Below are 257,829 nucleotides of genomic sequence, written 5' to 3' on the forward strand. Positions count from 1 at the left end.
TCACATGACTGTGTGATAATGTGTTGGAGAGCAAAATAAAGGAAGCTCAGGGTAAGGGGTTCCTTTTATGCAGGTTACACAATCCATTCTGTTCACATTTCATTAGTGAGAACTTAATTATGTGGCCAAAGCTAGCCACAAGGCAAAGTGGGAAATATTACATCTAGCTGACAGCCATGTACCAAGGAAGAAGGGAAAACCAGATGGTACTAGAGAAGCAATCAGCAATCTCCACCATATTGTTTATGTTGTTTTCATTGTTTACTCTTACCTTTGTAAATACAAGTTTCTATTTATAATAAGTTGTTTTGCATAGTTCAATGAAATAAAAATAGCATCCATGTTCTTGCTATCCCCATGATTAAAAATAAACCTTTTTATCATGAAAAAAATTGACAGAATTAAAGGGAGAAATACCTCTACAATAGTAGTTGGAGACTTCAATACTCCACTCACAATAATGGAGAGATCAACCGACAGAATATAAGTAAGGAAATAGAGGGCTTACGATAAACCAACCAGATCTAACAGACATACAGAACTCTCCACCCAACAACAAGAATGTGCATTCTTCTCAAGTGCACTTGGGACATTGTCCAGAATAGACTATATGTTAGGCGACAAATTACATCTCAATAGATTTAAAAAGGTAAATATCGTACAAAGCTTCTTCTCTGGCTACAATGAGATCAAGTTAGAAATCAATAACATAAAACTGGAAAATTCACAAAATTTTGGAAATTAACACGCTTAACCAATGGATCAAAGAAAAATCACAAGGGAAATTAGAAAATACCTAGAAACAAATGAAAGTGGATACACAAGATACAAAAACTTATGGGATGCAGCAAAAGCAATGCTGAGGGGGAAATTTATAGCTATAAATGCTTATGTTAAAAATTAAGAAAGATTGCAAATCAACAACCTAACTTTACAACTTAAGGAACTAGAAAACAAAGAACAAACTAAACCTAAAGCTAGCAGAAGGAAGGAAATAAGAAAGATTAGAGCAGATTGAAAAAACTACTATTTTATTTGAAAAACCTACCTATTTCAATAAGCTCTCAATTATAATATTCCCCAGGAAAGTTGTTTGTTTTCATTTTTGGTTTTGGGGTTTTTTTTACTTTTCAGTTGAAATAGCAATGTGTGTAAGATGCAATGTTCTGGCTTTCAATCTGACAAGCTTTTGCAATAGCTAGAATACATGGAAGGCATAATCCTTTCTAAACGTTCTTTTTGAATGCTTTGGTAAGGAATGATTTCTGGGTGTGCTGAAGGATTGGTGCCATGGGTGCCATCTGAGACAGGGGTTTATTGTTCTCTATTCCTGTCCTTTTTCACATGGGCCACTCTTTATGTCCTCCTCCTTCTCTCCTTCCCTTTCTCTTCTTTTGATTTTTTCTTCTATTGAACAATATTATCGAGTGCCTACAATATGCCAGGCATTGCTCTCTTGAAATTTACTATCTTGTGAAGAAGGTAAACAATAAGCAACTTAAACAAGTGAAAATATTCGCTATGAATAGGCTGGGACAGGAGTGAGAGAGAGCAGGGCAATGTTGCACTGGAGGCTGAGGAACAGCTACTGGCCTCACGGGGAAGCTGAAACCTGAATGATAAGAAAGCAAGCTGTTTCTTCTTGTGTTTTTTTCCCTTCACTCTAGCCCACAGATTGAAAAACAAACAAAGATTAGAGCAGAGATAACTGAAATAAGGAATAGAAAAACTATAGAGTAAACCAGTGAAACCAAAAGTTAGTTCTTCAAAAAGATCAACAAAATTGACCAACCTTTAGGTAGATGGGCAGGGGGGAAAAAAGGCGAGAAGATTCAAATTACTAAAATGAAAAATGAAAGTGGGGACATTACTACCTATTCTACAGAAATAAAAAGGATTATAACAGAGTACAATGAATAATTGTATGCCAAAATATTGGATAACCTAGAGAAAATGGGCAAATTCCTAGAAACACAAAATCAACCAGGACTAAATCACGAAGAAGTAGAAAAGTTGAGTAGACCTATAACTAGTAAGGAGAGCGAATCAGTAATCAAAAAGTCCCAGGAAAGAAAAGCCCTGGACCTGATGGTTCACTGGTGAATTCCACCAACATTTAAAGAAGAATTAATATCCATCCTTTTCAAACTTTTACAAAAAATTGAAGAGGAGGGAACACTTCCTAGTTCATTCTATGAGGCAAACATAACCTTGATACCCAAGACAGAAAAGACCTACAGGGGCCAGCCCTGTGACAGAGTGGTTAAGTTCGCACGTTCCACTTCAGCGGCCCAGGGTTTCGCTGGTTCAGATCCTGGGCGCGGACGTGGCTCCATTGATCAGGCCACGCTGAGGCAGCGTCCCACATGCCACAACTAGAAGGACCCACAACTAAAAATACACAACTATGTACCAGGGCTCTTGGGGAGAAAAAGGAAAAATAAAATCTTTTAAAAAAGAAAAGACACTACAAGGAAAGAAAGCTACAGACTCTTATAAACATTGATGCAAACATCACCAACAAAATACCAGCAAACAGAATTCAGCAGCATATTAAAAGTACTATACACTACAACCAAGTGGGATCTATTCCTGGAATGCAAGAATGGTTCAACATGTGACAATCAATGAATGTAATAGGCCATGTGAACAAGATGAAGGGAAAAACCCATAGTCATCTCAATTGATGTAGAAAAAGCATTTGACAAAGTTTAACATCATTTCATGATAAAAAAGAAAAAACTTAACAAAATAGGAATAGAAGGAAACTACATTCATATACTAAAAGCCACATATGAAAAACTTGCAGTGAACATAATACTCAATGGTGAAAGACTGAAAGCTTTTCCTCTAAGATCAGGAACAAGGCAAGCATGCCTGCTTTCACCACTTCTATTCAACATAGTATCGAAGTTCCAACCAGAGAAATTAGGCCAGAAAAAGAAAGAAAAGGTATCTACATTGGAAATCAAGTGGTAAAATTATTTCTGTTTGCAGATGATGTGCTCTTATATGTAGAAAGTCCTGAAGACTCCACAAAAAAAGTTGTTAGATATTTTGTTTTTAAAGTTTGGCCCTGAGCTGACATCTGTTGCCAATCTTCTTTTTTTCTTCTTCTTCTCCCCAAAGCCCCCCAGTACATACTTGTGTATTCTAGTTGTATGTCCTTCTGGCTCTGATGTGGGATGCTGCCTCAGCATGGCCTGATGAGTGATGCTAGGTCCATGCCCAGGATCTGAACTGGCAAAACCCTGGGCTGCTGAAGCTCAGTGCACAAACTTAACCACTCAGCCACAGGGCTGGCCCCAAAAAAGCTGTTAGATCTAACAAGTGAATTCAGGAAAGTGGTAGGATACAAAGCCAACACACACAAAACAGTTGCATTTCCATACACAATGAATGATCTGAAAAGGGAATTGTAAAAACAATTCCATTCACAATAGCATCATAAAGAATAAAGTACTTGTGAATTAACTTAACCAAGGAGGTGAAGATTTGTATAATGAAAACTTAAAACATTGCTGAAAGAAATTAAAGAAGACATAAAGAAATGGAAATACATCCCATGTTCATGGATTGGAAGACTTACTATTGTTAAAATGTCAATATTACCCAAAGCAATCTACAGATTCAATGCAATCCCTATCAAAACCCCAATGACCAGGGCTGGCCCAATGACTGGTGCTGCAGCAGTTAAGTGCACACGTCCCGCTTCAGCGGCCCGGGGTTCACCGGTTCGATCCCAGGTGCGGACCTGGCACCGCTTGGCACACCATGCTGTGGCAGGCGTCCCACATATAAAGTGGAGGAAGACGGGCATAGATGTTAGCTCAGGGCCAGTCTTCCTCAGCAAAAAGAAGAGGATTGGCAGCAGATGTTAGCTCAGGACTAATCTTCCTCAAAACAAAAATCACAATGACATTTTTTGCAGAAATAGAAAAACTCATCCAAAAATTCATATGGAATCTCAAGGGACTCCAAATAGCCAAAACCACCTTGAAAAAGAAGGACAAAGGGCTAAGACCATTCAATGGGGAAAGCATAGTCTTTTCAACAAATAGTGCTAGGAAAACTGGATATCCACATGCAAAAGAACACAGTTGGACCCTTACCTAACACCATATACAAAAATTAACTCAAAATGGATAAAGGACCTAAAGGTAAAACTTAAATCAATACAACTCGTAGAAGAAAACATAGAGCAAAAGCTTCTTGACTTGGGATTTGGCGATGGTTTCTTGGCTAGGACACCAAAGGCACAGGTAAAAAAGAAAAAGATAGAGAAATTAGACTTTGAGAATTTAAAAACTTTGTACATCAAACGACACTATGCACAGAGTAAAAAGACAACCAACAGAATGGGAGAAGATATTTGCAAATCACATTTCTGATTAGGGATTCATATCCAGAATATACAGAGAACTCCTAAATCTCAACAACAACAAAAAACCAGATTGAAAGATGGGCAAAGGACTTGAATAGACATTTCTCCAAAGATAATACGAATGGCCAATAAGCACATGAAAAGATACCAAAATCACTAGTTATCAGGGAAATGCAAATCAACACTATAATGAGATACCATCTCACATCCATCTTTCTATCAAAAGAACAGAAGACAACAGGTGTCAGTGAGGATGTGGAGAACTCGGAATCTTTTTCACTGTCGATGGGAATGTAAACTGGTGCAGCCACTGTGGAAAATAGTCTGGAGGTTCCTCAAAAAATTAAAATAGAATTATCATATGACCCAGCAATTCCACTTCTGGGTGTATACCCAAAAGATTTGAAAGCAGGTTCTCCAAGAGATATTTGTATGCTCATGTTCATAGCAGCATTATTTACAATAGCTAAAATGTGGAAGCAACTCAAGTGTCCACGACTGATGAATGGATGAGTAAAATGTGGTATAGGTTCCCCCTCTATCTGAAAGCTCCCTTTTTGCGATTTCATTTTAACAAAAGACCTACATTAGCACCCATTTTCGCTAACCTAAAGAAATCCAAAGAGGATTTATGCTTTTAGGAAAAAAGGCAAAAAGCAAAAATAGCATTCAGGGGCCGGCCCTGTGGCCTAGTGGTTAAGGTTGGTGCGCTCCGCTTTGGCAGCCCGGGTTTGGTTCCTGGGCGCAGACCTACCCCACTCGCTGGTGGCCACGCTGTGGCAGCGTCCCGCATACAAAATAGAGGAAGTTTGGCACAGATGTTAGCTCAGGGCATGTCTACCTCACCAAAAAAGAAAAGAGAGAGAAAGAAATAGAAAATAGCATTCAGGGTTCGTTTCGCAGTGAGCTGTCACGGGGGCAGCTCACACCCTGCGCAGTGAGGGTGGCGCGCCAAGCTCCTTTCCTGGGAACCGCACTCGGCACCTCAGCATGCAGCAGCCACAGCTGTGAACTGTGCCCGTGCGCATCTGTGCTTTATCTCCCTTTATTCTGGGAGGTTATTATTTGGGTCTGGGAATGCTCAAAAATTTTCCCCATATAAATTAATGAAAATTGCTTCTTCACCCTAAGTCATTTTGGCTTCCAAAGGGCTTCATAGGAACGCTTCACCGTTACATAGCAGGGAAAACCTGCGCATACACACAATGGAAGCTTATTCAGCCTTAAAAAGGAAGGAAACTCTGTAATATGATACAGCACGGGCGAATCTCGAGGACATCACGCTAAGTGAAAAGTCAGTCACAAAAAGACAAATACTGTAGGAATCCACTTATATGAGGTACTTAAAGTAGCCATACACACAGATGCAGAAAGTAGAATAGTGGCCCAGGGGCTGCAGCAGGGGAGAATGAGGAGTTATTGTCTAATGGGGACAGAGTCTCAGTTTTACAAGATGAAAAGAGTTACGGCGATGGATGGTGGTGATGGCTGCGCAACGAGGTGAATGCATTTAATACCACTGAACTCTACACTCAAATATGGTTAAATGGCAAACTATGTCATGTGTATTGTAACAAATTTTTTTTTAAAAAGACACCAGTGAGCGGCCAGCTGTGTGTGCGCTGAAAGTTGAAGCTGCTTTAGTAATCTTGGATAGTTTTCCCAAAGTCAGTGTTTGGAGTTGATGGTGAAAAGAAGATAACGCTCATTTATTCCAGAGACATCGGTTGAGTGTCTATAACTGTGTGCTTAGCATTTTGTTCAACTTTTGGAAATAGCTCATCTCTTAAAGATATTTAAAGGTCTGTCCATCTGAGAGGAAGATGGCTGGCAACATACCTGGGTGGCAGTGGTGCGCTCAACTGCCAGCTGTATGTCTCACTCACCCGCTCAGAGGAAACGGGGACCCTCAGCCCGCACAGGTCAAGGGTCAATGAAGGGAAGAGATGAGTGCCCACTGTGCCCCTCATCTTTGGATATGGATGTTTCTGTTTTTCTAGGGCACGACATTCCCTGGAAAAATTGTTCTTATGTTCAAATGGGAATTTGGCTAGTTGTCCCTGTTGGGGAAGTGGGAGAATGCCCCCCTTTTCCTTAAGGTTCTTACGGCTGGTCAAATAATCAAGAGGCAGGTTAGCAGGAGAAAATCAATCAAAGTTTAATAGCATGTGTACACGAGAGAAACCCAGAAGAAACTGAGTAACTCAGCGGTCTGGCCGAGGCTGCCTGTTTAAGTGTCCAGCCACAGACAAGGAGGATGTTGGGGACAGTGATTTGGGGCTTCAAAGAGGAGGAAGACAATTTACATAGAGATGGAACGCCAACGTTTGTTAAACGGGTTTTGCTGGGCCCCAAAAATGGGCTTGTTGGTGTCCTTTTATCACAGTTTCCATCCTGCTACAGCTCTCCCACGGTGCGGGCTCCGTCCTGGAACAGGCCTCCTGTGCTGAAGTCTTTTAGGCAGTTTGGGGGGGTGGTGGGGTCGGATGCTCTTCCTGAGCCTTTGAGCCTTCATTGTCTTCAGCTCGAAATAGTCCGCATACCAGAGTGGCGCATCTCGGGGCGGCCGGCCCTGAACCCCATCAGTTCCATCCTCTGAAACCTCCCTGGAAGTTTCACAAATTAAAAGCTGAGCTGGTGACTGCGGAGAGAAAAATCGAGTTAGTAGCCAAGTGGTAAGAAATCTGCAAAGAGAGAAAAGACCATAGAGCAGAATGAGGATAAACAAGCAGAAAAGGACAAACGGTAGCATATTTCCCCACACTACGTTAAACCGGCTCCCCAATCCTGGAGATAAGTCTGTCCTACAAAATGTGTGGGCTTCATTTATCTGATGGAAAACGTCAATCTTCTCTTTTAATAGATATCAGTTAGATACTACTCGCCCAGTTTGATTCACATAAAAGCAACATTTTTCAGCGATGATGCCCAGGCTCCTCCTTGCTGGGCAGTCTGCGCATCCAGAGCACGTCGATTGTGGAGGACCACAGAGGCTCGGCTGCTCGTCTCTGGCTGGAGTATTCTCAAAGTCTGCATGGTGGTGTTGCACTCTTGTTCCGTCACCCTTCGTATGGGCTGAACATGAACAATGGCAATTTTGGAAGGGAGGAGAAGAGCTTATAATCAGGCTGCAATTAAATGTCCATTAGCAACAGGAATTCCGCAGAAGTTAAGAATCCATGGGATTTCCAAATTGTGCCCACAGCACGGCAGATTCCAAGAGCGTATCTGGAGTCTGTGTAAATAGTGGCAGCTTTTCCTTCTGCTAATGTGCAGGCTCTAGTAAGAGCTATGAGTTCAGCAGCTTGGGCTGATTTTACAGTGGGCAAAGAATAAGCTTCAAGCGTTTCACGTGGGGAAACTATGGCATAACCAGTTATTATGTTTCCCTGGAAATTTCACTTACAGAAGCCATCACAAACCAGAAGTCAGTCTGGATTGTCTAAACGGATGTCCGAGAGATCCTCTCGTAGCGTTGAGACCACTTCTGTAGTTTCGAGGCGATCATGTGGGATGGAGTGGGGCTCTCCATCCTCAGGAGGGGCAGCAGAGTAGCTGGATTTAAAATGTTAGAACGATGTAAGATGACGGAAGGGTTGGTTAAAAGAGCCTGCCCACAGGTGGCCTGTCGCCGTGTACAGAGGCGTTGGGTCTTACGTACTTGCAAGATAGCGGACACAGCATGGGGGACACAGAGATGAATGGGAGAGCCTAATGGTAAAGTACTGGCTTTGTCAATCAGGGTGGCAGCTGCGGCCACCGCACGTAAGCATGGGGGCACACCTCATGCCACAGGGTCTAGTTGGCATGAGAAGTATGCTATAGGGTGCAATTGAGAGGCAAAAGATTGTCCCAGAATGCCTGCAGCAATTCCATTATTTTCATGACAGTGTAGATGAAAAGGTTTGTCAAAATTAGGTAAACCGAGAGCTGGAGGAGTGGACAGAGCTAACTGTAAGGCTTCGAAGGAGGGTGATGCCTCTGAAGGCCAGGAGATAGGCTCTGGAGTGATATCCGGGGGAAGAGCATACAGCGGTTTAGCAAGGGCTGCAGAATTAGGAATCCATCGTCTGCAGTAACCAGCTGCCCCTAGAAATTTGCATAATTGTTTTTTCGTTTTGGGGAGAGGAATGGACAAAATTGACTCACGGCGTTTGGGGGTTGGCTTTGGAATGCCCTGAGATGTCTCATGCCCTAAGCAGGTACCAGTCATTTGCACCCACTGAAGTTTAGATCTGGAGGCTTCATGGCCTCGTTCAGCTAGTGCCCTCAGGAGAGTGAGGGGCCTGTGAGGGCTCCCTGCTCAGTTTGATTACAGAGTCGAAGGTCATCCACAGACTGAGCAGTAGTGGAGCCTTGAGTAAGGGCTGCAGAATCCAAGTCAGCTTTAAGGACCTGGGAAAATACTGAGGGGCCTCACAATATCCCTGAGTCCATGTTAATTGTCTCCCTTTAAACGTAAATGCAAAAAGAAAGTGAGTCAGGGTGCAATGGGATTGAGAAGAGAGCAGAGCAGAGGTCAATGCCTGTAAACCAGGCTGCGTCAGCAGGAACTGACGTCAGGATGACAGCTGGATTGGGGACCACAGGGATTACAAAGAGTTTACAGCTCTGAGGTCTTGTACAAATCTATAGATTTGGTTTCCATCTGAGTCAAATATGCCTTCTTTTTTTTACTGGCAAGATTGGAGAGTTACAGGGTGAGGAAGCAAAAACTAGTCTACCCTGTTGCAAAAGGGGGTCTATTCTGGGTTCAATTCCTTGCTCTGCATCTCCGGAGAGCGGGTACTGGGCTGCTGGTGGAGATGCTTTATTCTTCTTCCAAGTAATGCGCATGGGTTCCGCACTAAGCAACAATCCTGCCTCATCTGCATGTGTAGCCCAGAGACTAATTGGGACATCTTTTAAAGATTCATCCTCTTCAGAAGAATTTAAATCAGGACGAGTTTCTAGCAAGGAAAGTAGGAGACTCGGGGTTTGGTCAGAGGGTAAGGAGATAGAAACACTTTTTTCATTACGATTTATAGTGGCATTAAATTTACATAAATTTCTGCCAAAGAGGTTTGCTGGTGACCAGTCAGAGACCAGAAAGGCATGATGAGTGTTCAGGGGCCTAAAGATCCTGGAGCGGGCTGAGATACGGGCAGTGAAACAGCTGCCCAGAGCCCCCCACAGCCTCAATAGAATCTAGGTGACAGGCAGACGTAAATCCTTCGAACAAATAGTACAGAAAGTTGCATCAGTGTCAACTAAAAAATTCAGTTTCTGATCCTCTATTTTAAGGTTAACGGTGGCTCAGGGGTGTGACTGAGGATTGGCGGACCCCATCATTTAAGGGAGAAACGCCCCTCAGGAGGAGAAAAACCAGGCTTCTGGGGATTCTGGGGCCAGGCGGGGACATTTTTTAAACTTTCCCTTCTCTTAAGAGCAGGACATTCTCTTTCCCAATACCCTGGTTTCTTGCAAGACCTGCAAGTGTCCGGGGGCCAATAGGGAGGCCTTGAGCGGGCTTTAGTTTACTCTCAGGGTTGCCTTTTTGCTCCTCAAAACATTCAACTTGTGAAGCGAGAAGAGAGGTCTTTAATTCTCTTTTCTTTTGCTGTCCTGCTGACTATTTTCGAAGAATTGTGCAGCAGCCTCCATTATTACGCTTTACGGTTGCCTGACCAGGCAACCACACTATTTAGAATTTGTTTTTTTATATCAGGAAGAAAGTTTCCAACTGAAGCAGAAATGAGGAGATTCCTGCGCTCTGGGGCTTCCGGGTTTAAGGCAGTGTGCTTTTGGAAAGTTTGTATCAAACGTCCCCCTTCATTCTGAGTACGTAATTCAATTTTTGACCAATTAACTTTGGGAGGAAAGGCCTCTAAAATCGCTCCTATTAAATCAGCGTCTACTTGGGCCACTTTCTGGTCATTTGTAGGAGGATCTGGGAAAGGGTCTGGCCCTCTGTCTCCCCCGTGAGGGGAGTTTTCTCCAGGGGATTGTCTGGCCTGTCTGATAACTACAGCGTAATCCTGGGCTGGAAGAACCCCCCTCAGCAGCCAGTCAAGCTCTCTGTGGGTGGGGTTATGAACAGCCACCAATCTTTCTAATTCCTCTCTAAACTTAGTAGGGTCTTCTGACGACGGAGGCAGGAGAGGTTTATAATTCCATAGATCGGGTGCTGTCCAGGGCACGCGAATTCTCTGCAGCGGGGGTCCAGGAGACATCAGCAATGGACACTGCATAGGAGCCCCTGAAGCTGGCGGAGCCCGAGGACAGAGCCTTGGAAAGTAGGAAGATTTACAAGGGACAGCAGAGTAAACCTTTCTGCTTTTTCTGGCCGCTTCTGCCAAATTCGCTTCCTGGCTTTCAGCATTTACACAACTAACCTGTACGCACCTCACTTGGAGGTCAGGCCTGAGTGCCCCCGGAAGTCTTCTTGAGAGAGAAGTTAAAGCAGGCAGCTGAATGCCCTGTGGCGAAGCTGGAGTCCTAGGATCTAAGGGAGCTGGCTGGGGACCTCAGTCCTGAGGGCGAGGGTTTGAACCCGGGGCCCAGAGATCCAACAGACGTTCTGGGGAATCGGGGACAGGCAGTTGGGGACATAGGGGAGCACAGGACGGGGGAGAAGGAATTCTCATTGAATTCACTTTTTAATCTTCGCTCTAAGTCTGACTTCTGTTCTTTTAATTTATTGAGAGATTCCTTAAGGCTAGCCGTTATGCTTTTTTCCGTTTTCTTTTCAATTTGATCTTCCCATAAATACCAATAAGGCAGCTGCTTGTTATGAGAGCTCTCTAAAACAGTTTTCAAATGTAGAAGTTTTTCCAATTCAAACAATCCATCGTCTGGCCATTGACGAGTAGGATCTCTGTTTGTATATTTACTCCAATAGTGACTCAACCCAATAAGCCTTTTTAAGGAAAGATGCAGAAGTAAATTTCCAGGCTTAGGATAAACCTTTACCATGGACACAAGAGGCGTCCCTGGAGAGGGCACGGATGATGGAGCCCCCATGATCCAAAAGTTCACTCCCAGAAATATTCAGAGAAAGGAAAGACCTTCGTTGCACAGGCGGTAAGGATGGTGTAGCGAAAACGGTGTCTCTGGTCCCCCACGAGAGTGTGGGACGCCTCCAGTCACAGACCCACTAATCCGTGACACGGGGCAGGTGCTACTGGAATGGGATTTTTCCAGCACTATCCAGCAAAGAAGGCTGAGACAACAAAGCCCTTATGGACTTGGCCCTTTATGACAAACTCCCCTGAGAGCTTGGCACAGCCAGACAGAGAGAGCTCGGAACCCCAGTCTGTTTGACTGGCCACCAACGTACACCCCGGTAAATGCACCTTCTATATGGTGGAGACCAAGGAGAATATTCTCACTGGTCAAGAAGCCAAATTCTCAGGACACGGAACAAGAAGGAGGGAAAAGCATCATCCGTTTTTTCGGTTTTTTCCTCACATGCACAACGACAGCTTCAGCTAAGCCTCGGGTCTCTTGGAGCCAGAATAATACCCAGGAGGGAGGAGCTGCGGGGCTGGGGGTCGTGTGTGCTTTGCAGAGTGCCTCATCGTTGCACGGACATTTCCTTGAAGTTGGTGGGGGCCCGTTCTGTGACCAACTCACCCTTCTGTGAGAGACTTCTTGAGGTGGCGAACACCCTAGTGGCTCTTAACTTCTCAACTTGTGCCCACCAAATCTGTGGTGTTTTTGGCTTCCAAGATTCCCCTGGCAACAGCTTTCACTTCATGTGCACACTAATCCACAGCAAAGTTTGTCTAGGTAGACGATAGTCGGTGAGACCGCAAACTCACCAGCCGCTGGGGCCGCCCGGACAACAGGCTTGTAGGGCCTATGCCTGCGTCCTGCCCTAGGGTATTTCCTTCTTACGACACATGACACAAAAGACAGCGACAAAAGAGAAACACAATGGCTATCTCTGGGAGGAAAAGAATCAATAAAGCCAAGAGTACTCTACCAAACTGACAAATAGAAATGGCAAGCAATAGGATATATTGGAGTACATGAGGAAGCCATTTGGTATAAAGCTAATTCGGCCTGACTTTGTTTTTTTCCAAAAGGGCCTGACCGTGGCTGTTGAGCACACATTGTATATCTGCTTTAAAACATTTACTATGGCCAGAACAAAGGCCCTTGAGACAAAGGTGCAACTTACCCCCACATTGACATTTCCTTAGGGATAAGCATTTTTCCTTAGGCTAGGAACTGATGACTGCACTTACCTTTGACCACGCAGCTCACCTGTGACAACCCAGATAGAGACAGCAGCCTGCCACCCTGCTGTGTCCACCGAGACAGCAGACCTACCTGCTGTTTCCATCAATCGCTGTGCCTACAGAGCAGTCTCCCGACTATTGTAAAAGGGACATTTCAATCCTATGTGAAACATCCTGTTTGGGGTATATAACCACTCTGTGCACCCCACTTCTTTGGTGCCCTTTCCTCCTTTGGGAAGAAAGGCCCCGGGCCATGGTCCTCACGTTTTAGCTCAGAATAAACTCTCCCAAATTTTCATTTATAGATTGGTTGTGGATTATTTTCGTTGACAAAATTTACCAGAGTCACAAAGAAACTCGTTTCCCAAATATTTTCTCCTGCCAACCTAAATTTAGAGAGAAAAACTTCTCACCACTTGCTTCCACCGGGCCCCACAGATAGAGATTCCAGGAGGCTGATGTGGTGAGAAGTCTTACTTTTTGCTGGCTTTCGTCAGGTGACCCAGGATGTCCTCATCCGCAGTGGCCCCAGGAGGAAGCAGTTCTTTCAGCCAGAAAAGGCAGCTTCCCAGCCAGTGGGGCTCCTGCGCATGACGCCAAAACTGTTGGGGAAGTGGGAGAATGCCCCCCTTTTCCTTAAGGTTCTTACGGCTGGTCAAATAATCCAAGAGGCAAGTTAGCAGGAGAAAATCAAACAAAATTTAATAGCATGTGTACACGAGAGAAACCCAGAAGAAGCTGAGTAACTCAGCGGTCTGGCCGAGGCTGCCTGTTTAAGTGTCCAGCTACAGACAAGGAGGATGTTGGGGACAGTGATTTGGGGCTTCAAAGAGGAGGAAGACAATTTACATAGAGATGGAACGCCAACGTTTGTTAAACGGGTTTTGCTGGGCCCCAAAAATGGGCTTGTTGGTGTCCTTTTATCACAGTTTCCATCCTGCTACAGCTCTCCCACGGTGCGGGCTCCGTCCTGGAACAGGCCTCCTGTGCTGAAGTCTTTTAGGCAGTTTGGGGGGGTGGTGGGGTCGGATGCTCTTCCTGAGCCTTTGAGCCTTCATTGTCTTCAGCTCGAAATAGTCCGCATACCAGAGTGGCGCATCTCGGGGCGGCCGGCCCTGAACCCCATCATCTGCCAATCTAGTAACCGCCTCCACTTGGTAAGGAGGAGCCCAACATAAATATTAGCTCAGCATTCATTTCACCGGAATGTGTGATCTAAATTTCCAGTGTATGATGAAACTTTCATTGACAAGGACGGACAGGCAAGGCCATGCACTGACTAGTTTTTCTGGACAGCCGTGGGCTTTTCTCCCCTGGGAACAGTGCAGTTCTCGAAGACTGATTCCCATGGGAGGTGAGGGAGCAGAAGACTTAGGGGAAAGCCGAGTCGGTGCTGCCCCCAGGCCCAGCCGGACGGCTGCCTTGGTGACTCAGTCTGGTTTTGTGCTTCTGGAGCTTTTCACACTGAGTAGGACAGAGAAGACGTTCCAGGCCTTGAGGCTTCCCTTTGCGTCAAAGGTCAAAGAAGGCAGTCAAGGGTTTCCTATTATGTTAAATATACTTACGCGCTTCCAGGAACGGACGGCCTGGAGTATTTGTTCAGGCTATTGGGCAATTACCCGAGCATCTTTCCTAAATTTCTCCATTGTAATTCTTAAGAATGTACCTTTAAATACTAGTGGCATTGAACACCCCTTTTTAACTCCTGCCAAGCTTAATTTTTTATTTTGAATATTATTCTTTGTTCTAAAATCTATTTTATTTGATATTAATACGGCAAGCTGCTCTCTTATGTTTGCCGTTTACATGGTTTATCTTTTTCCATCCTCTTACTTTCAATCCATTTGCGTCTTTGGATCTAAAACGTCTCTCTTGTAGAGAGCATATCTTTGATCTTGCCTTTTGATCCTGCCTCACGATCTCTGCTTTTTGATTTGGAGTTCTTAGTCTACCCGCATTCAACGTGATGATTGATGTGACGAGATTTCTATCTGCCCTTTGCTATTTTCTATATGTCTCATGTCCATTTTCTGTATGTCTATATATTTCTATATGACACACATATAGAAAATATGTAAGACTTTAAAAAATGTTTTTATTGTGGTAATATATATAACATGAAAGTTGCCATTGAAACTATTTTAAGTGTGCGATTTAGTGGCATAATTATTTTCACAAGGTGTCTCATGTCTTTTTGTTCCTGTTTCGTTTTTATGTCTTCATTTTTTGTTGAATGAATATTTTTTAATACATTTTTTAATACATGAAAAATTTTTAATACGATTTTAACTTCTGATTTTTAAAGATATTTTTTAAAGGTATTTTTTAGTGGTTGCTCCAAAGATTACCATATGCATCTTTAATTTATCACAGTCTACTTCAGGTTAATGCTGACTTAATTCTGGAAAATATGGCAACTTTACCCCAATGTAGTTCCATTTCCTCCTCCTGGCTTTGTGCTGTCATTATCATATATATCACATCTGCACATGTTAACCCAAAATAAAGTGTTGTATTATTTATTTTTTATCTATTTCTTTTTTTTTAAGATTTTATTTTTCCTTCTCCCCAAAACTCCTCAGTACACAGTTGTATATTTTAGTTGTGGGTCCTTCTAGTTGTGGCATGTGGGACGCCTCCTCAGCATGGCCTGACGAGCGGTGCCACGTCCACGCCCAGGATCCGAACCGGCGAAACCCTGGGCCGCCGAAGCGGAGTGCGCGAACTCAACCACTCGGCTCCAGGGCTGGCCCCTATTATTTCTTAAATTATTTTATGTATTATAAAGAAATTAAGAGAAGAAAAGAAAACACACCAATCACAATTTTGTTTATGTATCCACATATTTACTGTTCCCACTTCTGCCATCTCCCCCGTGGGTCTCAGCGCCTATCTGGGGTGGCTTCCTTTTAGTCTGAAGGAGCACCTTTGGTATTTTTGGTAAGGAGGTGTGCTATCAACACAATCTCTGTTTTTATCTGGGAAGATCTTCATTTCACCTTCATTTTTGGTGAACAGTTTTACTGGTTTAGAATTCTGGGTTGACACATTTTCCCTTTCAGTACTCTGAATGTGTCATCCCACTGCCTTCCGCCTTCCGGCGTTTCTGAGAACGTCAAATGTGCTTTGCTTTGTGTTACTCCTGTTCTTTTCGTTGCTCTTCCCCTGGACATGAGTTGCTTTTCTCTTTTGCCTTCAAAACGATCTTGTTCTCTTTGTGTTTAAAATTACTTGTAGTTTGTTGAGCTTTTGAATCTGCAGGTTTTTCAGAAAATTTGGGAAATTTTCAACCATTATTTCTTCAGATATCTTTCTGCTCTTTTCTCCTCTCTTTCCGGGCCTCCCGTTACAGGTATGTTGAGATTCTTGACACTGTCCTGCAGATCTCTGACCTGTTTCTTTTTCCTCGTTCTTCAGATTGAGTAATTTCCATCCATCTATGCTGAAGGCCGCTGACTTTCTTCTGGCCTCTGAGAACTGCCATAGCGTCTCTCTAGTGAATTTAGTGCTGGAATTGCACTTTTCAACTCCTGAATTTCCATTTAGACTTCATTTTCAAATTTTATTTTCCCATGGTAAGAACACAGCATGAGATTTTCCCTGTTAAATGTTTAGGTGTACAGCACATAATTGTTAATTGTAGGGACAACGTTGTCCAGCAGGTCTCTAGAATTTATACACCTTGCGTAAGAGAGACTGGAAACTCATTGACTGGCAACTCCATTTTCCTCTCCCCACGGTCCGCTGGAAACCACCATTCTACTCTCTGATTCTATGAGTTTGACTATTTTAGACACATCAGTTACGTGGAATCATGAAATATTTGTCCTTGTCTGTGACTGGCTTATTTCAGCTAGCATAACGTCCTCAAGGTCATCCATGTTATTGCATATTGCAGGATTTCCTTCTTTTTTTAAGGCTGAATAATGCTCCATTGTATGTGTATACCACCATTTTTTCTTTGTCCATCCCTTTGTCAATGGATATGTAGGTTGCTTCCACATCTTGGCTATTGTGAATAGTGCTGCACTGAACGTAGGAGTGCTAATGTCTCTTCAACATCCTGACTTCAGTTCTTTTGGATAAACACCCAGAAGTGAGATTGCTGGATCATATGGTAGCTCTGTTTTAATTTTTTTGAGGAACTCTGTACTGGTTTTTTTTTTCCTGAGGAAGATTAGCCCTGAGCGAACATCTGTGCCCATCTTCCTCTTTTTGCTGAGGAAGATTGTCCCTCAGCTAACATCTGGTGCCCATCCTCCTCTCTTTTGTATGTGGGACGCCCCCACAGCTTGGCTGCTGATGAGTGGTCTAGGTCTGCACCTGGGAACTGAACGCGGGCCACTGAAGTGGAGCACTCGGAACTTAACCATTAGGCCGTGGGGCCAGCCCCTGTACTGGTTTTCATAGCAGCTCTACCATCTGGATTCCCACCAACAGTGCACAAGGTTCCAATTTCTCCACATCCTTGACAATACCTGCTGTCTTTTGGTTTTTTGATAATAGCCATCCTAACAGACGTGAGGTGATATTCTGGTTTTGATTTGTATTTCCCTAACAATTAGTGACATTGAGCATCTTTTCAAATGCCTGTTGGCCAATTGTATGTCTTCTTTGGAGAAATGTTTATTCAAATCTTTAGCCCATTTTTAAATTGAGTTACTCTTTTTTTGCTACTGAGTTGTAAGAGTTCCTTACATATTTTGGAAATTAGCCTTTTATCTCATGTATGGTTTGCATAGACTTTTTCTTTAAGACCTCATTTTTCAGAGCAGTTTTAGGTTCACAGCAAAACTGAGGGGAAGACACAGAGATTTCCCATACGCCCCCGGCCCTCATGCACAGCCTTGTCCACCATCAGTTCCCCCCAGACGGGGACATTTGTTGCAACTGATGAACCTACACTGACGGTTTGCGCAGACTTTTTAAATAATTTGTTTCTTTATTGAGAGTCTCTGTTGATTCAATGAATCAGCATTCAAAGACAATGTCTTCGTATTTTCCTTAATTTTTTGAACATATTTATAAGAGTTGCTTTGAAGTCTTTTTCTATTAAATCCAACATATGGGTCCATTCAAAGCCAGTTTCTATTGGCTGCCGCTTCCCCTCGATGTGGGCTACACTTTCCCATTTCTTTGCATGTCTAGTAAGCTTTGGTTGAAAATCGGACATTTTAGGTGATACAGTGTGGCAGCTCTGGATTCTATTTTATTTTCTGAGGTTCTCGTCCTTTGGAAACTTGCCTGCACTTAAACTGAAGAATCTCTCCTTCTGCGGTGTGCGGCCACTTGTGTGTCTGCTCAGCAGTTTTTTTAAAACTCTTGTTTTTATTTTTTCCTGGGGGTCACCCCTGTGTCCTCCTAATGTAAGAGTCAGCCAATGATTTTGGCAGAGGTCGTGACCAAATGCTTGTAGCTGCAGGACTCCCACCCTCTGCTGATCAATCTGTGTGTGGGTTGGGGAGCCCCGTCAAGCCTTCCTTGGCTGTCAGATTCCCTGGGCTCTCCTGGGTCCCTCCCATTCATGCATGGCTCCCTAGTTAGCCAGAGATGTGTGGAGAGCATACCTCAGCTCTTCTAATTTCTGGCTGGTCTACTGCTCACCCCAACTTGGACTGGAAGCTTGGGCTAGTAAGGCTGCAGGTTTTCCTCACTCATTCCTAACTGAATCCACCACTTTCAGCCAGCAAATCTGTAGGTTTTGCAGCCAGGCCACGCTGGAAATCCTACCACCTTTGCCGGCCAAGCTGGGGGTGCAGGAGTGGGAGTGGCTTCAGTTAACAGGGCCACAGCCTCCTACTGCCCCCGTTCAGCTCCAGCAGTGTCTCAGAACTGACGCTTCCCATTTGTCATCGGCCTTTGCTGGATTCACAGGGCCCTGAGGTGGTTGTTCGTGACTGTTTTCCCCAGTTTTCTGTCTATTTTTTGCAGAGAGGAAGTGACTGCCTCTTTACACTGCCATAACAAGAAGTGCCTCTCTTTCTTTATTATCATTTTAGATGAAGAAAGCGAGGCTCCAAGTGATGAAGCAACTGGCCCTAGCCCATGCAGCCGGGAACTGGGGGAGTCAGAATTAAACTCAGGGGCTCTAGTTTAAAAAAATCAGTTTTACTGAAGTATAATTGACATACAAGAAGTTATACTTACTAAAACCATACAATTTGACAAGTTTTAACATACGTATGCCCGTGAAACCATCTCCACCGTCAAGATAACAAACACAGCCATCACCCCACATCTCTTTGTAACCCTCCTGCCTCTCCTCCTGTCTCTAGACAGGCATTGATCTGCTCTCCGTCACTATGGTTCGCATTTCCTAGAATTTTATATAAAGGGAATCATACAGTACGTATTCTTTTTGTGTGGGTTTTTTCACTTGGCATAATTGAAGTTCATCCACGTTGTGGTATATATCAGCAGTTTCTTTCTTTTTATTGCTAAATAGTATCCCATTGTATAGCCAAGCAAAAGTTTATCTATTCGTGAATGGGCATTTGTGTCGTTTCTAGGTTTGGGTTATTACAAGCAAACCTGCTATGAACACTTGTGTACAAGCCTTTGTATGGACCTGAGCTTTCATTTCTCTAGGGTTATACCTACGAGTGGGATAACTGGATCCTATGGAAGGTGCACATTTAACATTTTTAATAAACTTTTGTATTAGGAATAATTTTAGACTTACCAAAAAAGTTTCAAAGTCAGCAAATAGAAGTCCCCTACATCTTTCACCCAGTTCCCCTTATCGTTAGCATCTTACGTTGCTGTCGCACATTTTTCAAAGCAAAGAAACTGACGTTGGCACATTACCGTTAAACTCTAGACTTGATTTGGATTTCAGCAGTTTTTCCACTAATATCATCTTTCTATTCCAGAGTTCTGTCCAGGGCACCACACTAGATTCAATTGTCCTGTCTCTGCACTCTCCTATGGTCTGTGACGGTTTCCAAGTTGCTCCTTTTTTTTCATGACCCTGGCAGCCTTGGAAAATCCCGTGGAATGTGATAACACGTCCTCCACTCTGGGTTTCTGATTTTTTCTCATGATCGAACTGGGGTTTTGAGCTTTGGGAAAGAATGCCAGAGGTGAAGCGCCCTCTTCACCACATCATCTCAGGGGGACAGGACATCCACGTAACGTCTCTGGCGATGTTAACTCTCACTTGGGTAAGGTGGCGTCCACCAGTTTTCTCCGTGTAAAGCTTATTTTTCTGCTTTCCCTACCACAGTCACCAAGTCCAGCCCGCCCTAAAGGAGTCTGCCTCAAACAGGCAGGAGATTTAGTTCCCCTTCCTGTGTGTGGGGCTATCTACATATATTACCTGGAATTCTTCTGTAAGAAGATGTGTCTTCTCTCTCTCATTTATTTAGTCACTTATTTATATCAGTACAGACTCTGACAGCGAACCTGCAGTGATTTGCTCACCCGTCACACAGCAAGTCATCTCTGACACCGGGTGGAGTGGGAGAAAGTAGGAATTTTATTGCAAAGCGCTGAGCAAGGAGAGAGGGCAGCTAATGCTACGATTCCGAACCCGCCAAAAAGCTACAGGCAGGGCTTTTCTTTGGGGTTTTAGGTAGGGGAGGGGGAGCACATGGCCTTGGGGCTGAAGTTCCCAATCCTCCGCACAGGAGTGCCTCTCGTTCGATGTGTTGCACGTGGTGGATTTTTAGTCTTCGATGTCTCAAGTTTACAACCAGTCATTTTAGCTTCTCAATGTCCCTGCAGGATGCTCAGTCCGGTGGACTTGCTAGTAAGCTCCTCTCTTAACTGCGGCCTCCTGCTCTTCTGCAAGGCGAGCTCAGAAACTGGTTATTTTGTTTCCCACATCATCCTGTGAGTACAAGGCATAGTCTCACCCTAATCCAGGGAAATTTCAGCTCCTTCATCCTCAATTTCATCATGTTTATTTATTTTGTACTGGGGTTATTATCCAATACTGTTATTTTGTTCCTCAAATTTTTCCAGTTGGGCCACTGGGAGTTCTTTCAGGTTGGCACCTGTGTCCTTTGTACATGCTGCCATCTTTCTGTTTTTTGAGTACTTCCTTACTTTCTGGTACTACAAGATGCCTCAAGCTCATCTTATATTTTCCCTGCCCAGTCCTGGAATCAGTCATTTCTCCAAGGACCTCTAGTTCCCTTTACTGGAGAGTGGGACTTAGAAACCAAGATCTGGGAGCTAGGTGTGCTCATTCCTGCTGGCTTTCATTGCTTCTGGGCCTCCCAAGGGACTGAAGTAGGTGTTCTACATATGTCAAAGCTGACATTTTATGTCTATTAATATACATATTAAGCTAAACCTGAGTTCCCACTGCTGTCTCTGACTCCCATCCAGTCCCACAGGGATCGTTCCGGCCTTTCCCCGTGCTTCTCTCCATCTTCTCTGTCCAAGAGAGAGTGCCCTGGCTCCTGCTACCTGCCAGCCAGTTACTAATTCTTCAACCCTAGTGCACGTGTACAGTAGCTTCAGGATTGTTAGCCTGTTGTCCCCTTGGGAAATAAATGCAATAACTAGGGGACAGTGTTTATGAGCAGTTCCTTTTGTGTTTAGCCTACAGTTTCCAGTCAAAACATGGTTTTCCAGCTCCTTCTTTTCCTCCATCCAGGGTTTTGATTTTTAACAGGTGAAGTCAGGGAGACCACCAGCCGGCTACAAGAAGGACACTGCAGAGTAGGCTGTCATCTCCAGGTAAAGCCCACAGGGAGACGTCGCTTTTGCCCTGAAAATTCCTAAGCAGGATTCAGGAAAGAGGAAATACGAAAAATTCTTACCCTTTCTTTTCTTTTTTCTCCCTGTGGAAATTAACAGCCCCTCCCAAGTGATACAGTGGGCCCAGTGCTTGCTAAGTCAAGACCATGGACTTCTCCCTGTCCACTCTGTTCACGCGGGGAGCAGAACAGGCACCTTCAAACAGCAAAACATCACACTGGGAGGGTCAGAAGAAACACGAAGGGCCTAACGCTGGACTTGGGGCCCGTCCCCATGACACCACTGCTTCCAGCACTTTGGGTTCAAATCCTGCCACCAGCTAAGTGTTAATGACATTCTTTCTCTCTGTGTGTCCAGACCCTTCTCCCAGCCCCGCACCCCCACGGCAAAAGGGAAGGAGAGAACCGAGAGGTTCGCACTGCTTTGTCGCCTCCGAAGGGAGGAGGACCGGGCTGTTGCAGGCTTTGCGGGCAGCGGGTGCTGTCGGGGTGGTGGGCGCACAGGGCAGTTTCCCGCCACGGCGGGCGGTGCGCGGCAGGAACGGCCGGCGGGCCCGGTGCACGAGGCACGAGGCAGGCGCGCAGCACCGAGGCCCCCGACGGCAGCGGTTGCCTGGTGGCCGCCGCCTGGTGGCCGCCGGGCGCGCAGGCGCCGTGGGTGGTGGGCACACGTGGCCCGCGGGGGCGCAAGCGCGGCGCGTGCACGTGGCCGGCGGGCGCGCAGGCGCGGTGGGGCCACGGGCGTCCTCGGCGGCCGGCTGGCATGGGGCGGTTACGGTGGCAGGTGGCGGCCGCGGCGGCCGTGGGCCTCGCGGTGGCCCTGGAGGCGCTGCCCTCGGTGCTGCGCTGGCTGCAGGCCGGGCGGCGGCGGCGCCGGCGCGAGGTGCTCTTCTTCCCGTCGCAGGTGACCTGCACCGAGGCCTTGCTGCAGGCGCCGGGCGGCGCCGGACCGCCGGGGGCCCCCGCGGGCTGCCCGTGCAGCCTGCCCCACGGCGAGAGCTCGCTGAGCCGCCTGCTGTGCGCCCTGCTGGCCGCCCGCACCAGCCTGGAGCTTTGCCTGTTCGCCTTCTCCAGCCCGCAGCTGGGCCGCGCCGTGCAGCTGCTGCACCAGCGCGGGGTTCGGGTCCGGGTCGTCACCGACTGCGACTACATGGCCCTCAACGGCTCGCAGATCGGTCTGCTCCGCAAGGCAGGTAGGCTGGGGCAGAGGTCCGAGCAGCTCTCTGGGGAGGGGCCCCAGGCGCGGAGGATGATCTGACCCCCGGGGTCGTAGGAGGAGGGGAGATTGTCGAAGGTGGATACTTGGGGGCCCGGGTCTGAGGACAGGGGACACCCGGTTTCTTTCTCGTGGTGGCCTTGTGAAGTCAGGATGGTTTCACGCCAGAGAAGCTCCAGGGCTGTCTGTAAAGAGCCCTACTTGGGAGGGGCGGGTCTGTGCAGAGGGGCTTAGGCCCTGGATCTGAGTGTGAACCCCAGGCAGGGAGCGGGCTGTGTGTTCCCAGCTAGTGGAGAAAGGTCTGGGCGATTCCCAGAGGCCGGGGCCTGCCTGGGGACACCTGGAACGTGGACGGAGCCCCTGCGATTCCCCACGTTTCCGGGAGCCACGCTGGCCTTGGGACTCAGTGGGAAAAGGCTGTGGCAGTGCCAGCTGATGTTTTGACTCTTGCAGCCGGAACTCAGGATGGCTTCGTCTGACAGCACTCAGGAAATGAAGGGCCAGGCTGCCAACAACTCTGCGGGCCAGGGGGACAGGCTGGCTGAGAGCCGGAGGCCTGGCAGTGCCCTGCTCATGGGAGCAGGTTCTCAGAGGGCAGTGGAGGGCTTCAGGCCTCAGGGACTAACAGAAAAAGCCATTTCACCTTGAACCTGCTAGTGAATGTCATGCTGGGCCTTCTGAAATGAATACAAACAATATACTCAGAAGTGGAGCTAAAATGTCTAGTTGGTGAGCAGTTAATCTGCTTCTCCAGCTGCAGGACGGGGAAGACTGGCCCACCTCTCTCACTGGAGTGGGGGCAGATGAACCGGGAGACAGGAATAAGTTTAAGATGGTCTAAATTGAGACCCTGGCTTACCTGTGAATTCTTTGCTCCATCCTTCTGCCTTGGTGTCGCGGTGCGTCCCGAGAGCCCCCTCCCTGGCGTTCGTGCGTCAGTTGCCTGGGGTCTGAACCTGGCGCCTCCCTCGATCCCTCGGGCACCCAGGAAAGCCGCTCCTTCGCCAGCCTCTGACCTGTCAGCTCTGGTAGCCCATGCCTGGAAGGTGCGTGGAGCCGGTGAGCGCTGTCCTAGCTGTGCAGCACCCTTCACGGCCTGTTACAGGGCACACGCATGGGCCTCTCGCTGAGCTGGGAGGACGCGGGGGCGCCGGGAGTCGGGCTCAGCTTCCGGACTGTGCTCAGGGCTCTCCAGATGAGAAGGCACGTGAGTCCTCTGGCGCTTGTTGCATCCCATGTGGGCAGAGTTGCAAACTTAGTTAAATATTGAGGATGTGCGTTTCCACTCTTCCTGGTGGTCACGCGTTGTCCTACATCTGCGGGTCCTTTTCATGGGACAACTTGGATAGGCCTGGGCCTTTTAGTTAGCTAGCTTCTAGAGAATTGTAGAGCCTCAGGTTTGGAAAGGGCACTGCCAGCAGACTGCATCTAAGGCTCGATTCCCCTCTGATGGCATCCAGCCATCACTCAACTGTTTAAGAAAGAGATCTGTGTGCTGTGTTGGCCAGGACTGGTTCCAGGCACTGGGCACAGCGGTGAACGGTCCCAGTGGGGAAGCTGACTGAAGTGTGAATATTTAGGCAGGAAGAAGGGTCAGGAAACGTAAAAAAGTAGTGTGGGAGGCCTGGGGTGGGTGGGGACAGCAGCTTGGGGGCGTGTGACGGCAGAGCAGAGCTTCGCGCTGTCGGGGGTCAGTGGAGGGGGAGCCTTCTCATTTGAGGAGCAGCAGTACAGATGCCAACTTCATGTGTCTGAGGACGAGCAAGAGCACCCCTGTGGCCAAAGGTGGAAGCAGTAATGAGGAGAGGCCGGGGGCACACAGGCGTGTAAGGCACGCAGGCTTAGGGGGCACACAGGTGAGTAGGGCTGGCTTCATGCAGGGGTGTTTGGACCCCCTTCTGTGAGGTGGGAAGCCCTTAAGGGTTGGTCAGCAGGGCAGAAGGGACAGAAGGCCTCGCTGAGGTTGTCCAGGCTGCTCTGAGGAGCTTGGGTTCCGGGCAGGAATGGGTGATGTGGGATCAGAGTGGGAGCTGGGCGGTGGGTGGCAGAGCCTGCGGCAGTGTTGGAGGTGGTCAGGAGTGGTGGGATTCGAGATCTGTCTGGAAGGTCGAGCTGACGGGCTTTGCTGGCGTGTGGTTACTGGGGTGAGCAGGAGTGGTGCTGGGATCAGGGGGCAAGGAGGGCGTGGTGTTCAAGGCAGCGCTGCTGGGCAAAATACAGGGTGCCCAGGTAGATGTGAACTTCAGGTAAGCACTGAGTCACTTTTAGTCTTGGGACTAAACTTCAGAGGACATACTTATCTTCAAAAGTTATTTGTTGTTTATCTTGGACATCTTGTATTTTTGTTTGCTAAGTCTGGCAACCCTATTGCAAACCAGCTATTTTATTTATTTTTAAAAATTTTTTTGCTGAGGAAGATTGGCCCTGAGCTAACATCTGTTACCAATCTTCCTCTTTGCTTGAGGAAGATTAGCCCTGAGCTAACATCTGTGCCAGTCTTCCTCTACTTTGTATGTGGGACGCCTCCAGAGCGTGGCTGCTGAGTGGAGTAGGTCTGCACCCAGGATCCAAACCCACGAACCTGGGCTACCTAAGCGGAGGACGCGGAACTTTAACCACTCGGCCACAGGGCAGCCATTTTAAATGTGTCTTTTAAATCAGATTTCTAACGATCTCCTTGTAGATACATATCCAGGCAAGCATTCTTCAGGGTTGACGCCCAGGTGGACCGACAAACAAGGTCCTGCCCACCGGGAGTTTGAAAACAGTGGGGGAGGGAGGGGGCAAATAGTAAAACAAAAGGCAAGGATTACAGGATCTTTGCTGAAGGAAACAGGGCCACGTGAGGGAGAATAATTCGTTTTTATATCAAATAGGGCTCTTCGTGCCTCAGAGGTCAGAGAGGTTGGGTGCAAGCTGGGAGCTCACCTGGCCAAAGCTGACTGGCTTCAGGGGACACAATTCCCTCGCTTCTGCGCTCCTCCCTCGGGCTCGTGCTCTCTCCTTACAAATGGGGTGTGTTCCGGCCTGGGCGGTGTCTACAGGGGCGCCCCAGTCCTGGGCAGCAGTGAGAGCTCAGAGGCAGGGTAACCCAGCAAACGGTCTTTGCTCAGTGGCCTCTGTCTGCATTGCTGACTGGTCCTCCTGGAGCTGGCCTCTCTGAACGGCCATGCTGGTTGCTTTAGACTCCACAGGCAGCGTGGGGACCTCACCCCATCCCAGGGCTAGGTGCAGGAGGGCTGTTTCCAGGAAGTTGAATGTTAAGAGAGCAGTATTTCCATGTCTGCCATGGTCCCTACTGCCCTCGCACCCCTTCGGACTGTGTGTGCCCCTCCCCTGCTGGAATGGTCCGCGTTACCCCCTGGTCACTGTCGGGCTCAGCGGCCACCACGTGTCCGAGCATGACAGGCTTCCCCTTTCCCACCAAATCGGAAACAGACAGCAAAATCAGTAGCTGCTAGACATGGTCCACACTGGGGGAGGAGCTCAGGTGCTTGAATGAGGAGTGTTGCAAGAGGCAGTAATGAAGGTTGCCTTGCCCTTTTGCAGGTATTCAGGTTCGGCACGACCAGGACCTCGGCTACATGCATCACAAGTTCGCAATAGTGGACAGGAAGGTGCTGATCACCGGCTCCCTCAACTGGACCACGCAAGCCATTCAGAACAACAGAGAAAACGTTTTGATTTTGGAGGATGAAGAGTATGTGAGGCTTTTTCTGGAAGAATTTGAGCGCATTTGGGAAGAGTTTAACCCTACAAAGTATACCTTCTTCCCACAAAAGAAGAGAAGCCACTGAAGCTGCGCCGTCGCTGCCGTCCGAGGTGGCGGGGAGAGCTGGCGCGGGCGTTTCGGGACCTCTGGGCGGAACCAGCCGGAGCTGCCTGTGCCCCGGCCGGACGCGGCTGGCCCTCTGAGCCCTCAGGCCCAGAGTCTTGAGGGGCCCTCGGGGTTGGGGAGCCTGCGCCTGACTTCTCGTTGCCTGGAGCGTGGAGCGGCCTGGCGAGGCTGGGCTCCCCCACCGCAAGCCAGTTCAGCTGCAGCTTCTGACATGTGGCGTCCATGGACCCTGTCTGGGGCCCGGGTTCAGAGTCGGCTTCTCCTCCTGCCCCACGGAAGAGGCCGGGCCCTGTTTTGGGGCCGAAGAGCCGACTGGGTCTCCTGATTCTAGAGTCGCCTGTCTGGCCTCCGCCAGGCTGGCCTCGGCGTCCCCAGCGACGCTACTCTTCTCTGCTGCACTGGCTGCTCCCCGCGCAGCATGGCTGGAGCCTGGGACCGGCGGGACGTTGACAGTCTCTTCGTCGCGCTGTCACTAGCTCTTTGGTGGCTGGTTGGTGGCCTTGAGTCAGAAGAGGGAAAGGAAAGAAGTTAGGAAGGGAGCCGAGAGGGGAGCGCCGGTGGGCGGGAGCAGGCCCCCTTTAAATGACCCACGAGACGCGCGTGCACCCCCAGCAGCCCCTTGTCCTCTCGGGTGGACGCGCGGGCTGGCGGGAAGGGCGGGAAGCAGCCAGAAGCTGCTTCTGTTTCCAGAAGTTATGCTTTTAATTTGAACCTTCTCACCTTCAGGGGAGTTGTGTTGTGCATTTAGAAGTGACTTTGGCTTTAACAGGAGCGGACTCGGCTGGTCACACTCTTGGCTCAGTGTCATCATTGTGAGCCGCCCGTCTCAGCCCAGGGTGCTGCCCTCGCAGGTACTCAGGAGAACAGGGATCTGACACCTGTGAAGTGTTCCAAGTCTGCTTTGGCATAATATGTATCTTTAGATAGAGCTAGCTCAAACATCATCTGAGCAGTTGTTCCCGCCTTGTCATATTTCTGTATGTGACATGCTGTGTGACCCGTCCTGAGGTCCACGTGGCGTGTCTGTGGGTGTCACACTCCTCATCCCGCCTGGGGAGACCAGTTAGTGTTGCATGTTTTCCCTTTTTAAAGTTACCTTTGATTTATGTTGTTAAGCAAGTAAACTCAAGTTAATATTTCTTACTTAATTGACACTATAAAGTATAGTATGTGGATTGGAAATCACAGGAAATGGTCTGCAGTAAACGTGTTTCAGCACCTGAGCGTGTACCCCAGCAGTGCGTGCTCTGGAAGCGCTCAGGAGCAGCTGCCGTGCGTCTCCGGAACGGCGAGGCTGTGTGGCCTTCTCGTGTGTTTGAATAAATGTGTTCTTACTCTGGAATCTTAGTGCCACATGTCTTGCCTTTTGCTCCATCATTCAGCTCATGGCTGCTCTTTATTAAACAAATACAGCTTTTTTAGGGGGGGCAGTATACAGCTAATTAGCAACCACTGGTCAAGATACGAGCCTCTCAGAGAGGAGTCGGGTCTGAAGGTGGTGCCTGGGGACCTCCTCAAGGGTGTTCCAGGGTGTCCACGCTGATTGGGGTACGATTTCCAGCCGTGTTCCTCTCCCCTCACCTGCCTATGGCGGGGCACACGTGCAGCCCACGCCCCCAGTGGTGCTGGGTCTCTGCTGTGATCGCACCCCTTTCTTCTAGAAGCCGGCTGGGGTTCGAACGTGGAGCACGGTATCAGATGTATTGGTGACGGTATGCAGGTAATCTAGTCGAGCTCTCTACATCCATCTTTTAAAAATGGTGAAATGATCTCATCTCATTTTTTATTTAACATAATTTTATTTACACTGTTTATTTTATTTTCATCATCTTAGCAGGGGTGGGAAATTGAATCTAACCAAGTTTCAGATAATAGTTAACCTTTCTGTAAAGAACTTGCAGTAAAATGAAACCTCCTGAGGGCACGGGGCTGAGGAAGGGTGGCACTAAAATCCGCCTGCGAGCCGGACCTCTTGGTCTCTGGATCAGGTGCTCGCACAGAAGGACGGGCCCTGACCTTCGGGCGGCCACCCCGCTCCGGCCGGCCAGGCCAGGGCGCTCAGGCTGTGGGGAAGCGTCCATCACGCCAGGAGCTGTGGTGAGGCCCCAGATTTCGGGGTCTGTAAGAGCAAATGACTAAGCAGTTATCTTGAGTCGATTCAGGAGGTACTCAGGCTAAGTGGCTCTGTCCTCAGCGGCAGTCATTTGGGAGCTAGTCCGGTCCTGGGTGGGCCTGCTGAGGAGACCCCCTCCGACTGTGGGTCCGCCCTGTCTCACGTCCCTCGCGTAGGTGACACGAGGCCGTGGCGTGAGCATGGAACAGGAGGAGGCTGGGGGCTCCGTGCGGCCGAGTCGCCTCAAGCTGCCTCTGCCACCAGGCTCGGTCTCGGTGCACAGAGAAGTGTGGACAGCAGCGGCGGGGCCGCCCCTCCGGCCCTTGGAGGAGTCGGGAGCCCGCGCCTCTCCCTGCGCCCCGCTCCCCGCGGGGGGCTGGCAGCCTCCGGCTCTTGGGGCCAGGTTGTCCTTTTAACTCCGGGGCAGTGAGCGGCTGAACAAGAAACCTGATGTTGTGCAAAGTTAGTTAAACACTGGAACAGTTCACTTTACAATATTTTAAACTCTTGCAACCCTTGTGATTAAAAAGGAAGTTGTCGTGGTGGCAGCATCTGGCCTGCACAGTCCCCCACAGCTGTCAGGTGAGGCCGAACCCGCCACCGCGCTGCCGGTGGAGGCGCCCTGTTGGTTCTACTGAATTGGTCGTAAAGCAACTGATTACTTTTTACACAGCTCTTCACTGAGATTCCTAGACCATAACATTTGCCCTTTTATAGGATGCAATTTGGTGGTTTTAGTCTACTCACAGAGTTGTGCAACCATCACCGTCTGATTCGGGAGTGTTTTCATCAGCCCAGAAGAAGCCCTCCCATCCGAGGGCGGTCACGTTCCCCCGCGCCCGGGCCCTGACAGTCACTGTCGGCTGCTCTCTGCGGATTTACTTGTGTGGACATTTCACATAAATGGGATCCTACGATGTGTAGCATATGGTATCTGCCCTCTTTCACTTAGCATAATGTTTTCGAGGGCCATCCATGTGTCAGCATTTCACTTGTTTTCCTAGCTGAGTAATAGTCTAGTGTCTGGATAGACGTTTTGCGTACCTATGCATCAGGTGATGGGCCTTTGAGTTGTTTCCACCTTTTGGCTATTATGAATAATGCTGTAAACATTCATGTACGAGTATCTGTGTGGACATATGTTTTCATTTCGGTATATACCTATGGGTGGTACTGTTGGGACGTAGAACTCTGTTTAACCATTTGAGAAATTGCCAGACTGTTTTCCAAAGTGACTGAACCATTTTACCTTCCCACTAGCAAAGTATGAGGGTTCCTTATTCTCCACATCCTCGCCAACAAAACACTGGCTGTCTAACTCAACCTGCTGGCTGCGAGGTGGCATCTCACCGTGGTTTTGACTTGCCTTTCCTGATGACTGATGATGCTGAGCATCTTTTCATGTGCTTACTGCTCATTTATACATCATCTCTGGAGAAATGTCTATTCAAATCCTTTCCCTATGTTTTTTATCAGGTTGCCTTTTTATTGTCAAGTTATAAGAGCTGTTTGTATATTCTGGATACAAGTCCCTTATGAGAAATATGATGTGCAAATATTTTCTCCCATTCTTTGGGTGATGGTTTCACTTTCTTCATGGTATTGTTTGTATCATGTATTATTAGTTTTGATATAGTTCAGGGTTTTTACTTTTGTTGCTTGTGCTTTGGTGTCATATCTAAGAAACCATTGTCCAACCCAAGGTCACAGAGATTTGCTTCTGTTTTTTTGAAGGGTCTTATAATCCTGGCTCTTATATATAGGTCTATGAGCCATTTTGAGTTCATTTTTTTGTATAGTGTAAGGAGGGGTCCAAGTTCATTCTTTTGCATGTGGACAGCTAATTGTCCCAGCACCACTTGTTGATAAGGTTATTCTCTCCCCCCCGAATAGCCTTGGCACCCTTGTTGAAGGTCAGTTGATCATAAATGTAAGGGCTTCTTTCTGGACTCTTGGTTCTGTTCCTCTGATCTGTGTGTCAGTGCGTATGCCAGTACCACAGTCTTGAGTGCTGAAGCTTTGTAGTAAGTTTTAAAACCCAGTAGCATGAGTCCTCTAACTGTTCTTTTTCCTCATTGGATTATTCTGGGTCCCCTTAGATTTACATATGAATCTTATGATCAGCTGATCAACTTTTGCAAGAGCAGCTGCGATTCTGATGGGGTCGTGTTGATTCTGTAGATGAGGTCGGGGAGCACTGCCAGTCTAACAGTATTGTGTCTTCTAATCCATGAACATTTATTCCTAAGTATTTTATTCTCTTTGATGTTACCACAAATGGAATTGCTTTCTTGATTTGTTTCACATTGTTCATTACTAGTGTATAGGAATACAACTGATTTTTGTATATGAATCTTCTATCTTGCAAACTTGATGAACTTATTAGTTTTAAGTTTTTTTTTGGTAGAATCGTTAGGATTTCCTATATAGATCATGTCATCTGCAGAGTTTTATGTTTTTTTACAATAGTTTTTAAGATTTTACTTTTCCTTCTTCTCCCCAAAGCCCCCCAGTACATAGTTGTATATTTTAGTCGTGGGTCCTTCTAGTTGTGCTATGTGGGACGCCGCCTCAACGTGGCCTGGTGACTGGTGCCATGTCCGCGCCCAGGATCCAAACCGGCGAAACCCTGGGCCACTGAAGCGGAGCGCGAGAACCCAAGCACTCGGCCACGGGGCCGGCCCCTGCTTCTTCCTTTTTGATATGGATGCCTTTCCCTTTTTTTGCCTAATTGCTCTGGCTAGAATCTCCAGTACAGTGTTGAGCAGATGTGGAGAAAACAGACACCCTTGTCTTGTTCCTGTCTTAGGGGGAAGGTTTCAGCCGTTCACTGAGTGTGAGGTTACCGTGGGTTTTCCACACTGAGGGAGTTCCCTTCGATCTAGTTTGTTGAGTGTTTCTATCATGAAAGGGTGTTGGATTTTCCAAATGCCAACTGATTTTTAAAATTGCATTTACATAGCTTTAAAAAAAAGTAGTGTGTTAAAGCTATTATATTAGACCAGTGTCCAAAAACTGTGTACTTCTGAGTAATTTTTTTAAATGAGCAAAAAAATTATTGAAACAAACAACTGGAGTAGCACAGTGAAAATATGTATCCTTTATATGTCTGCACTCAACTTGATTTTTGCTAAGTTTTATAAACTGCATAAGTGGATTTCTAATAGGTAGAGTCAGACTTTTAATTTTTTGTTTATCTGAATAAAAGTTTGGATTCCCACACAGTCATTGTCACATAGTTCATTCCAAAGGCTGTGGCAATATTAGGGGGAAAAATCCAGTTTCTTATTTTAAATTTATTTAATGAGTCACAACTAGAATTTAAAAAGTGAAATAGAATGGAGACATCAGAGTATATCCTAGTAATGGTGCATTATTTTGTGAAATTTTGGGTTGTAGTTGGAATGTAAGATCTTTCGTAAACAAAAGGTAAAACTGTATCATAAATAAATGTGCTAATAAAAGGGCAGGTATGGGAGGCTGTAGTCCCTCCTCATTGCTATTTCTGATTGTCCCTTTGCCCTCTTGAATGTTTCTGTAACTGAGCCAATGAACCTTAGATTCTGGATGTAAAATGTCTCTTCTTTTTTTTTGAGGAAAATTAGCCCTGAGCTAACATCTGCTGCCAGGCCTCCTCTTTTTGCTGAGGAAGACTGGCCCTGAGCTAGCATCCACGCCCATCTTCCTCCACTTTATATGTGGGACGCCTACCACAGCAAGGCTTGCCAAGCAGTGCCATGTCCGCATCTGGGATCTGAACCGGCGAACCCTGGGCTGCCGAGAAGCGGAACGTGCGCATTTAACTGCTGCGCCACCGGGCCGGCCTCAAGGATGTAAAATATTTCTGACTACACTTTGTGTGTCAACATGTGAAATCCAGATTTTGTGTGAAATCTTGATGTTAAAATGCTAACAATGAATCCAAAACTTTAAAAACACTGTGAAAAAAAAAAGGCAGATTATAAAAGTAAAACCAAACAAAAACTCCATTATAACCCTCTAGGGTACTGATCAGTTTCTGACTTTGAACCTAAGTGCATATTTTGCATACATCTCTCCATTAAACAAAACCACATTCACAGCATGCAAAGGGTGATGCAAAAAATATTTTATTATGATAGAGTTTATGTAAAGTTAGGTAATATTAACAAAATACAAATGATCAGCTACATCCATGGGAATCTAGCATGTCACACAGGAATAAATATTTGACAGAGTAACACTTCAACTGTAGTGAACAGGTGATCAGAAACTTTGTTTTTCTGCTGACCAGGCTGTTCTCTCTGGGAGGACCCTGGCTCCTGGAGGAAGCGGCCCACCTGCTGGGCTCTGCTTCCAGAGCTGCCTCAGCCCCGGGCCCTCCGCCGGGCCGGGCAGCGTGTCAGGCGTGACCCGGGCTCTCGGGCCTCTGCTTTCTCCTGCAGGTGACTGTCAGTCTGCTGAACAGCTTCACTGAGCGTCAGTCCAGAAATTAAATGCCAGTTAAAACTACACAAGCTTGTTCTTGGAACATCTCTCCTGACTATTAAATAATTAGCTGTGGCAGAAACGACTGCTGTGAAATGTTTCCAAATGTGCCACAGCACAAAGACCTGTCTGCACCTCTCACTCTGTCCGTGTGTCGGCTCCCCCGACAGTCTGGCGTAGCGTTTTGTCTGTAGTAGCTGAATTGAGACATTGACCCTGATAGAAGTTTATTTGTAAGAAAAGTCATGAAGAATTCTAATTGTTGGGGAGCCACTTAGAAACTTCACGTTTTATGAATCTTACTTAGGAAAACCACATCAATTGATTCTTATCACTTAACTGGTTTTGAATCCTAACAATTAGTCATCAATACTCAAGGTAAATCCTAAAATCCATTTTAATGGAAGTTCTGTGATATTAACATAGCACAATAATGCGTTTAGTGTTCTTTATAATCTAGTCCTAGCTTTCTATAAAATAAAACTGAAGTATGTCATACAACTGGCTGTAAAGGGTGCGGGACACGTAACAGGCAGCAGGCAGCTGTGTCTAGTGACTTCTCGATGAGCTCAAACCCACACGTGGCTCACTCCCCTGGGACTTCACTGCCCTCCCAGGGCATCCTACAGGACTGACGGTCCAGTTCACATGTATCTGGTGACTGAATGTTTCCTTACCAGACAGACACATGTTGTACAATAGGAGCCTTTCAAGTTTTGCGACCTGGCTGTTATGGCAGTACAACCCAAGAGCTGGGGTGAGGAAGCTGCTTGGCTGGACTCCACCTGCAGGCCTGCCCGTAAGCAGCCCGAGGTCACCCATTTAGACTCCTGACTCCTATTTAGACGCACTGTGCTGCGCACTAAGTCGCCGACAAGCCTTAAGAACTACGTAAAGGATCTGGTCAGGATGGAACTACCGTGTTCTTCTGACTTTCCTCGAGGACTCTGAAGGGCTCTACCAAGAACAAGGATTACAGAGTTCTGTCAATGAAGAACAGTGTCTGGGTGCAGGATTCTCGTTAGTTTAGATACTGTGTAGTCTCTGAAACTGCCCGTTAAATGACCAAAGCTTTTAAAAAGATCTATCAGGCATTAAAAACATTTCCTTATCATGTTGGGTGGAGTTCAATGTTGTACCCAAAGCTGTTCTCTTATCTTAAAAAGGGATGTTTGTATAAGATTTTAAAAACCCACACAAACCTTGTCAGAAAAATCCCTGTAGTAACTTCTGAGTGATATTCACACTGCTTGCTCTGAATATAGAGGGCATTTTGAGGAAAATACACACAGCTGCTTTCAAATACAGAGGAATTGGAAGCCACACTGAGCGTGCAGTAGCTTATGTCCTCACCAAGTCCCGTGTGAACTGGAGGGAGGGCCCAAGGACGCGCTGCAGCAGGTCACTGTCCCGCCCCAGGGGCGTGTGGCTCGTGGCGGGCTTCCGCTCCGGCTCTGGTGACTCTTCTGGGAAAGACTTTGGAGAAGGGAGACCGCTGCCCTTTCTGGAGAAACATGAGTGCTGGAAACTCACCATTCTCAAAGGGCACTGATAACGTTCATTTCCGTACTGGGCTCACGTCGTGTCATCCTATCTAAGAACCCAAAATGAGTGGTTTTACTAGACTGCTCTTCAAGCTGATTCTGAACTGTGCAAAGTATCATCTTGCCAGAAGTGTCTGTACATGCGTAAAACACACAAAACTGCACATAATGGATGCTCATCTCCTAAGAGTGGTGTGAGGCCTGATGGCCTTGGCCTGCTGTGGGAGGACCACGGTATCCTGGTGTCCTGCTACTTGATGTTGAGAACAGTGAAGGACTCGACCTTTTGACCTGATCTCAGGTGCGTGAAAAGACCTTTCCTGGGATGACAAGGCTGATGTCTGGGCTCAGACCTTTCCTAGGATGAGGAGGCTGATGTCTGGGCTCAGACCTTTCAGGGATTTGGTGGCGTGGGAAGGCCAGAGGGGAGTCTGCACTCTGGTGAACTTGCAGGTGTGAAGTCTGGGGAGAGCCAGTGGCGGTTTCTCAGTGCTCGCTGAGTGCGAGCGCAATGCTCTAGCTGAGCACCCTAGCAGTTCCCCTCTCAGGGACAGCAGGTAGAAGAGCCTACGATGAAAGATGAACAAAAATGGTGTGCAAATACCTTGAAGAGCCTTTAGAATAAACTGCCAGCAGCTGTCTTCCCAAGCCCCTTCGTACAGGCGGAGGCTCCTGGACCAGGGCACTGAGAACTGTTCACTGAGCTCAGCGCGGAGAAGCGCGAGGGCAGCCGGTCGGACGCGTCTACAGAGCACCGTCCACTGAGCACAGATCACGCGCCAGCTCGACCTCCCGGGTTCTCAGGCCGTGAGATGTTCCGATGACTGACGTTCCCAGAGAAGTGAGGCTTCCAATTCACGGGCCAAAGTTTTTTTTTCTTTCAGTATTTAATTTCCTTTAAGTATACTCCTACAGATTTCCCTGTGCTTTATAAAACTTTGAAAATACTTAAATTTCCTCCCCTATCTTACTTAAAAGGGGTCATTTTATTCTGTAGTTATTTTTTTGAAACTGTGTCCATCAAGGATAGTGTTAAGTTTCAAGCTTCTTTAGGACAATGATGAGCAAACTTATTTTCAGGGAAAATAAATGTCGAGGGTTGCATTCTTTTCACTTTAACAAACACAGCTTTGAAGCCCTGGAGAAGAACTGTCTTAGAACGTGGACATGTGAGTGAACGAGTGGCAGGAGGAAATGCGTGTGTGGTCAGCCGTGAAGAAATCACGCAGGCACCAAGGAGCAGGAGTGGAGAGCTCTCCCCGACGCTGATGTCAGGCCACAGGCTGTCCTATAAGCTGAGTGGGCTGCTCGTCCCAGCCCTGGGCCTTGAGGAGCCGGGCCCAGTTACCAGCAAGTGCGGGAGGGAAGAACCCTTTCCTAAGAATACACTGCCTGTGGCTCATCCAGGCGGCTGCCCGCAGTACTGCATTGCTAGAGCTGGTGGGGGCCCAAGGACACCCTCCTCACTCTATAGCTGGAGAAAAGGGGTCACAGTTTTGCTGCTCAGCCTCCGGACCCCATGGGGCTGGGACAGGCACTATGGTGCCTCACCCACAGGACAAGCTTAAAAACAGACTCAGTAAAGGGACGACCAGGCAGCAGTGATAAAAAGGGTCACATTCCATTCTCAGGCCACAAGTTAGTGTTCCATTTACTTCTGTGGTGAGATAAATGGTATTAAATACATCTCCATAAAAATGTTTTTTAGGCCATCAATTTTGTTTCCTCTGAATGCCTTTCAGGCAGGCTCCAAGTGTCACAATTGTCCTTTGAAAAGCTGCAGTTCCCTCTCTTCCCTGGTCTGGCCTGTGCAAGGCCTCCAAAGCCTCGCTGTTGGTTCAGTGAGCAAGTGAACGGCCCACACAGCCTCATGGGGTCCACAGAAGGAGCCAGAGCCCAGGGCCTTCCCCGCTTCCCTGCCTCTCCACCTGCTGGCAGTGGAGGGAGGGCCTCTGATCTTAGCTCTTGACAAACCCACACGTTCCCGACACAGCCTCCACAGTCCCAGGCTGCCATCCCTTCCTCCCACAAATTTAGACTCATTTTGACACCTTATAGCACAAGCTTCAGTTCCCAATGGCCAAGTGCCCTGCCACCACCTCACCCTACATGCTGCCACACCTCTGCCAGGGTGGCTGCAGCCACCCACCGTCATCTGGAATGCTAGTGTTCAAGCCTATTCGGGCACAGGCACCACACGCATTGAGAAAGGAACTTGGCTAGCAGAAAGTGGCCACTCTGTGCGAGTGCTCAAAACCAAATGAACTCCGACCGCTCCATTTCCCACTGATGTGTTTGGCACGGCCTTTTTATAGGTGCAAGCAATTACAAATGAAATAGTAAACATTTACAGGAAGATAATTACAAGTGTGAAATCAACCCATATTAACATTCTCCTCCCCTGGGAAGTGGGGGCACTCTCACTGCTTGGTGTGCACGGGCAAGCCCTCCCCACGACCCTGTCCACAGGCGGCCCAGTCCCCCAATACAGAAAGCACCTTGACTCGCACGTTTTTACTCTTTCTTCTCTAGAATTCGGTGGCTGACTTCCTCCCAGGGGCTTGGGAGCCTGCACGGTACACACAGAGACACTGTGCATGGCAGGGACACGAGGGTGGTGAGCACACTCTCTCTTTATTCTGTCCTGCCTGCTCACTCCGCCAGAGGATGGCACCCATCAGCAGGAAGCTCAGACCTGGTTCTGAGCCAGACAGTAGCTGTCACTACAATGACACCCGCAACGCCAGCGCAGGTTCAGGGCGTTCTGGGGAGGCTACAGAAGAAGCAGCCTTTTGTTAGAGGAGCCAGAGTGCCCCGGTTCTCAGCTGGCTTAGCGTGTGCAGTCCATTTCCTGGTGACCCCCAGACTGAGCTAGCCCCGGAGAAGGCCCGCTGTCTCCAGGACGAGCAGCAGGGGCCTTTATGGAGGCTGCAGTGGCAGGCGCTGCCTCCCCAGCCTCTGCCTTTGACCCCCAAATGCTGCACTCAACACACTGGTTCCCCAGGACTCCTGAGCTCCGACCTCAAGGGACACGTGATGTAAACAAGTGAATAAAACGCTCTTTTGACCTATTCAAAAGCACTGCAGATTGCAAGCCTGCACAGCACAGTCTGTGCAGATGGAGCCCATGCTGTGCACCGACCCTGCCCGGAAACCTCTGGGAGGGCTGGCGGAGGGGCTGCTTGGAGAAGGCTCAGAGAGCCCCCAGGGGCAGCAAGGGCAGTCACAAAGGAAACAAGCTGGAGGGGCGAGCTCTCTGAAGGAATGACATGAAATCACGGTGCCCAGACAGCCTGTGCAGAGGCTGGCAACGCAGCCCGGCCCATCAGACCTGCTGAACATCGCATTGCTCTGCCCCAGAGGACACGTGCTCAAACAGTGCTCTGGACCCCAGGATCCCAAATGCTCCTTCTGTGGACTCCCATTCTGAGCATGACACAAAAAGGTCACGGTTCTCTCTAAAAACACTGCTAGTCCACACAGTGGAGGTGTCTGATAAGTAGACTTAAAAAAGAGCAAATACTCTCTTGCTTTTAAAAACATGGAAAAATAGTAGCAAAGGAGTGACCAGTGTGCTAAGACTTGCAGCAGCTGGCGAACAGGCGGCTCGGTGCTGTGAGGGCTCTGCACTCATTCTGTGAGAAGGCAGCACGGCAGCAGGAGGTTCACAACCAGCCCGGGGCCTTCCGTCTCGCTCTTCCAGGACTTTTCCCACATGACCTTGTTCATTAACTTAAATCTAGAAACCGAGCAAGATGATCTCTACATTTTCACCCCCAAAGTGTCCATGTACCCAGAGACTGTCACACTAGCTCAAGCATTCATACAGAAAGCATGCTCTTAGCAATAAAATGGATGGGCCCACAGCGGGACACAGTGAGAACAGAACAACTTCCTCTGAACGGTCTCCTCGGATATGTCCCCCTCACTCCGGGGGTAGCAGAGCTGGTCCCACTCAGCTAGGGCTTGTTTATATCCCTTGTCTCTACAGGATGAATAGTGTTCATGGAGCCATAATACAAACTCTAAGAGATTTTTAAGAAGTGCTGTAGAGTGTTTTGTGGCAGTTAAGGTCTTAAACTGTTAGAAAAAGCAAATTTGTTAGTATAGATTTACTTTAGGCTCTCTAAGTGCTGCAAGACAACTTTTCGGAGCTCATATCAATGAGAGTTAAGAACACAAAATAATGGGCAGTTTTCATCTGATTCTAACATCCTCTGTACTTTCTTCCTGACTTAACGTAGAGGTCTCCTCGCAACCTTTCCAAAGCCCAGGTGGAGGCTTCTTTCCAGCAAGGTTAAAGAGATGGACACTTTCTCCTTCAACGACTCCGAGGGATTGCATCGTTATCTGCACTCACAGTCTGAAACCGCAGGCTGAAGGACTTATGAAAAGACCAAGGTCACTGGTGACCAAGGAGCGAGCGTAGGAAGGAATGAGAGGGGCTGGGGTTTTGTGCAAGATTTAATAAAAAACAAACAAAAATAGGAATGGCTGCTTTCAACATTTTCCAGGTTGTGAAAGTTTACCGTGATTGCCTGGGGTGTGGTTCTGGGGTGCATTAGTGGAACAATACAAAATGCTGTCCTCCCAAGCCAAAAGGCGGCCACTCAAGGTGACAGCCCTGCCCCCTGGCTGCCCCGCAGGCTAGCGAGTCGTCAGTGCTGTGACCCAGGCCGCATGGGTCGGGTCGGGTGGCTTGCTCTCTCCTAGGGACTCGCCCGGCTGGTCCCACCCAGCGCACCGCGAGGCAGAGCGGGCTTGCCGACAGGTGGCCAGCCTTAATACTGCCATAAGTGCCGCGGCCCGCAGCGGGCAGGGGGCCTTGCGCGCCTGACGGGCCCCCACTGCTTGGCTGATTTTAGAATACCGTGGAGACAAGCTTTGATAAAGACAACAGGAAGTCGGAACCAACACAGCAGGGAGTGGTGTGAACAACTCGTAAACCAGTCTCTCATGCATCCACACCCACAGTTAATGACAATAACAACAATAATAATAATAAAAAAAAATAAAGGTACAGACAAAAAGCAGCGCTTGGGGTGTGCTGCCGCAAGCTGGGAAGGGTGTGGTTCAAGTCGAGTGGGACACAGCTAGTCTTTCTTCAAGTCCCTGGATTCAAAGAGCTTCAAGCGTTCTTGCACCGTCAGGCCTTCCTTCAGACTCTGGGTGGAGACGAGAGCAGGAGAGAAAAAACAAGCCATTACCCACCAAGCCCCCTGCTGCGGACAGCTGCAGGCAGGGCAGAGAGGCACAGGTGCCAGGGTGGAGGGCGGGCGGGAAGGGCGCCTTGAGATTAGTGGGGCATGCTAAGGAGAGATGTTCCCTGTGATATGGTGGTGTTATCTGGATGAAAAAGGAAAAAAACCAGAGAAACAAGACCAAGTGTGTGAGGAGCTGAATTCTGAGCTCAGGGCTCTGTAGACAAGCAGCTATCAGACCACCTCAGCCAGGGAAGGAAGACTGCCAAGAACGAGAACCGCCTAGCTACGTCCTTCTACACGCAGACCTGTCTATGGCTGGCTCCTCTTTGTTAAGCTGAGAGCTCGTTTGAGCAGCCCAAGAGCGCCCAGGGTGTCGCTGGCATGCCTGCTTCCCTCAGCCCTGCTCTTGGGGCTAACTCATCAGAAACCCTGTTAGATTTACTGTTGTGGGAATTTGGGAACACGTCAACACATTTACTAAGATTTTCAGAATGTAAAACCAATACCCTGTTCACACGGGCCCCTGGCAAAGCTGAAATGTGTATGTCCCGAGACGAGTGACACTGTGCTCTTTGGAGGACAGAACGCTTCCCATTTCACTCCTGGAGGCTTTCCCCAAAGACTTAATTTCTGGACGAGAAAAGGACTATCACTTCAGGGCATGCCTGGGAGTGAGTGGAATCCCAACACGGCGGGGATGGCCTGGGGCCTGAGTCACCATCAGGCCCAGCCTTGCCAGTGCCTGGCTGGTGTGCGCTGCAGCCCACAGGTACAGGCTCCACTAGGAAACACAAATAAAGGCCTTGTGCCAGGCTCCGGGTCCAGTGATGACAGCAGTTTTAGCCAAAACTCAGAGCACCGTGAGGTCGGTGTCGGGGGCAGCACTGTGCTGCTCACGGCCCGGAGAGCCCAGCCTAGCGCCTGCAGCTCTGCCTCAGTCCTGGGGCTCCCGACGCTGTGGAGGGGCCGGGAGCCACTCAGCCTGCTGCTTCAGAGAGGGTGTCTGAGTGAGGTCTGTGGGACCCAGCTTCCTCCAAGGTGTGAGGGAACGGGGGGGGGTCTGGTGTCCCCCACCTGCTTCACCAACAACAGCTCTGCTTGTTTAGGTTTTATACCGTGCAGCTGTGTGTGTGTGTGTAAATGAATACTTTTCAAATATTTTTTTAAAAAGGGCTCTACTGCTAAACTTTTTGAAGTTCACTGGTTCAGAGGGAGCTCCATGTAAGCAGTTGGTTAAGGTCACTTTTGAAACTTGCCACTAAGTGGGTGGGAGGGTGAGGCGAACCCACATCCCATTCTGAACCTGAGCTCCCCTGAATGCACACAATTGCCTCCAATGCTCTGGAGTCCCTGCTCCCGAGTGCATGTGCTTCAGGTGCACAGCAGTCGGTCTCGTACAGCTGCTAGGCATGTGTGTGGCCATGCCTCAGGAGGGCCCGCATCGAAGTGCCTAGCTCACAGGCAGGCCCTACCACATGGCACACCACTTTGTTCTAGCTGGGGACCTTCCCTCTGGATGGCAGTGAACTGCCACCCCTGAGACCCGAGGGACAGCAAGTGTCCTGCCTCTGGGTGTGTTTGCTCCATGCACTATCAGACACCCTCAAGTGACAGTCCCTGCTGTGCTCAGAGACAGGCAGCCAGAGCACAGAGTGACAAGGGGTGGCCTAGGGCTGCAGGCTCAGTGCCACACACTGCTACACACTACAGCTCTGAGGGTGGAAAGGTAAGCAAACCCCACACTGACCCCACACACCCGGAGAAGGGGTACAGCTGGCTCCCTTGGGGCTCATTCTTCCCACAGAGCCAGTCTCTCCACCAAACGCCTCTGTGACCCCACACTCAGACCAACAGCCGTGGGCCTCCGTGAAGAGCCTGTGGGAAGCACCCTCTCTGGCCTCAGTCCAAGGAAAGCTGTGCTGCTCTTCAGCAATGAGCTTACTTAGATTTTATGGGTGCTGAGATGGTCTATTCTTTTGAGTGAGGCAGGATACAGAAACAGAACAGAAATGAAAGATATAAATCCAGACATATCAGATCCCATATCAAAAAGCAACACTGACAGGGTGTTTCTCGGTAACTGCGTTCCCATCTTCCTGTGGGGGTGCCTCCGAATACAATCAGGGAGAGGACGGCACACAGCCCTTTGAGTGCCTGCTGACATCTGCCACAGCCTGGCTCCACCCGCCTCACAGCAGGGGCCCCCACGGATGGCTGCAAGGTGCCCCTCTTTCTGCTCAGGCCAGCAGGGCTGTCCCCGCACACCAAGGGCTTTCTTCCTACATTGGAAACGTGGCCAATCCAAACGCGACTCAAACACTACTTGGGGATCCCACCCTGGGCTCCTTTCCACCCGTGTCTGGGTTCTGGCCCTGAGAGCCAGAGGCCACCCTGGAGGCCAAGACAGACGTCTGTGGGTGTCCTGACAGTTTTGTCACTATCCATCTTTGCTCCAGCTGTTTCCTGGCCAGGTGAAAGGTTTTCCGGTGCACCTCACTGCAGAGGCCCTGCTGCCAAAGCTGTCCCCTGGCGCTCTGGCCTTTTGCCCAGAGCCCCATGTATTCTTCATTTCTCTGAGGGATGCACACCCTCTCGACACACGCTCTGTCCTGATGGGGTCGGCACACTGCAGCAAGCTTCCCCGGAAGGGTCCTCGCCTGCCATGTACAGGCATGAGCAGAAGGGCCAGAGCACTGACAGCAGCTACAGTTCAGCCTCGGATGGAAGGAGAATCTTCAATAAGAAAACCATAAACCAAAGAACAAGTTTTCCTTTTCCTAAATAGAATGTTTTCTCATGTTTAAAGAAAAAAGCCCAAAGTTTTCAATCAAGCCTAAACCGTATTTGGTTGTAAGTGACGTGGGACTGTAGAAACCAAACTGGCCAGGTTTAAAATACTTGGATTTTCTTAAAGCTCTTCCTCAGGCAAACTTGTTTCACCCGAGCCTTGGGCTGAAGCCCCTCAGCCGAGGACGGAGGACTCGAATCCCACCTGAGGGTGAGCTGTGGGTGCGTGAGTAAAAGGAGCCAGTGCCATCTGAGGCCACGTCAGCGTCCCCTCTGCTGGGAGCCTGGCCCAGCCCCATGTCCTTCCTGCTATCCTCAATCTTCTCCTTGGGGAATCACTCTCTGGAGTGAGCGAGCACGTGACCAGGATGAAGACAGGGAGTGCCCAGGCGTGGGACCCTTTGTCCTCGTGTTCATTTTCAAACGGGCTGATGTTTCTCAGCCAGCATGTCAGTCCCTCCACCTCCTTTCTTTATAACACTGCCTTCAATGGCACCCAATGAGAAGCTTTTGCTTTGTTTAAAGAAAACAGTGCTGGTAAACACTCAGCCCAATCCCTTATAGTCATCTTGCTCTAGTGAGCCATTTTCCTGAGCTCCGCCCTTGAGGGACCAGCTCCCTGAATACCTGGGCTCAGCCCTGCCTCGGCCTTTTAACTGGGTAGGGGGCGGTTCTTCAGTGATGGGAGACCCTGCTTATCAGTTGCTGCCAGGTATCTGCCAAGGCCAACTCTTGACAGAGGGCAAGAGGGGTTTCCCCAGAGAATGTGGGGTACACAGATCATTGGACGTGCATGCTGACCGGTGCCAGGAGCTGCTCGCATGCCTGCGCCCACCCGAGATGGTGGTTCTGTGAGCCAGCCCACCAAGCTGGGAGGGGAGCTCCCCTGTGCAGGGGGTCAACTCTGTTAAGAGGTTACAGTGCCAGTTAACTCACTACAACAGGTTAAAGAAACTTCACTTGGATTGTGTATGTGCTTGCTGGAGCAGGATGAATTTTAAATAAAGTAACAATAAAACAAGGAGCTTGCTATGGAGGTGTGAGCAGTGCATGCAGGTAGCATGCACCCCCTCGAGGGTGGCAGGTGGGTGGGTGGTGAGAGGTGGTTTACCTACACGACAGGGGACCTGGAAGCGGGCTCGTTTCAGTTATCCCATGAGACCTGCTCAATTACGGACTGTCAGAGGAAAGAGCAAAAAAATAAGACACACACACAATAAATCCTATGTGCAGCATGCTTGCCACTCCCCACCCTCCGCCCGTCCTTCCCGTGGGGAGGCGCACAGGGGGCGGGGGACGCACGCTGGGGATTTGTTACTACGTGGTCGGGGGGCAAGGGGTGCAGGCAGCTTCCTCTCTGGAAGGCAGACGGCGTCAGTGTTAAACTAGGGATGTGTGAGGAACAGTACAGACGCAGCGGGACTGACACAGGAGGGGGCTGGGGTGAATCCAGCCTTGGAGGTCCAAGGTGGAATTTGCTTCCAGCCCTACTTCTTGTAGGCCTGGCCCCTCAACTGTCACTGTCAGGAGGTGGTTCCACTGCTGCACGAAGGACACACAAAGCTTGAAGCCACCAGAACTGGCCCAGCAGGGTAAATGTGTGGGGCTGGGTGAGTATGGGACCATGGGGACCCTCCGCTGAAGCCCGTGGTGGGCTCTGACCATGAGCCCCACACCCAGGGGCTGGACTCCAGGCTCACCTTGGACCTGATGTTTCTGAGTTGCCGGCTGACACAGGATCTGTCTTTCTTCAGGAAGTCAGGGTTGCTTTTAGATTTCATTATATCTGAAGGAACACACAAACCCATTACTTTTTCCTAAAACCCTCTGGAACCAAACTGATGTTTAAAAATTTCCCAAGTTTTTATTGTTGTCACCACACACTGATGACGTTTCCTTTGAGAACTTTAAGGGCTTCAAAGCCAATAACCATAAAACCCTTGACATCTTTTTTGGAACAACTGAAAGCGTGAGAACAACCGGAGACTGTCTGTGGGGGCCTCCGGCTGCAGAGGTGGGCAGCGCTCTCCGTGGGGAGGGCTTGGGATGCCTCGCTCCGGGGCTGCACCTGAACTGCCAAGCGCACCTGGTAACCCCATTATTCACCTCTCCCTGCCTTCCTCCTGGGAGCCCAGGACTGTTGGGAGACAACAGTAAGAGCAAGCCCTTCACATAACCCACCCACACTGGACAACAACTCTTAGTTTGGCATACAGTCCTTTAGACTTGGTGAGCACGGCTACCTAAACAAATAGACATGGGGTTATAACATACCACGTATCCTGCGCCTATGGGGTTTCTTTCGCCTCCAAAGATTGGTACCTGAGCTAACATCTGTTGCCAATTTTTTTTTTTATTCTTCTCCCCAAAGCCCCCCAGTACATAGTTATATATTCTAGTTGTAGGTCCTTTTGGCTGTGCTATGTGGGATGCCAGCTCAGCATGGCCTGATGAGCAGTGCCATATCCGAGCCCAGGATCCGAACCGGTGAAACCCTGGGCCGGTGAAGCGGAGCGCAAGAACTTAACCACTCGGCCCTGGGGCCGGCCCCGCTGTGGGGCTTTGTTTAAACTTAATGTACTTATGGATCTCTTTCCATGTCAAAGCAGAAACATCCCCGTGACGGCTTTTAAGCACTGCACACAGCACTTCATCCTGTAATGATGCCGCAGTTTAAATCATCATTCATTTGCTACAAACACTTGATACAAATAGAGGACTGTGGAGGGGGAATCCAGTTTTTGTCCTGTATACAAGTGCTAAATATCCTTGTTTGCACATTTCTACTCCCTTGCTTTTTTCAGAAGTTACTCGGTAGTCATGGGACATATGCTGTCTCCCCTAATTCCACGTCTTCCTCTCCCACTGTCCCTGGCCATCCCGGGCTCCTCCTCAGACGCAGCCACTCTTACCATTTTGTTACCCTTCCAAAGTGAGTCTATAGCTCGATTTTAAATTTTGCAACAAACAGCCTGTGGCCTCCCGGAAAGACTGCTAACTTGTCCTCTCCGCAGCGATGCAAATGTTTTTTTCTCCACCCACCTATCAGCACTGCCACTATCACTAATCCTTGAGTGAGTTAGGACATCTTTCCAGTAGGGAGCATCCTCCCCTGTTCCCCTCTGCCAACATGGCCTTTTGCAGATTTTATGGTAAAAACCCAGGATCAAGCAACTAGTGAGAGCTGCTTCCATCAAACTATTGAGTTCTTTATGAAAACAGAAAAATGCAAATTGTTATTACTATGAAAGTACACATTGATAGTGTGATTTCCCCTCAAAGAGCAACAGATACAATGTCTGCCACCCGCTTGCCGAGAGGAAAATGGCTTCCCGACCCAGGAGAGCCACGTGGAAACCAGGATGCCTGCCAGCCCTGGGCCTAGCGCCACTCTGCTGTTCTCTGTGAAGGAATGTGAGTCTAAAACAGACTCAGTATTCCTCTGCTTTGAATAAAGTGCCAGTAACTCTATGACTGAATCCCCATGAGTTACTGAGCCGTAACCCAGAGCCTGAAGAACGCACCATATCCTGACACAGGAGTGTTTTCGGGGGATTTTTCACCCAGGGCTTCCGTCGCTGCTTTGAGCTGCTCTTTCAGCCTGCTGATGTCACAGTCAGCCTTCGCCCTCACGATGCTGAGCTCTGTGTAGATGTCTTTGTACTTGTCACTAGCGTACTTCTTGTCCTTGGGGATAAGAGGACAGAGCAAATGGTAATTATAGCCAGGCGAGGTGGTCTGTCTCCCAGGGCTGCGACGCGTCTGGGGACTGATGGGGGTGTGCCACTGGCAGCAGAGGAGGCAGGTCAACCCTGTCTTCCAGAGGCAGGAAGTGGACACAAAGTAAAATGGGCACAGCCCCGAGTCGCCGTCTGAACATGCTACAGAATCCCCAGGAGCTCAGACAAGTGCAGGCGCAGCAGTGCCCTGGGCTGCCCACCAGGCTGGTGCAGCCTTGACCCCTGAGGGCTTCCCTGCGGCTTCAGCCTGGAGAATCCCCTTACTGTCTTGGATTTCCTAAGAGCCAGAATGGCCACTAGGGATTCTGTCAGCTCCTCTCTGATTCTGAGAACGCCCTGGAGGAAACTGGAAGGCCTGGCCAAACTCTCACTTCCCAGAAAGAGGCTTCTCTCGAGTCTCACTGCCCCACCAAAGCACAGAGGGGCACAAGAAGAGCAAGGACACGGTGAGACCAGGTGGGCTCCCTAATTTGACTACATCTGCTTGCAGGCTGGCGTTTTAAGAGAACTCAAGTTTGAAACCACATTCCTCATGAAAATGAAATCTACCCTAGAATAGCCTATGACAGGAGCGTGCAAGGACCTCTGTGAGTTCTAGAGTCTCTGTCCCTACCCCCCCTGAGGTCTGTTCTCCAGGCCCACCCCTGTGGTGGTGTGCTATTACCCGCAGTGCCGTCTGTAGCTCATCCTTGAGAGAGCTGATCTCTTGTTTTAGGTACTGTATTTCCGATTCCTTGACCCGCAATAAGACCTAGAAGAGAGAGAAATTAGGGACTGACGTCAGGAGCAAAGGGACCTCCAGAGTCTCAAAAGCAGAGGCTGAGAGTCAGCAGAGAACTCCTTTCCACGCAGGGTGTGCCAGCAACCTTCTTCTCATGTTCCATTGAAATGCCAGCAAACAGAAACACTGCTCGCAGCTTAGAGAGTGCACACCAAAATAGAAGCCGGAGGAAAGAAATTTCTGTGACTCCTCCTGGACCTGAGAACTTTCCTTCTCAGTCTGGGGACCACGGTGAGCTCCTGGGACTGAGCCCAGGCATCCTATTCAAGTTTTTGTTGAACTCAGCCTCTCCCACATCATTTAGTAAGAGGCATTTTCATGATGAAATTTTAATTGAACGGGGAGAAATCTAAGTGCTGTCATAAGAAGGATGCGGTTTACATTTTAAAACAATCATTCTGGGGCCGGCCCCAAGGCCGAGTGGTTAAGTTGGCACGCTCTGCTTCAGCAGCCCAGGGATTCACCGGTTCGGATCCTGGGCACGGACCTAGGCGGCGTCCCACATAGCAAAACCAGAGGCACTCACAACTAGAATATACAACTATGTACTGGGGGGCTTTGAGGAGAGGGAGGAGGAATAAAACAAAAACGACTGGCAACAGATGTTAGCTCAGGTGCCAATCTTATAGAAAAAAGAAAAAATCAATCACTCTGACTTAAAATGAACCTTGTTGATCCTTAGTAACAGGGTATTACAGAATCTCAAGCAGCTGCAGTGTTTAAGTGGTCAGTGTTGGTGGCAGAAACAGAGGGGAGAGGGGAGGTGAGTGAGGATGGGGTTAAAGGTCCTCGCAGCTTTGTGAGGGGTCCCTACTCCTGCCATGGATCCCACACTGCCTGGCAGCTAACTGTTCTCTCTTGCTGTCCTGGGGTGGTTCGGATCTTTCCATGTTCTTCTCCTCCTGCTGTCTCCGAGTCTTGTCCCTGCAATGATACTGTAAACTATGGGCCACTCCTTGGCCCCCACTTAGGGCTGGTGTGGTACAGACCTGGGTAAAGAGGGGGCCTGGCTCTGAGCAGTACCTCTAACTCATAGGCGTCCTTGCCCTGCGTGAGAGGCGAGCCAGTGGCCTCTCCGCCGGCGTCCCCCGTCAGCAGCGTCCGTAACCGTGCGATCTCTGCAGCCAGGCGGTTGTTTAGCTCCTGGGGGACAGCAACACAACACAACAGGGATGCTCAGCAGAGTTGCTAGGGGCCACAATCACACAACATAATGAGGACAGGTCGTTTTCTCCTCAACAGGCAGAGAAGTGCAAGCGCAGAGGCCGCGAGCAGTGCTGTCACACCGTGACATTTTAGATTAACATGCAAGGTTGTCACCACCTGCACTTTACACCCCTACAAAAGCTGTTCACGTGGCTCTGTAATATTTGTAGAATTGTGTATGCAGAATTCCATAATCCTTAATCCCTTTCTGTCAACATAACTACTGTTAATTCGTTTTACAGTTTGTCCCATTTGAGTCTCTGCAGGATTGGGCCTCCTGCCCCGCCCCCAGCTCACTTTCTGTACCTTCTTTCCAACTGATAAGTGGTCATCTTAGGCCACTGTATTGCACTGCACTGCACTGCACCAGTCCTCAGACAGGGCGGCCTGGGCCCACAGAAGCCTCAAGCCTGGACCAGGCCAACAGGTCTGTCTGCTCTGTGCTGGGGAGGATGAGTGGATGGTGGTCTAACTTGGTACCCAGAGAGAAGCCTTTATCAAACTAAACCTACCTCGAGCCTTTCCATTAGCCCAGATTTTAAATGTACCCCAATATTCTGAGGAGAAGGCAAATTTTAAGAGAGTAATCTGACAAAAATAAACATGAACAGTGTATGGTCTTGACTGGGAGACATTTAAACACGGTCCCAGCCTTGGGGATGGGAGGCCGGGACCAGGTACAATGACCTTCCCAGACCCTGCCCAGCAACGATAAACCAAAAAATCCAGAGATGCTCAGGAGAAGTGAGACCTCTGAGAGTCTGCAAAGGGCTAGAACCAAAGTGCAAATCTAAACTGTGGGTCCCTGTGGCAGGATGGCCCGGGTTCCACCATCTGCAGTGAGTTTCTGTCCCCACTCTGTGGCTCAGCAACCTCAGGGCCACCTCGCAGGTGGGGCCTGACCCCTGCTCCAGCACAGGCTCACCTGGTTGTGGGCATTGAGCTCCTGGTTCTCGCGCTGGCACTGCCGCAGGGCCTGCCGCTCAGCCTCCAGCGCCTGGGCCAGGTGGGCGTTCTCCAGGCACTTCTGCGAGTACTGCTCCGAGAGGACCTCCAGCTCCCGCTGCACCGACTGCAGCTCCTCCCTGGGGAGAGGCCACCTCACTCCTCTGCCCTCGCCTGGGCCCAGGCCTCTGAAAGGCTCTGTGGCCCCTTGGTGAAACTTGAGGGCAACAAGCCACAAGAGGGAGAGCTGGGCAACAGAGGGCAGATCCTAGGCATTCTGTTGTCTCAGCAAGTTTGTACCCAGCTCAATAAGGGACAACTTAAAAAGTACTTCAGGCTTAAAGACATCTATTCTGTGTCCTTCCCCAGTCCTCTTCCAAGTAGTTTAATAGCCCCACAGACAAAATGGCTCTTATGACATCAGAAGAGAACTCAGTCACTCGTGCCAAAGCAACACCCTGTTTCTGAGATTAGTCAGACTGACGACTTGTTTTCAGCACTAACTTTTGAGGCGATCTGTGTCTGATAACCCAGTGCCAAACTCTGTCCACGTCAGAAAATCAAACCCTGATGACATCGTTCTTGGTCACCCCGGACTCCTTGAGAAGGGCTGTTTCTCCTACTGGTGGAACCAAGGACGAGGGGCCTCAGGGCGAGCCGTCTGGGCCTCACGCACCTGTCACCCCCCTTGCTGAGGTGAGTGCGACTGCACGGAATGGGAGCCCTGGAGAGGCAGGGACCCTGATTCCAGACCGGTGCAAAGACCCCCAGGAAAGGTTAGCTCTGCATGGCTCCCATGGCAGCCAACTCAAGGGCTCCCAGTGGAGTTAGTCCTATGAGGGAAACTCAAGAGCGGCTGTGCTGCTGTCTGCTCTTCACTCTCTCGCCTAGGAAAAGGGAATTGGCACACATGCTTTTCCACAAACACAGGGATTATGGCTGCTCTGCCACGCACAGCCATGGAGCATCAGGCACCAGGCACTAGACCAGGTCCCCTCCTCATGCGAGCTACTGAGGCAGCAGCAGCTGACAGAGAGAACGGACTCCAGGGGCTGGCCTCTGAGTCAGCCCTGAAGATCGGCTAGTACTTGTAACATTTCCTTTGCTGCATCTTATCCTTCAGATTTTAGTGATTAGTTTCTGTTTATTTGTTTAAGTGACAGGAAGCCCACCTGGGCCATGAGAGCCACTGGCTCGCTGACCCTTGGACGGTGCTCAGCTCCTCAGGAAAGGATCTGAGCTGCCCTCAGCGCCATGGGCCTCCGCTACCACCACCCTCAGGACCTGCATCTTCATGGCTCTTGCAAGGTATCACTCGCCACCTGAAGGGCCTCCCACCAGCCCCTCCCCCCAGCCCCTCCCCCAGGGCTGCCTCCTTGGGCTTGAGGCTGACTCACAGGTACTGCCGTCGCAAGGCCTCAATGTCTGAGTTGACGCTGCTGATCTGGGACCGTTGGCTCTTCTCCAACTCACGCTCCATCTCCTCCCGGTGGGCGTTCTTCATGGCTTCAATGGCTGCAGGCAAGGACATGCCCATGAGCGCCAAGACGCTTGGGGTGGGGCCCGGCAAGGTCGACAGAAGGGTGTGATGTCTACCCTCTGTTAATGCTAAATCCATCAGTACTCAAGCTGGCCTCTCTCAAACCAAGTCTCTGAGGTAGACGCAGTCTGACAGAATTCCCAGGGAACTGCCCCCCAACAAAAGGGATACGGGTGCATTTTTTTGATGTTAGAAGAAAACCAAACTAATTAAATAAATGTCAATGTTAAATTCAAGCATGAGTTTACATAACAAACAAGCTTTTAGGCTGGTACATTTTCTCGATACTTATAAACCACTATAAAGTATAACTACATCAAGGGGGGGCACCACAGAGCTGAAAGCATTGTGCTTGCTCAGGGGAGAGCACTCCGGCGCTGTGACAAAGCCTTTCCGCCAGGTGGAAGCTACAGAATCTCTGTGCATGTTACAGGGCATGCCAGGCAGAGATGGTCTTACACTGACACGTGTGTGTTGGACAAATGCCACTGATCAGACTGATGAGGCTGGGGACAGCCCCATGTGTAGCTGGGTGCGCTGGCTCTAGGCTTGCAAGCTCTCAAAGGTCTCCTAAAACCAGCCTTTTCCTTGGAGAGAATTGTCAAAGAAGAAATCTCTTGGATAACGAAGCTTAAATCTCAGCGTGAGGCAGTGTGAAGGCCGCTCATGGCTCTCAGCTGTGCATTCAGCTTAGAAGTCTGCTACCTTTCCTGCCTTGGAGTTAAACCGGCCACTAGGCGCACCCCCACCTGAGATGGTGGCCGCAGTCTCCTCGGCTAGGAGGCGGTCCTTCTCCTCCCTCAGTTTCTCTAGTTCCCGCTGGTGCTGCCTCTGCAGGTCTTCAATCTTCTTCTGGTGCGTTTCTTCCATTGCTGCAAACCCTCGCTCGCACGTGGCCTGCAAGATATGACGGACTTTATTGATTTTTTTTCTTTAAGTTGTGTGTCTTGTTTAAGAAATAAACCAGCAGCCCTGCTCTTCCAGGCTCCCTGGTATGGAGAGCATGCTCCCTGAAGCTGAGCACTGAGCCAGGGAGGCCACCTCATGGCTGTCTGCAGACTCTCACTGGTGCACTGGGCGTTTTTATGCTTTAGAAAAGGGTGTTTACATCTATAAATTCTTATTTCTGTGATTGTTCTGAATCCCATTTCTCCATGGAAAGAGTTGGTTGTGAGGTTGCAGTGGAATTTAAAGTAGCCAACCCCGGGCCTTTACAGCATTACTGCCAGGTAGGACTGATTAGAGGAAGGGAGGGAACGTGCAAAGCCTCACTGCATCTGGTCTGAGTCACACAGGGAGCAGCTCTCAGTGCCAGTCACCACCGGGTGCTTCATGAACAGTCGTGAACAGGGGTGAGTCTTTGTCAGATGGAGGGAGCCAAGGCCATCCTGCAAATGATGTGTAACCCGTGAGAACCGGGTCTGGAGGTGCACGGAGCCAGGGGGCCCTGCCACTAACCAGCCACCCTCCCCTGGTCATTTAACCTGTCAGGTGTCCACTGAGGGAATCAGTTTAGGGTGTATGATCTCCTCCTTTCCAGCCTACGTCTTCCTTCCGTTTTCTTGAAGGAGTACAAAGAGGGGCATTAATTAATTAGGGACTGCACTAACTGTCCCGAGACACAAAACAGAGGAACTGCTCTCCAACCTCGTCTGTGCCTCGTTACAACCTGGGTTGGTTTACTGCCTGAACATGAGTGTGGGGAAAGGACACAGGCAGGCCCTGAGAAGGGCTCAAAGCATCCTACACAGCCACACTGGGAAGGCTTAGCAGAGTCACTCTTATCAACAGGGCAGGTGAGTGTGTCACACAGCTGTGAGGGTGCTGTGTGCAGCCCTTTCGTGTATGGAAGCACACTTTCTGTCTAAATCCTTTGCACAATCTGTTTCAGATTAGGGATCAGGCCTTTCAGTGATTTTTAAAAACTGGAAGAATGTGGTCATGTTACATTCCAAATGCAAGCATGCAGGGGCCACCCACTCCCAACCCTATACTGTTTGGTCAGTCTTCCTGCACACGGATTCAAGAAATCAAATTATCAGGCTTGGGTGTCTTTGTTTGTGCCCCACAGTAACTAAGGCCTTTCTGAGATCCTCCATTCAGTATTTTCAAACTCAGGGTCACAGTCTGGACTATACTGCAACAGATCTACTCTACAGGGCAAATGGTCTTAACTACTGTCCACCAGTCTCTGGGCAGTCCTCCCCCCGGCGGCTCCCAGCTGGAAGCCGGCAGCCTCCCCTCACCACCCTCCTTCCACAGGACAGCTGGAGGAAGCCCAGAGCATGGCCCCAGCCCTGGGCCCGCCCAAGGCCCTCGCCTTCCCTCCCGCAGGCTTTGGCTCACACGTGGCTTCTCAGTTAACACACAACTAGTAGGTCTCATAAGGGTTAGTTGCATTTGAGTGCTTTAGGTCACTTAAAGGTGAAGGTCAGAAGTCTTTCCACAGAAACACTGAGGTATCTTTAAAGATCAGCTGCTTCCTTGAAGAGCACGTGTGTTAAAAAATGATTAATCTGTAAACAAATTTCAATGTTTAAGCCAATAGTCCCTGGGATCAGTGGAAGTTCCTCAACAACTACTGTGTTAAGCTGTGAGGGAAGGTGTCAGCCTGTGGCTGTCAGAAGAGGAGCTGGCAGGCCAGGACCGCGGTCTCCCTGACCTGGGCACAAACCTTCACAAAGTAATAGCTCTTAGCCAGGCCCCTCACGAGTAGTGTTTGGTTCTAATTTCTGCACGTCTCATGGGGGCAACGAGAACACTGCAGATGGGCTGGATGCTCACAGGCACAGGACTGAAGACGCAGCACGGGACAGCAGCGTCCAAGCCCTGCTGAGAAATGCTACCGGAGGGCCCAACGCAACCCGCATCACCACTGGGGACACTGGGTCCCAGCAAAACCTCTGGCCAGTCTGTCCACACAAAGCAGTTTTCTGCTTTCTGATTCCTTGCTAACTGCTGGCGTGCTGTCTCCAGCTGGGCCTTATCTGTGCCCAGCTGGCTGGCGTGAGGGCTAGACTTGCCTCACTGCGCAGGAGGCTCTGGTGGAGCAGAGAGCAGCAGTTCGCCATGATGGGGAGGGGGCGCCCGGCTCCCCGTGCAGGCGGGGTGTGTGCCCAAACCCTGCCCTCAGAGCCCTGCGGGATGCTGTGGGAAGGTGCTGGGCGCTCTGCGGGAAGGGCGCTCGGGAAGAGCGTTTGTGCAAATTACTTTTAAAGGTGCACCTGCCCGTCGGAATGCTGTGCTCACCTACACTGACTGCCACAGGGGCATCATTTGTGTATTTTTGGAAAACAGCCCTTGAAGCTTTCTCACGACTCATGATTCTCAAAAGATTTTGATTGACTGGGGTAAAGAAAAGTGACAATGGTCTCTCGGCCGCCCAAGTGACCACATGTGCTTGTCTTCAGTCAGTGGGCTGTGTTGTCACGCCGAGGTGAAGAACACACTGCTGATGGACAGCATATTTCTCTTTTTCTCTCAGAGCCAGAGGAATGAGCTGCTGGGGAACAGAACCATGGAGGTCATGCTGAATAGCAGTGTTAGCACAGTGTTTGGCAGGAGCAGCAAAGCAGCTGTCTGCAGCCCAGGAGCCAGCTGTGTGCAGGCTCAGGGAGGCGCCACCTCCCCAGAGGCCTGACTGGGCTGGAGGGCTCGCGAGGAGCCTGGGCGTTCACTGGTGCGGCTCCCAGGGATAGCGAGCAGCTCGTGAGGGCGACGCCGAAAAGCTGAGGGGAAGTTCTGGGCAGCTTCGTGTGCGCACACAAGCTTCTCTACTTACAAAGAAGGTGGGTGAGAACCTGGACGGCCCCATATAGCCCAGCGCCCCAAGGGACCTGGGAATGTCACCTCTGCATGCGACAGCCTGAGTCTTCTGCCTAGTGAGGCAGTGTGTGAAATGGAGTTGGGGTGACGGATACTGAGGAAAGACCATTTCTCAGAGCTTGTGGGGAAGGAATACTAGCAGCTGAACGCCATGCATGGTGGAAAGGCCTTCTTACATTGAGCACCCATTAAATGACACTTGCCCACAGAGTTGGGACAGGAGAGTGACTCTTGACATCATCTTGTAAATAGTCCTGTCTTTTGGGAACCCCAGCTCTGCTCTCTCAGGTATAGATGGAAGGAGACGACCCTCTGGGGGAGCCTCTGGCTGGTCTCTCCTGGGCTCTTCCCTTCAGGTTTGGGTCTGCATGGGCCTGGAGGTGCAGAGTTCTGTGGGGGTGTGAGGCTGGGAGGGGGAGAGTGGAGACTTCCCCTCCTGGGGGGACACGGAGAGGCTGCCTGCTTCAGGGAGGGCAATGGGGAGACTACATTCCCTCTCTCGCCAGTGATCCTGTGCTCCTTCTGCTAGTCGTCTTTCCAGGTGGGGGATACTGAACAGGAGGCTAGACCCTTGCCCAGGCCCTGCCCTGAGACTGCACCACAGCCAGCGAGGATCAAGGGAGGAGCAGAGCAAAGAACCATCTCCCAGCTCCGCCCCAAGAGCCCGATGGCCAGACACTGCCCCCCAAAAAGCAGGAAAATGCCTGCCCCTCGACTGCTCTGCAAAGGAACGATGCTTTGAAACCTTCAGGTTCTCAAAGTCTTTCTGGTACTTCTCCCGCAGTGTGGCCGTGCTGCCCTCCAGGTCCTTGTGCTCTAGCTCCTCCCGCATGACATCCATCTGGGCCTCCAGCTCCTGGATGCGCTCTCTCAGCCCTGTCATGGCGTCGGCCTCCCCCGCGGCCACCTGCAGAGCACCCCTGGGCTGGTCAGTCGTCCAGCTGGAGGCGGGGTGCTGGTGGGGGCTGCTCGGGGGGCTGGGGGCCGGCAGGGCTTCCGAGTGCTGCCTCTGGCAGTGGCAGAGGGCCTCCTGCAGGCACTGCAGGCTCTGTGAGTAGTGCTCCTGTAAGGTCCTCAGCTCTTCCTCGTGGATTGTCTGCAGCTCTTTGATCTTGAGCTGGAACTTGTCCTCCAGGGTTTGCATCTGTTCCACGTGGTGTCTCTCCATGTCCTGCCTGTCTCTGACCGAGGCATCCAGCTGGCTCAGGACTCTGCTGTGCTCGGCCTGCAGCGTGTTCTCCGCTCTGTTCAACTGCTCCACCACACACCTGATCTCCTCCTCGTACCTCCCTTGCAGGGCAAACATGTTCTCGCTGTGTTTGCTTTCTACTTCTTCCAGACACCTCTGCTGACGGTCCAGCTGCATGACCTTGGCCTTGAGCTCTGTGTTTTCCCTTTCAATGATGGCAATCACTTCCAGGTACTCGCTCTTCTGCTTCCGCAGCAGTTCCTTGTACTGCTCCCTCAGGGTCCCAGCAGCTTGCTCATGTTCCTGGCAGGAGGCCACCCTATTCTGCCGGGACTCCTCGTAGCACTGGCGCTCCTTTTCATACTCCAGCCGGATTTTGCAGGCTGCATAACACACCTGAGCCTGAATAATTGCATCTTGAACTAGTAACGAAGAATACTGACCAAGGCCTCCCAAACAAGTGTTATAGGAGAGATTCTGGGACGCCTGGAGAAGCTTCTGGCAATCTCTTACCGACTCCACAGGGGGAAGTGAGGTTAAAGCGGCAGATATCTCCCCTAAGAGGCTGGCCTTATCTTTCAGCTGCAGGGCAAGTTCTTCCTGAATAGCAACAAGGGCCCCAGAGCTCTGGTCCAACAAGTGAAAGGGCTCCTGGGCGCCAGCTGTGTTCCGATGACTCAGCATCTCCCCTAAGGGGCACAAGTCCCAGGATGCCTGTGCACCATCTTCAATGCCTGCTGGGAGCTCGAGGGCCTCCGAGACCTGCTGCATCACTCTCTCAAAGTCAGGGGTATGGTAGGCCCCTAGGATTTCCCTCAGCACACACTTGTGCTGCTGCAGGGCCGTCTGGGTTCCCCGGAGGGTCTCCTGGACGCTCTGCAACCTTCGCTGGAACGACTCCCTCACAGACTGCACGGCAAAACTGAGCTCTGCCCTGACCCAAGTGGCGTCTGCGAGGGCGGGGACCAGGGCCTGTGGGATACTCCGCTGCCCACCTCCTGAGGCACCGGCTGGCTCTCCTCCCAGGGTCCCCAGGTGCTTACTCAGGGACTCAACCTGGCTCCAGAACTCGCCATCTACCAGCACCTTCTTAGCCCAGGTGTCTGCTGGGGCCCCAGGACAGATGGCAGCACTCTCAGACTCCAGTGGCAACTTTCCTGACTGAGCAATCTCGTGGAGAACGCGCGAGATATCTGACGTTGTGTTTTTTAGAGAGTCTGCTATTTGATTGATCAGTGAGGCTTCCAGAGCTATTTGATCAGAAAGGAGCTTCAGCTGCTCCTCCTCGGTCAGTTCAGGCTGGTGTGGTGGCTGCTGCGAAGTCGCTTTCCCTTCCTCCAAGAAACTTTCTTCCTCTAGCTGAGCAAGGGCCCCGCCATCTGTAGGAGCTGGCCAGTGCCGCAGGACCTGGATGGCTCCGACCAGTGCGCTCTCCACGCTAGCCAGGGGGCTCGCTCCTGCATCCTGTGCTTCCTCCTGGTTGGCCCCTGGCAGAGATCGGAGCTGTTCTCGGCAGTTTTCTAAGCAAGCCAGGGCCTGACTGTTTTTCACCTGGAAGTCGCCGAGCTCCCCGACGTGATCTTCAACTATCTTCACCCTCGCTTGTCTTTCCTGTTCCAGCTGGGAGGCCAGCGCTCCGACCTGGAGCAGGCTGGCACGGAGCTGCTCGCGCAGCCGTGCCTCAGTGCTGGCCCATTGCTGGTGCAACGCAAGCAGGGCCTCCTGGCTCTGGCCCTGCTGGCTCTCCAGCTTCACTGTCACATCTTTGAGTTTCTCCTCCGTGATATAGAGCTTGGTCTCCAGGGAGTGTATTATGGAGAGGTAGGTGTCGGAGTCGCTGGTCGCAGGGAGTGAGCTGGGGGTGGCCTCTGAGGACATGCTTTCCTCTGAGGGCGACCGGTCCTGGCTGGTGTCGGACGACGTGCTGCTGGCCCACGTCTTCTCAGACCCGTCAGGGTGGGTGTATTTTTGGCACTGGATCGTGGAGAACCGAATTCTTTGCCTTTTAACACCAGGCACTCCCTGGTCGGGTTTTGCTGTGCTATGCAGGTGCCCCTCCCTGTCAGGCGCTTCGGACTTCGGGGGTACCACACCGTCTTCTCTCCTGGGGCTGCTGTCACCACGTTCCTCTCCCAGGGCAGCCCCCAGGTCCTCATCCTCGATCACCGAGTGGGGTAAGCCTGGAGGCGTGCCTGGGGATTGGAGCTGTGGGCCTGAGGGTGCCACGCCATCCTCCTCTGCTTCTCCCAGGAAGCTCTGAGGCTCCTGTGCATCCTCTGAAGCCTCCTTTGCAAATTTCCTTAAAATCTCTTCCTTTGCCTGGAGCTTCATTTCTGTTTCCTCTAAGCTACTCCCTAAGGCAACCATTTTAACCAAAGCCTCATTGAGGTCCTGGTCTTTCTTTTCCAGAACTTTCTCATGCACTTCCTTGATGTGCTTCAGCTCTTCCTCCTTGTCCTTCAGCAGCGTGTGCACACTCTGGAGCTGGCTGGCCACCCTCCTGTAGGAGTGCTCCAGGCTCTGGTAGTCTGCCTCTCTTCCCCTCAGCTTCTCCTGAAGCTTGGCAATGTCCCCGTCAGACAGGGCCACGCGATCCATCAGCTCCTGGAACCGCTGCCTAATCAGGTCCCGCTCGTCCCTGAGGCTCTGGACGTGTTCAGCCAGCTTCTGGATGCTGGCCTCTTTCATCTCCAGCTGCTCCTCTAGCTGATGCACTACCTCGCTGCCCTCGAACTTGGCGCTTAGCTTCTCCTTCTGGAGCACCTCCATCTGCTGCTCGTGGTCCTGGAGCTGGTCCTCATAGGCGCTAGCCTTGTCCTCCACCTCCTTCAGGTTTTGCAGCAACACCTGCTTCTCCTTCTCGCAGCTCTCGAGCAGCAGCTCATAGTTCCTCTGCAGCTTCTCCTCCATCAGTCTCTGGGCCTGCTCACTCGCGCTGAGCTGCTGGCTGAGGTCAGCAATGCGCTCCTGTAGCCTCTGCACCTCCTTCTGCCGGTCCCTCTGCAGTGCCTGCTGCATCTCCAGGTCCCGCAGCTCCTGAGTCTTCTCCAGCAGCAGAGCCTCAGCGCTCTTGAGCTTCTGCTCGCTGGCCTGCAGCTGACCGCTTAGCGCAGCCTCACTGTGCTGCCACTCCTCCAGCTGCTCGCGGACCTTGTCCTTCTCCAGCCTCAGGTCACCCTTGAGCTTGGCCAGCGCCTGCTCCTTGATGGTGAGCTCGGCAGCGGCATTGCTGAGCCTCGCCTGGAGGCTCCGTATCTCGGCCTCGTGGTGCCGGATCGCATCCTTGGCTTCCCCATAGCTACGCTTCAGGGACTGGATCTGCTGCGTGATCAGCTCCTGGCGCTGGCACTGGGCCTCCAGCTCACTTTGGAGATCTTGGTTGACTCTATGGAGCCTCTGCCAGGCACCGGATGGGGAAGTGGCCACTTCAGTCTTAAAAAAACCGATTAAACACTGGTTAGTAGCACTCGGGCCTCCCAGTTCTGAGTGTCACACCTCTGGCCAGGGTCAACCACAGAAAAGATCCTTGGTGAGCTTTTGCCTTTTATCCTTTGCACAATTTTTTTTCATTAAAAAGAAAATCCAACAAGTCATCTGAATTTTTTTGGTAAGTAGTTGCTTGTAGGTAAACAGAAAACACAGACAATAACATCGAAACAGCTCTAACTGAATAGCTTCTAGGAGAAATAAACCAAACGAAACTGAGTAATGGAACACACTGATAAGCAAAACGAAGGCTGAAGGACAAGGAACGCCAGGAAGGAGGACAGGGGAGGAGCAGAGCATTGGTATCTGCTTGTTTGTTTTGGAAAACACAAGGTACATGGCTCTAGACAAACCCTAAAAAAGCGCAGACCCAGGGTGCAGGTGATGACGTCACTTCCTTCTAGGACAGGGAGAGAAGGAAGGGAGGCAACTACTGGGGATGTCAGCAAGGTGCCATGGAAACATTTTCCTTTGGGAAGTGGCGCCCGTCCTCTACAGTGACAGGAAGAACTAATCTCTACCTGCAAGAAGACAAAACGAGGGGAAAACAGAAACCATGGAGTAAAATATGATAATCAACGAAACAAACAAACCTTTGAGGAATTTAAAATAAGAAAGTGAAGCATGCAAAAAACAAAACAAAACACAAATGAAACAAAACTCCCCAAACTGAAAGGCATGCAGAATAGACAGAACTAATTAATGTAAGGAAAACAAGAACATGAATAAGAGTGAGAAATGCCCAGACTAAGAATTTGGCCTGCCTGTGGCCCCTCTAGGTCTGTTGGTGGGGAAGCCACAGATGTGACACTCAGGTACCTTAAGTTAAAGTTACACTCTACACTTCACATCAAAACCATGCAAGCGCCTCCTCCCAGCACAGTTAGCACAGCACCCACTCCTCCTGACCCTTAACCCCAAAGGCCCCTTGCTCATTCAGACTTTTGATTATTAGTATTTTCGAAGCACAAAAGGAGGTTAAAAGTAACCTATGTTTAGGCCTTGTAGGAAAGTGTTAGGAGACAGCTCTGCCCAGGGCTGACTGACAGGGGCTTCAGTGCAGGCTCATGCAATCATCCAAGCTAGACGTGGAGGCGGATTCTAGGTTAGCAATGTGCAAAATCTGCTGCTAGTATCTTTATGAATCTGTGGAGGATGGGAGCCCCACCAAGGTTTAAAAAGATGCTCCCCAAAGCTGGGGGGGTCTGCATGAATGACCCAGAAAGCCCTAGAGTGAGACGTAGACAAGAGGGATGCCCACCATCACTGGTTCCCGGTGCCCGCATCCAAACTGAGCACAGCAGGAACTATGCTGATAGGGCTAGGGAGGAGGGTCCAGGGCATGCAGGGCACCCAGGGCCTTGGTCAAAGCTGGGGGAAAAGAGAAGGCAGAGGAAACAGACAACAAAAGTGGCATGGAGAGAGGCCGGAGGGGGACTCTGCCGGAGGGCCCACGTGCTGCCTGGGGACAGCTCAGACACAGAAGGCCAGTGCGCTGTGGTCTGAAAATGTTGACACAGCAACTTATCACCGAGACTCTGGGTCACTGAGAGTCAGAAGGGACCTCGGGGACAAAGTCAAGTCTACACAGGCAAGGAGACTGACACTGCAGGGCAGGAGCACCAGCTCTGCCTGTCGGTGGCAAGATCCTGACTCAAATGCCATGTCCTTAGGCTTGGCTGAGAGCTCGAGTTCTCCGTTCCATCATCCCATTTTGCTTTTCCCCAGCAATCACTCATCAGTCACCTCTCCCCACCAGCACATCAGCTTGATGGGGCCACAGTGTGTTATTTTGTACCCCAGAACTAGAACGGGGCCTAGAACACTGCAGGACAGCTGGCTTGTGCTGGCTTGCCCTGTCCTGGTGACTTCCTGGCACTGTGGCAGTGCCCCCTGCTCTCTGTGAGTCCAATGGGTTTGGGCTCTCAGCTCAGCACTGGGTGGCCACGTTTTCCCCCTGAAACTTCAGCCTAGGCACAGAGTAAGAAGCGGGGCCTCTAGGCTAGTGGCAATAGTCCTGGGTTGCCCTGTATGTGTGGCACAGACATGGCCAGGGACAGGGAACCAGGTCCAGCTCTGCCACTAACTTGGTCATAAGGAGGCACTTGGCTGCCTGTTACTCACTTTCTTTACTCTGTAAAATGGGCCTAATACAGCTATTGTGAAAACAATGAGAAATGACATGCAACTATATGGTATTTATAATAAATATATATTGGGTACTTTGACAGCCAAAAGGAAAGATAACCCAAGTTATTTTATTAAAAAACAAAGAACAAACCATTAGACATAGAGGTTTCAGGTAGTCTCCAAAACGTCATACGAGGAGGAAAAATAAACAAGACCCACTGCACGGAGAGCCCAATCCTGTGGCAGGGGAGCCCAGAGGCAGAGCGCTTGGGAGCGGCTGCCTCTGCTCAGCCAGGTTTTGCACATTCCTAGCCTGCCTGGGTCCTTCACACTGAAGCCCTGAGCGCACCCTGAGGGCCGTGGCAGCCCCTCAGCCCTACCTGCAGCACGTAGCCCTCCCGGGCGCTCTGCTCCCGGCCCAGAGCCACCCTCAGTTGGTCTTGCAGGAGCCGGTTCTGCTCCAGAAGGTCCGAGGCCTCCTTCTGGCTCTGCTCCAACTGTTGGCAAAAAGACACACATTTTTAAGCAAAACGATGGTGACAAATAGAAGCAGCAGCACAGCACAGGCCCATGGTGGCACTTCTGTCCCTAGCTAGGCTGGAGCACACATGGGTCCTCTGCTCTCCTTTCACGTACCGTAGCCACCTGCAGTGGATATGCTGAGCTGGTCTTTGTCTGCAGCACCTGGAACTGAAGGTGCCAGCTCAAGCTGTAAATAACACCAGCAGACTTGTCACCCTGGGCACCCACATCATTTTCACACCTGCTAAAGGATCCAACATGCAGACCCCACCAGGAAATGAGGGCTTTGTGCCTGTGTCAGAAGGAAAACCATCCACTGGGTCTCTCTGGTTCCCTCTGTGTGGTCAAACGGGCCAGTGCTGCCCCGAGGCAGGCCTCACTCCAGGCCCTGCTTGGGCTTCCACTGAAACAACTCCGTTTGACCAGCTTTATACGATGAATTTCATATAAAATTCTGTTTGCAAAAACAGTTCCTGAAGGGTTCCACAAGAAGTGGAAAGCGAGTAAGCTACTTCACACCCTTCTTGCTTTTAGTGGCTTTGAATTCAGCCATTCACAAGTCTACCTCTTCCCTAGACATTCCCAGTGTCTACTGGATGCTGGGCTATGTAGGCCACCCCATCCTGCTCTGCCCCAGGAGCTGTGGTGAGCGGGCAGCGGAGTGTGCAGCGGATAGGCAGGGTGCTGCCAGGCTGTGCTGGGAGAGGTACAGAGACTCCTGACTTTCAGACATTGCTGTCCCAACAAGTTTATGGTCCAGTGTGTGGCCTGCTGGCTAGCAGGCTCATTTTGGCAGTTTAGAGCAATGTCAGTTTGAACTGTTATTTTATTGCAACTTGCCTTTATTACTGTATTAACAGATATGGAAAATAGAAAAAATCAAAGAGCTGATGCTAGTGATAAATGTCAGCCTCATGAATTTAACAAAATAGGAAAAAGATGAGAAGTGCAGGCAGGTCAAGGTAGCTGATATTTAACTTGAATTAGCACTTACGCACAAGAACATATGTGAACCATGTTTTGGAGTGCTCCTAAAAGGCCGTTAGAAGACACTGTGCCTCCTTGGCCACGGAACGCCCTGTGCAGACTTATAAATCCACTGTTAAAGTTTCCCAGATTTGATTTCTGGATACATTTTCATGACGAAAAATATTATGTTACGAATGCTGGGACTGGCTTACTCCTCCCTGTGTCTGGGATGCCCTATGTGGTCTGCTCTGGAGACAGCTCCGCAGCCTGTGCTGAACGATGACTTCCACGGCCTCCTTCATCTTGGAGGCGTGGCGGGAATCATCTATCCCCCACCAGTGTCACGCACCCAGGGCCTCCATTTTACATCCTGAACATCTAGAATCCAGCCTCTGCCTCCTGCTAACCTGTCCTACACCCCCATCAGGTCTCATCGACAGGCACCAGGCCACCGTGAAAGCATCGGGACTTGTCTCTGCTTGCAACTTCAGCCTGCTCGAACCAGGCCTGCCTACTGCAGACTGAAACCTAACTCTGCTCATGTCCCTCTCCTCCCTAAAATCTCTCATTCGTGCCTGAAACAGGGTACACAAGGCCCCCACGTGGGCCTGTAACCCTGTCAGCTGTCTCTGGCCACCCCTAGCTCTAAATGGCAGTGCCCCTGCCGCCTGGCGAACTCCTCTGTCCTTCTGGACAGGCCTGCCACCGCATCCCTGCCACTCTGCAGAAGGTGGCCCTCTCCCATCTCTCTTGGCAGCTGCAATGTACTCTGAAGACTCATCTGTCAGAGCATTTGTCTCCCTGAGTGGTCTGCAAGGCCCTGAGGGGAGGGACAGCATCTTGCTCAGTGTTATGTGGCTGAACCACTCAGGCCACGGCCAGGCATAGCAGGTGCTTGGGGAAGGTGGCTGCATGGAACCCGCCCACCTGTCCACCATGGTTGCTTACCTCCTTCTCCAGCAGAGAGGTCAGCTCGTGTGTGGAGAGCCGGTCACTTCCATCGTCAGAAGATGACAGGTGCAGAGGGGCAATGGGCACCTGCTTTTCCTCCCGGAGAGGGGTGGTCTCCACCTGATGCCACCGCTGCTCGATCTCCACGTGGACATTCTGTGTCTTGAGGTCACTGGTTGGGGGCAGCCCCGGGCTCCGGTCGACCTCCATCCGCAGGGCAGCATCATCAGCGCCCGCCCCGTCCACGGTGTCAAGCATCCCGAAGCGCTTGCGGCGTTCTTCCCGCCGCCTGGCACGCTCCCGCTCCAGCTCGCCGGGCTCTGCCTCAGCGCGGGTGTCAGGGGGCCCCACAGCGCTGGCTTTCTCCTGAGCCAGGGCCTGCTGGATGGGGCGGAACTCGGCCCAGTCAAAGGTTTTGGAGCGCCCCTCCCGCCTCCGCTCTCGAGCACGGCTCCTCTTCTGCTCGGGGTCTGGCTCCCCACGCTCTCCCTCCTGCTTCTCGCTTGGCCTTGGGCAGGTCTCATAGGAGGAGCTGCTCCGGTTCTTCTCCTCTGGCAGTGAGCTGGGGGCAGGGGGCAAACAGCCTATCAGGTGAGCTCCTGTGCCAACTGCCCACCCTAGCAGAGCACCCAGCTCCACTGCTTTCACCACATTCTTTTTCTATCTCAGCTACAGCTCTTGTTGGGTAGGGAAGAAAGGATACTCTGCCTTTACTGTCGTCACCTCCTTGGAGAGAACCCAAACCAGGTTCTGAACAGGTACAAGAGAGAAAGAGCCGCAGATGGCCCCAAGGTTTCCAGCAGGATGATACTCAGAAGGTCCCCTAACCAAAGAGCTGCCGGAGAGGAGTGTCAACGATGGCCTGTCCCTGGGATCATGGAGCAGAGGGGGCCCCTGCCCTGCCCAGAGCCATGGCTAAGAGCCTTGCCAGGCTGCACTAGGCATGACCATCATCCACACAAGGTCGTGAAGGGAGCCAACCCTATGTCATGCGTGCACTGGGCAGAGGTGACAGAATGAGACCAGATACTTCTCCTGAAAGGCTCAAGGATTTTTAATAAATAAGTAAAAAACATGGTCAGGTCTGTGTTTTAAGAAAATCACACTGGCGGCTGGCGTGACAGATGGGTCACAGTGACAGGCCCAAGACCACGTGTGTGCAAGTGAAATAGATGATCCAGGTGGCACCCACGAGCCTGCACAGAACTTGGTGACCGACCCTGGAGGTGAGTGAGGAGTGGGTGCTCAAGGGCAGGCCTCCCTGCTCAGCAGTGAGTCCATGCCTTTTCCTAATTCGCCCCAAAGCAAAGATTCCTGAAGAGGACCCAGAACCCAACCTGGTGCTGGTGGGGGTGGGGCATTAGTCATGGCGGTTTGAGGCAGAGGTCTCTGGGCTCCGTGGACAAGCCCCTGAGACCCCCAGCCTGAGCAGAGTGGCCTCTGGTCCTGCCCAAGCCCTCAGAATGGAGTTGGAAGCCACTTGGGGTCACAAGGGCCGGCAGGGGGGCTCCAGGGAGCACTCTGTTTAAACGGGGGCCAAAGAGAAGGGAGCCTGCGAAAGAGGCACTCGAGGAAAAGAGGACAGGGTCACCATCATCCCCTGCAGCCCCCTGTGCCAGTACTAACTAGCAAAACTCAAAGTGCTTCAGAATGGTGAGACCTGCAAGTTTCCAATTTAAGTCCACACGTGCATTTGAATAAGAATTCTCCAGATCTTTCAACACCACTGAACTGAGAACTGGCCCAGGATTACAGCCACAGAAGGTGTTAGACAACACAGAAAGCCAGGACCCGTGGCTCTCTCCAGGAGAGCAAGCCCCTCCTCGAGGCCCCGCGAGCCCCCAGGCAGGAAGCCCCTGTAACCCCGCACTGCAGACGCAAGGGGGCTCCGGTGCGGCTCAACCTGCACCGCTGACATTTGTATCTAATTCCTTCCTGGGACTTGGCCTTGTAGCACTAAAAAGTCTGTATTTGCCACAAACTAAAAGCCCACAGAGAACAAGCACAAAGGCTGAAAATAAACGGGGCAGGCGAGCTTCCTTCTAACTCTGAAATATTCTGAGGTAAATTCTAGTCGAGAGGACCATCAGCCACTCAACCTTCCCACACAAACAGAATGCATGGTCCTGGTGGGCCTGCAGTCCCCGCCCAGAGCCAACACCTGAGGATGGAAGGGAAGTGTGAATGCCGGCCTGGGAGACGCCTCTCATGAGCCACGTGCACACACGCATGTGCTCAAGTACGTCCTTCACACGTGTTCTGAGGCCAAAGCCACAGACCTATCCTGCAACATCCCAAAGCTGACTTCTCTCAGCAGGGATCCTCAATCTGTGCCCAGAGCCAGGCCTGCTGAGCAGCCGGGGCCAATGGCCAGGAGAGGCCTCAAGCCCTCTGGTGCCCACTGCCCATGCCACCTCCGCCTCCTGGAGCACATGCAGCAGCCTTGGCAGAGAAGCCTGAGGTGCCTTTCTTGATTTGCTACGGGGGCATCCTCAAGATGCTCGGAAAGGGTGTCGGGCTTGTAAAGCTCTCTGCTCCTGACTAGGAAAGAGCCAGGGGGCAGCTGCTGAGGCTGGTGCAGGAAACCCCTGGAGGGCGGGAGTGCCCCTTCATCTCTGCACGCAGGAGGAGTGCCACTGACGAACAAGCCAGCTCTCCTGGCAGGATACCCGAGAGCTTGTCCCAGCCACCAACTCCTGGTCTTACTAACTCAGGAACAACCAAATATTTTGTTGGTTTAATAAATGAAGGAGGGGGCTGGCCTGGTGGAGCAGCGGTTAAGTGTGCAGGTCCCGCTTCAGCGTCCCGGGGTTCGCCAGTTGGGATCCTGGGTGCAGACATGGCACCACTTGGCAAGCCATGCTGTGGCAGGCGTCCCACATATAAAGAGGAGGAAGATGGGCACGGATGTGAGCTCAGGGCCAGTCTTCCTCAGCAAAAAGAGGAGGATTGGCGGTAGATGTTAGCTCAGGGCTAATCTTCCTCAAAAAAAAAAATAAATAAATAAAATAAACAAAGGAATGAACAGACAATGCCAATAAATACAGGAAAGAAGGACTAAAGAAAAGAGTTAATTTAGGTTCCCTTCCTGACTTCTTGTTCAAAGAGGTACAACATCACTAGGGAGGAGGTGAGGACTTCACAAAGATTTGGCATGGCCACAGCTGCCCAGACTGCCAAGGGGCACACCAGGGATCCCACCCCAGGCGCGATCTCTAAGGCAAGACACACGCTTCAAGGCTCATTCCAACCACATGACCCACCAAGTGTGAGCAAGAGGCTCTCAGGACGGGCGGGGCTGGGAAGCCTTTAGGCAAAGGTAGCGGATTCTGGCCATCATCACAGAACCAGCCCCACACTCTGGAATCTTTTCCTCTTCCTTTTAAAATGAAAACAGCAGGTTTCTAACCTTCTAGGACAGCGGGAGGAAGGCACACAGCGCATCACAGGTCTACAAATGACGGAGTGTTAACATGGGGGAGACACACTCTTCCAAGTTGGCCTCCAGCACCAAGAGTTTCAAAGAGAGGTGTTCCTGGTTGCACAGACATCCAATAGATGTAGAAATGAGGCAGAAAGACCAAGAAAAAGAAACACTATGGGGGCCTATGGATGCAGCACCCAGGGCTGCCCTCACCCACCCAGAGCAGAGCCACCAGAGAGGCCCATGCCCAGGCCAGAGGGAGACTCTCCATGAAGTTCAGTCCTGGCAGTGGCATAAAGACTACCTGTGGCTGCAGAGGCCAGGCCTAAAGGAGGAAAAGGTAACCTGAGGCAGAAAAAACAGGCAGCCAAAAGGAGACTGAGCGAGGACAGCAGATGGTGGAACAGAGGAGGGAAGAAGGCTGTGCTGGGATGGGTGTGAGCTCTGTCCCAGAAGAACGACAGATCTGTGAAGGAACAAGGTGGCCAGCAGGGAGGCAGCTCCCTCGGCCACCCTGACTGTCTTACCTCGTCACATCCGGGGCGGAGGTCGGGTGGACGTGCTTCATGATGGTCTGGATCCAATTCCGCCGGATTCCAGACGTCATAGCAGAGAGGGTGAACTCGCCCTCCTTTGTCTACACAAAAGACGAGGTGTTACCAGTGACTGTCCCTGCCCCCAAAGGAAATCCCTGAGGGTGGACTGCAGCTAGGTGGCTGTCCTAGGAACACTCTGTGTGCCCCACTCAGGATAAAAAGCAATGGAAAGAGCAAAGTTGTGGATGCTAACTCCTTTCGTGGTGATGGCTAACTCAGGGCTCTCCCTCTCCGTGGGATCCAGGACACATTTAGTGAGCACCTGTGACGTCCCCGCACAGAGGCAACTTGCCCTGCTCTTTAAGGAGCTCACAGATGGCGGGAAGGAGAGCGAGCAACCGACAACAAAGCCAGCGTGTGTGGAGCAGTGGGAAGGGGGGCCCACAGCACAGCTGGGCACAGCTGGGCACAGCTGGGCCTTGCACGGGAAGGAGGGTCGGCAGGTGGATGGGGAAGGAATGCATGTCCCAGGTGGGGCAAGAGTCTGAGCCCAGGCCCAGTGCCACGCAGCCACGCACATCAGGCAAACAGGGTGACAGGGAGAGGAGAGAGACCTGCTGGGCAGCTGGGGCAGTTGTCCAGGTGATTAGAATTAAGGTGGTGGCAGAGGTGACAGAGAAAAGGGAGGTTCCAAGGGGTAAAGGAGGTAGTGTGCACAGTGCATCACTGATAGGATACGAGGAGTGGAGGGAGCACTTTTAGGGCAATCCCTGGACCCCTGACCTGGGTGAACTGCTGGGCCATAGTCACAATGGAGGAGCATGTTTGCGGTGGCTGAGGGAGAGGATTTGCTCTATGTGGAGACAGAGTGCAGACATGACGGGAGGGGAACCAGACAGAGGAGGCGAGAGGGGGCAGCATGGCCGGCAAGTGAAGAGTGGCCTCTGGGACACAGTCCCTGTGTCCCTGGGTGAACCTTCCTGGCGCTGCTCCAGAAGGGGAGGGCCAGCGGTCTGCATGAAGTCCATTTCCCTGCTTCTGCACCCACAGGCTCCTGTCTCACAGGAGCGAGGGTGTCAGTACTGTTCTTTAAGCTGCTCAGGCTACTCGTAAAGGGACCCGTGAGACACATCAGTGAATCAGCTGATAAGAAGATGAAATCACCGCAATGGTCTTGAGATACGCACTGGCACAGCCAGGGACCAAACCCAAGAGACCACACACGTGCCGGCCTGTGGCACTGCAAACCACAGCTTGGACCTGACCTCACACTGCACCTCAGGCCCTCACTGGCACACCCCAGTCGAGAGACAGCCCACAGCCACATCCCAGCTCATCTCTCCTCCGTCGGTTTCCCCTTGGTGTGGGCTGAGGGTGGGAGCATGGCCTCCGGGCTCCCTGCCTTGGCCCTGCCTGTGCTCCCGAGACCTGCTCACGCACACCCTTGGGTCCTCTGCCTTCTCCCACTCCCAAGTGTGGGTGCTTTTGGAATCTGACCTCAGCAATCTCCATTCTCTCCCATGACTTCATCTCTCACCTCATGTGAGCTCTCTTTCCCAACTCTAGGTCCACACTCATGGTTGCCCATTTAATGTTCTTAGAGAGCATCCTCAAACACACCATCGACCAGAATTCCAGAGGCTGCGCTCCTTCTGTGAAGGAGCCTCTGCTGTCTGACTTCCGCACAAGGCTCACCAGGCTGTGAGGCACCAGACCACGTGCCCACCTCCTCCCTCACCTGGCCCGAGCCACGGCATGTGCTTTTCCTCTGCAGCGCCTCTCAGCTGCTCCTTTCTTTCCTTGCCCACTGCCACTGTGCAGCCTGCTTGGCCTCCTGCCTTTTCCTTCACCTCCTTTCTAACGGCCCTGTACATCCTGCTGGATGTGTCTTACTGGTGCACAATCGCCCTGTGTCTTCCCACACATTCCAGTGCTTTCCACACGTTCCAGTGCTTTCCACAACCTCAGGAGAAGAGTGACTCCTGACCTGGCACTCAGGGCTCCCACAGTGCCGCCTCCGCCTGACTTCTGCACCCAGCTCCCTCAGACGTGCCACTAGGTCTGGTGGTTGGGCTGGGCACACCGCACACTCAGCCCTCCAGCCCTGCCTCTCAAGATCCTAAAGCTCCTTGGCTGAGCCCCTCCGACAAGCTGCCCTCTCATGCTGAAAGTGCTCTCTCCTGCCTCAGAGCTCTCGGTCCCTGGGGCTCATGGAAGGCACCAGCACTTGGGCTAGGCTCACTGCACCCACCCCAGGGAAAAGTGACGAGGGCTCAGCCTGCCGGTGTGATCAGCCAGGGAGTGCAGGGGACTCGGACATGCTCTCTCCATGACAAAGAGAGCAGGTGAGTAAACTGGCCCCTGTGTGGTTCAGGCTGTGCCCACCACAGAGAGTGACCTGAGAACAATTCAGTTGTGATCTGCTTAGTGACGGGGGCTCACTGAGTGGTCAGCCATCTCTCACCCCGGGAGGCCCTGCCCAGAGAAACCTGCTCTTGAAGGTGGGGAGGTCGGGGTGGGGACTCTGCATGGGGCCCAGGAAGCTGGAACTCATCACTGTCTCAGTGCTGTCTGAGGAGAGGAGGCTCAGGGTCTAGCTCACTGAGCACATTAATTCCTCCACAGGGATGAGGGCAGAAGAGCACCACAGGCCACCAGGACTCACCACCTCACGCCCCGGCACCAGGCCTCTGGTGCAACCTCTGGCTGTGACCCGGTGCCCCACACAGACGCCCCACGTGGAGGGGATGCCATGACCACAGGCAGGCGGGCTGACAGCTGGATGCCTCCTTACAATGAACTCACTGGCCTTCGGGTCTGAACCTCAGTCTCCTCTAAGTTTGGTTAATACGAGTCAGTCCCAATGTGCCTGATCTACTCTGAGTGCAGGGATAAAATCGATTCTCTGGGCCCGAAGGTCTGAAGATAAGACCTTGTTAAAGGTGACCCTGCTGGAGTTCTAGCCGCTCCCTGTGAGAAACCAAGTCCCAAGGGCCAGCCCCTGTGGTGGCAGCTCCGCCAGGCTATTTGCTACCTCTCGTGCTTTCCTAAGGCTCTTGTGCAGGAATAATCAGCTTTGCCCAAAGAGAGGTCTGGTCTTTGTCCCAGCTCCTGGGAAATAACCTCTGAATCCTTGTTATTCAGAGCGAGGGCTGGCCACGCCAGAAAGACCAGCCATGAAGCGAGAGGGCTAGGGCTTTGGGCCACGAGAAATCCACTGACCTCTGTGGGGAGGGCTGGAGACTGTTCGACCGTGCGGGCAATAGCTCAATGGCAACAGTTAAGAAGCCTCCATACAAACTGTGGACAGCGAGGCCTGGGCAAGCTTCCTGGGTGGAAGCTGTGTGTGTTGCCACACATCAATGCCGAGAGGGTGATGCGTCCCCAAGGACAGGGCAGCTTGGTGTTTAGGGCTTTCCCAGTCCCACTCTCCTTGTGCTTCTTCCTCTGGCTGGTTCTGATCTGCATCCTTCTGCTACAGTAAAACTGTCATTGTGGGCACATTGTGGACTATTCTGGCTAATCCTTGAATCTGAAAGTGGTTCTGAGCACCTCTTGAACGTGCAGCTGGTGCCAGAATGTGGGCAGATGGGGCAGGTTAGTGCCCTAACCTCAAGCCTGGCTGCCTCTAGGTAGCCCTTGAGTCACTGGCTTAGAGGAAATGGCCCATAAGAACCATTTTATTTGTCCAATTAGATTACTTTTTTAAGGGCAGAGGCAATGCCTTGACTGTGTGAGTCCCTCACAAGATTGTGGGGGAAAAAAATACTTGTGAGTAGATGAACGAATGAGTATACAAAAGAATAAGTTACATTTAGGTGATTAACACTTTCATTCTTATTCCCCATGCCCCACATCCTTCCAACTGTCCCAAACTCCAGCATTTAAAAAGAAAGGAAGAAAAAGAAAAGAACCTTCAGTAACAAAAAGCTTCTAAATAGTCTTGAGAAGAAAGTCACTAACGTCTAATTTTTTGTTCAGATCACAAAGTGGGGGTGGGAGTCCAGGTGCTATAGGACAGAGAAAGGGACAGGATAAAGTGCTAACCCTGATGGAAAAGAGCCTGTGCTGACCAAGGCCTGCCCACAAGTGTCCCTGGACCAGGACATCAGGTTCTTGGAGAAATGTCCTGTCTGATCAAGCCGGTATCCCCCACCTCTACACCAAGCCTGTCTCCAAATTCCACCCCAGGCTCACATGTATCTGAAAGCCATAGTTTCTCTGGACTGGATACTCTGTGACATCGTAACACGTAGACAAGTCTATTTCCCCGTCCAAGTCAGCTGCCTATGGAGAGAAATGAGAGGATCTTAAGAGATTTAGAAAGCAAAAGTCAATGCCTAGATGAGCAAATTTCCACGCTAGCATTATTTTTAACGGGCATCTACGCTCACAAGCAAGGATAATATCTACCCTACACCACCTGGAATCATCAACCTGCTATTTCCCACGCATCCTGCCAAAGACAGCCCAGGGAGTGGTTCCCCATTGTGCTGATGTCGGAACTCCTTTATGCAGTGTGTGTGTGTGTATGTGTGAGGAAGATGGGCCCTGAGCTAACATCTGTGCCCATCTTCCTCTATTTTGTATATGCGACACTGCCACAGCATGGCTTGATGAATGGTGTGTAGGTCTGCGCCCAGGATCTGAACCTGCAAACCCTGGGCCACTGAAGCAGAGTGCGCTAACTTAACCATTACGCCACTGCACTGGCCCCAGAACTCCTTTATGTTCTTAAAAACTGAGGACAAGAGTTTTTGTTTATGTGGGTCTTATCTATTGATGATATTTACCACATTAGAAATTAATTGAAGAAAAAAGTAAACAGATTTACTCATTTAAGAACACAAATAAACCCAATTCATTTGTTATTTATTTTTTTATTTTATTTTATTTTAGAGGAAGATCAGCCCTGAGCTAACATCCGTGCCCATGTTCCTTTACCTTTTTAATATGTGGGACGCCTGCCACAGCATGGCTTGATGAGTGGTGCCATGTCTGCACCTGGGATCTGAACTGGCAAACCCCAGGCCGCCGAAGCGGAACATGTGCACTTAACCACTGCACCACCAGGTCGGTCCCTCATTTTTTAATAAAAATTATTATTTAAAAAAATCAGGGGCTGGCCCATGGCCGAGTGGTTAAGTTCATGTGCTATGCTGCGGCAACCAAGGGTTTCGCCAGTTCAGATCCTGGGCGTGAACCCCTCATCAAGCCATGCTGATGTGGCATCCCACATGCCACAACTAGAAGGACCCAGAACTAAAAATATACCACTACGTACCAGGGGCTTTGGGGAAAAAAAGGAAAAAAAAAAAACTTTAGAAAAATCAGCAAGAGACTTTTGCAAATCTCTTCAATGCCTGGCTTCTGAGGACAGCTGGATTCTCACGTATTTCTGCATTCGATCGGTTCGGTGTACTGTTTTGGGTGAAGTATATGAAGACAGTCTGGCCTTACACAGACAGGGAATTGGAAAACAGAGACGTATTTTAAGTCTTTTCAGATAACCGTGACTGTTCTTCTTTGACAGCTGGTAGTTTCTTAAAGGTTAACTGCAAAGTGGAATCTGAAATCCTATCAAGGAACTTTCTGTACTCTGCTATATTGAAATCCACGGTTTATCCTGCCCTTGAATAGATCTCTGACCCATGCACGACTCTGTTAACACTGTGTGTCGTCATTTGGAAGACAATGAGTTATGCATATCTTCCAAATGTTGACACATATCATTATACAAGATCAAACACTGCATTTGTTACTATCGCCACCTATTTCATCAGGAGGGTCTGTAAGTAAAGAGAAGCTGTCAAGTTCATAATGGTGAATACAAGTTTTCCAAAGTTTCAATTTTGCTTGAAAGCTCAAACTGTATCATTGGCAACAAATTCTGTCAGTTGTTTTCCTTAAAGGAATGGACTCACTTGGTTCATTTTCAAGAAAATGTCTGCCATGGGGCCGGCCCTGTGGCTAAGTGGTTAAAGTTCCACGCGCTCCGCTTTGGTGGCCTGGGTCTGCGGGTTCTGATCCCAGGCGCAGACACACACACTGTTCATCAAGCCATGCTGTGGTGGCGTCCCACATACAAAGTGGAAGAAGACTGGCACAGATGTTAGCTCATGGCTAATCTTCCTCAGGCAAAAAAAAAAAAAGAAGAAGAGTGGCAACATATGTTCACTGAGAGCGAATCTTCCTCACCAAAAAAAAAGAAAATATCTGCCAAACATCAAAACTGAACTGAACGAGCAGTTTGTCTGTCAGTGTTCTTTCGAGAAGAGATAGTCTTCCACGAGGAGAAGCCACCAGTTCAGTTGGCAGCACATACTGGAGCCCAAGTGTGTTCCCATGAGACAGCCACCATTGTTTGGTACGTGGCAAAAGTGACTTGTACTTACTTCCCATTTCAAATCACAGAATATTAAAAGGATGGCTATTCAAGGATTGAGACATAATAAAATTATTAACTTTTACTATTCCATTAAGGCCCTCTCTTTAACACTGTGAGTATGTGGCATGGAGAAGGTGGCTGCTGGCTGTTTGTGGCTGTGGCCTGACCGGCTAAGGCACCAGCGGTTTCGCCTACCATCGAGCTTCTGCCACCAGTGCAAATGTCGACACAATGAAAAACATCAATGGCATCTTAGTGTTACAACAATAACTTTAAGTATGCCAGCCCCCCTGAAAGGGTCTCCAGGGGTCCACAGACCCCACTCAGAACTGCTGGTCCATGTACACACAACCACACCCTTACAGAAGCTCCTATATCCCGCCATTTTAGGCACCACCAGAGGCCCGCCACCCACACGGGCCTACATCTACCTTGTGTCACTAGTGCCTTTCCACTGCAGGCCACATGGAACTTAGTTTTTTTTTTACATACAGGGTATATAAATATATATAAGCAGCCCCCTAATGACAGATATTTAGGTTCTCTCCAACTTCCTGCTATTACAAAAGTGCAGGAATGACTAACCCGGGACAGAGCACTTTTCATCTATGTGGGAGTCTATCTGGAGGATATATCCTGGGCTGGAATGCAAGGGAAAAGGGAGGAAAGTAGACTTGCCAAATTGCTCAGAAGAGGTGTTTTGTTTTGTTTTGTTTTAAGATTTTATTTTTCCTTTTTTCTCCCAAAGCCCCCTGGTACATAGTTGTGTATTTTTAGTTGTGGGTCCTTCTAGTTGTGGCATGTGGGACACCCGCCAGAGCACGGCTTGATGAGTGGTGCCATGTCCGTGCTTAGGATCCGAACTGGCGAAACCCTGAGCCACCGAAGCAGAGCGCGCAAACTTAACCACTCGGCCACTTTCTTAGTGAAGAAAAAAGAGCCACTTCTGCTTGGTCTTTAACCACAGAGTCAACTGGGCCAACCAAGTTCATCTGCCACATCCCATCCTTGTCCAGAAGTCAAGGGACAAGATTTGGTTTAGTTCTTCGAAAGACTCAGTTCATCACAAATCTCGTTGTAGAAAAACCAAAACTGCTCACCTTGAGTTTTAAAATAAGACATCTTCAGTGTTTTTCAAAGAACAGAGAAAAGAAAGACCGCTGAAACCCACTGCACCCAGCTGCGTAAAGCAGGGCCTGGAGAGAACCAGCATTCCAGGGAGGAACCAGTCACGAGAGCGTCAAGCTGGTCCTACTGTGCTCAACTGCCCACCAGATCTGGACCAGAAACCCAAGATGGCAGTGCAGACACCGTCAACAGACGGAAGCGGACCTCAGCCCAGGAGTAGTGGCACTGGGAACCTCTGGCCCTGGGTGCCACCTGGACCCCTTTAGCTGTCTACACAACAAGAGCTAACCCAAGACACTCACCTCCTCAGCCACTGAATCCCTGTAGTATCTCAGGCTTTGATCAGCAAGGACAAACCAGTGCTTCTTCCACTGAAAGGGAAGGGAAAAACAAGACTCAACTACCATGCAGCACACTACTTCAAGGCGATCCACAGCCAGAGTCCTGGGGACACCTCCCAGAGCACAGGTAAAGCAGAGGGCAGGCGGCCCCTCCCGCGAGTGGCAGACACACAGGACTCCGCTCAGGCCGCAGGCAACCATGCGCACATGACCTCAGGGCGCTTGCTAAGCCGCGGCTCCCCAGTGACAAGGCAGCATGGAGAGCTGGGCTGGGCCGCGGGGCTGTGGGCTCTCTGTAACCCAGAGGGGTGTGGCTGGTGAGCAGCACTTCGCAGTCCTCAGTCTCAGCTCCAGAGGCTGCAGACCCGGGGCTGGGCCCTCAGAGCTAAAGGTGGCTGTGAAAACGCATCTCCGTCCTAAGGTGGCTGCCTGCAGGCCACAGCCACTGGCCGGCTAACCAGAGGGGCGCGCCCACCTGCAGCCAGCAGGAGCACACCAACCAGCCAGATGCCCAAGTCTTCACTGTGAGTAGCAAGGAGGGAGACTTGAGTCTTCAGGCAGGGCCAAGGGGATTGATATGGAGAAGAGAGAAAAAGAGGACGTTTTGGCACAGTTGCTCAGGAAGCAGGAAGGGGAATTCAGATGGACGGGGTTCAGGGGCCTCTCAGTTGGACCCAGCGGGCTCCTCATCACGCCTCCTTGGAGGACTGGCTGGTCCAGCTGCAAGTGGCTCTTCTTGCTTGAGTCTGATGGCAAGAATGTATCACACTGGCCCCTCTCAGGACTGCAGCTGAGATGGTGTCTCCAACAGAGCCTTGCAGCCCTCGGCTGCTGTCTACTTGGCTGCCTTGTCTGCAAACACAGCCAATCCCACAACCAGAGGTTTTCCCTGTCCCCAGGAAGCCTGTACTCTCAAGGAGCCTTTAGGAAAGATCACCAGGTAGGAAGCTGGTTTTGTAGGGCAGCCCCGTGGCCTGAGGCTGAGATCCCTGCTGGGTACAGGAGAGCCATCTATCAGACTGGCAGCAAGCAGGCCTGGCTGGTGCCTCTCCAGAGGCCCCACCCACCTCTACAGAACCAGGGGTGCAGAGAGGGTGCACGTCTCCACTTGTCTGAGGAGATGGGGATCTGGGCCACAGTCCTGGTCCACGAGACAAGGGGGCATGCTGGAAGTGGGGGACGGAGCTAGTGTTCATTGCCCACCGGGGACAAGGCCAGGTGGACCTTGCACCTGCTCCCTGGCCCCTCAGGGGCCACAGCAGCTCTACACGCTCACCTGGCCGTCCTCGTACTGCTTGGTCAGCCAGCCTTTCTTGAAATTCAGCAGGTCAGGCTAAGAAAGGGAGAACAAAATAAGTTCGGAGGAAAGGACTATGGTATCTCAGGCAGAGGCAAAAGGTGACCGATGGGCAGCTCGTCTGTCCAGATGAAGTGGGCACCAGGAAAAGAGTTTCTCCACCTGTAGACAAGCCTGCATGGCCGCCTCATCCGAGTGGGTGCTGCCTGAAGCCACTCCACAGGTACATGTGTTTCGAGGAAGGAGATGGCGGGCTCAGCAGGCTGATGGGAAGGGCAGGGCATGGCTTCATCGCCCTGGGAGCAGCAGCAGAGGGGCTGCCCAGTTGCTCTGAGAGAAGCCCCTGCTACATCAGCAGGGGCCACCTGGGAGGCAGAGGAGAGTGGCCCAGACAGTCACTCAGCGTTTTACGTGAAGGGGAAGATCTGCCGTGATGGCTGAAAGGAGAATTCTGAAGTTCTCGCAGAGGCCACAGAAGACTGAGAGAGAAAGACTGAGGAGCAGAGGCCGTGACTGTACTGAGCAAGACACAGTAGCAACCCTGTCAAGACCCTCAGGCCACTTATCTATCAGGATGAACTGTAGCCTCCATTTCCCTACCAGATGCAAAACCAGCAGAGCAGACAGAAAAGCAGGGTGCACAGGCCTGACAGCAGGCCCTGCTTGGGGTGCTGTCCCTGCTGCGCCCTCCTGCACCTGTGCACCCGGGCCGAGGAACAGCCTGAGAGAGCACCTTTAGGACCGCCTGCAGCCACCCGGGCCTTGCTTGTGTGCCACATCTTGCACCTGTAAAGACCAGTACCCAAAGAGATGTGCCTCATCCTTCCCCTTGCCTCACGTGCTCCCTGTTTTTCTAAAGCCACCTTGCCCAGACATACGCTGTGATGTCTTTTTGTATTTGAAGGACTGAGAGGGAGTTAGAACAGTGCAAAGTGAAGAGGCAGGACAACGACCAGCAACATGTGTTCTGGGAGCCTCTGCTCTGGGAGCATCCTTGCTCCACAGGTTCATGTCAATCTGGCTGGTGGCCCCACACCCCAGGGGGAGAGGTGGCACAAAGCCTGGGCTCCTCAGAAGGCTGAGGACAAAGCAGGGAGGAGCTGCAGGTAAACCTCCAGGTCGCTATACGAGCAGCTGTCTTTCACTCCTAGGGCCTCTGGTCTGCCACTCTCAGCTCCCCAGGGGAGTGATACCCTGCCTAGACTCCACCTGACCACTCCCTACATGCACCCCACTGCTGCAGCTTAAACAACTTCCAGCAAAGGCCTCTTGCCCTCTGCAGTGAAACCCTCTGCATGAATAGGACAAGCACTCCCAGCAAGAGCGGATTCCTGCCTCCAAAATGTCACAGAAACAAACATCCAAAACAAGAATAAGAGAGGTTCCTTGCTGTGGCCCTGATCCCCTGGAATCAGGATTCTGCTGCCTTGTCCAGGTGGCCTCCTCTACCGGGAGCCTCAGAGCTCAGGATGCTCATATAACCCAGAAGAGGGAAAGAAACAAAGTGTCTGTTTACCAGGCACAGACACAAGGGCTGGTGCACAGAGGGGACAGTCGGTGCAGATGCAGAGACAGAAGCAATGACCCCAAGTGACAGAAGCAACAGGAGCAGTGTCTCTGGGCCTCGGTACGCGGGCGCCTGGGCTCACCGTCAGGGAGGACTCCGTGGACCTCCTGTCCAGTGACTTGGCTCTTCGGTGTGGAGACAGGGGGGAGGCCGAGGTGTCCGGGAGAGGAGCTGTGGGGGCTTCACTGGGGAGGTCCTGTGGCAGAGAGCAGCCGCCAGTCAGTACAAGCCAGTCAACTCGGGCAAGGAGCAGGGAGACCAGCAGCCAGAACTGTGCAAGGGTCAGGACTACAGGGCCTTGTTCCCAGGCGGAGGGGAGTGCTTTGTTTGGGCTCCTGTGGCAAGTCTGCGCCAGAGCAGGGCAAGGAGCCTATACCCCAGGATTCCTCATACAGTGCCTTCCGCTTCACGCAGCGGGTTCTGAAATGCCTTTTCTTTCAGATGCACCAATCACCATCACTCTCCTGGTCCCACCCCTACCCCCTAGCTTCTAGGGGTCACAGAAGGAAGATCCCTGGGTTCTGCAGCAGCAAGGGGCAGGGAACCTCAGGAGCCCAGAGAGAAGCAGGGCCATAAGAGTTGAAAGGGCTGCCTGGGAGAAGGAGGGTTTCAGAAGCGAAATCTACCTTGTGGACTGAGTAGAGAAACAAGGGCTATGGCTGTCACTCAAAAGAAAGAGGAAAGAAAGTGTTCAGCCTTGTGGCCAGGCTACCTCAGAGAGAAAGAGAGCAGCTCTAGTTAGGACGCAGGATCTAAAGCTGGTTAGAACAGCCTCAGCAGAGACGGATGAAGTTCAGATAGGAAGATGCAGAAGACAGGCCTTGCCCTCAAGAAGTTCACTAACTGGAGAAGGAGATGAGAGACACGAGCAAACAACTACAACACGAGAGCAGGAAGCCCAGCAGAAGTGTGTCCAGGTGTGTGTTGGGGTACATTGGAGGGGGTGTGGGGCCTGTGTGGACTGTGCCCTAGCTGGCCCCACAAGGCATCACTCAGGCCTCAGGGCTGGCCCTGTAACCAAGATGCTCACCCGCTTCCTGGGGAACGCCCTCTTCTCGCTGCGGCCCTGGCGAGTATCGCTTGATGGCGAGGGTGCGGCCGACGAGGTGGTCTCCATGTGCTCTGCCTTCTCAATGTCCAAGGCCTCAAATTTCTCAATCACCTGGGACCTCCTGCAAGAGAGGACACGAGGCTGCTGAGGGGAAGATAGGGTCCCCCCACAGCCCGAGTTGGGTTTGGTTTCAAGTCACAGAGGAGCTGCTTTAGCCAACACCCCCAACATCCCAGCCTTCCCTGGGCCTCCCCTTCCGCAGGGCAGGGAGGCTGTGCACACAGGACATGGGGCCAGTTCACCTCTGAGACCCCTCCCCAGGCTCCCTCTCCCACCGCCGTGGAGGCAAGAGTTGTGCAGGGACTGGCAGCACCTCATGGGCAAGGGCCTTCCCTTCTGCCAGGCCTGCCCTTGCCCTCTGCCCCCACACTGGAGGCCCCTGCTCAGTCTGTCGTGCTGACACACTCAGCAATCACACAGCTCATCACCCAGCATCATCTCCTGAGCCACAGACATGATCAGAAGGCAACCACCACCTTGGAGGGGCCGGCCTCCATCCTCGTTGCATTCCTCAGCAGATCATGGTACAACCCCACCCAGGACACCCAAAATTTAGCAAGAAAAAGGCCCATGAATTAACATTGTTTCTGCCAACAGTAAAAAAAAAAAAAAAAATCGAAAACCAAATTAAAACAAAAACAAAGCAAGTTGATTTCGTGTGAAAGGGCCGGCAGCATCGTCAGGCCATCTACGGCTGGAGACGGAGCTGAGATGGGAGCGAAGCAGGCGGAGGAAGGGCGAGTAACGTCACACAGCGACACAGCAGGAGAAGGTGGAGAGGGGCAAGACCTGAAAGAAAATAAGGCTGGAAAATGAATAAACAGAAAAGGACTGATTTTAAAATCAAATAATGGTAAATCAAAATTATCCAAAGAATTAAAGAAACAAAAACCCGAGGTGATCACTGTGGAGGACAGACCATCCTTGCCCCTGAGTCACGAGGTGCAGCCACATGGGCATGGGCAGGGAGGCTGTGCGGGGCAGGCTGGCTGAGGCCTGGTCCTCGCCCATGTGGGCTGCCCACGCTCGGGGCCTGGGACGTGGACACTGAAACATCCTGGGCCAGGGGCCTGTCTTCCCAGGGACAGCCAGGCAAGCACTCTGAGGCCACTGCACGGGGAGGGTTTTACTTGCATCCTGGACAAGTGGAGAGTCAAGGGGAAGAAAGTGAAGGGCCTCTGAACCCAGAAGACTAAAATCCAACTCTATAAGGAAGGAAAGAGGAAATGGACTCAACTCCTGAGATCCCCCCAAGAGGCCAGCTTTTTCTCAGGGAGGGTTACCAGTAAAAATGGAAATTTTAGGGCTTCTTCATCAAGCAAAGCTTAATACCAAGAGCGGAAGTCTTGGGGCACCTGGCTCTCTGCTTCTCCCTGTGCTCCCACACAAAGTGTGGCTGCTCTAGTGTCCTGTGCTCCTGCGGAGTCTCCCCCAGGACCAGAGCTTGTTCCCAGGCCAGCCTGCCAGAACCAGCAGTGAGGGGGCGGCTGAGGGAGGCAGCAGGAGGCCGAGCATTGAGAGCGCAGGAAGTTAAGGCAGGGCAGGAGTTCCCGGGAACCACAGGAAGCTCTTGCAAGTGCTCAGCCTGGTCAGGTGTGAGGCATCCCCCGTGCTTGACCATCTCTGTGGGATTTAAATAAGATTCCAGGCCCACTGAGAGGCCTCAGTGCCGCCACTTGGGGAACAAGAGCCCCTCCAACTGACCCCACGGCCTAAAAAGCCCCAAGGCGCCTGTGAGGAACAGTGCCCGGCTGAGTCACATGCGAGGTGCATGCTGCAGGCCTGCCAGGGCTGCAGAGAGAGGAGTCAGACAAGAGAAGAGAAAGTGGTACCTGCTGCAGCCTCTCTACATACAGGGGCTCTGGTGAGGTCAGCCAGGATTACCTTGCAAACTAGGAAGTTTTTAACATGGTTTCCTTTAAATACTATAGGCATGACAGCAAAGGTCTCTCGGGGCTGGCTGACGGCACAGAAAGGAGGCGCCGCACCTCTGCTCTGCCTCAACCTCTCCAGCTCCCAACCGAGGGGAAAGGTAGGACCACATAGGAGCTGGCCCCGGTGCCAGTCACCAACAGTTCAACAAGGGCCACAGCCTCCTCACGCTCACTGGGCAGCAACTCACCACCCAAGAAATGTTTTCAAGGCTCTGGGACAAGTCTGAAGAGTGGAGCTGATGAGCTCACACAGGACAGCTTCAGGGCCACGGCTTGTCAGGAAACCAATGCCCATCGTCCCCCAGCCTGGCTCCTGGGCAGGCCTGGCTCAGCCACCACTCTGGGTAACTGTGGCCAACGTCCTGCCAATCTGGGGTTCTGTTCTCACCCAGGGCACAGGAATCCAATCAAGTACAGGGCAGGCTACTTAGGCCTCAGAAAGTGACAGCAGCCAGTCAGATGTCATCAGGGTCAGTAAGAAAGTGACGTTACAGTGTTAGAATGCAGAACTGGTGGGCCCCAGGATGCCAACACCAGGTGAAAACCCGTCTCCACAGTGGCAAAGAACATGCGGAAAGCAAAGCCCCAGAGATGCCGCCTACCCCAGGCACTAGACGAGAAGAGGGTCAAAGCCAAGCAGGTGTGCTGAATGTTAATTCTTTGGTCTGCTACTAAACCAGGGCAGGGCTGCCCACTCATGAGCCTCCAGGACACACAGCCTGATCACCGGCCAGTGCAAAGCCTCCTCTGCCCCAGCCCAGCGGCCTCCTAAACCTCTGGCAAGTCCCTTTACTTTTATATTGACTGAACTGCTTAAAGGACAGCCTTGGCCCAGTCCTGGGTCACGTCATGGGAGCACGGCCTTCTCAGTTAAAGGCCCAGCTGGGATGTGCGTCCCAGCTCTGCTGCACCGGGCTGTCTCTGTGAGCCCTGTCTCTGCATCTAAATGGTGGCATAGGCACCTCTCTGGGTCACTAGTGAAAAGGGAAGACAGCCATGTGCTTGGTGGGCACCTCCCAGGTCACCTTCCCTCTCGCTCTCCCTAGGAATTAGGCAGGTTCTATTTTCTTCTCTTTTCAAGACCAAAAATTCTGGGCGTCTTTTCCTTATTCTAGAGGTTGATCCACAGATCCATAGGTCCTTTCCACCTGGGACATTTGGGAGAGGGGTAGGTGTTAAGAAGAAAGGGGAACAGGAGAGAAAGGTGCTCTGCTCCCAGCCAGCCTCTCTAGGGGGAGCCCGTGGCCACGCGGGCCGTCCCCATGGCATGCCCCAACTCTGAGCTTTACCCAGGCTTTGGTAGGTGGGAGGACCCTCTATGAATACTTCTGGAACTTACGTCTGATCCTCTTTTATGGAAAGTGAACTTCTTTGGGAATCTAATGAAAACTATGGATTTTCTTTTCCCAGAAAAATGTACATACAGATGCTCGAATCATTTTGAGGGCTCACGGACCTCTAGCAGCCTACCTGTGGACCTGGGTGAGAACGCTGTTGTTGGAGCAAAGGCTCTGTTTACAGACTCAGGGGTGGAAGCTCCTATCGGAGGGGGTACTCAGGTGCTTTGGTCCAGGCCTAGGCTTGGAAGCCTCAGAGAAAGAACCAAGCTCTTTCCTCAGTTCTCCAAGACGTGCAGGGCCAGTGGAATGAGAGAAAGAAAGGGCAGAGCCCTGCTCTCCTCAGGTAGCAGTCGAGTTCCATGTCTCTGCCCAAGCCGCTAGCCCCTCCCTGGGCTCATCTCCAAACCCCATCTCTCCCCCAGGATGCCGTGGCTCTACTTGGCCTCCCATTTCACATTTCACCCAAGCCTGGATGACAACTGATGCTGTCAAGCCCTTGGCAGCTTCACAGGCTGCCTCGACTTTCCTGTGGCTTCCTGTGGGAGTGAGTGCTCGAGGGAGGAAGCTGTGCTGCCCACCCTGCCTCCCTGGGCAGTACTATCTTCCCCCGCATCTCCTTCGATGCCGGTCACCTGCACCCGAGACTGTAAGGGTACGGAGAACTTTTGCCACCATCAGCATCTCCGGGATCTTCCTGCCTCCACGGTTATCTCAGAGAACAGAAATGGGCCCGGAAGGAAAAGATTGAACCACACAAGGCCCAGGTGGCTAAGAACCCCACCCAGGGGCCCTTAAGGTCCCAGTGTCAGGAGGCACTTATAGGAAGCAGCAGGTCCTGGCCTAGGCCTCTGGGTGCCCAGAGATCCTACATTCTGGCTACCAGGGGCTGAGTTGTGGGACCTGAGTCCAGGATCCAGAAGGAAAGGTTCCCTACTTGCTCTGAACAGAAAGGGAGAACAAGCGTGCTCCCTTAAGGAAGGCTTAGGAACGTGTTTGGGTGTGTGTCTGTGTGTGTAGAGGGGAGGGGAAGAGAGAATGTGTGTGTAAGAGAGTGTATGTGAGAAGATAGTGTGTAAGAGTCACAGACTACATGAGTGAGTGTACATGTGAGTACATGTGTAAGAGAAAGTGGAGTACACGCAGGAGAGACTGTGTGTAAGGGTGAGGGGAGCCTGTGTGTTTGTGTACGTAGGTGCGAGCGTTCAGCCCTCTAACCTCCTCCTTACCTCCGCTCGTTGCCAAACAGACGGGCCACCTCTTCCCTGCCAGGGCTCCGGGCCCGAGTCCTACGCTCCAGCCGCCTTCTCTCCACCTGGAAGGCTTCTCGGTGGCTGATCCTGATGGCCTTAGGGACGTCGGCCAGGGCGGCATACTGCCTGCTGGCTTTAAAGGCAAAAGTGCGCCCCAGTCTCTCTGCCCCCTGCCCCCCAGCGCTGCCAGAGTCCATGTGGGCAGGGGGCTGGCTGGCTGCATCCAGGGAGCCAAGGGAGCTGCTGCAGACCATTCGGCTGGGGCGTCGAGGACCTGAGGAAGGAAAGGGATGACCAAGCTCCTGGGAGGGCGGTCCAGGGCCACTATACCTGTTGTTGGGGGTGCTGGGGCTGGGAGGGGAGAGCGGCGGGGGCAGCTGCTGCTCCTCGGCCTTCAAATCCTGTTTGGTCTTCTCCAGGGAGAAATAGCCGCTCTCCACCCGGACTTTGCGGCCACAGTCCATGCGGTCACTGCTCATGGCGCCCTCCTCTGGAAGAGAGAAGGGGGAGGCAGGAGACACACTCAGCCTGCTGCTATCTTCCATTTCTGGGGATTTTTTAAAAAGCCCATGCAGGGGCCAGCCCTGTGGCTGAGTGGTTAAGTTCACACGTCCACTTTGGTGGCTCGAGATTCGTTGGTTTGGATTTTGGGCAGGGACCTATCACCACTTGTCAGGACATGCTCAGGTGGCGTCTCATACAGCAGAACTAGAAGGACCTACAACTAGGATATACAATTATGTACTGGGGCTTTGGGGAGAAGAAGGAAAAACAGAAAGAGGAAGACTGGCAACAGATGTTAGCTTAGGGCCAATCTTCCTTACCAAAAACAAACAAAAACAAAAAAGTCCATGCAAATCCAAACAGGACCACGTCTCCACCTTCCATCTCCAAAGGCTGACATGGCTTGACAAGGGCAGAACCACGTGATGGGAGTGAAACCTCCTTCCCACACTTGTGCCTCACCCATCACTCCCCTAACCTGGTTGCCTCTCTGCCAGACTGTCAGGGAGCCCCTGAGCTTCTAATCTGGGGGCTCAGCTGGGAGAGCAGGTCCCGTGAGAAGAGATGTGCCACAACCACTTCTTACTGGACATCAAGGAGGAAACCAATGGCCAGCGAGCTGTTTAGTCTTTCAGTACATTTTTGGGGAGGGAAGGGGCAGAGGACTTGTGCAGAAATGAGAGGAGTGAATGGATTTCAGATGTGGATGGGCAGATGCTACCAAAGGAGACTGAAGCACTTTCTGCCCAGAGCTGGTACAAATGCATTTTGGCCTGAATGAGCTGGGCCAGTCCCAATTGCCCCCTCATCTTTAATGACCTGGACAAAATACACAGGGGAAAAGCCAAGCTGTGTCCTGCGGAGCCCTCAGTGCTTAGACAGGGGAGTCAGGGCCGGCTGTCCCACTTGTGCTCAGGCAGCTTCCAAGTGCTAAGTGGAGAAAGCTCGGGGCTGCCGGTCGTTCCTGCCCCAGCACCCTCTTCCCCACCTCCCCCAAGGGCCTGGGCAGGATGGGACAGAGGACGTGACTGCCCTAACTCCTGCTGCTCTCTCAGGACACAGTGGGCTTCCAGTGTTAACTAGGCCATGAACATGAGAGGCCTCCTTGTACACAGACCTTGTTACTGAGTGTTTTGATTCTCACAACACCTACTTGGGGCTGGCAGAGCAGGTGCTACTCCTTTACAGATGGGACTTAAGAGCTAGAGGGGCAAGGCCAGGGATCCCAGTCCCACATTATGCCAGGCCCTGCCCGAGGCTGATGGACACAGAAGGCAAGGGAGTCTGAGGCTCAGGGCTCATGACTGGACTCTGCAGGCCCCTGAGTCCCCAGTGCCAGCTCTGTTGGGATGTAAGCCTGTTCCAGCACTGCAAAGTGGGGCACCAGGACAGGAGGGCACCACTTACCATCTTTGCTCTCCAGCCCAGGTTCCCTCAGGGCACTGGCAGGAGGAGGCTGGCTCTGGCTGGGACTCTGAGCTGGACTCAAGCTGCTCCCATCTGGCTGGTCCTTGGCCCTCATTTCTTCCTGCCAGAGTGTAGACTTGGTGGTGGGGACTTTCTCAGCACTGGGGATGCTGCTGCTGCTGCTGGTGACAGCCATCTTGGCTGGCCCTGGCTCCTGGGGGAGACAGCAGTGTCTGTGTGGGCACAGGGGCACACAGCCCAAGCTGGCGCACAGGTCCTGGGTGCCTGGATACCTAGCTATGGGGGATACCAAGGTGAACTTCATAGAGTTAGGGGCTCAGAATCTGCAGAAGAGAAGGCTCTAGTCCTGGTCAGGGTGTCCTGGTCAGGGTGGAAGCTCCTGGATAGTACTGTGGCCTTTTCTCCTCTGCAGCCCTGAAGTGCTTGGACTCACTTGCCACAGGCCAGGTTTGGCAAATGCATGGAGCAGAGGCTTGGGGTTTCTGCTCAGAGCCCCAACACAGACACATGCAAGTTCTCCTCACCCAAAAAATCAAACAGAGCCCAGAGCAGCAAACCAGGCGTTAAAGGCAAGACCACAAGTGGTTGGCCTAGAGTCTGTCATTCCTAGACTTCCAAGTGCTTAGGATACAAACAAGGAAGGATGACAAGCGGTGAGGAAAGAACACACCATTGAGATGTGCCCCCCTGGAGTAAATGCAAAGCATCTGTTCGTGCTGCACCCAAGCTGAGGCCAACCCTTGGCCTCACCCACCCTCCCCTTTTTGGATACCTGGGACACTATGTGAATAGGACCCCTCTGTGGAGGGGAGGTTGGACTGAGGGTAGGCAGCTGTGCCTGTGAGAGAAGTGGCCCTGGATGCTGGTGCCCTCAGCTCCACACCGTGGGTGAAGTGCTTATGGCACATGCATACCCCTCTCTGATGCTTGGGGTGACCTGGGAGAGGGTGGGCTGGCCGGGGTCTCCAAGAGGCAGAAGAAATTCCAGGCCTGAAATGCAAGGGAAATGCATGCATTTCCCACACCAAGGGCCTCCCAACCTGTGCAGGGCTGGCTGCATCCCCAGATCCCTCCCCACATTCCCTGCTTCTGGAGGACTCATCCCAGAGAATTGGGGGCCATGAACAGCAGCCAAAGCCTGATCAAGTCAGTGGGGACTGAAGGACAGTCTGGCAGCAGAAAAGCCATGCTGGCTTCCAGGAGAGGGGCTGCGTGGGTGATGGGAGGAAGCCTGGTCTCTAGGTAAAGTTGCTTCTCTTCTCCAAAGCAGGTATGTGGAAAGTAAGATGCCTCACAGGCCAGGCCAGGGCCACATGGCACTGCTACCGCTCTGCACACTGTCACCACTGTGGCGGAGAGGGATGCTGGAGCTCATGCCGACAGAGACCCTGAGTGCCTGTGCACAAGGAAGGAGTGGAGGCACCAGGTTTTCTATGTCCCTGTGTAGCCAGGACAGCGGCACTGCTCAGGGATGTCAATGCTATAATGAAGTCTGTGCTATTTATCTGGCTACTCAGAAAGGGTTTTCAAAGCAAGAGGAAAGAGGAAATAGGGTAGGAAGGCAGGCCCAGGCCAAGCCGCCTCCGTGACCTCCATGTGCTAAGCAGGCCCCCTCTCTGGAAGGGGTTTCATCGACAGCCTTCCTTTCTACTTCCTGGGCACAGAAACTGAGCAGGAACCCAATGAGAAGGAGGGTTCTGGCCTGGAATGGGGTGTAGCAGCTCCCCATTGGTTTGATCTGAAACTCCCAGGCCATGGAGACAGAGGCCAGGTATGGGGTCTTGGGTTCTTGCCTTTACGGGGGCCCCAAAGGCTTTAGGCTTCCCCCTCAGCTTCCTCTGGCGCACTAGAATGACTCTGGCATCAGGCTGCGGAAGGGAGGCTTTCCCAGAGATCAGCAACTCTCCTCTGGAAAGGCCCCACCTCACCCCATGAGACTGACTCACAGCAGCGTGGCCCTGATGAAAGTTCACAGCTTCCAGAAACCAGCAGCCTCAACGTGATGCTCTGAGGAGCAAGGGGCAAAGGAAAAGAGACTGCCAGGTTGGCTTCTGCAGGGGCTCGGGAGGGGCTGAGTGGAAGAGGCTGGGACCCCAGACCCCCCGGGCTCTAACAGACCCTCAGGGAAGTGGGGGATCTTCCCACCCTGTGATCACATGGCTCCTGCTACCAACAGACAAGGTGAAGCTTGGCCAAGGCCAGCATTATTTGGGGGGAAGGGACGTCACAGGGGAGGGAACGGCTTAGGGAGCAGGAACACCATCAAATTCCCTGGTCTGGGCCGAACGTGTCTCCTGCACATGTAGTTGCCTTATTTGGAGGCAGGAGGTCTGCTACGGCACTATTTCCAAGGTATTACTATGGAAATGCAGCGTAACCCTAAACGCTGTTATTCTGCCTGGGATTTTTTTCTCTCAAACCAGCCAGCTTTGGGGGATTTGCATGTGTGTCTGCTGTTCCCCAGCAGGAAGCTGTACTTTCAGTCTCCAGAAACAACTCCCATTCGATTTTGCCAGGGACACTACCTTCCAGAGGATGCTAGCCTAGGACTCCTTGGGAGGGTAGACAGAGGGCAGACAATGACCATGAGCTGAGAGCAGGCCCAGAGCTGCACTCTACAAGTAGGAGGGTGTGTGCAGCAGCCCAGGGCAGGCACATCCAGGGGAGACCCGGGGGGCATAGAGGAGAAGGGGGACCCAGTTCCACCCAGGCTGATCTCTGCCACTCAGTGAAGGAGAGAGCACCAGGAAGCACTGCTGAACCCTGGGGGTAGCCATGTTCTGCTACGCCTGGACCTCTGCCAGGCTCTGGGCCTTGCAAGACGCCCAAGGGACCCCCAATCTCCACTCTGCTCATTCTCAGGGTTACTGCGAGGCTCGATCAGGCAAGAACACTTGGTAACAGTGAAGCCTGAGTGCAGAGCAAAGGAATAACATTTACTGAGCACCCACACTGGGCCCAAGACCTCCTTTCAAGCTCACAAATAATCCTATAACCAGATCAAAACAAGCCCATTTTGCAAATCAGTTCACTGAGGCTCAGAACCCCTCCTGGTGCCCTGAGCCCCCGGACACTGGCTGGGGAAGAGAAGGAAGTGGAGAGGGGTCTTTGGGGAAGGACTGGACCTGGTATCACCACCCCAGCCACCTCCCACTCTGGTCACATGGGAGTCAGAGCAGGGGCACAAAAATCAAGACCAGCACCAATTTTTTCCATTTATGGTCAAGGCCCCAGAGCAAGAGTGGGGTCCCCGAAGAGCCCTTCACTTGGCTCCCCTTGCTCAGCCTGCTCTCTGCAAGAGCATCTCTGTGTAGAAAGTGGAACTGAGCTGAGTCCTTCCTTGGACTGTGGTGCACGAGGAGTGTGTGCAGCCAGCAACCCCTCCTGGCATGCTCTTTGCTTCCCAGCAGCTGGAAGGACAGCCAGGGGAAGAGACACACGCTCTGCTACTGCTTCTCAGCACCTGCCCCCTGGCTGGAAGCCTCCTGGGGCAGCCCCAGACCACACAAGCAGGCCACCCTATCCCTGTAGTGGGTCCTGCCCTGTGGCTTGAAGAGGAGCATGCAGATTGTAGCCCACAGACCATTGTAAGGATGGAGACAACGTGCAGGGCTGAGGACCACCTCAGCCCTGACCTGACTCCTTCCCTCACCCCTAATTTTAGGCTGGGTCCTGAAGCCCTTGAATCTTCTGGGGTACTCTCACTTTGCCCCAGCTCCTCATCTCTGAAACCACGAAGTGGACACCACCTGGCAAACCCACTGCCTACCTGTGGCGTGGGTGGCTCGACTTTCCGCTTCTTCTTCTGGTTCTGTTTGTTGGTCCTGGGATAGACCATGAGCATCTCCAGCCACCTGGGGAGAGAAGAGAAGAGAGGACCGAATCAGACCCCTGCTCTCAGGAACTAGGACCCTTTCTTGTTGGGTGGTCCAGGCACCAGGCTTAACACTTCCGGACTGGAGGCACCCCACCCAGTGGCCAGGCCTTTGGACACCCAAGCAGGGCAGAGCACTGCCCAGATTAGAGCCTGCCACTGCTGGGGCAGGAAGTGCCAGCAGCACAGCCTAGGACAAGCACAGGCTGTGGTGGGACCAGGCCTGGATGCTGACCTTGCAATGACCACAGGGTAGGCAGGGAGGGCCCTGTGGCTGGCCTAGGGTTGAGGTAGGCTCCACCCTGGCAGAGCAGCAGGCCTGACCACAAAGTACAGAGACCGTCACTGTTTCCATTACTGACCCTATCTTTGGGGCTTAGACTTGGCTCTAAAACTGCCCTCCCGGAGCAGATCTGGCTAGCGCACAGATGGGCTACAACTGGGATTTAGGGCTACTGAGGCAGGAAACCAGGAGTTGTGCTACCAAAGTTCCCTACCGCAGGTCACTTCGAGGGGCTGATTAGCTGACCTCCCAGACCCATTCACTGACCTCTGCGGCCACCTGCACATTGAGGGCACCAGGTACCTCGGCTTTGGGGAAGGCCCAGCAGACATGCTCCGGGACCCACACCAGGGCATGCGTGCCGGAAGGTCCACTGTGGACCGGCAGCACGGACGGCAGCAGGGGAGTATGAGAACAGGGGCTGGAGGCAGGAGGCTTAGAGTCTGATCTGGCTCTGCTACCCTCTAATCATAACCTTGAGTGGCTCCCAGGCCCTCTGGACTTCAGTCTCCTCATCTCTAAAGCCAAGAGCTAGATTAGGCCATGACATAACCACTGTTTGCCTTGTTGGGGCTTCATAACATCTGGGAGAGTTGGACAAAGAGGACTAAGAAGCAAAAGGCGGGAGGGGGCGCGGTGGTGAAAGGCAGCCCCACTGCTTCCTCCAGAGGGGAAGGTACTGCAGGAGACTCTGGCCTACTTCTTCCCAGAACACTAGGATCCACGTTGGGCCTGCCGCCAGCCTATGCCAAGGGCTTGGTGGCAGTGGCTGAGCTGCAATGCGAGGTGGAGTCTGCACCGCTGGCACCCTGGTTGGGGGCTGCAAGGACCACCAGCATCCCAAGCCTGGGGAAGGGAGAAGGGCTTGTGTCTTTAGCACTTGGAGGTGCTTCTTTAATTTGGGGTGGAGAAGGGGGTGGTGAAGGAAGTCGGTTGTAGTCACTGGCCTTCTGGGACAACCTCAGGAGGGTTATGCTGGCTGTGGGTTGACAGCTGGTGGCTGGGGAAGAGGGTTTGGGTGTGGGAAATCACCAGTCCAGAGCAGGTAGTTCTCAATTTGCTGAGAGAACGAACAATCACCTAGACCATAGAGACCTGAGGCATAGGTCCTGCGGGTCACTCTGTGTGCAAGAAGGAGGCTACAACTGTATCTGCAAAGCCAGCAGGTGAGCAGACTCTCCGGGGGCGACACTCATGTGATCTGAGGAGTTCACTTGCTTGAGGGGTTGAAAGACTTGCTTTCCGGCCCGCCCTAAAGGCTGAAATGTCTTTTGGGCACTCCAAAGAACTGCGCCTGCAGAAGGCCCCTCTTAGAGTTTTACCTAGGAGGGGAGAGGAGACGGCAAAGTCACCTCGTCCTCCAGGGCCCCAGGAGTGCGAGGAGTGTGGTGGGGAGGGGCAGGCCTTTCGGGGTGGCCTGAGCCCCTTCAGACTGGCCTAGTTGCTGCCAAGTGGAAACTAACGAACCGGCGAATCTGCGAGCCGTGCAGGCCAGGCCGTGGGGGAGAGGAGAGAAGATCTGCGCTGCAGTTGCCCTGCTGACGAGTGGAGCTTCGGAAGCTCCTGTGCCGCCTGGACAAGGCTGGACGCTCAGGAGGAGCATGGGCAGTCCCTCTAGGCACCCTCAGTCCCTGTGCAGTGCTGCTGTGGCTGGAGGCTAAGAGATGCCAGGCCCAAGAACAGATGACAGAATGTGCCCCTTGCACTCGAATTTCTCACAGAAGCCCAGGAGGAAGCATCTAACATTATCCAGATGCGTGAATGTTAAAATATACCCAAGAAAGAGAGGTGAGGGGCAAAAGTGGACACGGCTTGGTGGTGGATGTGGTCATCAGGGACATGGTCAAGCAGGCTCCCCAACTCTGAAGGCAGAGCCAAGATGAGTGAGAATAGGGGGCACAGAGCTGAAAGGTAGGGGTAGAGAGAAGAGGGGAAGCTGAGACCCAGCCCAGCAGGAGGGCACAGAAGAGTCCCCCTTGCCAACTCCCGCCTAAAGCTCACCTCCTCTAAGAGAGCTGTGTGAAGCTGTGCTCCACACATCCTGCAGGTGTCCTCCTGGCTGAGGAACCAGGCAAGGGAACTACTGACTCTCTCCATCCAGCTCTGGGGAAAACGTGGCTGCTTCAGGCCGTTTAGAGGTATCCATTCAGAGAAGACCCCGGAAAGAAGGCTGGATAGACTGTGCCCAACTCCTCCCCCTCTAAGGCAGCCTGAAGGAAGTGTCTGCACCTCTTTAGGGACCCGAGCACCTAGACCCATCTCAGGGCCCCAGAGTCCACAGATGAGTTTACTCAGCAAAGGAGCTGTGCCAGGCAGCGAGACCCCAGAGGCTACAAAGGAAGCCAAGGCAAAGGGGTCCGTCTGAGAAGGTGAGGCGAGAGGCAGAGGAGGGAGAGCAGACGGAGGCAGAAGTCTGTCCCCAGGGCACACTGCCCCAGTGACTCCCTAAAGCAGGCCCAGGCACCCCAGCCGGTGGGGCAGATGAAGAAGCTGCTGCGCAGGGTCCTGGTGAGGGGCCCAGCAGCAGGCTGCCTCCCTGAGAGCCCTGCCTATTGGGTAGGAACGAGAGCAGCCCAGACCCAGGACGGAGGAGGGGAAAGGCATCAGGTGACTTGCTCTGGCTCTGGGTACGCCACTAGGCCACTGCACAAGCCTCTCACCCTCAGGCCTGCCCAGCCTACATGCAGGACCCCAAGTACACACTCATCTGGTATCTGGGCCTGCTGACAACCTTGTCCACCCAAGCTACATGGGAATGGCAGGCCTCATACATGCATACAGAAGTGACCACAGGAGAGGGGCTCAGGACAGAGCCCAGAACCCCTGGCCTGGGCCAAGTGCCTGGTGGTAGGGCTTAGGCCACCTGCTGGAAGCATTGTCAAATGCCAGACATCATCACTCTCTCAACGTCACGTGGCACCTCTACATCACTGACCTGGTCTCCCAGCTCACACGCTCCCTAGCCTGTCCTAGGGCCCTGAGACACACCTTTCCCATCCCACCTGTCACCCAGACCCCTCCCTGGGACCCAGCTACTGAGGGGAGGACTGGGGGAGGGCTAGATCTCCCTAAGGACTCCACTTGGGCAGTGGAACGTCAGCCTAGATGTGCCTGCCAGACAAGGCCGCCGCAGCAAGTGTAAACCAGGAAGTGCCACTGTTCCATGCTGCCACTCACATCTGGAGGATGCCCATTCAGGTGCCCTCATTTCTAGAGCCTCAGTCTCCCAACTGTAGAATGAGGGCTCTGTAAAAGCCCTTTATGCTCTGAAATTGCATGGTTCTAGGATTAAGATCAGGAAGCAGTCAGAGTGGTCCTCTTGTTTGCCCCCAGGAATCAGAAATGCAAACATGCCTCACTCCAGGGAGGAGCCCAGAGCGAACTGGCACCCAGTGTGGGCCCAGGCCCTCTGCAGTACGGCTCCGACTGCCTGCACCACCCCCAGTATGGTGTAGATTTGAACTCCATCAACAATGGGGACCTTCTGGCCCGTGCTCTCGCTTCCTCATGCAGCAGCCTGGGCTGGGGCTACAGCCGAGATACTGACACCAAGGCCAGCACTCACAGAAGTCCTTCAGTTGTTGAAAACAAAAGGCTTCACATTCTAATTCCCTCTACTCTGCGCTGCAGTCATCAACACGGTCCCCCTAACCCCTGGATTTACTCTCTCCCAAAGCCTCCTCAGCCTCATCTGTCTCCTCATTCTTAAAAGACAAGAGGGATTCTCCAAGATCTTGTGCCCGAGCTCCCAGTCAGGCCCACGGTGTCTGCTCCCTGGGAATGGACATGTGGCTGGGCTCCACAGAGCTGGTAACAGAGCCCCCAAGGGCAGGAGCTCCCAGAAGGCAGACACTGCATGGGCTCAGGAGCACGGAGCTTAGCTCCCCGGACTGTCAGCCATCTGGAAATCCAGGCCCCCCTTCTACTTCCCAGGGCTTCCCCTAAGCCCCTGCAGAGGGCATGATCAGGAGAGCGGGGTGACCCAGAGACTTTGTTTTCTTTCCACTGAGACAAAGAAGCCAGGGCGTGCAGCAGCACTGAAGTAACTCCTGTGTGTGGGTAACTGGGGACAAGAAACAAGACACAGCGTCCACTCTCAAAGGCCTCCCACTGGCTGAGGAAGCTGCACATGCACGCAGACAATCTCCATCTTTTCTAAGAGCCAGCTGACAGAGCCCAGGGCCTCCTGGTAGAGGGCGTCCTGGAAGAGTGGACACTCAGGCTGATGCTAACAGCGTAGAGGAGAGAGGGGGTGTTCCAGACTGAGGGAGGGGCGGGAGTGAAGGCAGAGACGTGGGGGGCAACAGGGGGATGTGCGGCCACAAGCAGCTCAGTGCTGAGGGACATGGGGTGGTAAGGGGGAGGCTGCAGGACGGGGAAGGGGCCCCCCAAGGAAACTGGACTTGGCTTCCAGGTGATGGGGTTTTAGGCAGGAGGGAGGCAAGGCTGGACGTGCTTTGGGGACTGAGTCCTTTGTTGTTGAGTAACAGAAGGTTGGGTTGCAGTGAGAATGGAGGTAGGGACACCAGTGAGAAGCCTAAGGAAGATGTGGCAGCCCTGGAACCAGGGCAGTGCCAGCAGAGGGAGGCCCCCTGGTAAGCAGCATGCATGGGGGCAGCCTTGGGAAGTGTGCAGACACCAGGATGAAGCAAAGGCACATGGAGGGTGAGATTAGTTTCTGGTGTGGTGACGGGGCACACGGTGGCGCTGTGAACGGAGAGAGGGGACTCAGAAGAGGAGACATACTTGGGGAAGAAAATGATGGTGATTCTGCCCAATTTGTGCCAAAGGGACCTGGTTCAAGGACCTGCAGGTGGCTAGGAAGTGCCTCTTCCCAAAATGCACAGAGCAGACTCACCCGCTGATGATCTCCTTGGTCTCTGCCCGGATGAAATGCTCCTTCTCAGGGGTCAGAATGCACAGGGAGAACTTCTGGCCTGTCCGGCCCTCCCCATCCACCACGTCCGTGCATTGGTTCATATTGATGGTGCCCTGAGGGAGGGTTGTGGGCTGCAAGAAAAAGACAGGGCAGGGAGTCACTCAGAGAACAGCTCTGAAGGGGCAGAGTAAGGCAGCATGGACTGTCCCCGCACGCCCAGTTCTTTCTGACTCTTGCTGCTTCTTGGCAGGCCCCTGACCCTCTTGCTGCTTCGTGGACCCCCAATTACAACAAAGGCATAGGGTACGCCCCAGCCTCGCAGCCTCACTTCCCACCTACCCATCCCCAGGGAGAAGTGGCGACAGGCCCGCTCTTCACAGAGAACATCCAGCTGGACATTCCTTACTAGCTGGAAAACAATATCCCAGCTAGTACTGGGGAAGGGGGAGAGACAGGAAGGGGACAGCTCTGTGAGGACAGCTGGACGACAGAGGCAGCCAAGAGCCTGATCTCAGAGGGGTTACTGATCCAAGAGAGCAGTGAGAAAAAGCTCCAGAGAAGGTGGTTTCAAAATAGCAAGGTTATTTTTAGAGGCAAGGAGGGAGCCACAGAGAAGCCACATCCTTGCAGGCAGGCTGTGGGCTGGCAGGCTGGAGCCATGCATGTCCTAAATGCTTTACAGGTAGGCCAAGCCCACTCAGGGTGGGTGACCCACTGCCACCCTCCAGGACTGCCCATGAGGAGTGCTACAAGGCTGCCTGGCCAGCGCTGGAACAACAAATAAAAACTTTTTCCCCTTTTCTGACAGCAAAAGCTGTTAGACAATGAAAATAAGTATAGAAATAAAAAATAAGAAAAAGCTTTAAGAAATTCCTACTGAGATGAAGCATTACCCAAAATGACCTTCCTAGAGATGTTGTGCTAACCCTATATCCTCTGGCCTCTCACCTCCCCCTAACGTGAGGATGCTTTCGGAAGGAGACAGGTCACCCTGGCTGCCCCCACATCACATGCACAGAGCTCCTGCTCCGGAGCCAGGCGAGGCACTACCTTAATGCTGCTCGCTGACGGCTCTCACAAGGAGGGAAGCCTTGGCCAGAACCCCAGGCAGCCAGAGGGCAGACTCTGACCCCCACCCCACCTCTGGAGCAGCTGCCAGCTTCCCACTGAGTTCCCTGAAGAGCCCGGCACTTCTTTGGTTGCACTCCTGGAGAAGCAGCCCTGGAGAAGCAGCAGGGGAAGAAAAGGCCAACAGTGGCCAGCTGGGGGTGCCTCCCTCCTGGAGTTCTGGGAGTGGGCCCTACCCTGCCCGGCTGTGAGCTCCCTGCCTCAGGCAGAGGGAAGGCGCCTGTCCTCAAGATCAGGACACTGGGTCTGGCGTGGATGCCAAGCGCAGACCAACTACTACCCATTATCTTTTCTCGTCCGCTAAATGAAAGGAAGGAAGAAGCTCCCAGGCCCCTCCAGCTGGAGCGCGTATGATCTTCCCAGTATTTTCCAGGCTGACCTATAACTGCAAGATTTGCACTGCAAGATTTCCAACCACCTCTCTGGGCCTGAGTTTCCCTAGGTGTGAAATGAGGCCTTTACCTTCTTCCAGAAAAGCTTTCGGAAATGTCGATAAAAGGCAAAGACATAACAAGCTAGGGCTGAAGGAAGTGAGCGTTTATTTACTCCTGTGTGTCAGATCTTGCCATTACCACCTCTCTCACGCCTCCTTATATATGACCGACTGTGGGGCAGGCATTATCTAATCTTATTTTATTACACGTGCAGAAGAGGGAGCAGAGAGTCAACAGTGGTCACAACAGGAGGCAACCCTGGAACCCTGGTCCAGGTCCACACTGACAAATGCCCTGAAAATGGTTCCTCCCCAGTCTCAAGAGCGCCACCTGAGGGAGGAGGCACCATGACCACCAGCGCTACAGCAGCCCCTGCTGTGACACCGCGCTCTGCCACACACTGACTGAATGCCATGCCCTGGTCCAGTGCATCCTCTCACTGACCAGCCCCACCACCCTCTGAGGCTGGCACTACCATCACCCCCACTTGCCCCTTCACTTCTCTGCACCTAACTGCATCTCCTGCACCCACAAGAGCTCGAGGAGACTCAATCAAGGGTCTCCAGACAGCCTCCAGGCCTCACCGGCCCTCCTCACCTCTGTTCAGGAGCAGGCCACATGCACGTGCATTCTCAGCATTCTGAAGGGGAAGAGAACATACTCCGCAGCGACCCATTTCCTGGCTAGGCTGGACCTTGTACTGGGAGAGCAAGGGCAAATATCTAGGCTGTAACCCAAATCCAGCCAGAGGGAACCCCTTGTCCCAACGCCACCAGCAGAGAAGCCAGCTCTGTCTGACGAGCTTCCTGCCCTGATTCTGCACCTCCAGAGGTTAGGAATCCAGGCTTCCCAAGAGGCTGAGTGTCACCTAGTTTTCCTGGTTTCATTTTAAAAAAAGGGATGGCTGTCTGCAGGCCATCCGAGTCTGCCACGGTGCCAACTAATGGGTTCAGTCCTCACCTGGCAATGTCACTAGATGACCCTCCAACCATCTGGGGGCCTCTGTCCCTCTTCTGGCCTGCAAACCACACTAGCTAAGATGGCAGGGCTGCTACAGGGCTGAAGACTGTTTTAAGCATGAGGTGACCAAGCAAGAGGGCACAAGCCAAGGGCCTCTCTCCAGGGATGTGACCACATCCTGCTGAGAACCCAGCCTTCCTCCTTGTCATTGCCCCCAGGGCCCACCAGAGGCCAAAGGAACTTCTGCCCGCTGGAGCCAGGGCACCTGTCAGAGGCTGGCTTCAGAAGATCCTGCTATGGCAGCCTCACTGCCTGGGGGCCTCTACCCCCACCCCTGGCCCAAGCAGGGACACTTTAGGGAGAACAGGCTCCTCCATTTCTTGTTGGATCCTAGGAGTTTGGAAGGTGGGCTTCTAAGAGCCAGAGAGAAAGAAGAGGAAAGCAAGACAGAAATACAGAGAAGGGCCATTTAGAGCTATCAAGAAGGGAACCTTTCCTCCAGGCAGCTGTGCTTAATAGAACCAGAGGCAGCATGGCTCAAAGGCAAGACTTGGGTAGAATGGGAATTGTCCACTTTATTCCCCACTCCCTCATTCAGATAAGAAAACAGAAGTCTCAGCCCCATGGCCAAGTGGTTAAAGCTCTGCATGCTCCTCTTCGGTGGCCAGGGTTCGTGGGTTTGGATCCCAGGCACGGACCCACTCCACTCACCAGCCATGCTGGTGTCCCATATATAAAGTAGAGGAAAACTGGCACAGATGTTAACTCAGGTCTGATCTTCCTCAGGCAAACAAGAGGAGGAGTGGGGCCTGCCCGTTGGCACAGCAGTTAAGTGTGCACATTCCGCTTCGGCAGCCCAGGGTTCACCGGTTCGGATCCCAGGTGTGGACATGGCACCGCTTGGCAGGCTATGCTGTGGTAGGTGTCCCACATATAAAATGGAGGAAGACAGGTGTGGATGTTGGCTCAGGGTCAGTCTTCCTCAGCCAAAAAAAAAAAAGGGGGGGGGGCACAAGATTTGGAAGGGAAGAAATAAAGCTTCCCTTAGTAAAAAAAAAAAAAGAAGAAGAAGAAGAAGGAAAAGGAAAACAGAGACCCATAGAAACAAAGGCTTTCCCCCAGGGTAAAGAAGTGATCACAAAATCCCAAGGTCAGAAAGTGCCTTTCAAGGTGAAGCCCAACCCCATCCACTGTGTGAAGTCCTGCAACAGTTCATGTATTTCTCAAACTCACCTGACTGTGACCGACAGAGAACAGCGCGTTTCACAGTGGGATGAACACACATCTGTGCGTGCACACGTATGGGAAATGGAAAATTACGCCACAATACTTTTACCACATGCATTGCACTCTGTATTATTGTTTTGTCATGCTCACTACAACCCACTTAAGGAGAGGAAAAGCACTCCACTGATGACTGCAGTCAGCCAGCACACCTGCACACTGCCAGCAGCAGGGGCTCAGGACACTCCAGGCTGGGCACGAAGACGAATCTACCTTTCAGTACGAACCACGGCAGCAGGAATAATACTCATCATTTAGGGGGCCACGGAGAGCTCTAAATATTTTGTAGCTACAGGTACTGACTCATTCACCCTGACGACAGCCTCAGGCAGTAGGCATCACTACAGGTCCAATTTACAGATGTGCAAGCTGGGGGTCAGAGTGGTGAAGGGACTTGGAGTCCACTGGGCCACCCAGAACAAGTCTGGGCCCTCCTTGGCGCCTTTTCTTCCTGGTCTTTGCAGCTGTTTTGCAGTCATGTCCAGAACCTGGCAGAACCTGTAGGTGGGCCATGAGGCCTGACCCACTGGGGGCTTGCTGAGCCTACCCTGCTCACAATGGGATCAGACAGGGCCCAGGCAGGAACAGGACCTCCCCAAAGGTGATGATAATGGGCCCAAGACCTCCCTTAAGAGGCCTGGTAGGCATGCATGCTGGAGGCTTAGTCAGGCCACTTGAGCAGGGTCTAGGAAGAGCCCTCGTCCTTTCTTTGGGCTGGAGATTGTTAGACCCGACTTCTCTATGGAGGACAAGTGGCCCTTAGGGAGCACCTGCTGAGTACTGCACCCCATCGAAGGCATCCCCAGAACCCCACGTCCTAAGAGGAACATGTCCTGGTCAGGCTCACAGAGACCATCTCCTGGCTCTTACTGCTACTCCCAAGCTGCTCACAGAACCCCAAGTCTAATGGATCAGGAGTCCCTCTCTCAAGAGGCAGTGCTGGTGACCAGCCCAAATGCCACCCAGATGCCACCTCTCAGCCTTCCAAGGCCACAGTGCTCCCCAGCGAGCAGCACTCTTCAGACGGGTATCCCCGAAGCCCAAGTTCTCAGAGGAAAGCGGAAGGACTCATGGAAAAGGGATCTTAAGACACACCCACGAGATCATGATCCTGTCCAGACCCACAGTGAACACAGCCCCTGCCCGGTCCCTCTGACAGCTCAAGGAAGCCTCCTGCCAACTTTAGCCAGGGGCTCCAGGGCAGTGGGGACAGACAAGGGGCCGCAAGACATGACCACCAGGCAGAACTTCCTTACTCTCACTCCTCACCTGGCAAAAAGCCATCAAAGCCCGCTGCCCAGTCAGCCTCCCACGCAGTCTACAATCCTCCAGGTTCACGGGGCAGTTTCAAACTGTCCCCCACACTGGAGCTGCCAGCTGCACAGAGCAGCTCCGAGGCTGAGCTGTCCTGCAGGCTCGTTACAAGTCCTCAGACGCCAGGTCTGTTTCCATGCTTTCACACGGCCTCCTCTGGACGGAGCTGCGATTGTGCACCCTCCCTGCCCTTTAGGTCTCCAACATGAAACTCACCTGCTACAACTCAGCTGCCCCCAGAAGGACACCTGTCAGCCAAGCCAGGGGCTATGGCGTGGAGGACCCGTCACCTGGGCACCCATCACCCCAGGACAGGAGGCGGGCAGGATCCAAAGACAACTGTGCTCCCAGCCCCTTCTTCCCCACAGAGGTTTGAAGATCTAATGCAGACTCCAGGCTATGTGACCAGAACCTGCAGCCAAGAAGAGCCCACTCTCAGAACAAAATGCTAGCTTTGCCACTGGCCATCTCTGTAATCGTGGGCAAGTCACAGATTGTCCGCCTGTTTCCACAAGTGTAATATGGGGGTAAAAATATCGCTCGCTTCAAATGTAAAATGGAGTAGCTCCTTCAGAAAATAGTTTGGTAGTTCCTCAGAAAGTTAAAAATGGAGTTACTAAATGACCCAGCAATTCTACTCCTAGGTTCAAACCCCCAAGAACTGAAAATAAGTATTCAAACAAAAACTTGTACACAAATGTTCGCAGCAGCATTATTCACAATAACTAAAAGGTAGAAAGAGCCTAAATGTCCATCAATGGATGAATGGACAAACAAAATATGGTATATCCATACAAGAGAGCATTATTCAACCACAAAAATAATGAAATATTGACACAGGCTGCAATATGGATGAACTTCGAAGACATTTTGCTAAGTGAAGGAAGCCAGACACAAAAGGACAAATATTATATGACTCGCTTTTGATGAAATATCCAGAATAGGCAAATCCACATTATAAATGTACTAAATGCCATTGAATTGTACACTTTAAAGTGGTTAAAATGGTGAATTTTTATGTTATGTGTATTTTACATAATAAAAGAAATCCCTCACCTCATAGAGCTGTCACGAGACCAGAGATGATATATGAAGCGAGGGCTCAGGCTGGCGCACACCCCAGGCTGCTTCCCCTCCTGTTTCTCAGTGCACGCACATGCCCCCCACACCAAGGCAATTTACTCAATACCTTTTCCCTGAGTGCTTGCTACTGGAAGAGGGACGAAAGTGCCAGGCACACCTGTCTCCTACCCTGGGACAGAGAGGAAGCGGCAGGGTGAAGAGAGAACTGGCCCAGCTGGACTGGAAGGTGCTCTAGGCATCACAGACTGCTCTCTCCCTGAGAAGGGAGGGAAAGCCAGGCCTCCCTGCCGACACTAGAGGCCAGCTGCTGGCTCTAAGAAGGCAAAGAGTAGGCTCTTGAAAATGACAGGCCAAACCAAGGGGTTTATCCAAGAGCAGTGGAGTGGCTCATGAACGCTCTCCATGCCTCACTGGCCTCCATCTTGAGGCCCTAGGAAAGATCAGAATCTAGTTTCCTGGCCACACTTCAGCGGGGGTAGGAGGAGCCCGCCCTTCTGAGGAGCACCAGACACTTGACTTGCCCTGTGCCCCAGCCCTCCTCCCCACCAGTTCCCAGGCACAGGCAGGCCTAGGTCTGAGTGCTGCACCCTCCTCTTTCCCACTGCCCACACTGCAATCATCCCATTGCCCAGTGATCCAGAATGGAGTCTGGGAGGTGGGAGCCTCCAACCTGGGATTTGTTCTGTGGGGGGCACAGCAGGAGCAGCTGCTGTCCAGGGTGAGGTCTGTAGATTCTATTCTCCTCAGCACTGTTCAACAGGAAGAACCCAGGGCTAGGCTAGCCTCGGTCATGCAGGTCTCTCTGTGGTTGTCAGCAGTGGCCCCAGAATGACCTTTCAGGAGCACAGATCTGGCCAGGCCATTCTCTGCCTTAGCTGCTCCACAAACACAGGTTGAAGGCCCTGTGTTTGAGGCCTTCAACGACCCCGGCCTCACCACCTGCCCCTGCTCACAGGCCTGGGTGACTCCCTGCCAGCAGGTGCTCCTGTCCCTGGGGGTCCCCCTTTCAAGATTTGGCTCTGGCCCCATCCAAGGGCAGTGTGGGCTTTCGGACGCATTCAGGGCTTCCACGGATTCAGCAGAAAGGGACGCGAAAACGGGGGAGCGTCTGCTAATCCCAAGCAGCAACCGGAGCTGCCGTGCCCAGTGCAGTGCCCACATGGGGCTGTGGCTCAGAGCTGTGGGGAGAGGAGTGACGAGTGAGGCTGACGCTGGACATGCTCAAGTGCTCTGAGGGAGCTGATGGGGTGCTGTACTCATTTAGGGCTTTGTAGACTGGCTAAACTCCCTAATTTCATGGGGTATTGTTAGGGTCGGCTAAACTTATTTTTTTAACGGAGAAAAGAACACAATAAGGATCCTTTTCACTTGCTGCCAAGGCCAGGAAGTTCCTTCTCACATCTACTGTGCCAGACTGGCCTACCAGCTTGGGCTGCTGGCTGGGCAGCAAGACACCCAGGCTCGTGCCAAGCAGCCAAGGGCCCTCTGCCAGGAGAGTTTTCCTTGGGAAGCCACTGCCACCCAGCCAAGGCCCACCTTGCTCCTAAGACTGGGGCAGGGGAACACAGGGAAGAATGGCTCTCATCCTCCTCACTGCCCCCTCACTGCACCAGAGCAGGACTCCACAAGAGCCAAGTGCCCACTACACCGTATACGGCCGGACCAACGACTGAAATGTAAGAGTAGAAGCTATACAACTCTTGGAAGTCCAGGGTAACAGCTGCATAACACTGGACTTGACAATGATTTCTTGGTATCACACCAAAAGCACAGGCAATAAAAGAAAAAACAGGACTTCATCAAAATTAAAAACTTTTGCGGTGGCCCCATGGCCGAATGGTTAGGTTCATGTGCTCCGCTTCAGCGGCCCAGGGTTTCACCAGTTGGGATCCTAGGCGTGGACTTAGCACCACTCATCAGGCCATGCTGAGGCAGCGTCCCACATAGCAGAGCCAGAAGGACCTACAACTAGAATACACAACCATGTACGAGGGGGCTGTGGGGAGAAGAAGAAGAAGAAGGGAAAAAAAGGATTGGCAACAGATGTCAGCTCAGGTGCCAATCTTTAAAAACAAAAAAGTAAAGCTGACTAAAAAAGAAAAAAAATTGGAAACTTTTGTGCATCTAAGGATACTATCAAGAGAATGAAGACGACACACAGAATGGGAGAAAATAGTTGCAAATCACATATCTGATAAAGGATTACTATCCAGAATATACAGAGAACTCCTACAAATGAGCAGCAAAAAAACCCCCAAACAGTCAATATATTGGCTAAAGACCTGAACAGACATTTCCCCAAAGAAGACATACAAATGGCCAATAAGCATATGAAAAGATGCTCAACATCATTAGTCATTAGGGGAATGCAAATTAAAACCACGAGATTCCACTTCACACCTACTAGGATGGTTATAATAAAAAAAAAAAAGCCCCCGAAAATAACACGTGTTGACAAGGATGTGAAGAAATTGGAACTCTTGGCACCCTGCTAGTAGGAAGATAAAAAAGCTGCTGTGGAAAAGTTTGGCAGCTCCTAAAAAAATTAAACATAGAATTACCACATCATCCAGCAATTCCACTTCTAGGTATATACTGGAAGAACTCAAAGCAGAATCTCAGACAAATATCTGTACACCTGTGTTCACAGCAACACTATTCACAATAGCCAAAAGGGAGAAACCACCCAAGTGTCCAGTGATGGATGAACGGACAAACAAAATGTGGTATACAGATTCAATCGAATATTAGTTAGTCATAAAAAGGAAAGAAATTCTGACACATGCTCCAACATGGATGAACCCTGACAATATTATGTTAAGTGAAATACACCAGACACAAAAGAACAAATATTAGTGTTTAACTGGTATGGAGTTTCAGTTTAGGAAGAAGAAAAAGTTCTAAAGACAGCTGGTGGTGATGGTTGCACAACAATGTGAATGTATTTAATGCCACTAAACCGTACACTTAAAAATGGTTAAGGAGCCAGTCCCCTGGCCTAGTGGTTAAGTTTAGCACGCTCCCCTTCAGCAGCCTGGGTTAGGTTCCCAGGCACGGACTTACACCATTCATTGGTGGCATCCCACATACAAAATAGAGGAAGAATGGCACAGATGTTAGCTCAGGGAGAATCTTCCTCACCAAAAAAAAAAAGGTCAAGGTGGTAAATTTCATGTAATGTATATCTGAACACACACACACACACACACACACACACACAAAGAACCAAGTGTCCAGGCCAACTTGGATTCCTGAGTTAGGAACAACAACAACAACATGAACAGTGGGAACAGAAACAGGAAACAGACAGAAAGAAACATCTCATTTAAGCCAACATACTTCTTGTATGGAAGTGGAAGGCAGCCATTCTATAGATGGAGCCTGGCCAGCTCTGGCCCAACTCACTGTGGCCTCCCGCGAGCCGTCCCCAGTGGGTACAGAACAGAGGTCTCAATCGGCACATACCTCCCACTCCCCAGCTTCCTACCTCTCCCCATTTCCAATCCTCAGTTCAATGGCGGGAACAGCAGCCCCCCGCAGCATGGGTCCCCAGAAGCCTGCTGCTCTCCTCTCCTCTAGGGCCCCACACCACAGCCAGACCTGGATGATGTAAGAACTGCTTTCCTGGAAGGTGTGGTGATCTCAGGCACACACAAGCATCTATCAGAGGTATGGGCTTTCTGACGTAAACAGGACTGGTACAGTTCACTGGCCTGGTTTGCCCCAGAGCCAGGAAGAGCTCACTTCCTTAGCTCCAGTCCTTGAAGTCAATCAATCTCCTTTCCTATGAGTGGAATGACTAACTCGCCTTTATAGTTTTGCCTTTCCTGGTTTCCACCTGGCACCTATACCCCTTCCTCCCCAGTTCTTCTGACTGCACAAAGGTCCCTTGTCTCGGCCTCTGCTCTTGCTGAGTCACGCAATCTTTGGGAACCAACCCAGAAGATTCCTGGAGGACCTATCATGTTATCACCTGTCTGACTCACGTCTGGACCTGTGGGCCCGTGGCCCCTGCCTAAGTTCTTGGCTCTGACTCCAGTTCTACTTTACATTTCTAATCACATCTACTGATAGCGAGGGAAGGAGCAATCTTTAAGGCCCTGCCTCCAAAACCACGCAATCACCTAAGCACTCGCTAGACAAACGTCTGGATGCAGACGACAATGCTCACTGAGCACCTGCTCTGTGCGGGGCACTGTGGCTGACTGGTGCTGGGAACAGAGGTGAAACAGTACAAAAGTGCCCTTGGAAAAGCACACTTCCTTCTTGTGGTGACAAAGGGAAAAAACAACATAACTATCCCATTTCAGGTAGTGACAGAAATGAAAGGAAAGCAGGTAAGGAGCTAGGGAATGCTGGGGGGTGGACACGCACGCCCAGAGCCCAAGGAGACCGAGGGAAGGAGAAAGTGAGCACTGAGGCCACTGCGCAGGGATGAGCTGGGTCCAGCCTGAGGAAGCTGGTGGGCAGGCTGCTGGCAGGACTGGGACCAAGGGGCCCAGAGGACATGCTCTCCTGTGGGGATGTGCCCAGGAGAGGGAGGCAGCTCGATGGTGGCTCACAAGAGCATTCTGACCCCAGACACGTGAGGCAGGCAGAAGAAACGGGGGCCCAGACTAGAACCCTAGTGGCACATGGGGTGAACAGTGGGAGGATTTGGGCTATATTGAAGGTACAGCCAGAAGGACTAGAGGTGTGTGGTGGGTGAGAAAACAGAGCAGCCAGGGATGACTCTTAGGATTCAGGCCTCAATGACTCTTCTTTTTCTGTGCTTGGCCTGTATCCCAGCTTTCTCTGGCATTTCTATCCCCATGGCTTCATAGAAAATAGACCTTTTCAGGCTAATGCCACCAGCGACGGGACTCAACAACCAGGACGAGAAAGGAAGCGGAGAAGCGACGGCAGAGAAGCAGCAGAGAGACGGAGGCCGGCAGCCATCTGGGAGGCAAGATCACAAGCTGGCGTCATGAGGAAAGCAACTGCCACCCCTAAGCCTTTGCTGCAGCCACCCTTGGGGCACAAACAACAGTTTTGGCAGCAAGCTGAAGTCCCTAGAAGGATGGTACTCAACGATCACAAGCGCTAAAGACACAGAGAACTCGAGGTCTATTGACTGTTGGAGCCGGAAAGGCCTCTGGAAGACAGCTGAGGGCTGAGAGCACAGCCTCGCTAGGGGCAGGGGTGCAGCAGGCAAGGGGAGAGGAGGAGTCTGGGCGAAGGACAGAGCAGGCGCAGTCCCGCCCGGCAGAGTTTGAGGAACAAGGGAAGCTAAAGAGGACGGAGAGCAAGAAAGGGACTTGAACTCAGCCTTCTTCTCAGATGCAAAGGAGATAGAACCAGTGTGTGTCAACAGTCCTATGTCACTTCTCAACAGAAACAGCTTCCTTCTGGTAAAAAAAATCACGTCCCTCAGAGCTGGAGGGCTTGAGACAGCAGGTACTCAGCAGGAGAGGACACAGAGCACTGAGGGGTCAGACAGCCCAAGGGCAAACAGGCAGCTGGGCAGAGTTGACTTCAGCACCCACCAGGCCCAGGGCCACTAGGCAGTTACCTGGAGCCAAGGAAGGAAGGACATGGTGAGGTGACAGCAGAAAGGCTGCTGGTGCCACCAAAAGAAATGTCCAGCTCCCGAGGCCTGTGTCTTGCCAGGTGAGAGCAGGGCAGGACGCTGGCAGCTCACATACAGCCCAGGGCAACTCTGCCCCCCTGTTCCCTCTAGGTCTCCACCTGCTGCTCTGAAATGCCTCTCTAGGCAGCCACAGCCCCAGTCCAAGGAGGCCACCTTTCTCTAGCAGAGGAAGGAGCACAGAGAAAGTAGCTTGGGGACAGGGCTCACACAAGTCAGGACTTGACAGAGGCCATAAACAAACAGAACGTGGTTCACAGGAGGAACAAGCAGTGGAGAAAAGGGTTCGAAATCGAGTCCTACAAGAGTAAACTAAAAGAGCCAGAGATGTTTAACCTAGAGGATGAGGGTTCATTGAGAAGGAACTGGGGATACAGGACAGGGCTGCTGTCTCCAAAAATCATTAATTCAACCAACACACACTGGACACCAGGCCCTGGGGACACAGCGATGAGTAAGACACGGCACCTACCACAGTGAGACCAGCACTAACATAGAGCTACGAACACAGCCTGTGGGAAGCACAGCGCGAGGAGGCCAGGAACGGAGAAGTCAAACGACTTAAAGGCTTCTTGCGGCACAAGGATCAAGACCTGTCTGGCAAGGTCCCCGTGGGGAGAGCTGGGCTCAGAGGGGAGGAACTGGCAGCAGAGGGAGAGCCCAGCTAGAGACGAGGAAGCACATTTATTAAGGACTTTTTGATGAATGAACATTTTGTCCCCAAAAACCTGAGGCTGGCATCATCTCCATTGCTGATAGATGAAAAACACTCAGAAAAGCAAGGCAGCTGCCACCAACAGCACTCACCCACTTAGAACATACTTACTGAGCACCTAACATGTGCCAGGCACCATTCTGGGCACTGGGAACACAGCAATGAACAAAACTGGCAAAAACCTCTGACTCCACAAAGCTGACCTTCCAGTCTAGAGTCAGACAAGTAAAATAAATAACAAAGGATGCAGTGTGTTTTGTGGTTAGTGGTGAAGGGCCACCGTGAGAAATGAAGCAGGAGTAGGGAAGGAGGAGTTTGGGGTGGGAAGCCTTTGGAGTAGGTCAGGCAGGAAAGGCCTCCCCAGAGGCAGGGGAACAGGAGTAAGGGAGCGAGGTGCAAGTAAGGGCAACCCCGACAGAGGGAGACTGGAGCGCGAGTCTGACCTCACGCCCAACACAAGGGGGAAGCGGGAAGGTCGGAAGGCTGCCAGTCCTCCGAGCGAGCGCTGATGGAACTGCCGCTGGAGGAGTCAGTCCTCGATTCCCCCATTTCGGTCCTGCCTGCCTTGGTTTAATCAGGCAGAAGAGACTGAAAGAGTCTTGTAACTAAAGTACAGCTAGTCCTCAGAAGGATGCTAGTTTAAGCCCAACAGTCATTCCCAGAGCAATCTCTCACTTAGCTGTCACCAGGCCTCCCACCGTAAAGGCAGAAAACAGAGGTTCCTGGATAAACAGGTCACAGTGGCGGGGCACCCAGAGCCACTGGGAGATGATGGGAAGGCCCTTGGCAACGTTCTGACCATGACCCAAGCCCACCTAGTTTCTAGCTTCACTCCCATGATCCCATCACTCCCTGTCCTGTGCTGGACGCCAGCCTGGGCTTCCTGGCCAGGCGCGAGGTTTTCCCTTCCTTCAAGGACAACTCCAGTGGCACTTCATTTCCCAGCCCTTCCTGGCTGCCTGGCCTAGAGTGACTTCCTCTTTCTTTCAGTTTCTGTGGTACTTCTTTTTCTTTTTTCCCTTTTTAAATAAACTTTTTATTTCAGGATAACTTCAGATTTAGAGAAAAGCTGTGAAGTTATAGCACAAAGAGATCTCATATACCCCTCACCCAGTCTACCCTATTATTAACACCTTACACTAGTGTGGTACACTTATTACAATTAATGGACCAATAGTGATCTGTGATTATAAACTGAAGTCCATATTTTATTCAGATTTCCTTAGTTTTTTCCTAATGTACCTTTTCTGTTCCAGGATCCCACATTACATTCAGTGGTCTCCTCTTGGCTGTGACAATTTCTCTGACTAGCCTTATTCGTGATAACATTGACTGGTCTGGTGTTTTGCAGAACATTTCTCAACTGGGATTTGTCTGAGGTTTTTCTCACGGTCATTAGGTTTTCTCATGGAGTTAGAGGTTTGGGGGAGGAAGACCACAGAGGTAAAGCACGTTTCTCCTCATGTCCTATCTAGAGCCCAGGACTCGTCCCTGTTGACGTTGACCTTGAACGTAGGGCTGAGATCGTGTTCGTCAGGTTTCTGCACTGTAAAGTCCCTGTTCTCCTCCCCTCCGCGCTGTCCTCTTAGGAGGGAAGTCGCTGCGGGCAGCTCACGCTTGAGGAGTGGGGAGTTAGCGCCAGCCCCTCGAGGAGGGAGCAGCCGCACAGCTTATTTGGAATTTCTTTGGCACAGAAGGTTGTTTCTTCCCCCTTATTTGTTTATTTCTTTATTCAATAATTTACTTAAACAAGTATGAAGTCGGTGTTTATTTTATGCTTTGGATTATAATCCAATACTATATTACGTATTTTGTTGCTCGAATTGCTCTAGCTTTGGCCATTAAGGGCTTTTTCAGTTGGCTCCTGTGTCTCTTTGACATACTCCATCAGTGTGTGTACACATGCGCATTCTCAAAGTACTTCTTCAGTGTCTGGCATTACAAGATGCTCCAGGCTCAGCTTGTATATTTCCTACCCTGGTCTTAGAATTGGCCATTTCTCCAAGGAGCCCTGGTTCTTTTTATTGCAGAATGGAATTAGAAACCAAGACCTAGGCACTAGGTACACTCACTGCTATTGGAGTGCTGCTGCCTCCAGGCCTTCTCAGCTGACAGAATAAGGAAATATAGGTACACATAACCCATGTATTCATCCATCTACCACCCATCCACCCATCTATTTCTCTCTCCTTATGGATCTCCATTAAGCTAAACTACTGAGGTCCCAACTCTAGTCCAGTACCACATGGATCATTCTAGCTTTTTCCCCTTGCTTGCCTATAACCTCCCACTCCAACAGTGGTCCCACCATCCGCATCCACTTCCTTAATTGTCCAATCCCAACACACATGCACAGTGGTTTCAGAATTGATAACCAGTACCCCATGAGAAAGAACTTTATCAACTAGAGTGCAGTGCTTATGCATAGTCCCTTCTGCCTTTAATCTTGCAGATTCCACTCATTTTCAAAGGTACACACCTCCCTTTTACACCACTGCCTGGAATCTCTTCCAATGAGTTCCTGGAGAAGAAGAACCTGCTGTTCTCAGAAGAAGAGTGCAACAGTGGGTGGAGTAGATATTAGTGGAATATTTTATATGTTCAGCATGAGTTTTTGAGCCCTCTTTTGCAGGCCATGTTGGATAGGAGGGTGAGGAGAAAACTGGAGGGAGTAAAGAGAGGACACAGAGAAGGGAAAGAGAGGGGCGCTAAAGGCACCTCCTGGCAGAAGCTGCCCTTCCAGTGCTGTCAGAGCTGTCTCTTCAGAGACTGGGGTAGGCGGGAGGGAGCTGCTCTGGAGAGGAGGAGGAGGCTGGCACGCAGGCATGCAGGCAGGCTGGAACAACACTGGCCTTATATGGAGATTCTCACATCCCAGCCTGCCAAGCCTTCAGCTGCTGCCACCCCTCCAAATCTGCCTCTGCCTGGGAAGCAGGGAGCACTGCTGTTCCACATGGTTGCACTGATTTCCTCCCCAAAGGCCCACCTGGCAAATCTAGAGAAAGCATGCTGCTGTTTGCTACAGCAAGACCGAAGGCAATGCAGCTACTGGGGCCATACCATCCACCAGGCCCCATATGCAGTGCCTTCCTGCTCACCCCCCAGAGCTGGGGTCTAAAGCACAGAGAAGAGGCTCCAAGGACCAGAGCCTCACCAGAGAGGCTAGAAAGAAGGCCAACGGCCTTAAACTGGAAGGTTTTAGAGCTTAAATCAATGGTTCTCAACTTTTGCTGAAAAATGGTAAGATTTTTAAATAGAGGCTCCATGCCTTGAGACTCAGATTTAAATTTTCTGGGGTGGGGCTTGGACATCGGAATTATTAAAAGGTCCCCTAGTGCTTCTGATGTCCAGCCGGGGTTGGGAACAACTCCCTCAAAGGGAGCCCCTGATCTCTGTTGATGCCACAGCAGGCTCCGCTCTGCAGGCTGTCCCAGGCTGGCCATCCAGCTGTATTCAGTCACTCACAGCTTGTGGCTGGGCCAAAGAAGACCTGATGAAAGCAATGACACAGAGGGAGAGGAGAAACAAAACTCAGCTGTGAAGAGCTTGCTGGCAGTGGGGGAGGTAAGGGGCTGAGGGGGTACACAGGGAGTGTGGATGCTACTGGAGATGTGATTTCATAAGGGGCTCCAGTAGCTAGTGCTCAGGTTAGCACTCCAGAGGCCCCTGCCAGCCACAGTTAGTAAAGAAAATGAAACTGTCAGGCAGCCTGAGGGGGAAGAGGGGAGGAACGGCATCTTCTCCCCTCCAGGGACACTGTGAGAATTCTGGGAAAATGGGAGGGTGGAGACCATGCCAGGCAACTGTACCACTTTCAAGAGATGTGTGAGAGGTGAGGGAACATGGCCAGGGCTGCAGCAGTTCTGTGTGATGAGCGGGGGCAAAGCCCAAGAAAGCCCCCCTCCTCAGGCAGTGCCTTGAGTAACCAGCAACGCCAGAAGTTGACTGCCACCTCCACAGCCCCTGCCCTGAGCTCTCGGTCTGGCTCCTTTGGCTTCTGCTCAGTGTAAACGTTAGAGTGGAGCATAGTATGTGGGCAGAAGCTCAGTCTCAACACAGGTGACGCACTGAATTACAGAGCACACAGGTGGTACACACACACACACACCCCTTCCTGTCAGTCATGTTGCTGAGCCTCACAACCAAATGGCCTGGGGCCACCACAGGGCTTAGCTTACAAGGAGCCACACAAGCTGGAAGCCCAAAGAACTTCAAATTACCCTTGGACAGAAACTCTCAGGTTTATTCCAAGAATCCAAACAAGCAAAAGAGAGAAACTCGAGACTGAGCTTGCAACATATCAGGAATCACTGGGCCTTGCCAGTTGTCCAGGTTTTGGAACACAGGGGGAGCGGAAGGATAACGAGAGGGCTCCATCAGCGGACCCTCGGGATGAGTTGGGCACAGAGTCCACCAGGATACAGGTCAGGCCAGGGCCACAGCCCTCCAGCCCTTTCCTTCTCCCTCAGGGACACTGAACTCCAGGGAAACTAGGGCAGCCAGGACAAAGGGCAGAGGAAGCCTACTCTCTGATCAGACCCAGGTGTCTACCTTACCAACAGCACCAGGCTCCAAGTGCACCTGCTGGGCCTCGAGCTCCTGCTGTACTCTCGGAGAAGGAGGCTAGCCCAGGACTAAGAGCCCCAAAGCCTCGAAGGATAGGCGCTGCGCCCAAGTGCCACAGAGTCAGGAGCAGCCTTAACACGGCCTAGCTTGTCTGGGTTCTGTCCCCACCCCACCCTAACTGGCAGCAGGAGCCAAGTCCCATCCTACGCAGCTCGTAGGCTCCTTTCTCAAGAATCCTTGCGGTTTGTCACTGGGAGGAGGTGGAGCCACCTGGTGAAGTCCAGAGCCCTGCAAGAAGCACCTGGTTCCTCCCAGCTGAAGTGCTTCTCCTCAACTCACAGAAAACCCAATAAGCACCAACACCCTCGATCTCGGGGTAGGGAGCCCAGAGTACATCAAAACAAACCTCATCCCCTCCCAGCTAAATTTCCAAGGGCAGGAGCAGAAGCGAAGAAGTAACCAAACACATGGAAGGTGTAAAACCTTCAAAGAGAAGGGGGCTTGACATCAAGTTTCTCTTTGGCCTATTCTCTGCTTCCAAAGACTTCACTCCTCTCCCCATAAATGGATTTATGAAGATCTGAGGTCCTCTGCAAGCATCAAAGGAAGGCCTGCATTTGAGAAGGAAGTCCTTAGCTTGGATGCTCTCACCCTTTTTCCTACTGCAAATTTCCAAACAATTTCTCAGAAGTTTGCACTCCCGAGAGCTCTGCACTGACACAGTGATGTTTTAAGATCCATGTTAATAACTCGCCACTCTCAATGTGTCCTTCCGAGGTAGAGAGAAGGCAGGATTGGTCAGTGATGGAAGCTCAGCAGCAATTTTTGTGCATGCTCAGGGTCCTTTTCCATGATGCTCCTTAACCCTAATGAAAACTTGGCCTCTGAGATAGGCAGAGATCTCACTCACAACAGGAGCTGGCCTGCCTCCCCATCCTGCAGCTCTCCAATTGGCCTGGCCAGAGCCTTCAACTGACCAACACTGAGGTGTGCAGGATGACACGGTTCTGGACTAGTACCAATCCTGCGGTGGGCCATGCCCAGGCCCCAGAGCCCAAGCAGAGCACAAGGGGTGGGGAGGACAGCCTTTCCCAGCCCTGTGAGGCCTGTGGGGCTTCCAAAGGCCCAGGTAGGGGGGGATGTTCGAGAGAGTGGTTGCTGATAGTGTTCTTGGCACCTCTCTCAGGAACAGTCACGTCTTGACTCTGTGGGGACCACAGGCTTTCTCACCTCGGGCTCTGTGCGTTCTCACAGTGCCAGCCACCATCCACTCCTCAGGCAGAGGTGCTTCTGCAAGGTGACCACAAAGGGCCAAGCAGCAGAAACACCGGAAACAACCAGAGGCTTGCTGGGAAAGATCCACAGTGTGGGAACCAAGTTTCCTTTCACTCATTCAGCCAGTCAATGGACTAGTAAGTACTGAGCACGTCTGCTGTGTCAGGTATGGCGGGGTTGAAGGAGACGTGGAGGCCTAGGAGATCACTCCACCGACATTCACAGGCAAGCTCCCCAAACCTCCCTGGAGATGCTGCACTTCCTGATCTAGGTGCTGGCTACAGAGACACGCTCAGCTTGTGAACATTCAACAAGCTACACCTTGTGGTGTGTCTGCTTTTCTGGACAGTTTGCTTCTATAAAAGGTTTTTGGAAAGCCTCCCTTTGGGTAGAAGATATCCTATACAGGGCAGAATTATCATTTTAAAGATCAAAAAACTAAAATATACTAAGCCCTGCCCAGGTCACAGAGCTTCGTCCTTCTGCAGAGTTGCAGTTTCCAGAGGAGTGTCTCCTGGCTTGAAACCATCTCCTCCTTACAGGACTTCAAACGGTCAGAAATGGCCTCTCTGGTGCCAGGGCCTCCAACAGAACCACCACTACCAAGTAACCGACCATCCCCTCAGCCTTGAGGTATGTGACTTAGAGGCGGAGTCTGCCAGCCGGCACTGGAGGTGCGGGCTTTCCCGGCTCCATCTCGGATGAGGACCTCTTCCCTCTATCCTGTTCTCAGAGGGCCAGAGCAGTTCTGCCCCAGGAAGAGCGGCACTGTGGTGCGGGTGAGGGTCCCACTCAGTTTCAAGAGCAACCCTGCCTACCTACCTCTACCACAGACAGCTAGGGGCAACCCTGGGACTCAGGAGATGGCCAGTCAGGAAACAGCAGCAGAGGCCCCAGGGGAGCTGGCCTGCAGCCTGTAGGTGAAATGGTAACATCATCCTGCCCCTGGCTCGGCCCTCTCCTACCAAGAGGGCAGTTAGACCTGCACTGCGGGGCAGAAGGAGGAAAACGATGCCCATCTCATATTACTTTGAAAGAAATTAGTGATTACCTGAGGATGAACAACAGAGGTCTATTTCTAGGCTTTTGTGTGAGGCTTATGTAACCCTCAGGTGGGGAAACCATGATACAAGAGGAAATACAGGAGAAAGCACCAAACCACACACAGTGGAAATTTGGGACTGTTCCATAACGTACTTGAAAGCAACAAGGCCCCTCTCAGCTCCACCATATGTCAACCACTCCCCAAACCAGTAAGAACTCCAACAGAGCAAGTTTCTTTCGAGATGGAAAATGTTACTAAGTGCTGCATAGCAGGGCCCCAGAGTGCTTCAGGGAAATAACAGAATGGGGGCTTAAGAACAGAGCTGGTGGCTCACATCACTGGGCCTCAAGTTCTCTTTCGGGGGAAAGATGGAAAGTGAGATTGGAGGGGCAGGCCCACATTCAGAATGGAGGGGCCTGCTCCCTGGAGCAAGCTGGCTGGCCCTATACCAGCCTGCTCACTGAGCCCTCATGGGTGACCTTAAGAGAAGCCATAGCTGAAAGAAAACAATCGAGTCTCTGTCCCTGTGATGCAGGACAGGTATTCCGCCAGCAGCCAGCGGAGGAAGGTAACGAGCACAAAGGAAGGATGGAGAAACAGTTCTGCCTTAGCGGCTTCCCACCCAGACCTGACAGTAGCCTTGGACTATTTAGCAGGAAGAAAGGATAAAAGATACAGCCACCCAGAGGGCAGGGAACCATTTGTGCCCATCTTTCCCAGTACATCTCCTCTACCGGGGACAGAGAAGTAATCCTCTATCAGGAAAGGAAAAATAAATTCTGGTAATTCACCATCACTAAGTCATGTGGCCAAAGGCTCAGTGCAGCAAACCCCATGAAAATGTGGTCCAAGCAGGATCATGCCTGGCATATTTCACCAGGCAATGCCAGGCACCACGTTGGATCATTATTCAAATGGTGGCATAGCAGTGTGACGTTGGGGAAGTTACACTCTCTAGGCCTCAGTTTTTCTCATCTACAAAATGGAGGTGAAAATAGTGCCTACTTCAATAGTGCCTAGCAAGCAGGCACACGGTGAGGATTAAATGAGTTAACACGGATGGAGCACTTAAGAACATCCAACACACAGTAAGTGCTGTAAGAATATTTGACAAACAAACGAAATACACACTCTTCATTATCATCCTAGTTGTACTCATGAGAAAACACATTAAAAATTGGCTCGGCCATGAAGGAAATGCAAATGAAAACCACAATGAGATACCACTTCACATGTACTAGGATGAATATAATGAAAAAGATGGACAAAGAAGTTTTGGGGAGGATGTGGAGAAATTAGAACCTTCACACGGTCAGAATATTATTCAGTCTTAAAAAGGAATGAAATTCTGACATATGCTACAACACGGGTGAACCCTGAAAACACTGTGCTTAGTGAAAGAAGCAGACACGAAAGGCTACATATCATATGGTTCCATTTATATAAAATATCCAAAATAGGCAAATCCACAGAGCAGAAAGTTGCTTGGAGCCGTGGGGTAGTGGAGAAAAATGAAGAGTGATTGCTAAAAGGTATCTCTTCAGAGGATGGAAACGCTCTAAAACCGTGTTGATGGCTGCACAATTCTGTCAACATACCAAAAGCACTGAACTGTTCACTTTAAATGCATGAACTATATGGCATATGAATTATATCTCAATAAAACTGTTACCCAAAAATATACTTGAACTTATATAATTGGCAAGCTTCTGAGGCGAAGGCCTGGAGGTGAGAGTCCCTGCTCGCCCGCGGCTCTCAGCCATCCTCTGGGGCCTCTCACAGGCCTCACTCCTCGGTGCTCTAGCCACGTGGGCCTCCACTTGGATATCTCCACGTATCAGAATTTATGAGAACTCATGCAGCCTATGCCAAAGAGAAAGTTTAAAAAAAGTGTTACATTTGCCATGGGGAGATTTTATATTAACAACCAAACCTGTCACCCTGACCTCAACCCATCCATCCAACCTCATTCCTCTTCCTGGAGGTTTCAGGAGACCACTTCCCACGCCCACATCTGGGATGAGCCTAGTGCCAGGGAGGTTTACTGGATGACCTCAATTGTCTCTGAATCATTGGCCCTCAACTCCAGATGGTGTTGGGGGTTGCAGGATGAAACCCCTCACTCAGGTTGTGAATTTATTCCACCTGCTAATCCCATTACTGCTAGAGTCGCAAAACGTTCCTCCTCTTTGAGGAAAAGTTAAACAATGACTATTCCCAAGAAAACACCCTGCCTCACGTCCTATGTCCTGTTGTTAAAAGGAACAAAGCAGCTTTACTCAAAGATTTGATGATTCCAGCTTAAAATAAAATGAGGGTGTCAGAAGTCAAAGGAGATTGTGTGCAAAGGGCCACTGTGTGAGGCAGGATGTAAGGAAAGCATATTTGAAACCAATCTGTTTTCCTGCAGAGAATTATGCTTCCATCTTTTTCAATACTTCATTCACTCCCATGATGTCCTGATACAGCAGATAAGAGAGGAAGACACTTGCTCGCCACAAGGGGTCATGTCAGGAAGGAACCAGGATCAATGCTGGCAGCTCACTGGAAAGTACTCAGGAGCCAGAGCAGGGCCCGGAGGGGCAGGGTTTCAACCGTGAGAGCCTCTACCTACAGTAAAAACTGGTTTGCTTTGGTTGAGGCATGAACTTCAACTCCTTCTATGTAAAAAGAGAAGGCCAGACAGAAGGATCAAAGCACGAGGGAAGCTGGTTAAGCTCCACGAGGGCCTCCAATTAGGCGGCTTATTAAAAATAGAGGCCACTGCCTCCAAAACAGCCACTGCTGTCCCCGGTCAGGACAGTCAGTCTGAGCATCCCTCAGACGGCGAGCACGGGGCTCCAGAGCTGGCCAGGCTGAGGACAGGGTAGGCCCATGGTGACCGGTCCCTCTGTATGGGAAGCTGATTAGATTGGAGGAGGAGACAAGTGAGGCCTCCTCAGCTCTACACTTCGCCAGTATTTCTAGACTTTCAGCAAAGCGCATCTGACCCAGGCCAGGAAATGGAAGTGACTCAGTCCATGGCTGCCTGGAGCAACTGGGCCTTCTTTTCTTTTTTTTTTTTTAAGATTTTATTTTTTCCTTTTTCTTCCCAAAGCCCCCCGGGTACATAGTTGTATATTCTTCGTTGTGGGTCCTTCTGGTTGTGGCATGTGGGACGCTGCCTCAGCGTGGTTTGATGAGCAGCGCCATGTCCGCGCCCAGGATTTGAACCAACGAAACACTGGGCTGCCTGCAGCGGAGCGCGCGAACTTAACCACTCGGCCACGGGGCCAGCCCCACAACTGGGCCTTCTGACTCTCAGTCCAGTATTCGCTCTCCACACCACTCCGACTCAAGGGAGACAAGACCTCAGGCAATGGAGGGAACAGATTAAACATCTGTGGGTAGGGAAAGGAGGGAGAGAGTGCCTCACGGGAAGAACTGAGTGTGACAGGCTGGCTGTACCTGAAGTCGAGTACACACGGGTCTCCTAGCCCTTGGATGTCCATGCATATATTATGGACATCTGCTACTTAAAGTGCGTGTGTCTTGGGGCCGGCCCCGTGGCCGAGTGGTTAATTTCGTGCGCTCTGCTGCGGTGGCCCAGGGTTTCGCTGGTTTGGATCCTGGGCGCAGACATGGCATCGCTCATCAGGCCATGCTGATGAGGCATCCCACATGCCACAACTAGAAGGACCTGCAACTAAAAATATAAAGCTATGTACCGGGCGGCTTTGGGGAGAAAAAGGAAAAATAAAATCTTTAAAGTGCGTGTCTCACACAGTGTGTCAACTCAAGGAAGACATATCAGACAAAACGGTTACAAAAAGAACAAATAAATGAGGTCAAATCACAGAACAGCATGCGGTTTGGCTGGCTAAGGGTCGCATCCAACTGTTCTTGGTGGGTGTGCCACCAGCAGGTACCACCTCGGCCACAGAGGGGTGCACACCCAGCACACTATAGGCACTTGACACTTGTTGACTCCTCAGAACACTGAGGTGGAGGCTGTCACCAGTGCAAGAAATAATTCCAAAAAATAGAAAAATATATGCAGAGAGTCCTCGCTGTTGTGTATGTTATTGTCAAAATGTTTCTGAAGTTTGTTTTCTTTTATTTTTTTGAAGATGATGATCAGCCCTGAGCTAACATCTGCTGCCAATCCTCCTCTTTTTGCTGAGGAAGACTGGCCCTGAGCTAACATCCATGCTCATCTTCCTCTACTTTATGTGTGGGACGCCTACCACAGCGTGGCCTGCCAAGCTGTGCCATGTCCACACCTGGGATCCGAACGGGTGAACCCTGGGCCGCCGAAGGGGAACGTGTGCACTCAACCGCTGCACCACCAGGCCGGCCTGAAGTTTGTTTGCTTTTAAAAACACATGGAAAATATATATTTTAAAAACCTGAGTAGAGTATTACCTATTTGTTAAGCTCTGCTTCTTAAGCAGTTGACAGGCATTCCCGGACCTGCAAGCAGGAAGGGCCTGGCTTTAGGGTGAAGCGTGCCTGCTTTGCTCAGAGCACCAGGATGAGCAGAGCGGGAGCCGGCCGCAAGTCCCTCCCCTCTCCCCGGCACCTGAGATGAATTCCCAGGGAAAGAGAAGGGTGGGAGGGAAGATGGGAAAGTGAGCTCCACTGAGTTCTCATTTAAAGTCTACAATCATCCTAAAAAGCTGTTATTACTCTCCCCATTCCACCGAGGAGAAAATTTAGATTTAGTGAGGCTGCAAAAACTGTCCACGGTCAGCTAGCAGATGGTCGAATTGGGATTCAAACTCACACACATCAATCCACACATTTTCTGACAAACTGCTTGAGGACAGACTAATTCAATTTCCTTTCATTTTGATTGGTTCCAGAGTTGGGGGAAAGCCCAGCTAAAAACGGCCTGTGAGCCTGACTGCCCGGGTCGGCTGTGCTGTCTTCCCCCAAAGGCCATCTGTGCATACTGGGCTCCCCCAGCCAGACTCACCTGGAGCATTCAGGACAGGCAGCGAGGCACTCTGGCTAATCTGGATCTTAAATCACAGTCCCTTGAGATGGAGAGCTGTGGCTTTCCTGGTTAACTTGTCACCCACCCTCCCCTGCCCCTGGCAATACCAATGTCCATCCATGCAACGCTCTGCCCAGGACAGCTGCAGTGCAGAGGTAGAGCCTGGCCGGAGTCACCAAAGGGTCTCTGTTATGGACTGAATGTCTGTGTCTCCCCAAAATTCCTATGTTGAAACCCTATCCCCCAATAGGATGGTGGCAGGAGGTGGGGCCTGTGGGAGGTGATTAGGATTAGGTGAGGCCATGAGGGTGGAGCCCTTATGAATGGCATCAGTGGTCTTCTAAGAGTCACGAGAGAGCTTGTGTCCTCTCTCTGCCCTCAGCCATGTGAGGACATAACGAGAAGTTGGCTGCCTGCAACCTGGAAGATGGCCCTAACCAGAACCGGACCATGCCGGCACCTGACCTTGGACTTCTCCCCTCCAGAACTGTGAGAAACAAAGCGTATTTTTTATAAGTCACTCAGTCTATGTTGTACTTGTTTTAGCAGCCTAAACAGACTAAGCCAGCTTCCAAGAGTCGGCCCTCCACCCAGCACCGCAGGGGGGGATGCCACCCCTACAGAAGGACGTGTCCATTCCACCATCTGCTGACCGCCCATGTGACAGGTTAAAGCCAGAGACGTAATGCTCGCAAGGATTTCTCCTTTGGGAATAACTCTAAGCAAGTAAACCAAAACCTATCATTATTTAAGCTCCAAAATGTTCACATCAGATGATTTTTCTGGATAGTCAGTTTCTATTTGTGCTTTCCTGTTTTTACAAAATTTGTAGAATAAATATGTTAATTTTATAATTGAGAAAAACATTTGTAACAGCAAACAGTTTTTGTGGCATTTGCTCTCTTGCATATAACACTCCCCTTGGTTTCAAGATCCAATCTAGCCTTTTATGTATTTTTTATCATCTACATTTTAGCCAAAGATTTGCTTCAATTTAAGAAATCTGAATAAGAAAATTCAAAGTTACAAGAAAAGTAACTGAAGGGCCAACTTTTCAGATTAGGATCTGGTGGCCCATCAGTGCCTCAGTTATACTGGGGAGTCCCCTGCTGGAACCAGCAAGGCAGCAGGCCTGGGTGGCTCGGTCCTTCTATGCTTGGGCAAGAGCTTGGAAAGAAGGGGCTATGGAGGAAAAGGGAGGGGGGACTGAGAAGCAAATGGCTTTCAGCTGGCTCCCCATTTGCAAGGCTTGTGCCTTTGACATGGCTATTTTTGGATTTCTGAGTGAGGGAAAAAGAAATTCTTCCCACAGCCGCCTTGCTTGGCAGCTCCTTTGCCCTCGCTCCCCCTCCCCGTTCCCTCCACAGCCCCCGGGATGAAGGAGACAGACCCTTGAGTATTCCTCTCCTCCCAGCCACCCCCTTACCGCCCCTCACCCCCACACTCTTAGAGAGTATCTATAGGCCTCACCCACTTGCTTCTCTCTTTATACAGAGCTGGGAAAATGTGGAAATAAATAAAGCCTCAATTAGGCAGGCATCCAAGGTTTGGGGGGTGAGGTGGGGGAGGGGTCTGGGGCTCTGTCCCAATCCAGGAATGCCTGAGAAAGCTCCGGGAGCCTCAGGCAGCCTCCAAGGTTGGAGGCTTCCCACAGACTCCTTTTCGGTCTGCGCTGACCAGGCGCGGCCAGGGGCCTGGGAGCCCGGCTTCATTCCCACACCAAGACTCAGCGCAGGCTGCCTGTCTGCTGCGGGAGAGCCTGGCCTCCCTCCGCCACCTCACACACAGAGGAAGGGCGGGGTCCTTGCTCCTGTCCCCCCTTTCTTCCTCGTTGATTCCCTTCCCAGAGCGGGAGGCAGGAGCCTCAGAGTGTGGACCTGGACCCAAGCACAGGGGCAGGCCTCCAGACAGAACAAAGGCAGTTTTTCCCCTTTTAACTGTGGAAACTCAGCATTCTTGTTTATTCCATTCTGAGCCTGGAACAGCAATGAGAGATCTTATTTCTTCCCCCAAGTTGAGGGGAGGGGGAGAGAAGTGGATTCTGTAGGGAGGAGACTGGGCGGGAAGAGGCTCACAGATATTTTTAGAGACATGAGAATTAAGCAAGCAGGGACCTTCTGAGGCCGGAAACAATTTTGTTTGGATCCCAATTCTGAAAGGCCAAATGGGTGGAGGAGAGTTAGGGGCCTGGAGACAGGGTGTGGTGAGGGGCAGGCTCAGACTCTAGGGAAAGGAGAAATACACGCTGAGAGCTGAGATTCCTGCAGCTACTTCACCCTCTTAGCCATTATCTAGTCTGCTTTTGCATTTATGAAAGTTGGGCAAATGTCACCACTTCACAGCAGCATTCAATGGCACTGAGGGAGACTGGGTACCAGGCCCCCGGCGGGGCCACCCCTTGGCTGCCTGCTCTTGGCCCCCCAGCTCTCAGAAGTGTGGGGAGGTGGCGAGGGGGCAGGGGTGAGATGTCAGTCACCTCAGCTCCCTTTGCTGCTGGTTCTGCTTTGACAGTGGGAGAACAAAACGAGATCTAAAATAAGATTTTTTCAATTATCTGCAGGCTTCCAATGAGTCAGGCTACCTCAGTTAAGACCACAAATATGGTCTGAAAAGTGTGTGGGATGCCTCACTCAAAAAGCATCTCTCCACAACCTCCAAACAGCCAGACAAGTCTGGATACAGGACACGGAGAAAAGGAAAATGGAGAAGAGAGTGAGCGACTATGGGCGCCAGTTGTTCTGGAAATGACCAGGCTATAGCTATCAACTGCCTCAAAAACGTTCACACCTTGGACCCAGCAATTCTATCTCTGGGAATGTTTGCTGAAGCATCATAGTAAAAAAGAGAAGGAAAAACTTGAAAACAATGTGAATGTCCAACAGTATGGAATAGAGTACACAAATCAAATACAGCCACCCGATGGAATAGTATGCAGCTATTAAAGACTATGCTTCAAAAGGTGACATAGGGAATCGTTAGATAGAATAGTTTTATTAAAAATAACGTTCTTATTTTTAGGCCTCATACAACTATACACCTAAGAAGACACATAAATCAGATATCAACAGATTTTTATCTGTGTGTAATAAGGTTTAACAGGTAGGGGCCAGCCCCGTGGCTGAGTGGTTAAGTCTGCGAGCCAAGCTTCAGCGGCCCAGGGTTCGGATCCTGGGAGTGGACATGGCACTGCTTATTAGGCCATGTTGAGGCAGCATCCCTCATGCCACAAGTAGAAGGACCCACAACTAAAATATACAACTACGTACTGGGGGGATTTGGGGAGAAAATAAGGCAGGGGGAAAAAAAAAAAAAGATTGGTGACAGTTGTTAGCTCAGGTGCCAATCTTTAAAAAAAAAAAAAGATTTAACAGCCAACTTTGTTTTCTCTGCATGCTTTTTGTGTTTCTCAAAATTTTCACCATGAACATATTTTATTTCTGGCATGGGGTGGGGTTGGGGATCACTATTTCTTTAGCCCCATTTTCTACCACTGTCTCTGTGCTTTGAACAATTCTGCCTTCTGCATCGGACACTCCCTCTAACTAGAACCACCTCACCTCCACCTCCAGATTATTCCTAATTATTTCTTTCCCAGGGAGTCCCAGAGTTTTCCCAGTTGGCTCCTGTGGCTGGGCAGGGCATGCATGCCTGTCTCTGTTAGTACTTACACACCTCATCATGGTTGACCCCTCCATTTTCCTAACTATAGACTATGAGATTCTGGAGGGCAGGGACCCTTTTTCATCTTTATTTTTCCAACTCCCAGCCTGTCTGTGGCACATAGCAAGCAAGCAACAAGTGAATGAATGAATTCAACCCATCACGGTTTTCAAAGGTCTGAGGGAGAGAGTCATTGAGAACACATTTGGTGAGGAGAAGGAAAATATAACAGCACTGGCGGCCCTGCGACAAGGACAGGCCGGAGCCCCAGATCTCCCTGATGGTATTTCTCAAGGCAGCCAGAGGATCAGGTGCAGAACCCGCCCAGTCCCTGACAAGGGTCTTATTGTTGGAGCAAGTAGGTGACAGGGCCCCTCAGTAAGGGGCCTTATGCACCAGAAAGAGATTAGACAAACTGTCTCCCTCTACCTTTTCTAAAACAGCAGTCATCATTAACCCTTGGTTCCCTAACCAAAAGAACCTGGAATTTCAACTATTTATGAAAGTATCTCCTCCTCAAAAAAGGTGTTGAAGCAAATTAGACGGTACATTTAATTCAGGAGGTGAACACACATACAACCCCTGGCAGGCATATGTGCATTCACTCTCACACACACACACGCACCCTGCCAAGTACACACAAAGAGCCATACAGACCCAGATCAACAACATGATCCACACAGAACAAAACAGGGACAGAGAGGAGAAGGCAACAGTATAGCACAGAAACAGGGGCGGGGAAGCCAGAAATGGATCGTCCACAGTGGAAAACAGCACATGCCGCATCCTCTGCGCAGACCGATTCTTGAAACGCATGCATCAGGCGGTCCTCCAGTGAAACACAGCCAACTGAGCACAGCAGTGCATTCAGATTCCTGCTAAAACCCTAAAAAAATGACCACAAAGGAATTTTTAAAAGGTATAAACTCTCAAGGACAGCAAACTGGAGACAGCAGCAGAAGTGGGATATTAATTACACTTTGGAACACAGAAAGTGGAAGCGTACATCGTGAATGACGAAGTAGAGCAGAGGAAGCTTCCAGAGAGAAACCAAAAGGAAGCAAGCTGACGTTGTCCTGGAAGACCGGCAAGCTCAGGGCCTGGAGGCCTCGGGCATCTCTGACTGAGGCGGCAAGGCCGAGAGCAGGAGGGCTGGTCAGCACCTGCACAAGGAGCAGTTAGACCCCAGGGCCTGGCTCCCACCAGCAGCACCCAGAGAGTGCTCTCGGCAAAGGCTCTGGACTGTGCTGGGGGAAGGAGGCAGGAAGAGTCCATGAAAGTGTGCACCCTGAAAGTTGACGTCACCCCAACTCCAAGTCCTTCTGGGGCCCACAGGTCTGCCTAGACTGGAGACGAGAGGACCGCACCCAGGGAGACCGACCAGCCTGAGACAGAGATCTCCTAACACTGGCATTCTCCTTGGACTGAGATGAGAGGACTCGTATCTGGGGAGAGTTGAGGGTTCCCCGCAAAGTTGCCAGTTCCCTGCCTGACTGTCCCAGGGCGAGGCCAACCGTCAACCCCACATACACTCTGCACACAAACATCTCATTCTTAAATACAAATGCACAGCCAAGGGTCGCCACTCATCTGACAAAGCCCAAGACCAAAACAGGCAGAAAAGGAACTAAGAAGAAAGTGAGTCAGACCAGAGACAGAACAGCATTTCAAAATAAGTGAAATTATCAGAGAAAGTACTGCATCCATGAAACATGAATAACATGCTATAAAGGGGTATACGGAGAAGAAATGAGCCCTAAGAAACTAAAACATGATAGCAGGCATTAGAATCAGAACAGAAATAAGAAAACAGGATAGCTGGAATAAGAAACAAGACGACTTAAAGCAAGGTTAATGAAATCTCAGGCATGATGAAGCAACGCAAAAAGACAGTAAAACTAGAGACTGTCCAAAAGAACTGACCGCCAAATACTGGGCGCGCCAGAAGCAAAGACCAGGGGAAACGAATCAAAGGAAATTACCAGAGGAAAAAAGTGCAAGAAAATTTTCTGGACCAGAAGGACAGAACTTTGCACACTGAAAAAGGTACAGAGGCTTCTGGCTCAATAAAAGAAAAGAGATCCATACCAAGGCCTATCTTCATGAAATTTTACAACTCAGGAGATAATGAGAAGCTTCTAAAATTTTCAGAGAGAAAATTCCATTCACTTACAAAAGATCAGGAATCAGATCCTTGCACCTGAACTTCTCAACAGTGATGGTGGAAGTGAAAGACAGAGACCAACGCCTTCAAAATTCCAAGGGAAGATTATTTCTAGCCTAACATTCTATAACCAGCCCAGCTACCGGTCAACAGTGTGGGCAGGAAAAGCATTTTCAGACATGCAAGGTCTCAAGACTTTTTCTTCCCTTGTGCCTTTCTCAACAGGTTTCACCGAATGGGGAAGTAAACCAAAAAATAAAAAATAAAAAATAAAAAAAAGAAGAGATCGATCTAGGAAAATCTAGGAAAGGAGGAGGAAAGGAATTCTCAGGGTGATGGAAGGCAAATCCCAGGTCAAGAGCCATGCGGCAGGCCTGGAGAAGAGCCAGTCCAAACAGGAACACGAGGATTAGAAGGCTCCACGAAGGATGCACCCATGAAAAGAAGGACCACTACACGAGGTACTTGCCCACACTAGGAGTTCTGCAGTCCCATCAGAAAGTTTAGAGCTCAATTCAGGCTGGTCGAATAGACAACCAAATGAAGGGGGATAAAGGTAATTATTAAGTGCAAGAGAAACCAAAGGAAATACAACCATGGCTTTTTTTTTTTAACTACATGGCTTGAACATGAACAGTTTTCACGTTGTCATAATAATTTAAACACTATTGATTCAACACTAAGATTTAAAGTAATATAACTATATTGGTAGGATGGAGGAAGGATGAAAGAAGATCTAAGAGTGTGCATGTGCCTGCACATACATACATATGTGGGCGGGGAAGTGGGGGGCAAAGCCATGCAGGACAAAAAACTAAATCCTATCTCACGGTGTACAAAATCAAGAGATGATACCTTTAAGAACTCAATAAATAGCAGTATAAACGTGTTATTTACAAACACAGAGGTAAGCACTAAAATTCTCTAGCTGCAAGAGTGGGAAATGGCCTCCTCTGGGAACAGGCTCAGGAGGGAGTTGGAAGGGGACAGTGTAGTGCACTCTTTCATACGATAAGCACTGTGGTTACATATTTGACTTCTTAAATTATGTGCATGTATTTTTTTGAAAAGAAAAATTAAAGCCGTCAAGGTGCCTTTACAATTCCCATCTGACCCATCTTCAGCCTGCATGCATGTCTGGGGGCACAGTAAGACCCAGGGTAAATACTGACTATAGGAAGAGAAACGGATACATAACCCTGCAAAATCCTGCCCCACCGTCACACCAAGGAGAATATAAAAAAAGCTCCACAGGTCTGGGAGACCGACCCCAGGGCCTCAGCTCTGGATGGACATGCAGCGAGGGTGTGTTCACACACCTTCTTCCCCCTTGGGCAAGGCCATCAGAAGTAACAGCCGGTTCCTCCTAAGTCAAAGAACACACCAGGGCAATCACTGGGGGAAAGTTCACACGCTGCCCAAAGTGGTTACGGAAAGATCACTTTTGAGGTTGTTACAGTTGGAACACTTGATTTGGGGCCTTAATACAAAGTTTAAACCAAATAATCAGATGTGTTCTGAAACTAGGCAAATGCTTTTCTCCCAGATGGGAAAAGGCCAAGAACATATGGAGGAAAGCAAATTGGTAGCATGGCCAAAATTGCTACCAGGCTATGAGATGTTCATATATGCTATTAAACCAAAGGGCTAAAATTCTATACAGCAGGCCTCTCCCCTCCGCCATCCCTTCAAATCACTGCATAGGCCATCCGCGCTGCATCCTTTAGGAGCAAACGCCTGTGACCTCTCAAATGGTTAGTGAATGGATGAATGAACAAAGAAGACAGATACGTTCTCCCATGTCCATTCTTTTCTGCTGATAACTGGGCCTTCCTTTTCCCTCTGAGCGATGGTGACAGCTCTCCCCTGGCCTGGCAGCGCTCTGCTCTCCTTGCCTCCACACGAGCCCACAGCAATAGGACAAGGGATCCTATCAAAGAAGATATCCTCATGTCCATCAACATGACCTATATGAGCTTATATCTTTCCCTACAGGGCCTACATAGAAAAGGAAGATAAAAATGGCTGAGGGACCCCAAGAGGAAACTTTCACACCTCTTTTCCTGCTTTGGAAAGGCAGGACTTGTGTTTATTTCAGGAAGCTAAGAAGGAAGCTCAAAAGCTAAGAAGCTGGGCTTGGTGATGTGGTCCAGTGGGCCAAGGGAGGCAAATAAGAAAGAAAGGAGTATCAGGGGAACCTTTGAGAATCCCCGCCAACCATGTTTGGGCCTCTCTGTCCCCCACTCTCACCCTGATAAGAAGAGAGGGAAGACCAAAGATTAGAAATGTGCATGTTTCTAAACCCAATGCTGGAGGACAGGGCTGTTGTTTGTCAAATAAAAGACGACCAGTATGTATCTGATACAGATTCACAGGAGTTACTCTTTTTCTGATCATTTGACACGAGCTTTCCACAGTATTATAACAAGTCTCAGAATATGAGGCAGAGGTAGTTGAGTGTGATTATATGGACAACGTAAGTTTAGTTGAAAACAGTGGCTCTGTGTGTCTGCCACACTTTGCATTATAAACACTGCCTATGCTCAGAGGAGGGAGAGAGAATGCCTTGGAGTATATGTTGGAAAAAAGCAATGAGATAACATGGACAATCCAAAAAGAGAGAGAGAGTACGCAAGAGTGAGCACCAGGCAGGACCAAGTAAGGTATCTGGGTTATTTCCCGCTAAGAGCTCTGATCTGAAGCTCAGCCCCAGCACCTGCCCCCTCCCAACATGGGCCACCATAAATCACTATGAAACAGGAAAACTCCATTCACAATGATACTTTGACTACACTTTCCTCTCCCAAATGTCAATGTTTATATAGAAACCATGCCCAGGTACAGCTGGGCCCAGGTTGACTGTTTTCCTAACCTTTTCTCATAGAGCATGAACTGTGTTCTCTTCTCCACCTTGGAATGGAGGCCCCCAAAAGATAAGAAAGCTGACGCATTCTCTGGACACACATGCCTCCGCTCTCCTGCCCCAAGCCCAGGTCCACCACCACAGCCTCTCGCATGCCTCCTCCCCATCTTTGCACCCTGGGCTTTTCCAAGGGTGGGAGCCCCAGTGGCTTCCACCTTCCTAAGCTAGGCAGGTGCAGGAAGGAGGACTGTGAACAACATGGCACAGTCAAGAGGACCCTGGACAAGGCTGTGCTGTCCAGCATGTTCCTGTAACCACCACTGCACGACCCTGGATGACACAGTTCCACTCTGCACAATTACTCAGCACCTACTACAGCCACAAGGATCTGCTGGTACAGAAAGTATGGAGTGTGTCTGCTTCTGGGTGGCTCACAGCTCATTAAGGACACTGCCCTGTCCACACACAATCCCAACTCCAGGCAGTGAGAGCCACTGCACGGAGGCAGAGATGCATCTCTGAAACCTACCTGGGAGTGACCGAGAATACCCCTCCTCCCTGCTTAGTCTCAGTTTCCTCATCTGTCAAAAGTGAGGGCTGGACAGGAGGATGTCTCCCAGGGCCCTTCCCAGACCACACTACATCTACCACCCCCCTGGTCCCTTTAGATACAGCCAGAGCAGCCCCCTAATCGCTGCAACCAGAATATGTGGCAGTGCTGGCTGGGTCTCCTTCTGAGAACGTACTGGAAGTTAGGGCCAGGCACATCCTCCACACCCAGGTGTTAAGTCAAACCTCACCCCACCCCAGTGGATTCTTCAAACATTAGTTGCCTTAGGGGAATGAGGAAAAGAGGCAGCCTAGCCCTTTACTGCCCCCTGTCACTTCTCTGTGCCAGCTGGGTAGGCTGAGGACACTTTGGGCACTCAACAGGTGTGAATAATCCAACAGCTTTAGTACCAGCCACACTGCAGAGGTGTAAAGACTTCCGCCATCCTGACATACCAGAGCTCTTCAAACATTAACTGGGCAAAGCTCCGGAATCTCTGGGCCAGGAGGGGTGTCTGGACTCCATCTCACAGTATAGGGACTGAACTCAAGCAGCTCCACGCACCAGGCCTTTGACCCATGTGTCAATGCAAGAACCCCAGCTCTGCCAGGGGGAAATCTTACCCTTGGGCAAGTTCCTGCTCTCCCCACAGGACCATTTTAAGGATTAAATACAAACCCAGTGAGAGCAGCTAGCATCGTGATTTGGTGCGAGATTTCTTTTTACCTCTGCATTTATCACAGAGGCTAGCTGGTTCCAAAAGATGTACATGGCTACCTGGAGGAAGCGAACCTCAGGTTTCTGCCCTGGCGACAGCCACTCTGCCCTTAAGACAGACAGCCTGATGCGATGATAAGCATCCGTGTACACCACCTTCCAGCTGGGGCCTGGGCACCACAAAACACTATTGGACCACCACATCCTCACTGGTTGACGAGGAGACAGGTACAACCCCCACCAGTGGGTTCAAAGAAAGAAAAACGAACCACTTATATTAGACTTTACAGGGCAGCCCTTCGACTGCCCTCCCACCCAGACAGAGGTACAAACGGAAGCCCAGAAGGAAGGTGACCTGAGGAGGGACAGAGCAGGTGCAGCAGAAGCCGGGCTGGAAACCCAGCTCTGGACTCAGTCCTCAAAGACCCTTCTCTGCTCTAGGACTAGAGAGCTCCCACACAGCTGGGGGTGGGTCACAGCTGGGACTGTCCCAAGTCCTTCACAGCCCCCATGGCTTTAGGGGAGTTTCTGCCCTCCTCCACCTGCTCTGTCCCATTCCTCCACCTGAGTGTCCCATCGGCTTGGAAAAGCAATGCCACACTGGTTAGAAGTAAACAAAATCAGTCTCCACCACAGACTCCTCAAGGACCACACCAAGATTCTTCCCGCCGCGCCCCGCCCCCCCAACACCTCCCAGGGGCCCGGCCCCATGAGAAGGACACTAGGCAGGCTGTTTGTGGCACCTTCCACTTTGAGGGGCTCACCTCAACGAGCTGACTCGAGCCAGAGCAACGGTCAGCACTCCGCAACACCAGTCTCCAAGCTGCCGTGACCTGGGCAAAATCACTTCTCTATCTGCCTAATCTATAGAAGGCGCTGGTCCTTCCCAGGTCCTTTCCTGTGCCAACATCCCATGACAGACTCACTCTGAAAACACAAACAGCTGTGGAAGGAGGGACATGCTGACACCTAGGTGGGGTCTGTGCCATTAGGGACAATCCTTGGTGGCCCCATCTCTTTCCTTTCCATCTTCCCTGTTCTGCCTTTCTCCTTTCTTGTCCTCGGTGCCTGTCTCACACCTGGCAGTGGCATCCATGAGCACTACTCAATCCTGCCCCAAATCAGAGCTGAGGAAAGGATAAGGGAAGATAAGGAGACGGCCACACTCTCTGGCCACAGGGAAGTCATAGTTCTGCTGGGAAGGTGGACGGGCGGCCCTTCCCACTATCTCCCGGTCGGTCTAGCGCAATGCCCTCTAATATCACTTCTGTGAAACCTTCCAGGCAGTTGGCTAGCCCTTCTCTATTTCCAGAGCACTTTGCATTAGCTCCCTCTGATCATACCCTCTGTGGCAGCTGAACAAGGGCCCCAAGGATGCCCACATCCCGAGCCCCGGAGCCTGTGAAGCTTCCTTTCCACGGCAGAACAGACTCTGCAGATGTGATTAAGGTAAGGATCTTGAGATGGAAGACTATCTTGGCTTATCTGGGTGGGCCCTAAATGTCATCACAGTGTCCTCATGAAAGGCAGAGGGAGATTTGACACAGAAGAGGAGAAGGAGCTGCGATGACAGAAGCAGGAAGCTGTAGCGATTTGAGGAAGGGGCCACAAGCCGAGGAATGCAGACAGCCCCAGGAATCTGAAAAAGGCAAGGACACGGGTTCTCCCCTGGAGCCGCCGGCAAACAGCAGCTCTGCCAGCACCCTGCCTTTAGCCCGGTGATGCCGATTTTGGACCCTGACCTCCAGAACTATAACAGAACAAATCTGCATTGTTTTAAGCCAGTAGGTTGGTGGCAATTTGTTACAGCAGCCACAGGAAACCAGTACACCTACCATGTTCTGTACTATTATCAGTACCCTCCCCCTAGAAAGAAGCCACCTTGCAGCTCACTTCTGACACGCTATAGGCACTCAACAGATGTTCGTGAGTGAATGATTCATCAATGTACACGTGCGCATGGGCTGCACCTGCAACAGGTTAGTACATGACTTACTGTGAGGGATTCCCCTTTCCTTAAGATACCTCCACCTGTTACCATCATTTCTGAAATTCTACCAGTGAAATCACTCCCTGGGTTCCGAAAACTTTCCCACCATGAAGAACATCCCCGTTTCCTACTCTTCCTTGCAAAGAGAAGATTCTTCTGCAAAGGTGTTTTGTGGAGGTGTGGGAGGGCAAGAGAAAGACACTAACATATTAAGGTGCCTACCCACAATTAATACCTTAAGTGGACTGGCTTATCAGACTGTTAGCATTGCCCATTTCCCAGGAAAGTCCCATGGTCAGGCAGCGAGAGCTGGGTGCAATGACAGCAGGGTCCTGAATAGGAGTGGAGTGTGAGGGACCTGAGATGAAGGGTGCAAGGACCTTGCCCCTAGAGGATCTTGCAGCCTGCCTTCATGCTACCCAGTCCTGCTGGTGCATACGAGTGTGTGCATGTGTCTGCAAGTGTTGCACGCACACACATGAACACACTAGTACCAGTCACTTGGCTTTGTTTTTTCAACCCCAAATGTTTTCTGTTGCTAACTTCCATAAAATGACTCTTTCTCAACAGTTGTTTCCCTGCTGCTACTTTAATATTAGTTTCCTAACCAATTACTCTAAGCTGTTCACTTTCCTAATACCTGAAGTCATTTCTCTCTCTGTAGGAGGGAGTCACCCAACCCCTTATCACAAATGCTCACCCCACAAGCTACAGAGAAGCAGCTGCCACAGAGAAGTCCACCCACGGCTCTGAAGATCTCCAACAAGGGTGCCAGTTGCAGCCCATCCTCGGCTACCGTCCCAGTGCAGAGCAAAGGCCAGAGAAACCCCTCCACCAGCCTAACAGACCTGCTGCTCCTACCACCCCCATCACCACCTCCCATCACTAGAAGAGCTGTGCACATGCAAAGCGCTGGACAGACGGCACTCAAGTGGGCAACAGGATGTAAAACTACCTTCAGCCTCCTCTGTTAATTAATCAGGGGTGTCCAGAAGTCTCCCCACTCAGTAGCTGCAGGCACACTGGGGGAGGCAGAGGGAAGAATGTGGGTATTTATTTCATTATGGCTCATGGGCACTGAACACAGGTAGGCAGCTAATTACTATTTTCCTGTCCTTGACTCACCACTTATGTAATTGGGAAGGAAGGTAAGAATACCAGATAGTCCCAGTGAGACAGAAAGGCACTCGCTGGGTGACCCGAGGTTGCCAAATCCTCTCAGTGTGGGCTGAAAGTCCAAGAAGGCAGATTCCCAGGCAGAAGTCTTCTTAAAATGTTTACAACAGAGACTCAAGCACCAGAGTCAAGGAAGACAGCAGACTGATTCACCACCTGGTCAGCCAACATGTGTGAGCTTCTCCTACACCTGGGTATATTATTTAATGTCCTGTCTATGCAGGCAAACACCAGGCCCCAACTCAAGGCACTCACCGTCCTGCAGAGGGAGACCCACATGGAAATGAATGTCCTAGGGATAAGGGAGAGAGGAAGGAAGATCGCAGTCTGACCTGGACCCATCTGGGAGTGGTGCCTGTGTCTTTTCTTGGTTCTTGCGAATGATTCAGGGTTACGTGCAGAGCCTTCCTGCCCCACCTGGCAGATATTCGTCTCCTGCTACCTGACCCTCCTTACCCACTCTGTCCTGCATGTCCTTCTCTAACTTCGTTCCTCTACAAGGCTCGGGCCTCCATGTAAAAGACTCCAACACTAGAAGCACGGAAGGCCTGCAGCACCCCAGACTCAGTTCTCTGTATGGAAAGCAGTCAGCCCTCCTCTCCCCACCCACTCCACTCCCCAAAGGGCAACACACAAGCAGCAGATCGGACCAGGGAATCAGGGAACCTGGCTGCTTACCCCACACCTATTGGTTGAGCCCCTGTGGGCTAATCTGTTACTCCCCTACCCCGTGCTGGGTTCCCCCCTACATAAAATGGAGGTGTAGGGGGCCGGCCCTGTGGTTGAGTGGTTAAGTTCCGCACACTCTGCTTCAGTGGCCCAGGGTTTCGCCTGTTTGGATCCTGGGCACAGACATGGCACTGCTCATCAAGCCATGCTGAGGCAGCACCCCACATACCACAACTAGAAGGACCCACAACTAAAATATACAACTATGTACTGGGGGGATTTGGGGAGAAGAAGCACAAATAAATTAATTAATTAAATAGAGGTCTGGACTGGGTCATCTCTGGAAATCCCTCTGCTGTAACCCTCAGGAGTCTGCTCTGTTCTTTGTCTAACAGCCCCATGATTAACCACTGGTAGCTTCCATCCACCAGCTGTTCTATATGTGAGAATTGTCACCTGGGCCAGCATGCAGAGTTGTAAATGACAAGAAAAAGCTACCAGACGCAGAACGCTGCACTGTATTCCAATAGATACAAGCCTGTGTCCCCAAGCTCCTCCTCAACTTACCCAAGAGGAGGGGGGGGAGAGGAGAGGAGGGACTTAAAGTTCGGCCTCCAGTTTGCAGAGAACAACATCTGTACTGAAGGTCCCAGAGAGGCAGAGAGAAGATGTCCCTGCATCTGCCCGCTTCATTCTACTGAGTGACAGCTCGTGCATCATAGTGAATCAAACTTAAGGAGAAAATGCGTGTGGCCCTTGTAAGCTTCACCGCTGACCCTCGACCTTTGGACGACAGGATTCCGCTGCCAGTTGGAAAGAGTTCCCAATCCCACCTGGTTGACCTTTGCCATGCCTTGGCTCACCGACTTTGTAACACTTCGAAATAACTTACACTTGGCCCAAAGATGCTCTAAGGCAAAGTGGCCTGCAGGAAGCTCAGGGTCCCTCAGCACCCAGCCCTCATCCTGTCATCCACTCCCACCACCATCAAGAGATTACCTCTGACTCCCCCAGGACTGCACCAGTATCTGACCTTCCAGCCAAGGAAGCCCTTGCATCCATAACATATATTTCAGATATTTTATCTTCACATACTTAAGAGTCATTGAGGAATTAGTTGTTACAACATTCTTCCCAAAGAGGTGAGAACTATGGTTAATTGTCACGATTAAGCTACGATGAGCTAAGAGACTCATCTAAGGCCCCTGTGTGCAGAAAACCAAAGCAGGCGGGGGTGAAACACCTCAACACCCTGAATCACCTTCTCGGCACCCCTGGTGGTCCCCAATTCCTGAACACTCCCTGGCGGTGCCATCGCTGACAGCCAGCACACGGGCCCAGCCCACCGAGTGGCCGCTGGCCCCCTTCCTGCCTCCCAGCTACTCTCCACTTTTCTTCAAAAACATCAGCTCCTCATCAGCTCTGAGACATAGGCCTCAGAGTTTACCCAGAAAGATGGGTGTTATTCATGTATCAGTCAACACTGGCAAATGTTTAAAAAATAAGTTTATTATTTTGGAAAAATAAGTTAACTAAATGGTTGACACAAGAAGAGGCGCCTTGCCCACACAGGCACATGGACAGCACTTCAGGCACCTAGATAATTCAGCTGCAGAAGGAGGTCCGTCCAGTCAGGGCATATTCTTCACTACAGCTTGGGTAGGGGTGTACGTGTGAAGGAGGGGTTCAACTAAAGTAGCACCAGATTGTATCAGTTTTAAAACTTGTATTAAGCTCTGTGCAGAATCCCCCTTAAAGACAGAGGGTTTCCAGCCTGTGTCTGACAGCACCCAGAAACCCCGGAGGCACAGGCTCATCTGAGGGCCTCAAGGGTTCATGTCCCTCTTCAACAGCCCCACACTGCTCTCGGGGCTAGCGTAAGGAAGGAAACACTGTCGAGTCCAGGGTTATTTTTAAAACTCCCATTACTACCACAGCAAGCACAGGACTGGAGAGAGCAGCTGAGCAGAGGGGGAAGAAGGAAATGCAGATGACTGTGGGACTGACAATCATCCCACCAGATTCCTGTTGAGGGAAAACGGGCAGGAAAGGGGCCAGGCTCAAGGCCGCTCGGCCAGAAACAGAAGAACAGGCTTAAAATCCACGTTTACTGGACTCTCAAACCAGCGCTCTCTCTCGACACTCCTCGGGCTCTGGCACCTGGAGGCTGAAACCCTGTGGAAGAGCACAAAGCCCAGAGCAAGGCCGGACACACAACCAATTTAAAAGTAATTCCGAAAACATGAGACTAATCCGTAAAACATCTTCTCTGCTTCCCCATCCCACCCTGATTCTTTGAACATGAAAGTTCCCCATGACTGAGGAAGTTTCTCTGCCTCTCAGACAGGCACAGGACTCCTTATTGTTCTGATTTCTACACACCTCTGACTATATGTTCATACACCCAGACTGCGAGCCTGAAGTTAATTTAGTTCAATGAGATTTAAGACATAAGGAAAACTACTGTAGCTGCCAGTTTGCGGCTACAGACAAACCCGGGTGGCGGGCAGGATGCCAAGAGCCCAGCATGGCCCTCTGCCAGCACCATTCCCCTCCTGCACGCATGCAGCAGAGGCTGGCTGGGTGGGCCATCGCTAGACACAGTGAAGGACGGGACCACTGGGGGAAAAGACACCATCATTCTCCTAGAAGGCATCTCGCCTGTTTACAAATCCCAGTTCTGTCACTCATAAGTTGAGCGACCCCACGATCTCTCTGCCTCAGTTCCTTCACCTGTGAAACGGACATAATATCTATCAAGCAATGTCATTGCGAGGACCCCATGAGAGATCGTGCCTGAAGAGCCAACACAGAGCACCGGGCAGAGCACGCGGCTCCTCCCCAATCTCCATGACAAGCAGGAAGGTGGCCAACGCCCTTATTTCCTCCCAGAAGACTTTGTGACTCCCCAACCACCCACTGCCTTGAAGAGCATGCGAATCCCGGTTTTGGAGAGCGTGCCACCCTGGCTACCAATGAATCAGACACAGCAGCCTGCTGAGGAAAACCCCAAGCAGAGGGGAAAGAAAGCCAGAGCTTAACGTGGGGCTTCTCAAATGCTGGTGCTTCCTGAAAATCACAGGGAGTGGCTATTTAAACTGGATACCTGGGCCTTGCCCTCAGGATATTCTTACGCAGGGGTACGTCTGCACAACGATGCCATGGGGGATGGAGGGCTTGGCTGCACAGGAGGAGAAAGTCTCAAAGACGGCTCCTGGAGGCCGTCGAGCTGAGCTGTGCTGTCCCTCCTCCACACACTCCTAGGGCCCTGGGCACCTGTGTGCTACTCAGGGCTGACACAACACCAGAAGTAGCTGAAATCCATCAAGCACGAAGTGGACAAAGGTCCTAAGATCAAAGTAACCTCAGGGATTCCCTCCTGCAGGAAGCAAACCCCGAAGGAGCCAGAATCCCTAATACTCGGCATCCTCTGAAGAGCACGCAGACCGAGCCCATGCTTTACCTGTGAGCACAGACACCAGAGGAACTTCTCTAGCTGGACCTTCACATACTTTGGGGCGGACAAACCCACAGTCGCCTCCAAAAAGGCACACACCCAAGAGCTAAAAGCATTTTCCCTATTATGTATGAAGATGTGAACTGAGCTAAAGGTCCTTGGCAGCACGGCCCCTACAAAATCGTGCAGCTCTGGTCTGTCCTGACTCCTAAGGCAGAGGAGGAAGAGAAGCCTCACACAGTGGAGGGCAGCCCTCAATACCACACACCTGCCTCGGAAGCAAGCGTACAACCGCTCCAGTTTCCACGTGAGAGAGACAAGGGTCAGTGTGTTTCAGAGCAGGCAGGGCTCGAGAGTATTAGATCCAGCACAACTTATCAAAAAGGAAGATTCTGACACATGCTCCAAGATGAATCACCCTTGAAGACACAATGCTAAGTGACATGAGCCAGACACAGAAGGACAAACACTGTATGATGCCACTTATAAAGGACCCTAGAGTTGTCAAATTCATAGAGACAGAAAGTAGGATGAATGGTGGTTGCCAGGGGCTGGGGGAGAGATGCTGGGGAGTCAGCAGTGAATGGGGACAGAGTTCCGGTTCTGCAGATGGACAGTGCACAGCAGTGTGAATGTGCTCAATGCCACAGAATTGTACACTTAAAAATGGTTAAGGTGAAAAATTTTGTTACATACATTTTACCAGAATTTTTTTTAAAAAAACACACCTTAGACCATCTTTTTGCCTGGCTTCCAGGAAGGAAAAGGAAAAGAACATGAAAGCAAGAGACCAGGCTGCACAGAGCGCATCAGGGGCAGCCCCCTGTGGAGGCTTAAGCCCAGCGTGCTCCACCTGAAACTTGGGGCCCTGTTTCCCCTCTGGACTTGGTGCTTCTCCAGGAAAGCCTTCTAGTGGCCTTTGGGCTCTGACCACTAAGACCTTAGCTTTACGTCAGCCCCCAAAAGCTCAAAGAGAAGTGGCAGAATTTGGCACGATGGGCAAATTACAGGGGGAGAAACAGAAGAGGAGAGAGGCAGCAGTTTGGGTTTCTAGATTCTTCACTCCATCCACTCCTGAAGAACCAGAGGCCCAGCCAAATTCCTCAGGCTTCCACTTGTCTGTGAGGCTGCCCTGAGCCCACCTCACCTCAACTTGCATTTAGGAAATTTCCTTTTTTGGGAATTTGCCTCTTCTCCACACCCACCAGTTACAGGGTACGTGGGTGTATCGAGAAAGAAATTTCCCAAAAAAGGAAAAGTGACTTCCAAAGGTTAGTCCCATCTCAGAGCCTCCTGGAAGAGAAAGGCAACAGTCAGCCCTTGGAGCCAGACTAGGCCTGAAGTCCCCAGGCAGAAAGGCCTCTCAAAGCAGCCCTTGCGGCAGGCACCACCCCAGGGACTGCAGTCCTGCTCCTCCTCCAGGGCCTTCTGACAACCACCTTGACCCTCGCTCCGTCCCAGACAGGCCGGGGGGTGGTGGGGCAGCCCTGCAAAGACAACCTTCCCCACTCTGCTCTCCGGAACCCTCTGGAGGTCACTCTCCCTTCAGCTGAGGAACCACTAAGAGCTGCAACATGTGACGCACCTAACCTCTCTTCCAGAAGCATCCCAGGTCCCACCTTCACCCCACAATGAACGCAGAAATTCTGCAGCAATGCATTTACAAAGTTGAGTAGTTCAATTCAACAAATATTTACTAGGTTTGTACCACCCAAGCCCAGGCCAGACAATGCAGAGAGATACCAAGAACTATCAGAGGGCCCAACAATGAAAAGAAGTCACAAACTAGTTAGTAAGACAACATTTAAACAAATAAAATGAAAACAAATAGTAACATTGTATAAAAGTCAAACAACAATTTGAAACAGATTATAACTAAGCGTTAAGGGAACAGCCCAGCCACAAAATCTTACAATTTATTACTGCAGTAGATCAGCTCAAGAGGGATGAGTGGGTTGGGAAGGGGGAGGGCTGGAGCTAAGCTTGTCACCAGAGGTAGGATCAGCAGTGGCTACAGACTGCTCAGAGCTGCTGCCCTCAGAGACCAAACCCAAGATGGGGCCATTATACAGGCATGGTGGTCTGAGCATGCCATGGGACGTGAGTGGTACCTACATGCTCCCTGGGTAAAAGCACACATAAGCAGTTCTGCTAGCCCTGTGGTCACCCGGATGTGCAGGGACACCCCAGAGAAACCCCTCCATGCCAGGAATAGGCCCACCCCCATTCCACACCAGGCACTCAGCACACCAGCCAACAGGCTAACCCTGCCCCATCAGCCACCTCTCTCCCAGAAATCTGACGGTGAATCCTTCCACACCTGTTAAGAACGGGTGATAGCAAGTCAAACATATTTTAATTTTTAAAAATAAAAATAATTTAAGCCACTGACCAGATCATGCAGGGTTCTCAGCCTTGGCACTGCTGTCATTTGGGGCGGGACCTTTCTGTGTTGTGAATGGCTGTCCTGTGCATCGCAGCATGTTTAAGAGCATCCCTGGCCTCGACCCACTGTCACCCCCTCCACCCCTGTGCAGTTGTGAAAATCAAAGAGGACGCCAGACATTAGCAGGTGGCCCTGGGAGGCACAACATCCCCAGTTGAGGATCATGCTTCTACTTCTGGGCACTCAAAGAGAAAACCTCCAGCATGGCTGGAATTCAGTTCACACACAAGCCTGCCTGCAAAGTTCTCCTGCTCCAGGTCTCAGGACTCTGCTGGCCAGGTCAAGGCGGGAGTCTAGGCTTTAGGAGAGCTGACCTCGGGGTTGGAGCTCCAGGATTCTGGACTGTGCTCATCCAGGGAGCAGCCATGAAGAACAAGGCCTGATGCCGAGCACTGGCATGGCAAAGGCCCCTCTAGCCCCTGCAAGAAGGAGCCTGCCCACAAGCACTACAGCAATGGCCATTAACACTGGCCACTGGGCAGCTGGCATCTGACTGCCTCCTTCACCTAGCCTCTCCTCAAGTGCAGCCCAGACGCTTCCTTGCAACTTTCCTCACAGGACCTTCCTAGGACAAGAGGGAAAACCCTCACATGCCTGAAATGCTGTTTTAAAGGTATTTCAATGCAACTGCCACTGTTTCTTTCACTCAAAGAAATAATGCCACTTCCTTCCTGCAGGTTCAGGGTATCTGCACCGCCCAATTTGGGCAGATTAGCACTAACTGGCTCACCAATTCAGTCTCTTCAGCTCCAAAGTCATCTCCCAGAAAGGGGGACTCCCAAAACTCTCAATCCTAGGCATCCCCCACCAATGTGCTCTCTGCAGTCCCAGTTTTTCCTAGGACTTCTTTCTCTTCCCATGTCGCTGGCACAGTCCCACCTGTGCCCTAGCAGCACATGAAATAACACCCAACCAACACTCAGGTTGCTGGGAGACCAAAGTGTACTGCAAGTGTCCCTGCTCACAGCTCAGCAGCCTCCATCATTTAGGAGTGGCTCTCGGATGCAGCATGTGCTCTGCATCTGTGTCGACACAAAGGCGTCCCCAAGAGCGACCATCTTTGTGCTTGTGCAACTGAGCTGAAGGGAATAATGGATTGCGCTGGACTCCAGTTAGACCTAGAGAAAGATTTCCTAACCAGAATAATCAGTCTCCAAGGATAAGTCCAAGGAACTCTGTTTTTCGGAATGGTTCACGGCCCAGCCCAGCCTGGATGCAATCCAGTCACCTTGGGGGCCCCTTCTCTATTGTAAGTCTCTGTGGGACTTCAGAATGGGTCAGCCAGGCACAGGGAGGACAGAGTAAACCTCAAGGTTCATAGGAGCCCAGCTCCCACCCCAAGGCTACTGCTCACATGACGGATGGCCAAGTGGGGAGAATACAGAGAGGCAGTGCTGGGTCTGCCTCCAGGCCTGCTGCCTCCCCGAAAGGAACTGAGGGTCCAAGCGGAGCAGTTCCCTGCTCCCACCTCCAGGAATTCTAGCACCCCATCGGCACTCACTTTCAACCCAGTCATCTCAAACTACTCTAGACCACAGGTGTTTCCAGGGCAAAAACTCTCTGTGGCCCATCCATGTTGTAGAAATATTCTCACCAGGAAGAATGAGGAAGAAAATTCTTTTTAAGAAGGAGCCAATGAGGTGATAGTCAATATAGAACCGAGTATCATACCTACTAATTCCATACCTAGATATCATACCCATTAATTCATCCCAGAAACAAAACAGAGAAAGCAACATATCACAAAGATTAGGACCCAAGTGTGGAAACAACCCAATTATGGCCTACTCACATATGAGCTTTAATAACCACCCTAAAATCCAGGTGTTCCAACAGTCCACAAGGTCCTTGGAGAGGACAGTCATCTCTGCTCACACTTCCAGAAGCCTGCTCTCAACCCTGCAGCAAAGATATGACCTCAGGGTGGGGGTTGGGGGGGTCAACCTATTTTACATCGTGTGACTATGTTTTTTAGGACAGTCCCAATTGAAAAATGCTGCCCACATGAATGCACACACACACTCACACTCAAATGGAACAGGAAAAGGTAATAAATCTTCCATCTTCAACCCTTTTAAAGCTTGGAATTCAGTCATACTTCAGATTAGTTAGGAGAGACCAATCTCCTTTAGAGAAAAAGTCAGGAGATGAAATGGGGGGGAAAAAGAAAGAGCCAGAATGTTCCACCTGCTTGGTTTTCAGGTTTGCCTCTGGACCAACAGCAGTAAACACTAGTCCAGCCCAGGATGCAGGAAGCAAACCAAGTAAGCAGCAGGGCAGGAAGGAGCCCACATGCCACAGCTTAGTGACCACAAGAACACTGACCCCATGACCGGGAGGCCTCTGAAAATCGAATGGGATGAGTGAGACCAATCACAGCAACGGAACTAAGAGGCAGTCCTGGGATTACAGTGCGTGAATGCACGTGTGCTCAACTTCCACACACACGCCCAGAGCCAGCCCCCATCTGCCCACAGGCCCACAGCCTGCTCCACTTCTCTCTGCCTAGGAGCGCTCTGCCGAGTCCACTTCCTATCAGCCTTGAACAGAAGGGCCTTCTTTCCTCACTACTTACTCTCACCCACGACCACTACACATGCCTCAAACTAAAGGTCTGAGTTCTAAGGACCATCTCTACGAGCTGCCACAAGTTCTTAAAAAATTCCAGGCTCCCAAACAGAAGCCCAAGTGAAGAGCACACAGCTGCTGTGCTCAGAGACGACGCAGATGAAGCTGAGTTGAGGGGCATGGCAAAGGCTGGAGACGGGGAGTGGGCAGAGGAGGACACTCACCATCTCGTCCAGGGCGTAGCGCAAGAGGCCGTGCTCGTAGAGGATAAAGAACCGCCGCTGCCATTTCTGCAACGGAGCACAGAGTGAGTGGTTAGGAGGGTTCTGGCCGCGATCTCTGCTTCCTGAGTCCCTGTGTCTGACAAATCTGTATTTACGGAACGCTGGTTCCACAGCTTCCATTGCTAGGGCAGACGGCATGAAAAGAGGGACCCACGGTGAAGAACGGTGATGTGCTAGCTAGGGGAGAGGCCCAAACCACCCACTGCGATTCCACACGAGTTAAGGACATTTAACGAGACACCTGGTTTATTTTAATTTGCAAGCTCCTCAGGAGAAGAGATGGTGTGTTGGTCACCTTTTTGTATTCTTCATGTACCCAGCACAGAGCTTACCAACTAACATGTGTCAGTATTTATTTGATGAATTATCTGACATGATATGGGATAACCTGAGAATGCCAGGCACTAATTCCCCACTTCTGAAAAAATCTGGGAAACTGCTATAAAAGCGTTGTTCCAATGATCCACAGGGAGTGGGAGACAGGGAAAAAGACAGCCGGGCTCCAGTATTCACTGAGGAGGAGCAAACTAACAAAAATCAAACCTGAGAAAGAGCAAGAGCAGCAGGAACAACTCCAACGTCCAGGAATGACGAACCAGCAAAGAGTGCCACTCTCCACTCCCCACCCAAAGGCCAGCTGCTAGGGGCCAATAGTGGGCCCACAGCACTGACAGCAGAACAACAAGGACCTGAAGATAGACGCCTTCCTTTTGGTGGGGGGAAAACATGTCTAGAACGTGAGACTGTTGGTCCCTGAATCCCAAAGATCATTATGAGGATCCATGACCTATTTTCAACATTTCAAAAAGCTCAACAAAATTCATACTTTTCTGGCAATAAGGCCACAAGAACTAAGTAAAATACCATGCTCTGCTTTGGGCCAGAATTGTATCATTTATAATAATGATTTTCCCATCAGAAGCTGGAGATGGCAATTCTGTATGACCTAAATATAAAACAGGAAGGGGAACTGCTCCCTAGTTGCTGAAGTCATTGAACACAGTCACCCCTGTGGTCCTCCCGCCTGGGTGGCAGGAATAGGATACTCAAACGGCCTTGCAAAGAGGACCTGTAGAGGGCTGGTTCCGCCCCTGGTGTCCAGGGAGAGCCCACGTGGACTCTTCTTGAGAAACATTTTCAAGACTCCTGTTTGCTGTTTTAAAGTCAAAATCCATTCCAGAAGGAATTCCAAACACCCAAGATACAATACAGGGTCTGTGGGGCACTGTGGCCCCCACCCCAGAGTGTGGCATTCAGGCTGGGGGCAGCAGAGACCAAGGGGCAGGGCAGAAGCTCTCTGGAGGAGCCAGGGATGGGAAGGAAGCAGAGATGGAGCAATTTAGAGGGTGCAGGTGGCAGCCGCTTGGAAGCAAGCCCGTGAAAAAGGCAAGCATGTGTTTTAACTGGAGTCAAATCCAAAGGGGCTCCCTGGCAGAGGAACAAACCACTGGTCAGGGACAATGCTGGTTTGACCATCTCACTGCTCCCAGCAGCCTGTGCACAGCAGGGACCTGTCCTGGGCTGGGGTGCCCAGCAGAGATGAGGCAAAAGCAAAGCTGGCCCTTGAGGCCCTTAACCCCTCACTAGGCTCATTTGCTGAGCGCCCAGCCTGAAGCACTGGATGGAAGAGGGGAGCTGCAAGAGGCAGGGCCTTGGCCCTGAAGGAACTGGGAACCTAGTTAGCACAATACAAACATTTGCTGAACTGCTCTTTTGCCTTTTCCATTTAACTGTTTCTAGAGTCAAGAGGACCCATGAAACAGGTGGCACCACGTGAGAGCACCTCATTTTGAAGCAAACACCTATGAGCTCATGAAATGGGGGTTCCCTGCTGATCCTGCCATCCCACAACCCACTGTCCAGCTCCCTATCTCCCTCTTCCACTCGGCCAGTTTGCCCTTAGATGGGCCCTTCTCCAGTCCCTCCCACCCTGAGAATTCACTCTGACGCCCTTACCCGAGACCGATGCACTGGGTTGTCAAAGTCAGTCCCATCTGGAGCCAGGAGCAGCCAGCCACCGTAAATGGGTTTTGCCTGGAGGAGTAAAAGGAGGGCAGATCATCAGCGGCCTTGGACCAAAGAGAGAGAGAACAGGTTCCACAGCCAAGTTAATGACAAACACTCTCTGGAAACACAAGTCACCTCTGCTTAGCACACTCCATGCATCTCATTCCCCAGCCACAGGCTGAGTCTCCAAGAGAGATGTCTGACAGCAAGAAACTTGCGGGAGGTCTGCAGCATCTGGTGTGGAGAGGAGAATGCAAAACCCAGTGAAGTCCGAAAAATTGTAGAGTAGAGGAACTCCTAGGAAACAGATGCCTCCTTCAAGCTCCTGTTCGAGCCACCAAGATCAGGAAACAACGGCATTTTCTTCAATAACCATGTGAGTGCCAATGTGTGCCAGGCCAACAACACAGTCAAAAGTCCTCATCCTAATGGCACAAAGCAGGGCCTGGGAGAAGAGAGACCCCTTCAGTGATGGCAGCCAGCGTGGGCCAAACCACTGTTGACTTCCTGGTTGTATGACCCTGGGCTGAAACCCTCTGAGCTTCAGTTCTCCCACTTGAAAGGTGGGGGCGATAACAATTATATCTACACCTCACGAAACTTATGTGAGGACTGATGACACAATGCAAGCAAAACTCAGCACAGGAATGGAAAACAGTGCAGCCACTGTGGAAAAGTCTGGCAGTTCCTCCAAAGGTTAAATGAAGAATTCCACTCCTTGGTATATACACCCAAGAAAACTAAAAGCAGGTGCTCAAATAAAAACGCAGACGTGAACGTTCATGGCAGCCCTATTAAACAGTCACCAAAGAGTGGAAGTCACCCCAACATCCATCATCAGAGGAAGGGATAAACAAAAGGTGGCCTAGCCACACAACGGAATCTTATGCAGCTATAAAAAGGCACAAAGTACTGACAATGCTAACACATGCATGAACCTGGACATTATGCTAAGTGAGAGTAGACCCAAAAGACCACATGGCGCATGATTCCACTTCTATGAAACGTCCAGAACAGGTACATGTACAGAGACAGAAAGCAGACTGATGGTGCACGACACGGAGGGAGTGGGAAATACGGGGTGACTGCTAACAGGTAAGGGATTTCTTTTCAGGGTAATAAAAATGTTCTGGAATTAGACAGTGGAGATGGTTGTATGACCTTGTGAATACGCTAAAAAGTACTTTGTATACTTTAAAAGGGTGAATTTTACAGTATGTGAATTATATCTCAAAAAAAAATCATAGCAGAAAAACACACTGAGCAGTGTCTGGCCTATGAGTGCAATCAATGTTAGCTATGATTATATTTTTTTATATCCGAAGAGTTTCTCCTCCCCCAAGACCACGGCAGTCGGAGCTCAGCGTAAGCTAAAGATCTGGACAGCCACTCTGACTCCACCCCCCTTTTCAGCCAGAGCCAGCTGGAGAGAAAGGGTGGGGAAGGCACAACCAGGCCAATTTGTCCACTGCCCTCTGGAGGGCAGGACACAAATAAAGCCCAAACCCTCTGCCTGCTGTTGACACACAGACTGATCTCTGGGTGAGCCTCAGGGCTCCTCTAGAAGTGCTTTTTATTCAACGCTCTCCAAACCAGGAGGCCCTGTCACACCTCTTCAGCTGGCAGCCTGGAATCTGTGGACTCAGAGAGGAAAGGTCATTTGCCAGAGGTCACACACCATCTGCCAAGAAGAACTCTCTTTTCTTGGCTTCTGCAGGTTCCTCAAGGCCCCCCAGGAAAGCAATGGTTTTTCCCTGTGAATGTGAACACGGCACGTAAGAGGGGCTTCGGGCAAGAGGCATGGAGAGGCCTGAAGAAAGTGAAAGACTGGCTTTGATGGACACAAGAGTGGGCACTGGCAGGGAACCAGGGGTTAGAGGGACACGACCCAGGAGGGCCATGGGGTATGTGGAATGAAATTCTGCCTGGGAAAGCAGAAGCAAAGAGAGTAGAGGTCTGTTTTCTCAGCAAACACCAGCAGCGCCCAGCCATCCCCAGGCAGGTGAGCACGCTCGGCTTCTCTCCCGCACCACTCAGGGATTCACACACTTATCAGACCCCATCAAAGCTTGCACACAGGATGGAGCGGTCAGCACCGGGGCAGGACAACCCCCTGTGTGTATCCTGGGCCAGGTGACTTCCCCACTTCGCCCCTCAGCCTGCAGTTCCGTGACCTGTGAAACCAGGAAGTTAGACAACGAGGTCATGTCTCCTCCATTTCTGTCCAGCTTTTATTGTACATCAGCCTCCCGTCTCTGGCTGCAGGACTTTGAGACAGCTCCACATTATCAGCCACATCTGGGCTTTCCCCAAAAGCAGCAGTGGGAGACCCGAGGGCTGGCACAAGTTCCCTCAGAACCCAGTCTTGGTCTCACCCTGGCCCACCATTGGTCTTTATTCACTCAACAAACATATACTCAGCTGACTGTGTGCATAGCCCCCATGTGCTGTACAGCAGGGAGCCTGACAGCACCCACCTTGATTGGCCATGATTTTTTTTTTTTTTCTGAGGAAGATTAACCCTGAGCTAACATCTGTGCCAGTCTTCCTCCACTTTACATATGGGTCACCACCATAGCATGGCTGACAACTGGTGTAGGTCCGCACCTGGAACCGGAACCTGCAAACTCAGGCCGCTGAAGCCGGCCACACCGAACTTAACCATTATGCCACAGGGCTGGACCCTGGCCATGACTTCTTTATACAGATCACCCCAAAGGAGACCCTTCCAGGTCGGCAGGTTGTATAGAAATGTAGGAAAGGCCAGGTCAACAGAGGGCATAGGGCCAGAAACACGTGCTCTGGGAGGAGGAGCAGGCTGGGAAGTGGGTATGTTCTATCAAGAGCATTTTCCAAGGCAAATCCACAGTGACTGAAGAGAGACAACGGTTGCCTAGGGCCAGGGGGATGGAAGGATTGGGGAATGACAGCTAAGCGGTACAGGATTTCTTTGCAGGACAATGAAAATGTTCTAAAATTGACTGTGGTGATGGTTGCACATCTCTGGGAATATACTAAAAATCACCAAATTGTACAATTTAAATGGATCAACTGTATGTGAATTTCATCTCAATAAAGCTGTTTAAAAAGTCATTTACCAATGCCTGTGTCAGGCAGTGTGGAAGCAGAGATAAATGAGAAACTGCTCCTACTTTCACGGGTTCACAGTCCAAAGGAAATAGAGAGAGTCCTTTTCCCAAACCTAAGGAAGCCAAATCTGGGGAGGTACTGGGGGGGTCACTATGTAAGTCTTCAAGTGACTCTGCCCCCACAGCCAGATTTGGGAAACTTCATTCAAAGAAACAGGGACAAGGTTCCAAAGGGCAGTGACCCAGTCCATTGGTTTGTAGGAAGAGAGCTGGAATGTGCCAGGCACAGAGGCCAGAGAGGGAGCAAGAGGCAGCAGGCACAGGCTGACGGGGTAGAGGGTGGAGCAAAGAGTTCCTAAAAGGGCTGACTTGGTGCCCACAGCTGGATGACAAGAGCCTCCAGATGTCTACTGTGCCATTCTACCTCCTCAGGAGACAAGGAGGTACCTGCCACCCTGCACAGCCATCCAAGTGAGCAAATGACCGTGAAGGAGGTGAGGACCCCCAACCCCACCACATAGGAGGGCGGGCTGAGGTGGAGAGGACTCTCTGGGCACAGGCACAGCTAAAGCAAAGGCACAGAGGCAGGAATGACTGCGTTTGTGGGGCTGGTAAGGAAGGAGCCCACCTAAGCATGCAAAGCCGCTCCTGCTGCTTCCCTCCTCAAGCTCCCCAGCACCTCTACTGCGAGCCCCCGGACTGGAACCCACCCCACATGCCCGAGAGCCCAGCGCCGGGACAGCCTGTGGTCCTGAGCCGGCCACCCTGTCCTCAGCCCACAGGCGTGGGAAGGGCCTCCCAGGAACTGCTGCTGCTTCTCCCACCATTTCTGACTGTCTAAACACGCCAGCAGCAGGCCTGGCCGTGGCGCTAAGTCCAGAAGTGCCCCCCAGAGCCACTGTCCCCACAGGACCAGAGGCTCACAAGCAGTTTGTAAGGCAGCACTTCTCCCTCTCAGGCCTCACCGTCTGTCCTGGAGAGGGGCCTCTGACAGGCTTGAAGGCATTCTCTTCCTGAGAGCCCCATAATGACGGACACACAGACTCTGAACAGACAACCCAAAAGGAAGCTGGCACAGGGGAGCGTGTCTAGAAACTCTCAGTGGTATGCTAGCTTTGTTGTTGTTTTCTGACAGGGTGGCTGGGGTTTCTGTTTTTGTTTTTGTCTTTTGAGGGAGAGACGGGGACAGGAGAAGCAGGGATCTGTTGTCGATACTGAGGAGGTGAGCAGTAAGGATCCAAAGGACAGGACTGAGTTCTGTTTCAAGCAGGCCACCCCAGAGGAAGCACACTGGTCCAGATCCCACATAAAAGTGACCACACAAGAGTGTCCTCTGAGCTACTTCCCTTCAGTTAAACTCAGCCTCCCCTCACAGACCCAATCAACTGGAGGCTGCACTCCTGGCTGGCCTCCGGGAAGAGGCTGCTGGCGGTCCGGGCATACTCCTCACCCCTAAGCCCTTTCGAAAATGGTTCCCTGAAACTTCTGCTTCCTGGAAGATGGAGTAGACGTAATTTTGTCCATTCCTCCTACTAAGTACGAATAAAACCCTGGACATAGTACATAAGACAAACCTAAGAAGACTGAAAGGTGCAGAGACAAAGGCAGATGGGCTGGGAACCTTGGAATCTGAGAAACAACATGGAGGTATGGTGTCCTGGGTTTTCTTTTCACCTCATTGTCCCAGACTGGGGACTGCAGGAGCCAGCAACCTGAAAGTGCCAACAGGCACAGATAACAAGAAGCCCCAGTAAAAGCCTGTTCTCTCTGACTGACGAACCAGGCAAGGGACAGCTGGGTGAGAGAGAGAACTCTCAGACAATAGCCACCCTACTCCAGACACACACCACAGAAAAGATGCAGCTCCACCCTGACCAGCAAAGGCTAGACTTCCACCTTGCCAGCTAAGAGGTGCCCTAGCATCCCTGCCAGGGAAGGGTCAGGAGGCCAGATAGGGAGCTGGGACTTTCATTCCCACCCAGCAGTTCCGAGGCCCCCTCCCTTTCCCTGCTGGGGTGATGATGGAGGAGGGCGCGTGGGGAGCTGAACTCCCACCTCCCCTGGCAGTACCAAGGACCCTCCCACCTCAGGTGTCAGTGAAGGCCAAGTGGAGAGTCTGGACTGACTCTGAAAGTAAAAGGCAGTGGTCCCCCTTCCCTGCTGGAGCAGTGAGAGAAAGAGCCGACTGAAAGAGAAGGATCAAACGCAATCCAGAGTCACCCAACATAACATGAAAATGTCCAGGTTTCAACAGAAAAATCACCATTATACCAAGAAGCAGGAAGGCTGCAAAGTCAATGAACAAGACATTCGATGGTCGCCAACATGGCAGTGACAGACGTGTCAGAACCACCTGACAAGGATTTTAAAGCAGCCATGCTAAAAGCTTCAACAAGAAATTATGAACATGCTTGAAATAAATGAAAACACAGAAAGCTTCAGTAAAGAAACAGGAGATATAAGAACCAGACAGAAATTATGAAACTGAAAAATACAATAACTGAAATAAAAAGCTCAATGGATGGGCTCAACAGCAGAATGATGGGAGCCAAGGCAAGAATCAGTGAACTGGAAGACAAAACAATAAAAATTACCCACTCAGGGGCTGGCCCCGTGGACGAGTGGTTAAGTTCGCGTGCTCCGCTGCAGGCGGCCCAGTGTTTCGTTGGTTCGAATCCTGGGCACGGACATGACACTACTCATCAAACCACACTGAGGCAGCGTCCCACATGCCACAACTAGAAAGACCCACAACGAAGAATATACAACTATGTACTGGGGGGCTTTGGGGAGAAAAAGGAAAAAAATAAAATCTTTAAAAAAGAAAATTACCCACTCAGACAGCTGAGAGAAAACAAACTAAAAAAAAATAAATAAATATGAGAAGAATAGCATTTAGGAACTTGTGGAACTATAACAAAAGATCTAACGTTTTTGTCATCAGAGTCCTGGAAGGAGAGGGGGGTAGGGCAGAAAAAGCATTTGAACAAAGAATGGCTGAAAACTCCCCAAATTTGTCAAGAGTGGCAACCTATAAATTCAAGAAGCTGAGTGAATTCCAAAGGATAAACTCCAAAGAAATCCACACCAAGACAGAAATTTAATTAATATCAAAAACAAATATCAAAACTAAAGACAAGGATAAAATCTTGAAAGTAGTCAGAGAAAACAACAGCTTATAGATAAGAGAAAACCAAATATAATTAAAGCAGATTTCTCATTGGGAACCACAGAGGCCAGAGGGACGTGGCACAATGCTTTTCAGGTGCTGAAAGAAAAAAAACTGTCAAGAATCCCACACCCAGTGAAAATACCCTTAAGGAATGAAAGGGAGATCAAGACATTCTCAGACAAAGGAAAACTGAGAGGATCTGTTAGCAGACTTACTGTAAAAAATACGGCTAAAGGAAGTTCTCTAAACAGAAAGAAAATGATAAAAGAAGGAACCTTGGATCATCATAAAGGAAGCAAGAATACAGGAGGCAAAAATACATGTCATCAGGCTTCCCTTCTCTTGAGTTTTCTAAATTATGTTTGATGACTAAAGCAAAACTTACAACACTGTCTGGTGCATTCTAAATTATGTAGAGGAAATATTTAAGACACTTACATGGGGAATGGTAAAGGAATGTAAAAGGGAGGTACTCCCTTTACTTGAACTGGTAAAATGACACCACCAGCAGGCTGTGATAAACTATATATATATATATATATATATATATATGTATAAAATGTAACGCCTTGAGCAATCACTAAAAAATCTATACTGAAAAAAATCACTATAAATATAAAATTTATCATAAAAAAATCAAATCCTAAGAAAAAAAATTCAAGCAGAAAGAAAAATAAAAATCAAAGAGAACAAACAGCAAATAAAAAGTAATTATAGCCTAACATATCAATAATTATATTAAATGTAAATGGTCTAAACATGCCAATTAAAAGACCGAGACTGAAACAGTAGATGAAAAATAATGATCCAACTAGACACTGTCTACAAGAAACTCATTGCAAATATAATGATACAGACAGGATAAAGTAAAAGAATGGTAAAGATACACCTTGCAAATATTAAAGGAGAGCAGAGTTGCTATGTTAGTAACAAAGTAGACTTCAAAATAAAGAAAATGACAAGAGACAGAAAGAATATTATATAATAATAAAGGCTCGATTCATCAAGAAGAGAAAGCAATCCTAAATGTATATGCACCAAATAACAGATCTGCAAAGCACTGTGAAGAAAAACTGACAGAACTAGAAGGAAAAAAAAAATAAACCCACAATTACAGTTGGAGACTTCAACATTCCTCTTTCAATAATTGATAGAATAACTAGACAGAAAATCAGCAAGGACCCAGAGCAATCAACAATACCATCAACCAACAGAATCTAATTGACAGCTGTTAGAACAGTCCACCAAACAACAGCAGGTTATACTTTTTTTTAAGTGTCCACAGAACATAGACCACGACAGATCCTATCTTGGGCCATAAAACAAATCTCAATAGAATCACAGAACTAAAATCAACGTTCTCAGACCACAACGAAACCAAACTAGATATCAGTAAGAGAAAGGTAACAGGAAAATCTTCAAACATTTGGAAACTAAACAATACACTTCCAAATAATCTTTTGGTCAAAGAAGGAACCTCAAAGGAGATTTAAAAAAACACTGACATATTGGGGGCCGGCCCAGCGGCGCAGTGGTTAAGTTCACGTACTCTGCTTCAGTGGCCCAGGGTTCACAGGTTCGGATCCTGGGTGCAGACCTAGCACTATTCATCAAGCCATGCTGTGGCAGCATCCCACATAAAATAGAAGAGGACTGGCACAGATGTTAGCTCAGTGACAGTCTTCCTCAAGCAAAAAGAGGAGGATTGGCAACAAATGTTAGCTCAGGGCCAATCCTCCTCACACACAAAAAAATAATAAATAATGACATCAAAATTTGTGGGACACATCTAAAGCAGTCCTGAGAGGGAATGTTATTGCACTAAAACACTTACATTAGAAAAGAGGAAAGGTTTCCAATCAGTAAGCTCCCACCTCAAGAATCTAGAAAAAGAAGTGCAAAATATACCCAAAGCAAGAAGGAAATAAAGACAGGAGCAGAAACCAATTAAACTGAAACAGAAAAACAGTAAAATCAATGAAACAAAGAACTGGTTCTTCGAAAAGGTCAATAAAATTGATAAACTTCTTGCAAGACTGACCAAAAAAAAGAGAGAAGACACAAATTAAAATTAGGAAATACCACTATAGATCCTGTAGACATCAAAAGGACAACAAGGGAATATTATGAACAATTCTACAAACATTAATTTAACAACTTAGCTGAAATGGACCAATTTCTCAAAAAAAACCCAGATAATCTGAATAACCCTATAACTATTAAGAAAATTGAATATGTAATTTTAAAACAAAAGAAAAGAAATCCCCAGGCTTGGATGCTTCTACTGGAGAATTCTACCAAATGTTGAAAGAAGAATTAACATGAATTCTACATAGTCTTTCCCAGAAAATCATCTTCCAGAAGAGGAAGAAACAACTTTCAGTTAATTTTATGAAGCTAGAATTAACCTGATATCAAAATCAGACACAGTACAAAAGAAAGGAGCAGGAAAAGAACAAATGCAGACCAATATCCCTCATGAACACAGAAGCAAAAATCATCAAAATAGTAGCAAACAAAATTCAGCAACACATTTAAAGAATTATATACCATGACCATGTCGGGTTATTCTAGGGGTGCAAGCCTGGTTTAATATTTAAAAAATTAATCAATATAATCCACCATATTAACAGGCTAAAGAAGAAAAACTGTGATCACATCAAATAACGCAAAAAAAGCATCTGACAAAATTCAACACTCATTCATGATTTAAAAAATAAATAAATAAAAATTAAAAACCTCTCAGAAAAGTAGAAATAGAAGGGAACTTTCTTGACTGATAAAGAGCATCTACAAAAAAACTGAGAGCTAACTATACATAATGGTGAATGGTGAAAGACTAAATACTTTCCCTCCAGCGGCCGGCCCAGTGGCCGAGTGGTTGAGTTCACGTGCTCTGCTGTGGCAGCCCAGGGTTTCGCCAGTTCGGATCCTGGGCGCAGACACGGCACCACGCATCAGGCCATGCTGAGGCGGCATCCCACATGCCACAAAGAGAAGGACCCACAACTAAAATACACAACTATGTACTTGAGGGGGACTTGGGGAGAAAAAGCAGGAGGAAAAAAAAAATTTTCCCTCCAAGATCAGGAGCTAAGTAATGAGGTCCACTCTCAGAATTCAACATAGTGCTAGAATTTCTAACCAGTGCAATAAGGCAAGGAAAGGAAATAAAGGCACTCAGATTGGAAAGAAGAAATAAAATTTTACAGATGACATAATGGTCTATGTAGAAAATCACAAGGAATCTATTTTTTTTTTTTCACAAGGAATCTATTTTAAAAAACCTCCTAAAACTAGCAAGTGAGTTTTAACAAGGTTGGAGGATATAAGATTAGTACACGAAAATCAACTGTATTTCTATACACTAGCAATGAATATATGGACACCAAAATTAAAAATATAATACCATTTACAATCTCTTTAAAAAATGAAATACTTAGGAGTAAATCTAACAAAGCATGTACAGGGCTGCATGCTGAAAACTACCCAATGCTGATGAAAGAAATAAAAAAAGATCTAAATAAATGGAGAGACACAGACTGGAAGATTCTTTTTCTTGGAGGAAGATCAGCCCTGAGCTAACATCTGCCGCCAATCCTCCTCTTTTGGCTGAGGAAGATTGGCCCTGAGCTATAACATCCATGCCCATCTTCCTCCACTTTATATGTGGGATGCCTGCCACAGCATGCCTTAGATGAGCAGTGCCATGTCCACACCCGGGATCCAAACCGGCGAAATCCCAGGCCGCCGAAGTGGAATGTGAGAACTTAACTGCTGTGCCACCAGGTCGGCCCCTGGAAGATTCTAAGATATCAGTTTTACCCACATTCATATACAGGTTTAACGCAATTACTATCAAAAGCTTAGTAAGACCTTTTGTAGATACAGACAAGATTACTCTAAAATGTATATGGAAAGGGAAAGGAACTAGAATAGTTTTTTAAAAATTAAAAAAGAAGAAAGAGGCAAGAATCCATCCATCCGATTACAAGATTTATTATATCCGCAGTAATCCAGACTGTGGTATAAGTGGAAGCTTAGACACATGGATCAACAGAACAGACCAGAGAACCCAGAATAGACCCACACAAACACGTCCAACTTACTTTTTGACAAAAGTGCTAAAGCAATTCAATGGTGCCTTTCAACAGATGGTGCTGGAGCAACCGGACATCCATAAGCAATAAACTAATAAAGCTCAACCTTACACAAAAATTAACGCAAAATGGAACGCAAACTTAAACTGGCATATTGGATTTCATTAAAATTAAAAACTTTTGCTCTTCAAAAGGCCCTACTAGGAGGGTGAAAAGATAAGCCAGAGTGGGATAAATATTTGTAAACCACATATCTAACAAAGGACCAGTATCTAGAATATACAAAGAAACAAAGAATCCAATTACAACATGGGCAAAAGACATGAACAGATATTCCACAGAAGATATACAGACAACAATCAAGTACACGAAAAGACGTCCAACACCATTAGCTATTAGGGAACTGCAAATTAAAACCACATGGGATATTATTACACACCTATCAGAACGGCTAAAATTAAAAATGGTGACAACACCAAATGCTGGCAAGGATGTGAAGAATGTCTATCACTCATACATTGCTGGAAGGAATGTAAAATGGTACAATCATTCTGAAAAAGTTTAGCGTCTTCTTAAAAAACTAAACATTCAACTACCATGTGATTCAGAAACCACACTCCTGGATATTTATCCCAGAGAAATAAAAGCTTACATTCACACAAAAATTGTACATGAATGGTTACAGCGGCTTTATTGTAATAGCCAAAAACTGGAAACAACAGACATCCTTCCATGGTGAATGGTTAAACAATCTGTGGTACATCTTTACCATGGAATACTAGTCAGCAATATAAAGGAACCAACTACTGATACACACAACCTGGGTGAATCTCCAGAAAATGATGATGAGTGAAAAAAGCCAATCCTAAAGGGTTACAGGATGTATGACTACATTTACGTTACATTCTTGAAATGTGGAATTTACAGAAATGGACAACAGATTCGTGACTGCCAGGGACTAAGGAGGCAGTCGTGGTGGGAGGGCAGGAGGTGTGGCTGTAAGGGATCCTGCAGTGACGAAATGCCCTGCATCTTGGCTGCATCCATGTCAATATCCTGGCTGTGATACTGAACCACAATTTTACAAGATGTTACCACTGGAAAAGAGTACACGGGATTGCTCTGTATTATTTCTTACAAGTGCATGGGAAACTACAACCATCTCAATATAAAAAGTTCAATTAAAAAAAACCAGGGGGCCACCCCCAAGGCCGAGTGGTTAAGTTTGCATGCTCCACTTCGGCAGCCTGGGGTTTTGCCAGTTCGGATCCTGGGTGCAGACATGGCACTGTTCATTAGGCTGTACTGAGGCAGCGTCCCACATGCCACAACTAGGACACATAACTAAAATATACAATTATGTACTGGGGGGATTTGGGGAGAAAACACAGAAAAGAGAAGAAAAGAAGACTGGCAAGAGTTGTTAGCTCGGGTGCCAATCTTTAAAGGAAAAAAAAACCAAACCTGTTACTTCCTGAATATTCCCTCCACCCACACACAAGCATTTAACACTGGAAGGGGACCCACCACAGCCCCAGAGCACTGAGGCTCCAGCCTTGAAGGCCTCTGCAGTCCACAGGGGTCTTCTCCAGGCAAGGTCGGCCCTCATGGCCCTCAGCTGAGCTACATGAGCTCCACGGGCATTTCCAACAGCTTCTCCTGGAGGCCACACGCACACTGCACACATACACCTTCTCTCAGGCCTGTCCACTTGACCAAGGTTCTTCTACCCCCTTCCCCCTCACCACCCTCTTTGGGCAGACCTGGGTTGCACTGGGGGGAGCCCAACTGCCTCAACTCAGGCCGAGTGGGCAGGCTGCAGGCAGGGCAAGGAGCAAGCGTCCTGGGCTGCTTTACACAGCATTGTCAAGCTGCCACACTGAGGCCTCCCAGAAACACACAAGCCTCTGGACACAGCCACCACATCACAACCACACGGTGTCCAGAACCTTATGCGCTCAGCTCTCAGCTCCATGCGGCCTGTCTGTGGTTGACTGAGCAGGGAAGTCAGTGACAGATTTCTAACAGGTGGTTAACCTCGCTTTTCCTGTCCCCTCACGTTCACCCACTCTCAGAGTCACGTGGTGTTGAGAAAGGTAGTCAGTATATCTCACAATATGGCACTGAAAGGGAGCACCCAGAACCATCAATGTGAAAATGTGGGTCCCCAGGCCAGCCTGCTGGCGTAGTGGTTAAAACATTCACGTGCTCTGCTTCGGCAGCCCAGGGTTCACAAGTTCAGATCCCCGGTACAGACCTACATACCACTCGTCAAGCCATGCAGTGGCGGCATCCCACGTACAGAATAGAGGAAGACATTAGCTCAGTGACAGTCTTCCTCAAGCAAAAAGAGGAGGACTGGCAATGGATGTTAGCTCAGGGCCTATCTTCCTCACGAAAAAGAAAAAGAAAATATGGGTCCTACCCTTTCCATGCCCCCCCCCCAACTTCCTGTCATCCTAAAAGCCCTCTACTATCTGGCGACCCACCTCCCCACCTTCCAAAGCTCACCTCCCACATAGAAACACCTCTATTTCATGGAATAGGGTGAGCCCCCTCAAAATCCCATGTCCCTTGATTTCAAGTACAGTAACCGACCCAAAGCCAACTGTTTGCTGAGAACTTACTGCAGCAGCTGCTGCCATTAATCCAGGGCACTGCCACCTCCCGCTTCTGTGAACTGCTGTTACACTGACACCTCCCAGGGAAAAGACAAACGTTTCAGGCCTCTGGGCTGTGCACAAGCAGTTCTCTACATGGAAGGCTCTGCACCCCATCCTGCTGGCAACTCCCTGCTCACCCTCCAAGGTCCCATCTCCCAACCCCAAGCCATCTGTGTTCCTTCTCTCTAACAATGCCTCAGCTCGCTGTAGACAGGAACCTCACCTTCATCCAGCAAAGTGCCCAGTACAAAGCAGGACTGGGCCAACTGAAAAAGCAAACACACGAGTGAGTCAATGGACATGCTTATTAGTCATGAGCACACAGCTGAGAACTGAACTGCTCCCTCACTGTTCTGAGTATTGCTGGGAAGGCCTTCCCAGCCAAGACCTAGAAGAGCCCAAGCCACACCTCTGACTTCTACACACAGAGCTCCCAGGTCACACCACCAACACTGGGGAACAACCAGCACGCTGAAGAGCAAGCAGACAGGCTGAACTTCCACTGTACTTCTCCCTTCTCTGCATCCAACTCCAATCACACCACCGTGTGCACCACGCTGGCAAAGACAGAAGGCAGAAGCATTGTGGGAAACCTGGCATCTCAGAGAGCAGCAATGTCGTCACACGCAGCGAGACCCACGATGTTTCCATGCTCCTGCCCCAGTAACCCCATAGCCAGAAACTGAACCTACAGAAATAACACAGAGAGAAGAAAATAGTTCCATTCATGATGTGGGAGGAACTCAGCGTCCAACCAGGAAATGGCTACATGAATGCTGATATATCAGCTCACTAAAGTATTACACAGCCATTAATTATAAATAACTACGAGGAATTCAAGAAACCCTCTTCAGTGTGCACCCACAGGACTCCATCAAGCCAGGGCTTCCTGCACAAAGCCCAGTGGCTTCATTTGCTCTGTCTCCTGTGACTGGCACCCTCTGGAGGTATTCAGCAGAATTTCCCTGGGAAATCAAGGTATCAGAGAAAAAAACATGAGGTGCACACACCCTCTCCCTCAGGGGCTCTCTGGCTAGTGAAGGAGACCAGGCACGTGAACAAGCAGCCAGGGTGGGATGTGAAGCGTGGTCCACGATTATAATTGCATAAAGACGGAGAAAGATCAGGAGTCACAAGAAAACATCAATTGTGTTGGCAACAAGACCAAGTCTTGGGTTTTTTTGTTTCTTTTTACCATTTTCTGTAAAGTAATGCAACTATATAGCACTTAGCAGACATTATTTTTTAAAGGAAAGGGCAGATGTTTGCCTGACCATGAATGCGTGTTTGCTGATACAGTACTAGCAGAGCGCCTTCCCAAAGAGGGGTCTGACTGTTCCTGGCAGAACAAGAAGCAGGTGAAGTTAAGGAACCCCTATACCCCACTCCCTATCAGCAGCATGACCTCACAGCTCTGGAAAGTGAGTGTGAAGACCCTGGCCTGGGAACCAGGAGGCCCACGTTCAAGTCTTGCTTCCATGACTTAGTTGCTGTGTGGCCAGGGGAAGACCTTATCTCTGTGAATCTCAGTTTCATCATCTACAATAATAGAAACACACACATATTCTTTCCATACCATTTTTAAAAAATTACATCAGACAAAACACACACTGGGCCCCTGAACAGTCAATGCTTCAGAGGCAGGGCCATACATCCCAGCACCCACCCAGGACCATGCACATAGCTGGTGCTCAAACCAGACTAGGGGCCAGGAGTGCTGAGGGGAGTGAGGCCCACAGTGGAAGCGGTGAGCGTGTGACAGACAGGACTGCAGCGTATTTGAGGCCAGTCCGGAGGGACCCCAGGGCTCCCGACTCTGAGGCAGGGGCAGAGCACGGAAACCCCACACACGCTCCCTCACACCAGGCTGGATGCCCAAATTCCAAGCAGTGACTGTTCCCATGAAAGTTCTTCAAGAGGAAAAGTCATACACAGTCTTGAAGAAGGGAGATTTCTGGGGCAAAGATTTCTCTGGACAAAAGGTAGGGGCTGGGGAGCCACACTCAAGCACAAGGTGAGAGGCAAATGGCCCTCTCGAGAGGATTCAGTGAAAGGTCTATGGGCAGAATGTGTGTAAATTGAAGCTAATAGGATCTTCTGTGGTTTTGAGGTTGGTTCCTTATTTCTCTTTTTTTTTCCAAAAGAGTTTCTGTGGAAACGCTTCCACACTCATAGCAAAATTGCTGTTTACTATTTTCTGCATTTCAATTCCAAAAGGAGAAACGATGCCTGGGTAGCAGCTGTCTGGCCATCTTTTAAGCTTGTAAATCATGACAGACTTCAAGGTCACCTGTCTTTTCTGGGATGTTCAGACGTAAGTCAATAAAAGGAGATGCGAGCACATGTCAAAGTCAGTCTTATGCCTGACTCTTGCCCAGACCTCACTGTGTCCTATGGCCACCCAGCTGGACAGCGTCAGGACCAGACAGCTCTAAGTCCAAGCCTGTCATTGAAGGAAGCTTGTCAGTGGAGCCATGTGCCCACCTGCCAGATCCACATTGGGGATCAGCACACACCTCTGACGGCACTCAGTAGGGCCATGGCCCCCAGAAAGGTGGGGCTTTTCTTTTAGAACAAAGCTGCCAGGGCCAAGCAGCATTGGCCATCACTGCAGACCCCTCAAGAGGCCACACAGCATGTCCCCACAATGCTGCATGGACCAAACAGTGCTGGAATTCCTCTCTAAGACTGGTCCATGGGGTCTCAAGCCCAGGGAGAATACTGTCCCGTGGCTTTGCAGCTTTTCAGTCTGGACCCAAACCACATTCTTCAACACGGGCACTGTCTGCCAGCACCAGCTTCTAGGGTCTGTCTGTGCCTTCGAAATTCAGCAGAGGACAATCAGCAACTACAAAGACACTCACAATTGTGCTGTAGCTACTGCAAGTGATTCAGGTGATCAGGACCCAGGGCAAAAGGCCAGCCTTCTGAGTGAGAAACACTGCTGCCCGCTGGCTGGCAGGAAACAATCAGGGACGTGGCCCGGAGGACTCACACTCCATCTAAGCGAGCACACTGTAGAGTCTGTTTAAAAGCCCATCAGTTTCCTCTCTTGGTCATCTCTGTCCTGTTCCCCAGTGTCCTCAGAGCTAACATCCACAGGTTATGAGGCCGGTCACTGCTCCAGGCACTTCACATCATGAACTGTTCAACCTTCACAACAAACCTGTGAGGTATGTATCGTTACCACCTCCATTTTCCATATGAGGAAACCCAAGTGCACAGAAAGATTAAGTGACCTGTCTAAGCAGGGCATGAGCCAAAGCCACCTGGACCCATATTTAGCCCTTAATTACTCATCACGGCTCCACATCAGTAAGCCACCCAGTAAAGGTTAGTGCCATCCCAGTAGGAAGTATGTTCCCAAGTGGAGTATTCTCCTGAGGGGTCTGGTCCTGATGAGCACATCACTCAGGGCCTCCCCCAGATATCCTCACGGCCAAGGCCTAAGGCATCGTGTGGGGCACCAAGGCACAGCACCTGTAAGGAGCTCATCACTACAGGATGAACCAAACACAAACCACCATCCCACGGAGCCACTGACGCAGCCTGGCCAGCAACCACGGGTTGTTAAGGTGTTCGGGAAGCCGAGAGAGATCACGGGCCTCTTCTCAGGAAGGAGCAGTCTCTCCTACCTGTGCAAAGACATAAGTGTGAGCACAGGCTCCCACCTCCACCCCACCCCAGAGAAAGCAGAGTCTCATACGTAGGGGAACCTAGGGTAATTTATCATCCAAACTGGGATACTGTGGGAAATGAGTGGGGATCTTACTAATTACGCCAGGCCACATGGCCCTGGAACTCAGAAGAAATGCACAGGTTACTGACCTTTGCTGCCAAAGGCCAGGACACAAAGCCATCCAGGCAAAGATGAGAAAGCCACTGAGAATACCCACAACGAGACAAATGCACTACAAGCAGAGTGAAGGAAAGGAACGCGGCACTGGGGAGCAGACAGGAGGTATCTGGGAAGGAGAGGGTATCTGGGAATAAGCAAAGGACAACCGCAGAAATCCAAGTCAGGGGAAATGAGCCCAGGGAAAGCTGGCACAGCCGGGCCAGTGTACGGCCAGCTGACACACGCAGAGGCTCGCACTTCCCTCCTGAGGAGGGAGCAGAGCCTCACACACGGCACTGCCCTGACTCAGAGAGCAGAGGGCGCATCCCAGGAACTCCACAAAGCCCAGCATCTTTGGGGCCAACTCCTCCAGCGCTCCCTCGGAGGCTTCAAACCTCGAGACGATCTGCTGACAGTCCCATCCTTTGGCCAAATCAGAAGCAGCACAGGGTACAGGGTGGAGGCAAAGACAATATTTCCTGAAACAATGACCCAAGCCCTAAATAATGCTATGTGATGGCCCACTGGTTTCTGCACAGAACACTTTCACGCTACTGCCACACACCTGACCACGGCTGAGCCCCAAGCTGTGTGTGCACCGTGGGTGTATGTGAGAAAGCAAGGCCAACACCATGCCCATACAGTGTGCTCTGACCTGGGTAGCAGGACAGAGAGAGGAAAAGAGGTGGGATCTGTAGTGTTAGCTATGCATGGGCAGCAAAGGTCAAATAGAAAATGACATGAAGACGGGAAATGAAGATGTCAAATAATGGTTTGGCAAAATGCGAATTATGAGTACAAACCAAGAACAAGATGGGGGTATTATCTGTTCTAGGGTATTTTTGCAATAACTTTTTTGAGGTATAATTCACCTACCCTACAACTCAACACTTCAAAATGTACAATTCAGGCGCCGGCCCAGTGGCGCAGTGGTTAAGTTCACACATTCCACCTTGGCAGCCTGGGGTTCACCAGTTCAGATCCTGGGTGTGGACCTATGTACCAATGGCAAGCCATGCTGTGATAGGCGTCCCACATATAAAGTAGAGGAAGATGGACACAGATGTTAGCTCAGGGCCAGTCTTCCTCAGCAAAAAGAGGAGGATTGGCATCAGATAGACGTTAGCTCAGGGCTAATCTTCCTCAAAAAAGAAAAAAAAAGTACAATTCAATGGTTGTAGTGCATCTATCACCACAATCAATTTTACTTTATTTATTTTTTAAAAATTGGCACGTGAGCTAACATCTGTTGCCAATCTTTTTTTCTTCTTCTTCTTCTCCCCAAAGCCCCCGGGTACATATTTATATATTCCAGTTGTAGGTCCTTCTGGCTCTGCTATGTGGGATGCCACCTCAGCATGGCTTGATGAGTGGTGCTAGATCTGTGCCCAGAATCCGAACTGCCAAAATCCTGGGCCGCCGAAGTGTGGCGCGCAAACTTAACCCATCGGCCAAGGGGGTGGCCCCCCACAATCAATTTTAGAAGATTTTCGTCACCCCAAAAAGAAACCCTGGACTCTAGCTATCATTCCCCAAGCCCCAACCCAGCCCCCGGCAACCACTAATCTACTTTCTGTCTATATAGATTTGCCTATTCTGAACATTTATGTAAATGGAGTCAGATAACCTGGTCTTTTGTGACTGGCTTCTTTCACTGAGCATAATGTTTTAAAGGTTCATCTATGTTGTAGCAAGTGTATCTCATTCCTTTTCATGGCTAAATAATATTCCATTGTATGGATAGACCACATTTTGTTTATCCATTCATCTGCTGATGGACACTGAGGTTGTTTCCACCTTTTGACAGCTGTGAACATTCGTGTACAAGTCTGGTGACTGTTTTAAAATCTCCTTTAAGAGAGACCAAAAAAGTAAGCACCACCTATCAAGGTGAAGCCTGGACAATTAGCTCCTCAAAAGCCAAAAAAGGAAAAAGGGCTGAGGGGGTGCTGGAAGGGGGGCCTGAGAGGCTCCCTTTAAGCAGACTGGGGGAGGACAGCTCCAGCTACACAGACCAAGCTTAAGCTGAAGACCTCTCAAAGGAAATTCACGCTGGCCTTTCCACACGGACAGGCTGGAAAGGCAGAGCAGCAAGCAGAGGAGAAAGGGGCAGGGAAAATGTTTTCTTTAACAGACAGGATAAAAACAGTCAGAATAAAAATTGTGGCATAACTGAAACATCTGAGCCCATAGAGACAACGTTTAACGTTAAAGACATCAAAACTCCTGTCCAGGCACCAAATCTAAGGGGCAGGACCTGGTTGGAGAACATTTTAATCCCAAAGATAAGAGGTAATTTTCCTCTTCTGAGGGTTGATTCAAGCTTCTTCTCAAAAACTAAAATAAAAAATCCCAATTGTGTCACTTGAGACCTCTGAGGGCCTCCAAGATTCCCGTGAATCCCTTTCCCACCCACATGCTTAGAGGCCGCAGGACCCAAGCACAACTCCCAGACCAAGGAACCGGAATCTCCCTCTCCACCAGGACTTCCAGCCCAAGTCCCAACCCTGCATCTCCAGGGAGAAGGCGCACTCTACCTGGCCATGCCTCCAACACACGTGTCCAAACACCAAGCTCCAGGCCAGGAAGTGGGACGGGTCTTGAAATTATCAAGCACCATCAAGTGAACAGATGCAGAGACCCAGATCATCTTGCCTTCTGACTACCAAGCAAATCAGCAGCAGAGCCCCAAGGAGAACGGCCTGCCCCAGTCTGTTGGTCCTCAGCTGCGTGCTGCTCCCCACATTAGCAACGTGGCCCTGCAGCTGCTCCAGTCTCCATCCTGAAACATTCCAGTCATCTCTGACCCCTCCCTTCTGAGGGCTGCCGAGCACAGTGGCGAAATGTAAAAGCAAAGCAACTTCCTTCTCCAAGCCTCGAACTCCTGTGAGCGCAGTCGGGAGAATCAAACTTACCCCACTGTTTTCACATCGAGTCCCTGTCACGGGCCGCATACCTTACTCACACTTCGTTTATTCCTCAGAGAGTCCTTGGTGGCAGGAAGGAAGGGTGTGACAGTCCTAGAATGTGCCGGCTGCCAGAAAGAACAAGCACTCGTCCATGGTGGCCTCCTTGTCCCCCTCTGTCTACCCCATGTCTGACGCCTCACTTCAAGGGATGCCTCGGGTGTCTGCCCGGATTCTGCACCGGCATCAGTTCCATTGTTGACAGGCGTCCTCACTGCCACTCCTATCAAGGCATGTGGGGCCTTCCAGCAAATGGTCCAACTGGAGCTGGACCATGGATCTCAAAGAGTGGCAGTCCCAGAGACCCTTTCCGGGGTCCCTGAGCCAAAACTATCTTTATAAAAACAGTAAGTTATCATTTGTCTTTTTCACTCTTATTCTTTCACCAGTGTATACCAGGGTTTTCCACAGGCTACATGACGATATCACAGCAGACTGAATGCAGAAGATACGAGAATCCAGCTGTCTTTCATTATGACAGACGTTAGAGAGATGTGCAAAAAGGTAAACTAATGCAGCTCTTCTCAGCAAAATTTTTTTATTTGGAAAAGTTACCTTTCAGAATATACCTGTTATTTATGTGAACATACAACAGATTTTATTTTTAAATGAATTAATAAATTTTTTTAATTTCTAATATAGTAAATACCATAGACATAACCCACATACACAAAAGCCCGTGAGGACCTCAATAATCAAGAGCACAAAGGGGTCCCAAGAATAAAAAGTTTGAGAACCGCTGACCCAGCCAACTGCCCCACCCCCATCCCAGTACGTCTTCCGGTCAGAAACTGGCCCACCCTGCCCCCACAACACCCCTGATCTCTCAGGCTCTACTTGCAGTGTCGCCCCAGCTGATGACACTTCTCTGGCTCTCAGTCAGCCCAAACACAAACGAGCCTTCAGGTCCATGTCTGGACTTCTCAGAGTCCTTTCTCCTCAACGGCACTACCTTAAAAGGCTGCATCTACACCAGACTTGCCCCCGGTGGCTCTGTTACAGTCCATCTGTAAATGAAACAGACTCCTGCACACAGTTGGGCAGGGAAACCCTCCTCTCAACAGGCGAACCTCTGCCTGGAGAGGAGGCCAGGAGAGGGCACTGGGCTTGACGGAGGCAACACCTGCTTGCGGGTCCCCTCCCCTGGATTCCAGCTGCCAAGAGAGGCTGAAATACCAGGAACCAAGCACCTTGAGTGTTCTGCAGGAATATGGTACATATATTGCACACAGATGCTACTTATGCTCCTTTGTATACGTCAAATATTTCATTCTACTCCAAAATATTAATGCAAGGGTTACAGTAAATCAGTGGTTTTCAAACAGTGAAAACGCCTGGAGGTTGTGCTTCAGGGGCCACTATGGAGCGTGGGTGCAGGCACTGGAGTGGGCTCACAGGTCCATCAGTCCTCCTCCCGGCCTTCACCTATGAGAGTCCTCGCTCTATTTCAAGGGGCTCTGTGTTCTATTGCTGAAGAAATAAAGTTTGAAAACTGGAAACAGTGGTGAACAGGCTAGATAAGGTCTTCTCCCTCTAACCAACCCCAAGATCCTTTGGGGGCCCCATATAAGCAACTTACCCTGCCCCTCACCACTCTGGACTGCATCAGCATCTCCCTACACTGTCTGGCCTTCAACTCCCATGAACCCTCAGGCCCCCTTCCCACCAAGATTAAAGCCCCAATTTAACCCCTTCTTGGCAACTCGGATGATCTTTAGGTTAGACGAAAGGGGAAGAAAGGAGAGAATGAAGCTCAAAAGGGCTCAGCTGCCCCTACCCACAGGCCTGGCCCCTCTGCCACCACCTCAGAGCCGCACACAGTGTTTAACCCTGAGGGTTGCCCTGGACCCCAGTTCTCCACCCCGGACTCCTCCAAATGAGGAGCACTGGGCTTCGGGCAGCATCATCTGAGGTCCATCACCCCCTCCAGCACCATCTCCACTGTCCTACCACCCAACAATCTGCAGTGCTGACATCTGGCTTGATACGCTGATTCAAAACACAGCTCATTAACAGAACTACCACAGGACTCAAAAATTCCACTCCTAGGTCTCTGCCCAGAAGAACTGAAAGTAGGTGTTTAAACAAAAACGTGTAGACGAATGCTCATAGCCACACTATTCCCAACAGCCAAAGGTGAAAACAGCGCAAATGTCCCATCTACAGGTGAAGAGATAAACAAAACGTGCTATAACCATACAATGGAATATTATTCAATCATAGAAAAGTAATGATTCATACTCCACATGGATGAACTCTGAAAACATGCTAAGTGCAAGAAGCCTGACCAAAGGTCACATAATCGATGACTCCATTTTGATGAAATTTCCAGAATAGGTAAATCCATAGGGACAGAAAGCAAATTGGTGGTTGCTGAGGACTGGGGATGGGAAGTGGGGGGTAACAACTTAATAGTTATGGGGTGTTCTTTTGGGGTGATGAAATGTTTTAAACTACAGTGGCAGCGTTTGCACAACATTGTGAACGTGCTAAATGCAAATGAACTGTACATTTTAAAATGGTTAATTTTATGTTATGTGAATTTCACCTCAAAAAACAAAAACAAAAACAAAACCCACACACAGAGCTTACTAGATGAAGAAGTTTACTAGAATCCGATGGCCGCAGGATTTTTGGAACATGACGCCATTCATGGCAAAGGGAAGAATGCTAAAGGATGCATGGGGACAAATTCCTGGGGCAACAGCTTTGCAGGAGAGTCACACCCTGTTCCTCAAAAGGCAGTGCTTCTCATTAAGAAACAGGTAGGACAGGAGAGTGCGATGGGAAGGAAAAAAAGGGACAGGAAATCTAAATAACCTCAGCCCAACCCTCATCTTCCAACCCCACCCTTCCTAACACACACACACACACACACCCTTCTGACAGGACAGCCCCTGGTTCCTGGACAAGAAGGGCCGAGGGACACACGCGGCCAGGCACAGAGAGGGTGAGCGCCTGCAGCAGCCGGCCTGCTCTCCATCCTCCTCTCCCACTCCCCTCCTCAGCTAGCCACTCACCCTCCGCCCACACACATGCCTGCAAGCCCAGCCCACGCTCAGGGCTCCTCCTCTGACTGCAGCAGCTGGAGGAAGAAGGGGAAAGCGACATTTTAAAAAGCCTCTTCCCTGTTTGGTCTTGACAAGGAGCCATGGCCGCGGGATTTTTGGAACATGACGCCATTCATGGCAAAGGGAGGAATGCTAAAGAATGCATGGGGACAAATTCCTGGGGCAACAGCTTTGCAGGAGAGTCACACACTGTCCCTCAAAAAGCAGTGCTTCCCATTAAGAAACAGGTAGGACAGGAGAGTGCAATGGGAAGGAAAAAAAGGGACAGGAAATCTAAATAACCTCAGCCCAACCCTCATCTTCCAGCCCCACCCTTCCTAACACACACACACACACCCTTCTGACAAGACAGCCCCTGGCTCCTGGACAAGAAGGGCGGAGGGACACACACTGCCAGAGATCGAACATCCAGAAGGCCCACCTGACTGCACCCGGGTCAGCATGGGAAAGAGTGGAAGGAGGAGGCCCTGAGTCAGACTGTCTGGGTTTTCGTCTCAGCTCTACCACCTACTGGATCGCCCTTGGGCAAGTTACATGACTTCCTTCCATCTCAGTTTTCTTATCTCTCCACTTCATAAGACTGCTGTGAATATAAGTGAGTTAATAGCGGCCTGGCACACAGCAATTACTATTAGCTATGAATGCCACCACCACCACAATAAATGATCCCAGAACATGTGAACTGCTCCTTCGATTTAAGTATAGAGGAACCTCCACACTATAGAAGGCTGCGTGGCCACACTAGCTGGCCCAGCTTCCCCAGGAAGAAGATCCCTAAGCTCAAAGGGTTTCTAGGTGGGAAGGGAGATGTGGGAACTAAGAGGCACCGGACTGTTTGCCGAGATGGCATCTGCCTGTTAGGAGAGCTTGCTTGCAGGCCCCACAAGGAGCCACTTCTACTTGATCAGACGCTATAGAAACGTCCCTTGGAAGAAGGTTCCACTCTCTGGAAAAGTGTGTGATTTGTAAAGGCTGGAAGACAGTGGGGAAGAAAGATGGGAGGACCCAGCTGCTGGCCGAGGCCACGAATCAACGCTGGTGACCAAAGAGCCAGAAGACACACAGGCCAGGCCTCCCACCCACCCTCCCAGTGATTTGGGACCAGACCTGGGCTGCTCTATACCCTCCTCCAGCCATTTCACCCAGGCACCAGGGCACGAGCACTTTGCTTCCCAGACAACTGCTCCCAGGGACACCAGTGGGATAAGTGGCTTCTTAATCCTCTCCCACATTGCTGACAGCAACTCAGACCCTTCCATGTAAAGTGACTTCTGAAATCAGGATCTGCCACTGCCTTTCATGGGACCTGGACTGGGCACTTCTCTGGGCTTAGCAGGGGCTCTGGGGTGGCTGCTGTGCTGGCCCACACCCTCTAATGGTTGATGGCCCCTGGCTTCTCTACCTCCTATCCTCTAAGGAGAGAGGAAGTTGCAGGGGTGCCAAGCAGCTCTGCAGGAGAGGAGGCAGCGTGGGCTTTTGTTCTGTGGGCGTGAGGGTAGAGAGAAACAGAGTTTGAGGGTCAGCTGTCCCACAGAATCACGGAGTTGGGCCCCCTCTCTGGGTCAGTGTTTGCAAAATGAACCCCATTTACTGAGCACCCACTCTATACCCAAGCATTTACAAATTCGGCACTTGCTATTTCTTGCGTCTTCCACATTCCTCATAGGCACTCAAAGACATGGGTATTATTATAGCCCCCAGTGTTCAGAGGAGGGACACAGACACTTAAACTCTGAGTAACTTGCTCAATCAGCATCAAAAATGGAGCCAGGATGTGAACTCAAATCTGAGCTGAAAGCCCCCACTCTCGCTTACCATTCCATTACCTTACCTGAGCACGTTTAAATGAAAAGTGGGACTATGCTAGATTTCTAGGTCAGAGCAGGTCCCCAAGCGGAAGACAAATGAATGCCCCACCCCCGTGAGCCCTGAGGTTCCCTGCACCCCAGGTCACTCATCAGCCCCATAGAGAGGCTCTGGGTGTGGCACCCGGAGACCCAGGAGACAGGGACTCTTCCTCTGATTCAACTGGGACTCCCAGAAGCCGCTCCCAGCCCCCGGCCCCTTTAGGTGCAGGCCAGGACTATTTCGGATGTAAGAGACCGTGTGTGAAGGTATGCCATGGAGCCTCCTTGGTCTGCCTGTTAAAACTAGTGCTTCAGGACCTACAGAGATCAAGGACACAACTATTTCCTGATCCTGAATTCCTCAGGGAGAAAAACAGTGCTTCGTCTTCACAGCCTTGCCAAAGGTGTGGTCACTGCCACAGGCCAGCAGCCGGTCTGGGAGACGGGGGACACCGTGAGGCTGAGGAGATTTTAGGACCTGCATGATGTCCTGCACTGCTACCCTGCCCACTCGCACTCCCACATACCCCAGAAATAAGGAATCCAAGTCAGAGAAAGGCCCTGCTTCTGATAGCAAAGGTTAACACTTGTTATCAGACACAGGGAGGCCAAACAGAACTTTGGAAAAACCCACACTGGCCTTCCTATGACCTAGGCAGGTCACTGAACCTCTCTGGGTCTCAGTGGCTCCATGTACTAATTGAGGACAATCCCTCACCTACTTAACGGCAGGGATCACCCAGCCCCTGCAGGCCCCTCCTCCCAGGGCCAGGAATTAGGAGTCCATTAAAGAGCTTTGATTTAGTTTGCACTATCCCAACCTCCTACAGAAACAGTACCGAGTTAACAAAGCAAAGCGGCCTTCCCAAGGGAAGGGAAGACAGGCTCCTGGACACGCAAAGGCTGGTGTGGAAACTTCATGGAACCAAATTTTGTATCACAGCCCCATCGCTAGGCAGCTTGGTGACCTCGGGTCGGCTACCCAACCTCCCTGAAACTCCACATCCCCTCCTCTACCAGTGGCCATGCTGCCACCAGCCCTGCTCGCCTCCTCAGCTGCTGAAGCAGAATGAGCTCATGGTATAGGACAACTGGTTCAGAGCAGTGGAGGCTCAGGAGGGTTCAAGAGGCGCATCTGCTCCCTCTCACTGCAAGCGGCCCCAAAGACGGGTGCAGGGCCCCCATCCAGCGCAGTGTGCAGACACAAGCTGAGTGGGCAGGAGCCGGGAGGGTCACCAGCTCCAGGCAAAACTAGGCTGTGGTTTCATGTGAACTAGAATGACCCTGACTGAGAAAACCAGCGAGTGGTTTGAAAGATTCCAGTTCCAGTCTCTAGAGATAAAATGTCAGCGAATCAACCCACTGGCTATCTCGTCCCTAAAGGAAGCGATAATATGATGGCAGCAGTGGGGCTGGACATTTGGAGCTTCCATCAAAGGGTAGCTATGAAACCATTGTGGATGATTTCACAGAACCCTCAACTACTACAACTGGAGGAAAGAACCATAAACTCTAGGGCGGAGTTTTCAAATCTGTCCCTTGTAGCCCCCCAAGATGACTGGAGGCCCCATGGAGGGAAGCAGAGGTGGCTGGGAGGCCAAGCTCCAGGCCCCAGAACCGTGTCGCTCTTTCTGTTTCATACATGGCACTCCCATACAAGATTCCTTTGAGTAGAAGGCTCCGCGATTTAACAAAAGTTTGAAAACCACTGACCTGGTCCAGGTCATTTCAGATAGGAAAGTGAGGCTTGGGGAGTGAGCTTCCAAGGACAAAAGAAAGCCTGTCTTCCAGGTTAAACGCTTCTGAACTAGCACCCAGTGCTCTTCACCCTCCCTAAGCCTCCTCCCCAGCACCAGGACAGCGGCAGCAGGACATCACCTCCTTCTCGTCTCTTCCCTGGTTGTTTTCTGGTTAGTTCTCTCTCCTCTCTTTCAAGACTAAATGGCAGCTTGGGAACAATTTAAAGATAAACATTCCAAGTCAAATTTCTTTATTTCAGCTAAACAGCATCAGGGCTTCGTAATCAGGAGACAGCCAAACAAAGGCCATTCCCCACAGGAGAGGCTGTCAGTGTGCTTCCTGGAATATTAATTACCACAGAGGGGGTTCAGGAACTTCCAAAGGCCTGGCTGGCCCCTCCATCTATTCCATTAGCACACCATTCCCTGTAAACAGAAGGTGGGCACCCACTTTCTAGGTAGGAAACCGAGGCTCGGAGAACGTAAGTGACCTTCCTAGGTCACCCCGCACATCTGTGCCAAAAATAGAACACAGGTCTTCGATTGTAGTCCTTCTGTGTGGCAAGAGAAAAAGAGCACAAAGAGAAAGGTCAAGCAGCAGGCTCGAGCGCAGGGGGGAAGGCAGCCAGCAGACAGCTCCACTGACCAATACCGAGGGCCTGCAGAGGGCCGGGTCAGAACACAGTGTGCCTGCGGGCTCGTCAGCCTGCCCCCGCAGGGCTCTCACTTGCTCCCCACAGCACAGGCCCCCGAGGCCCCAACCAGTACCCTCTGCCCTCCGCACCTGGAGGGGTAGCGGGGATCAGAGCCCCAGAGCTCTCAAACACACTAAAAGGAGTCACCAAAGAAGGTGTGACTTTTAAAGCAAGAACTCCCAAAAGTTGGCAAAAAGACACCAAGCGGGGGACACAAAAAGGAGGGACGGTGTGAGAGAACAAGCATTCCAGGAATCCTCCAAACCCAGGCTGTCTGCATGACACCCCCACGGAGGAGGAAAAACCCAGAAGCACAGCCTTCCCATCCTATGCTTCCCTGAGGGTCTCAAGGGCCCAGACATGGGCCAGGCGCTGCCGCTGGAGCTGCCCATCCAACACCGCCGGCATCAGCACGCGTGGCTACCGAGCACCTGAAAAGTGGCTAGTCTGAACTGAAAGGGCCGTAAAAGTAAAGCTGCACATAACTTCTTTGCATGTTAAAATGATAATATTTTGGATACGTTAGGTTAAATAAAATATAATTTAAATTAATTTAATTGTTTCTTTTTATTTTAATGTAGCAACCAGAAAATGTACAATTACACATGCGGCTGCATTATAGTTCCGCTGGACAGTACCGATCTCACCCAGGGTTGGCAGGCTATGCCCCAGAGGGCAAAGCTAGCTTGCTGGCTGTTTTCTTAAGGCCCCAAAACCACAAATGGCTTTTGCATTTCTAAATGGTTATATAAGTACCTACATGAACTCCTTGATTTTGCCTGTTGGCCTACAAAGCCTAAAATATTTACCATCTGGCCATTTAGGAAAAAAATTTGCCAATTCCTGGTCTAGACTCTAGAACAATCAGATATTCACTCCAATGACACACGAAGCAGAGGGCAGGTTTGGGATGTGTGTGTGTGTGTATGTGTACGTGCGTGTGAGATTCTTCCACAACCGTTTGTTTTAATTGAGGTAAAATTCACCTAACATAAAATTAATCATTTTAAAGTGAACAGTTCAGTGGCATTTAGTACATTCGATGTTATGCAAACACCATCTCTATCTAGTGCTAAAGCATTTCATCACCCCCAAAATAGAATCCCGATCCCATTAGCAGGCACTGCTGTTCCCTCCTCTCCCAGAACCTTGGCAACCACTAATCTGCTTTCTGTTTCCATGGATTTACCTATTCTGGACATTTCATATAAAAGGAATCATACGATATGTGACCTTTTGTGTCTGATTCTTTCACTTATCATGTTTTTGAGGTTCAATCATGTAGCCTGCCTCAGTACTTCAGTCCTTTTTATAACTGACTAAAATTGTATGGATATACCACAACTTGTTTATCCGTTCATCCACGATGGATACTTGGGTTATTACTACCTCCTGGCCACTGTGAATAGTGCTATGAACATATGTATAAGAGTATTTGTTTGAATACCTGTTTCCAATTCTTTGGGGTATATGCTGGGAATTGAATTACTGGGCTATACGGTAATTCTTTTGAGGAACTGCCAGTTTTCCACATCAGCTGTCCATTTTACACTCCTATCAGCAATGCAGGAGGGCTCCAACTTCTCCACATCCTCACCAACACTTATTAGTTTTCCTTTTCTACTACAGCCATCCTAGTGGATGTGAAGTATATTTCATTGGGGTTTCAATTTGCATTTCCTTAATGACTAATCACATTGACCATCTTTTCATGTGCTTGTTGGCCACTTTTAAGGTCTGGGATTTTTGACACACCCCTTGACAAACAACCTACAAATATGCACATAAATTACCAATATTCTTAAAAGGGTGGGCATGAAATCACCCCACCGCCTTTGACATAAATGTGAAGTCAAATAAAGAAGTTCCATATCCTGGAACTTATAAGAGTATCAGAGGAACAAGGAAAGTAGATGAGACGATTCATAGAGACCAAGCCCTGGACCACCCACCTGTGTACCCCACTACCCCAATGCCCCAGCAGCCCTGGCAGTGGAGTACGGGCACGGCGAGGGGCAGGATCTGACTAGGTCCGAGGAGAGATGCAGGAGGACTAGACGAGCCTTGGGAGAGATCAAGACCAACCTCATTCTCCAGACGAGAATCGAGGCCTGAGAAGGGAAAACAACCCAGCCAAGGTCGACAATAAAAAAGTGGTAGGCCCCGGACTAGAACCGAAGTTCCTTCCACAAAAGGCAATGCCTAAAGTTGCACAAGTTGTCAGGAGAATGAGACATCAGGTCAGGTCAATACCCACCAGGAACCCAGAGACCGACACTGAGGATGGGAAGAAATTTTGGAAGCTGAGAACCCTGGGTTCCAGGCCTGCTGCTCCCATTAACCACCAACCCCTCTGATTCACCTCTCTGCCTCACCTGCCCCCTACTTCTTGGTTCAGTCTACATGGCCTCCTGAGTGACCGCATTCACTCCCAGGACTGCCTCGGCCCCCATGCCACCTCCAGCTCTAACCACATACTGCCTGAGTGGGCAATTCCACCTACGGACCCAACCGGACTTCCACCTCCACGAGGTCAAATTTACCATATTCTGTTTGAGCCCTCCACAAGCCCCAAATCTACTCCAAATCTGTATTCTCAATCTTTGTTAAAGGTACTTTTATCCACCCAGGTTTCTTCAATCCCTACCTCCAACTGACTACAAACCCCCTGTGCCTAGGCTTTGAGCCTCTCCCCTCCCGGCCAGCACTAACCTAGAGAAGACTTTTTCTGCACTCCACTAGACTACTTCAAGAGCACCTATTAGAGCTCTGCCTTCAGCCAGAATTATTTTCCTAAAACATAAATCTGATGGATTAGAAAGCTAGGCATAAAAATAACTGCAAGAGAACTAAGAAAATCTCAGAGACTATTTTATAATCCCAGAAAGAAGACCTTCATAAGCGTAAGATTAAAATTACCAAATATAAAGGAAAACATGGAAATGCAATAGCATTCATATTTAAAACTACCATATGAAAAAGACAAATGAACACACATGAAACTAAAAGATAACTGACACCCTGGGAGAAAATACCTGCAATTTATGACAGGTGGCAGATTAATATCTAGAGCAGGGCCAGCAAACTGTGGCTCACAGGCCAGATCCTGCCAACTGCCTGTCTTTGTAAATAAAGTTTTATTAGAAACAGCCATACCCGTTAGTTTATGTATCGTCTACAGTGGCTTTGCACGGTAGCTTCTATGCTACAAGGGGAAAGCTGTGTAGGTGCCACAAAGAACACAGGTCCCACAAAGCCAAAATATCTGGCCTTTCACAGAAAAAGGTTGTGAATCCCCAACCTAGAGTATATACAGAAAGTTCCTACAAATCAACAGGGAGGAAAAACTAACTGAACAGAAAAACGTGCAAACAATATGAATGAGTAATCCACAAATATTCAATAAATATTATAAAAAGAGCTTAATCTCACTGGTAATTAGGGAAATTATGAAAGAATTAAATCATCTGACAGTAGCCAATCCTGACAATGGTACGACACAGTCTTTTTTGGAAAGCAATTTGGTGATATCTAAAAAAATCAATGTGCTTGATGTCAACCCAGCCATTCTATTTTTAGGTCTCTGCCCCCAGAGAAATACTTGCATTTGTGCACGCACACACACCCAAAAGCATTTAGAAAGCTGTTTGCTGAAGCATTCACTGTTTATAACAGCAAAACCTGGAAGTAACCATGGGACATCCCTGATGGTACAATATGCAAAACGATTCTGGTATATTTATACGTAATACCATGAAAAGAGCCCTAAGATGTGTCATTAAGCAGAAACAATATGTTGCAAATACATACACACAGTTTAGCTTAAAAAAGGTTTTAACTGTGTATTTGAATCCACAGGTACACAGAAAAATGCGCAGAAAGACTGAAAGATAACACCTTAGAGGGTGGTGGCCTCAATGATCACTGGTCTATCTTCCAGCCTTGACAGTCTAAACAAGCTCTGGGCGGGGAGGGGCAGCAGGAAGCAGGAACCAGGGGGGAGACTGATGGGAAGCGACTGGCTGAGGTTTTCTGAGGGAGCCAGGAGGATGAGAGTAAGAGGCCGGGGGAGGGCCGGATGCAGAGAGCAGCAGCTAAGGTTATTGGCAACAGCCCTGGAGTCTCCCTCCTCCTCTTTTCAAGAGCAGTTTCTTCCTGAAAGATCCCAGGAGGTAGAAGGCTGGCCTAATCTCTCCCAGCACAATAACCCCACTCATTATTTCAGAAATTACCATTCCAGTTGTGGCCTGGAAGACTCGGGTCTGTGTCAAAATCCACAATTAAACTGCGAATACGATGAAAAGAGTAAAGTACTTCAAATTTTTGACAACCTCTCCTGAATCCAATTAATAATCAACAGATTTTTTTTTAATCTTTAACAGATTCAGCTCAAATATGCAGATTTCACTCTAGTTCATCTAAGCTTAAGAATCAGAAAACAGGCCCGATGAGGTGTAAATACCCAAGTTACCAATTTTGGCAGTCGCTTGGAGTAACCATGACTCTCTCTCAGAACAACCCTTGCCAAGCCCAGAAACTTCCTAAACCCAAGTTCACTATTCGGTAGGCAATTTCTGTCTTTTAAATTGTAAGAGAAAAAAGTTGAATAAGACCATTCCTTGCTTTCCACGACAGCCTGGTGAGGGTGGTAAGCCAGGATCCCTAGTCCCAATTCATAGAAAAGGAAATGAAACTATACAAAGGGACTTGTTCAAGGTCGTGCAGCTGAAAGTAACAGCAAGATTAGAAGCAAAGTCTCCTGACTCCTGGTCCAGGACCCTCATCAGCACACAAACTGCTTCCCAGAAAAAGGCGTCCAGTCAAGAAGAGAGAACCTCCCTTAAAGCCCACCCCCCACCCCAGAAAACTCACCAGGAAACTGAGTTCCACCCTTTCCCAAGCTGACCTGGCCCTTCTGCCCTGACAATCTATGACTTTGCAGCCTTGAGTGTTTGGTTAAGCTTTTGGTTTTAGATAAAAGGGGTCTTTCGCTGGCTGCTGGGAACCTGACCTCAGAGGAAGGCACCACATCCCAGGCCACAACCCCTGCCCTGCCACCCGACTCCGCTCTGCCATGTAAACAAGTCAAACCCTGTGAGCGCTTAAGCACCATGAAAAACAGCCAGGCGCGGCACTTCAAAGCAATGTTTTCCATCTCGGGGGTTCTCCTGCAAAGGGACGGCGACACCTGGGTCACACCGGGCTGGAATGCGAAAGGAGCTCCCCTGGTCTCGTTCGGGGAGGGGAGGGAAAGCTCTTAGAGGATGGAGGCTGGGCAGGACGGCAAGGAGGGGCCACAGACGCCTCCTGAGGAGACGGAGACGAGGCTGGGTCAGGGAGGCAAGGACCCCGCACGTCCGAAAGCCCTGCCCGTGCTCCGGAGAACCCTGGGCGCCGGGAGCGCAGGCGACCGCTGAGGGCCCCAAGGGCCACCGGGGACCGCAGCCCAACTTCCCAGGCCGCTGTCACCCACACAAAGCCCTCCTCTCCGAAGCCACTCCAGGGACGGGCCCAGGACTCGGCGCCGTTGGAGGCGGCGGCTCTGACGCCGACCCGGGAGCTCCGGGACGGGTCCGAGCCCTCTCCCGACAGCGCGGGCCAGGCAAGGGGCCCGGCCCGCCGACCCCGTGTCCCCACTCCGCGCCCGGCGGGGAGGAGCCCCAGGCCCCCGCCGACAGCGGGCCCCCCAGCCGAAGTTCGAAGGCCGGACGCTCGTGCCAGCCTTCGGGACCCTGCCCCGCTCTCCGGCCGCCGACGGCGACCACAACGGGGAACACGGCGGCTGCGCCAGACCGGAGGGGCGCCCACGGGCCACCGCACAGTCCTTCGGCCTCAGCCGCCCCGGGCGGACGAGTCCGAGCCCGGCCCCAAGACAGACTCCGGGGTCCTGGCAGCGGCGGGCCCCTCCCGAGCCCTGTGTCCCCTCCGCGGAGAAGCAGGCACGTTGGAGTCACGGCACACCCGGCACGACTCACGCGGCGGCCGGGCCGCGGGGAGCGGGAGGAGGCGCCCCGCGGTCGACCGGAGCGCCTCCCTTTGTCCCGCGCCGCCCGCGCGCTCCCCGCCCCGCCGCGCCCCGGACCCCGCACGGCCCCCCCGCCGGCCGGCGCACCCGCGCCCGCGAGGCCCGCGCGGCCCGCTCACCTGCGTCAGGTCCTCGTCGTTGAGCAGATGGGACTCGCGCGGCTTGAAGCAGTTCTGACACTTGCTCTTGTTGAAGATGTTGGCCTGGAACTTCCTGCACGGGTTCTCCTTGGCCGCCGACATGGTCGCGCGGCGGCGGCGCAGGCCCCGAGGCCCGGCCCGGCCCGGCGCGCTGCGCGGCGGACGGCGGGCGGCGCGGCGGCGGCGGCAGCATGCACAGCGGCGGGCGGGCCGCTCAGCGCGGGCGCCGCCGCATGCCCCGCGGCCGGCCGCCTCTCACCGGGCCGCGCGGCGGTCGGGGCCTCGCGGGCGCCGGGACGCGGGCGCCTCCCCTCGCGCGGCGGCCCCGCGCGCGGCCCTCACAGAGCGCGAGGTCCCCGCCGCCCGCCCGCACGGCCGCCGCCCGCCCGCCGCAGGCCCATGGACGCGGCCCGCGCCCGCCGCCCCTCGCGCTCCGCCCGCCCCCGGCGCCGGGTCGTGCAGCTCCGGGTCGGTGCCGCCGCCGCTGCCCTCGGCGCCGCGCGGCCGCAGCAAATGGGAGCGGGGCGGCTGGCGCGCTCTGGGCGGGGCGGCGGGCGGGGGCTGGCGGGCGGCGCGGGGCGGGGCGGGGCCGCGGCCGGGCGACCGGCGGCCCTGCCGGCCTATGGCAGCGGCTTACCCGGCTAACAAAGGGAGCCCTTGGCCAATGGGAGCCGGGGGCGGGACGAAGGGCCGCCGGGCGCAAGGTAACTTGTGCAGGCGCAGGAAGGTGGGGGCGCGGGGATGGGACGTTCAGGTTTGGTGGACTGGCGCCCAGGCCGCTGAGCCCCTGACAGCTGCGGGGCCGGGGCGGGGGCCTGCGGGGGACTTGCAAGGGGCGGGGGTCTGCGGGGGCGGGGCAGACCTCCAGCCGGCTCTCCGCAAACCTCGCTTCTAGCCTTGTCTTCCTGCGCCCATTCTGGACACCCGGGCCCAGCTCTGAGTTCTTGTTTTAACACCTACTATGCGCCAGGCCCCCCGTCGGAGGAGTCCTAGTTAGCCTTATTAATAAGGGTTAGATAATGTCCAGGCGCTCGATATGCATCAGCTCGTTAAAGTTTCACAGCCTCTCCATCATCATCTCCATTTTACATGTGAGGAAACTGAGGCGAGGAGATGTGAAGAAATAGGAGGGAGGGTTTCCAGGGATGAGTAAGAGAAGATGTCAGCCTTGAGGAGCTGTCAGTTCTATTATGGGCGATTAGTGAAGGCCGACTCTCTGCCAGGTGCTGAGCACGGCATCTTTCACCCATTACGTGCTTGAGGAAATTAAGGCTCGGACGCCTGCAGTAATTTATGCAGGGGCACTCTGCTAGGAGGGGCTGAGCTGACGCTCCAAACCTCCACTGTCCAGTCTGGTGGCCAAACAACCACCTGGAGAAAACTGTAAAGGAGGCACAGGCAGAAGGTTCGAGAACTCAGAGATGGGGAAATGTGGTCTTCGGGAAAATCAGGGGCGGCATCAAGGAGGAAGGGAAAGGTAAGCAGCCACTGAGAGGCTGAGAATGGCTAGAGGTGGAGGTAGAGGAGGAGGGAGAGGGACGGATGAAGCTAAAGGGATGCCTGAGGGCTGGAACACCCAGGGCCTTGGATTCTGAGCTCGGGCTCGTGAATGTCAGCCTGCTGGCAGCCAGAGTCCATGAGGGGAGTTTCTAAACAGGGGGTGAGCTAAGTCAGCCCTCACGGAGGAGGTGACGCTGAAGCATGTGTTAGCAGCCGTGACAGCAGCTGTTGCTTAGGGAGTGGGAAGGTTTTAAGAGAAGTAGCAAATGCTCCCAGAGATGTGTACTTTTCCACTGATCATCTGGTGAGTATCTCAGAGAGGTGGATTTCAACTGAGTGTAGGAAAATGCTTTTCTCCAAAGGGAGCTTTGAAGGCAGGTGGGTCAAAGTTCTGGGCAGCCTAAGCGGGAGGCCCAGCTCCACCCCTCGCTGCCTCTGCAGCCCTGGGCAGGTCCCTCCACCTGCTGGCTGCCTCAGTTACCTCATCTACAAAATTGGCATGATGGTATGGTGGCTGTGAGCATTATATGATATAGTGCTTCTAAAATATTTAGCGCAATGTGGCAAAATGTTAATTAGTGAATCTAGGCAAAGGGTGTTTGTTGTACGATTCTTGCAACTTTTCTGTTGGTTTAAATTTTTGCAAAATAAAAAAGGTTGTGTGGGGTGGGGGGGAGACAGACAATTCTCGCCTGCATAGAACACTCAGAAACTGATCCTAATGGCGCCTCTGGGGAGGGGAGCTGAGTGGTTGAGAGGCGGCCTACTTTTAGTTTTCACTGTAAGCCCTTTTGTTCTTTTTAGATTGGTATTGTGTGTATATACAACTTGTAAAATAATTTTTTAAAGTCCTACCCATGCCTCAAGGTCAATGCAAAGGCCACTTCCCTTAAGAAAAAGCTTGGGATGTTCTGCTCAGGTCGGTGGACACATCCAGCAGCTGCCTTGAATGGGAGGGCCCCACAACTGGGGGATAAAGACGCGTTTGATTCAGCCCTGCCTAGAAGGAGCTCATACTCCAGCAAGTGGAGACAAAAAGAAACAGGAGGCGGACAAACAAATCCAATCCGGGGCGTGGTGAGGGTCCAGACAAGGGCAGCCGGCTCCTTATGCAGCTTCAGGGACGGCTCCTTGGAGGAGGCAGTGGCTGAGCCGAGTTCTGAGCTGAACTCCCAGCCAGGAGAAGGTAGAGGGAAGGCATTCCAGATGGAAGGAGCATGTGAGCAGAAGCTTGGGGCCTTGAAAGCAAAGGGTGCATGAATGCAAGCACCTCAGCATGACTGGGTGGTACAGAGAGGGGGAGAGTAACGAGCAGTGAGAGTGACTGGGAGCCGCAAATAGATGGGGCGCCCGAGGGCACACGCTGTGGGAATCCCATCATGACAGACTAAGGCTCAGCCTCTTCAGGGAGATAGGTCATGTTGTTTATCAATATTATTGTTATTTTATTTCCATTTTACAGAAAACACACATGAGCCTCAGGGCATTTAAAGAACTTGCCTGTGGTCACAGTATAGACCCTCTATGTGAGGATTCAAGCCCACACAGGCAATACCAGAGCTGCCTGGTCAATGGGGAACCAGTAAATGGATCTTTCAGATTGAGCGCTTAAATGAGGGCTATTGGCCTGGAGAATGACTCAGAGGTGGAGGACCGGAAACATGATCAACCGGGAAGCTACTGCAATAGCCCAGAGCGTAGAGAAGGTGGGGGTCTGAGCTAGGACGGGGTCAGTGGGAGGTGGAGATCAGAATGAATCTGGGAAACACTCAGGAGGTGGAATATGTAGATCTAGCCACTCACTGTGCTGCCCTCCAGAACTTGACTAGACTGGGCGCCAGAGGGCAGGGCTGGATCTCATTCCTGCTGTCTCCCCCAGGCCTACTTCAGTGCCTGGCACATAATGGCTGCTCACAAAGCCCTGCCGAGTGAATGAAGCCACACTTGCTGTTCTGTCTTGTATTGTCGTATTTCCCACACACAATTATAAAACCCATGCAAATATAAGCCTTGGGTTCCATTTGCAGGAGCCTAGAATAGCACGTCACACAAGGTCAAATACCCAATGGAAACATGTCAACATTCACTGGGCTGTACACCTGAGATGTGCTCCCTTTATTGTGCACGTCTCAGTGTACAATGTGTATCTCAAATAAACAGCAAAGAAGTGAACAAAGACAGGTTTCTCAGGTGGGCCCCAAATGCAAGTCCTGCTCTTTGCACCTGATGGCATCGTGTGAGGGAGCAGAACTTACACACACACACACACACACACACACACACACACAGGAAAATCCACTCTCACATCAAGCTTTGGAACCTCGCACAAATAGGCACGCACACACAGGTAACCGCTGTGTTATCTCTGTCATCACACATTAGTCTGGTTTGTCCATGAACTGTCTATAAGTAGAACCTGCACTCTCTGTGTCTGGCTTTTCTCACTCAACAGTACGTCTGAGCAATTTGTCCATGGTGTTGTGTGTATCAGTGCTTCATGCTTTTTCACTGCCCCCTCGCAGTCCATTGTGTAGTTATATTGCCATTCATCTGGCCGTGCTCCCATGGGTGTCCATTTGGGATGTTTCCAGTTTGGGTTATCATGAAGAAAGCTCTTAGGGACATCCTTGTGCGCGTCTTTTGGTGGACTTAAGGACTTATTTCTGTACACCGAGGAGGGGATGACAGGGTTCTTTGGTAAGCCTATGTTTGATTTGACAGGAAACTGCCCAACAGTTCTCCCAACCTGGGAGCTGACTCTCCTCTCACCCTTTCTCTTCTTTTTCTTGAGGAAGATTAGCCCTGAGCTAACATCTGCCACCAATCTTCCTCTTTTTGCTGAGGAAGACTGGCCCTGAGCTCACATCCGTGCCCATCTTCCTCTACTTTATGTGTGAGACACCTACCACAGTATGGCTTGCCAAGCGGTGCCATGTCCGCACCCGGGATCAGAACCGGCGAACCCCAGGCCACTCAAGCGGAAGGTGTGAACCTAACCACTGCGCCACCACGCCAGCCCTCGCCCTTTCTCTTCTAAAACTGATAATAAGATTCACCAGGAGGAACGTATTAACTCTACGGCCTTCTCATGGGAATTCTGAATCAGTGTGTCGTTGGAGCTCAGGAATCTGTCTTTTAAATAAGTGTGCCAGGCATTTCTTATCGTTAGGCAAGTTTTGGAAACAGTGGATGGAGCTGTGGTTCTCAGATCCTGGGAGATTTTTAAGAATATCTACTCTAGGGGCTGGCCCCGTGGCCGAGTGGTTAAGTTCCCGCACTCTGCTGCAGGCTGCCCAGTGTTTCGTTGGTTCGAATCCTGGGCGCGGACATGGCACTGCTCATCAAGCCATGCTGAGGCAGCGTCCCACATGCCACAACTAGAAGGACCCACAACGAAGAACATACAACTGTGTGCCGGGGGGCTTTGGGGAGAAAAAGGAAAAAAATAAAATCTTTAGAAAAAAAAAAAAAACCTACTCTGGGCCCCCCCATTCTCAGATATTCTAATTTAATTAACATCTGGAAAAGCTCCTTGGGGGGTTCTAATGTCCATGCAGAGGGCAGACCACTGGTTAAGCGAGAGTGGGGAGGAAAAGGCTTGGAGGTCAGATAGACCTGGGAGAGTCCCAGTCGAGGTCCCATCTCAGGTGTCTATTGCTGCATGAAGCCACTTCACCCCTACCAAACTAGCGTCTGAACCACCGTCTTACTGCCTCTCATGGTTCTGTGAGTTCACTGGGCTCAGTGAGCATTTCTGCTGGGCGTGCCTGGGGGTCTCTCTTGTGAGTGCAGTCAGATGGTGACCGAGCTGAGTCCTCTGGAGGCTAGAACAAAACCGGCCATCTAGGCCACTCCCTCTCCTTACAGTCTCAGAGCCTTTCCTTTCCCCATGGCCTCTCCCTGCATCTCTTAAGTGGCATCTCAGGGTTCCCCCAAAGTGTTCCAAGAGGGAGGAGGCAGAAGCTACCAGTCATCTTAAAGGTTAGGCCTGGCACTGATGCACCATCACTCTGCATTCTATTAGTCAGCACAAGGATGCCCAAGACTCCATGTGGGAGGGGACCACATGAGGGCGTGAATTCCAGGAGGCGTGGTTCACTGGGGCCATCTTTGAGACTAGCTACCACAAATAGTGTCTACTTCATGGGGTTATTGTGAGGACTAAATAAAACGTACGTGACATGTTTAGAATAGTACCTGAAACATAGTAAGTGTTCAAGAACTATCAGCACTTATTGTGATGCCTATAACCCCAATGCTGGGATTGGCAAATTTTTTCTGTAAAGAGCCAAATAGTAAATATTTTGTGCTTTGCAGGCCATATGGTCTCTGTTGCAACTGCTCAACTCTGCCATTGTCACCTGGAGGCATTCGTAGACAGCACATAAATGAAAGAGTGTGACTGTGTCCCAGTAAAACTTTACTTACAATAACAAGCAGTGGGCCAGATTTGGCCATCCCTTTTGGGTTCCCTCTTTCCCCGTCACTTGGGCCTCCCTGTCCTGGCCAGTCTCTCAGACAGGTCAGTCTCTATGGTCTTGGTCCAGCGCCTGTCAGCCATCGTGCAAGCTGTCAGGGAGGTCCACAGCCATGGAGCACTGACAGCGTGCTGGGCTCTGTGCCGGGGACTGGGTGTCCCTCACATATCATCTCACCACACCTAACATCACCATTGGAAGTCAGCTCTGGCAGAGCCAAGTGGTGTCTGATGGGGGTCCTTAGTACCCTCCGCCTATCCCCTGTCAGTCTCCCCAGAGCCACCCCAAATGCACATATACTTTAATTAGAATGGTACAAATGAAACTTCGAGAAAAGCCTCCTAGCCCCTCCCTGATTGCCACCCAGGATTAGTATTACTCCCAGTTTACAGATTAGGAAACTGAGGCCCAGAGAGGTCAAGTACCTTATTCAAGGTCATACAACCACTAAGCGGTAAGCCTGGATTCAGACTTGGGCAGCATGTTCATAACCACTGCTCCACACAACCCCTAGCCAAGGGTGCTTCCTGGACCCCACCCTTCTCTGAGGCTTGGGTGGCTACCCTGGGAGCGAGATCAGAAGATCTTGGAGGCCCCTTCCAGCTCCGACTCCATGATGCTTTTCTACTGCAGGCGCCAAATGACTTAGTCTTCAGATATGTACTGGGAGAGTCTGTTACACATTGGATATGCAAAGTCCACCAGAAGGGCAACTTAGCCATTGTATTAAGTTTTTAAATAGGCACACCCTTGTACCTAGCAATTCCACCTCTAGGAAGATAGGCTGTGGAATTGCTCACACAGGTGCACAAAGGTATCTTATCTACAAGGATTTTCACTGCACTGTTTTTCTTAAGAGCAGAAAGTTGGAGATGTGCCAGCTATCTACCATTAGAGGATCAGATAAATAAATTATGGTTCTTTGATACTGGAGAGTGCCACCAAGCTGTTAAAGAATGACAGTGTTGAAGTGGCCAGCTATCTGCAAAGTATGGTGAAGTTTAACAGTGAGTGGGAAAATGTTGTAAATAGTGGTGGCTCATTCCTGTTTTAAGTATATGTGTATGTGCAAAATACAAAGTTAGTATTTGCGTAGAAAAATTCCACAGGCGCACACACCAAACTGTTGTTTGCTGAGAATGGGACTCTCACCTAAGCTATAGATTTATATTGTGTGTAAAATGTTTTTAACAAACTTTTAGTTTTTCACTAATACCATTTTTTACTAATATGATGAAGGTCCGTGTTCTCAACCCCCAGCTTCAACAGTTATCAACTTAACTGGCTCTCATTTCAGGCGTACCCCCTACTCACACTACTCCCCTCCCACATCAGAGTGAAGCAAATCCCCAGCTTATACCATTTCTTCCGTAAATACTTCAGTGCGTGACTCCAAACGATAAGGACTAGTTTTCAAAAGGAACCACAATATCATTACCACATCTAAAACAAAACAGTAATTCGTTAATATCACCAAATGTCCGTTAAGTAATTTTCAGTTATCTCATGAAAACATGAATTATTTTTGCAATAAGAAAAAAAAGATTGAAAAAGAAAAAAATGTCAATCCAGAGCGTAGATTGGTACAATTTTCCTGGAGGTTTGTTTAGTGATACTTATCAAAAACCTTAAAAATGTGCTTATCTTTCAGCCCAGCAATCCTAACACCCATGAATTTATTCCAAGACAGCAAAATGAAAGAGGTCCACGGACACTGTTCACCGAATGTGCAGCGCCTGTTACAGAGGAGCGGCTTCAAAAATATTTGTTGGATCTGAGATTGAGCTACAGCATCGTTCTTTGCAGCTTTGTTTGTAAAAGGAAAGACCAAAAGCAACAGACATGGACGACCTTACGGTGCCAGCTAAATAAACGACAGCAGATCCATAAAACAGAATGATGTCCTGTCGTTAAAATCAGGTTGTAATAACACTCGTAGATGCCCCGCCCACCAAGAGGTGGGGCTTAATCCTCCTCCCCTTGAGTGCGGCATGGACGTTATGGCTGGTATCTAAAGGATGGAGTGGAAGGGGGAAAATAGTACTTTTACAGAGGAGAGACCCAGCAGACACTCCCTTCCCTTAACGTCAGCAGAGATAAATCGTGGAGATGTCAGGTACTCCGCAGGATGCAATGAGAAGGGCACCTCACCTCTGTGGTCTTCTCCCTCAAAAACCGTACCCCAGTCTCATCGTGAGAAAGACATCACACAAACCTGAACTGAGGGGCATTCTACAAAATGCCTGAGAAGTCTTCTTCAAAACCGTCAAGGTCACGAAAAACAAGGGAAGACTCAGAAACTGTCGGGGACCAGAGGAGCCAAAGGAAGGGACTTAGACCGAATGCCACGTGGCATCCAAAATGGAGTCCTGGAATATGAAAAAGACTTTTGTGGAAGAACTGGCAAAATCCTAATGAAGTGCATAGTTTAGTTAATAATATTTTACTGACGTTAAGTTTTCAGTTTTGGCAGATATAGCATGGTTATGCAAGACGTTAGCATCCGGGGAAGCTGGGTGAAGAGTACACAGGAACTCCTGTGCTCTCTTGGCTATAAACCTAGAATCAGTCAAAAATTTAATATTATTTAAAAAAAAACAGAATGTAGATATTTATTAGCATAGAAATGTATTCATGATATGTTAAGGGGAAATCTGTGTATGGTGTCATACAGTTTTTGCTGAATGAGCCCATTTTTGTAAAAAAAAATACTGATAAGGTGTGTATATATACATGAATGGATATACATGCACATATACACACACACGCAGGAAAACAAAAGTCTAGGAAGACATCCTTCCAGGATTTCGGCCTCCAGGGCCCGGCAGGAGAGGACCGTAGTGGCCGTGGTGAGCCGGAGTGTTTACGGTCCTTCTAAAACAGGCAGCAGCTTCATGGCCCCAGCCAGTTGCTGTCCTGCAGGACTTGGAACCAGTTCTGACAGATCATCTCATTTTCCAAAAGAAATTGAAACCGAGGGCCCACTCAGCGGTGGGGAGGAGGCCTTCAGGGTCACACAGCCAAGAGAAGAGGGCTGGGACTGCAAGAGGCAGGCAACACAGGCGGCCAGCTGGACCGCCCCCTCCCTGGCCCCCCCATCTGCACCAGGGCCTGGAGAATAGCCAGCTGGCCAGGGCAGGGAAAGGCTGCTGCTCTTCCGGCCTGCAGCCCTGCATGTGGCCAGGCTGGACTGTGGAGGTTTCTTCAGAGCCCGCATGCCTGAGTTCTGACCCTCTGGTTCACCAGGTCACTGTAGGGGCCATCCCTCTGCATGCGTGCATGCGTTTCTGCGTGTAAGTTATGGATATAGCATCTCCTTGGGTGTCCGTGTCCGTGCATGTCCAGGTGGGGTCTGGCTGCCTTTGAGAGCGAATATAGGCATGGCCACGTTATGCATCTACGTGCATAGTGACCTGTTTATCTGTGGGTCCATGACGTGTGAGTGTGCGTGTGGGTTGTACGGAGGCGTACATCTGTGTGTCTGCTGTGTATGTGTGAGACGATGCCGCGTGTCTGTGTGTGTCTGTGGGTAACTGTGCTATCCAGCTGCCCTGATACCTCCATGTCCATGTTTCTGTGGGATTGCCTGTGTGTTTACACTGTGTGTGTGTGTGTGTCTGTCTGTCTGCTCTGCCTGGTTGAGTTGTGTTTGCTTGCATGTCTGTTGTATGTATGAGCATCTCGGTGTGTCCATGCCTGTGTGTGAGTGTATGTCAGTTTCTGTAGCTGTGTGTTGTGTCTGACTGAGTGTATATATGTGTGCATGCACGTGAGTGTGTGTGTGTGTTGGATGCTGGGGGTCAGGGTTCGAATCTCTCACAATCAGCACCAGCTTCTCAGTTCCCTCTGCCTTTCCCCATAAGACGTACATAAGGTCCAAGCAGCCCCTGCCAGTCTGCTCTGGGGTGCGAAGGGCAAGGGCAGGCAGGCTGCAGGGTCCAGGCTTGGAGGGCTCTGGAGTCCACTCTTGGTGCACTCACACATTGCAGCTGCCAGCCTGCCCTGGCCTGGCTCCTAGGGGCCCCTTGCCCTGACCAGCTGGAGAGTCTGTGATCCGGGACACGGCCCCCACAGCCCGCCACCCCTTCGTCATCTGCCACGAGTGCTGCCTGAGGCCATTTGGTCATGGGCCTGATGTGATCACTCCCCACACACAGCCTGTCTGGTCGCCCTTCCTGTGAGGTGGCTGGGGGGCCCAGGGGGGCGATGGGGAGTTGAGGAGATGCGTAAAAGAAGGGCATCTTGGGCAGAAGAAAAGGAGCAGGATGCCTCAGAGCCTCAGGACCAAGGGGCCCTTGGAGACCCTCAGCTCCAGCCCTTTGTTTTATAGGTAAAGACACTGGGCCCAGAGAGGGCAAGATCCTGACCTGAGGTCACACTGCAAGTCCCTAGCAGAGCTAGCATTCCGGGGGCCGGCCCGGTGGCACAGCGGTTAAGTTTGCACGTTCCGCTTTGGCGGCCCAGGGTTTGCCGGTTTGGATCCTGGCTGCGGACATGGCACCGCTCAGCAAGCCATGCTGTGGTAGGCGTCCCACATATAAAGTAGAGGAAGATGGGCACGGATGTGAGCTCAGGGCCAGTCTTCCTCAGCAAAAAGAGGAGGATTGGCAGCAGATATTAGCTCAGGCTTAATCTTCCTCAAAAAAAAAAAAAAAAAAGAACTAGCATTCCCTTCAGAGAGCTGGGTAGCTCCAGAGTTCATGGCCCGGACCATAGGAGTCCTTCATTCATTCAATAAATGTGTATTGAGCACCTCCTACGGCCAGGCCCAGTCTGAGCCTGGGGACACAGCAGTAGACAAGACAGACACATTCCTGACCCTCATGGAGTGTACACTGAGGTCAGAGAGACAGACAATAGACAAAGAGAGAGGATAAGGTCGAATCGTGCTAAGGGAGAGGAAGGGAAATCACGCCTCCAGAAACCTTGGAGTCGCGCTGTTCAGTACGGCAGCCACCAGCCACATTGAAGTTTCAATTCAGTAAAATTAAAGATTCCTTGGCCTCAATGGCCACATGTCAGGTGCTCACAAGCCACATGGGGTTGGTGGATACTGTACTAGGCAGCAGAGAGAGGACATTTCTGTCATCGCAAAACTCCGACTAGACGGTGCCCATCTGGAGAGTGAAGAGAGGCTGGGGCGTTCCGACGGCTGAGGGCGCTGCCCTCTGAGCTGTCCTGTCCCATTGGGCAGGCCGCAGGGCAACGTTCCAGGAGCGAACGGCGGGTGCAGAGTCTGTGAGCTAGGACTGAGCATGGTGTGCTCAAGGGACAGTGAGGGGAGAGGACAAAGAGACGGGCCTGGGAGATCAACAGGGGCCTCTGGGGCCTTGATAAGGAGTTTCTGCTCTATTTTAAGTTCATCAGGAAGCCATGGGTGGTGATTTAAGCAGAGGAGTGACATGGTTTTTAAAATATGTGGAGAATAGATTCGCAGTGGGGCAAGAGTGGAAGGAGGGAGACCTAGTGAGAATGCCATTGTGTCACAGAGAGGAAAGTGACTGCGATTCAGGTGATAAGGGGAGGGGGGAGAGCCAGTTATATTCAGGGTTCCGGAGGTCAAGCCATACCTGAAGCTAAGATTTGCTTAGCTCCCTCTTTCTCTCCTCTTAGTTCCTGGGCACTGACCTGAACACCCTCATTAGTACCACCTACCTATTTCCCCCTCCCCCACAGGCTGCCTGAAACCCCTCCAGTTCCTGAATGCAGCACTCAGGCTAGTTCCCCAGGCTACACTCAGTGTCTTGGGTCCAGTTTTTTTCCAAGGGCTTTGCCCGTCTTACTGTGTCCCGGGACTGATAAGATAGGCCCATCTTGTTGCCTGGGGTCCGTGGGAAGATGCTTTAGGTCACGTGGTATTTCATTAACTTTCTCCACCATGATGGTTATCTCAGAGCTGGCGAGGAGGAGGCAGGAAGAACCAGCTTGCTCTGGGTCCAGGGCGCCCTGGAAGAGAAGGCTTAGGCTTCAGATGTGACAGGAGGAACTTTGGTTTGGTCTTAGGAAGAACCTGTTTTCTAAGGAAAGCTGATGGCATAGCTGTGTATTACCAGTGTAGGGGACCCTCCAGAACGTCCTAAGAATGGGACAGGTGGCCTGTTCCCCGGAGTGGTGCTGCAGGAGCCTGCTGTCTGTTCCTCACACGCTGCAAGCTCTTCCCCTCCCAGCACCTGCCCTTGTCCTCCTCTCTGCCTGGAGCCTCCTTCACCCAGGACCCCTCTCCGGCCCGATCGGCATTCCCACTCTGAAATCTCACTTGTCTCCTGTATTGGAAAGTGAGGTCTGTGAGGACAAAGCTGTTGTTTATCTTGTTTCCTTCTGCGACCCCATGTCTGAAACTGTGCCTGGCGAGTGGTAGAGGCTGCCGTGAGGTTTCCGGAGTGAGCGGATGCTCAGGTGAGCATCAGCTGGCAGCCGCCATTCACACAGAGCCTGGTGTGCACCGCATGCCTCACTGCACACTCTCACTGCACCCCTCTGTGCCCCCCGCCCCAGGAAAGGGTCCGAACTCCTGTTGGCTGGATCCAGAAACTGAGGCTGGGAGAGGTGAGGTCTTCCGCCCGAGGTTCCACGGGCAGTTTGCAGCAGGCCAGCCTGGAGGGGTCGCAGGAGGACAGAGGTCGGGCGAGGCTGAGGGCACACTGCCTTTCCTCATGATAGCTCTCAAGTTGTGCTCAGGCCTCTGCTTCCTGCCCGTGGTCCTCAGGCACCCCCCGCTACCCACGCTGCCTGAGGGCGCCTGCTGGTGGCGCTCAGTGCCAGACCCTGCCGCTCGGAGCCACACAGCTAAGGGAAGAGGCACGCTGAAAATCATGCCCACTGTGGCCTCAGCAGGGCCCTGCTGGCGGAGGGAGGTCGGGCGCGCGCGCCGGGCGTGCACATGGCTCCGTGGTCACAGAGCAGGCAGACCTGCCCTCTGGGGGCTCTTGGCCACACCCTGGGCTTACGTCAGCTGGGTGCCGCTGCAGCCTCTCCAAAGAATGCAGCTCATTGTTAGCACTCCGCCAGGATTCCTTCCCCAACAGTCCCACCCGGAGGCGGGTCTGTCCAGGCTGAGAGGGTGGCTGGAGGAGGTGTTGGAGGAAAGCTGGCCCCCTCCTCCCCACGACAATGGTCTGGGCAGCTCTCGGAGTAAGGACAAGAGTCCCCATCACTATCTGACCTTTCAATCACACATGAGAGTGGAAAAGCAATACATGTTATAAAAATGACATCTATAACATTCACTCAACCCCGGACTATTCTAGTCACTACCTCATTTAATCCTCACAACAACTCTCTGAGGGGAAAGTGTTGCCATCACCCCCATTTTGCAGATGGGGAAACTGAGGCCCAGGTAACTTGCCAAAGTTCACAGAACTAGTGAGCAAGGGAGCCAGCACTCACAGCCAGCGTGGCCCCAGATCCTCCTTGCTCTTAAGCAGTACTCCAAACAGCTCTCAGAATCACGGTGCACACCAGATCTCACCCTGAACCACGTGGCATGGCTGAGGGTACAGGGCATTTGAAGGATGAGTTCCAACTCCGTTCCACTCTTGCTTGTGACCTTGGGCAAGTTGCTTACCCTCACTAGGTCTCATTTCCTCCTCTGTAAAGGGAGGGGTCCTGATACCTACCGCCCCAGCACCAGTGGGCCGTTCATTGTGAGAGTGAGATGAAAGCCCGGAGGCAAACTGTCATGTATTCTGTCCCAGTGAGGAGCACCTGTGGCCCCTAGAGCCTGATTTGCAGGGTGATTATTGGTGCGGGATCCTCATCTCTCCTTGACTGTAAGCTCCCTGTATGTAAGAGACCACATCAAAATCACCTAGCCTCCCACAGGGCCTGGCCCGGAGTGACCACGCGACTCTGCACGCCACGCCGGCTAAAAGCGCAGGCTGTGGCTGGTGCGAGCACTTTGGGAAACAGTTTGGTAGAACCTACTGAAACTAGAGAGACGTGCACCCGGAGACTGAGTCATCCCGCTCCTGGGCATCAGCCCCACAGAAATGGGCATGAACGGCCACCAGGAGAGATGTACACAAATGTTCATAGTGGCTTTATTTGTGACAGCCAAGAACTGGAAACAGGGAAATCAGTATCACACACACATTCCCACTCAACGTTGGAAAACACACTGCTGATACATGCAACAGCATGGATGAACCTGGGAGATGGCGTCGAGTGCAAGAAGCTGGACACAAAAGAGAACGCATAACGTGAATCCATTAGCAAGAATTTTAAGAAGAGACAAATGACTGCATGGTGGTAAAAGTCAGACTAGCGGCTGCCTCTGGCAGAGGAGGGCGTCACCTGGGGACGGGCACAGGGCAGTCTGCTGGGCTGCTGGACATGCCCTGCATCTTGATCAGTGTGGTGGTCACATGTGTGTGTGCATGTGTTCATAGCAGTACACTTACAATTTATGTACTTTATGGTCTGGGAGTTATACACAATTTTTTTTTTTTTGAGGAAGATTAGCCCTGAGCTAACATCTACCTCCAATCCTCCTCTTTTTGCTGAGGAAGACTGGCCCTGAGCACACATCCGTGCCCATCTTCCTCTACTTTATATGTGGGATGCCTGTCACAGCATGGCTTGCTGAGCAGTGCCATGTCCGCAGCCAGGATCCAAACCGGCGAACCTGGGGCCGCCGAAGCAGAATGTGCGAACTTAACCACTGTGCCACCGGGTCAGTCCCTATACACAGTTTTTCAAAAAATGAATAACTCTGAAAAAAGATTACAGGCTCAGGAGCCCGGCGTGAATCTTGCTGCTACTTTCAAGCCGGGTGGCCTTGGTGAGCCATCTTCCCTGCCTTGCCGGGCCACAGTCTCTCGGTGTGGCAATGACACCCCCTCCGTAACAGTGGGGTCTCCAAGGGTGGAATGGGGCATAAAGCACTGGCCCAGTGCCAAGCCTAGAGCAAGTGTACGGTGTGGTAGCTGTTATCAATAGTGAAAGATTTACATCCCGAGCTGTGAGACCTTGATTCCATAAATATTTGCTAAATGCTCCATGAGCCGGACGCTGGGCTGGGCTGTGCGGGCAGAGCAGACTCAGCACTTCCTTTCATGAGCTGACATTCTGGTTCCTTCACTCAGTCAACACACATACACCGTGACTTGCCCCAAATTGCACAGCTGATAAATGTTTTGGCCAGGACCCAAGGCTGGCTCCTCCGGCTGTTTGAGAGGTGCCTACAGACCTCTGGGCCCCTGCCCAGCCAGTGGCCCTGGGTGCCTATCGCCACGAGAGGGGCGGATGCAAGTGCTGGGAGTGAGTACCAATGAGAGAGCTGAGTTGGTGAGGGAATCTGCAGCTTCCTTGCCTCATGGTGGGAAAACCGAGCGGTGTCCCACCGTCTCTTCAGGGTCCCCCGAGGGAGTGAGCCAGTGGCAATCTACTCACTCTTACACACGTTATTGACCTCCCTTCCTCCTTCCCCCATCTGCTTCCTCACACTCCTATCAGTGCTTCCTGGCGTCATCCCCCCAAAAACGACTCGTCTCCAAATCCTTGTCTCAGAGTCTGCTTTTAGGGAGACCCACCTGAGGAAGCTGGCCATTGACCACCTGATGGGGAACCAGAGGAAGACAGCCTCTGGCTGGGGGTGTGGACCCAGCTGCCCTCCAGGACAGCTAGCCATGAAGCCTGCTCTCTTTCAGGAAGGTTCTGCAGAGGGCAGAGAGCCTTGTGTGGCCTCGGCCATGACCTGGTTACCCTCCCCAGTCCTGAGTCCATTGGTGGCCACAGTCACCTAGGGAAGGAGGGCTAGCTTCCAGCAGGACAGCATGGTTGGTCCTGGCCCCTGGGAGATGGGACCCACTCACCTGGGGGATGGAGTCAGGTGTGCCCTGGGTGCAGTGCATGTCTAGAGCACCCCTTAGAGAAGAGGATGCCTCAGGCACCCCTGCTGTCCCCACCTGCTCTGAGCACCCCAAACTCCTAGCTCTGGCCCCACGGGGCTCTGCCCCTGCTCCCTCCAGCTACCCAGCCCTGAGACTGAGTGGCCTTCCATGATGGTCTCTGAGGCTGGGTTTTGATTTCTGCCCCACGCGTCCTGTCTGTACTCTGCTTCTAAGGCCTCTGGGGCTCTCTGACCTTTGCAAGGCCGGGTGTGCTCTTCTGGAGTTTGGTACTGGCACCACAGGGTGCGGGGTGGTGTCAGATCAGGCGTCTGGGGTGAGGGTGGCAGAGCCCCTCGGAGGCCCGGGGAGCTGCTGCAGCCTGGATCCAATGGTCAGGGAGGCTTCAAGTCCATCCTTCTTGCCATGAGCCCTCCCAAACTCTGCATCAGTAACCACAGTAACAGGAACAATAATAACGTCTCCTTATCTGGAGATGGGGTAGCTACAGAGGTGACCAGGTCACAGTGAGGTCATTAGGGCGGGCCTAAGCAACATGACCAGTGTCCTTATAAAAAGGGGAGATCTTGGTACAGAGTCAGAGACGCACAAAGGGAAGACGACGTGAAGAGTCACAGGGAGAAGACGGCCGCGTGCAAACCACAGAGGGAGGCCTGGAGCAGCTCCTTCCCCCACGGCCCCTGCCCACACCTTGGTCTTGGACTTCCGGCCCCCAGAGCTGGAGACGGGAAGCTGGTCTTTTCAGCCCCTGTCTGCTGTGTTTTGTTACAGCAGCTCAGCAAACTCATACACAACTTTGTTGAGATATAATTCACATATCACAAAATTGCTCATTTAAAGTGTACAATTCAGTGCTTTCGCTTCTGTTCAGAGTTGCGTAACCCTCACCACAATTTAAATTTAGAGCATTTTCTTCGCCCCAAAGGAAAGTCCTATACCTGTGAGGCAGTCATTCCTCATCTTCTCTGCCCCCAGCCCCTGACAACTACTCATCTACTTTCTGTCTCTACAGATTTGCTTATTCTGGACATTTCACACACATGGAATCATACAACATGTGGTCTTTTGTGACTGGCTTCTTTCACTTCGTTATGTGTTCAAAGTTCACCCATGTGGTCACGTGTGTCAGTACTTCATTCCTTTCTAAGGCTGCATAATGTTCCGTTATATGGATAGACCACACTTTGTTTTTTCATTCATATGTTGATGTGTAATCTAATTTTGCTTTAGAAAGACGATCTGAAATATGGCAAAATGTTCACATTTGTTAAATCTGGGTGGTGAGAACATGGAATAGTTATGTTCCTTTATCTTTTTCTGGATGTTTGAAAGATTTCATCATTTTTAAATGCTAATCAACAGATTTTAAAAATCTATAGTGGAAGAGACAGAGAATGAGCCTCCAGCCATTGAAGGAAAATAATAGTTGCCGACATACTAAAGGAAAAGATGGGCACCATTAAGAAAAAAGAGAGGGGCCAGCCCTGTAGCTGAGTGGTTAAGTTTGTGCGCTCCGCTGCAGGCAGCCCAGGGTTTCATCGGTTCGAATCCTGGGGGCGGACGTGGTACCACTCATCAAGCCACGCTGAGGCAGCGTCCCACATGCCACAACTAGAAGGACCCACAACTAAGAATACACAACTATGTACTGGGGGGCTTTAGGGAGAAAAAGGAAAAAAATAAAATCTTTAAAAAAAAAAAGAAAAAGAAAAAAGAGAAAGGGCTTCTTTCCTAACTTCCTGCTCCCCTGCCGACCCCGATGCCAGGGGGACTGGGAGGCTACTTACCAGCCTTGGACGTGAACCTGACAGGGACGAGGACCACGTCTGCCCTGTCCTCAGCTGCCTTCCCAGCAGGGCCTAGCCCAGGGTCAGCACTCAGAGAAAGTGTGGACTATTTCCTGAGAATGGTGGGCCTGGCCACTGTGGGAAGGGCCCTGTCCGGGTCCCTAGCCACTGCAGCCTTCCCCTCTCCCCACCTGAGGGCTCATTCCAGCCAGACTTTGATAACCTGCCTTGTGCATCCACAGGGAGCTCACTCCCTTATGAGGTGGTCATCCAACGGCCAACCACCAGGGATGGACGCTCCAGGATCTCCTCCTGCTGGAGAGATAGTCTGGCGGCAAGCCCCAAAAGAGCTCAGAGGCCAAATATGTTTGGGGACCATATGTGATCTAACGCATCAGCACCACGTACTGAGCCCCAGGTGTGTGGCAGGCATGGCCCCGGGCTTTATGCTGCATGCCATCCTCCCACAGCTCCAAGTGGAGGACTCTGATTACTTCTGTTTGAAAGATGGTGCTCAGAGGGGCAAAGTCCTGACCAAGGTCCCATGGCTGGTGAGAGGCACTCTCAGGGCTCAGGTTTATTCTGCACCCATGCTCTCCTGTTAACTCACAGCACCAGCAGCAGACAACGGCCCTGGGACTCCCTGGCTCAGCTGATAATGGGGTCCCGGCCCCCCTAATCCATGGGAGCAGCCTGCGGGGCCCATCCTGGGCAGTGCAGCTCTGGGCCTCCCAGACCAGCTCCATCTGTCAGCCCTGCTCGCTTGTGGAAGCTTTTGCTGGGCGTCTGTGGCCAGGCACTGAAACAAAGCTTCTCTTCTCTGTTTCCTTGAGCCCATTTGGAGTTCATCCCGCTTGCGTCCCACAGCAGGAACGTCTACATTTTCACCCACGGGGATGCCTTGCCTAGCACGAAGGCTGTGACAGCGGAAGTTGGGGCGCAGTGGATGAAACGCAGCCTCAGGCCTGGAGGAGAAGCCAGTTCAGGTCTCCTGTGGGCTGGAGGTGGTGGGGAGGGCAGTGGTCTTGCTCATCTCAGTCTAAGGCAAGGGCTGTGCCTGTCCCACCCCCACGGTGACTGAGCCCAGAAACATCTCAGCGGGTCCCATCGTTCAGGGAGAAGGAACAATCGTGTTTCTTAAGAGTGAGTTTCAGAGAGAGCCAAGATGGGGGTGGGAGGGAGGCCAGACCCAGGCTTCCCTGCCACGAGACTGGCATTCTTTCCTCAAAACCTTGCAAACTAAGACCGTGTGGCCTCCCTGCTGTGGCCTGGTGCTCCACGGCATCGCCAAACTGCTGGAAGGGCAGGCGCCCTGGCCGCCCGTGGACTGAACAGTCGCCGGCCGAACCGCCCTGAGTGCACACAGCTGAGCGGGTGGGCCCTCCCACTTCATCTGAGTCCCAAGAATGTTGTCATCTGGCCACCCACAGCCTTATCAGCTTGGCCTTTCTCAGGATTGCTGGGACAAAGGGCGTGGGTGTTCTCAGGACTCTGGGGGATTCTGGGAATGCATCTTTACCGCCCCAAAACGCCCCCTCTCAGGGCTGGGCAGGACCCTCATCCACCTCCTCAGTGAAGGGGAAACTGAGGCCCAGATGGGACCGGGACTTGCCTGAGGTCATGACACTTTTGTTATGTTACTCCATTCTTTTTTTTTTTCTGTTTTTTTTGAGGAAGATTAGCCCTGAGCTAACATCTGCTGCCAATCCTCCTCTTTTTGCTGAGGAACACTGGCCCTGAGCTCACATCCATGACCATCTTCCTCTACTTTATATGTGGGACACAGCATGGCTTGACAACCAGTGCCATGTCCACACCTGGGATCCGAACTGGTGAACCCTGGGCCACTGAAGCAGAACGTGTGCACTTTAACCGCTGCACCCCCGGGCCGGCCCCGTTACCCTGTTCTTGACCTTCTCCCTGGGAGAGAGTGTGCCCCAGACCACTGGGGGCCACGTCAGGGGTCACGGCCCCTCGGAAGCCCAGTCACTGCAGCAGAGGCAAGTGGCAATGGGGCTTCAGCGGGAGGCCCCAGAGGAAGTTGACAGGGCGCTGGGCGAGGAGCTGGCCGGCTTCAGCCCCTGCTCGCCCAGACTTGCCAGAGGGATCTCTAAGGATCATCTCATTCCAGTTTAGGAGCCTGGAGGCCAGAGGGATCAAACAGGCAGTCAAGGCCTCCAGAATGAGACAGGAAGCAGGAGGAGGTGAGGTCAGCTGCGGGGTTCAGGTCCGAGGTCATCCTGCGGGCCCTGTGGGTGGAGTCAGGGCCCTGAGGAGCCCCTGAGCAGAGGAGGGCCCCATCCGACTTCGTTCCTTCCTCTGCCCTCCAATTCGCTGACTGCCCAGTCGCTGGCTCGCTGTCCTCCAGCGTCCTTGCTTCCTGGCCAGGGACACGAGCGCGTTCAACAAACAAGACCTGTGAGGGCACAGGGTGGCGGTGAGACAGGGCCCCCGTGTTTCTTGCCCCAGAAACACAACCACCTGGCAGGCATGGTCAATCCCCTTCCCTCCGTTTTCCTCTCTCTTCTCGCCCAGCATTTCTTCCCAACAGACCCAAAGGCTCTCACTGAAATGATAGGTACCCCGGCAGCCACCCAAGGCCTGTGAGGTGGTGGGAAGATGAAAGCCGTGGCATCAGCTGTACCCGTCCAGGTACCATTTGAGGGAAGAATTCCCTTCCCCTCTCTGAGCCTGTTTCCTCACACATAAGGAGGGCAGAGGGCAATGGTGGGTGGTGAAAAGGTCACGGCAGAAAGCTGTGTGAGGCTCCATTCACATCCACACCCTCCCCAGGGCCCATGTCGAAGAACAAAGCCCAGCAACTGCCTACCTCCCTCCAGTTGGGCTCCCAAGTCCTGACTGCACAGGAGTCTATTGAGAACACAAATTCAGTTCTGGTCACCTTCCTGCTCAACGCACTGCCAATGGCTTCTCAGCCCACCCAGAGCTACATTTGGTTGGCCCCCATGGCTTCCTGGCCCCAAAGCTCAGAACTGCTTCCCTCTGTAGCTTCATCTCTCTCCTCTACCAGTCTCCTTTTTGGGGTCTCAGAATGCCTGCTCTTTCCTGCCTCAGGGCCTTTGCACTTGCTGTCCTCCTACCCAAACCAGTCTTCGCAGGCTGCCCTCTCTGAGCCACCTTCCACACCCACCCCCCAAGCTTGCCCATCTGCGCTTGGCCCTCAGAGGTTCCTGCTCATTCCCTGCCCAGCACTCAAGGCTTTGAGGACTGGCACACGGGCTCCATGCCTGGGCCCCTACTAGCCTTGGTGCCCCGTCAGACCAGGCAGCAGAACTCCACTGCCCATCACTGAGTCCTCGGCCCAGCCCTGGTGTTCGGCACGTGGGAGGTGTTCAGTGGTGACAGAAATTCTGAAGTTCATTCTGGATTTTTAGAGGAGCTGAGCACTGTCCCAAGGTGTGGCACCAGGGCAGATCTGGGGTCGGCCTTGTCCAGGCAGGGGCCTAGGACTGGAATGCCTCTGTGGCCCTCTTCTGGCCTATGTGCCCCTGAGTGAGTGGGCAGGGTCCCGGGGGTCTCACACCCAGCCAGACAGGCTCCCCAGCCAGTTGGGCAGGATTGCCGTGGGAAGCACTCAGCCCGCAGAAGGGCCCATCCTGACACTCGTGGGCCGGGTCCCTGGTAAAAGGCTTTTGAGCTCTGGGCCCAGGCCTGGCTGAGCCTCTCCCTGGCCTCACACCCTCAGGCTCCCTGGCCTTCTCTGCAGGAACCACACCCCTGTAACATCCATCAGAGGCCTCCCACTGGCAGGCCCTCTGCCCAGGCTGGGGGTCAAGCAGTGAGCTGAGTGGGAAGGTTGGGATTCCTGGAATTTACAGGTCAGGCACGTCAAACTACATTGACTGGCTGGAGTGTGGGAGCGGGGGAGCATTAGTACTCTTGCAAGAGCTCCACTTTAGTTAGGGTGCCCCCAGCCTGAAACAAGACTCAGCACAGGTGGCTTCCGTGGAGGTAAGCAGAAAACCCCCGGAGGTGACTGGGGAGGTGAGACGGGGAAGCGGAGGGACCCAGACGGGCTGCATTGGTGGGCAGGCCTCCATGGTGGGCACCTGAGGCCCCCTCCCCTGCAGAACTCACCCTAGAGCCATCCCAGGCCCACCGCCAGCCAGCCAGGGCACAGAGCTGCAAGGTCCCACCAGGCGTGGGCCTCGGGCTGCTCTGGGGTTGGGGTGACGAGGTTAATTCTGCAGTTTCCCCCTGGGGTGCCATGTATCACAGAGAACCGCCTTCCCGGGTGAGGCCTGGGGTGGGCTCTGTGACATCTGCTGCTACAATCTTTAAGGCCCTTTCCCAGGCCATCTGAGGAGTGGCAGTTTCTACGATAAGGCACACCTCTCCCCCGACTACAACATGCACACATAAGACTTCCGAGGGACACGCAGTTATCCCCAAGAATTCTCAGAATAAAAGCAGCCTCTCTGGCCGGGGCAGCCAGCAACAGCGGCACCCGCGCTTGGCCTCTTCCCGCCTGACTTTCCAGCTTCTGGGCCTTCACACGCCATTCCCTCTGCCTGGAGTGCACTTTGACCTGTTGTTTCCGCTCTTGCCTGGTCTTAGTCAGGGCATGGTCCCTCCACCCCTCCCCACTGGGCAGTCTCCTGCCAGCTCCTTGCTCCCCGCTCGGCAGTTATCAGGGTTGTGCTTCAGATGGGGTTGGGTTCTTGCTTGTTGAGTGGCCCTGTCTGCACACTGCAGTGCCCAGCCGCTCAGGAATGCTTGCTGCAAGAGCGAATGAACGCTCAGCAGAGATCCAGAACTGGAGTCCAGGCCTGCAGCGTCTCTAACTTAGTGTGTAACCTGGACGAGCGTTTCCTCTGCACAGTGTCTCCGCCGTCCATGGAGGTGTCGGTCCCCAGGCTCCCTGAGGGCCCTGTGGGCTCAGATCTTGGGGTTCTGGGACAGAATTATCAAGGGAGAATTGCTGTCCACAATCCCGGAACTGGAAGCACCAGCAAAGCCTTAGACCAATGACTGCCATTGCCCTCCCAATGAAGAGAGAGGGACCCCTGGCCTGGATCTAAGGACGGCGCAGAGGAGGCTGCACACGCTGGGAAGACTTACTAGTCGCCTTGGCCTGGAAGTGGGAGAGCTGCAGAGAAAGCAGGGAGTCCAGGCTGGAGGAAGGAGAAGACCCCACTCAGACCCTCCCCCTGGAACCTCGACCTAGTGGGGGAGGGCATATCCATCAAGATTCCTTAAATGACTGAAATCCACGCTGCTAAGTTAAGCCAAAACAAAACATGCAAAGAATGCACTGAGAGTACATAGCCTAGCTCACAGGAGCAAAAGAATAAGTGAAGAGTCAGCACTGGGAAAGACTGGTCTGGCCATGAGCTTTAGGTAACAGAACAAATGGGCAGCCTTTGGGATGAACATACTTTCTCTGCTTCCATCTTTGTGTCATTCCACTCCAGACTCAAATTTCTTTAATATGTAAAGAGTTCCTACAAGTCACTAAGACAAATCAAATTGCAATAAAAAATGAGCAAGAATATAAATGAATAGTCCACAGAACAGGAAATACAAATGACTCTTAAACTTATGAAAAGACGTTTGGTCTTATTCACAACAGAAGTGCAAAAGGAAACTACAGTCCAATACCATTTTTTACCTATCAGATTGCCAATGATTCAAAACTTCGATAATACTGTGCTGGCGTGGGTATGGGAGACGAGCCCTCTCATATGCTGCCAGTGGAAGTGTAAACTGGTAAAGTTGATATAAGAATTTTTTAAATATGCACATGCCTTGACCTAAAAACTCACTTCTAGGAATTCATACTTCCAGAGACATTTGCATATGTACAAACGACACTAACACAAGGATATTTATTACAATTTTTTTTTTTGCAATAGCAGAAGACTGAGCACAACTTAAATACTCATCAATAGAGGACGATAAACTCCATAATAACATATCCACTCAGTGAACACTGCAGCTGTTAAAAAAAAGGGACGAGGCAGTTTTATACGCTTTGGTCTGGAATGATCTCCAGACCAACTATTAAGTGAAGAGAGCAAGCTGGAGGACAGAGCATTACGCGTGCACGTGGCTGTGTCAAAGCCTCGGTCTCCTGTCCCCTAACTCAGGACACTCCTCTTCGGCCTGGAGCAGGTTCCCACGCACCCCTGCTTTGGCTTCCAACTGTCTGCACCTGAAATTCCTTGGAGCGGACGGTCCTCAGGCTACTGGAGCTACTGTTCCTCCTTGCAGAGAGCTAGAAGTGTCCCCCCAGATGGCTTTAACTGGCAACTGCCAGTTAACTTAACTGGGAGAGTGTGAAAGCTCAGCATCCTAGCTCAGGCTGGGAAACGCTGGCATGTGGCTCAGTGCCCTGCAGGGTCGGCAGAGCTCCCCGTGGTAGGACTCTGCCTGGGCTCAGAGCTGTGCCTGGCTGCTTGCCTTCCCAGAGTGCTGCCCCCGCTCCCTCACCGCTCCCCCTGGGGGTACTTGCTGAATGGTCAGGCCACATAAATCAGGGCCTACTCCTGGGGAATGCCACCAAGACACCTCCTGTCTTCACCTGCTCCCTCTCGCCTGCCTTCCCACATGCATGAGGGCTAATGTGCTCGATGTCTCCTCACAGGGGGGCTGTGAATAATATTAGTAAAAATACTAGCACAGTAACGTTAAGAAAAATAGCTAACACGTGCTGAGCAGTTTTGAGGCGCCAGGCCTGGATTAAGTGCTGCACCTGCCGTCTCCCGCCAACCCTCCAACAGCCCTTATGACATGGGTGTTAGGACTGTTAATGGGCTACAGGTGGGGAAACTGAGGATCCCAGAGCTAAGGGACTTGCCCCAGGTCCCAGTTAGGAAGTGGCAAGTGGTTTTGAAGTCTGGCTCCACTGCCAAACTCATCTCCACTATGACATTGAAAATAACCCAACACGGTGAGCAGGAGAGCTCTGTGTGCGAGAAAAATCTGCATTTTCAAAGCAGAGAAAGACCAGGAGATTCTCTACTTTGCAGTCTTCCCTTCATACGCACACACCCCAGTCTCAGAAGCAAATCCTAGGTTGACAGTTAAGCCATTCAAGGTCGGCAGAGCCCCTGGAGCAGCCATGTCTGCAGAGGTGGGAAGGGAGCCAGGGAGAGAGGTGCGCTCTGTCCCACTGCAGTGAGCTGTGGCTTCCCGATTTCCCGGGACCTTGGGTGTGGGAAAGAGCAGGCTGACCGTCGGCAAAAGACCATCGGCAAATTCGCATACTTTTACCAGCCAGACTACATGCATTTCAACTCTGCTTCTTCTCCATGAACCAAATGCCACCTAGAACTTCAGGGCCCCACCCCTAGCCCTGACCCTCAGTGTCCTGATGCCAGGCGGTGAGTCAGCCCCAGGAGGAAGGAGGATTCCTGGAAGCCAATCCCACACTGGGGTGACTAGAAACAACTTACCTGTACACCTATGCACTAGACACCTATATGCCATAGGAAGCACCTATGAGCTATGTAAGTACAGCCCATTCAGCCCAAAGGAAGCCTAGCCCAGCTCACCTCCCCACAGCACCCATCCATCCTCCAACGCCCGTGGCCACTCCACCCGCCACACCCGGAGGAGTGTCACAGAAGGGAAGACAGACTGCACAGAGACGGTGGGCTTAGCCCACTGTGGTTAAATATCTCACTTGTGCAAAGTTTTATACAGCACCTGCCCACGTGAACACGTGGCTGGAGGTCTTGGCAGCCCGGCACCCCTGCTGATGAAGGAGCCACAGGTCAGGCCTTTTTACACAAATCCCAGTCTTGATTCTTGACCCTCCCTTACCACCCTGGCCACAACACAGACCAGCCAAAGGTGTCCAGCAGTTGGTGGGACCAGCTTCCTAGGAGGCGCCCTGGCCTGGGAGCTCTGCCGGAGAGGGCCCTCCCCATTGGACGAATGACCGCTCGCTGCCCTCCTTCCTGTGGCATGGGGCTTGAGTTTGAGTCTCACCAAAGACAGCTGGAAAAACAAAGCCCACCTCAGAGGCAGCCGAGGACCCAGGGAGATGTGGAGAAATCAAGAAAACTGCAGAGGTCAGCCCCATGGCCAAGTGGTTAAGTTCACACACTCTGCTTCGGTGGCACGAACCACTTTCACCAGTTTGGATCCTGGGTGCGGACATGGCACCACCCATCAGGCCATCCTGAGGCGGCGTCCCCCAAGCCACAACTAGAAGGACAAGTAAAATATGCAACTATGTACTGGGTGGATTTGGGGAGAAAAAGCAGGACAAATAAAAAAGATTGGCAACAGTTGTTAGCTCAGGTGACAATCTTTAAAAAAAAAAAGAAAAATGTGGTTGTATTTTGGCAGGGAACCCTAAAGTGATGTCAGCTCCTGATAGGGCCAGGGGATGGGTCACCCTGAACTTGACCCTCTTTCTCCTGGAGGCCCTGCCATGTGGCTCCTAGGAGGAATCTGGACCCTGAGCATTGGCCCTGAGCATCCCTGAGATAAGGCTCCTGAGTGCACCTGAGCTGCCACCTGCAACCAGTTGTCTCCGGCACCCACAGGATCTGAATAGATGTCCCTTGCACTTTCCACTTATTTCACTGCTTTTCTACATCCGGGGTCTTGTATTCAACCCCAGAACTTATGAGTAAATCAGCGGCTTTTGATCACATGGACTGATAATGAATCTCACTAGAGTGTCAATTGCAGAAGAGTGAGGACTAGTCTTGTGCCCGCTGGCTCTCCGTCTAGAAGAGCGGCTGACAGTAAGAGGCTTCAGGTGGAGGAAGGACAGTGACCGTTTGTTGGGCCCTTTGCAAAAGGCACGGGTACACCCTTAATGTGGATCATCTCCTTCAGCTCGCAGGACAGCCCCATTTTCCAGACGAGTAAATAAAGACTCAGAAAGGAGAACATGCTTGTCCAGCATCACGAGGAAGCAGTGAGGCTTGGATTTGAACCTGTCTGTTAGACTAAATACCTCCTCAAAAAAGGTCAGAAAAGGGAGCTGCCCGAGCCTGCGTTTGGGAACCTGGCCGGGAGGCCAGAGTGGGAGCTGGGGCCAGGCCTCCCTTGCTCTGCCGTGCGAAGCGTTCACAAGGGCCTCTCCTCCCTTCAGCTCTTCTTCTCTGCCCCCACTCTCCTTCCTGGGGGCACAGAGGAGTGAGCAGAAAAGCATGCTGGAGGGCACAGTGTGCACAGAGGGCCCCCAAACCTGTGCCCCACATGGAGAGCAGCTCCCTGCAAGCTGAGTGTCTGCCAGCCAAGGAGTGATGTGGGCATCCAGGGAAGAGACTGAGGGAGGAAGGAAGGAGCCGCTCCTCTTCAAAGGGGCACCTGCTCTCAGTTCCTGAGGGACCGTCAGTGTTTCTGTCCATGGGGACCAGTCCCAAACACGCTGGAGCACAGGCCTTCCCCAGACCCGGGGCCGTCTCAGAGGAGCCAGGAGGACAGCCTGTTCATCCCTCGCCGTGGGGCAGGACTTCTGGCCAGCCATCTCTTAGAGCCTCCGAATTACTGAGCACCGAATATAAATATAAAAAACAAAGTAACTTGTGTTCTTTATAGCAGATTTAAAAACACAGAAAAGTACAACAGAATGATAAGATAAGCCTCCACTTAGGAATAAACACTTTCCCCCCTACATTTTACGACAAATTTCGAACATCCAAAGCAGTTGGCAGAATCGCACAAAGACCTCCCAGGCTCTCGCCGCGTGACGCTGCATTTGCGAGCACTCCGGTCTTTACACACCTCTCTCCATCCCCCCCACCCAGGCCTCTAGCCGTCCTTCCATTTCCCTTATGTTTTCATGCATTTCAAACTAAGTTGAAGACATTTTAGCATGAATACTATTAATTAGTGTAAAATAACTTTTTAAAAAGCTTGTATTATAGTAATCTTCAAATACACTAAAGTGGAGAAAAATAGTATAATTATATGAGAGCACGCATCACTTAGCCTCACCAACTGTCAACATTTTTCCAATCTTGTTTCATCTATCCTTCACCTTTTTTTATGAAAAATCACAAATTTTCTAAAAGTAAGTTTTACTTTAAATCGTAAAAGTAATACATACTTGGAATCATCGGGATATAATTGAGTCAGGCATTTGATGGATGCTAAACTATGAGTAAAAGCTTGGTGGGGAATAGGATATTCACACAGATATATCACTCAGAAATTACTTATTAATGACATGGGGCCGACCCGGTGGTGCAGCAGTTAAGTGCGCACATTCTGCACGTTCTGCTTCGGCCAGGGTTCGCCGGTTCGGATCCCGGGTGCAGACACGGCACCGCTTGGCAAGCCACTGCTTGGCTTTATATGTGGCAGGTGTCCCACATATAAAGTAGAGGAAGATGGGCACAGATGTTAGCTCAGGGCCAATCTTCCTCAGCAAAAAGAAGAGGATTGGCAGCAATTAGCTCAGGGATAATCTTCCTCAAAAAAAAAAAAAATTTACTTATTAAAAATTTACTTATTAAAAAAATTTACTTATTAATGACAGAGGGAACAATTACCTCCACACTGGAGGACCTGGCAGACACTACGCTAACCAAGAGGTCAAGGTCAACAACACCAGTGATGAGAGAAGCTGACTTTGGGTGACTCCTGATAGGATCCCAAACCCGCACAGCATGGAGCTAATCACGTGAAAACATCAGACGAACCGAAAGCAGAGACAATATACAAAGCAACCGTCTACACACGTTAAAAAAAATCAAGATCATGGAAAAGAAAGACAGGCTGAGGAATCGTTCCAGGGTGGAAGGAAAAGAGAGATGTGACGCCTGAAGGCAGTGCGAGGGCCTGGTTTGGGTGGTGGGTCAGGGGGAAAGTAACAGAGAGGATGCTGTTGGGACACACGGCAAAGTTTGAATATTGTCTGAGTTTGACCACCATACTGTGTTAAGAGAATGCCCTTGATCCTAGGATCTTAGGAGATCACACTGAAGTAATTGCGGGTGTAGGGTATGAGGTCTGCAGTCTATGCACGGATGGCTCAGGAGGCAACTTCCCATACATGTACATATGATGTATCACTACGTATAACTAGAACATATTATATATAACATACCTTAAAAACATTTTTTTTAGGAAGATTAGCCCTGAGCTAATGTCTGCCACCAATCCTCCTCTTTTTGCTGAGGAAGACTGGCCCTGAGCTAGCATCTGTGCCCATCTTCTTCTACTTCATATTTGGGACACCTGCCACAGCATGGCTTGCCAAGTGGTGCCATGTCCACACCCGGGATCCAAACCGGTGAACCCTGGGCCACCGAAGCAGAACATGCGAACTTAACCGCTGCACCACTGGGCCAGGCCTATATATAACTTATAATGTGTAATATGTAATATATTATTATACCGTGCATTATTACAAAGAGTGAGGGAGAAAACAAAGGTCATAAAATGTTAACAACGGGTGACTCTAGGTGAAGGCTATAAGAATGTTATTTTTTTAATTCTTGTAAACTTTCTGTAGGTTTGAAATTATTTCAGAATAGAACATTTAAAGGTAATGCGTGCACACAGCAGAGGTTCCAGCTGCTCACACGGCGTGCGCAGGGAGGCCGGGGCCCCACCACCCAGGCCCCAGGCCCTTGTCCGCTCACAGAGGCAGCCTCATCAACCCGCTCACGAGCAATCTTGGCATCTTTTCCAAAGTACACATAGTTCTGTATCCTGCCCTTTTTGTGTAACATCATCTCACGAGCATTTTCCTGTGTTACAAAAATCTCCTCAAAAATACCACTTTTAATGGCTCTCTAGCAGCCTGCCCAAGGTTTCTCTGGCTATTACCCTCCGTCAGAATGTGTGTATTTTTCTGCCTTTTCACCACTGTGAATAATGCTGCAATGAACAACTTTAAATGCTCATCTCTGCTGCAGCTCTGACCAGTCTCTTCAGGAAGATTCTGAGGATGGAGACCCGGGGGAGTCTTCTAAAGGCATTCGGCAGGTCCCGCCACGCACGGCCAGGGTTCCAGAATGGTCTGCCGGCGGGAGCGCCCCAATGCAGGGCGCCTGCTCGGCAGCTCCCGGCACGCTCGGAGCTATTAGAAATCATTCAAACATTTGCCAGTTCAAGATGTCCCTCACGGCTCTTGTTGTCTGCTTTGATTACGGATATTCCCAGCTTTGTTTTTCCCTTTGGTGCATCGTCTGTTTGCCTCCTTTGCCCATTGTTCTCAGTCTGTCCCTGTGTTTTCCTTGTCAGTTTGTGGTGGCTGTGAGGACCCACAGGGGCCCATGCTCATGAAGAGCTGCCGCAGCAGAGGGGCAGCATCCAGCTTGTGCGGGCAAGGGCGCCACAGCACCGCCTGGGTCAAGGTCTGGTTCTGCTGCCTGCTGGCTCTGCCGCCCTGGCTGGGCTGCTCACCCTCAGCGTGCCTCAATTTCCCCTCTGTGAAAGGGGTTGTTGTGAGGGTTTCGGGAGCTCCTGCATGTGAAGTACTCAGACTGTGTCTTGCACACACCAAACACTCCATGAAACTTGCCATTATTTGTACATGAACGAATTGAGCCCTTTGTCCTTTTTGCTGCCAGTGGCTACCTTCCCCTGTCTGGAAGCTCTGCGATGCGGCTAACCCGGCAGGCTCCCCAGGGAGCTGGGCGGGGAGCCGAGGCTAGTGTTCACTGAGTGCTGTCTTGGAAAGAATGTCTACCACTTGAAAACATTCTCAGAGCCGTAAAGATAGGCCTGGTTGGCCCCAAACCAAAACCCAAATTAGACCCAAGGAAGATTTCGCAACTTCCTTTGAGAGATGGCTCCCAGCGATGCCTCCCAGCATCCCAGGCTTGGGTGGGAGTGTCTTGCTTGAGGGCTAATCCAATTTCTACCTGCTCTCCTAGCTTCTCCCCAGCCTCCTTGGGTGGAGGTGGCGGGGACTTTACCCCCAAAGAAAGCCCTCCCAGGGTTTGGCAGGTTCGACTCACCTCGGTGCCAGGTGAGGCCCTGAGAGGGCAAGACTGGGGCCTCTTAGCTTCAGCCCACGCCCTGCTTTCATTCCCTTCTTGTGACTCAACAGGGGAGGGACCCTGGTGCCACTCACCCCCTCTTCTCAACCCGCCCCTCATCTCTGGATTCCTGGGGCTTCCTCTGCTCTGTATGGAGGAGCTGAGGCAACCTGAGCCAGAAGTGGGCGTCAGGTTGGGGTGGCTTGAAGAGGCCACAACTGCCTGGCATTGGCCTCCTGGCCTCTGGAGAACAGGTTGAGCTTGCAGCCGCATCTCAGCCCAACCTCTGTGCCGTGTCACCTGACCTCCACGGTGACCCCCTTGTGGGCATGTAGGCAACTCCACCCACTGCTCCACACACACCTCTGCCGCCCCCGCTTGAGAATCAGCTGGCTGTGTGACGTTTTAGAAACTTTTCCCGTGTTTGGAAAACATGCAGAGGAGGGCACCACACCACCACACTGTCACAGGAGAAAGCATTTCTTACACCACTGCTCTGTGCAGAGCAGGGGTCCCGACGCGGAGGCCCCAGCCCCCCAGAGATGACGCCAACAGAATGCCGTCAGCCTCGGCACCCAGCCTGTAAAACCACACGCCTCAGGCTTTCTGGGTGACAGTGCCCAGAGCTCTGGCCTGGCGTTGCTGCCATGGACAGAACTGTCCAACTCCTGGCTGAGCTGGAAGGAGAGCTCCCTCAGCTGGAGGCAACCTGGCCCTGCGGGGACTTGGCTCCAAGGAAACACTGCCCATCAGGCCGCAGAGGGACAGAGGAGAACACCGCACCCTCGCAGAGCTTGGAGCAGGGCTCAGAACGTGCGGGAAGGGGTCTGGCATCCAGGAGAAACAGGTGCTTATGTCCATGCAAACGATTCCGCCACATTCTACAACCACCGGAAACAAGCGTTCCACACAGCAGCCTGGACAGAGTGTGCTGCGTTCACACCAGGAGACACCATGCAGCAAAGAAAAAGAGCGAATCCTCCCTCATGCGGCAAATCAGACGAATGTCACAAAGTGGGACAAGAGCATGCAGACACACAAAGAGCGCCAACTGCATGACTCCATTTACACGCAGGTCGCAAACAGGTCAAACTAATCAATGGTGATGGAATCAGGGTAGCGGCTTCCTGGGGGGGTTGTTGGCTGGGAGGAGGCATGAGGGAGCCTTCCGGGCTGCTGGGAATGTTTTAGATTCTCATCTGGACTGTGGCTACCGCGGGGTACACGTTTGTAAAAAGGCAACACGTTGTACCCTAAGTTTGTGCACTTTGCTGTAAATTATACCTCAATTAAAAAAGGAGAGAAAGGAGGAAGGTGAGACCTGTGAGAATCCATTCCTTGAGTGTCGATTCATTCAGTCCTCCCAGAGCCCAACGAGGTTCGAATTGGAGCTATCTCTGCCAGTGAAACAGATTGCCGGCTCACCCAGGGGCAGAATTTGGGGGCAGAGTTCCTGAGTCAGGAGGTCTGGGGCAGGACCCGGGAATTTGCATTTCCAACACTTCTGTCGATCAGTCTATCCACAGGCAGCACCGAGGCTCCTGGCGCAGGCAGGGTGCTCTGAGAACCAACTGCTGATCTGTGCCTCAGAACAGAAGGCAGGACAGGGGACACGCTACCGTGGTACCATGGGATCTCTCCAAATTGGGAAGGACCCAGGCAAATTCAGGAGGAGTTGCCCTTGAAGGATTAATGAGATCCGAATATGCCAAGTGAGCAGGAGCTGGGGGGTCCAGGGAGGGAAGCCAGAGCTAGCCGAGGCAAGGAGGCAGGCGAGTGAGCAGACAGCGTCCAGTGCCCGGGTGCAGAGTGGTGAAGAGGACATTGGGTTTCTGCTTGTGGGGCTTTGTTTTGAGTGATAAAGCTTGAAACTAGGAGGAAGCTGACGACTCCTCTGGAAACATCCACGTACACACCCACTGGGGGTTTACGTTTCAGTCAGGAGGTATAGCAAGTCACCTGTGGTTGTTTACCTGTGACAACCTATCCATGGCCCGTGAAGGGGACACCGGAGCCTGGTCACAACACGTGCTGTTTCACTGGCTGGGTACCAGATGAAAGCATGCGTGTGCACTGAGGGGTCACGTGGGGTGACAGCCTGGACGAAGAGGACCCTAGCAGTGCCCTGTAACCTGTGGGAGCTGGGCAGGTGGGCTGAGGCCGAGGGCAGCTGTGGGTAATGTGGGGAGCAGATTTGGGGGCAGCTGGGGTAGGGATGGGGGGGCCTGCACCTGCTGGTAGGTGGGAGGATGAGCTCATTATAAAGGGCTGCCCAGGACCACCTGCCTCCAGGTGTACCAGCTTCTCTCACAGGCTTCCCCGGAATGTTGTCTTTTCAACTTAGTCTTAGAGCTATCATCCCGAGACACTATATTAATAACTCATTAAAAGTCATGTGTAGAATTAACATGTCATCCAGTAATTCCACTGCTGGGTATACACATATATTCTCCAAACAACCAAAAGCAGGGATTCAAACAGATATTTGTACCCTTGTGTTCACAGCAGCATTATCACAATAGCCAAAAGGCAGAAATCACCCAAGCGTCATCGACAGGTGAGTGGATAGACAAAATGTGACATACGCCTACAATGGAACGTTATTCAGCCTTCAAAAGGGAACACCGACACCTGCGACAACGTGGGTGAACCTTGAGGACATCATGCTGAGTGAAACGAGCCAGACACAAGGAGACAAACTCTGTGGGATTCCACATATATGAGGTCCCTGGAATAGGTAAATTCATAGGGACAGAAAGTGGAAGGGTGGCTGCCAGGGGCCGGGAGATGGAGAATGGGGAGTTAGTGTTCACTGGGTACAGAGTTTCAGTTTGAAAAGATGAAAAATTTCTGGAGACAGATGGTGGTGATAGCTGTACAATAATGTGAATGTACTTAATGCCACTGAACTATACACTTAAAATGGTTAAAATGGTCAATTTTACATTATACATATTTTATCAATAGAAAAAGTCATCATGCCCAAAGGGAGTTCCTTCCTCTGCTTCCCCCACCCCCAACTAACCTCCCCTGCTGAGGTGGGGGCTTGCAGCCTGATCCGATCTTTCTCCAGCCGCTATTTGTTGGACAAAGTCCTGTTCTGGACAAAGAGATAGGATCCCCATATTCAGGGTCCAGGTGCGTGGAACAGCAGTGGCGTGAGCAGAGGGAAATCCATTTCTCCCGCACGCAGCCTGCAGGTAGGCAGTGCAGGGCTGGCGCGGCGACTCTGCTCCTCGCAGTCATGCAGGGACCCGGGCTCCTCTCTGGCCATGCCTATTTCTCTCACCCACGTGGCTCAAGGTGCTTTACCACCACATCCTGTCCTCAGCAGTGGAGGGAAGAATGAGCATGTTTCCTTCCTTTAAGACACTGTCCCTGGGTCTCTGTATTAGAACGGGAGTGCGACCACTGCTTGCTGTGTTGTCTGTCCCCTGCATCCCCCAACAAGATGCCAGCTGCACCCATCTCGCCGTGGAGGCGGGCTGCTCAGATCACCCTTCCAGAGAAGCTGACAGCCTCCAGCTGCAGTGCCTTCGGGAACTTCGGCTATGACAGGCTTTGCCCTGGAGCACCCAGCAGACTGGCCGAGGCTCCCTGCCCACCTCCTGCCCACCTCCTCTGTGGGCTGGGGCCTCTCCCTGCTTGCTCATGCTCCCTGTCCACTTATTACAGGCATTTTCCAACACATTTCTTGCACGTGTAACTCTGTCTTGTTGCTGGCTTCCCAAAGGACCCAAACTGACACCTTTGCTCAAGGTCGCATCCCCAGCACATAGGAGAGTGCTGAGCACACAGTAGGCACTCAATAAAATCTCCCAAGTGACCCAAGAAAACGCAGTAGGAACTCAATAAATGTGTGTTGACCTGAGCAGACTGCAAAGCAGCCAGGACCCAGTCATCTTCCTTCATCTGAGTGGAGTTTCTCTGTCACATTAGCTGGGGCCCTTTGCCAATGAAAACAGGAATGGAAAGTTAGAACCAGATTGGCTCCAGCCACCGGGCCCCCTTCCTGCCACCTGCAGGGCGGGGTCATCCTGAGCCCCAGAGGGCCCAGAGGGAAACATCTGCTCCTGGCCATGCAAACCACCCAGGTATGGGCACCCTGAGAGTCCCGGTCCCAGGAGCCAGGGACAATAAGGAGGACGCCAGGGCTGGCTCCCCGGGATGAGGGCCCAGGGCAGATAAGGTCCCCCTGGCTTCCTGGCCACAAAGCCGATTGGACTGGATGGGGTTTGTTGGTGGTGACCCTTTTTTCCTACAGTACTCCCCCGTGGACATATTTCGAGGCCCCTCATGCCACCTACTTCCCCTGCTGCTGGCAGGAGCAAGGAGAACAGCCTCCTAATGGCCTGTGTGTTTATCAGAGGACCACAGAGTGTGTTGCAGGAGCTTACCTCACGTGCTCCTCTGGTCTCCTGGTCTGTGAGAGCTGTGGTGGCATGTGACGAGCCTGGTCTGTAGGTGGTGGCATGTGACAAGCTTGGTCTGTAGGTGACGCGCCGCACGAGGCTCAGTAACGGGCAGTGGAGGGGCCAGTGAGGAGCTGCAAGTGGCTCAGGCCACAGGGACAGACAGAAGGAAGTTTGGTCTGAGAAGGCAGGAAGGAGGCACCAGCAGCTATAGATGGTTCCAGGTCATTCCAGAATCATCCGGATGACTGGATGATTCCCTTTCGGTAGAAATGAGGACCTTGTTGCTGACTCCGGGGGCTGGGTTGGGGGTGTGCCCTGGCCTGGCCAGGGGTGGTGATAAGCAGGTGTGTTGGTCGCACTTAAGAAGGGCGTTGCTGTCAGGTCAGGGAGGAAGCAGGCTGTATCCCTGAGGCTCCAGAGAGGAGGAAGGTGAGGGGCGGGCCCCTGGCACGTCAGGAGGGAGGATGGGCAGCGGAGGTGGGGTCCCGGATGGGGTCATGGGCCAGGCAGGGGTACTTGGGGCTTGCTCTTGTGGGCAGGGGGAGGAGGCTGGCCACCTGGCTTTGCATGAAGAACCAGAGAGAATGCACAGAGGGAGAGTCAAGTCCAGAGAGAATGGCGGCTGGTCTGAAAAGGGAGGGAGGAATGGAGCTCACGAGTGGGGCATTCCTAACACAGAAACCAGAAACGACAAAGAAAAAGGACGACAGATCTGATTGTATGAACACGAAAAGCTTCCAAACACAAAAACAAAACGAACGCACCAATGCCCATCCGCACGGCTGAGAGTGAAATGATCGACTGAGGAAACATTTGTAACCATCGACCACGGCACACAAAGGGTTAAAATGCATTCTGTAGCAAGACTTTACAACTCAACACGCAAAAAGCAAACAAACAGCAATTCGGAAAAGGACACAAAGAGGCAACGTGCAGAAGACAAAGTGCCAACAGCTGTCAAACAGCATTTCAAACAGCGTTAAACACACGCTGGCTCAGAGAGGCGGGAAGCCCAGGGACAGGACGCCCAGCAGGTCCGCACAGATTCAGCCGTGAGGTCCGGCGCTGCCGAGGATGTGGGCGCAGAGCCCTGGGGGTGATGGCACGCCTGCGACGCTCTGGTGGGCAGTTCGGCAATGACTGTCAGGTCATGGAATTGTCACAGTGCTTTCCCTCGACCCAGGAATCCCACTGTAAGGACCGTTCCTGGAAGAATGTTTGTTAAGGCATGCAAAGGGACAGGCATAAAGGTTTTTATTTCAGCATTGTGTGTGACGTTGAAAAGTTGGTAACAACTCAAATTTCTATCACAAGGAGAATAATTAAATTATAGCACATTCACAACGTGGAGAATCAGGTAGCAGCTACAAACAGCGGAGTCAGTCTACGTGGCCTTCACGGAAAGAACACGTGGTGTAAAAAAAGATAAGTTATAAAATGATGTACATATATGATGCCATTTATTTATTTATTTATTTAAAGATTTTATTTTTTTCCTTTTTCTCCCCAAAGCCCCCCATACCTAGTTGTGTATTTTTAGTTGTGGGCCCTTCTAGTTGTGGCATGTGGGACACTGCCTCAGCGTGGCCTGATGAGAGGTGCCATGTCTGCGCCCTGGATCCGAACCGGTGAAACCCTGGGCCACCGCAGTGGAGCGCGCAAACTTAACCACTCGGCCACGGGGCCGGCCCCCTATTTATTTATTTTTAAAGATTGTATTTTTCCTTTTTCTCCCCAAAGCCCCCCGGTACATAGTTGTGTATTTTCAGTTGTGGGTCCTTCTAGTTGTGGCATGTAGGACGCCGCCTCAGCGTGGCCTGACGGGAGGCGCCATGTCTGTGCCCAGGATCTGAACCGGTGAAACCCTGGCCGCCGAAGCAGAGCACGCGAACCTAACCACGCGGCCATGGGGCCGGCCCCAGCATTCATGTATTTAAAAACACAAAACAACCCTATATATTTTCTACTGGTTAACCCAGTGGTAAGTAAATGTGTAGGAAAAGGTGTGCAAGGATATGTGCCAGAATGACAGCAGTCTCGGCCACTGGTGAGGGGGGCAGAGGAAGGGCCTGCATGAGGATGTGCCCTGCGCAAAGCTGCCCGCCCAGGGGAGTGGAGCCAGCCTGTGCTGCCTTCTCCGGGTCAGGCACCTTCAGGCTTGAGTCCACGCAGAGGGGAAGCCTTTTTCTCCTTCTCCCAAAGGTGCCACATGGGCGGCTATCTGTCTTGTGGAGGGGACCAGGACTTGGGGGTTGGCTCTGTCAGAGGGAGGTTCAGCGATGTTTGAACGGTTTTTCACGAGGAAAATATTTATGAAGTGCTTTTATCATCACACACACACACACACCCCCCCAAATACTTTTTAGGTGGGGGCTTTGGAGTCGCACAGACCTCAGCTTGAGCTCCGGCTCCATCACTTAGCAGCTGCGTGACTGGGAGCCGGGCGTCTGCCCTGCGACCCTCAGTCTTCTCATCTGTTACAGGGTGTCGGGCGGGCTTCTGCACTTTTGCCTGCTTGGCTGCCAGAGAGCCCGAATCTTCTCTGGGAAGCTGCTGCGCCCGCACCGCTGGTCTGTACTGTCTGGCGGGCCAGAATCAGCCCTCTTCAGGTCAGAGCACGTGACAGGGGCCTAGCTGAGCAGGGGCTCAGTGACTGGTTCAAGAAAGGACGCACGGCCACATTTGGACCTGGAAGCCCCCAGTTTTGTGACTTTCACCGCAAGAGCAAGAGCCGCTCCCTTTCCGTGGAGTTGTGGGGACCCCACATCAGGGGCACCACGTGGAGATGAGTGCATAGGAAAAGTGAGCCAGGGCCTGGAGAAAGGGGACTGCCTGGGACATTACCCAGGGCCCACATCTAGCGTCTGCTTTCCGGTGACCTGGTCCCTGTCCGTGTCCCCTTGGCCTTCACGGCGGTCACCTGCAGAACTTGCTCACAGGAACCGCACGTGTGAGGCAGGGCAGAAAGTCAGCGCCTCAGGGTGACCCTCCACCACCGAGGGACACGAGCTGCTGAGTGAGGGCCGCCCGGCTCCCTTGCTGTCAGGCACATCCTGAGATGTGTTCTGGGACTCCCAGAACTCCCCAGTGGTCACCACTCAGTAGTGCACCCTGCACGGCCCCTCTTCTTCCTCTCTCACTGCCCTACATCCACACAGCGCTTCCTGGGACCACTCAAATGTGCGCCCATGATGGGTGTCCAAACTAAGACACTGAACCACCAAATCTCTCTCCCCACTCCTTCCCTCTCTCTCTCTCCCTTCCTCCTTCCCTCTTTGGGCTCCCTCTCTCATTAAGCCAGTTGGAGTCAATGTTCTCCACGTGCAACCAAAGAACCTTGATTAACACTCTGACAGTGACGATAACAACTAGCTTACAGCGTTTTCCTCTAAGGTGAGACGTGCGCAGTGCTCGTCCTGCGCCTGCTGCACGGCAGACGTGGCCTCCTGCTCCGCTCCAGGCCCCTGACGGAGACAGCGAGCCTTTCAAGCGGACAGCTGGGAAGGGCCTCCTTGTGTGGGTCTGCGGATGGGTTTAGGCTGCCTGGCTAGACATATGCCGTATACACGCCCCCTCACCTGCCACAGCAGCTCAAGTACCCACAGCAAAGGTCATTCTTTTCAGTTAAATCCTCTTCTCAAAGCCAACCCAGATGCGAGGGAGCACCCAGCACTTCCGTTGAACTTCCCACGCTCATCACAATACACTTCTCGAGGCCTCGTCCTGTGCTGAGCTCCGTGATCTGCCAAAGTGAGGAGTACCGCCCCCTCCAGGTGCTGGCAGCGCTGAGTCTTAAGTTCAAGACTCACACAGAAATGTGTGCAAATCCTAATTATACAGCTCAACGAATCTTGAAAAGCGAATAACTTGTGTGACTACAGCCCACATAAGAAACAGAACGTGACCACGCCCCAGAGCCCCCTTCACCCCATCCCTGCCTTTCCCGAGGGTGATGGTTGTCCGACTGTCCACCCACAGGTGAGTTTTGCCTGGTTTTGAACTTTGCTTCAAAATGAAGTCGCACAGTGGATGCTCTTTCACGTCTGACTTCTGCTGGACGTTACGCCTGGAGAGCCATCTGTGTTGCTGTGTACTGGAAGACGGTTCACTTCCATCGCTGGGGCGGACTTCATCGGGGGATGCGGCACAACGCACTTGCCCATTTCACGGCACGTGGGCGTGTGGTTGTTTCCCGTTTTCTCCCACTGTTAGGAATAGTGCTGCTTTGGCACTTTGGTTCTTTGTTACTATAACGAGACTGTAGGATCCACAGAGGGAGAAATGAGACCAAGTGTTTCACCGTCATTTCTCCCTATTCTGTGCAATACCACAAACTGCCCTGGTGTCACCTGTTCCTACTCTGGCCCTATGCCAAAAGGTGGAATTCTCCCATTGTCTGAAGCGGGCCTGGGTCCCAGAGCTCATGTGGCTTCCTAGTGATGTCAAGGGGTCACCTGCTCCTGTAGCTGAGTCTCTGTGAGCAGGACCAAGTGGCCCTGTTGAGAGAGGGGCTGGGAGGAGAGAATCCCGTTGTCTCACTTAGGACCAGAACTGCGGACCTGTGGTGACATCTGTGTTAGTTAGGAATTACATCCAGCTGCAAGCAGCAGAGCCCTGGAAAATCGTGGCTGAGACAGAAGGTTTGTTTTCACAGGGCAAAGAAGGCAGGGGCTCCCAGGACCAGGATGGTGGTTCAGAGCATCATCAGGAACCCACAATCCTCTGTCCTTCCCTTCTGCCAGATTTAGAGTTTGGCTCCATCCTCAAGGTCACAAAATGGCCTCTACAGTGTCAGCCATCACGTATATATTCCAGGCAGGAAGAAAAAGAAAGAAGATAAAGAGGGCACACACAAGCTTTTTTGGAGCTTTTCTGGAAGTCCAGCCCAAGAACACCTACTTCTATATCCTTAGCCATCCTTATTTACCAGGGAAGTGGGAACTGTAGTCTCAGTTGCTCACCTGGTCATCTTGCAAGAAGAGGAGACTGGATGTTGGGCAGGCAATGAGCAGGCTCTCGTTCAGCATCCAGTCCTAGTTTTCTTCTCCCTTATTTGGTGAGGGACAAGGAACTCTCTAATGCTAGCAATTGCTAAAAGCAAGTAAGTTGGATTTCTGAAACGAGATGCTTTCAACAGGGACTCTGCTGACATTCCTCCTTCGTGAGAGCCCTGCGGTGTGCCCTTGGGAAGCGGGTACAGGCTCCTCCTTAAGAACAGCAGGTCCACATCAGACCCTATTAAGGGCAGGGCTCTGGGAGACGAGGAAGGCCCTCTCCCATGGCGATGTTGGCAGGGCTCAAGCTCCAGGGGAGAGCCACACACGAGCCCAGCTGATTCTGGAAGCAGCCCTGAGACAAGCATTTGTGTACCAGGGGTTTGTACAGGAGAAGCCCGGCCTCAGCCTGACGCTGCAGGAAGCTCAGGGCATCAGCTCCACGTCAGAGGGAGCTGAGACGGGAGCTGGCCTCTCAGACTTCTGCACTTGTCGGTCCTTAGTTGAGGGCCTGGAGTGGGGGTGGAGGAAGGGGCATTTGTAGGCACTCCCGGCTCTGCTCCAGGAGCCCCCGGGCGCCCCATGAGGAGGGGTGCAGGGGCGAGGGCTGCAGGGAGCAAGCACGTGGTATCTGGGGCCGGGTGCGCAGACCTGATGGAAGGGCCCCAGGGAGATGTGGGCTGAGCACCAATGGCATCCACTGCATCATGTACCTCATTTACAGCCACAACGCCCCTGAGAGGCCAGGTGGGGAAATGGAGGCTCAGGGAAGGAAAGTAAGAGAACCGTTCAAGTGTCAGAGTTGGGATTCTAACCCAGGCCTAAGTGTCACCAAAGGCCCATGTTCCTGCCAAAGCTTACATTCCTTCTTTGCTTATTCAATAAATCGACAGGCATTTGCTGAATGCCTACTGTACACAAAGCCCAAGCCCCTGCCCTCCTGATGAGGCTGCCCGCCCCAGGGGCTCCTGCCCTCCACATAGGGGCTGCCCGCCCCAGGGGCCCCTGCCCTCCGGATGAGGCTGCCCACCCCTGCTGCTCCTGGGCATCATCCTCTCCCAGGCTGAGTGTCAGACTCATCTGTTCATTTTCCTCTGTGCTGGCACCAGGAAGCAGACAATCTCAGATGCAATCAGGGCATCTGGTGTGTCAACTTGGGGCCTCCTGAGGACTGGGCTCACGGGAAGGTGGGTGACGAGGCCCTCTGAAGGAGGTCAGCAGATGAGCTGGAGCATTAACCCGGCCGGGACAAGCTTGTCCTTGGAGTGACGGAGGTGACTCAACTGCAATAGCCTGCAGTTCCAGAAGGTGCCACTGGGAGAGGACTTGGAGAGCTTGTGGGTCCTGTCCCAGTGGAGGTGGGGACTCAGGGGGCAGTCGGCCTGTGCACAGGCACACAAAGCTTGGAGCCCTCACAAACCCCAGCTTTACTGGGGTTTTACCACTCGCTGGCTGTGTGACCTTGGGTAGGTTAATGAACCTCTCTGGGCCTCTGTTTCCTTGCCTATAAAATGAGAGGAGGCATCATAGAGGGGCTGGGAGGACTCAGTGAATTATCCAAGTTGGGGCGGCACCAGTAAGCAGTCCACGGGCTTGACGATGATGATGGTGACGATGATGACCATCACTCCCACGGCTGATGGAACTGTCTGGAAGGAGGGCTCCTCCTCCCTGGCCTTGGGTAAGGCTCACAGCGCCCCCATCAAACCTCCGGGCTCTGGGCCTGGTCCCTCAGAGCTGAGCTCTCCTGCCTCAGGCGTCCGCACAGGGTGCTGGCTTTGGCCTTGCTGCGCATTCACGAGGGTCAGACTGTCAGGTAAGGCTTCTCCAGGGCCTGTGCAGCTGGACATCGTGCTGAGGAAGCACCTCCCATGCATTTTCCCACGTCATCCCCACCCCACCCCTTTGCTCAGTCGACCCCCAGCCTGGCGGCCCAGGGGGCTTTCGGGCACTGCTGGCTGCACAGCCTGTACACCCCGTGCTGCGTGTTGGGGGCACGGGGCAGGGCACACACAGTGAGGGCTGAGAAAGGTGGCCGAGCGAGGGGCCCTCGTGTGAGCAGTGTGGGAGCCATGTCTGTTCCGCAGGACCCGCCTCCTCGGTGCCGAGTGACAGGGGCTCAGGGAGTCTGCTTCCAGGCGTTCTAGGCGACATCCAGGCACAGAGGACACCAACAGCAGCCCAGCGCCCGCATGGGTGGGACAGTCACAGCACAGGCAGAGTGCGCTCTCCAGCAGCCCTGACTCTCTCCACGCTGGGGTGGGCTGGGTGGGTGGGGCCCTGGAGGTCTCTTCGTCTTCTGGCTCCTCCTGCTGAATGCTGCTGGGCCTGTGCCCTGGGGATCCTCTAGCTGCCACCTGCCACAGAGCGGTGCTAAAAAGGTTTCAGAGGGACTCGGGGCGGGGCCCTGCCAAGGATGGATCAGTGCTGTAGTCACTGCCGGCAACACCGCTCAGGGGGAGAGGGCAATAGGGAGCCAGAGGAAGTGCTCCTGGAGAATGCGGCTGCTTTGATCCACCCCCAGGAGAGCACTGGACAGGGAGTCCTGCGGGCGTGGGCCCCCCGTCAGATGGGCCCATCTCTGCCCCTCGTGCTGTGTTGCGGTGTGCTTAAGGCCCAGCTGCTCTGTCCTTGCCTGCTTCCTCTGTGAAAGGGGACAGAACAGGACACCCTCATGGATCCGGGACCCCCGCATGCTTGACAATGCGCCAGGCAGCTCAGAACCCTCTACCTTCACTGAAGTCAGGTAGGCTCCTGACAAGTGAGGACGCAGACGCACCGAGAGGCAGAGCTACTCCTGAGGCCACACAGCTCCCAGGTGGCTGTAGTGGTCACGGTCGCTGCCCTGCCACACCTCTCTCCAGGACCCATCTCTTCATGCCAAAGGCCGGGGACACCTGTGACTGCGCCTCAGGGCTCTTTACAGCTGCAGGAGCAGGTGGGCTAAAACAGCCGGGGGTCTGGGGAGTGAGTGTCCCGGAAGCAGTTCTCAGCCCACAAGGTGTGGACGAGTCCCCCTGCTCTGCTCCTCCCTTGAGCAGACTCTGGGACCTGCTCCACGCTGTCTCCCAGGGCTCACACACCCTTTACTGGCTCCTTCCCTCCTCGGCCCCACAGGCCGCTCCCCTGACAGTACCTCCCAGATCAAGTACTTGCCCTTGAACCCTTGTTGCAGGGTCTGATCCTGAGACCCCACTCCCCAAGTCAGGAGTGGGACCCAGACAGCCAGGCTCCAGAACAACGTTCTTAAGCACAACTCTCTGATGCCGCCCTTTGAGAGGAGGTGACGTGTAGTCCTCCCTCCACGCCGGGCACCCAAGGACGGTGCAACAAGAAGCAACTGCTGGTGCAGTTTGTGCTGCTCTTGCCATCTGAGGTGGGAAGCCATACTTTTGCAGGCCCCTTCCCGCTCCCACCTTCCAAGACTCTGCATCCGGTCGCAGAGGGCCTGGCAAGCATCGTGACCTCAGTGAGGACAAAATGTTTCAAAAGGATGGAGACACAAGACTCCTGGGCCTCTGAGATCCTCCAAGAGGACTTCCTACTGCCCCTCGGCACTCTCTGCCTGTCTCACAGTATCCCTCACAAATGGTCTTTTAGTCTCTGCTTGTCTACCTCCAGGGACAGGGCGCTCACCACCTCTCGAGGTCACAGCTCTAATCATTTGAAAGCTTGTCTCTATACTGAGCCAACATCTACCTCTGCACTGGCCTGGCTTTGCCATCTAGGAGGTAGTGAAAATCCTGTTCACATGGGAGAGCTGAGGCCCAGGCTATGTGACCCCTGAGCTGTCACTGTCCATCCCTCAGCTTTTCTTAGACTGCTGAGCTGCAGACAGACCAGGCACACAGTGCGTCACTTCTTCCTCCTACTGCCCCTCGACACATATACGTTCTCTGCCTCTAAACGCACTAGGCAGCTTTGAAAGCATTCACGTGTCACGTGAATACAGTTACATAAATATTACGGGTGCATGATTTTAGGGATCACAAGTGCTGAGGTTCCAAGGTGAAAAGAGTCTGCTTTTTTTGGAAAAGATATTTGAACATGGGACATTTTCAGGAAAAAGAGTGACAGGCGTAGGTGGTTCTGTCTTGGAAACCCGCCTTTCCTGGCTTCTCGGCTCAGCGGAGCCGCCGGGCTCCATCAGTCGCAGATGTGGTTGTTCTCTCGCAGCTCTAGGTTTAGGACTCACTTTGTAAGCATGAGGCCCACAAGGTGGGTGCCGGAGAGCGGGCTTGTCATGTGACCTTAGAGGGTCCTTACAGGGGGACCTTAGAGACAAGCACGGGAAGACAGAGAGACCTCCGTGTGGAGCTCATGGCCTAGCAGGGGAGCAGACCGCTAGCGCCAACTGTCACTGTGGTGGCCGGAGCCCTGAAGGAGGGCTGCACAGAAGGCCGACACTGCATGGGGGGCATTCGTTCTAGTCTGGGAAAGAGGCTTCCCAGAGAAAAGAACTTGCTTAATTTTACTTTTTTATTGTACAAAGTAGGCCCATTTTAAGTACACAACTGGGTGAACTTCTACTGATGTGTATAGGGGGGCGATCCCCACCCTGACCAAGACGTAGAACCTTCGCAGCCCCTGAAGGCTCCCTGGGCCCCTCTTAGCCAACACCTCCCTCTAAAGGAACCACTCTGCTCAGCCCTTTTGCCATCGATTAATTTTGCCTTTTTTTGACCTTCATACGATGGAATCACACAGAACGTGCTCTTTTGGGCCTGGCCTCTCCCCTCAACAATTACATCTGTGAGGTTCGTGTATGTTGTTGCACGTGAGGAGGAGAAGCCATTCTTTTTCATTGCTGTACAATATTCCATTACATGAATACACAAGTTGATATGCTCAGTTGATGGCTATTTGTGGTGTTCTAATTTTCATCTACTATGAACAAAGCTGCTATGAGAATGTGACATTTTTAGCTGATTAGAAGTTAACTTGATACAAGGAGGCAGAGGGAGTAGGGAGGAACCATCGAGAAGGAGGGAATGACACCTGCAAAGGCCTTTGGCAGGAGGGAGCCTGCAGGTGGGCGTGGCTGAAGGGGTGCCACTTCCTGGCACCACATTTCTTGGGGATATCAAGGGTACTGGGTCCTGAGCCCCTGCTGAACAGGCATGGTGCGTGGCCCTCGGCATCCATTCCCACCTCATCACATGCAGAGGCTGGAAAGCCAAACGACTACACTGGGCAGGCTCCCGTGCAGCTGGCTCTGGGTGTGGGGGAGGGGCCATAAGGAAACACGCTGAGGGAGGTGAAGGCGGGGCATCTCCGTGCTGCTTTGGGCTGTGTTCCACTGTCCAACAGGGCCACTGGGATGTGGGGTTTTCTGCCGCGGCATCCCAATGTCTGATCTTGGGCTGCTGCGCTGTGGGATAGGCCCTGATCCCAGCTCCCGGCACCAGGGGGAGCTGTGCCCCAACCAGCCGGCTGTGTGGAGCAGGCAGTGCCCTCCCGCCCTGCAGGCCGGCTCTTCAGAGCTCCGGGAGGCAGCCCAGGAGGCCCAGCCGAGGGTCCCTCTGTGACTTTGTAAATACCTGTTGCTGTATCAAATCCAGTGTGCTTCAAACACCTGGAGGCACCGCCCCCACCGCGGAGACGGCTGCTGTCAATACAGAGACTCACACACGGTGGGAAGGACGTGCAGAAACTGGAACCCTTGCACATTGCGGGTGAGAATGTAAAATGGAGCATCCGCTGTGGAAAGCTGTTGGCAGTGCCTCAAAAATTAAAAATAGAATACCCTATGATCCAGCAATTCCACTTCTGGGTATAAATTTAAAAGAACTGAAGAGACTTTTGTCCACCCACGTTCACAGCAGCATTATTCACAGTAGGCAAGAGGTGGAAGCAACTCAAACACGACAGGGACACGGATAAACAAAATGTGGCATATGCATGTCATAAAAAGTTATTCCTCCTTAAAAAGGAAGGGAACGCTGACACATGCTCCAACATGGATGAACCTTGAGGATGTCATGCTGAGTGAAACAGCCAGACACAAAAGGACAAACTCTGCATGGTTCCACTCATATGAGGTATCTGACACAGAGTCATCAAATTCATGGAGATGGAAAGTGGAAGGGTGGCTGCCAGGGGCCAAGAGCAGGGGGTTGGGGAACTAGTGTTTAATGGGGACAGGGTTTTAGTTTTGCAAGACGAAAAGAGTTCTTTTCATGAAAATAGTAAATTTTATTTTATGCATATTTTACCACAATCAAAAAACCCAAAAAACAAAACCCCAAAATACCTGGAGAGGGGCCAGCCCTGTGGTGCAGTGGTAAGCTCGCGTGCCCTGCTTCGGTGGTCTGGGGTTCACAGGTTCAGATGCTGGGTGCAGACCTGTGCGCTGCTTGTCAAGCCATGCCGTGGTGGCATCCCACATAAAATAGGAGAAGACTGGCACAGATGTGAGCTCAGCAACAATCTTCCTCAAGCAAAAAGAGGAAGACAGGCAACAGATGTTAGCTCAGAGCCAATCTTCACCCACCTCCCCCCCCAAAAAAAACACCTGGAGAGATTTCTCCACTGTAAGCCGGCCCTGCGGAGAAAGGCTTTACAGTGCTGTTTCGGTCAGTTCACACAACCTCTGTGAAAGACACGTGCACGGATTCAGGCGCACTTTACACCTGAGAAACTGACTCAGTGGGAGGTGGGATCAACACGGCTGGTAGACGGCAGAGCTGGGACTGGGTTTTGAGCCTGACTCCAGACTTCGTGCTGTTGCTACTATTTATAGTAGGAAGATTTCCCTTTCCGGCCTCCCAAGACCACCCACCGCCCCACAAAGAGTCAGCCGGCACCGTCCTTCAGGGAACCGGTATTTCCGACCACTCTGGGAACTCCCAGAGGGAACAGGATTCCGCAGGTGGCGGGTGGGCTGCTGTGGCCCGACCTGCTGCAGCAGGCGCCCTCCCTCACTCTCGGGGTGCTGCTGCGGGTCGGCGGGGGGGGGGGGGGGGGGGGGTAGGGTGGAAGAGGAAGGGGTGGACCCCGGACCCCAGACGCAGGCCTTAGAAGCAGGCCTGACTCCAGCGGCCAAGGCTGCACCTCCGAGGAACCCCAGCCAGGCCGTCTGATCGTCGAGGCCGCCCCGCGCCTCCTGTGGACACTGCCCTGTGATCACACGTGCCGACGCGCACCACGGATTCGGCAGCAGAGCCACCGAGAGGCGAACGCAGGGGCTCGTGGTCCTGCGCCCCGGCTTGGCGGCGACGACCCCTTCGCCTGGTCAGAGCCCTGTGTCCCTGAGAAGCGTCCTCACTGTCACCGCCGTTACCGCGGTGCATCGAACAACATGAACTCTTGGAAGCCTGCACCCTCGGAAGGGAGAGAGAACTCGTCACACCCCGTCTGCGCCTGGGGACAGGTCCCCTGCAGAGGGAGGGCTGCTCGGCGCCGCAACCAAGGCCTTGTCGCTCACCCCTCCGCGTCGGCGTCCCCGCCCTCCCGGAGGCAGCGAGCCGGCGGGGCGGGCGGGGCTCGGGCCGGGGCGGGGGGCCGGGGCGGGGCTCGGGCCGGGGCGGGGGGCCGGGGCGGGGCTCGGGCCGGGGCGGGGAGCCGGGGCGGGGCGCCGGGCCGGGGGTCCGGGGGGCCGGGGGCGGGGGGCCGGGGCGGGGGCGGGGGGCCGGGGCGGGGCTCGGGCCGGGGCGGGGGGCCGGGGCGGGGGGCCGGGGGGCCGGGGGCGGGGGCGGGGGGCGGGGGGCGGGGGCGGGGGCCGGGGGCGGGGCTTGGGGGGCCGGGGCGGGGCTTGGGGGGCCGGGGCGGGGGGCCGGGGCGGGGCTCGGGCCGGGGCGGGGAGACGGGGCGGGGAGACGGGGCGGGGCGGGGGGCGGGGGCGGGGGGCCGGGGCGGGGCTTGGGGGGCCGGGGCGGGGGGCCGGGGCGGGGCTCGGGCCGGGGCGGGGAGACGGGGCGGGGAGACGGGGCGGGGCTCGGGCCGGGGCGGGGAGACGAGGCGAGACGACTGGCGCCGTAGGGCCGGGCGCTGTGCGGACGCTGGTCCCCGCCCGGCTGCAGCGTTTTGCTCGGGCTGCCGTAACAAATACCACGCCCTGGGCTTAAAGCAGCAGGATCTTATTCTTTCAGAACTCTGGAGCCAGGGTCTGGGTGGGGCGACGGCCCCTCAGTATCTCTGGGGAGGCTCCTGCTGCTTCCTCCCGCTGCCGGTGGTGGCCAGCGTGCCCAGCTGCTCCTCGGCCTGCAGACGCACCGCTCCAGTCTCCGCCTTCCTCCCTGTGTATCTGCGTGGGCGCTTCCCTCTTCCTGTAAGGATGTCAGTCGTTGGATCAGGGCCCACCCTAATCCAATGTGACCGCGTCTTAACTTGATCATGTCTGCAAAGACACTTTCCAAATGAGGTCACATTCACAGGTCCAGGTGGATATGAATTTTGAGGGGACACTATTGAACTCAGCACGGAGGCCCAACTCAAATGCTGCCTCCTCCAGGCAGCCTTCCCTCCTGCACCAGGACCACCTCCTGTTCTCTGAGTCCCAGCTGGGCATGTGGGCCACTGGATAGGGTCTGCACCACATTGCAGTGGACACGTTGGTTGTGTAGTGTTTTCTCCCCACATCTGCCTCTCAGCACCCAACTCAGGCGTTGCCTCCTTTGGGAAGCCATCTGTGCCCTGCAGCCCCGTCCTGCCCCTTCTTAGGCGATGTGAGTGGTACGATCCCCAGGTCAGTGCTCAGGCCCCAACAGGATTTGTTTTTTTCTCTTATTAGGGCACCATCGATGCCTGGACTTGGAGTACTCGAAATGGAATTCAGGTTTTACAGGAGGAACCCGTGGGAAGAACTATCAGATTTCTGATAGTTTATTTCATGAAATGAATCTCAAGAAGGCCCACTTTTATGTGAGGTGCTTCGTAAAGGGCTACAGTTAAAATGGCTCAAAGCAGCAGCACAGCAAACACTGTTGTCTGTGGTGTCTAATTCTTGAAGAGGTGTGGGTGCCTGCCAGCCAGCAATGCCCAGCACGATGGTCAAGGTAATTTTTGTTTTTGTTTTTGTTTTTTGAGGAAGATTAGCCCTGAGCTAACATCTGCTGCCAATCCTCCTCTTTTTGCTGAGGAAGACTGGCCCTGAGCTAACATCAGTGCCCATCTTCCTCTACTTTATATGTGGGACGCCTGCCACAGTATGGCTTTGTCGACGAAAATAATCCATAACCAATCTATAAATGAAAATTTGGGGGAGTTTATTCTGAGCTAAAATCTGAGGACCATGGCCCGGGGCCTTTCTTCCCAAAGGAAGAAAGGTCACCAAAGAAGTGAGGTACACAGAGTGGTTATATACCCCCATACAGGACGTTTCACGTATGATTGAAATGTCCCTTTTACAATAGTCGCGAGACTGCTGTGTCTGCACAGCGATTGATGGAAACAGCAGGTAGGTCTGCTGTCTAGGTGAACACAGCAGAGTGGCAGGTCTGTTGTCTCGAGCTGGGTGGTCACAGGTGAGCGGCGCAATCAGTTCCTAGCCTAAGGAAAGATGCTTAATCTTTAAGGAAATTCCAACGTTGGGAGAGGGAGGGAAGTTGCACCTTTATCTCAAGGGCCTTTGTTCTTGCCATAGGAAATGTCTAAGCAGATATACAATGCGTGCGCAACGGCCTTGGTCAGGCCCTTTTGGAAAAAACAAAGTCAGGCCAAATTAGGTTTATACCAAATGGCTTCCTCATATACTCCAATATATCCTATTGCTTGCCATTTCAATTTGTCAGCTTGATGAACGGTGCTAAGTCCGAACCCGGGATCTGAACCGGCGAACCCCCAGCCACTGAAGGGGAATGTGAGGACTTAACAGCTGTGCCACCTGGCCATCCCCTCTAGGTAGTTCTGACTCAAGTGCTTACAAAGAATAGGGAGGGTTTGGGCAGGGGAATGAACTGCCCAAAGCAGCTCCTCTGTATGGGACAGGGCAGATGAGCGTGGACCACGTGAGCACAAAAGGAAACTCGGTAAATGGAAACGTGCTTCTGAGATTAAAACGTGAATCAAATGTGAGAGTGCCAAAAAGAAAAGTTACATCAGCGCATTATGCAAAATCTGGAAAATAGAGGAAACAGGGGTGGCAGGAGAGGGCGGGGGGGGGGGGGCAACACACACACACACACACACACATGCTGTTGTTGGACCAACCTAACTAGCCAGTAAGGAGGCTTTGGGAGGACTCTGCTTCTTGTCATAAGAAAAAACAGTATGTTCATAGTAGACGACAATGATGGTTCTATCGAACGGCAGTCATGAATATTGAGTCTCCTGCGTCTGTTGGTGACATTCCACAGTCTTCATTGAAACCATCCTAAGTGGCTGCAAATCCCTCTTTCCAGTGGGCAGACACCACCCGGGCCTGACCTCTGCTGCTGGGCATCAGGGTCTTCCAGGTTGGGCTTTAAAAACCATCCTCAAGTGTGGGTTTAGACCTATGCCCACATTTGAATTATTTCTTCTGGCTGGATCCCCAGAGGTAGAATTCTAAGTCAAAAGGAAGACTGATTCGTCAGTTTCTTGAGCGGAGAGTTCAAGCGGGTGGCCCCAGAGCCAGTTTGTCTCTCAGTGCAGTTTGATTTGGCCCATGCAAATTCTTCTGTGCGTGTCAACATCTAAAAGTAAGAAGATTTCCCATCAGAATTCAGATTTTCAGCTTATCTGGGAAAATCAGAGTGCCCAATCGGTCAGTGTAATACACCACATTAATAGAATGGAGGCAAAAGGCTGTGTGATCATCTCCATTGACACAGAAAAGACACGTGACAAAAGCCAGGACCCTCTATGATACAACAGTCAACCAGCTGCGACGAGGAGACTCTGCAACGTGACAAAGGGTATTGTGAAAACCATCCCATTGACGCCATACTCGATGGTGACAGACTGAAAGCTGTCCCCTTAAGATAGAAGCAAGGCAAGGGTGCCCACTTCCACAACTGCTATTCAACACGGTACTGGAATTCCAGCCAGAGCATTTAGGCAAGAAAAAGACACAAAAGCCATCTAAATTGGAAAGGAAGAAGTATACTTCTCTCTCTATTCATAGATGACATGATCTTTTATATAGAAAATTCAAAGAATCCACTGAATAACTGTTCGTGGTAATATACAAATTCACAAATTTCCCAGGTACAGGATCAACACTCAAAAATCAGTTGTATTTCTCTTTTTTTTTTTTTGAGGAAGATTAGCCCTGAGCTAACAACTGCTGCCCCTCCTCCTCTTTTTGCTGAGGAAGACTGGCCCTGAGCTAACATCCATGCCCATCTTCCTCTACTTTATATGTGGGATGCCTACCACAGCATGGCATGCCAAGCAGTGCCCTGTCCGCACCCAGGATCCGAACCGGTGAGCCCCGGGCCGCTGAAGCAAAACACGGGAACTTAACCGCTGCGCCACCAGGCTGGCCCACAGTTGTATTTCTATACACTAGCAGTGAACAATGCAAAAAGGAAATTAGGAAAATAATTTCGCTTACAATAGCATCCAAAAGAATAAAATACTTAGGAATAAACTTAACCAAGGAGGTGAAAGACTTGTACACTGAAAACTACAAACTAGTGCTAAAAGAAATTAAAGAAGACCTAAATACATGCAAAGGCATCCCGGTTCACGGATTGGAAGACAAATTAACGTTGTTAAGATGCAATAGCACTCAAACAATATCCAGATTCAATCCAACCTTATCAAAATCCCAATGGCCTTTTTTGTACAAGTGGAAAAGCTTATCCTAAAATTCACGTGGAACTGCAAGGGACCCTGAATAGCCAAAACAATTTTGAAAAAGAACAAAGTTGGAGGGGCCAGCCCTGGGGCAGCGGTTGAGTTTGTGCGCTCCACTTCGCCGGCCTGGGGTTCGCTGGTTTGGGTCCTGGGCACGGACCGACGCACTGCTTGACAAGCCATGCTGTGGTAGGTGTCCCACATATAAAGTAGAGGAAGATGGACATGGATGTTAGCTCAGGGCCAGTCTTCCTCAGCAAAAAGAGGAGGATTGGTGGCAGATGTTAGCTCAGGGCTGGTCTTCCTCAAAAAAAAAGAAAAGTTGGAGAACTCTACACTTCCTGGTTTCAAAACTTAGTATAAAGCTACAGTAGTCAAAACTGTGTGGTTCTGGCCTACAGATAGACATTTAAATCAGTGGACTAGATCGAGAGTCCCTAAGTAAATTCATACATATGTGATGAATTGATTTTTGACAGAGGTGCCAAGAGCATTCAATGTGGAAAACATGGTCTCTTCAAAGATGGTTCTGGGACAACTGGGTATCCACATAAGAGAATTAAATTGGACGCTTACTTCATACCATATATAAAAATTAACTCAAAATGGGTCAAAGACCTAAACGTAAGAGCAAAAAGTATAAAACTCTTGGAAGACCAAAGGGAAATCTTCATGACATTAGATTTTGCAAAGATTTCTTGGATATGACACCAAAAGCACAGGCAACAAAAGAAAAAATAGATAAATTTGACTTCATCAAAATTAAAAATGTTTATTCAGTAAAGGATGCTGTCAAGAGATAGGCAACCCACAGAATGGAAGAAAATATATGCAAAGCATATAGCTGACAAAGATCTAGTATTCAGAATCTATACAGAACTCTTACAACTCAACAAGAAAAAGGCAAATGACCCAATTTTAAAGTGGGCGAAGAACTTGAATAGACAGTTCTTCAAAGAAGATATACAAATGGCCAACAAGCACATGAAAAGATGCGTAATGTCATAGAGGAAATGCAAATCAAAACCACAATGTGCTCCCATTTCACACCCACTAGGATGGCTGTAACTTTTTTTTTTGAGGAAGATTAGCCCTGAGCTAACATCTGCTGCCAATCCTCCTCTTTTTGCTGAGGAAGACTGGCCCTGAGCTCACATCCGCGCCCATCTTCCTCTACTTTATACGTGGGACGCCTGCCACAGCATGGTGTGCCAAGCGGTGCCATGTCCGTACCTGGGATCCGAGCCGACAAACCCTGGGCTGCTGAAGTGGAACTTAACCGCTGCGCGACCGGGCTGGCCCCTGGCCATAATCTTTTTAGAAAGGAACATAACAAGTGTTGGCAAGAATGTGGAAAAATTGGAACCCTCCTACATTGCTGGTGTGAATGTAAAATGGTGCAGCCAATGTGGAAAACAGTTTGACATTTCCCCTAAAATTTAAACGTAGAATTCCCATATGACCTCACATTTCCACAGCTAAAGAATAGAAAACAAATATTAGTACATAAATGTTCACAGCAGCATTATTGGCAATGGCCAGAAGGTGGAAACAACCTCAGTGTCTATCAGCTGATGCTGGGCACACAGAATGTGGTCTCTCCACACGCTGAGATCTCATTCAGCCATAAACAGGAATGAAGTGCTGATTTATTCACAACATGGCTAAACCTTAAAAACGTATGCTAAGGAAGGAAGCCAGATTCAAAAGATCGTGTGCTGTGTGATCCTGTTTCTGTGAATATCTGTCCTAGTTGACGGAGGACACTGAAAGCAGAGCAGCAGTGTCGGGGCTCCCTCCGTTACATTACCTACCCGGCCCCCAGGCACTCTGTGGTTTGAGACCGCCACTTTTGATCCAGACAACGTTTAATCAGTCTACAACGCCACTCAGGATCCAGGAGAGAGATATTTCACCCAACCGGGTCAGCACTTTGACTCTCTCATTTCAATGAGGAGAGAATCGAGGTTCAGAGATGTTAAGTGACTTGCTCAGGGACACACAGCCAGTCAGGACAGAGTCTGGACTAGAGGCCAGTTCTTCGAATCCTGAGGCAGGTGACCACGTGTCCCTCCTGCCATGTTGCTCTCCTACAGCCTGGGAAGCCGAAGCAGAGGACTGCAGTCCTGGATGAGGGCCTCTCAGCTCTCAGAAAGTGACCGACCCCCCACAGAGGCCCTCAGCTGGGACGCTTCCCCAGCCAGGCGAGAGGCAAGGCCTGCTCAGGCCTCCTAGACTGTCGGCTGCTGTGAGTCACCTTGCTGTGGGGCCGTCTTCCTCCAACGCCCTGTGGAGTAAGATCCCCCCATGGCTTTGGCTTGGGAGAACCGCAGTCTTTCCCTAACCCTGAGTGCCAGCAAGCCGCTTACTTCCTCTCTCTGCAAACAAGCGTCCCCGTGTCTGTAGCGCCTGGATGTTACACCGGAGGTGCCTAATGCGGGTTTGTTCATCTCCTGGATTAACCCTTCTCGTTGCTCCCGTCCCACAGGTGGGTGAAAACCGGCCACCACTGGAGGGTGAGCCCAAAACACGAGCTGCCGTCCATTCCCGAGTGCACTCAGCGCCACCGCACGCGGCGCCAGGCCCTGTGGGCGGATGCAGGCCGGACACCGCCGATCGGCACGAAGCAGGGGCCAGGCAGGAGGCAGAAAGCGCAGCACCACAGAGCAGGGAACATCTAATACGAAGAACTATCAACACAGGATTCGGGTGACAAAGATTCACTTAAGAGGAGTGACCGTAGTTCTGAAGAATACAGGACTAACAGAAGAAAGAGCAGCCGCCACACCCGGGGCCGAGATGGAGCCCCCAGGGGAGACCCCACCACCCTCCCCACGGGGCCGGAGCTGAGACCCAGACCTCCCTGGAGACGACACGGCTGTGGCACGCTGCATGGCCCCAGAGTCACTGAGGCCAGGGACCTCAGGACTTCCTGGGAACCCACCTCTGATGAGCTAAGGGACACCAGCCACAGGGGGGCGCCATGCCTCAGAACTTGCTGAAAAGCCACCCGAGGAGGTGCCTGGGGCAGCTGTACATGTGTGTATGTGTGTATGTATGTGACGTGTGTGTACACGTGCGTGTGTGTACGTGTTTGCACGCGTGTGTTTGTACGTACGTCTGTGTGTGCACGTGTGTATGTATATATATGTGTGTGCATGTTTACGTGTGTATGTATGTGTTTGCATGTGTATATGTGCGTGTGTTTGTGCCTTGTGTATGTATGAGTACGTATGTGTTTGTATGTATGTGTGTGCATGCGTGCATGTGTTTGCGTGTGTGTGTGAGCCATACTGGGTGGGATGGTCAGGGAGGATCTTCCCAATACGGTGAAATTTGGGCAGAGGCCTGAAAGAGGGAATGGCCATGTGGGTATTGGAAGGAAGAGCATTCTGAGCAGAGGGAACAGCAATTGCAAAGGACCTGCCTGATGCCTTCAAGGAACTGCAAGCAGCTGTGGGCTGGGGTGGAGAGAGCGACGGAGGGAGGGAGGAGATGCGCTCCGAGAGGCAGTAGGCGCAGGTGACGCAGGGCCTCGAGGCCAAAATAGGAACACTAGCTTTTATTCTGCGTAGTGCACATGCATTTCAAACTAATGCGTTCACAAGTCTGTGTAAGAGACTCTGGAATTTAGAAGAAGGAAAGATCACTTCCGGCTTGGGGGGGACTGATGAGAGGAGCAGGAGATGCGAGAAGAGCATGGAGGAGCCAGGAGGGGAGACAGCTTTCGGAGAGGCGAAGGCCGGGCCTCCCTCAGCCCCTGAAGCAGGGGCGGCCCAGGAGGAGAGGCTTCCTGAGCGCCTGGCCAGTCCACCACATGCTTCAGGAACAGGAGGGGGTGCAGGTCAGCGCCTTCCAACGGACTCTTCTGTGACGACTGGAGATGGTCTGTGTGCTGTCCAGGATCGTGGCCACTGGCCTCTGTGGCTGTTGAGCGCCTGAAGTGTGCCTAGTGGGACGGAGAACCTGAATTTTTAATTTTACTTACTTTAAACTTAAATAATTGCTGCAAGATACTAGCAGCTAGCGTGTTGGAGAGTGCCTGTCCAGACCGTGTGCTTACGTGACCTGCGTGGACCGATCTCACCACAGCCCTCACCAGGGGCAGCTCAGACGGGGCTAAGTCCGCGGGACCTGGCCCTGCTCACCCCTTCCCCACGCCTGCCCGGCTCTTTGACACCCTCAAGAGCAGCTAATCACCATGTCTCACCCTGTTAGCAGTCCGCAGATCTTCCCACTCTGCTAAAAAAGCTATTTTCTGTTTCCAGATGAATCTTGTTCTTTGCCTGCCCAGTGGTCATCCAGGCTCCAGCACGTCTGCTCCGCTGTGATAGAGGCGGAAGGAGCAGGTCGGAACAAACCCCACGGCCCCAGCAGATGGCCCGACATGAGCAGCTACTTTTTCGACCAGGAGCCAAGAATATTCAGGTTGCTAATTTGAACCCAAATAGTGAAGTTTCTCTCTCTCTCTCTCTCCTCTTTGGGTACTTATTCTGTAATTTCAGTTTTCAAAAACAAAACTCTTCGTATGCAAAGTTCTTAGAATGGTTGTGGTCTCCAGTATGTTCCTTGTAACACAAATGCATTTTGCCTGTGGTTTAACAAGGTTTCTTAATCTCCCACGCAGGCGCGGGGCAGTGAGGCGGCCTGGCACGGGGCAGCGTGGGGTGAGGCGGGAGGCCAGGCGCGGGGCATCGGGTAGAGCGTTTCAGTCAGCGACTCGTGGAGACCAGGGCTTCTCCACTTCAGCACTGTTGACATTTTGAACGAGATCATTCTTGGTTGTGGGGCTGTCCTGTGCATTGTGGGATGTTTGGCAGCATCTCTGGCCTCTGCCCACTAGATGCCAGCAACTATAGCCCCCTCCACCCCCCACACCATCATTGAGACAACCAAAAATGTCTCCAGACATTGTCACACGTCCCCTGGGGGCAGAATTGCCTTGGCTGAGAGCCACCAGTGTAGAAGAAGCCTGGCTGGGAGAGGAGGGCGCCTCAGACCTCCAGAGCCACCCCTCTTGGGGCTGATAGCACAGAGGCTCTGGGCCGCCAGCCAGGGAGCATCCCCTAGGACGGCGCTGCTGGTGGGCTCTGGGCCGCACGCAGGAACAGCACATTCTGTGGGAGACTCACGCTGGCGGTCTTCGTTCATCGTTTCTCATACATTTGTTGTTCAGAGTGTCAGGGCCTGGGCATGCGGCGATGAATAAACAGATAAGCTTATTCATTCATTCCTTTATTGCCTGCCATGTGCCAGGTGCTGTTCTAAGCACTTGGTGTATTAGTCAGAGTTCTCCAGGGGAACAGAATTTCATATATGTGTGAGTAATGCTGCATGCATCACACAGCGTGCACAGTACGGCAGGCTGCTTGCCTTTTGGATGTCACCATCCACGTGAGTCCTTTGGCTGGCGGCAGGCACATGGCCTCTGCTGGCTCCCGCCTGAAGCAAGCACAGGCTTCTGTATATGGCACAGTATATATAGGTATATATACTTCTATTTCTCTGGAGGACTCTGAATATATGTATATATCCGATCCATGTGGAAATGCAAAGAACCTAGAAGATCCCAAACAACTTTGAAAAAGAACAAAGTTGGAGCTCTCACACCAGCTGCTTGAAAGCTAGGGTTAAAGCTACAGTAATCAAGAGAGTGTGGTGTTAGCGTGGAGATAGAGAGTGGAACAGAGACGATGGAACAGAATAGAGTCTGGAAATAGAACCACATATCTGGACAAGTGATTTTCAACAAAGATGCAAAGGTAATTCAGTGAAGAAAGGAGAAGTCTTCCAACAGACGGTGCTGGAACAATGTGAAATCCATACTCAAAACAATGAACTTGGATCCATATACAGAAATTAATACAAAATGTAGTTAATACACCATACATGAAAATTAGCCCCAAATGGATCATAGATCTAAATGTAAAACCTAAAAGTATAAAACTTCTAGAAGAAAATATATGAGAAAACCTTGGTTAGGCAAAGAGTTCTTGGATACAACACCAAAACCATAATCCTTAAAAGAAAAAATTGGTAAGTTGAATTCATTCAAATCAAACACTTCTACTCCTCAATAGATGCTGTTAAGAGAATGCAAGACAAGCCACAGACTGGAAGAAAGTATGTGCAAGGACTAGAATGAAAACCTATAAAGAACTCTCAAAAGGCCAGTGAAAACACAGACAACCCAGTTTTTAAAAATGGGCAAGAGATTTGAACAGATGCTTCATAAAGAAGGTCTATGGGTGGCCGATAAGTGCGTGAGAAGATGCTTGGCGTCATTGTCATTAGAGAAATGAAAATTAAAACATTATGAGACTCCACTGCACACCGATTAGAGTGGCCAAAATTCAGAAGACTGACCTTACCAGGTGCTGATAAGGATGTGGAGAAGCTGGACGTCTCCCTCCCTGTGTCAGGATGTAGGCCGTATGACCATTTTTGAAAATGATTTGGGCCGTTCTTGAAATTTTAAATGTATGCCTACAATGTGACCCAGCAATTCCACTCCTAGACGTTTCCCCAGGGGAGAAAGAATCCATCCATGTGAATATGTACACGAATGTTCGTAGCAGCTTTACCGGTAATCGTCACAACTGGAAACAACTGGGATGCCCATCAACAGGCGAATGGATGGACCCAGACAACAGAGTGTCCTCAGCAATAAGCAGAACAAGCGTGCCCGGAAGGGAGGTGTCCTCAGGAGCCCCGTGCCAGGGTTTGAGGGATGGCACCATCAAGTCCCTCAAGCCTTGCCACGGCCCGTCTCACTCAGCAAAACCGCCCTTGTCACCGGGGCCTCAGGCCCTCTGCGCCGGGCCCTGCGCCCTCGGTGGCCGCGCCTCCCTGCTCGGGCCCTCACACACGCGCTCCGCCGCCCGGGGCCCTGCTGTCCCTCAGGCATCTCATGCTTCCTTCTGACTGGAGTGTTCTTCCGCAGAGAACCTTTGGGTCTTTATTCAAATGCCACTTTGTCCTGAGGTCTGCTTTACTACCTGTGGCCTAAATACTGACCCCAAAGACATCCCGGTCCTAACCCTGGGAACCCGTGAGCATTCCCTCATATGCCAAAGGGAGTTGGCTGATGTGGTTAACTTAAGGATCTTGAGATGGGAGACGATCCTGGATTTTGGGCCCTAAACCTGATCTGAAGTGTCCTACGAGAGGGAGGCAGAGGGAGATTCAGCACCGAAGAGGCAGGTAATGTGACTGAAGCGTGATGCTACGCTGCTGGCTGTGAAGCTGGAGGAAGCGACCACGAGCCAAGGGATGCAAGGAATGTGGCTCTGGAAGCTGGAAGAGGCAAAGGCCGGATCTCCCGGGAGGCTCCAGAAGGAGCCGGCCCTGCTGACCCATCGACTTCAGCCCGGCGAGCCTGACTTTGGACTTCTAGACTTCAAAATTATGAGGAAATAAACGTGTGTCACTTTAAGTCACCAAGTTAGTGGTCTGTTGCCATGGCAGCCGTAGGAAAGGAGCCGTACTTCACGTTGCCGTCCCTACCCCCAGGATCCTTGTCTTCCTTCCCTGCCTCAGTCTCCCTCGTGGCCCTGCTCAGAATCTGACATGCCACCTATTTCACTTATCTGTCTTATATATTGTGTGTCTCTCCTAAGCAGACTGTCGACTCCAGAGGGCACAGAGGCCTGGTCTGTTTTGTCCGTGCTGTGTGCCCACAGCCCGGACACACAGGGCTCAGTGAGCTCCATGCTGAAATCCAGCAGTTGAACTGATATATAAAAGACATCAATATTCAGAATAGCACAAGAAATAACTTGACAAGCACCCAAACGGGCCTTGCTTACAGCTGGTCGAGTTGCTCCCATTTTCCGTAACACACAAAGCGTTGCACATCAAGTTTCAGGTCCCTTTGAGCGAGCCCGCCTGTGCCACTCCTGCCCCAGAGCTTGGTTTGTGATTCCAGCCCATTCCCCATGTTTTGTATCCATAGGTCAGTATGTATGAATTATCCCTCTGCTCTTTGGACTCTGGGTTTAAAATTCATGCAGATGGAGCCCGCTGGAACCCGCTTTTCTTCACTGGTCGCTGTGTTTTTGAAAGACTCATGGTGGAGATGCACGTAGGTCTGCCTCATTTCTTTTTCGTGCTGTACAAATTTCGGTGATAAGAGAACGTCGTGTTTTATTCATCCGTTTCCCTGTCGCTGCGTCCGGCAGAGTCTGGGCAGGAAAAGGATACAGTGCTCGAAACAAGGAGGAACTGAATGAAGGGGCTCTCTTGAAAGGCCTGGGCAGGGCCGGCCAGAGCAGCGCGCTCTCTGTGAAGGCGCTGCGGCTGCCAGCGCTGTCCTTGTGCCCGTGTGTGACAGCCCCTCCAAAGTCCCCTTGACGGGGCTGGCTGGGCAGGTTATTCTCGGGCACTGCCGCACCCCGGTCTGGTTTTACCTAAAAGGCAGGGAATGGCTATTTTCATCTACAACTGAGTGCGCCGCACAGGGGAATTCACCCTGAGTCACCTCCTCCTGCAGAGTCACCCAGGAGGACTCCCCATGGGGCTTTTTTGACGCAGTTTGTCAGCACGACCCTATTGCAATTCACAGAATGCTGTGAGACAAAGAATCCTGGGTCCAGCCTCAGCCCAGCCCTTGGTCGCCGTGGCTTTGTGCTTCTGTCTCCTCATTGTCAGCAACGGAGCAGCCGGAGCCCCTCGTTGCCAGCCTACCGAGAGAACCAGAGGAGGGTGGTGGGGGTCTGACCAGGCCCTGGGGAGCGCCTGGCAGGTCACTGCAGAAGCGGTTCTCTTCTGCAGAAAGAACAAAAGTGCCCGCCTTTCTCTCACTTCCTTTTTGGGGCCTGGGAGGGCTGGCCTGTGAGTGGCCACCTGCTATTTATGGGCCTCGGTTGCCCTGTGTGAAACCCCAGTCCCCCCCCGAGAGGAAAGAGTAGAGGAAGGGGGCAGCAGGTGACCTTGCCCTTGGTCCGTGGTGCAGCCGGCCCAGGTGTGGCGGTTACAGTCGGAGTAAGACCCGCCCTGGAAGTCAGGAAGGTTCTGCGTGGCAGGTTTCCCGGCAGACAGCACTGTGTACACTGCAGAGATGCTCAGGACATAGAGTGGGGCTGCTTGTGGGGTGACGGCGTCCGCTCTCCCTGATTTTGACAGAAGGGGAAACTGAGTCCCAGGATATCGAGTGCCTAGTCTGCGGTCAGACACTGAGCTTGACATCAACTGTGTCTGGACCCTTTCCCTGGGCAGGGGGGCAGTGTTGCCTGTCTGGAGCAGAAATGAGATGAGTTTTGTGGACCGTCAAGCATCTTCCTCCTAGCCATCTCTGGTGCCCTGGGCCTCCTGGTATTGTCCAGAGTCCCTGGTGGATGGCAAGGCTGAGCAGTGGGGGAAGGAAGGCATGGCTGAGGGGGCAGAGGAGGGGCTGCCCAGACAGGAGAGCTGTGTATGCGTCTGGGGTCTCAAAATCTGCATGAGGGCCAACGAGCAGAGCTGCCCACCCCCCTCCCAGCCTCATTCGTGTCGGCCTTTGGAATCTTTCTTCTGCACCATTTGGATTGCTTTCTGGTGTTCATTGTAACTTGATTTCACTGGAATAAAAATGAATGTGTGGTGTTCCTCTTTCCCCCCCTCCCTCTGTCCCTCCCCATACTTATTGAGCATGTACTATGAGCCAGACACCGTCTTAGATGTGGTCAGGGTTGTCCTCATTGACAAGGCAAGATTTGAACAATATTTGTGGGAGGTGGTGGGTTACCCAAGCAGCTATCCGGGCAGAGGGAATAGCAAGTTCAAAGGCCCTGAGGCAGGTACACGGTTGACGTGCTTGAAGCCCAGAGGGGAAGTCCCATGTCTGGGGTGGCACAGCAGGGGGAGAGCAGCAGACAGCTCAGAGAGAGAAAGGCCCAGGTTCACTGACCTGAGGCCGTTGTAAGGATTCAGGCTCTCACCCAGAATAAGCTGGGAGCCAGTAGAGGGTTCTGAGCAGCAAAGGGCGAAGCTGTGACTTAGGTTAACTGGTCACACAGATCCTGGGTAGGGGGGTCACACTGAGGAGGGGCATGGGCAGACGGAGAGAGGCTAGTTGGAGAATACCTGGCTGGTCCAGGTGAGTGATGAGGGGGCTCAGACTAGCTGGGGGCAGGCAGGGGTGAGAAGCCGTCGTCTCAGAATTACTTTGAAGGTGACATCTGCATGATCTCCTGGTCGGGGTGGATGGAGTGGGGTATGGAGGGAAGAGGGGAGTCCCAGCCCACCGCCCTGTGCACGGTGCAGGGCCAGACTGGCTGGGCTCCAATTTCAGCTCTGCCCGCAGCTAGCTGTGTGGCTCTGCCCTGGCCGAGCCTCCCTGAGTTCCTGCCCCCATCTCTAGGTGACTGACAGCCCCCAGGCTCCAGACCGCACATGCCCGGGGTCCGGCTCAGCGCCTAGACCGCTGCCTGTCCTCAGGAAGTTCTGACGATGCAACATCAGCAGTCACCATCCATTGTGACCTGGGGCAAGTCCCTCTTCACATCTGTCATCTTTTCTGTGAAATGCGTGCGGCCACGGGACAGATAGTTATGGAGCTCGACTCTCCCCTGCCAGGGACACATCAGTGAACTAGACCAGGTCCCTGCCCCTGGGCTGGGCGCCACCTGAGGAGACAGACAGTTACACATTAGCAGCTGAAACACGAAGTTGCCGTGAGCTGTGAAGAAGACGGGCAGGGGCTGGGAGGCAGGGGTGAAGGAGGGGTGCACTTTAGCGACTGTGGCCAAGAGAGGCTTCCCTGGGGAGGACATTGGAGCTGAGGCATAAAGGAAGAGAAGGCATCTGGCAGGCAGAGGATGGGAGGGAAGAGTGTTTTCAGCAGAAGGAACAGCATGTGCAAGGGCTCTGGGCCCAGACAGGGTGTGGCATATGTGAGGAACTGAAAGAAGGCTGTTTGTGAGTGTTGGATGAAGGCACTTAAAGGAGTTTGCAGGCAGAGAAGTGCTGTCTGGGTGGGCTCAGTGGTTGTGACACAGAGGTGGGCGGTGGTTGTCACACACAAGTGGGCAATGTGCATTGTTTGTCCCCAGAGGGGTTCTGAATAGGGTACCTCACGGGCCTGTTAACACAGGTCCACGCCTGGCAGAGACAGCGTGGAGGGAGAGCCAAATGCTAGCCTTGCCCTTCTCCGGGGTGCCAGGCTTTCCCTGAGACGGGGGTGCCATCGAGGGTGGGGGCTGCTGGGACTCAGGGAGGGGGCAGGGCCCTGTGCCGCTCTGCTCTGGACCCGGCTGGGCTCCAGTCACACGGGAAGCCAGTGGCTGGGTGTGAGGCTGGCACGCACAGCCCCTTCCCACGCCTGGAGAAGCCCCGTGGGGGGACAGAGCCGAGCCCTGGGCAGTTTAGAGCTGTCCTGACCCCAGAGGTGGCTGTTTCTGGAAGCAAGGATCCAGGGCTTATCCTCCCGGGACAAGCGAGGGCTGTCCCTCGACCTCCCCAGGGTTCCTCTGAGTGACGGAGGCGTCTTCCTGTTGACTCTGAGCGAGGGAGAAGCGTGTCACTTGTGGCAATGAGCACCGGATGAAGAGCCTGCCGCGCTTCGTCTCACCGAGTCCTCAAGACAGCCCTCGAGGCAGGGCCCATGGTCATCCTCTTACAGATGAGCAAACAGGCTCGGAGAAGGTACGTGGCTCTCCCAAAGTGTCGCAGCTGCTGAGCGGCAGAGGCCTGTCTGCGAGAGCACGCCGTGGCTGGAACTCGCTGCACAGCGCGTGGAGGTGGAGGGATGAGCCTCTGGAAGTAGTGAAACAACTCGGTAGCATTCATCACAGCTGAACCTCCGCTGCCCGCTAGCCAGCAACTTCACACGCAGGCGCCTGGCAGCTCCGAGGTGTCCGTTCCTTCAAGTAAAAGAGCGTTCACGGCAGTGCTCTTACAGCCCCAAAGCAGGAACTTCCCAGAGTTCCCTCGACAAGAGGATGGATGGAAGAACTGAGGTGTATTCATGGAACGGAATCCTACACAGCAGGGCAAATGGGTGATTAGGCTACCCTCGACGCCACAAGCGAACCTCAACGGAACATTGAGTGAGAGGAGCTTGACCCACAGAAGTAGACACTGTGATTCCATTCATGTGAAGTTTAAGATCAGGCAAAGCCAGTCCCTGGTGATAGAGGTTACCTGGTGGGAGGGGCAGGCCTTGGGGCCTGCTGTGGGGCTGGAAATTCATGTTTCCATCTGCGTGCTGGTTACCTGGGGGTGTTCATGTGTCATTGTTCAGCGAGCTGCACACAAGATCTGTGCACTCCACTATATTTCAGTCATCCTCGATAAAGAAGAAAACAACCACACCCTCAGCCCTCTGTCCTGTGTCGGATCGAGCGGGACCCACACAGGTCGCAGGGAAACCAGCCTGGGCCAGGGCGAACTGCCGACTCTTTAAAGGCTCCCCCTGCCTCCCAGCTCCTCCCAGCGCACAGCCAGGGCGGGGAGGGCCTGAGCTGGTGGCCGGGGACCACAGGGCTGGCGGGCAGAGGAGAGGAGGGCTACGATTAGGAACTTTCCAGAAAACCCCTCACAAGGGTGTAGAACCAGCCTGATGCAACTTGCATTGTGTCCTTTCTGTCCCTTGACTGTGTTCAGTGGGGAACTTTCCGCCCCGTTGAAGACCTGAGCCGCCCACGGCTTTTCTTGTCACTTTCTGATCCTGGAAAGTCCTCGGATGCCTGAGGAAGAGGAAGTCCAGCCTCGGTCATTCATCCACCCAGCCCCGCAGCCGTCACAGCGGGGGGCCTGACTGGACTCGGGGTGCTCCTTCCCTTCTCGCGTCTTGGCCTCTTTCTGCACGAAACCGCCAGGGGGACACCGGGCTCTTGGACTCTCTGCCTTCTCCGCGCCCCTGCTCGCACCCGCTCGCAGCCTGCTGGGGGCGGCCCTGCAGGGAGAGGTGGGGACCCAGAGAAGGGCAGCGAGGAGCCAGGCACCGGGCGGCCAACCTGCTTCATCTCAAGCTGTCCTCACAGCAGCCTGAGATGTAGGTGCTGTAGTGACCCCATTTGACAGAGGAGGAAACCGAAGCTCATGGGGGGGGGGTCCCTTTCTGGCGGCAGCAGAAGTGGGGTGAGAGGGGGGGCTCTCTGCCGAGGGCTCTGAGTCCCACTGGGAGCCCCAGGGACAAACCTGGGCAGGCCGGGCCCCACCTCAGCCACCCACCCAGGAGCCAGTTCAAAGTGTGCCCTGGGGGCCCCGCGGGACCCTGAGCCTCTCCAGGCACTGCCAGGGCCAGCCCTCCCAGCCACAGATCCGTGCCAGGTGGATTTTCTGCAATACTTGCACCAAGCAGCACGTCGCCACAGACTGGCCGCGGGCAGGTGTGGGGTCGTCTTCCCTTGTCCCTCTCAAGCCGGACCCGCAGAGACCTGTGACAACGGACCACAGTGCCGCTCTTCTCGCTGACTTCCTTTCAGTACATAACGAATTTCTCACGACGATGTCTTATTTATCCTAACAAGTAGTGGGTTTATTAGTGTTATTTTAAAACCAATCAGCCAATAGACAGGTCGTTAACTCAGTCTGAATTTCTAACACGCTCACTGTTGATGGTGTCACCCACACAGCAGCGCTCTCTGGGTTCCTCCTGAGTGATGGGGCAGCGCCAGGCACCAGGAGCAGACCCGGGGGAGGGGAGGCCATGGCACGGACGGCTCTCTGCAGAAGTGCCCTCCCACCTGGTCCCCTCCTCCGGGCCCCTTCCCAGCCCGTCACCCATGTCCTCGATAGATGTGCTCCCGGTGGGCTCTGAAATTTACCCTGTTGGCTCCTCCCTGGTGCTCCTGGGTACTGTCCCAGTCGGGAAAACAAGGAAAGACAGAGAAACCTGCCACGAGCCAGAGGAGACTGAGGAGACAGGACAAGTCCATGCAGAGTGTGGGCTCCTGGAACAGACACAGGAGTTCAGGGACAAACCGTGAAATCAAGTAGAGACGGCAGTCTTTATCATTCCCCTAACAGCAGTAGTTAGTAGTTAACTTGATGATTTAGCCAACAGTGTCGCACCGGTGTCGCCATCTCAGTTCTGACGAGTGCACCGCGGTCTGTGAGGTGTCCATGTTAGGGAAAGCTGGACGGAGGCTATAGGAGAACTCCCCATGGCAGCTTGTCAATTCTTCTGTAAATCTAAAATCATTCCAAAATTACAAGTTCTTTTAAAAGCGGAGGTGTTACCGTTCCCTGTGGGTGCGGTGCCGCCCCAGGCGGGCCAGGGGTCTGGATGTCAGGACAGTGGCTACATCGGGAGGGCAGAGGCTGGGGGGCTGGGCGTGTCCTCGTCCCTGCTCTGGGGCCGGTGCACTCAGTCTGTGACAGTCCTCTGAGCTGCACACTTAAGTGCGTGTGAGTCGTGTCTTAGTGAATATCTGAAACTTTAATTAACAAAAGAAACTAGGTTTTGGCTGTGGGGCCTCAGAGATTTGTCCAGCTGCGAGCCTCGGCCTGAGGCGGCTCACGCTGCTCCTGAATGCATGGGGCTGGGCAGGAAGGGCATTAGTCCAGACCCAGGGGACCCAGGGACCCGGGGCACCAGGGGGACTGTGGAGTGGGGGTGAGGGGAATGTAGTTTTAAAGAGGAAGTCAAGAAAGAATCACCAAGAAGGGGGCATTTGGGCAAAGGGCAAGGGAGGGAATTGAGGCTGATGCTGGACAAAGGGCACTCCAGGGGAGGGAGGGGCCGATGCTGGGGCCTGAGGGAGGCGCACGCCTGGCCTGTTTCAGGAAGAGCAAAGAGCGAGTGTGAGTGGAAAAGAGTGAGCAAGGGGCGGTGGGCGGGAGGAGTCTAGGTTATGGGGGTCCGTGTGCTGGTGAGCGCACAGCGTGACCCCGAGCAAAGCCAGTGCCCGGGGGAGAGCTTCAGCACCAGAGGACGAGATGCAGCAGTGCTCACAGGACGCCTCCCTACCAGCCACGGAGCAAGGACGGCTATGGGGGCACCCCACAGGCCCTGGAGAAGTGTATCGCTATGATCCAGCGGCGAGGGGAGCATGGCTTGAAGCAGGTGTGACGGTGGCTAGAGGAGGTCAGAGGATGCTGGGAGCGTTTTGAAAGCAAAGCCAGCAGGGTTTGCTGCTGGGTTGTTTGAAGTGGGGAGACGCGGAGAAAGAAGGGGAGAGAAGCCGAGGGCAACTCTGAGGGTTTGCGGCCTGGGCAGCTCGACATGTGGGGCTGCTGGTTATGAGACGGGCACAGCCAGGTGGCAGGCCAAGGAGCTCACTGTGGCTGCGGTAAGTCTGAGATGCCTGTGAGGAGGCCAAGAGGAGGCACAGAGGAGGATAATGGGTACCCAAGGCTGGGTGCAGAGGGGAAGCCCGGCTGCAGACAAGGATTGGAGTGCTGTCATTATGATTACGTGTGCTGAATACAGGCCAAGCGTTCTCCAGAGAAACAACCAATATTCTGAGAGAGAAAGGTTGATTTATTTTAAGGAGTTGGCTCATGCAGCTGTGGGGTCTGGCAAGTCCAAGATCTGTAGGGCAGGCTGGCGGGCTGGAGACCCAGGGAAGAGGCGATGTTACAGCTGGAGTCCAGAGGCCATCAGGAGTCGCAGTCATTTTCTCTTAAGGCCTCCAACTGATTCGATGAGGCCCACCACACTAGGGAGGATCATCTGCTTTCCTCAAAGTCTACTGATTTGACTGTTAATCTTACATAAAAACACCTTCACGGCAGCATCTGGACTAGTATTGAACCAAACATCTGGGTTCTGTAGCCCAGCCAAGTCGACATATAAAACAAGACACAGTGGGAGACACAGGACAAAGCTATCGGAGACCCCGGTGTGTTTCCCAGGGGTGGCCCCACTTTCCTTCCAGCCCCTTCCTGGGCTTGTCAGCATCTCAATCCAGGTGTCAGGTGCTCTGAAACCCAACAAGGGCGCCTTGTACAAGCAGGCCCCATCCAGCACTGGACCGAGCGGGCCCTTTGAAACACAGCACTAAGATCATACAGATGAATCAACAGAACCACTGACTCCTGCCTCAGCGCCTCCTCCGCCTGGCGGCCCAGCGTGCACTCTGGGAACCAGAAACCGAGTCTGAGTGTTTTCGCCTCGAGCTGTTGTGTGCGGGCCTGTCCTTCTCGTCCAGCACTACGCAGAGGGACGTCTTGTCCTCTCAACCAGGCAGCAGGCGCTCTGAGGGCCGGGACCTAGTTTTCTCCTGGAGGAGCAGTGGCAGGGAGCTCCCGCCTCAGCTGGGGCCGCCTCTGAGCAGTGCAGAGTGCGGAAGCTCTCCTCCAAGCTGGCAGAGCACCATCCACCGGGGCCTTCTCGCCCGTGCAGTCTATGCGGGATGACCCCTAGGATGGCCCGGGGCACGTGAGGACTGTCGCTGAGACGTTTCTTCTCCACAGGGTGCACAGTCTCGTTCTTCAAAAAGGCCAGGCTCCAGGCTGTGGGGCGCCCTCCTCTGATTACTCTGCTCTTATGGAAAGCCCCTTCCTGCCCTCGAAGGCGCCTGGCCGGCAGCAGGGTCCCGACAATTATCTTTAATACCATGGCGAGCCCGTTTGGAGAGCTAGGTTCTAAACCTGGCATGGAGTTCTAAAAGTGCACTTATTCAACATGTCATCATTGACTTCCTACTGCCTGCCAGGCCCCGTGTCTGGGGCTGGGAATAAAATGGTCCCCCGAACAGAAGCCATCCTGGCAGGGCCCTGTGGACCCTCTCAGGTCCTCCCGCTTCCCTGTGCCCAGATGCCTTCCAGGCCGAGCCTGCCGCCCTTCTGTGGGGTTCTGTGCCAGCTGCAGGGCAGCAGCACCAGGGACTCTGTGGACCCCAGGAGCAGCCCCCACCAGCAGGCCTGGCAGGAACTGGTGTGTAAATGCCCAGCCCCCGCCTGGGCATGAGTTTTGTGCCATGTTCCCCAGCTTTCTCGCAGGATGGCTCCGCTGCCCACCGTGGTCACTGCATAATCGCACCCCTTCTTGGCTGCCTTCCCTCCCTATTACCTGCAATTCCCAAAAAACAACGTGTGCTTAATCTTCATCTCAGGGCCTGCCTGTGAGGGAGCCCAAACTCAGACAACCCTGGCCTCGCAGGACTTCCCTGTGGTGGGAAGACAGACAACCAACAAAGGATAATAGATCAATATATAATTTAAAATTGTGGTAAGTGGTGTGAAGGGAAGAGCAGGGTGTATACAAGAGCGGCCACGTGGAACAGGGTGTGAGTGTACAGCTGAATGAGTTAGAATGCAAGGTCAGGAAAGGCCTCTCAGAAGAACTGACATTTAAACAGAGGCCTGGAAAATGAAGTAAAGGAAACAACATTCTAGACAGAGGGGAAAGTGGGTGCAAAGGTCCTGGGGCATGAAGGAGCTTGTCATATTCAAGTTATAGGAAAAAGCCCCACATTTCACTACAGTGTAGCAAGCAAGGGAGAGAATGGTATGGCAGGAAGCTGGTAGGCAGGACAAGGAGTATTCACTTTTCTCTAAACATAATTGGAGGACTTCCAGCAATGGTGGAGTAGATTATTTCAGACCATTCCTCCTGCTGAGAACACTAGAAAACTGGATAAAATTAGAAAGAAAAACACATCTGTCTGAAGGTACCATCAATGCAATGAGAAATTACAAGAATCATGGGGCCGAGGTCTAGGAAAGGATGGATGCCCAGGGAGGCAAAGCTGGCAACAGACGCTACTTTCCCCCTCAAGGTGATGGCTGACTTGAAAGTGACATCTGAGAGGCTAGGAAGCTGAGCAGAGCTCTCACCAGACTCATGGAGCTTGGAGTCTGGAACCTACCAAGGAGGAGGGGTTCACGAAACATCCAAGACTTTGGGCAGGGCTCCTGAAGGCTGCATGTTAAGAACAAGAAATAGACCAGCCCTCCCAGGGACTGAATCCTGACTGCAAGCCAGCTCAGGTCCTCAGTGACTAAGGCAATCTGGGACTGTTCCAGTGGCCTCCACTGAGCTTCCTGCCAGAAGCAAAAGTAAGGGGATCAAATTATCTCCATAATTTTTCATATTGAATGTCCAGGTTTACAAAAAAACAAGACTTGGCCAAAAATTGGGGGGAAAAAAAATCGCACAAACAATAAAACCAAATTCAAGGGGATCCAGAAAATAGAATTATCTGACATGGACTTTAAAACAACTATGATTAAATGTTCAGTGAGTTAAAAGACAAGATGGAGAATTTTGGCAATGAATGGGACTCTAGAAAAGGGGATCATAAAACTAAATTATACTGTCACTGTGTGATCCAGCAATCATGCTCCTTGGTATTCATCCAAATGAGTTGAAAATTTATATCCACACAAAAACCTGCACTTGGACATTTATAGGAGCTTTATTCATAATTGCAAAAACTTAGAAGCAACCAAGATATCCTTCAGTAGGTGAAGAAATAAATAAACTTTAGTATGCTTGCAGAATGGAATACTACTCAGCTCTAAAAAGAAATGAGCTATCGAGCCACGAAAAGACAATGAGGAATCTTACATGCCTATTGCTAAGTGAAAGAAGCCAGTCTGAAAAGGCCACATACTATAATTCCAACTATATGACATTCTGGAAAAGGCAAAACTATGGAGATAATAAGAAGATCAGTAGTGGGGCCGGCCTGGTGGTGCAGCGGTTGAGTTCACACGTTCTGCTTCTCTGAGGCCTGGGGTTCACTGGTTCAGATCCTGGGTGCGGACATGGCACTGGTTGGCAAAAGCCATGCTGTGGTAGGCGTCCCATGTATAAAGTAGAGGAAGATGGGCATGGATGTTGGCTCAGGGCCAGTCTTCCTCAGCAAAAAGAGGAGGATTGGCAGCAGTTAGCTCAGGGCTAATCTTCCTCAAAAAAAAAAAAGATCAGTAGTTACCAGGAGTCAGGGTGGAGGGAGGGATGAATGACCAGAGAACAGAGGAGTTTTAGGACAGTGAAATATTCTGTACAATAGTATCATGGCGAATACATGTCATTATAAATTTGTCAAATCCTGTAGAATATACACCAACAGTGAAGCCTATGTAAACTATGGATTTCCAGTGATGATGATGTGTCACTGAAGGTTCGTCCACCGTAACAAACATACCGCTGTGATGGTGGGTGTTTATGGTGGGGGTGGCTATGTGTGTTGGGGCCGGGTGTCTGTGGGAGTTCTCTATATTTCCTGCTCAATTTTGCTGTGAACCTAAACCTGCTCTAAAAAAATAAAACCTATTATTTAAGAAAAGACTGGAAGGACATAAACCCAAAAAAGAAAAAAAGAAAGAAACAAAGGGGGAATCAAATGGAAATTGTGGACCTGAAAAATAGAGTAACCGAAATTAAGAACAAAAAAGAGAATTTTATTAGCTGATTAGATACAGCCGAAGAGAGATGTAAGGAACTGAAAGATATGTCAGAGGAAAATATCCAGACTGAAGAGACAAAAGAGCGTAAGAGACATATGGGACGTGGTATAACAGATCTAATGTATGTATAAGTGGAGCCTCAGAAGAAGAGGAAGAGAAAGTATTGGGCGGCTGTAATAGTTAAGAGGTAATGACTAAGAATATTTTCAAATGAATGAGAGACATCAAGCCATGTATTTGAGAAGGTCTATGAACCCTCAAATACAAAGAAAACCACATCTAGGCACAACACAATAACACTGGAAATCAAAAAATAAAAGAGAAAAATATCAGCAGTAGAGAGGGAAAAAAAGCCAATGGGAAACCGTTAGAGAGTTTTCAGTGAGCGACTGATACCACATCTGGCTTATGTTTTGAGAAGATCGCTCACCACTGCTGGAAGAGAGTGGACGGCAGAGGCTGAGGCAGAAGGCAGATGGTGAGCGGCTCAGCAGACAGATGTTGGTACAAGGAGGGTAACAGCAGTGGGGATGCGAGGGAAATAGCCGAGTGGAGGATGTTCTGTGTTTCGGAGTGAGAATAGACAAACTGGTGATGGGTAAGATGTGGGAGTGAGGAAAGGAAAGAACGAAGGATCATCCCCTGATTTCTGACTTGAGGAATTCAGTAAACTGTGGTGTCATTTACTGAAATGGGCAAGACTGGAAGAGGAAGTGGTTTTGCATATGTTTGGTTTAGTAGGTGATTTACTCTCTCTGAGCCTTGTTTTCCTCATCTCTAAAGTGTCGTCATACTTGTACCACGCATCGCTTCATTAGCTATCTTTATTATAGGCATCCAAGCTGAAATGTCAATCAATGTTTCAGGGCAGGCAGCTGGCAGCAGGATCTTACTTTTCCACCCTGCAGCCGCTGTGTCCTTTGCCACTTCAGATCCAGAACTGAAACGACCAAGCCAGTCCAGTCATGTGGTGCTGAGGCCCAGAGCTGGGCCAGAGCCGGGATCCCCCTTACCAGGAAGAAGGGGGAGACAGACTCACCTTCCAGAGTAGCAGGAGATTAAACTCAAATCCTGCAATTTTTTCTCCTTTACTCAAACTTTTAAATTCTGCTTCTGCAGCCTGAGACGTGCTAGGCTGCACGTATTGCTCTGGTTTGCTAACCCCAGAGATCAGCGCTCGCCTGCTCTCTTCCCGGAGGGAATCTCCCTGTCAGATAGGCCGCCCCAGGAACTGTTATCTTATTTTTTGTTTTTCCCAAGCAGGGGATTAATCATTCATCAAATTCAGTTCAATTCAATTTAGATATTTCCGGAGGGTCTTCTCTGTGCCAGGCTCTGAAGGGGCCCAGAATGTTATTTCAATCATTCCTCCGTTCTGTAAACATTTCTCCCTTCCTCCCATGCCCACCCCCACAGGCCCGGTTTCCTACCCCATTGATACGCCAAGTTCACGCACTCCTAAGTGCACCCACTGCCTGGACCACCCCTCACCTAGACCTTTGCAGGCTGCCTGTGCACCCGTCTAGGCCACCCCAGCCCAGCCCCCCTTTAAGCACTCCTGAGTCTGCACCCACTCACCTCAGTGCAGACCAGCGTCTGACCTTCCATCCGCTGCTCATGTTGGTGTGCCCCCACCACCCCTAACCATGGGCTCCACGGGCACAGGAACTTTCACTTAAGCACTGCTGTATCCCCAGCACCCCTGTACACAGTAGGCGCTCAATTAGTGCTTGTGGCCTAAGTGAACAGCTCTGCTTCTAGGCCTGCATGTCCTCTCTGAGAGGGCCGGGGGTCCCTGGGCAGAAGAGCATCAGCTCAAGCAGGAGCTCAGGCTCACATCTGGGCCTGATGAAAATTCGTAACAGGGGCTGGCCCCGTGGCCGAGTGGTTAAGTTCGCGAGCTCCGCTGCAGGCAGCCCAGTGTTTCGTTGGTTCGAATCCTGGGCACGGACATGGCACTGCTCATCAAACCACGCTGAGGCAGCGTCCAACATACCACAACTAGAAGGACCCACAACGAAGAATATATACAACTATGTACCGAGGGGCTTTGGGGAGAAAAAGGAAAAAAATAAAATCTTTAAAAAAAAAAAATCCAAATATCTAAAAAAAAAAATTGGGGCCGGCCTGGTGGCGCAGTGGTTAAGTTCGCACATTCTGCTTCTCAGCGGCCCGGGGTTCGCCATTTCGGATCCCGGGTGCGAACATGACACAGCTTGGCAAAAGCCATGCTGTGGCAGGCGTCCCACGTATAAAGTAGAGGAAGATGGGCATGGATGTTAGCTCAGGGCCAGTCTTCCTCAGCAAAAAGAGGATGATTGGCAGTAGTTAGCTCAGGGCTAATCTTCCTCAAAAAAAAAAAAAAAAATTTGTAGGAAGAGCACAGGCTCTGGGGGCAGAGACTGTGGGAGGAAATCTCCACTCTACCACATCCTCCACTGTGGGCAAAATGATCAGTCTCCCTGAGGCCGGACTCCCTTACCTGTAAACCGGGGGTCGTGGTGGCATCTGCCTTATTCTGAGGATGAAGCGATTTAAAATAAAGTTTGTGTCTAGCACATGGTAGGTGTTCAACTAACTGTGGTCACTCATTATTCGCCTAGTGCCCACCCAGTACGCACCCACACATGCACGTGCACACACGCCATCGCCTTCACTGTGGGGCCCCGGATCCCTCTTCTGGCTGCTCCTGCTGCTTACCTGTAAGGGGGCCCAGAGGCCTTGGCGCGGAAATCAGCTCCAGCCCCTTTTCTCACTCATACAGCACTTGTGCATTGGGTGCTTTTCACATGCCACACGCAACTCCAGGCACCAAGGACATGGTGACATCAAGCTGGAGCAGGGCCTCCTGGAGCTTACACTGTGGTGGGGCAGCAGAGGACCCAGCGGGAGGGCAGGAACAGGCTGGCTCGTTCAGAGCAGAAGTAAGCGCTCAGAAGGAAATAAACTGGATCACAGCGGCAGCGACGGCTGCGGTGGTCGGGAAGGTTTCTCTGAGGAGGTGCTGTTGGAGCTGAGGCTCAGTCAAGCAAAGAGCCGGTGGCTAAGGGTTCCCGGCAGGGGGAACAGCAGAGACAAAGGCCTGAGGTGGGGATGTGTCTGGCATATCTCCCAGAGTGAGCGGGAAGGTGGGAAAGGAGAGCAGGGAGGCAGTGGGGCCCGGCCGTCTGGGGCCTTGTCCAGATTCTGTTCCTGGCTTTGTACTTCTCCCCACACAGGACGTAAGTGAGTCAGTGGTCTGTGGATGGGAGTGCTGACTGAGTCACCGAGCACCTCACAGTGAGGCCTGGCCCCATCTTCTCACGAAGGACCCGGTTCATTGGTTCTTCTTCCTCGAATTGGTCACCTCCACCCAGTAGGACCCAAAAAAAACAAAAGCTTTAGGGTTTTGTTCATTTGTTTTTAACTGCCAAACTTCTCATTCATTCATTGACTCATGCAATGTCTATTAGTGAAATGTATATTGTGTGCTGAATGCCTTGCTGGGCTCTGGGGACAAGTCGACACCTTGGTGTCCTCAAGCAGCCCAGAGCCTAGACGTTTCAATGCCTCAGCTTTCCCATCTACAAAATGGGTAGGCCAGACCTGAAGTCTGTAAGATACTCCTCTTCCAGAGTCCAGGTGACGATGGAAAAGTCTGGAAATATTCGTGCCCAACACCATATGTATAACAGAGGGCTTGGAAAGAGAGACAGAGACAGAGACAGACAGAGAGACAGAGACAGAGAGGCAAAGAGAGAGAGACAGAGACCGAGACCGAGACAGAGAGAGACAGGAACAGAAAGAGAGACAGAGAGAGAGAGAGAGCCCTTTGCTCTTACACTTCAGATATAAAAGTTCCCCAGCGTGGAGTCTCGTTGGTTCATTCCCCACCTACCCTGGCCGCAGCAATGCAAACACTAGGAGATGAAGAGCTCTCCGACGCACCTCTCCTTGCTGAGCCGCAGTGAGAGAGAAGCACTTTCAGCTGCCTTCTGTGTCCGCCTCCCAATCCAGAAACCTGGGCCAGTGGGCTGGGAGCTATTTGCAAGGCTGCACTTTGGGAAAATAAACAATTCCTCTGCTCATAGCCAAGGGGAGGGGTGGGAAAGCCAGAACCTGACTCTCCTTTGTGAGAAGCTGTCTCGTCTTCTCTCCGGGAGCTCCCTGGGCACGTGTGCAGAGTGTGGGGACGCAACACTGTCCAGAGGAACGGGTGCGGGCACGGCAGGCCGAGCACTTACCAGCTCTACAACGACCTTAGGAAAGTGTCTGTACCTCCCTCACCCTCAATCTCCTCTTCAGGAAAGTGGGAATAATAATAAATGAATTCCCGAGAGGGTGAAATGAGGTCTATAAAGTGCCTGGCACTTGGTAAGCCAGTAATAAGTGACAAGTGTTATTATTAATACAAATATAGAGACACTGTGAATTGAGAATGATTACGCTCTCTCCACGATGTCCACCTGATTGTTGCTAATGTAGCACCTCTCCTGGCTTTGGAGGGGCTTCGGGAGGCTTCAGGGGCCTTCCTTCCCAGTGGCGGCAAGGCTTCAGGTTGTGGCTCCTGCTCCCAGCGCCAGTAAGTTCTGTGTGCAGCCTCACTAGTGTACAATTGGGAAATGTAAATTAAAGGAACAAGGTACCATTTCTCACCTGTTAGACTGCCAAAAAATCTCATACTAAATGGAACAGTCTGATACTTTCCCACGTAGTCAAGACATGGGGCACTGGGGACAGTCACATGTTGCTAGTGGGAGTGAGTATTAGTGTGGCCACTTTGCCAATACCTACTGAAACTAGGAAAGGGCAGACCCCACGATTCAGACATCCGGTTTGAGAACATCCACTAGAGAGAGACTCTCAGATATTTGCACAAAGAGGCGTGCACAGGTCTGCCCAGAACAGCATTGCTCGTAACAGCAAGGAAGTGGAAACAGCATCCCTCAACAGAGGAGGGAAGGAGGAGTGAGTGTGGAAGCCCACAGAGCGCAAAGGGACAGGCTAGCTGTCTACGAATTCATACCATCTCAGCAGTGTTGGGGGAAAACAGGAAGAGGCATAATGATATATACGGAATACTATTTACATAAAAAAATTTAAAATAACTCATGCAAAACAGTGCTACATGTGGTATTGTTCATAGATAAACACACGCTTATAAGAGTATAAAAATGACACTGGAACGAAGAGCCACATTTCTGCTGGTGGTTTCTCCCAGTGAGGAGAGGAGATGGGGGTGGGGGCCATTTCAGAGCTTTCACTGTAATGTTTTCCTTCTTAAAAAAAATTGGACGGCTGGCCCCATGGTGTAGCGGCCAAAGTCCAGTGCACTCTGCTTCGGTGGCCTGGGTTCAAGGGTTCGGATCCCAGGTGTGAACCTACACCGCTTGTCAAGCCACGTTGGGGTGGCAACCCACAGGCAAAATAGAGGAAGATTGGCACAGATGTTAGCTCAGGGCTAATCTTCCTCAAGCAAAAAAAGAGGGAGACGGTAATAGATGTTAGCTCAGAGTGAATCTTCCTCAATAACAACAAAAATAAATAAAATTGAAAGTATTCCAACATTTTAACATAATTCTAAGTGGTGAAATATGAGTTTTGATATATTATTCATGGTTATTTTCTGTATGTTTTTCTCAGAAGAGGAAATAAAAAGAAAGCTTTCCTTTGCAGAAAACCCCAGCTAAGAAATGCTGAAGGAATGGCAGGGTTAGAAGGCTACCACCTTGCAGGCGTATTACTTGTCTCAGCCAAGGACCATCGATGAAGCTAAAGCTATCTACCTAAAGGTGGTCAGGGACCAGAACACACATGGTGCGAAAGTACCTCCACAGGTGACGCTAACTGCAGAGGGGCATGATGCCGTTACCTGGGGGCGCCTGGTGTCCCCACCCGAATGCCGATCCAGGTCAGCGTCACTGTGTGCGGGACAAGCTGACATCACGCACCTCTTGATGAGATCCAATAGGAAGGACACCTCGTCACCTGGGAGGTCTTCTCCCCCAAACTGTGCAACCCGAGTCCGGGTGACCCTACGGATCTGACGTTCCGCCTCTGGGCGCTCACAGAGGACGGAGGGTGGGCTGCACCGCGAGGAGACTGTCAGAGACGCAGACGTGGGAGCTTCCGTAAGACAGCGGCCGAGTCCATGTCAAACAAACAAAAGAAAGGAAAAGAAGGAGGTGAAAGGAAAAGAGCCAAAGGGAGGGGACTGTTCTGGACGAAAAATGACTAAAGAGGTGTAACAGCTGAGTGCAACACGTGAGCCTCGGCTGGATTCTGACTGACAAGCAGCAGCCACGGAAAACTTAGGGCAGCTGGGGAAACTCAGGCACGGACTGGGGAGTAAGCGATGCTGTTGAATTCTGACTGACTTCCCAGGTGTGAAAACGACAGTCTGTGTGAGAGCGCGTCCCTCTTCTTAGGAGACGTCTGTGAAGCATTTAGGAGTGAAGCGTCAGAAGGTCTACAGGTGGCTTCCAGGAGCCTGAGAACAGTTGTCCCATCTCGGTGCAGGGTCCAGGGAAATTCATTTTACTTTACTTTTAACCTTTCTCTGAGTTTTGAATTTTTCGTAATAAAAAGTTTTGAGGGGAAAATTTTAAAATAGAAAAAGAAACCAGGGGGCCGGCCCCATGGCCAAGCACTTAAGTTCACACGCTCCGCTTCAGCGGTTTGGGGGTTTTGCCAGTTCGAATCCTGGGTACAGACGTGGCATCGCTCCTCAGGCCACGCTGAGGCGGTGTCCCACATGCCACAACGAGAAGGACCCACAACTAAAAATACACAACTATGTACCAGGGGGCTTTGGGGAGAAAAAGGAAAAATAAAATCTTAAAAAAAAAAAAAGAAACTAGGTCTTCCCACAAAAGGCTGGGTGCTCTTACTGTGAAGAAAGCACTGTTCGCTTCTTTGAAGTGGGTTTTGCTCAAATAATGGTCTCTAGCACTTCTGAAAAATTAGTACAAATTAAGAGAACGGGTATATTAGCAAAGTAGGAAATTCAGCGCACCTGAGTGGTATATGTAAATTGCAATCATGAAAATCAGGGCTTTCGCCGCATTTCTAAGAAATGTCCTTTTTTGGATACTCTTGCTTTTATCTCACCTCTAGCACTTGCCCAGAGGAGGCTCAATAGCATGGCTTCAAAGGGCCAGCGGGGTGGCCGACACGAGGGCGGGAATGAGACCCGCGAGGGTCCCTGTGACCAGAGCATCCCAGACGATCAAGGCGACACGTTCCCTTTGACCAAGAGATGCCACTTGAGGGATTCAAGCCATTCGATATATTAAATGGACGCATGAGAAGCATTAGAGTAGTGCCTGAAGCACAGTGAGGGGACAGGAACGCTCACTGTTGTTCTTATTCCTAACGAGCATTTTAAGAGCGCACTTAAAAAGTGATGGGGCACGTTAAATGAAAAGGGCATGTTAGCAGTGTGTTCAATCCGGACAAGCCAGCAATTATGTGAACAAAAGCGTGTGGTATGTATGGCGACTGGCAACAATAAAGTACAACTGAGATGTCGCAGTGTTGTAAACCATTATGACCTCAGCAGAATTTTATAAAGCGTGTGGGGGATGAGGTGTGCCGCGGACACGCGCAGAGGCCCGGGCTCTGTTGGAAGGCCGTGTGAGCCGGTCTGCCGGTGGTGCTGCCTCTGGGATAGGAGGCCGTGGTCTGGGGCATCTGGACAGAGAGAAATTTGCTCTTGCCTATATTCTCTTTCACGTTGTTTGAATTTTTCTGTATTGTGTGCTCATTTCAACTGTTTAAACACATGTACGTGAAGGAACCGGCTCCCACACCTGGAGGTACACCACGTATCTTTACTCTGGGCTCCAAACTCTTCTGTCACCCCGACCGTGGAGCTTAAAATTAGAATTCTGCGTGCCCCAGGGAGACAAGCCAGAAAGGGCTGGTTTCAGAATGAGGTTTGGAAGGTTCAGCATGAGGTTCAGAAACCTCCACCACCTGTTCTGAGGGAGCCCAGCGCAGAGGGGGAATCCATTTTCACGGGTCATGAAATCCAGTTTGCCCAGTGACAATAAGAGTAATACTTCCTCGCGATGGTGGCGCCCTGGGGGTAGAGGTCCCATGTGCTCTCGTCTGTGCTGTCCTGTTGGAGCTTCGTGTTCATCCGTTTGATAGATCAGGAGAGAGTGAGGCCCACAGAAATTAAACAGCTCCCTCCACACCCCCATGGCTTTGTCTTGTCTGTTTAATGAAATCTAATCTCAAGTAAAAGAAGCCAGAACAAAGCAAGGGATGACCCCGTTCGCATGTTCCCATTTATAGGAAGTTCAGAAACAGGCAAAATGACTCTGTGGAGAGAGAAGCCGGATGGGCGGCTCTCCGGGCCGGGTGGGGAGCACTGCCTGCGAGAGGGAGGCGGGAGCCTTCTGGGGCTGCAAACGCCCGAGCCGAATCTGCGTGGCGCTGCCTGGGTATGCACGCGCCTGAACACGCATTGACCTTCCACTTGACACGCATCCATTTCACTGTATGTAAATGGCACCTCCAGCTAAAGAAAATAGAAAGCAAATAAAGTCCGTTATGTGTCAACCGTTCGAGCAAAAGCACTAACAAGCTGTGATCAGCAGCGAGACGTCAGGGACCCTGCTGTGCAGTTCTCCAGCCAGCCCGAGAGTCACGCTGGATTCTGTGTGCTTGTGTTTCAGTTCACGCCTGGTCTGTGCTGGCTTTAAAACTCCAGGGTGCCATCTCATTGACGGAGACCACGTATGCAGCCTCGGAGAGCAGCGCTCGGTCTGGGGAGTCCGTTTCTGGAAGGCACGGTCTGCTCAACAGACGGAAGCATGCTTTCTAATGGTCAGAGCTAACGCCCTGGGAGCCAGCTGCTTTGTGAGTGGGTGAGCCCCCCGGCCCTGGGAGTGTGAAAACTGCAGGTAAGGGAGGGACGCCACAAGGGCACCCAACAGTGACTCTGGGTTGCTCCATTCCCACCGGCAGAAGGTTCCTGGCAACAGAATCTGTGATTGCCTCTGGCTCACTCTTCTAGCCCACCAGCCCGGCGGTGGTTTTCTTACTTTTCATTGACACAAGTAATCCGTGGTATCTTCTCCGTGTAAAAATTAAAACACTACAAATAGAGCTAAAGTCACCTTTGACCATCATCCCCAGTCCTTGTCCCTCTTGCCCTACCCGGAGGCAGCCATGGTCGTCACACGTCTCCTTTCAGACTCACATTGCGTTTACATGTATGCGACCGTGGACGAGGATGGAGCAGCCTGGTGTGTGGCTTTGTTTTTGTTTTACTAAAAGGCATCTTACTGTAAGTATCATGCTATAAGCTATGTTTTCCGCTCTATGACCTGTCTCGACAGTCTTTCCCGTCGCTGCTTACAGACCTGTCTCACTCGTTTTATGCGGTGCCTGGTAATCCTGGTTATGGCCTATGCACCTCCTTTACTCAGCCCTCCTCTGGGGGATGGGCATTTGTGTTGTTTCCAGGTGCTTGTCGGTACTCACTACACTTTGCTAAACATCCTCTTGCACCTGTGGCGTAGGGAGAAGGATGT

At 51.5% G+C, this 257,829-nt stretch overlaps 2 protein-coding genes and 3 long non-coding RNA genes across 19 annotated transcripts; 3 read left to right on the plus strand and 2 right to left on the minus strand.

Moving 5' to 3' along the window:
* Positions 1 to 6,520: 6,520 nt before the first annotated feature.
* Positions 6,521 to 26,091, minus strand: LOC111775748 (uncharacterized). Its single transcript, XR_002811725.2, has 3 exons — positions 25,462 to 26,091; positions 23,393 to 23,572; positions 6,521 to 7,025 (listed from the first exon to the last, which is right to left on the minus strand). It is a non-coding gene; the product is annotated as an uncharacterized lncRNA (long non-coding RNA).
* PLD6 (phospholipase D family member 6) lies at positions 21,714 to 27,713 on the plus strand. Its single transcript, XM_023653687.2, has 2 exons — positions 21,714 to 22,510; positions 26,083 to 27,713. Exons 1-2 carry the CDS (start codon positions 22,081 to 22,083, stop codon positions 26,328 to 26,330), a joined length of 678 nt encoding a protein of 225 aa, XP_023509455.1. The 5' UTR covers positions 21,714 to 22,080; the 3' UTR covers positions 26,331 to 27,713.
* Positions 27,714 to 32,572: 4,859 nt separating this feature from the next.
* MPRIP (myosin phosphatase Rho interacting protein) lies at positions 32,573 to 177,586 on the minus strand. Of its 14 annotated transcripts, none has more exons than XM_070228361.1 (25): positions 177,338 to 177,585; positions 143,963 to 144,040; positions 141,947 to 142,012; positions 95,034 to 95,185; positions 89,788 to 89,872; positions 85,998 to 86,211; positions 84,063 to 84,576; positions 79,482 to 79,623; positions 78,534 to 78,647; positions 76,864 to 76,920; positions 75,549 to 75,617; positions 71,928 to 72,017; positions 67,722 to 67,831; positions 63,768 to 64,332; positions 61,709 to 61,825; positions 55,269 to 59,144; positions 51,448 to 51,595; positions 50,556 to 50,673; positions 49,139 to 49,298; positions 48,031 to 48,150; positions 46,891 to 46,977; positions 46,011 to 46,173; positions 44,187 to 44,272; positions 43,602 to 43,663; positions 32,573 to 39,660 (listed from the first exon to the last, which is right to left on the minus strand). In XM_070228361.1, the coding sequence occupies exons 1-24, from the start codon at positions 177,458 to 177,460 to the stop codon at positions 43,631 to 43,633; spliced, it is 7,287 nt and encodes a 2,428-aa protein (XP_070084462.1). In that variant the 5' UTR covers positions 177,461 to 177,585; the 3' UTR covers positions 32,573 to 39,660; positions 43,602 to 43,630. The 14 variants fall into 14 exon arrangements, with proteins under 14 accessions (XP_070084462.1, XP_070084461.1, XP_070084466.1 ...); XM_070228360.1 differs by having other exon boundaries at positions 43,598 to 43,663; XM_070228365.1 differs by having other exon boundaries at positions 84,417 to 84,576; positions 177,338 to 177,584.
* A 1,756-nt stretch (positions 177,587 to 179,342) lies between these two features.
* Positions 179,343 to 186,736, plus strand: LOC138916341 (uncharacterized). 2 transcript variants are annotated; one of them, XR_011423542.1, is made up of 2 exons: positions 179,343 to 180,564; positions 184,988 to 186,054. It is a non-coding gene; the product is annotated as an uncharacterized lncRNA (long non-coding RNA). The 2 variants fall into 2 exon arrangements; XR_011423541.1 differs by having other exon boundaries at positions 180,249 to 181,842; positions 184,988 to 186,736.
* A 38,525-nt stretch (positions 186,737 to 225,261) lies between these two features.
* On the plus strand, positions 225,262 to 233,563 carry LOC138916193 (uncharacterized). Its single transcript, XR_011423099.1, has 3 exons — positions 225,262 to 225,569; positions 226,032 to 226,296; positions 231,510 to 233,563. It is a non-coding gene; the product is annotated as an uncharacterized lncRNA (long non-coding RNA).
* Positions 233,564 to 257,829: the final 24,266 nt, after the last annotated feature.

This window comes from Equus caballus, chromosome 11 (genome assembly GCF_041296265.1).
Source record: "Equus caballus isolate H_3958 breed thoroughbred chromosome 11, TB-T2T, whole genome shotgun sequence".
NCBI lineage: Eukaryota > Metazoa > Chordata > Mammalia > Perissodactyla > Equidae > Equus > Equus caballus.

Coding starts and splice junctions, on each gene's coding strand:
- MPRIP (XM_070228359.1), bottom strand. CDS start 177,460: ATGTCGGCGGCCAAGGAGAACCCGTGCAGGAAGTTCCAGGCCAACATC. Junction 144,041..177,337: donor ACGACGAGGACCTGACGCAG/GTGAGCGGGCCG, acceptor TTACTCCTCCAG/GCAAAACCCATTTACGGTGG. Junction 51,596..55,268: donor AAGACTTTGAGAACCTGAAG/GTTTCAAAGCAT, acceptor CATATCTTGCAG/GCCACGTGCGAGCGAGGGTT.
- PLD6 (XM_023653687.2), top strand. CDS start 22,081: ATGGGGCGGTTACGGTGGCAGGTGGCGGCCGCGGCGGCCGTGGGCCTC. Junction 22,511..26,082: donor CGGTCTGCTCCGCAAGGCAG/GTAGGCTGGGGC, acceptor GCCCTTTTGCAG/GTATTCAGGTTCGGCACGAC.